The sequence below is a fragment of the Telopea speciosissima genome, chromosome 11 (assembly GCF_018873765.1).
Source record: "Telopea speciosissima isolate NSW1024214 ecotype Mountain lineage chromosome 11, Tspe_v1, whole genome shotgun sequence".
Lineage (NCBI taxonomy): Eukaryota > Viridiplantae > Streptophyta > Magnoliopsida > Proteales > Proteaceae > Telopea > Telopea speciosissima.
This window is the reverse complement of record NC_057926.1, coordinates 43,398,532-43,647,349: the sequence shown is the minus strand read 5'-3', so window position 1 is coordinate 43,647,349 and position 248,818 is coordinate 43,398,532. Positions and strand designations below refer to the sequence as shown.

The window sequence follows — 248,818 nt, the reverse complement described above, 5'->3', positions numbered from 1 at the left end:
TAGGGCTTTCTTCAACCCTTACTATGTAAGAATAGCCATCATCCGAACATGTCATAAGTTGAAGCTAATGTTGTCATTGAACTTGTCAATGTTGTATTTTATTGATGTAGAAGCCATGGATGTAGTGATCGAAGCAACCGGGGGCTCTGATACCAATTTGTTAGAACAAACACCAAACAAAACACGAACAAAAACAAAAAAACTGAGCAAGATGACACAGAGATTTAACGTGGTTCACACACCAATATGGTGTGCTACATCCATGGGCGAAGGTGAATATATTTCACTATGTAAATTGGAGAAAGTTACAATGGAGATCTCTCAAGAAAACCCAAAAATGGCACTGCTGCTCTCTCTCAAAAACCCTAAATCGAAATCCCAAAATCTCACTCATTTTACAACAAAGCGAATAAAAAATATAATACTCCTCCATCAGATTGGGTCGATCCATTGAGTTGAGTCATATCGGCCCAAGCCTCCGCTACCATCATAGATCTCATAAAAAGTTCCACAAAAAATGTCGGAGCGGGTCATTCTTCGAAACGGGTACAAGACTTCGAGACATACATAATATTATCTCTTAAATCTAAAATTTTAACCTCCTCTAATCTCTGTGAATTATTTGATTATTTCGTTCTTAACCATAATCTGTGTAACTATGAGAAAACTAGCTTTATTTTGATCCTAGCGATAATTTTGTTTTTTTATTTTTTTATGGAGATGTTGTAATGATGTCATGTTTAAAAACTATTATCCCAATCCTAATAGGGCGTTATCTGTCATTATTGGTTGGATTCATGATCTTCAACTTCTTTCTTTTAATTCGTACCACCTTTTTCTTCACCCATGTTTTTTTAAACGAGTGCCTATCGAATACTTGAGGCTATCAGATGAGACATCACTGATCATTGTTTGTAGTGGTAGCTTTGATCCAATGACGGGAAATGCTTTCTCATGTCACTTTCCTTCTTTACGGAGTAGGACCCACACAGTTACTTACCTCAAGTAGATGCTCTCTCACATCACTTTCCTTCTTTATAGAGTAGGAGCCACATAGTTACTTACCTCAAATCATTGCTCTCTCACGTCACTTTCCTTTCTTATGGAGGAGGAGTATCTACACGGTAGTTGCTACATGTGCTTTCACTCACCCTACGAAGTCACGTGTTTCTACTATCAACATGGATTGATTAGAAAGAAAAATCAAATAACCTTTTTAGATTTTTTAAAACTGTTAAAAAGTCTATGCGGGAATTATGCATCACGATTCACATAAAAAAGGTGTTCTTCATGTGGAAAACAAAGACATTATATTTTGTGGTAAAAATTGATTAGGATTCAAGCTGTTCTTAAGATCAAATCCCTGGAACCTGTGGATTCCCACACAAAAACACCTATAAGAAGGCACATGTAGATTGGTAGAAGAAAAGAAAACATATTAATAACACAAGGAGGAAGTCAAATTATTCGTAATTCAGATTGTCCGAATAATTCGTTGAGTTTTCAGTTCGACAATTATTCGACAAATTAAACACCTATGATGACAGGTGAGGCAAAAGGGGAGAGGGGGATTAGGGTTTGGACAAATTAAGTCACATACATCAGACCAATTAGGCAATCTACGGTGGCCACTGTCGAGAAAGGTTCTCCGCTTTAGCTAGGGTTCTTGAGACCAGAGACTGGATTTTGTTGCCTGATAAAAGTGATTCCAAGTGAATCTATAGTTTTTATACCTAGGGTAGATTTAGGCGCTTCAAATCTGAGTTCACCTATTGACTTGAATAAACCAATGATTCAATTTTACTATTAAGAAATGATGATTCTGACTAATTCATGTTATTCTCATATGAATCATTTTCAAATGCAACCAAACGATTTAAAAAAAACCGGAATCACAATTCTATAGAAATACATCCTACAAATTTACGCAACCAAACACTACGAATTCCCAAGAATCAGAACTTCAGGGATTGCATCAGAGCTTTGATAGGCTGCAAAGGTACATGGGTGGTCACAACTAGAAGTCTGGATGGATAACCAAGAGGTGGCAAACTGGCTTATAAAGGGAAGTTGTAGAGTCTGGGTCAAGTTGGTCTAATATCGATCTAGTCAGCTCTAGCGCAAATTAAACAGTGGAGATCCGGTTCGTGTTACTCCAACCCGGTCGATGTACCTCCCATGTGTTTCGTACTTCTGCACGAGGCTGGAAAAGACTGCGAGTGCGCCTGTGCCAATCCATGGGAATACCGAAGCTCTGTTTCGGGCTCCGCCGATGTCGATCTCTATCTTCTTCGTTTTCATTCTCTAACTCGCTTTACCTCCAAAACCCCGGTTTTCTCTTCTCCTCTCGTTCGTATGTCTGCAATAACCACTCAATCTTCAGAGACAGAATCAATCCCAATGCGAATTCTTCACCCCCATACTGGGATCTTACCTCGTTTAGATCATTCTCGTTTACTCCGCTAACCAGTAGCTCTGTTAATGAAAGTGGTACCGATGGAGAGTTAGGAAATGAGTTGAAATCGTTGACTGAGGAATTTAGTGGTTCTGGAGTTGCGGATGGAGTGGTTGATGGTGATGAATTCTTTCCTGTTCGTGTCCTTATTTCTTTGCTTGATGGATACCATGAACTCACGGGTCTTCCTTGGTACCGACTCGTTTGCTTAATCTGTAATTTTTGAAAATTCTCTGAAGAAAGCACAGTAATTTTTTTCGAAATTTCCTCTGAAGAAACCATTATTTCTTCGTGCTTTGTTGTTTGACTATGCAAATTAAATTGATTGCTGTAATGGTTTATGATTCATGATTTTTTTTTTTGGTTTTTACATTTCTAAGAAAAAATCAGTTAAAACATCTGTAGCAGTTAATGTGTTTTTATTTTTGTGGACTTTCCTTGAATTTCTATGTAATTTATTAATCAATAAGAGGAGAACAGTACTATATTGTTAAAGGTTGCTTAATATTTCCTGATAGTTTTGACGGCACTATAGGTGGGTGATAATTGCGTCCTCTACCTTGGCCCTTAGACTGGCAATTCTCCCTGTGCTTATTGTGCAACTTAGGAAGATGAAGAAGATCTCAGAGTTATTTCCTAAAAGTGAGTAACATTTTGAATATTAGCTCTTTCTTTATCATTCCATTTTCCTACTTTGCTGTCCGTTAATTCATTGGAATATAAACTTAGTGTTGTCCAGTTTCCCGCTCCCTGGATTTCTCTGTAACTTTCTTCGTTATTGATTGATAAGTTAAGCAATTAAATTTCAATATGTAGACTGGTTTTCCCCAGCCAAATTGAAACATAGAGTTGAGGAACAACAAGAGTACTTGAGAAGAAATAAGGGGGTAGCAACTAGGGCACCGCTTGATAACCTTACCAGGTGTTTCTGTTATGGAAATGTGCTGGGAAACACCAAATCATTTTTTTGTTTTCCAGCACAGTTTTTTTCATTTTCTTTGCTGAGAAACTGTTTTTTACCCGCTTGGTAAACCTGTTCTGGAAACGTTTCCAGAAGACAATTGGAACACCATTGGTGCTTGATTAAATCTGTTTCTGGGAACATGTAATGTGACCAATTTTAATAATATTTGTCTTGAATAATGTACTTTAGATAATAAAGGTTAAAATAAACATTGTAATTAAAATATCTTCCCTATTTGATATTAATTACGATAATACCATTTATTTGTCAATTATACCCAAAAAAAGACTTGTAAAATCCTTTTCTTACCAACCTTAACATAAAATTAAAATATCTCATTAACATAACCAAAGTAAGTATAAAAATATGTCAAATTTTAAAGATGCCATTAAAATTGGGTTCTTGTGTGGATTAGTAGCATAACTGACTATGCTATGAACAGTTGAATAAAGAAGGCCTTGGTGGACTCGAACCACCATCCTCTTGGAACATGCTCATGTTCCAAGTGCTCTACCAATTTGAGCTAAAGACCCATCAAGTAGTACTTTATCAGTGGAGCCACTAAAGTCATGCTTATCTACAACTTAGACCGGTGAATGTCAAAAATGGATTCACACCATTCAAAACCAGACCAAAATGACTGTTTGACACCCCTATGTAACAGCAGGGTTCCCTGACCACCTTGAGCAATCAGAGATTACTTTCATAGATAATAGCAGAGCTGAATGTTGAGCCGGATTAGCAAAACCAGACCCAGGATGGGTAGCCTCTAATTGGTGCAAAAAACCTAACAGTCTCCTCCATAGCTACTACCCTTTCAAGCTATTGTGGACTCTCTTTTTCACTGCTCCCATTATCTACAAAGCCAAAAGAATAAAGAGAAGGAAAGGCAATAACTAAGGGAGGGGATGGGGGTGTGTGTGTGTGTATGGGGACAGCAAGCATGCAATGCATGCTTGGTCAGTTGGTCTGGTGGAGGTGGGGAAATATGGGAAATGGGAGGGCGCCTGATTTAAAAACACAATGTTTCCTATGCATACTACAATGGTAGGTTCACATCTTTAGAAGTGTGGGTAATGTCATCCAATGTAAAACTATCTCAAGAGCAGGAAACCCAACACAAATCATCTTCTTCCCTTCCCTTTGGGATCATAGCATCTAAGTCAGCTATAATCTCGAAATGACTGATGCCCTATTTGGGTGGTTGACTCATGACTATGCTGGCTTTAATGGCTCACATGCTAGAAGACTAGAATACATGTGTAAGGATGGAACATGTAAAGCCAGACCTCAATTACCACCACACAATAAGATAGATATATTCCTCCCTCAAGCCAGATAAAACACAGCACACCAGTTCCATATTCTCAATTAAAGAGCATTTCTCAATATGACACACATGCAATGCTATCCATCAAAGAGTATCCCTGAAGCACAGTTTGACAAAGGAAGACAAGAGAAACAGGGAGAGCGCAGGGAGGGAATAATGAAAAGTTTCAAGAATCCCAGGCCAAAAACAGGGAGTGCCTTGCCTAAGCAAGAAGGGGGGACATTCCTGAGGACAAGTCTCAAGAATCCCAGACCACATCAAACTGCTGGCTGTCTATTTTTTCCCCCACAATTTTCATATAAGAAATTAGACTGGATTTTAAACACTTGATATCAGCCATTGTGAAATGCTGCAATTTAGGTAAATTGCAGAGAAGAGTGGACTGGAGAGAGATGAGACAGCCAGCTTTTTTTTCTGTTATGTCGTGAGATTCATCAAAAATTGGTAAGCTTGAATTTCTTAGATTCTTCCCCTTTTATTTTTATCTCTCCTTCTCTCCTTAATGGCTTCAGCTTGAAAAGTTTCATAAAAAACAAATGATTAGGCAAACCCTCATCTAAAACAGAACGATAGTTCTCAAAACAGAGCTATCGGGACAGGTCACAGAAGAAGAAGCTTCAACAACTTTCGTCCTTAATATTTAATCAGGAGAAGAAAAATCCAATAGAAGCTTCACAAATTATGAAAATTCGCCAAAATCATGATCAGTTCCATTTGCAATCACATTCAAACAGAAAAACCCAAAATTTTAAAACCCAAATAGATATCATCAAGTCGGCAAAAACCCATCCTAGGAAAGAACATCAGTCTTAATTCCAACAAGTTTTCACAACACAGAAGAGCTTTAAAACATGAAAAATATCAAAAGCAGACCTGTTTGCCCATCTTTACAACTACGTAAGGATCGCTGCTGCTGACAGCACGGATTTCCAGGAGATTTGAACCACTGGGGTACTGAAAATCATGGGAATCCAACTAGGAGATCTTTGCTGGATAATCTACTCAGGCGTCTGCAAGAGATGAAAATGCAGCAGAGGTCTTTGTAGTCGAGTTTCGATTTCTCAATTACCATCTCCAAAATTCTTCTCCAGATTACGTCCGACAAAACTGACATTTTTTTTTCCTTTTTAAGCTCCAAGAGGAAATGGAGAAGGAAAAGAATGATCCCGCTCGAGTGACACTGAAATAGGGCAGAGCGATGGAGGATACACACAGATCTGAACTCGTTGGAGGTTCCTGCCGCTTTGACGATGGCAGCAGCAACTCGAATCGATGGCCTGAAGCTTCGACAATGGCAGCAGCAACTGGAATCGCCATTAGGGTTGTCTTCTCAGAGCTCTTGAGGAGGACGAGGGCTTTGTGTCAAATGAAAATGAAAAGCAAAATTTGAAGACTTGTTGAAATTATCGGGCACACGTTTGGTCGATTTGTGCTGAGCAATGACAGAACATGTTGGACATGTTCTGTCAAAAGTCTTCTGGGGAGCAGAAATTTTGATTTATCCACCAGAGAACAATTTCTATGGAACAATGTTTATCAAGCACTTTTTAGGTGTTTTTCTGTTTCTCAGAATAAAAAAACACCAGAAACAGTTTCTGGTAAGGTTATCAAGCGGTGCCTAGAGAACTAAAGGAACAACTAAAGCACATAGATAAACAGATCTGAAACTGGCGAAGAATGCTGAAAATAATAATTGGGTGCTGCAGAAAGCAGAATAAGACCTTGACTTGAAGATCAAGAACTGCAGATATTCTATTGATTAGAATCAACAAAATGCAAATGCAGGTCAAAATTAAGCTTTCAATAACGTAAGACAAAAACAATATTTCAGATCTGGGATAAAAGCAGAGATAGAAGTAAAATAATAACAGAAATAGCTAGGAATAGCAGCACAGCAACAACATGGATCTTATCTCCTCCAGTTCCCTGCCCGGTCCAGTTCCCCAATTCCTCTAACAAGGGGGGCTGGAATGACCACCCTACCCCTGCCCGGGTGGGGTCCACCACCCCCTATTAGAGGAACCGGGAAACTGGGCTGGGCAGGGAACTGGAGGGGATAATTTTCCGTAACAACATAGAGTTATAGTACCCCGGCTGTAGCATGTAGGGAGGACTCTCTCTCAACTCTCAATTCAAAATAATCAAAAAAGTAATGCACAGAATATATGTCAGTACTACTCCAAATAGTACTTTGATCTGACACTTGCATCCTGCTTTTGCTCAACAAACTACTCTGAGTAAAAGCTTTCTTCATACCACTAGGACTTGTCTTCCCTTTTCCAAAACATACTCAAACAACCCTACTTTTTTTAAATTTAAAAAATTAATAATTAAATCCCTTATCTCTTAAAATTGATCCCGTACTTGATTTTTTATAGTGATAAAAGAATCCCATGTCTTAAACTTATTGAAAATCGAATCCTGAATTATGAACAGCTGGAACGATGTAGGAGATGCTCTTGCATCACTTTATTTCAGTTTTATATGCCTTCATCTAGTCAAACAAACAAATTATTTACTATGTCCCTAGACGCTGAAATCTTCAAGTTTGATGTCCCGCGCCCTAGAGAAGGATAATGAGACCATACATTACCTTAGTATGCCCACTCTGTTCTTTCTAATGAATCAATGCACCCACAATGGCATTTCTGTTGACTCTAAGGACTTTTTATTATCCAATCTTTGCTCTGAAATAAGGAGAAATGATGTAGGTGAAGAAGAAAAAAGAAGAGAAGAACAGCCTACAGTGGGCCTGGGTTGTTCTTGGACCAGTTGTTGGGCCAACTTGACCCAAACCAGATCCTACGGTTTGGTTTTCTGGTCCAGCTAACCAGCCAAGTCGTGGGGATTTATTAGAAGACTGTTGACTAATAAATTCCTGAATTTCAGGAGGGAAAATGTCAGGCCAATGCAGTTTGCATGGGAGATCTTCTTGTGGGGCCAACTGTTTGAGGTTGTAATATTTTGTGGATCAGATTCCTATATTTTAGCATCTTATTTTGTCTTATATTTAGTGATATCTTTGTAGTTAAGATATTGTAATCAGGCAGGACGCTTGCTAACTATACTGTGAGAAGCAGAGCTGCAGTGAGATGCTGGGGTGGTTAGTGAGAAGGGGATTGATTGGTTGCTAACTGGGTTTGATCTATTGGTATATAAATATCTTGCAGATGCACTGTTTTTGAGAAATCTTAATCTGTTTTGTTACCCCCAGTTCAGCAACTGCTGGCCCTTGGATTGAGATGAAACTTGGGTGAGTTATTCTCGTCCTAGGGGAGTACTTCGACCAGGATGTGGTCTTGACCAGGTCTGTTGATTGGGTGTTATTACTGTTCCTAGATTTAGGAACTAAAAGTTTCTATTTTCTAAGATTACCCCATGGTACCTAATCTATCCAATGGATTAGTGTCAACTTCGGGTATTATATTTTATTGTTTGAAAGGCCTACTCAACCCGATTTGTGTCCAAATATGATTGGTAGATTGATGTTGTCGGTTCCTCATAATTCTGGTCTATTTGGGGTGACATGTGGTCCTGACTATGGGAGAATGCTGAACATATTATTAAGCTGAGTTTGAATCCATTATTTTGGTATCATAGCCATGGCCGAGGGCAACCCTAGTACCCCAAACCGGACCCTTGATTCTAATGCACAAGTGATTTAAATGTTGAAGCAGTTGACTGAATGAATGACTAGGATAGTCTGAAATTATTGATTCTATACGTACATATTTTGCACCATCTTAGATTTATATTACCACAAAGAAGGTGAATTACTTTGCTGGACAGATGGACCCATGCCTATTCCTTGATTGGTTAGATTCTCTAAAGGAATATTTTTACTGGTACAACTTGACAGAGGAGCAGAAGCTTAGATTTGTTTATTTGCGATTCACTGGTCATGCTAAAGAATGGTAGAGAATCCATGAAGAGAGGCTCAGAGTTAGAAGACGAGATCAAGGATTTGGGAATAGATGAAGCACGAATTGAAGAACAAGTACCGACCATCATATATCCAAAGAAAACTTCCCCTTTGACAAGATTGCAACCAAAAGGAATTTAAAGCTGAAGAGAACTTGAAAGTTGAAACATCCGTCTATATAGTTCAGTTCACAAGTTGGAGATAGTTGGTAGTCTGGCACTAGTGATGTTAAGGCGAAGGCTGAACTCAAATTTACACTACCAAGGGAAATTGAGAGAGCACCAGTCAAAGAAAAGGAGCCTGAAGTTGAGGATAAAGCTAAAGTGATCACAACGAACTATGATGATAAAGAAGAGACAGTGCTTGAAGCTTCGCTGTGATGATTTTCATGTCCATATTTGATCAATAGGTGATAGGTCGCATCTTTCATTGTAATTGACCTTGTCTTCTTAGTGCATCCATTTGCCTTGTAACTTTCTATGCACGAAAATTTGGTATTTGGTTAATTTTTAGTATTTTGGACTAACTATTAATATTTTACCATGAGTTGTTCTTGTAAACTTCTTGATGTTGTAATTTTCTTTGATATATGTTGATTTTAATTCACTTTTTAAATTACTTCAAGTGTACAGAGAAGCTATATTTTTGTCGACCTTTTCGATAATGATAATACCGATGAATTCCTAGTCAGTGTAATTCAACAATATCGTTCAAGAACAGATAATCATTTTCTGACTAACATTTTTATCCCTTAAAGTGCCGCCTCCTCTGCCACCACCTTTCTCAGGAAAGAGTTACATAGAACAGTATTTGCTTTTTCGGAAGGAAAAACGAGCAATCGGGTGCCCCTCGTTTTTATGGTCCTTTGCAACCTTTGCTGTTCAGGTAATGTTCTTTCTTGCTCTATTGAAGGATTTTGAGCATTTTCTTTTGGTTATTAATTTTGATCAATTGAATCCAAGGAATATGTTTTTTCAAGAATCAATGTAACGACCTGAACCCAGATAGGGTAAAAGGCACTGCCCTTATGGGCGCTGATCAAATGATCCTAAACATAATCAAATATTTACCACAACTGTCACACACATACATCATACACAGTGGAAGATTTACAGAACATAGTTGGGTTATATACTTATACCATTGATAGACAATTAAAAATCAACTAGTGGCAGTTTCATATACACGACAGTGTGCTTCAAAAGTTATTACATTACAAGTGTTACTGTTATCTCAAAATATCAAAACAACTATAAGGTTCTCAAGCCCTATCTCTAAGGTTAGAGCACCCTAGGCACTCACAACCCACTATATCCGAAGCTGTACATGTGTACCCTCCAGTCCCATCATCTGTAAAATCAACAACATAAAGGGGTGATCTAAACGCCCAGTGAGATGAACATGCTACATTACATATCAGTATACATACACATTAACATTAATAATGAACATAAGATTTAGGGAAAATTACACTGCCACCCCCTGAGGTTTGTACTAAATACAGAGTGACCCCCTGTGTTTCTAAATTATACAGCCGCACTCCCTGAGTTCTCACTCCGTCAGTTAAGTGTTACGGTTTTGGTTAAATTTGCCCTCAAATGACTAATATACCCCTTTCAGTGTGTGAGCTTACCATTTTGCCCATAGGTCAGATTTCACTAATGACATTAACCCACCCACCCTAACCTTAACCTGAGTTATCTCTCCTCTCTCACTCCTACCTCTCTCTCTACTGCAACTCTGGGATGGAAGAAGTGCATCCTATTCTTGTCGATGGGAATGTGGTTCAGAAAGAACATCCTGCAGGGTACAAGCAAGGGTTTGAGGGAGGAAACAACAGAAATGAGGTTTGAGAAGTCATTATCTCACTATCGAATCTAAAGAGAACCGAATTAACACAGAATTGAAAAAATGAATCAGGATCGAGGATAGAAGAACAAAGAAAGAAAAATATAAATTCAATTTACTGACATTCGATAGGCAATTGGAGGAAAGGAGACAGCAAGCGTAGAGGATTTAGTGGACGATGTATGTAGACTTGACTTCGAGATCGAGAGAGATAGTGAAGAATCTGGGGGCAGTGGAAGGTGAAGCTTAGGGCCCGAGAATCTGTCACATGGAGACATGACGACATGGGGGAAGGGGGAGAGATGGAGTGTGGGAAGGGGAAACATGAATGCAAGCTGCAGAAGCTCGGGCCTCTGGAGGGCAGCGTCTTTGAAGACTTGAAAGCCAAGTCGTAGATTTTAGATGATGAGTAGATCTCTCTCTCTCTCTCCTGTGAAGTTAAAAGGGGATTCGGTATTAGCAGCATAAAATATGTTTTGTTTTCTATGGAGGGTTAGAGGGTCTTCAGGCTTTGGCTTATGAAGTAACAAACAAACAAACAAACTACGATTTTCGAAAACAAAAGTCAAAATCACTCTTCTGAGAAAGTAATAAACTTCTGAATTTTTCCATCCTTCTCTAAAGAAAGGTGATACCCATCACTTGGTCTCGCTCACCTTCACCACCTACGGTTCTCTCCTTCCCCTTGACCAACCTTCATCCGATCATTATCAGAACAAAACCCTGACCCTAGAATCAGAAACCCACGAAAACCCATCTCCTGATTCAGTCATCAACGCTTGGGAACTCATGGCTGGCCTTGACGACCTCGATTTCTCCTCCAAGCCCAACTTTGTTTCCTTCCTTGACCGATCTTACTCTATCCGCCATGATTGCTCATCCTCTAAGAAACCCCCAATTCAGAGGTTTTTATCGAAGGCGTGAGTGATTGCAGCGAGAGGAGAGGAGGTCGTCGTCACCATTGCCGTCACAGAGGAGAGGAGCGGTGAAGGGCCGGCAGTGAGGGAGTTCCGCCACGCTGGTTGCCGTCGTCTCCGAGAGTTGCAGTAGAGAGAGAGAGGTAGGGGTGAGAGGGGAGACATAACTCAGGTTAAGTTAGGGTGGATGGGTTAATGCCATTAGTTAAATCTGACCTATGGGCAAAATGGTAAGCTCACACCCTAAAAGGGGTACATTAGTCATTTGAGGGCAAACTTAACCAAAACCGTAACACTTAACTGACGGAGTGAGAACTCAGGGGGTGTGGCTGTATAATTTAGAAACACAGGGGGTCGCTCTGTATTTCGTACAAACCTCAGGGGGTGGCAGTGTACTTTTCCCTAAGATTTATTGTTTGGTTAAGTCAAGCCATTTAAGTGAACTATCGACTATGCAAATATGAGTGAGGTTAGCTAGGCTTCGCATCATAGTCTACTCATGTATCCCATTAGGGGTCTCAAAAAAGCCCGGCCAGCCCGAGCCCGCCTTAACCTGTCCTGAGCCCGGGTAAGGCCTGGGCCGGGCCTGGGTTGATGCCTCGGGCTTAGCCGGACCCAGCCCAGCCCGACCCTTCCCCTCATTTGATTGTTTCATTCATTCATAAAGCACTAACCCCTATGCCGTCTCTAATTATTAAAACTCGAACGAGCATAAATCCTCTCTCTCTGTCTCTCTGTGTTTGTGTGTGAGGAAGAATGTGATACACTGTGGCGTCTCTAATTATCAAAACTCGAACGAGTACAATTCATTTCATGAGGGCCTCTTCTCCTCAGTGGTCACAACAGAAGGGGATGGTCCGGTGACTCCTCATCCTCTACCCTTTAGGTTGTCGTTGCGAGTAATCACTAAGGCTAAAGGATCTGGGCCATCGTCGTCGACTCGTCCTCCGGTTTGATGCTCCGGTGATATTTTTTTTCCTTGGCTCCTTTGGGTTCGGGGAAGGGGAATGGCTAAAAATTTTGGATGCTGTGATGGAGAATGGAGATACTCCAAGGATGAGGTCAGACTTACAAGATTTTTTTTTTTTAAATTTTCATTTTAATGGTTCAAGAATGCTACCATGTGAGTTCCTTTCTTGTACAATTTCTGTGGTTTGGGAGAATAAGGATTTGGGTTTTACAACCTGGAATCGGACATGGGATCAACCTCCATTGGTTTCGAGGTCAAATGTCTAGAGTCTAATAAAACCCATGAATTCCTTTCTTGTATAGTGTTATCGAGATTATTGTGAATCTCGGTATTAGCACTATTGCTAATATCGAGATGGGTGACGGGTAGATTAGGTATGTTTTTGTTATTTATTTTTACGTTCTGTTCCTATTATGCCCTTAGAGGTATATTTAATAAGGTTTAGAGGGGAAGACACACACAACGTGTGATTCCCTAGTTGCACATCTTCTTCCCCTCTCTCTCTCTCTCTCGGCTTCCTCTGTTTTTCTTCTCTTTTTCTTCTATTGATTAACATGGTATCAGAGCTATAGGCACTGTTACAGCTCTCTACAATTATTCTCGTCTCTTCTATCAAGGCATCTATCGATATTGAAGAGGTGATTTCAGTTTAGAGACTTGCGGCTTCTTATTACTTTCGTTTGAAGGGGTGCAGCACCCTATGCTGCGTTTTTTTTGGACTGATTCGAGACTAGTTCATGATTTAAGATAAGAACTAGGTCTCTCTTTATGTGTTTTGGGGATTTATGGAGTGAAGATTGCGCTTGAATTGGAGGAGAATCTGTCGGCAGCATCTTGCCAGGGTTTTGAGTTCGACTTTTCCCAGGGAGATTAATCGAATTTTTGGTGGAGCTTTTGGACCCTGTTTTTGTGTTTGCTGGATTTTTTGGGAGGTACTACAACACTTATTTTCTGATCTGATTCTTCTTTTGAGATCGAAGTTTTCTTCTCCCTGGAGCATCATTGACCTTGTTAGTTTGAATTTTTTGAACCAATTCTTGAGAGTGTTGAAATATCTAAAGCTTGCTGGATTTATTGGGAGCTATTGAAGGGCAGATTTTTAGTTGGTTGGTTCAGATTTGGTTGGACTCGATTGTCAGGGCTCTCTGGCAGAATTTTTGGGCAAACCTTTTTTTTTGGGGCAGAATTTTTGTGCCGTCTTACTCCATTCATTGGCTGTGAATTATAGGTGATACATCGAAGACTATGATGACTGAGGTTTTCTCTTCCTCCACCAATCGTATTACTGAAAAGAAATTGGAAGGGATCACCAACTTTCAACAATGGAAGAAAATTGTTAAGTTGGTTTTAACGGGCCGTGATCAGCAGCATCACTTATTTAAGACTAAACCTGATGATGACCCCTTATGGGATACTGTTGATGCTAGAATCTTGGGACAGATGCTGAATTCTATGGAACATCAGATTGTCGATTTAGTGACACATATTGATACTATTAAGGAGTTGTGGGAGTACCTTAATGTTTTGTACTCTGAACAAAACAATCTTTTCCGCATTTATGAGTTGTCCTAGGAGTTCTATAGGGTTGATTGAAAGGGTCGTCCTTTGACCCAGTACTTTGCTGATTTTAAAAGGATGTATGAGGAGCTTAATTCACTTCTTTCCATTACTTCTAATGTGGAAGAAATGCGTGACAAGTCCTCACTTGCCCCGAACCATTAGGAACACTCTGAGTACCCAAGGTAGGTGGTTTACTAGAAAGAGTCCCACCACCACGACCACGACCAGCACCACTATTACCATTACCACCAGTACAAGCCTCACCATTGGGCCCACGGTTCTGGGGAAAAGAAGCCAAGGCTGAATTATCAACAGTAGTAGTAGTCTCACGGGAGACACGTAGAACCCTGGAAAAAGTCTCAAATAATGTGGCTACCTTGTCACCACCAAGAATTTGGGAACGGACTGAATCGAACTCCTTCCCAAGTCCTCCTAAGAATCCCATAACAGCAAGCTGCTCCCGCTGACTTTGCATTTCATCTCAAGAAGTACGACATCATCTTCATTTAGTATTATAAACTAGTTCACCAATATACTTCAATTAGCATTTAACATTTAAGCATCTCGTATTCTTTATTTCTTAGCATCATAACCTCATACGTTTACTCGCCTCACGATCATTTTTGATGCATGAACACTTCACATGACATACATACTGTTGTACTTATCATCAATAACATGTTTCACACGTCACACATTGTTTTGATGCATGAACACTTCACATAACATACATACTGTTATACTTATCATCAATAACATGTTTCACACATCACACATTGTTCCATACATCACACACTAATATATATTAATAAACATCAAACATTAACCATGTTTTCCCTCACATCATTCAATCGATGCATATAACATTATACATTACATAATCTCACATTTAATCCCTTTGATAACTATAAAACCAGCTGTCCAGTACCTTTATTCAAGAACACTTGTATAGAAATAGCATCACATTTAGTAGGGTTTCATAGGAAATCTATGCCTATTATACTTTTACTCACAAGACCGAATCAAAAAATACTTTAAATCAGCTTCAAAGGTCTACCGATTGACCTCCACCACAGGGTCAATACTTCCAGAACTTACAGTGGTCTGCCGGTGGAAACCTGTCGACCAGCAGTGCAACCGGCACTATCCTGTCGACTAGATTTATGTGCCGGTCGACCGGCATCTGGATTTGTGCCCAGATCTAAAAAACAGAGTTCTTCCTCTGTTCTTGTAGCCCTTAAATTGGATTTTAACCCTTCATCCATTCTTTTTAGTTCTATCACAGCTCTCATCAGAGCTCAATTTCATATACACTAAATAATTCAACATCCATTTTATTACACTCTCAATTCAACAGCCATCGACAATCCTCAATCTCTTCTTCTCTCTAACCTAGCAGAAAACTCAGCAGAGCAAGCCAGGAACACAGAAATATTTCCATCATATGGACCCAGGCTGACTTAGGATAATAACTAATTAATCCCAATCCATTATAACACCTAGAGTAATTTAGGATTTCACTAATCTAACTTAACTAAACTAAACCCTGCCTAATGATCTAATTAGCCTTTACTTACCATATACTAACTGATGCAGCACCATGTGCCCACACCCGAAGGAAGAAGAATAAGAAGAAGAAGCAGCCCTGAAATTAGGGCTTAGCTTGGGAACCGTAGCTTAGGTTTGCATTTTAGTACTTTCCATACTTAGTTTTATTTCAGCTTATTTGTAAACTTAAATTGAACCGGTTCAAACCATGGTTCAATTTGAGTGATTTAATTAAGTGTCTTTTATTTTAAGTTATTAGGGACCAAGGTTTTAAGTCTCGGTTTCGCCAGGCCACAAAACCGAGATCTCGGCGAGATCATGTATTTTTTTCCTGAACTCGATGGTCGGTTTCGGTGGCCATATGGCCAAGATAGGGGCTGAAACTTGACATTCTCCGTATTTTAGGCCTTCTAAACACAGTGAAACCCTTAGTTTTTACAAATTCAAACCCAAAATGTTACTTTGACTACGGACCCTAAGTTGGTAGTCTACAAGTTTAGATCATGTTTGTATGAAAAATATAGTTTTTGAGATGAATAGTTACCTTAGGTTCTTGAGATGCAGTTTGGAGGAGATTAGCAGCTTCAATCTTTAATGAATCAAGCTTTGATGAGGTGTTGGAGGTGTGATTTGCCAAAAGAAATGAAAAAAATGACCCAAAGATGGAGTTCCCCCTTCACAGAGGCGAGACAGGCGAGAGCGAGTCGAGATCTTGTCAAGTTATGGTGTATTATGAGCATTCTGGTTCTACCGAGTCGAACCAAAACGAGAAATAGCTCGAGATCTCGGCGTCGAGCGAGATAATGGCGTATTTGTGTATCGCATGGCATTTCGTCTCGAGATCCTACGAGATCGAGTTAAAAGCGAGATCCTACGAGATCGAGTTAAAAGCGAGATCTTGTCGAGATCTTGAACTATGTTAGGGACAAATAGGTCTTTTTATCTTTATGTTTTAAGTTGTTTTATTAGGTTCCAGCCCTTCCACGATTTAAGTGAGGGAAGTGTTTAGATTGTATTAGGATTTGGCTATTAGCCTTTTATTATAAATATTAAATCGTGGGAGGCTCCCCCACAGTTTATGAATTAAAAAAAAAGAGACTTGTGTTGCCGCCATTGTTGCTGCTGCTGCTCCTTGGAGTGTTGCATCCTTGTGGTTCTATCAAGGTGGAAAGGGTAGGTGGATTTCCTACGACTCCTTGCGCCGTGATGGCCGGGAGGATCCCTAAGTTTGAAGGTGGTTCTATCCTTCTAAGTTTTCAGCTGCTGCCATTGAAGTACCTGCAATTCCAGTAAGTGATTTAGTATTTCAGTCATTCCCTTCATCTCCTAATCCTCTACAGCCTGCCCTACAGCCCCCTTTTTATTTTGTTTGAATTCCCCCAAAACCCTAGATCTTCTTAACTCCATCCAGCCTTCATCCTTCATCAGATTCAGCCCAAATTCAGACCACAGTTCCCTCTCCACACCCATTACACTCGACCTTAAGCTCTGCCCCATTCCCCCACTCAAACCCTAATCCACATCATCTCTGTAAAACCCCGAAAGCCCCAAATTCCTGTATAGACCTAACCAACCATCAAAACCCCACCAAACCTTGGCCGAATTCTCTCCTCTACCCTTAGAAAACTCGACCTAAAGCCTTCCCCATATTCCAAGTCTAAACCCTAATTTCACCTAATTTTCTATTTTCCAAAACCCGAAACCCTAACCCCAAATTTCTAAATTTTAATTTTTTATTTAATCATCAAACCTATATTATTAGCTTCCCCTAGATCTGCCTTTTAAAACCATATAAGACTTACCTTCATTACCCTACCCCAGCCCTAGAAATTGACCTAAAACCCTAATTCTGCCCATTCGAACCAGCAACCCCTTGAGATCCTGTTGCTTGGCCTCTAGTAGTATCCTTCTCCTATCTAGAGCTACATTACTAACCTTGGTCAAAGCCCTTCAAACAACCTCCAGCTTGTTGTGCTATGTGGCTGATCCCACATTAAACAACTGCCAACTCATGCTCCCTCTTAGCACCTTGTGGCAGTCCACCTCATGCTTCAGCCACCACATGCTTTCTCTAAGCATCTTGTGGTAGTCCTTATCATGCCACCACCTCCTTCTCCTTGTGGCTGCCACATATTAGCCACCTCCTCCTAGGCATGCACATGGTGTCTCTAAAGGCCACCTCCTCAAAACCATGTGGCTGTGACTCCATTTGCCACCTCCACCTAGCTAGCCATATGGTTGCCACCACTATGGCACTACCTTGGCCCATGCACATGGTGGTTAAGCCATGTTGCAACACATGCCACCCATAAGACCCCATTAGGACTAATTAAGCCTGACTAATGTGGGTATCTAATTAATCATGCTAACCATTAAACTTGCAACCACATGCTTCACTATTCACATAATTACATTAATTCAAATGAATCTTATTAAGTCATTATAAATACCTATATAAACATCATTAAAACTGTATTATAATAAATAACAATAAAATAATCCAACCTATATTGTTTATAGTAAATATTGCTACACACTAAACAATAAAAAAATACTCCAAACAACAATTATAATACTATTAAACATTTCCAAAGAAATTAAAATAATGAAAAATATTCCAAATTAATATTAAACATTAAGAATGAGAATGCAGGGCATTACAATCAAGACATGATATTTGGTTCAACTCTGATGTAGAATCTTTGTATTTACAACTCTGTCTCTCTTTAACAGTTGTTTTTTTTTAACGGTGTGACTTTGGCGAGACTAGAGAGAACGGTGACCCCTCGCTCGTTCTCAATCTCTTGTTCTCACCTCAGGCAGATAAATCGAGACCGTCTTTGGACATGGTTTTTAAGTAGGTTCGGTTTGGTGACTTCATTCCAGATTTGTATGTGGTATCCCAATCGGTCTGGAACCCTACTCCTTGGAGGTGGCTTTAGATTCTCCTAGTGGGAGCTCTTAAGCTTGCTCTGTCTTTGAAGATTTAACATATCTGTTGTGCTTTTCAGGCCATCTGTGTTCTCTTTGTCGTTGACGTTGGGGCAAGGTTCGAAAACTCGGGTCTCAGTGCCAACTCGGACCCTTGAAAAACCGAGTCGAGTCGAGATCTCGGCGAGATCTCGCCGAGTTGTTGCACTTTTTTTTTTCTCGACTCGAAGCCTCATCTCGGTGGGTTTTAGACCTAGTTTGGGTCTGAAACTTGGTAATCAACTTATTTTATGCCATTTAAACACAATGGCACTATCAGATTTTGCAAAAACTAAGTCTAAATAGGAGTTTCAGTTAGTAGGAAAGCGGACGCACACTTACTTATGCTAGAAACCGGACGCAACACAGACAAACACACTTATTTATGCCTAATATCATTTAAGTAAATGATATTGCATTTACTTAAGATATTATTCATAAATAAGCAAATACCCCCCTATTTGAATCCAATAAAAATAATTAAAAAATAAAATTCTAAAAGAAAAAAAAGTCAACCCCCCAGTTCAAGAACAAAAACTAGATTTTCGACGGTAGGTGCAATTTTCAAACTTTCTAACGCAATCGATTTTGACAAAGATTCGCACAGAATTAATTTGACCGTACATAACTCTTTCAATATAAATCAGATTTTAGCAATCTTGGACTTGTTGGAAAGCTTTGTTTTGAAAGCTTTCCAACAAGTCCAAGATTGCTAAAATCTGATTTATATTGAAAGAGTTATGTACCGTCAAACTTAATTCGATGTCTGCAATGTTGTCCCAAATCGCTCCGAATTGAAATAATTTTTTGGACATCAAAACAAATGAATATTTTTCCGCACTTTTGGTTTTTAGCAATGTTTTACCATAATAAGATTTATGGAATTTTTAGATTTGAGAAAAACCCCAAGATTAGAAAGTTGAAAATTGCACCTACCACCGAAAATCCAGTTTTTGTTCTTGAACTAGGGGGTTGACTTTTTTCCTTTTGGAATTTGATTTTTAACTATTTTTATTGGATTCAAATAGGGGGGTATTTTCTTATTTATGAATAATATCTTAAGTAAATGAAAAAATGATATTAGGCATAAATAAGTGTCTGTCTTGGTTCCTGGCATAGATCCCGGGCATAGATAGGTGTCTGTATACCAAGAATTTCCAGCAAGATCTCGAGATTTGGCACATATGTAAAGGACCTAGATGGGCATTTTCCTATGTCAAACCGAGAAACTCGGAGATCTCGCCGAGAAAATGCACTTTTAAAATTCGTATGTGATCTCGACTCGAGATTTTGAAAAACCGAGAAACTCGGGGAGATCTCGGCGAGATCTCGCGGTTCTCGAACCTTGCGTTGGGGTGGAACCTGATTTTCAAGCAGGTACTTCCAGTGAGCCTGGGAGTGGTGAGTTGCAGGTCCCTAATCTCTCTCTACCTCCCGACTTCTCCACTAATTAGTTATTGCCCAACCTCAACCCCTAATATCTCTCTACCTCCAACCCCAACCCCTAATTTTTCTATCCCCCTTTTTCGAACCCCTTCTCAGTCCCTTCTCGCCTACCACTCCCACCGCAGTTGTTGTAACAAAAAAAAAAAAAAAAAAAAAAACCAACAACCACTATTTTTTCTCCGCTTCCCCGACCACTCTCTCCTTAATCCCAACCCTTTTTTCGAACCTCTTCCCTATCCCTCTTATCGATGGAGATCTGTGAGTATGAGTCTGAGTCCGAGTCCCACCACCTGAGGACATGGACCAGTCATCTTCCTCCTTATCAGCATTGCCACTTGTACGCTAGAATGATATGGGTTACGCTTCCCGTGCGTGTACCTGGCCCTCTTCAGCCATGAACTCATCCACATCAATACCCATCTCAACGGCTATCATGGGGTAAAGTCTACCTGCAGCCCGATCCAACATCGGCTCACCTCTATCCCTCACCTAATCGACAATAGGATCTTCATCGTCTAAATCCACTTGGAAAATATCAGCGAGATCAATAGTGTCCCTGCTACCCTCTTGTCCCCATGCGTATATGTTGCATCTTCAGCCTCAAATTGTAGTGCACATACACCAAGTCAGATAGACGTTAGGAACCCAATCAGTTTCGCTTCTTAGAGTGGATGAGCGAAAACGTACTCTAGTTTCGTTCAAAGCCGGATGCGGAACATATCTGGGAGAGGACCTTGATTGCTATTTTCCATAAATTCTCTGTCGTACTTCCATGCAACACCCACCATTCAGCTACATTACAACAAAAAAGACATGTTATTTACATTTCACAAGTTTCAATACGTATGTAATTTAAAGAATAAAATATTGAATTGACTAATTGAGTAATGAGTACCATTTCGACCGAAACATTGTATTTTTTCATTCAAACTCCCATTTTGTTTTGGCTTGACCGAAATTTTGAGATTTCGACGAGATTTCGTCGAGCTTTTGAACTATGGGGATGCCCCAGTAAGGAGGAGTGATATCATGGTGCACTCCGTATGTGGAATGGGGAGGTTTTTGGCAATATTCATCAGAAAGTTAGGGATGCCGAGGATGCTGCTAGTAGGGCGAAGATGGGTTATGACCACCTTGCTTGCTCTGTTTCCATGGGGGCCCTTGTGAAGGCCAGGAAAATGTTGGAGGGGGTGCTGCTGCAGGAGGAAATTTTCTGGAGGCAGAAGTCCAGGGTTACATGGTTAAAGGAGGGGAACTGGAATACTAAAACTTTTCACTCTATGGTTAATGTCAGAAGACGGCTAGGCGGTGTTCCTAAAATTAAAGCGGGTGATGGCTCGTGGATCTTTGACCATTAGGTGGTGCTAGCGGCGGTGGTGAGTCATTTCTCGGATATTTTCGCCACTCAAGGGTGTTTGGTGGATGAGGACCTGCTGGCTCACATTCCTCAGTTGGTGACGGAGGAAGACAACTCCTCTTTGTTGATTCCACCCTCTTCGGAGGAGGTGAAGGGAGGCTGTTTTCGCCTTGTCAAGTAACAATGCTCCGGGTCCTGATGGTTTCTCTGGGCATTTTTTCACAGCTTGCTGGGAGGTAGTTGGTGGTTATGTCTGGGCAATTGTTAAGGATTTTTTTGAAGGGGTAGTCTTCCAAGAAGCTTCACCTCCGCCAATCTTGTGCTTATTCCTAAAAAGGACAATCCTGAGGTAATGTTTGATTTTCGGCCCGTTAGCCTCTGTAATTTTTCTTACAAAATTATTGCCAAGATTTTTGTTTCTAGATTGGATGTGTTTCTCCCTTCCTTGGTAGCCGAAGAGAAGGGAGCTTTTGTCCAGGGCAGGTGTATCCATGATAATATCTCCATTGTCCAAGAGATCGACCCAGGATTTGAACAGGAAGGTCCGCAGAGGCAATATGATTCTTAAATTGGATATGGCAAAGGCATATGACAGATTGGAGTGGAAGTTCCTTTTTTTGGTGCTCTCTATATTTGGGTTTGCTGATGCTTGGATTGGCTTAATCAGGAAAACTATAGAAAATTGCTGGTTTTCTATAGTGTTGGGAGGCTCAGCTTCGGGTTTCTTCAAGTCTACCAGGGGCTTGAGACAAGGGGATCCCTTATCTCCCGCACTTTTCATATTGGCGGAGGAGGTTCTTAGCAGGGGGCTTAAAAATCTGTTTGCTGAGGGGTGGGCATCTTATTTCCTGCTTCCCCACGAGGGTGTCCTGGAATCTCCCATTGCCTGTTTGCAGATGACACCATTATTTTTACCAGGGGTTTGAAGAACTCACTGAAGCAAATCTTGGGCTTTATTAGCAGGAATGAAAGCTTTTCGGGGCAGCTGGTGAATAGGCAATAGAGTTGTTTTGTGTTGGGTAAAAAGACCTCGGTGGCTAGGGCTTGAATAGTGGGGACCGTCATAGGGTTTGTGAGAAAGGAGTTGCCGATAACTTATTTTGGAGCCCCTCTCTATGCTGGAAGGCTTAAAGTTTGTTTCTTTGATGACCTGGTTGGAAGAATAAGAAACAAGGTGGTGGGTTGGAAAGGAAAGCTCTTGTTTGCTAGGGGACGTATGACACTGTTGAAACACGTTCTTGCCTTTATTCCCATTCATGTTCTTGCATCTTTGGAGCCGCCAAAGGCTGTCCTTAGGAGGATCAATGGCTTTTTTGCTGACTTTCTGTGGGGGAGTTCAAAGTGGGGAAAGCAAAGGCACTGGGTGAGTTGGCAGAAGGTCTGTAGGCCACTGGAAGAAGTGGGGTTGGGGTTAGGCTGTTGGAGGATTTCGGTCTCTCTCTAAGGCTCAAGGGTTTGTGGAGGATCCTTGCTGGTCACTCGCTATGGAGTACCTTTTTCAGGGCTAAAGCTTTTAAAGGCAATAATGTTGCTTTGGCAAGGTCGAGTGGGCTAGAATCGAAATCTTGGAGGAATGCCTTGGCATTTAAAGATTTCATGCTCGATAGGTCGCGGTGGCTAATTGGCGCTGGGAGTGTTTCTTTTATGGCTTGATAACTGGGTGGGGGGTTGGTCCTTTGATTGATTATGTGGACAACGCCCTTCAGGTTGATATGACTTTGCGTGTTAAGGAGGTTGTCAATGAGGATGGCACTTGGAGGCAGGACTTGTTGAATCGGATTGACTCGGCTGGGGTCAGGCAAAGCGTCCTTCAGGGTGGTTGTGTTCTTTCAGATAAGGATGATGTTTTAGTGTGGACTGTAACTAGTGATGGTTGCTTCACTGCTAAATTGGTCTGGAATGAAGTGTGGTGCGGTTCACCAGAGGTAGGCTACGCTAAATGGATCTGGAACCAGTCTCTGCCCACGAAGGTAGCTTTCTTTACATAGCAGCTCCATAATGGGAAATTCCCCACAGATGACTCTTCAACGGCGGTAGGCATTCCTCTGGCTTCTAAGTGCAATTGTTGCGGGAGTCCTAAGAGGGAGACCACTGATCATTGCCTCATTGCTAGAGGCACTGCGGCGAAGGTTTGGAGATTTTTTTCACGTGCCTTTGATATTGATTTTTTGCCATATCAGGACGTCAGAAGTCGTATTTTTCTTTGGCATGGATCGGCGGGTTGTAACAGTCTTAAGTGCTTACATTACAGGCCTATTACCTTCCTTAATTATTTGGGAGCTTTGGAAGGAGAGGAATAATAGAAGACATGGGGAAAGTAGGTGTCCTGCATGTGCTATTATTGAATGCTTAAAGCTCTAGGTGAGGGGCCTTCCGTACCCTCCAAGATTGGGAGGGCATCTTTCCCTAGGGATGGCTTAATTCTGCAGTTTTTGGGTCTTACGGCCCCTCTGGCCCGGCTGAAACATCCTATCCCTGTTTATTGGTGCCCGCCTTTCGTCTCGGTGAAGGTTAATGGGGATGGTGCTTGTAGAGGCAACCCTGGGGTTGGTGGGGGTGGAGGGGTCATCAGGGACAAGGAGGGTTTTGTTTTAGCAGCCTTATCAATTTTCTATGGTGATTGCACAAATTCATTGACAGAGTTGAGGGCGTTGAGAGATGGTTTGAAGTTGTGCCTTGATTTGGGTTTTGCTGATTTTGTGATTAATTCTCTCTGCTTCCACTATTAGAATGGTTAATCTTAAGAGGTGTAATCTCTGGAAGGGATGGTATTGTTTTCAGGAAGTTATGGCCTTAATTTCTTCTACTCAGGCTATGGTTACCTTTGCTTATAGGGAGAGTAACAGGGCGGCTGATTGGATGGTCAACCTAGCTTGTGATTCTGGTTCCTCCATCAATTACCAAGTTGGCAGCCAGGTGCCTGGGGATTTGCAGCGTATTCTGTGGGAAGACATGGCTGGTTTGCCAGTTCTAAGGAAGTAGATTTTATCTTGCTCGTTTTCTTATGTTTGTATGGGTCGGGTTCAAAGTTAAGGTGAGAGTTTTGCTCCTATGGGTTAGGGTAAGGTGGTACGTTCCCCCCCCTTTGTATTCTTTTATTCATTGATTGGATTTTAATAATATTCTAGTGGCTGGCCCGGGTCCCAAGTAATATTCGGGTTTAAAAAAAAAAGAGGAGTGATATGATCCCGATTGAAGGAGCTAAAAGAGATAGGGGCAGGCCTAAAATGACCATAGGAGAAGTTGTGACTTGTGAGGAAGGACATGCATAGTCTAGGTCTTGTTCCAAGTATGACATCGGTAGAGCCTATTGGAGGGCAAGGATCCATGTAGCAGACCCCACTTAGCTGAGATTCTCCTGACTTGTTGGGCTGTGCCTCTTTCCTCTTACTTTCATTTTTTTTTATTTCCCGTATTTCAGTTGGCATTTTTCATTTCGCATCTCATTTTTTTAGTCTTCTTTTCTCATCCCTACCTTGTTTTGTTTGGATCCATGTAGCCAACCCCATTAAGTTGGAATAAGGCTGAGTTTGTTGTTGTTGTGGTTAGAAGCAGAAGAGGAAGAAAAAAGGGGGTAAAGAGGTGGATGGTTAGATGTAGAAATGATTCCCTGCTCTCTCCCTTTTTTCTTCCTCTCAACTTACTCTCTCTCCACCCTTCTACCAGTCTACTGACCTGATTGACCGAGCCTATCTTATGGTACTGTCACTGACTGGGCATGTGGAGCTGGTGGAATGCAAATTTTACTGAAGTTGGTTGGTAAAACTGTTAGACACTTACTATGTTACACGGACACTAAAGAATTGGAGCACACATACTCCAGAAATGTGTGGACTAAAATTGTAGACGAACATAGGCGTGTCCATGATAATAAGTTAGAACATCTAAGAGCAAGAAAGTGTATTTGAAATAACATCCATCCTACCTAACATAATAAGCTATAGCCACCAATAAACAATTTTAACAAAGTGATGTAGATCCAAGCCTCCATGAGCTGAAGAAACCCCCCTGATCATAGGGTTTTAGTAGGAGCCTTAGTATAGTTTATTTCAGTTCTATACATAGTTTTTTTTAGCGGCCTTAAGGACTTAATCCTATTGGCTGAGATTGTTTTAATCTTATTGGTTCTTAGGGAATCTGTTATTTCAAGTGTTTTAAAGTTGTTTTAAGTTACTAGGGACAATTAGGTCTTTTTATGTCTTTTAATTGTTTTAAGTTACTTAAGTATACCTCTCCACGATTTTGGAAGAGAGAATAGAGTTGTAATAGATCTAGGAATGAGGCCCTTGGCCTATTATTTATAATAAAACGTGGGAGGCTCCCCCACACAATTTAGATTTGAAAATTTCATTTGTTATTGCTACTGCCCCGACTGCTGCTGCTGCTGGCTCTTTGAGAGGAATCCTTGTGGGTCATATCAAGGAAGCCTTGTGAGTAATATAAAGGTTGAAGGGCTGGTGGACTCCAGTGACTCCTTGCATCTTGTAGATCGGGAGGTTCCTCCACAGGCTGATTCCACTTGCTGTTTTCAGATCCCTGCAAAACAAGTAAGCCATTTATTTTTCCTGCAACTACCCTGCTGTTTCTCATCTTCTAACCTAGACCTACACTCTTCCAATCGATCCCCATAAACCCTAATTGCTCTAAATTCTGTTCAGCCTTATCCATCCATTCAAATCCATTCAAACTTCAACCACAGCACCCTCTCATCCCTTCTTCCATTCGACCTAGCCTGCTGTCCCATCCTAGCACCCTAAACCCTAACTGACATTGTCTCTGTGAAACCCGAAAAAACCCTAACATTAGCCGAGGCCTAACCACCCATCAAAATCTGATCTTTTTATTTTCATCTCACTCCCCACATTGCCATTAGCACTCGACTAGCTCACTTTCCCCAGATTCCATCTCTAAACCCTAGATTCTAAAAACACCCAATTTTTACATGTCCTTTAACCCGAAACCCTAGATTTCCAACTTCATCCAAATCAAATCAAACTTACATTAATAGACTTCTAGAAACCTGCACATCATTACTAAATAAAACCCTAGCTCAGAACCCTAACCCTAACCCTAATTTCTGCCCTAGTTTACCTATTCTGTCCCAATCGGCCAGCATAGTTAAAATTCCTGATTTACCTGGTTCCTAGTAGGATCCTATCTTATCTAGTACTACATTACAAAGACGATACAAATAACTTAGATGATACATACCACGAATTAATACCTTTGATAGCTCATGGAATATTAATTTTGCGATATTATCTTAAATGATCCAATATTTTAACACAAACTGTTGTCCATAATCCTATTTTCTTGCAGCTAATTGAATTCATCACCTTTGCTCTGTGTCATATTCTTTTACAGATCAATGAAACATGGGAAACTTTCTTGGTGTGTTGAATGGAACCTTTTTACTCATGTCCTGCCTCGAGGCCTATACAAGAGATGAAACATAACAATATTAACACTATGCACTTGTATGCATTATGAAAATTTGCTTGATGCTCTGGTTTTGTTGATGGCTTGGAAATAATGTTCTGTTATTTTTCTCTTTGCAGGTGCCATGCTTTCTCTTGGGGATGGCAAGTATACGGAAGATGTCATTGGACCATCACCCTGGGTTTGATACTGTAAGTCAGTAGCAAGTGTTTCTGCTTGTAAGCTCATATAACTCTTAGAACCTCGGAGTTTGTTATCCATGTTGTTGAATTTACTTACTGGTGTCCTTAAATTGTGTTTGCTACCGTTTCACCTAAAAGCTTGAACTGTTAGGGGAGGACAGCGTAAATGTATACATCAACACTCCCCCGCATGTGCAGGCCAAGATCACATGGTCCTTGCACTTGGCTAAGATCACATGGCACCTAGGGAGAAGAAATGTTGGGAAAAAACCTTCCGATGCCCTTCCCAGGGGTCGAACACATGACCTCCCTGCTCTGATACCATGTTAGACAGCTTAAATGTATACATCAACAAATTGATTCCCCCCCCCCCCCCCCAAAAAAAAAAAAAAGTCGAGCCCTTTGGAAAAAGTAGGAATGGGATAATGATTGAAGTTGATTCCTTTTTTATTCATGGTCCACCTCACCTATTAAAATTCTATTGTATTACGGCCTAAAATCAAACTTTTCACACCATTAATGTTTGAACCCTTTCTTTTAAAGTTTCTCTTTCTTTCTCCCTTTTTTAATTGGTTCTTTATTGGTAAAAGAAAAATAAAGGGCCAGGCCCATCCATACCACTTCTGACAGACTAGCCCTCACTATTAGAAGTAGAATCCCATTAAAAAAATTGCCTAGTACACTCAACTCTTGGAAGAATGGTGATGCTGTCATCCATTGCGATACTAGTCATACTACTGCACTTCATTATTTGCTCTACCTTCAATAGAGCAGAGATTTCACTTGCAAATGTCCATTTGTTTCTTTTGCTGCAGACACATCACCAGCCAATTGCAAAAGGAGTTGTGTCCCAATGTACCCGGTGCATATGTCAGCCTGACCAAACTACTCATCATCACTCAGCTTACTGCAAAGAGTTCTGACTTAATTGATCATTAGCTTCAAGAGAAGTGGCAATGTATTAGCGAATGATTTGTAGTCTCTAAATCAATCTTGCATAAATACACAGGTTTCACTGATTTGAGAGCCTTTCCTAGTCAGATTCTTAAAGAGTTTAAGATCTGTATGTCATCTAACCATATAATAAACCTACTTTTGTCGAAACCTCATTGTTCAATTTGATTGCCTTGAAATACCACTCTACATAGTTTGAGCCATTTTCAAAGCTTTGGCCATGTGGCTTGCTCCATTTGGCTTGAAATTTATGACAAGTAGAAGGTGATGTGCCTATATGGTGGACCTTTCTTGGTTGCATCCTAAAATGCATTTCAGCAGATTTTGGGGCCATTTGATATGAATCCCACTTGTATTCATGTCTGAACTTATAGGATATTAATACTCTGGTATGGTGCGAGGTGTTCCACAACTTCCACTTTTCAAAAAGGAAAGGTGCAACTTAAGTGGTGAACTATAAGTGTAAGTAGGTTGATTTACTTCTTTGATCGTCCTATGTAACTTGCTGCAGTTGGGTATTTAAAAGGCTCTAAAATAGGCTTCTAGGAATTGCTCCTTGAAGCTTGTAACTCCAATCTGCTGCTAAACGTGGAAGGTGTATAGACAAACCAGCCCAGCTACTGCTTCTATATTTTATCTTTTATTCTATTCATTACATCTCCCATGGTCCTGGCCCTTTTTTCCTGGTCTGATACTTTTGTTAGTTTTCAGTTGCTGATCCATCCATGTAATGTGGCTATCAGTTAATTTGCTGTGTCCTTGTTAAGCACAAGGTGCTGTTAGACATTTTCCCAATATGTTTCTTACTTCCATGTGGCACCTGTTACTGTCACACCCCGGCCCGGTTATTAAGGGCCAAGTGTGACGGGATGTCTCTGACATCCAACCAATCCCCAAGGAGCACAAGTGCAGTACCCTATTCACAATCATTGCTCACAGATACAGTAATCAGAGGCAACGGAAACAATTTAATTAATAGAGATAACATCATTAGTGAGAGAAGTCTAAATGATATTTCATTTATATAAAGGATAAGGCTTGTGATACAACTATACAGTTCTCAAAGGTAGCACAGAGTAAAAGTATACAAGAAACTATTCTATAAATATATAAAGCATTTATAAAGCATAAAAGAGTGGGGAGGTAGCCTGGACTATCAGGCCAAGATCAGGAGGTTGCGCAATCATCACGTGCGCACGAAGTATTGTGCACTTCAAACTCCAGCGCCGCAAATCCATCATTAAAAGTAACTAAATCACCTGAAAAATAAGGATATCCACAGGGGTGAGCTCTCAACTGAGCCCAGTAAGGAAATGCATGCAAAACACAACACAATAATTCATGATGAATGTGCTAATCTAGCATGCTTCTAACATGGATACTAAGTCTCATGTGGTATAAGTACTACTGTGGTAGATGCTAACCTCGAAGAGAACCCGCCAGGAAAGCATGACACAAGGCAGCTAACCCAACAGACCCCCAATGACCAACCGGAAAGCATGACACCAGGCAGCTCCAGACGTCGGTCACCCGAGCGAAACCATTCTACCACGGTGAGGACCCGCCAGATCGGCATGACACCAGGCAGCGGACCCGACAGACCCTCAATGACCAACCCTGTCTGTTTATTCCCACAGCGGAGCGGACACGCTAATATGGGACAGAAGATGGCACCCCGGCATGTCCCTTCGGCTGTACCACGGGTTGTCCAACACCTTACCCCCTGTTGGTAAGGGGCGTAGTACTGGGTTATGATATAACAGCCTAGCCCAGTGCAATCTATGCATGATAGCACATGTATGAATAGCTGAATTTAAATAGAACAGTACTTCTCCAATAATAATCATCAGTAACAAGTAAATATCAGTGCAGATGCAAGATGCCAATGCAACCTAATTCACATGCAGAATCTAATGCAGTAATTAAAAGCTAATAAACTATAAGAACAGGATAATTTTGATGATGCATGACATGGCAATCAGAACAATAACAAATTAAAATGATAAACACTCCAAAATTAAAGTCAGAATTCCCTTACCTGTAGTTGTAGTTAGCTTAGGTGAATAAACTCCAATAGGCAGGCAAGAACAGACCAAGACAGTCCTAAATATGAGACAACAATATTATAGATTAGTTATAGAAGGAATCTTAGGTCAGTTACCCACCAACAATCCAACAAACCGACTAGAAACAGTAGAAACAGCCCTAAACAATATACCAAACACCATGCAATAGGTTCTGGGATGGTCCAAGGTCAAGTCCCAAGGGGTCTAGGTCATAAGGGCACAAAAATGGGGGAGCCGGATGCAGACTTCCAGGGAGCCGGTCAATCGCCCCTGGGCCTGCAACAGCATCCGGGTCAGTGTCCGAATTTGGGGGTTTTGCTCCAATTGTATGGATCCTTGCATGCAAGGCCCTAATTTGATGATTTAGCACCAATTCAAGGTGGGTCAGTCTATTTGGGGCTCCAATTTCATATTTGGCTTCCTAATTTAGGGATTTCATAATTTAAACCTAAATTAGTTGACTTAGGGTTTATGGTTTGCCATTAGAAATAGCAATTGGGCTGATTAGAGGTACAGCCATGAAGATTCAGGCATAGCTGAACCTAAACAGCACTAAACAGTAAGAAATGAGGTGGAACTTCCATTGTTTAAGCTTGGATTAAAAGCTTTAATGGCAGAAATCTATTTAGGCATAGTCTAGGCTGAAATTAGATCAAATTTAGAGGAGGAGGAGATGGAAACAGCAGGGATTCTCAGAGCTTACCTGAAATCAGCAGCAAGAAGGGATGATGGCAGCCTCGCCTTTATGCTCCAAGGTCTCTAATGAAGGTCTCTAAGCTTCCAACTCAAGTCTAAGATGCATTTCCAAGGTATGCTTCTCATTTCCCTTCTTCTTCCTCTCTTTTTCTTCTTTCTTTCTTGTTCTCCAAGGCTGGAACGATTCTGGTTCCTCTTCTCTTTGTTGGTGAATAATGAATAGTGTAAAGAGGGTTATATTTATAGAAACTTAAGCACTAAGGGGCAGAATGATCATTTGGTTATAAATTATTTCTAAAATTGATTCTTTTGTATTTATTACCTTATTCCAGCTACAGAATGATGTCATGCGACATTAGGGATGATCCGGATACGGGTAACTGTCCGGAATTACATTCCCCACTGGGGAACTGGGTCCCACAGAGTCAATTTTACTAAAATACCCTTCTAACCCTATTTGGTCGTACAAAACGTTATATAAATATATTTAAATTATACTTACATTAAGTTTAATTAAGGGGGAGGTCCTGCAGCCTGTCCAACCAGCAGACCCGACACAGGTAGCTCTGGTGCGGGGTCCCACAAGGTAAAAATTACTATTCTGCCCCTAATACACTAATTAATTAAAAATACGACATACATACTTATAAAATGGGATTCTTACCTGGGATTCGGCCTAAGACAGAGAGAGGCTTTGCAAGCCATCAATCCAGCATGCCAAGCTTATATGTTGTCTTCCGCTAGACACCTCAGACTCATTTAAGGCCACGGTAGTTGGCTGATCGGAATGCCTTTCAAGACGAGTCATGAGATAGGTCTGAATTTCTTAATCAAGACGGCCCACAACTTAGAGGCTAGTATGGGCAAAGTTGAACCAGAACCTGAAATCACACAGATTCCAAAAGTTCAAATTTAGTCGAAAATTTGACCGGGTTTCACAGTTACCGCATGCAGTTTATGTGACGAAAAATTCATCAAAATCCCCACATAGCCCCCAGTTGCAGGTTGTTTGATGGCTGTGACTTATTTGTTGTTTATAAGATGTGTTGCCGTTTCGGCTACATGCTCTCTTGGTAGTGCATGCTTACATGGTACCATGCATAGGTTCCATTTCTTGACTGCTATCCTGCCTTTGTCTGTAAGCAACCTTCCAAGCAGACATCACTTTTGGATGATTCTTCTATTGTCACTCTTTCATTTGCTGTGGATTATTTCTCAGTATTTTGTGACTTCTGAACATCGTTCTTGGCAGATGTTAAATTTTCATGTCAACATTGATGGATAATGTTAAACTGAATTTATTGATTGACTGAACTTATTGGAACTTTTCTATTTAAAATTTAAGAATAGTTACACTTTCGACAATGATTTTCATCAACGTATGATGCTCCTCTTAAATACATCACAGGGTGGCACATTATGGTTCGAGAATTTGACTGAACAGCCACAGGGTCTTTTGGGCCCTATTTTTCCAGTACTGATTGCCGGTCTGCATTTCATCAATGTTCAGGTATATAATTTTATTCAACTGGAAGTTTCAAGTGCCAATTGTTTTCCACTGATACTCCACTCTAGTTTCAGTTATGTTGCATCGAAATTTGGTGACCTGATGTACTTTATGCCTGGTTAAAACATCCATTATGTTTCTATTCATGAAATAGATTATAATACTTGGTCTTTGGGAGCCTGCATGTCAGATTCTTTTTGCGATGTAGAGTGCAGAGTAGGCTGATCAAAACTCAAAAGGTCCAAATTACAAGGGTATTCACCTGTACAGTTCCCTTGGCAGCACCGGGCCCACAGCCCAACTAGAGCTTTTTCTCTGCAAGCTACAGCTGTTGATTATTGGTTCCTTTTCTTAAATAAAATAAACGTGGGAAGCAGACTGCTAAGACATGTACTGTATATTAGAATGATGAATAATATCCAAGAAATGATTTTAGTTTTCTTTGATGAAGCTTCCACAACGATATTCTACTGGACTAAAAAAAAAATATTCCATTTATAATAGATTAAGCTCTTTTGGCATGCTATGAATGTGCATTTTAGACTTTTAGTTGATTAACTAGCCAAAATATGTGTGCAATGCATGGAGGAAAACATTAGCAAGAACTTTATGGAACATGGCTTTTTTTTTTTTTTTTTCAAATTTTGGGTGGGAAGTTAGGGTACAAGGTGATTCCTTTCCGACTAATAACCTACTTCAAACTTTGAATACATAAGCACATGCTTTTAGTGGCCCATTAAACACTGTTTTTCCTTCCCACAATAAAATTCTGATAACGTCCAATTTGGTCAGTTAGTATACAGAAACAGGAAAGTTTTTATTATCTATAGAGTAATGGTGAGAAAAGAACAGAAATTGTATGGGAAGAAATGAATGGAAATATTTTAGGAGATTTAAGGATTTTTCAAATTTATAATTTTAATATATTGGCTTATTAGTCCCATTGAAGAACTGTCTTAAAATATGAATTTAATATAATGACTTATTAATAAGGGAGAAAGAAAGCTGCCAGGCTGCGTATGCTATGCTAGCCCCTCCCTGTGTATATCTCTGTCCTCCCTCAAGAGGGGGGGTAGATATGTCATTTCATATGAGGGAGGAGAGAGATAGACACAGTGAGGCACTAGCGTAGCGTACGCAGCCTGGCAGCGTGCTTTTTCCCATACTAATAAATATGGAATCATTTGGCCAATGTTGCTAGGTCAAAAGGGGAAGAAGAGGAAAATTATAATAATTTTGACAGGTTGACTATAGTAAGAAACTAAGAATCAAACATTACTAACAAGTTCACTAAGCAAGAGTAACCTAGCTATTTCTTCTTAACAGAGTAACCACATGCACCATTCTCAATTTAACTAGACCATATGCCAGAATAATGTTTTGATCGCTAATTATCATTCAATGCAATGGTATAGATACTAATGGTGATCATGTTGACTGATTTCCTTTCAAATGCTTTTTCCTAGTTTGTACTTATACCTTTTTTTTTTTTGGTCAATAAAAAATCTATTACCAAAGCTCAAGAGGGGCGAGAGGAAAAGAGAAGGGGGGGGGGGGAAATATACAAGGGAAAAAAGGGGGGGGGGGGAGAAAGATACAAACCCCAGACCAAACTAATGGGGCCGTAAAAGAGCACTATCTAAACCCTAGGAAACAACAATATGTCTATTCTTTAGGGAGTCAAAAAAAGGCTTTTTGAGGGAGAAAACTTAGCTTCAAGGAGACATCCTAAGAGATGGTTTCCAAATCAAGTCGAAGACCGAGAATTGGAGGTCCATCTCCTAAGGTTCCTCTCCATCCAAATGTACTTATACCTTTAACCTGGGGTGCACCCTATTGTATCATTAAAAAATGATCCTGTACATCTACCTAAATCCTTATGGTCACATCGTGACAAACTATGCGGATAGAAAATGGTTGAAGTGCTAGCTTTTGGACTGTTATAGTGATTATGATAATATTCAAATTGTGCTACTATGTGATACTCTAATTCACTCATTATGTGCCAGATGTGTTTGGTAAAAGTGCATTGTGTTAGTTTATTTGGATGATTTCTTTATTACAACCTTAAAGAAGATTGTGCCATAACTTGGTTCTACCATGTTGTCAGATTTCTTTCAAGTCTTCCATGGGACAACTGCCTGGCCTTTTGAGCATATTAGCCAAGGTGAGTTGGTGAAGACTACTTCTATATTTGCTTTCAATTCATTCTTAGTGCATCATTGTGGGTCAAAACAAGCTTTGAGAAAGTTGCCTATTTTTGTATATATTTACTGATAGGTTATCTCTGGACACATTCTTTTGTTTTTCTTTCAGCGTTAATATAGTATGCATCTTCCCTTGCGTCCAAATCTCATTGCACATAAATGATAAAGTCCTAAAATTTGTTGCAGTACTACAAGCTCTACTTGGATATTCTGACGCTACCAATATTAATGATCGGGTTTTACCTTCCTCAGGTAACTATTTACTTAATATATGTGTTCCTTGTGAAGTTGTAATGTTAGGCCTTCTTCTAATAGATCTATACATTGCAGCACTAGAACCTTAAGATTCCAAATTAGTCTGAAATCTGGCCCATCCCTCAACCTGTTTTGAGTGTGAGGTGGCAGGTCACTAAGTTGAATAGTTTTGATTTATGACACCTAATTGTTGTCAAAGCAGCACCTTGGTAGCAAGGGATCCCTTGAGCCCCAAGGCAACCACTAACCACTAGCCATGTTAGTCGAGGCGCCTAGACAAGGAAAAGGGGGAAGGGGATTTTTTTTTTGGGCAGGGGAGGGGGGAAAGAATGAGGAAAAAAGGAAGAAGACAAGGAAGCAAGAGCAGCCACTGTCATCGCCTTGGCAGCAGTGGCAAAAGAAGGCATTGCTGCTGCTGGAGATGCAACAGCAGTCTTTGCTGTACATCTTACAGTCCTCGTCTGTAGTCTCCATTGTCCATCATCGAGACATTGAAGAGGAGTAAGAAGACGTGCCTTGAGTCTACTCTTTCTAGTTTCTACAAATATGCTTATTTTCGGTACATTTATTGGTAAAGAAAATCAATTCTTCATTTTATATATTATCCCCTTTATTATAGTTATAAATAAAGGCTTGGGTTGAGTAAATCATTCCATATTTGTAATATTCTGAAGTTATAAATAAAGGCTTGGCCTCTGTCTCATAGACAAGCCAATATTCATGGAATTCCACATGGCATCAGAGCCAAAAATATTCCGGGGATATGGGAAGTAAATTTTTTTTCGTTTTTTTTCTCTCTTCTTTTTCTTTTCCGCCATTCTGCCCTAAAACCACTCACCGCCAGCCCCTCCACCACTTCCGCCACCTACCGCCAGCCACCAACACCCACCGCCAGCCACCGCCGACCACCCACCACCTCCGCCAGCCACCGCCGACCACCGCCGGCCTTCTCCCTTTCTCCCGCCACCTCCGCAGGTCCCTCCCTCTTTTTCCGCCACCTCTACACACCGCGGGAGGGCTTCCACCTTGTTCAATTTTTTTTCCATCCCTTGGTGGTGAGTTGACTCCCTCCAGGGGTTTGTTTTTTCCCCTCTACATGTTCTGATTTTTTTTGGGGATTTATTTCTGCCTATTTTTCTCCAGCCACCATGCCTGATGAGTTGGAAAAAATATTACTTTGCAGTCCAAATCCTTAGTCAGACTACTAATGGACACCAAGTTAGTAGTAAACTTAGGAACATGTAAAACAGAGGAAAGAGTGAGAGAGGAGGAGCACTGAACGGATCCCTTCCCAGAAATAGAAAAAAGAGATCCATCAGCAACCCGAACCTTTGATTGGCCTGAAAGAGGAGTATATGTAGTAAAAACAGAGGAAGAACCTGTCATATGGTCGGTTGCTCCTGAGTCAATAACCCAAGAGTCAGGCATGACCGAGGTGCAATTCCCACCAAAAGAAATACCTGTGAAGAAGGTGCAGGGGAAGGAGCAGGTAGAGACAAAGCCGAAGCCGCCATGGAAGGAGATACAGATGCCGAAGATGTGTCCAGGCGATTCATCATATCCCGCAGATTGTGCAACTTAGCCATCACACAGGAAAGAGACTGTTCAGATGGTTCTTCAGTGGCAACCTGATTAGCACGAGAGGAACTAGGCCAATTAGAATTCCCTCTTCCACGCCCACGAGTATCCGCAGGACAACCATGAAGCTTCCAACATCGGTCTTTAGTGTGCCAGTCCTTCCCACAATGATCGCATTTAATAAGCGGGCGATCACTAGATGGCCGATCAGTAGGAGGAGAACGAGAGGAATTCCCACGGGAAGATTGAGAACCAGAAACAAGAGCTGACCGTTCCTGAATGACAGGATGAACCATGGCAGTGCGCCTCGTGTCCTCAGCCGAAAGTATGGCATAGGCCTGCTCCAAAGAGGGAAGAGGATCCCGATTTAAAATATTGGACCTGATATTATCAAATTCAATGTTGAGGCCGGCCAAAAAATCAAACAGCCGTAGACCATCCTCCCACTTCCTGAAGGCCGTCGCGTCAACATCTGTGGTAGCCTTAAATGTGCCCAAAAAATCCAATTCCTGCCATAGTGTGCACATGGTATTGTAATATTGGGACAGAGACAACTCTAGCTGCTTGGTAGTATGGAGCTTTTGACGGAGTTCATAGCATTGGGCTGCATTCCCAACCTGAGAGTATGTGTCATGAGCCGTCTTCCAAATTTTTGCAGTGGTGTCAAGGAGCAAATAACGACCAGCAATGGTCTGGTCCATGGAATTAACCAAATAGGACATCACCAAAAAATTGAAATTCATCCATTGCTCCTGAGCCAATCCAGCCTCTGTAGGCCTGACCTTAGCGCCTGTGATATAACCAGAGAGCCCACGGGAACCAATAACAAATAAACAGGAACGAGACCACAAAAGATAATTGCTGCCATTCAACTTTATGGGATTCACCGGAAAGGGAACAAAATCCCGCTGGTTTGAATCATCAGAAACAGTCGAAGCAGTCGTGATCTCAGACTCGTCAGGCATGGTGGCTAGAGAAAATTAGGCAGAAATAAATCCCCAAAAAAAATCAGAACATGTAGAGGGGAAAAAACAAACCCCTGGTGGGAGTCAACTCACCACCAAGGGATGGAAAAAAAATTGAACAAGGTGGAAGCCCTCCCGCGGTGTGTAGAGGTGGCGGAAAAAGAGGGAGGGACCTGCGGAGGTGGCGGGAGAAAGGGAGAAAGCCGGTGGTGGTCGGCGGTGGCTGGCGGTGGATGCTGGTGGCTGGCGGTAGGTGGCGGAAGTGTGGAGGGGCTGGCGGTGGGTGGTTTTAGGGTAGAATGGCGGAAAAGAAAAAGAAGAAGAGAGAAAAAAACGAAAAAAATTTACTTCCCATATCCCTGGAATATTTTTGGCTCTGATGCCATGTGGAATTCCATGAATACTGGCTTGTCTATGAGACAGAGGCCAAGCATTTATTTATAACTTCAGAATATTACAAATATGGAATGATTTACTCGATCCTTACCTACCACACCTAACACATTTAGCATGTGCATAATGAACCTAGACACTATAGGTACAAGGACAATATTACCCCTGAACCTATATTACCACAGTTCATAACAGTGATCTGCAATATTTTTACTTCCTCGTATTGTCTGCTATTCTCATCTTACTTTTCTAAAGTTACTGCTTTGATCTATCAGTACAAAATTCTTATCTATTTTAAGAGAGCGTATCATGAATCCTTAGGCCCTTTTTTTATTATTGTTTTGCAGGGGAGTTTAATCTATTGGGTGACTAATATTTCACTAACTGTCATTCAGGTTTGTCATGCACTCTCATTTCTCGTTCTATTTATGGTAACAAAAATACATATTGTGTTCGTGTATCAAAATATCTACAAGAGTACAAGTAGGCTTTCATATGCGATCTCTACACTGTCCATTTTTGTACGTGTATTTACAGGAAGCAAGTCACTATCACATTCCCTATTTGTTCCAATCATAATTATGAAATTTGTTTCAGTTTGGTTCCAATATGAAAATAGATAGGAGTTCATTTTGGCCCAACAAAATCCAACAGTAACCCAAAAAAGAAAGATTCCAATTCCACATTTGTCACTCATTCTGGATGAAATACACTTCAATGACAGAAATGGTCGGAAACAGATCACAATGGCCATATTTACACTTACTACTAAAACAAAAATTTCAGCAAAACAGTTGTTTTGAAACAAAATCTGAAACCAAATATTTTGATTTTTCAGCCAAAATGAAACAAATTTTACAACTGAGCTTCCCAATTGATACTCTCCTAGCAAGATCCAGGAGATCCTCCAACCCTAAGCTCATTTTTCTCCCTCTTGGTCCTTTTCTAATCTTCCTCAATGCTCTATGATGTAGTGAAGACTGTAGAAGAGATTGCAAAACATTTATCTGAACAAGCTGGATAGATTAAAATCTGTTAAATCCATGTGCAAGTGGTAGCACAAGCTGATGCAGTGGCATTATTGTGGCTGGACCAGTGCATGACCCGATCTGGAAACCCAGATCAAGGCGAATCCGATCCAAAGAGAGATTTTGGTCTTGTAAGGGTTGCAGGGGATCGGTCTTATCATCAGAGACCACAACAGCAAGCCAGTTTTGGCCAAATCAATTGCCACAGAATTCAAGAGTATTGCTGAAGGTGAAGCGATTGCAATTCGGAGCGGTTTGCTTGAAGGTATCTCTGAAGGTACAGATCATTTGCTGGTGGAGTCAGATAGTTTGGAGATCATCCAATACATTCAAGACCCTTCAAAGCTGGTTCCACATTCGATCTTGCCTGTTATAATGGATATCCGTTACTTAGCTTCCCACTTGATCACATGTTCTTTCTCCTTTTACCTAGAAAAGCCAATGTTATGGCTGATTTTCTAGCCAGCAAGGCCTTGTCTATGCAGTGTTCGACAGATTGGCCAAACTCCACTCCGTGGCTATCGGAATCTTGTATTTCTCCAGCCTCGTGCTTTGCTGCTTCCTATGAATAGAATCCCTTTTACCAAAAAAAAAAAAAAGGGTTGCAGGGGATAGCCTTGTAATATTTTATTTTGGGTTAGCTACAGAGAGGATTAGATTGAGTTGTTAGTTTCCTAGTTTGAAAGTAGTTTACAATTTGTAAGGAGTTTTATTTTCTTTATATATGCATGTAACCCATTCTTTCATAGAATTGAATATTGAATTGAGACTTGGATTTTCTCACGGGTGGACCTTGGTGCAATGGTTAGGTTGCTCCATTGTGACTAAGTGGTGATGCAGATTTATCAACACACTGGGCTTCTTTGCTTAGGAATAAGTCTAGGGTTGGGTTGTATACATGTTGGGCCTTTGATCCCATGGGTTTCCAATGTAATAGGCCACTTTTATGGGCCTAGACTATGGGTAATTAGGTTGCATACGGGATTAGTTGTTTTAGTTCCATACTTGATTTTATTTTGGTGTTTTTGTTCATAAATTGAACCGGTTCAACCAATGGTTCAATTTAAGTGATTTTAGTAGTTTTCTTTTTAGTGTTTAGTGGGGCTGGACTCTGTTTTGAGCATAGTTATCAAGGCGGCAAGGCGACCATGGCGTTTGAGGGCCTTCCTAAGCGCCTTGGCAATAGGGCGGCCACAAGGCGTCGCCTTGGCGAACAAGGCGTTCTAGTATTCTTTTTTTTATATAACCATTTTATTTGGCACAAATAGCATATTAAAAATTATATATTTCTACTTTGCTAAATAAATATTAAAGAGTCAAACCAATGTAAGATATTCATTAAAAAAAAAAACAAATTAACAAACTAAGTTCATCATATTATCATAGAAATATAGCATATAAATATGAAACAACATTATAAATTATTAAATATAAAGAATAAAGGGTTGGTAAATTATTATACTTACCTCTATGATGCCAAAATGAGTGCCTAGGCAGTAGGCCTCAAGGTAGGAACAGCAACATAAGAATTGCCGGTGGGGGTGGAGAAGCCACACTATCATATCGTGATTTCAACAAAATAACAAAATGATGTCTATGATATCTATTCACAGGTCCACATTGTCTCAGGATGAGGATATATCATTCAATTTATTATAGACAAAAGAAATGAGGGTGGAATAATAAAAAAGAAAAGAACATAGTGTGTCACGGGGAAGAAGAAGGAAGAAAAAAAATTTTAAAGGAGGAGGATGATGAGAAGAAAGAGAGGAAAAAAATCGATTATCAGTAGGCCTAGGCAGTAGGTCCTAAGGTAGGAATCGCCGATGGGGGTGGAGACTGAAGATGTCGCCAGTGGGGGTGGAGGCTCGAGGAGCAGCAGCAGCATAAGAAAAAAAAAAAAGGAAAAATCGAGGGGACAATGGGACATGGAGGCACAGTAGCAGAATAAGAAAAATAGAAGAGAAGAAGAAGAAGAGTAGAAGGTTACTTACCTTGCTGGAGACGTGGTAGCTGGAGGCATGGTACTAAATCCCGTTTCGTTTCGGTGTTTCGGTCTAACCGAAATATCCGAGATACCGAAATTTCGTTGAAATATGGTATTTTTCTGTGGGTGTAAAATGCCAAATATGATCAAGATTTCCGAAATTTTCGAAACGAGATGACCGAAATTACCGAGATTTACGAAATTTCCGAAACAAGATGACCGAAATTTCCGAAATATTCGAAATATTGCATTTTTTCATATCGGGCTTGGTTTCGTTTCGGACAGGTCAAGATACTCGAAATATTCGATATCTCGATCGAAATTTCGCGAGTTTTAGTACTATGGCTGGAGGAAGCTTCGGCGGAATCAACACCGGCCGGCAGGAGAAGACCAATGCCGGAATCGATGGAGACTTGGACTCTTGAAGACTTGGAGTTGTTCCTTCACCGCAGGTTTTTTCTCCCAAACCCAATGAATTAGTTGAAAAAGAAGAAGAAAAAGTCTCTTATACCCTTGATAACATGTATCTCAGAGTAGATAATACATACACCAGCCAATGAAAAGTTAGTAAATCTTTTCTGGAATGAGCTCCATACTATTCCTAGAAGGCCTGCCCCTAGAGGTGACTGTGTTACTTGGAAGACAAACAATTCATGCTCTTTCTCTTCCAAGGCTGCCTGGAATCTTATTAGGCTGCACGGTCAGTTGGTCCCGTGGCACAAGCTTCTTTGGTTCAAGCATCACATCCCTCGGCACTGCTTCACAGCTTGGAGAATTTTCAACAATTGCTTACCTACTCAATCTTTTCTTCGGGCTAGACAGATCCCTGTCTCTGTTGGAATGGTACTGAAGACTTGGATCATCTCTTCTTCGATTGCCCTACTGTTGCTGCCATTTGGAAAGGAATCTTGTCCAAGTGCTGGCCTGCCCATAGAAGGATCCTCCCTTTCTCAAGGGAATGGATCTGGATCGACATGACCTTTGCTTCGCTGGTCACTCTATTTGCGACTCTGTTGGCAAATTAGCTTTTTGTGCAACTCTCAACCACATTTGGATGGAGTGCAATGTCAGGAAATGGACCTCCAACTCTCGCTCCTATCAGAAGATTTGGGACTCCATTTCCTTTGAAATTAAAACAAAGTTATCGCTAGCTCCTCCTTCTAGTTGTAATGACACCCCAAGGAACAAGCTAATTGTTGATTCCTGGGGTCTCTCAAATGTTGCTTTTGTTGCTACAGCCGGCTCCCAGCTAAGCTAAGGACAGGCTTTTTATTTTTCTTTCCTCCCCTCGGGGCCCCTTGTTTTCTCTTCTCTTTTGGTAATGAAATTCTTATTCTTCCAAAAAAAAATAAAAATTAGTAAATAGAATAAAACAATAAAAATAAATAAATGGGGTTTTTATAGTATTGATCCAATGTATCTCAGTGTAGATACACCATATACACTTTCCAATAATAAGTTACGAAATAGAATAAAAAAGTAAATACATAAAATAAATTTAACAATAAAAAGCGACCGCCTTGGAGGCGGTCGCCTTTCATACATACCATAAGGCGCCCCACTGCCATGCTCCCATATTTCCGCCTGGACGCCATGGCGACGCCTTGATAACTATGGTTTTGAGTCTATTTTAGTTTCCTAGTCAGTTTAAGTTACCTAATAGGTTAAGAATTGGGTTAGGCCTTTCCTTTTTAGTGTAGGAGTCTATTTTTGAGTCTTTTATATAAGGTTGAGAGAGGGGGGGGGCATGTATTGAACACGAATTTTTTATATTAATGAAAGGCTTTTGCTGTTCTTCTTCTCCATTGAAGATTTTTGTCTTGTGTTTGATCAAGGCTGGTGGGATCGGTGTTTGATCCGATTGCCACTTGCGGTGGGAAGCCTAGGTGGTTCATTGGTGGGATTGGTGTGTGATCCAATCAACATCTTGCGGTGTGAAGCCCGGGTGGTTCTTTGAACCTTTCTTTCAATTCTTTGAAGATCTCCTTCAAGTTGAAGATCAAGATTCAAGATTTATTCAAGATCCTCTAACCAACTGAGCTGCCCTTGCAACAATAGTAAGTTTGAATCATCCCATCAATACCCATTCTTCTCCAATCCTCCCAACCACCCCAAAACCCTAATTTTCCCACCCATCTCCCAAAATTCTTAACAAACCATTCAGCTAACAACATCTTCATATAATTGTATGCTCCTACCCAATTGTATTACTCGAACCAAGCTGTTTCCCATTACCCCATTCAAACCACAACATCCCACCTATTTCTAGAGATCATCCCATTACCCAAATTCTTCACAGACCAATCCAACCATCAGAAACACACCATACCTGAATCGAATTTCATTCCCTACGCTAGGAATAATCGATCCAAACCCTAGCCCCAAATTCCCATCCTAAATCCTAGATGTCCCTCTTTTCCTCTTTTCCAAAAACCTGAAACCCGTAAACCTAACCTGCTGCCATTCTAGTTTACACACTTCCGCCCATCAAAACATCTCAGGACCTTCACTGATAGACTCCCCTACACCTGCCTAGCATAAATGACACCTCAAACCCTAACCCTAATTTCACCAAAAACCCTATTTTGACCTATCCGATTCACCTGTTCATAACAAATCTTGGTTTACTGGCTCCTAGTTGTTCCTCTACCAATCTAGGACTACATTAAGTGGTCACGGGTTCGAGTCTCTAGAAACAGCCTCTCTGCAAAGCGGGGGTAAGGCTGCATACATTATGACCCTCCCCAGACCCCACAGTGGCGGGAGCCTCTGCGCTGGGTACGCTCTTTTTTTATTTTCTCACAGGTGGTGAGTTCATTGCATGTGTTGTTCGCCAAAGTGGTTGACAGAAGCTGTTTCCTTCTCTTCTGATCCATCTCGATTCAGCTATGAATCTCCTTTCCTCTCTCTTCTATTTTCCCCAATTCTTCTTCCCCTTTCTTCCTTGTTTGTTCTTCTTTCCTTCCCTTCCTGTTATTACACTCCTTTACCCCTTCTCTTCTTTTATTTTTTTTTGGGTTTCTGTTACTTTTATCTGTTCTAGCATGACTTTGGTTCTGCAAGAGAGACATTAATCTGTCCCGTGTCTTACCCATAATCTCCTCAAACTCTTCCTTATGTTGCTCTATGTCAGAAACTTTAAGCCCCTCACCTCCCGTTTGGTCCCCCTCTGGCATTCCTCTACTCTTTGATGTTCTTTGGCTGCTTTGATACCTTAGGTTGGTCAGTCCTGGCAGCCATAATCAACTCCACCACTCCATTGTTCTCAAAGAAGTTTCATCCAGGAATCAAATTCCCTCTCGATTATTCAGTTCCTCTACATCTTCGTCCATTCCACGAATTACCAAAGCCCCACACCCTCCTCCCACCGCCCTTCCTCTTCCCTTCAGATCAATCCTCTCCAAATCACAACTAAATTTGGCTTTACTTATGCATCCCCCCCCCCCCCAAAAAAAAAAAAAAAAGCTTTACTCAGAAAAGCTCAAATCTTGTATAGAATCTGTATGTCTTTCTCATGTACATACCCATTCCCATTTTATAAGATGAAATATTTTTCCTTTCCAATTCCCAAACACCTTCCCCTCTATATTAATTAGAAGAAAATATTGTTTATGATCCTTTTAATGCATTTTTTTCCTTGGGAGAAGTTGAAATTTATTCATTGTTAAGAAAATAAATAGAGACATGGTATCTCGTAAAATAAACACCCCCGAAAAATAAAAATACAAATGAAAACAGAATGATTCTTAAATCTACACTGTCAAGCTCTCCCCAAAATATAGTACAGGTAAAAGTGTAAAACCAACACTTGTTTAGCCAAGCTTTTGACTCACAAATCTCCGCATCTGAGTGAGAAATTCAGCGGGTTTGCGAAACTCAAGTGAATCTGATCCATCAAGAAACCACTGTGACTGAAAATTAGTTTAACATTAGCAAAGTCTTCCCACAGACTATCTTATAATATCCTATGAAACTCAAATGAATCTGATCCATTGAGAAGCCACCATGACTGAAAATCAGTTTAACATTCAGCAAAGTCTTCACACAATTATCTGATAATATCTTTTCATCCTTTTTTTTTTATTTTATGTTTTTGCTTCTAGAACTCTTGATTTGATTAAACAGGAGCTGTTTTAAAAGACTATTGGACCATCTACACCATTTCCTGAAAAGGGAGGATGCTTTATACCAGTTATCTGACTGAAGGGTGAGCAATATCCTGACATGTTAGCAGACCTTCTGGTTTTGATAGTCAAACTGTTCAGACTGTCAATGAATCATTAGGCTGCAGTGTATCTGTTTGAATAAATATGAACAGCAAATTTTAACCCTTGTCATTGAGCACCTTTAATAAAAAGGGGGTACACAGTGCACGAGGCTCCCGTCACCGTGGGGTCTTTGGAGGGTCATAATGTACGCAGCCTTACCCCTGCCTTCGCAGAGAGGCTGTTTCCAGACTCGAACCCGTGACCACTTGGTCACAATGGACTAACCTTACCGTTGCACCAAGGTGCGCCTTCTATTGAGCACATTTAATATGAGATTCAAAAACTTGTGCCACACCTGCGCATTTGTTATACAATAACAAAAATTGATATTTACTTAAAAATTTCAGTACTAAACAATCAATTGGAGGGATTTGAACCAAGGTCACTGCAGAATCATAGACTCAACATAAGGGCAGAATGCCACACCACATCTAAAATCATCTTTGCTAAGAGTTGACATTATATCATAGTTATCAAGGCGGGAAGGCGACCATGGCGTTTTAGAGGGTCAAAATTCAAGGCGACACCACCATGGTGGCAAGGCCCGCGTCCAAGGCGTCCAAGGCGACCAAGGAGCCTGGATGCCATGGCGACGCCTTGATAACTATGCATTATATATAGAGAAATCTTATTGTAACCAAGGTTGGTTACAACAATATTGTAACCTTACTTTTTTCCCTTTTAGTATAATACATTTCTTGTTAGAAACAGTTGAAATACTAATCATACTTCTTCATGCATCATTCTTGCAGCAATTTCCTCTTAAGAATCCTGCAATTTGTGTGTGTGTGTGTGACTGTTTAACACCTCTGACTGGAAAGGGAGGATGGTCTTACATCTGTTCTGTTTCTCAAAACAGTTGAAATACTAATCATACTTCTTCATGCGTCATTCTTGCAGCAACTTTCTCTTAAGCATCCTGCAATTCGTACAAAGTTGGGGCTGCCTGACCAAAATGTTCCGGCAAAGAGTGAAATCCCAGGAAAATTTAATATATCTGAAGGAAGTTCATTGAATTCAGTGGATGAAAATAGAATACCTGTTCAAAGGCTATCACCTCATGAACTGCTTGTTGTGAGTGTTGCCGAGTGTAAATACTATTTGAATATATGAACACTGAGCCCTTCTCTATCTATTCTAACACCTTTTTGGTTGCCGTTGTTTACAGCTTTCCGTCCAAATTTTAGCTAGAGGACACATAGATAGAGCAATTCCATTGCTACGGTAATATGATTCTGTGTTTGCTTCTGTTTCTAGAAGGCATTCTGACAGTTGGTATCTTGTCCTGTGTTGTTTTTATACCTCAAATTAACATTGTGGCTACAGACTTGCACTTGAGAAGGATCCTGAATATGTGAGAGCTTTGGTTGTTTTGGGGCAGGCTTTCTTACAGAAAGGGATGCTGACAGAGGCTATTGAACATTTGGAGCATGCTATTTCCAAGGTCAGAAGTTTAGTAGTAGCTGTCAGTGTGCTGTTCTCTTTATTTTGATTTTAACCATTAGATTGGTACTGTAAAGCAGAAGCAAGAATTCTTTGGTTGTTATTACCCTCAGTTCGTCATTTAACTGGAACTTGTTATATCATCAGCTCTCTCTTGTCAGCCATCCAACAAATGAGCAGATTGATCTTTTGATCCTTGCTTCTCAATGGGCTGGTGTATCATATATACAGCAGGTGAAATTCTGAATTTTTTTTTTTTTTTGTACCTTTAGTCTATATATTGGCCAGTAGAGGGCGGACCTCGGCACAATTGTAAGGTTGATCCATTGCGACCTAGTGGTTGCGGGTCCAAGTCGAGAAACAACCTCTTCACAAAGGGTGGGGGCAAGGCTGCATACATTATAACCCTCCCCAGATCCTGCAGTGGCGGGAGCCTCGTGCACTGGGTACGCCCTATGTAGTCTATATGTTGGCCGATGGTGGAACATAATTTGCTAATAAGTTTTATCATCTTGTTTTTCAACTTCATGTTAAGAAGCATAATATCCAATGAACTTTAAGCAAGAAAGTTGGAACTTTAACCACTGGTGGTGGAAGTTCAACTTTTTCAAGTGGCCAATCTCCATACCATTCTGCTCAATTTATATTCTTTAATTTTAAATGTTATTATTGTTCATCCAAAAACAAGTGATTGATCAAGTAATCACTGATCTATGGTGTTTGAATGCTGTTGCTTATCCATAGATTGCTCATGGAGATGGGGGAACACTACCACCTTGGTCCTGAAGCTCTGGGTTATTGGCTTCCAAATATTTAATTGTACAACTGCATGCTGAGCTTGAATAATATTAATGTTGAAAGAACTATTTTATTGATGTATTTTGTTGTGTCTGTTTCGTTTTCCTTTTCTCCTTCCCCTTCTTTATGTTTCTTATTTTGGATCAGGAGAGAAATACAGAGGGGATAGAACATCTAGAGAAGATAGCCCAATTTAAGGAGCCTGAGGATCCTAAGGGGAAAGCTCACTATTACGATGGTATTATGTTGCTAGCAAGGTACTGATTCATAACCAACATTGAGTTCAACTCCTTCGGATGTTTCTGGCTATGATTGATATATTTCCTTAATAAATAAAAAAATCTGTCTTCCAGTGCTTTGTATAGAGAAGGGCGAAAGATAGAAGCAGCAAAATATCTGCGGATGGCTGTTGCTTATAATCCTGCTGCTTATAGTGAATATCTCGAACAATGTGAAAGGGATGAAGATTATCCCATCAACATGCAGAAAGATCACAAATGAGTACCATTATGCTTACATCACTAGTATTTTGCTTAAGAGAAGGGGATATTGATCAACATTCAACTGTCATGCTGTTATGATTCTGAAATTGCGGGCATTGTTCATCTCGTCCACTACCATAGCAGTACAACTACAAATTTTGCAATTTTACATGAAAGAATAAGTTTCACTGCCAAAAAGGGGCAGTAAGGTTTAGAAAGGTGTAGAGGATTTTTCTTTCATATTATTTATTCATGTAAATTCTGCCATAAATATAACTAATTATTGGTTATTTCCATTATGGGGTGTGTTGGAATAGTCAATTATGATTATATGATCATAACCAGTTTTCTGTTGGTCAAGATCATTGGTACACTCCGAAGGCTAATAATGGAGATGGGAGAGTCTTGAGATTTATTCAGGTACTCTAGTTCTGCGCTTTGTTTAAAACAGTAACCTCGATCATATTTTATTGTTATATGTTGTTGATAAATAACATTTATTTCTGCAACATATTTTTTTTCTTGTATTCTTTCCTAGTGTGGAAATGTTCCAGCCAATCTTTTCTTTGCACTATGTTTAGTTTGTATAGAAAAGGTAAGAATGCTAAATGGGTCTTACTATAGTGTGGAAGTGTTCTCTGATTTTTCATTTCTCTTCCTAATCTGACGACCCCTATTTCTAAAATAGCTAGGCCACCGAGATTTTCGATAAGACTACGAGGGACTCCTATCATCATTACCGCTACAAAGTTAAATATTATTCATTGGATGTCCAGCAATTTAGAAAGCTTCTTCATCGGTTATTTGTATCAAAAGATTCCACTCTGGGGGTTAACCAGATAGATGACAAAACCCATTTTGTTTACTTAAAAACCTTTAATAATTTTTAATAATATTTTTGGGATGATATTGACTCTGGGGATTTTGTAGAAAATTCGGCAGTGCAACGACGTATTTAGGTGAAAATGGTATTTTTGGAATAGACCAAAATACATAATATATAATGCCCGAATATGCGGTGAAAAGAAAGAGAAAAATACGCATCGAAAGAAGCGTCATAGTGGATATGGGCAATAGGATATTGGGTTTTTAAGAAGTGAGTTTCTCTATAGAAGAAGCATCTTAGATAGGGATGTAAACGGATCGGATTTGGCTTGGATAGTGCTGTATCCGCATCCGCATTCGATTAGTTTTCGGACGGATTCAGATAGTGCTAAATGGATACGGATATGGATATGGATCGGATATTTTATCCGTTTACATGTAAATATAATTTTTTGGATAGTTATAGTCTATCTGTATCCGTATCCGTTTAGCTTTCGGATGGATTCGAATAATGCTAAACGGATATGGACACGGATACGGAAATGGATTTCAACTATTCATTTACATCCTTAATCTTAGACCTTTTACATACTTTGTTAGTGAACCAGCTGCATTTGATTCCAAATAATTCTACATTTCTTTTGCAATCACTTGTTACTTTCTATGGTTTGCCGGGAACTAATGTAATTTTTCCCATCGTCGATCAAACCCATTATGGTGATGCGTAATATTAAATGTTGGATTTTTATCTAAACTTATTGTCCCTCCAAAATCACATTGATACACAAACATCTTCGGATGATTGACCTTTACTTATGTCAAACGTCATTGAGCAAATCCACCTTTAACTAAAATATTATTGTTGCTCCTATGGATTTTGGTTATACAGGGAATGCACAGAGGCATAACCTCGAGGAATACTCAACGGAATACCAAAAACACAGTCTTTAGGGTTCGACAAGCTAGAATCATGATCATTTGTGAAGAGTGAAGACATGGTGACTTGGATGAATCAGGCCACTTCCCAATGGCCTTGGGAGATCTTTATTCTCTTGTTAGACATTAAAGTTCTACTCCTTTTTCTTTTATTTTTTTGGGGTAAGAGTTAAAGCTTTACATAAGACTTGTAAGGATGTATGTATTATGAAGAAGGATAGGTTTTTATTGAACCGGCTCACAGGTTGACAGGCTAGTAGTAGAGCCTGGTCTACTTGGTTGCTCGATTTCTTTTCACTCCTACCCACAAAGAAAGGACCAACTATCGGAAAGGAAGGAACTTCCCATTGGATTATTATGCTGTAGAGGAATCGATATCCTCTGCTGTTACAGTACGGTGCTGTATTGCATCGTGCGGTGCTACAGAGGCAATGTGGCACAATGGACCCCACATGGTGCACATGGCCTCTATAACCGTCACACGATGCAGTACAACACCGTACAATTACAACATAAGATAAAAATTGGGGAAATTTCTTAGATCTACGAGATAAAAATAATAATTAAAAGATAAGTATATTTAAAATTTGTTTTACATCCACAAATATAAATTTTGAAGAGATTTACCTTATCCCCAAATTAGTTAGTTTTCATCCCGCCCAACAAGAACATAGAATCAAACTTCCTAAAATACCCATTGATATCATTTTTTTCCATAATTTAAGTCTAAAGATCAGGATTATTAACTTAACCGATAAACGTATCTCACTTGCACAATTCCCCCTTGGTTCCTTCTTCTTTCCCTATTCGTTGGATTGGGTTCCCTCCTCTTCTTTCCCACCTCGTCGGGATCCCAACAAGTAGCTGTTCTAAGATCAATAAAACTTGAAACAGAAAGTCCATAGCAGCCCCGATCAGCATTCATAATGGATTAAAACTTGTCTATAATCATTGTTTTAACTTGAATAAAAATGTATGACCAAAAAAACTTGAATTAAAATGTTATAAGATTATAAGGAAAGTAATATATTTTTCTATGATTAATGATTTTACAGACAAACAACACTGTTTCTAACTTTGAAAGTGACGCATGAACAGAGTGTCTTGCAACCTTTATGTTAGAGTTTATATTTTAAGGGATTTTCTAGAGTGATTTCAATAAAAATCTATTGTAGTTATCTAGTATTAATTGTTGTTGTTGCTTATCTTTAGGTTTAAATTATGGAAAAAAATGATATCAAAGGGTATTTTAGGAAATTTAGTTCTATTTTCTTGTTGAGCGGGACGAAAACTAACTAATTTGAGGATTAGATATATCTTTTCAAAATTTGTATTTGTGGATATGAAATAAATTTTAAATATACTTTATCTTATGATTATTTTTTTTATCTCGGGGATCTAAGAAATTTCCCCATAAAAATTATGCTGTAGAGCTGTCGTTGAATGAAATCTACCATTAGATACCAAAAGAGTGGTTGACGATTACTGACTATGGCCATCGTTGAGTATCTGGGTTTTTTTTTTGGTAAATGTTGAGTATCTGGGTTTCCCTGATAAAAAAGGACCTTTTCTATTGTCCTCTTGGACAAAATTGCCCTTTATGCAACTGCGTCAGCTCTAGGTTTACGTGTCCATTTATGGTTGGAGTAAACTACTGTAGACCTTTTCGACTTTTGTGTTCCTACAGTTCACTATTGGACATCGGGATGCAGTGTGCAGGAGCCAGAGGAAGAGGCCCAGGCCCCAGAGTAAAAAAGAATTAAAAATCATCGTACAGGAATGTGTGGGCCCCCACTGAGAATTATGGTATGGTCAATAAAATTCTCTATTTCAGTACAGTATGGCCATATCGACAGAAATATATTTTATTACATACAAGTGGGACCCACTTCTTCTAATGTTATCCTATGCTTTTCTTTTTTTTTTTTTGATAAAAAATGTTATCCTATGCCGGTTGGTTTCCTAATACGAAACACCTCACCAAGAATAAAAAGAATAAAAATTTGTCGGAAAAAGAACGCTAAAATGGGCGTGGCAGCGCACCTGCGCCAGACACAAGGGGGTGCGAAATGATCGTCATGTCCTTAGAAATTTTTTCATCTTTTCCATGGGGACTCTTTGGGCGTAGGGAGCCAGGGACAACGCAGTGCATGTGTCCAGGTAGAATTTTTTCTCCCAAAATCCTTGGACAATATAAATTTGGATCCTCTATTGCCGAGCTGCTTGGCAGGACCATACTACCCAGACACGATGTTGCGTGCAATGTCCGCTTACCCTTACCCAAACGCCTTACCTGAATGGGGGTAAGACGGTAATTGCGTAGCATCGTGTCTGGGCAGCACGGTCCTGCCAGGGTGCTCGACAATAGAGGATCTGGATCCGTACAATGTTGAGTGGGACCCAAGTTCCTCCACTAGTCGAATGAGCGTTGGAGGGATTGGCGCACCGGAGAGGATCCCTTAAATCGAGTTGGTTGTTTTGCTAATATGAAACTTCCAACAAAAACTCATAGGTGGGCCCATGGTTCAAGTATTTGGTATCAGATTGATCGTGCCGATTGATTCGTATCGGTATTGATGGAGATCAATACCGATCATTGATCGATATAATATCGATCGAGGGGTATTAACCAAGGGTAAAAATGTAAATAAAACTATTTTTTATTGAAATTTAGGGATAAAACCGTCCAATCAAAACTGATATAGGCCAATCCGAATATCGATATCAACCAATACCAATTACTAAAACTTTGGATGGATCCGGATCGATATCGGATCAATATCGGCCAATACCAAACTTTGGGTGGACCCGGACAATTTAACGGTCGAAGATTTATCTCCATCCATTATCCTCATTAGTACGAGGAAGTGCTAGTAATTCTATGTAGACCAAAAAACAAAAACAAAAAATTCTATGTAGACCATATGGAAAGGAAGCAAATGTGTCGACTAGGGACGCTTGTTGCACTGGCGGCGCATGTTAGAAAGTACCTCTCTATGATCTCCACCATATATATAGCTCGCTCTTTTCCTGCGAAGAAGCAAATATTTCTCTATTTGGCGGGACAACTGTTCTTTTTCTTTTCAAAAACAGCGACTTCCACCGCCGAGAGAAAGAGAGAGGTTTTCCGACCGATTTCATCGCCGTATTCAGCCATGTCCGACAAGGAAGGCGGCGACTTTCCTTGTATTGTAGAAAGCTCACTTCCTTCTCCTAATGATGACCTTCTTTGCATTTACACAACCACTTCATCACGGTGCCCTCAGCAAAGAGTCGAAGGCAAAAGGCACTGTGATAAGCATCTCAAATTTGAAAGTAGTAGCAGAGGAAGGATTTGTAACGTTTCTAGGGGTAAGAATCGTGGCAGAGGAAGACCTCGTAAGGCTTCTACTAGGGTTTGTAGAAACTTATCTCAGGAAGCCGAAGAAGACGAGGCAAACGGCAAAAAGCACTGTGATAAGCATCTAAAATTTGAACGTCGTAGGAGAGGAAGGCCTCCTAAGGCGTCTACTAGGCTTTCTGGAAAGTTATCTCTGGAAGCCGAAGAAGACGAGGTTCAGAAGTCGAATGAGCTTGAAGTAGTGAAGAATCAGGTAGTTGAAACTCGATCTTCTGTTAAGGCTGAAGAAGAGGAACATGAAGAGACAGGTGGTACTAAGGAGGTTAAGCCTTACGAGATACGTTGCACTCTGACCGATGGTAGAGGGCGTTGTAGAAAGCCGAAATTAGGTCAGCAGATCTTCTGCGAAGAACATTTCCACTCTGATCGTCTAACGAGAGGGGAGGAGTCGAGAACTAAGGATGTAAATGAGGAGAAGTTGGAGGTTAGTTTGTACGTGACACCTCCAGATGAGCTGCGTTGCAATCGGAATGATGGGAAGGACTGGCGGTGCAAGAACTGGAAAATCCATGGTAAGTCCCTCTGCCAAGAGCATTATGTTCAGAGTTTGCAAAAGTCTAGGGTTAGGGCTTCCAAAGCTCCGGAGAAGAAATGGAAAGGGAAGAAGGGTCGGGGAAAGAAAAGGAAGGGGATTCGGAAGGAGAGTGAACCAAAAACTGGTGCTTCGTCTATGAAGAAAAGTAAAGACGAAAATTTTACTGATGATGAAGATGAGGAAGAGACTCAAACGCAGAAGAAGAGGAAGAGGATGAAAAAGAATAAGGATTCTGATAAGACTTTTATAGGTGTGAAGGTTGAAACCGAGTCTGATAAGAATAATGGAGGGGGAAACCAGATGGAGTCAGAGAAGAAGGGTCGGGGAAAGAAAAGGAAGGGGACTCAGAAGGAGAGTAAACCAAAAACTGGTGCTTCGTCTATGAAGAGAAGTAAAGAGGAAAGTTTTACTGATGATGAAGACGATGAAGATGAGGAAGAGACTCAAACGCAGAAGAAGAGGAAGAGGATGAAAAAGAACAAGGATTCTGATAAGACTTTTATAGGTGTGAAGGTTGAAACCGAGTCTGAGAAGAATAATGCAGGGGAAAACCAGATGGAGTCGGAGAGAAACCTGACATTGCGCGCTAGGAAGAAGGTGGCACCGAACCTAGATGAAAATATGGAGCAAAGTGTGAAGCTTAAAAAGAGGAATGATTATGTAAGTGGATTCTCAATTGGTGATAGTTTCGAATTTCATTTATTTTTCAGTGAACATGCTTCCAATTCTAGATTTCTTTGGAAACAGGGAGTGGATGCCATGTGCCATCAGTGCCAAAGGAGTGATAAAGAAAAAGTGGTTAAATGTAACGAGTGTAAAAAGAAACGATATTGTGTGCCGTGCATCGAGAGATGGTTGATTCTTCAATCTTTTTTTCTATCTTTTATACTGCTCTTTCCTGGTTTCTAATTACTGTTTTTATTATCATAATTTCAAGTTTCTATTTTTGAGAGTAAATTAGTAAATATAATTGTTCTTGAATTGAATTTTTTTTTTCCGTAGAAATAATGAAATTGCTATTAACTTATCCCTATAATTGGTTGTATATTTGTTAGCATTGTTAGCATGTTTACTACTAACTGGTATCATCATTTACATTGTAGAATGGTATGGGAGTTGACATATCATTAATCTAGTTGTGGATCCATATGTAGATGTGTACTAATTTTTATCCACAGGAACATATGATGATGGGATGTAATAAACTCTGCAATCCCAACAGCATAAATCTCGTTGCTTTTACTCTGCCATTGTTGATAATGTGGTTCTAATGTTGTTGGAGGTTATAAACTCTGTAATCCCAACAGCATAAATCTCCTTGGTTTTACTCTGCCATTGTTGATAATGTGCCAATGTGGTTATAATGTTGTTGGAGGTTGGATGTCTTTGCGCGAGAGATGGTTTATTCTTCTTCTTTCTTTTCATCTTTTAGGTTGGTTTTGTTCTCCCCCAGGTTTCTATGTTTCTTTGTTATTGTCTTAATTTCAAGTTTCCATTTTCGAGGATGCATCTTTATGTGCAAGTAAATGAATAACTTGTTTTTATTTTTTTATTTTTTAACTCGAATATTACCTGGGACCCGGGCCAGCCCCTAGAATTTTATGAAAAAACCAATCAATGATTAAAGAATACAAAAGGGGGGGGATATAGCACCTTACCCCAACCCATAGGAGCAGAACTCTCACCTCAACTTTGAACCTGACCCATACAAACCAATAAACAAGCAAAACAGAACCTACTTCCTTAGAATTGGCAAACCTGCCCTGTCTTCCTGAAGTATATGCTGCAAATCTGCAGGCAGCTGGTTGCCAAAGTGGTAACTGATGGAAGAGCCAGTATCACAGGCTAGGTTGGCCATCCAATCCGCCGCCCTGTTACTCTCCCTGTAAGCAAAGGTAACCATAGCACGAGTAGCATTAATTAAGGCCAAAACTTCCTGAAAGTAATACCATCCCCTCCAGAGATTACACCTCTTACGGTTAACCATTCTAACGGTGGAAGCAGAGTCAGAATTAACCACAACATCAGCAAGACCTAAATCAAGACACAACTTCAACCCATCTCTCAAAGCCCTCAGTTCAGCCAATGAATTAGTGCAATCACCATAGAGAAATGAGAAGGCTGCCAAAGCAACACCCTCCTTGTCCTTGATGACCCCTCCATCCCCACCAACCCCAGGGTTGCCTCTACAAGCACCATCCACATTAAGCTTCACCGAGATGAACGGTGGGCACCAAAAAACAGGAATAGGCCGTTGTATCCGGGCCGGAGGAGCCGATAGACCCAGAACCTGCAGAATTAAGCCATCTCTATAGGAAGTTGCTCGCCCAACCTTGGAAGGATACGGAAGGCCTCTCACCCATACCTTCAAGCAATCAATTATAGCACCTGCTGGCTGCCTATGTTCCCCATGTCTTCTATTATTCCTCTCCTTCCACAGCTCCCAAATAATTAAAGAAGGCAACAGTCCAGTAATGTAAGCCCTTAGACTGCTACAACTTGCCAGCCCTTGCCAAAGAAGAATACGACTTTTTATGTCCTGTAAAGGCAGTAAATCAATGTCAAAGACACGTGAAAAGAAACACCAGACCTTCGCTGTAGTGCCTCCAGCAATGAGACAATGATCAGTGGTCTCCCTCTTAGGCCTCTCGCAACAGTTACACTTCGAAGCCAGAGGAATGCCTACAACCATTAAAGAGTCATCTGTGTGGATTTTCCCATTGATGAGCTGCCAAAGTAAAAAAAGCTACCTTCGTGGGCAGCTTTCAAGGGCCTTCATGTTTCTTTGGCTGGATCAAGTGGGCTAAAGTCGAGATCTTGGAGGAATGCCTTGGCTTATAACGATTTCATGCTTGAGAAATCGCGGTGGTTAGTTGGCGCTAGGAACATTTTGTTATGACTGGACAACTGGGTGGGGATTGGTCCTTTGATTGATTTTGTGGACAACGGGCTTCAGGTTGACATGAATTTGTGCGTTAAGGATGCTGTAAATGAGGATGGCTCTTGGAGGCAGGACTTGTTGTACCGGATTGACTCAGCTGAGGTCAGGCAAAGCATCCTTCAGGGTAGTTTTTTCCTTTCAGATAAGGATGATGTTTTGGTGTGAACTGGGTCTAGTGATGGTGCCATCACGGCTAGATCGATCTGGAATGAAGTCCGGAGCGGTTCGCCTGAGGAAGCCTACGCTAAATGGATCTGGAATCAGGAAAAAGGAACCCCAAAGTGAAAGGCCAGCAAAAATCCTCCACAACCCCTTGAGCCTTAGTGAGAGCCCGAAATCCTCTAACAACCTAACCCCCAACCCTCCTTCCTCAAGAGGCCTACAGACCTTACACCCCTCCCACAAAAGAAAAAAAAACCGTCATAAACTATTCTCTTGGGGATTGGAACAACCTTGTCTCGATTGCCTTTACATGTGCCTTTCTGATCCCTCCTCGTCTTGTGATACTCTGTTAATTTCGTGTTTCGGGCTCTTCTCGGTGATCACCCAGCCCGCATGATCTGCACATCAGCTTAGGGGTCTTCGACTCGGTCAAAAATTTTGAGAGGTGAGAGTTATGTGGCTGGGATGAAATGACTGATCCTTTTCATCTGCCTGCTGCATTCAATGTATTATCTTATTCTTTTTCATTGCTGTTGATATCTGTTTTAGTTATTTGGTTTTGTTGTTTATGATCGGATAGGCTTCTGTACCAGTTGTTTTGTTAATCAGTAAGTTTTTTTTTTTTAATTGAAATTTGCTTGTGCACTGTGACTGTAGGTATCCTCAGTTGACTGAAGATTCAGTTGAAAAACTTTGCCCTTTTTGTCGTGGAAACTGCAATTGCAAAGCATGTTTACGTAAAATTAAAGGACTTAAGGTTGGTTTGGTGCTTGTTTCATTTTCTTACGCATATCTTCTGGCTGTTTTGTCTATGAGTGACAGCCAATAACTGATTCACTTGTAGGAGCTGAGGGAGTTGAATGTTGAGATAAGTGAAGCTGAAAAAGTTCAGTACTCTAAGTATCTGTTACATTTACTTCTTCCATTTCTGAAACAATTTGTTCACGAACAACTAAAGGAAAAGGAGTTTGATGCAAGGATTCTTGGTATAACCTTTATAAACTTTTGGCATTATTTATTTCCTTCCTTTTTTTTTTTGAGGGGGGCGGGGGTTGGGTTTATTGTTGGTAAAGTTGCTATGTTCCTTGTCTATTTATTGTTGCATTTGTTCAGAGTAAGTTAGTAACTGTTCTTTATTATTTCCTAGTGTCGTTTCTTAATAAGAGCTTGTGTGTAATAACTTAAGTCAGAGTTGTCTTCAACTTGAAATTATGGATTCTTATTATTATAAATATATCACTAGCCCACGGTAGGAGAATCTAACAAGTCTACCGGGAGCTAGCTTTCTCCCTACTTCTCTGCTCTCTTTTCTCACATGTTTCTCTATTCTTCTGTTCTTCTTCTTCTACATGATCTTGGTTGTTAAGATCTGATTTTGTAATATGGTATCAAAGTCACGAGAAAGAAGAAGAGAGGAAAAAAAATCTTCTTCAGCTTAGGGTTTTCTTCTGCTCACTGCTGCCTTTTATTGTTTTGTTCCTGCTGAAAGCCTGAAACCCTAGTTGATCAAGAATGAAAAAAAACTAGGGTTTCTTGTGCTTGTTATTGTTGATGTTACTTGTTCTCCCTGCACATAGTTTTCTGTTGCTGATCACATGCACTGCTGGCTGGTGGTGCTGGTTTGCTTTTGATGTTATCTCTTCCTTTCACATTGAGGTCTCATCTTTATAATTTAAACATGAAACTTACTGCTGAAGATATATCTATTCTGCGCATGAATTTCTCTGTGCATTAAGGCCTCATGCTGGATTGTTGAATATCAACCACTGCTGCATCATTATTGTGAACTCACGTCACCCCTGTTTTGCTTCTATATGGCACTTGGTGGTACTTTGTTTTTGGTATTTTTTGCTTCTATTTGCTGTCCTGTTATTCTTAATATTGGTGGAGAATGGACTACCCCTGGTTTGTGGATATACTGTTACTTTTGGTAGTTGGTACCCTTGTTTTGGGGAATTTTCTAGCCATCTTTCTCCTTGCGGCATTCCTATTTTGGGGGGTGATTTCCAATACCTGAATATTGACCTTTTCTTGTGATCCAACTGTTGTATCATTGAGGTATTTTGGGTATCATCACACCTACTAAAGTACTGATGTATTTCAAAAATTGGTCTTCATTAGTGCTTTGGATTGGTAGATCTTACAAGTTACTAAATTCTAGAATTTTCAAGCTACTATTTCTGAAATATCATCATTACTCATCATCCAACTGTTGGATTTTCTGGAAATTCCGAGGGTTTATTATGCTGATTGAGTGCTATACTCGACCTGGTTTTCAGGGCAATCAGATAAAGATTGCCTCCTATGGTTTGTTTTCTCTTGGCAGAACAGTTATTCTCCCTGTGGTTCTATTCTGTTGATCAACAGTTCCTGTTTCTGATCTATTCTGGCTTTTGTTTTGTTCATGGTTATGTTGCTGATTATATTTGCACATTTATTAGCTTGATTCATCTCTTCTTGGTGATGGATACTTGTCACTGTTTCTGCCCTGTGGTTTTCTGAGTAATTGTTGATTCAATATATTGATGCTGCTTTGCTGTCATCACTCATCATCATCTAAACCTTGTGGATGACAATATGATGTTTACATGGAATATTGCTTATTATTTCTTGGTCATCAGAACCATTTTTCTGCAGTTTTTTGGTAATCTACTAATTCGGTGAATGTGTCGTGTCTTGCATACCAGCCATTGGATTATCTTCCAATTTTTGCAGTTCTGTTTGGTATACTCCCTTTCATTATTTGTCATCGTGTAGTGCTACGCGTGAGGGGGAAGATTGGAAATTATTATCTGTGGTATTTGAAGATTATTATTATCTACTCGTGTCATCAGTATAATGTCATATGTTTGTTTGAAGATAATTATTTTTTGCTCGTGTCAGCAATGTGTTTTCTTATGAAGATGGTTACTTGTGGTTTGCAGTAACAAGATTGTTATTTTGGTTTACAGCAACCGATGCTGTTCTTTTATCTGTGGTTTGCAGTCACCTATGCTGCTCTTTTATCTGTCTTCTTTGTGAATGCTTCCTTGTGAAGGTCTTCTAACGTTGTTGCTATGGTATTCTGAATTGCGGTTGGCATTGTCTGTTGCTTTTTTTGTTTGTTGTTGTTTGGATTTATTTGACACAAAGATTTTTCTCTACTGTTGCTGCTGGTGATTTGTGTGCTAATGATGGTGCTACAACTAGAAGATGTTTTTCCTGCGGTTTGTTGTTGCTGCCCACTGGCTTCTATGGTTGTGTCTCTTCTAGTTGAGTTCTAACTGGTTATGTCTGTACCTAGTTTCTCTCGTCCTTCTCTTCTCCTTTGCTTCGTCTCTTTCTTCTTCTACATGATATTGGTTGTTAAGCTCTTATTCTGTAACACTTGTCACCTGGTAGATATTGGTATGCATTAGGGATGCAACTTGTTTACTGAAATAGGATATGATTAGTTAGTCAATCAATTGTCTGTTTTCATTTGTTTGATTGACCTTCACATCCTTTAGGAGTAGTTAGTACTGATTTCATACAATATTTTGCCTATGATAGAAAGACCAAATGAATGAGGATCTGAAAATTAGATATTTAGAAAGATTTACAGCCAGAAATAAGCTCATGAAGCAACTGATTGTATTTACCCATCACTAATCAGTGTATGATGCTCATGGAAGACAAATGAAATCTGATGTGACTTCTCAGCATGTGCTAGGAGGTTGAAATCAAGTGTATTGCACAAAAGTGAGAGGAAATATTAATTCTGCTCCGTTCCTTTTTTTAATATAAATTTCCACGCTAACTGAATGTGAGCTCCTGGCAGGTTTAACGCTGATGGATTTAGAAATACCAAAGGCGGTCTGTGATGTGGATGAACGTATGTACTGGTACGGTCTTTCTCAGCTGAGGTTCTAATTTTCTTTTGATAAATTTGTTAAATTTGTTGAAGGCTTGATGTCATTGCTTTTGTTTTGGCAGCGACAACTGCAAAACTTCTATTGTTGATTTCCATCGAAGCTGTCCTAACTGTTCATATGACCTCTGCCTTACTTGTTGCCGGGAGATTCGTGATGGCTGCCCGCAGGGTGGTAGGGAAGAAGTAGAAGTGGAATTTTATGACAGAGGGACTGCATACTTACATGGGGACCTTCCTTCTGAGTCTTCAAGCCCAAGGCGGTCTTCAAATATGGAGCATGGAGATCATGCATACTTGCACGGGGACCTTATTTCCATGTCTTCAAGGCTGAAGCAGTCTTTAAAGACAGATCATGCAGATCATATCCAACCAACCTTAGTGGGTCATGAAGATCATATCAAATCAACATCAATGGACCATGAAGACCTTAATAAACTAATATCAGTGGACAGTGAAGGTGATACCAAACCAATATCAGCGTGGAAAGCAAATGAAAATGGTAGTATCCCTTGCCCCCCAAAGGAAATGGGAGGTTGCGGTTGTGGCCTTCTGGAGCTGAAGCGTATTTTTGAGGATAATTGGGCTACAGAACTGGAAAAAATAGCGGAGAAAATAGCAGAGAAAAATAAAGTTGATGATGTGCCTGGAAATTCTGAACAGGGGTGCTCATGCTTCAACTCGACTGGCGTGATTGACGCTGGTAACGAGAATTTACGGAAGTCTGCTTCTCGAGAAGATTCCAGTGACAACTATTTATACAGTCCAAGAGCTGAAGATGTCCAAAAGAGGGCCCTAGAGCATTTCCAGCAGCATTGGATCAAGGGAGAGCCAGTGATTGTCCGCAATGTGCTTGAACTTACATCTGGCTTGAGCTGGGAACCTATGGTTATGTGGCGTGCATTTCGTGAGATCACAAGTGTAAAACGTTCCACCCATCTGACGGTTACGGCAATTGATTGTCTGGATTGGTGTGAGGTTAGTTTAATTACCTAATCCCTTTTTTGGTATATGTGTAGATAATTTCATGCATATGCTGTTATGATGATTTAGGTTTCTAGGAAATCTATTATAACCATCGATTTCTGTGCAATATTTGTGGTCATTTGATATAGTATAGATATTTGTTAGTGGGTTTTCAGCATGGCATAAATCATCCAGAAGTACAGATCTCTAAGACAGGGACTCCACTTTGTTCAGTTGACTGCAGCAACAAAATGTTCATCTTGATTCTATTTCTTTTTCAAATTGCATTTAGAGAAATGAGTAATGGCCTTGAAAGAAGTTTTTCTTTTTGATCGAAAAACATGCTTAATAGGTTATTATAATAGGGAGTTAAGGTCTTGAACATGAGACTCCTACATCTCTGATATGGTTGGGTGGCTTTGAAGAAATCTATATAAAAGGTAGTATGTTCATGTGGTCGGTTTACTTTTGGCATACATTATTCATAGCCCCTAAACTTATTGTGAGGCTACATGTACTTTGATATGTAGGGAAGATTTTGTAGTAGTCTACCTATAAGTTACCTTAGGCATATACTCTGAAGTATTGGCTAGTACTTCTAGGCATCTCCAATTGGCAAAAGAAATTAATTGAGAGCTTCTTTATCTTTATTTAGGTTTGTAGCAGTTTGAGAAGTGGATATCATGGTATACTTTGCCTCTTGGGTGTTAGCCTACTTTTTTAATCTTCCTGCCTAGGAAGGGCAGTAATGGAGTAGGACTACCCTTTCAGAAATCAAAACCTGACTTGTGAATTTAAACCAAAGCCTGGTTGCAGGTAAGTCTTTAACAGGGGTATTATTGTCCAAAAGTTGGAAGGAATCCTATGGTTTAATTAGGCTGTGCAGGTGCTTCCTTAAAATAGATGCTGGAATTCCCAGAATTGGTAACATCCCCAAAACTACAGTCCTGTAACTCAGATCAGAACACTACTTTGGTCAAAGCATCCCCTCAGTTTAAGAAATAACTTATCCAAATATCAGCCATGGTTGATTGTTAAATATTGTAGATCAGAGGGTTCAACAAAATAGAAATAAACAGAAGAATTAGAAACCACAGTTGTTCCCTAAAGTCAAAGGCAGGTAATGAATACTGGTTTGAAACTTTCAAATATTCCAGAATTCCAAGGGCTGGATATTCCAGAGGTTGCAGTATTCCTACTAAAAAGCCCGCTTGATATTTCTATCCCCAACCCACACGATCAACTATCTTTCCACTCGAAGACCCACTTTTGCATTACATCCTGAGCCAGGGTGGAAGCACCACCAACTATATGATAAGCCCGAGCACCAGAACCAGTAGTTTGCATGGTTGTCTGTGTTTCATACTTCCCGAAGGGCTGTTTCACCAACAAGAAGTAGCTGGACCCTCAACGGGGCTATTAGAGAAGCAGCTTCGTTTCTTGACGTCTTTGCTCGGTCAAGCTTCCTTGTTTCTTAGTGTAGTCTCGGTCCATAGTTGTTGACTCCGTTCCTTAGCCTAGTCTGGTTGTGATGCAGGTCCAAGTTCACGCAGGAAGAAGAAGAGCAGCCTTTGAGCAGCCTTTGATTTTCGTGGAGCCTTTACTTGTTTGTTCTTTTATGTTAGGGTTAAAACAGTCTTTTATGTTTATATTTTCTTAGTTCCCCCTCCACGATTTTAGAGGGATGGGTGTTTAGTTATGTTAGTTGTTTAAACTTATACTCCTAGTTAGAGTATAAGTCTATTATGTTTTATGTCTTGTGATTAGGATTCAGATTAGGAATTCCAACTCCTAATCTGACTAGGATTGCTTTTAAGCTGTCTTGTGATTAGGATTCAGATTAGGAATTCCAACTCCTAATCTGAATAGGATTTCTTTTAAGCTTGATTATTTGTAAGGCCTTTTGGCCACCTTTTTTTATTATAAATAGATAAATCGTGGGAGGCTCCCCCACAACTTCTACTTCAAAAAAATTCTCTGATTTCAGATCTGAAACTGCTGCACTCGAACTGCTGCAACTGCTCCTTCTGCGAGCCTATATCCTTGTGGACTCAAGGTGGTTAAGGGTGGGTTATCCTGCGACACCTTGCACTGTGAAGGTCAGGAGGCCTCTTCAAGTGTTCAATCTGTGACTGTTCTGCAATCTCAGACCTACAACAATTAAGTGTTATCTGATTTACTGTTTCCCTTTGCTGAACCCTAACCTGCAACTATTTTCCTGCAAAACCCTAGTTCTCCCTCAAACCCTAAAAGCTTCTAAACACTGCCCAGCCCTAACCAACCATCCAAATCCCTCCAAACTTCAACCGAACCCTCCCCCCTACCTCTGTGACACTCGGCCAGAAGCTCTTGGCCTGTTTCCCTTTAGAAACCCTAGATCCCTTTATTCCTTTCATTCCCAAAACCCAAAACCCTAACCCTTATAATTCTGAAATCCTATTTCCTATTCAAACCTAATTAAAACCTATCCTAATAGACTCCTAAAAACCTGCAGACCATTACCCAATAAAACCCTAACTCAATCTCCAATTCCTAACCCTAAATTTTCCCTAATTACCCTAATCTGCCCATTCGGCCAACCTATTACACAACCTGGTCCTAAGTGAGACTTATTTCACCTAGGCTACATCAGGTTGATTGTTAAATGTTGTCCATTCAAACTTTACTTTTTTTTTTTTGGTCATTATGCTTTCGATAATGGTTGCCATAATGGTTCTGAAGCCCTTTATAAATCTCTGATAAAAAAAGCCAAGTCGTGAAAACTCCGTACTTCAGTAAGTGTTTGGGGATATGCCAATCAACAATACTCTGGACCTTCTCTGGATCCATCTCAACGCCCTTCGAAGATACAATGAATCCGAGAAAGATAACTTTGGGCAGCTTGAATGAACATTTCTCTAAGTTGATGTAAAGTTTTTCAGCTTGTAGCACTCGCATCACACGCTGCAAATGATCAATATGATCATATTCTTTGTGGCAATTTATCAATATATCACCAAAATAAACGATCAGGAATTTGCCGATGAAAGGACATATTACCTGTGTCAAGACTAGTATGAATGTGCTAGGGGTGTTCGTGTTGGATCATGGCAACACAAGGGGGGTGAATTGGGTTATAAAAAAATTCTTGCAAAGTTGAATATTCAACTACCTAAGCACAATATGACTCAAAGGGAGAGGTTATCTAAAAGAATGTACAAATGGAAATTGTTAGAAGAGAAGGGACAATTGAGAGACAAAGATTTATAATGGTTCGGCAACTTGCCTACGTTTACTCTGAAGTGATCTTTCACACTTGGTTTTTTATTAACTCAAACTCTCTTATTGTTAGAAGAATCGTGGGTTAGAAAGAGAGAATGGAATAATTTTTATTCGTTGATAGGTAAGCCCCTCTATTTATAATAGAGGGGAAAGTTACAAAGGACTGAACTAGGCGATGTGGGACTAAACCCACATAGCCAACTGTAGACATAATTACCCCTAACTAGCTGACTCTATAAGAGCAGTGACTTAAACCTAATAACATAGGAATTAAACTACCCCAAAAGGACCAGAATACCCCCACGGTATTCTGGATTACATATTCCAACATGTTGGAACCGCTTCCTCTAAAAGGCTAACCTTGTAGGAAAGGGAAGAAACAATATATATATCAAACACGAGCTCTAAGTCTCTAACACGACGGACTATCCAATGGGGGACATGGGTGGGTAAATAATTTCAACACCTGCCCGCTCCCAGAGGGACTCGATACCGTGATCTTGCCTGCTCTGATACCATGTTGGAACCGATTCCTCTAAAAGGCCAACCTTGTAGGAAAGTGAAGAAACAATATATATATCAAATAGGAGCTCTAACACGACGGATTATCCAAAGGGGGACACGGGTGGATAAATAATTTCAACACCTTACAATGTTTTTGACGGGCTCAACACCATCCCAAGTGTTTCAACGGAGACACTCAAATCTAGTGGTTTTTCTAGGCTCACCACTTAAAACCCAACAACTCTGTCAAGATGTGAAGAAGGAAAATCAAAGGGCTCAATAGCCAAGATACAACAATTCATTACACAATGCTGAAAACCGTAGGTAGGTATACAAATAGAGAGCACTGTAATGATTTTACAAGATGGGTATTAGGGATACTTTAAGATGTATGGGATCGCTTCGGTTTCGGGGATCTGGCTTTGAGAGAAGCTAGATGTCTCTGTTGGTCCTGTAACTCCTTAAACATAGCAGTGGGAAAACTATGTGGAGTTGAATACTCATGGTAAATCGGGGTTGTGAATGATTCAGGGAAGAGAGTAGGGCTGGATGGAAATGGTTGAGTCTGGGCCATCTTGAGTTGTTCTTCCAACAGTTTCTTTTCCTTTTCTCGGCCAGAGATGAGAAAGGAGGCATAAGAGGAATCTTTCACCGTTATAGCTATAGTCATTAGCTCTTGGTGGAGAGATTCAATCCGTGTTTTGAGGTAACGGATGTCGGATTCATTTTGCCGGAGTGCAAGAGTTTGGTGCTCTTAGTAGGAAAGAAGCTTGTTCAGATACTGGTTCTGGACCAAAGCATTTTCTGCCTGCCAGTTAAGCTGTGCTTCAACTGTGGAATTGGCAGCCATCTGTCCCATGTTGTCAAGAACATTGGGGGAAGTGACTTTCCATTTGTGGTGGCGACGATCAGCATCTTCATAGTCAGCAGTGGGAGGGAAATTCCTGCTGATCCCTTCTGAACTAGAAGCCATAAAACAGGGAATGGGCTGCTGGATCCGAGTCTGCCACAACATCAACGGGGGATCCGTTGGAGGGGAAGGCGGAGCCGGAGGTAACTCTGGTTTACAGTAGGGCGTGACCGGTGGAGGAGATTGAGCTGGTGGAGGAGAACAACAACCCAAAGAACAGGGTTTATGATTGCCATAGTCCACTATAAACTGGTATCTGCCACGATCTTCTCCAAGTGGTCCGACATTTGGACAGCCGGCTTGGTAGCGGAGCCATAGAGAATTTGGCTGGCGCTTTCTCTTCTTTGGCTTTGGAGGTGGAGGAGGTGGAGGATCTTCTTCGAGATCATCGACGTCGTCCATCCAGGCTGGGAATGCCGTAGGAATCATAGAGCACATGTTTGCAGGCTTTGGATATGTGACAAGTGTGCGGCCATCTTCAAGAGGCTTGTAGATAGGGTTTGTAGCCGTCAGAGGTGGAGTAGCAGCTGGGATGTTATGAGTAGACTCGTAAGCCGTGATCCATGACTCAGGAATGAGTTTGAGCAAGGCTGCTCTGTCGATCTGGCGAGGGACATAAGTGATAGTAGGGATTCGGTCCTCTCCAATCTGAACGAACAGGGCTGCATCATTACTGGAGAATCTAGTATTAAGGTTCATGGCATGATTTTGGAGTCAGCAGAGAACTGGTAGTGAAGAGTGGCTGCTATCGCCGTCTCTTTCGAGGCGCACTGTCAATCATGATCGGCCAAACATCGGCGGTTCGGATCTTGCAGAGAAATGTTGTAGTTGGGATACACCGTGTAGAAAACGATGCCATCGTTCAGAGTGGTCTGAACGTCCGTGATGGTTGCATGCGGGAAATTCCGGAATCTGGTGTCCAGAAGATTAAGACGCATGGCTACCGGGAGCCCCTTGCGACCATGGAAAGTAACGGCGATTTTGACGGCACCAAGATGGAGATGGGTGTAACCTAACTGGATCCATTGCCGGATCAGCTCAGAACTGATGTTCACAGGGAAATACTGCTCTTTACCACTAGCAGTGACCTGGTTCTGGGAAAAAGGAGGAGCCTAGACGTACTCCTTTAGACCTTGAGTCTTTTTAGGAGATATGATCGTCCGGATCTTCCTGGTGACCGAGGTAGAAGATTGGGGGAAAACATCATAAGGGTTTATGATAGGGAAGTTGGTCGGATGAATTTGTTGTTCAGCCGGGGTATAATTAAGTTCATATAAGTAGTCTACCTTAGAGGCATGGGAAGATTTAAGAGTCACTGGAGCAGTAGGAGGTTGTAAACTCATGATCGTAGGAGGGATGTCTTCCGTCCTTCAGAGATGCACCGGACCTATAATCTGGCATGAGATGGGAACAGTAAGCATAGTGTATGGCGAACAGTGTCCTTTTCTGACCAGACCGGAGGTAACCCGAGTGTGCCGGGATTTAGAGCGATCTCTGTCTGCAGACCCACACCTTACTCAAGGGACGTTACCAACCTGGTAGGAGAAGACCACCATACACCACACACACCTATTTCTGATGCAGAGGATCTGTCGAAGATGGCAACTGCAGATCCCATACATCTTACCCTGTCTCTTCTCAACCTGTTTTCCAACCTACTCCTATTTCCCTGCAAAAACCCATGGTTCAACCTACTTTCCAACCTGTACCTGACCAACATACAGGACCCCCTAGTTTTGTTCCTTGGGTTCCTCCCAGATCAAAACCTGATATCCCTGATTTAGCTTGTCCTGTTATTCCTCTCCCAGAGAATACTAACACCCTCAGTACTTTCCTCACTCAGTTAACCCTGACTCCACCCAAGACCATACCTGTTTTGTCCATAGCCAAAGTTGCCTCTGTTACCTCCTTCTCGGACACAGACTCGTCCACTACCAAGAGTCCTTTACCTGCCTACCAAACCCATCCCCGACGCCGATGCCTCCCGTGCTCCAATCGAACCCATTGTCCATAAGCGGACGGTGAAGTTGATCTCGTACCACAAGAAGATCATCCCGCAGCCGTCCCCGCAGCTCCTCATATCCCCCTTCTGCAGCACCGAATCCTAGTCCTTTTGCCAATCAGGACCCCAAGCAGCTTTTCACCTTTGATGGTCTCCCTTTTCATAAATGGCCTGAGCGGATTTCGGAGTTTTATGCTTGGCTTATTGCAGAAATGTTAGTTGCTTGGAGCCACGAGGTATCGTTATTACCAAGTTTTTGCCGCACCACGGAACCCTCGAGAGAATGGTTCACGGCCCTCGTGGTTATCGCAACTCCAGTGGACTCCGATTCCTATTGATGTCTTCATCGCACAATTGTACAATGAGATGATTGGACCCATTGAGAACAACGCACTCAAGGCCCGAGAAGAGTACTTCCGGATGAAGTGTTGCTCTTTTGAAAGACTGATCTTCTTCTAAGCACTATACACGGATGTTGAACCGATTTTACATCCTTGGAGGATTGGATGACCCAAATATGAAGCAAGTGTTCCTCAATTCTTTCCCCGAACCTTTGGGAAAAGAGGCCATAAAATCCTTGCACCATTTTGGTCTCCAAATTGATCAAGCTCCTATCGGTCGTCTCTATCAAGAGATCCTTAGTGCTCTGCAGAAGTTGTGTGATCAGCAAGTATTCTTCAAGCAATGGGAAAAGACCACTCATAGACTCACTGATGCGTGTGACACATCTCATCTTAAGATCAAATGCAAAGACAGAGACTGTTCTTGCCCATCCAAGAAGAAGTCCCACTTCACCAAGCTCAGTTCTCGTCCAGAAAGGATCCCCAGGAAAAATGGATCTCATAGATCTCATCGGTTCAAACGTAAGCATCATAGGTCTCAGCAGCAGCCCTATAAGTTCTTCAAACGAAAGAAATTTCGGCAGAAGACCTCTACCAAATGCTATGCGTGTGGAAAAATCGGCCACTTTGCTCGTAATTGTCCTGACAAAGCTAAGCAAGCCAAATTGATGCATATGCTTGCCCCCTTTTCCATCACTGATGATCCAGATGCAGATGTTGAATCCCTCTACTCTGTCGATGATGACTTCTCCCCGGACTTACTGTTTGTCCTTGAAAATTGGGAAGACGAAGAAGAAGGAAAAGGCTTAGATACCTCTTCCTCACCCGACTCCGAGTCCGATGGATTTGACCCCATCTACCCGATAGCCTCTCCTTTGTCCTCTCCTAACCCTCCTAAGTCACCAGCTTTTGCCATCACCAAGACCCCACTTCCTCAAGCTAGCCTCTCCATATATCCTACCATATGGGACCGTCCTATCAAAGTTATTGGCTACTTTGATACAGGTTATTCCACAACCATATTAGCTCCCCATATCCTTCCTTCGGATTGTTGGAAACCTCACAAGCAGTTCTTCACTGCAGCCGATGGTCAAACCTTTTCGGTCAACCTCATCTCCAAACACCCTATCCGTTTCCAAATATTTCCCTCTCTTACCTTATGCATACACCTCTAGGATCCTCTCTTCCCGGCCGTGATGCCCTTATTGGTTTTGACATCCTTTGTCGGTTACCCCACCTCCGATGGAGTATACATGGTCTCGCCACAAGAAGCATTTCATTCCTTGACAACTGTTCCTAATTTGCTACTAATCACTCCTATTGCAGATGTTAAAGCACAATTGTTCCTCCGCTGTGGTGCTGAGAATCATGCAGACTTCCTTACCAAGTGTGATCATCCCCTCTGGCAGAACCAGAAGTTCTTCATCCGTCTCCCTTTCAAAAAGAATGAGGATGCAAATCCTACCAAAGCTCGCCACTGTATGGCTCGAACATCTCACCATAAGACGACAAAAGTTGCCCTCCTAAGCACAAGGCCTTATAGAGAAGACATCTTCCCCTGCTTGTGGCCTTCTATGTGAACAAAAGAGCTGAATGAGCGTGGCAAACTCAAGCTTGTAATCAACTATCACCCCTCAATGCATTTCTGGCGACGACAAATTCCCATTACCTACAAGGCCTGCCCTTTTACTTCAACTTTCCAAGGCGAAGATATTCAACAAGTTTGATCTCAAAGCAGGATTTTGGCAGCTTGGAATTCATCCGATGACAGTCCAAAACCGGATTCTGTATTCCGTGGACACTTCCAGTGGACGCTTCTCCCTTTGTCTCAAGGTGGCTCCTTCCCTGTTCCAACAAGCTATGCTACAGGTTTATGCTCCCATTCAAGAACATGCTTTGATCTATATAGACGACATACTCCTCTTCTCCGCTACAGAGAAGATCATGCTCTTCTACTTCAATCTTCAGACATCACCATAGCCTATGGTATAATGCTCTCACCCACAAAAATGGAAGTTCGTAATCGACACTATCGACTTTCTCGGTGTTACTATATTTAAAGGACAATTCCAGCTACATGACCACATATTGGCCGCTCCCTCCTCGACTTCTCAGATGGCCCCTTCACTCGGCAAGAGTTGCAGCAGTTCCTCGGCATCATCAATTATATGACCGAGTTCTTACCACACCAGGTCCGATTCACGCATCATCTTCACCGACTCCTCGAAAGGATGCACCACCCTGGTCCTTTGTTATACCCAGGCGATCAAAGATCCAAAGCCCTGGCCCGATCATTACCAACTCTACACATCCCATCTACAGGACTTCGTATTGTACAGTCCGATGCCAGTGATACCCAATGGGGTGCAGTTCTACTTGAAGAATCTCCAGACAAGTTACGACGTGTATGCGGATACCGTAGTGGTATGTTCAAACTAGCCGAACAACACTACCACTCCACATTTAAAGAGATTCTTGCAGTCCGTCGTGGAATTGAGAAATTCCAGTTCTTCCTTATTGGCCATACATTCCAGATCGAGATGGATATGACCGCTTTCCCAAAGATGTTACAGTTCAAGCAAAAGCAGCTCCCTGAATCTCAGCTACTACGATGGGCACAGTGGTTCTCATAATGGTCTTTCAAGGTTCGCCACATCAAAGGCAAAGATAATGTCCTTGCAGATTTCCTCTCTAGGACCAGGAAGAATCTACCATTATCTTCTTCCATCCCTGTCCTTTGCATGCCCCTCACCCCTGGAGCTTCCTCATCTTCTTCAGCTCCATCACAACTTGATCCACCTGACCCACTCCTTGAACTCTTACCGGCTCTTCCAGCATCCCTCTTCAGTAATATTTCCCTCCGTACTCTCAGGACCAATAGCATCTCTACCTACCAGTCCGTTCTTATCTCTATGGTCCATAATAATGGCCTTCAGTATGATTGGGTAGTCTGTCACCCAGATTTCCCTTTCCTTACTCCTTTCACCATCAACCTGGCTCTCTTCGATAAAGAATGTGTCGTGTTCTTCTGGCACCTTCTTGCTGTTCACACAGTTGCTCTCACCTTCAACCGTCATACTCTCTATCACTATCTGAGTACAGTCTCCACCGTCTTCTCTAACCTTATTGGCACTATTTACTTTCGTCTCCAAAGACCTCAGTGTTTAGCCCGTTTTCTCTGCCTCTTTGCTCCCATACCTCAATGGCTACTGTCCCTCTCTGCTCTTGATGACGACCCCTTCGTCACCTATATTTTCCATCGACCACCTGATTTCATCCATCATCACTTGGTCACACCTCCCATCCTGGATCACAATCTTATTGCCTATGATCCGACCTTCTCTCTCCATGGCACCAGTACTGAAGACCTCTTTGTTCACCGTGCTGATTCCGAGGCTCACAAAGAACGATGGTACACCTTCATGACCACCATGTGCTCCTACAACCATGTTGATCCTGCAACCCTACCAGCTTGCCTTCTCCGTAGTACCCGTACAGCTTGGGACGTCAACAATGAATTACAAAGACCTGGCATTCAATAATCATGAGCGAACACCGAGTTCAAGTGGACCATGCATTGGACATGTTCATCCCTTACACCAGTGACACCGACTTCGACACAGACTAGTGCCTGTCATTATCGGTTTTCCCGTCTTGTCTTTTCCTATTTGTCCTGTAATTGCTTTTGTCAGCAGAGTTGGTTTGTAAAGTCTTAAAGTAACTATGGTTTGTCTTAAAGTCTTAAAGTAACTGTGGTTTGTCCTAAAGTCTTAAAGTAACCTTGGTTAGTAACCTTGGTTTAGTTTGTTTGTATTTAGTCTGTTTGTCTATTTAAGCAGCTCGTCTGCTCAGGTTGTAAAACAAGAAAGTTCCGCAATGAATATGAACACTCTGAATATTGGTATCAGAGCCAGCGCTCGGCGGGGGGGATGATATGTGGCAAAGCTGGGGAAGCTTTAGTCCTGTCCTCCTTAAATAGCACTTCAATGGGGCTCAAAATTCATGGTCAAAACATGGTCTAATGGGCAAATAACAGCCCAACCGACCAACTGATTTAACTAGTTGGCCAGCCGCTTCAAAGTGACTGTTGGTGAAATATGGCCATTTTTTGACCGTTGCTGGCAAGCCGGTGCCTAGGCCTGTGATCGACTGGTGGACGAGTTCCGACCGCTTGCACAAATAGCTGTGCAAGCACCCTCTTGGGTCCTTCCTACTGGTTATAACCTGTTGGCCGGTTACGCAGACTGGCAATCCTGAGGGCTCTCGGGACACACCTATCGGCAGCTCTTAAAGGGCTGTGTTCAAATGATATTTTTGACTTCTTAAAATGTAACCAACATGAGCATGCCTTCTAAGTAAAAAACCACCTAAACAAGTTAAGGTCTCCCAGGGCAAAGTATGAAAAGAACCCTGAGTCAAGCTATGCCAAAAAGGTTCATTTCAGGTATTTTGGTTATGGTGTCTTAACTCTTAAGTGTCCAATGTGAGAATCACCTTACGTAGGATTTACATGATGTACAACGACAAGATAAAATCCTACGTTTAGAGAAGTCTTCTTGTGGTCTTTGATGAGTAATCCTCTGAACCTGTTGATCCATAGAACATCTCCTATTTGCTTTGGACTTACACAAGGTTCATGATTAAAGTTGAGTTGCTGCTTGCTGCCTTAGATGGAAGGCCGAGATACTTGACCAACCATGGAACCATTGGAAAACTCACCATCTTGCATACTTACAAACAAACTGAATAAGGATACATATACCAAGATAAGCAAGCCCCTTTTCCTATGGAGACACTATAACTATTAGTTATCACCGAAAACAAACTAAGTAATTCCTGAACAGTTGGTGAGTCTGAACTACATGACATTTCACTTGTACAACAGTTCTTGTGTTTTAAATACTGTCTTCCACTCGGCATCGAAATGGATACATATCTGATGGTACCCGCTCTTGGGATCATTCTTCGAAAAGATTTAGCTCTAGCTAACATGTCCAACATGTCAGGTTGAGGAATTGGAAATCTGTACTTCACAGTGATTTTATTGGTTGCTTGACTTGATGCAATATGCCATGACCCGTCCTTAAGTGTCAACAAGGCTGGCACTGCACACGGATTCATGCTCTCTCGGAGGAAGCCCTTTTTCAACAATTCATTTACTTGTTGTTTCAACTTGGTGTGTTCAGTAGGCTGACATGGTAAGTGGGTTAATTAGGAAGCACCAATCAAAGCACTAAGTTGATGGCCTAATGCTTATTATCTCGCATCGCGGGCGACTGGTCTGGAAGCTTTTCTGGTACAAGATTAGCAAAATCACAAAGTGATTCCCAAATGGGCTTAGGAGCATTAGTTTCAGGTGAAGGAGTGAACTCTTTAATGACTAGGGCCAACATGAGGCCACTTTCTCTGTCAGTCTTGATCAACTCTTAAGGAAGTGCTAACAATTTGGTTCCACTCGACTCTCCTTTCTCTAACTTCTTAGTTTGTTTCCCATCTGACTTGCTGCTGGTTTGCTTTTTCTGCGTTCCTTCTCTGCTGGAATGTTTATAAGTCTAAAGTCAAGTCTGTCTCCCTTTGAAAGTGAAAATGCACTGGTTCTTCTTTCCCACTACCAAACCAGCGGCTGGGTTTCCAAATGAGACTTTGTACTGGAGAAAATTATCAGTTATCCATTATGGAGAAGGAAATCAGTCAGAAATCCCAAGCTTGAGTCACCACTCAATGGGTTGAGTTTCCCTCTCCAGTGCTGGTTTTGGTGGTATTAGTCTGGTACATCCTCACATAATAGTCCTTCTAGCACCAGAAAGAAGCATTATGGATAGCTAAAGAAATTGCCCCTTCTCCCAATGGGCCAAATGCCAAGGGAACACTAGACAAACTAATTTACTGGGAGTTGCAATCTCATTCATACTGTAGCCAGGAAATGGCATCAAACTCTCGTGGCAAAAGAGCAATAAAGAAAAGATTTGTATTTAATTCCCCATCATCTTTACATGTGAGACACATGAGGAAGGCTGCGGCATCTGGTCTACCTCCTATGCTAATTATCACAAGTCATTGCTCATTATGTTTTTGTAATTGATTTCCCAACCTAATATTTTGAAAGGGCTTGGATCTTCCACAAGGCCTTCCGCAGAAGAAGGCCAAGGAGCATTCAATTCATCTATTTCCAAGATATTTGTTAGAAAGAATGGAAGAACTTACAACCTGATATCAGGATACAACTTGCAATACAATATATGAGAGAAGCTATACACAACTGGTTATCCGTTTCAATCATTTTGATTTACATAAAATAATAATCATGGAAAAAAAAATGTCACTACCTATAATTCAGACACTCTTGGCCTGACAGATCTTGGGAGTAAACTTCCGAAAATCCTTGGTGGTTTTGGATGGTTTCCTAAACTCTAGGTCCATTTAATATCTGAAAGAGAATGAACAATACAACACTCAGCACGCCAGCATAGGAGAAGAAGTCTTCCAGTGGGGCTTCTTCCCACTACAGGCTTGCTGAAAACCTCAATCGTGTCCATTTTTGGGACAGGATGATTTGCTTTCTACCTTCCTATGGCATCTGAGAGTAACACTATTGGTCGACAACGATGTCCCGCCCGTCTACTCTGGCCTAATTTGATTGACATTGTCCGAATCTTAGGTTAATAGACATACTCTGGCCTAATTTCACTTGGCACAGGGATTGTTTTCCTGTTAGACCCTCTAGTCCTCTAGGGATTGTTTTCCTGTTGGACCCTCTAGTCCTCTAAAGCCAGTTGGCTAGAAGAGGGTTATTTGTATGCCTTTGACCTTCCCTCTAGAGGCAGATTGTCTCCCAGCTGATTAGTCAATCTCTTTTCCTTTTCTTGATTCCCTGAAGTAATTTCTTATTATCCTCTCAATGGTTTTAACAACTTTCTTAAGGATCTTAAAAATTGAGGTTGTGGGTGGCAGATTGGAGAAGGTAGTCAGCAAGATTCCTGATTGAACTAGAGCCATCTGGAATTAACTTCTGGCTGATTCTCCATGGATTGAATTATATATCTTATACTAACCATTGTCCAAAGTACTAGAAAGCATAAATTTTCTTATATGATAGAATCAATTTAGAAATTATATTTCTTTTCAAATCTTTATTCAATGTAGAAATTATGTGTATGAAGAAGCTAATATAGGTAAAAACTACGTAAAATTTATCTCAACCAGCAGCTTTAGTATTATGCTTGAATAAAATGTATGTATCTCACAATAAATTTGTGGGCATTTGATTCATGGGGTTCACATGCCCAAGCGTTTAGGATATAGAATGTTGACAATTTTAAATTTTAAGAGTTACAGCCTGTTTTGTCATATCATTTGTTTATTAACTCTTATGAAAAAATGCAGGCTGAGATCAACATTCACAGATTTTTTATGGGATACTCAGAGGGTCGAAGCCACACCAACTTGTGGCCTCAGATTTTGAAACTGAAAGACTGGCCTCCCTCTGAGTTATTTGAGATGCGGTTACCAAGGCATTGTGCTGAATTTGTCAGTGCCTTGCCATTTCAAGAATACACGCATCCCAACGATGGCATTCTTAATCTCGCTGTAAAATTGCCCAAGAAGTCTTTGAAGCCAGATCTTGGGCCAAAGACATATATTGCTTATGGATTTCCTGAAGAGCTAGGCCGTGGAGACTCAGTGACCAAACTTCATTGTGACATGTCTGATGCGGTATGGTTGGTTTCTATTTGTTTCTGATGGCTTATTTATGTATCTTTTCTGGTGTTGAATTTCCATTGGGATCCGAGGGTAGAAAGTGACTGTTTTTTCTATCTTGTCCATCGATTCAAATATATTATTGACTAGGTAATCTAGTAAGCCAAAGTCAACTCCCTTTGATGATCTTAATCATCATATCAGTTTTGCTTGAATGGTCAGATTTAAGATAAGGAATAGATTGGCTAAAAGGTGAATAGATTAATTAGTGTAAGATACTTTGCCATGTTATTTTTAGGCATTTGGATCTCCTTGGTGGTACCGACCTGGCTACAAGTTTCAATTCCAATTTTGTTATCTGTGAGACAGGAGGCTTTTCCAATTTCTGTTTAGCTTCATTCTCCTTTGTTCTTTCTCTGTATTTCCTTGGTTTTAACCTGGTTGGTTTACTGGATTTCTGGTATATCCATCCCATAACGTATGAACAGTGAGAAACCCAACCAATTGGGAGAGGATCATTATATTCCTTTGCAGGAGCGATTCAGTAATTTATCCTTTCCAAATGCAGTGGTATAGTGTGTTCCCGACAATTGTGTTGTTTGGCCGGGTCTATGCAAACACTTGGCCACATTGTTTCCATTTTCTGGAAAAAGACGGTTATTAATAAAAGCAAAAAAGTTTTTTAGGAATTCTTAACGGGTTTACCTAGTTTTGCCATGTGGAAGAGTGACATGGCAAATCTGACTGTTGGATACCTAGTGAATGGTTTGACTAGTACATAAGTCAAATTTCAGCCTCAAATTCAGTCCTTTACCCTCTCATCTAATGCCATACCCTTCTGTGTTTGTCCATGCACCCTTTTGGTACTCCCAGATTTTTTAATTACTTATTTTGCCATTTGGCAGGTTTGGATTGGTCAAAATTTGGGATATGAGTAGGGCACCTTGGGGGTCTTCCTGTCCATAAATTTTGGCCCCATCTGACCTGCCACTGGCAGATCTTGGTGTTCATCAGGGAATTTTTTTCCTTAACGTCATTGTAGGATAACCAGATCCTTCTTAGAAATATGCTTTTTTGCTCCAATGGTGTTATATAACCTTCTATCCCCGAAAGATATATTTCTACTAACAGTTAAGAATATCTAGAAGTGAGGACAATAAGACATAACATTTTCTTTTGGCTGGATAATTGGACGGGGTTTGGCCCACTTATCGACACAGTGGATAATGGGCTTGTGGTTGAGTTGGGGCTGCGGGTGAAGGATGCCATTGGGAGGATGGGTCCTGGAGGCAGGAAGTGCTGGACAGCATAGATTCTGATGCCATTAGAGAGTGTATTTCGTCAGGCTCTTTCTTCTTGTCGGATAGAGAGGACGTGTTGGTTTGGACACTCTCTAGCAATGGCTTGTTCTCTACCAAGGCTGTTTGGAAGGAGGTGCGGGGTGGTGCACCATCGGTGCCTTATGCTAAGTGGATCTGGAACCAATCACTCCCGGTGAAAGTGGGTTTATTCTCGTGGCAGCTGTTGAATGGGAAGATACCCACTGATGACTCCTTGATGTCATTGGGCATCCCACTGGTATCCAAGTGTGTTTGTTGTGGTAGGCCGCGGAGAGAGACGACGGATCATTGCCTTGTTGCTGGAGGCACAACGACCAGAGTTTGGGACTACTTCTCCTGAGTGTTTGACATTGCCCAGCTCCCCTCCCAGAATGCAAGGAGTAGGGTGTTGCTTTGGCAGGGCCTGGCGGGGGGCCATTGCCTCAGTGCCTATGTTACTGGGATTGTGCCATCTTTGATCATCTGGGAGCTGTGGAAGGAAAGGAACAACAGAAGACACGACGAGAAGAGGCGGACAGCTACCTCCATAATTGAACGCATTAAAGCTTGGGTGAGGGAACTACACTATCCGGCCAAGGTAGGCACTCACGGGTCTGCCAGAGATGGGTTAGTCTTGTAGTGTCTTGGTTTGTCGGTAACTGCCCCCAGGATTAAGCGCCCTATCCCGGTGTACTGGTGCCCCCCTTTTTTCTTGGTTAAGCTGAATGTGGATGGCGCTTGTCGTGGTAATCCTGGCTTGGTTGGCGGGGGAGGGATTGTTAGGAACCGACAAGGGGAGGTCCTGGCTGCTTTCTCTAACTTTTATGGCCCTTGCACGAATTCTCTGGGGGAATTGAGGGCTTTAAGGGAAGGGCTGAAGGTGTGTGAGGAGATGGGCTTTAGGGATGTGGTGGTGAATTGTGACTCAGAGGCAATTGTAAAGGTATTTAACGTGAAGAGGTGTAGTCTGTGGAGAGGATGGTATTACTATATGGATATCCAGGGGTTAATGGTTGCCACACGGGCCTGTGTTTCTTTTGCCTTTCGGGAAAGCAATAGAGCCGTTGACTGGTTGGCCAATCTGGTGTGTGACACAGAGACTTCGGCTAGGTTTCTACCTGGGGACATCCCTTTGGGACGATTCCAGGCCATTCTTCGGGAGGACAAGGCTGGGTTGCCGGTCCTACGGTTTTAAAGCTAGTTTCTAGCTCTTGTAAGGGAGGGTCAGGTTTTTTGAGTGGAGGGTCTTCTTCATGTCGTGGGTTGGGGTAAGGCGGAATGTCCCCCCCTGTATTCTTTATTATTTGATTTGTTTTTAATAAAAGCTTAGGGGCTAGCCCGGGTCCCAGGTAATATTCGGGTTAAAAAAGCAAAAAAGAAAAAAGAAAAAAAAAGAAGAAGACATAAATAATATACATTCGATAACTTAACTATGAAATTGAAATATTTATTAAGGCTATGTTTAGTGCAGCTTCTGTACATTTTTTGATTTTCGTAAATTATTATCTTTTAAAAGTTCCTGTTTATTATTAGTTGTTTGGTGAATGCAATAAAAAAGGGCAGAATCTGTTTATAACCAAGGTGGTTACAACAGACTTTTGAACAAAATATTTTCCTCTTTTACCCATCATTATATTTTTCACTTTAATACTAAATGAGTATTTTCTGTAATTTTCCCTTCCTCTCCCTCTCCCTCTCCCTCTCCCCTTCTTCTCCGGCTCCCTTCCCTTCCCGGTTCCAGTTAACCCTCTCCCTGCCCCCCTCTCCTTCTCCCTGCCACCGGCATTTCACTCCCTTTACACCGCCCCTTTCCTGTACTGTTGGGAAATGTTCCTCTCCACATAATTGTTTTGATGATAACAAACACATGAATATAGTAATGTTTATGTGAGTGATCAATTGTAGTAGCTGTCAATAATAAGAAGAAAAGAAGAAGAAGGAGGAGAAATGAGAGAGGAAGCAGATATGGAGGTGTGCAACTTGGGAGTTACACGATATGTGTAATCTCCCTCAATACTTCATTATATATTCACTAAAGGGTAAAACAGGAAACATAAGAAATAAAAAGAATAAAGAACCTAGACATAAAGACGGTCCTCACATATCCTTACACTAATACCAAGCCTTATACATTTCACGATAACAGTCCCCCTCAAGCTGGAGCATAGATATTAATCATGCCCAGCTTGTTACAAATATAATCCACTCTTGCACTCCCCAAAGACTTTGTGAACACATCTGCAAGTTGTTCTCCTGTACGGACATGACTAAGAGAAATCAACCCTTCTTGTAGCTTCTCTCGAACAAAATGACAGTCAACTTCAATGTGTTTCGTCCTTTCATGAAACACCGGATTTGAAGCAATATGGACTGCAGCTTGGTTGTCACACCACAATTTCATTGGAGAATCATCAACAAAGCCAAGTTCAGCCAATAACTGTTTCACCCACAATAACTCACAAGTAGCATGTGCCATAGCCCTGTACTGTGAGTCTGCACTGGATCAAGCAACAACGGTCTGTTTCTTGCTCTTCCAGGACACCAAATTCCCTCCAACAAACACACAATAACCCGTAGTAAACCTCCTATCAACTAGAGACCCTACCTAATCACCATCTGAAAAACCCTCTATCCGCCCATGGCCATGATCATTGTAGAGAAGACCACGTCTAGGAGCCTTTTTAAGATAGTGTAAAACATGCATAACAGCCTTCCAATGAGATGTCCGAGGAGCAGACAAGAACTGACTCACCACACTGATATGAAAGGCTATATCATGCCAAGTCACTCTGAGGTAATTTAACTTCCCAACAAGCCTCCGGTACTTCTCAAGATCAGACAAGACATCACCATCATCAGCAGTAAGCTTCAAATTGGGATCCATAGGAGTATCTAGAGGTTTAGAACCCAACATTCCTGTCTCTGAAAGAAGATCAAGAACATATTTTCGCTGTGAGAGCAACATTCCTTTCTTCGACTGAGCAACTTCCACACCCAAAATATATTTCAACCTTCCCGGATCCTTGGTCTGAAATTTTTACTGCAAGTGTACCTTCAAACCTTCATTACCGGAAACATCATCTCCTGTTATGACTATATCATCTACATAAACAAGAAATATTTTTCCCGCACCAGGGTGGCGAAAAAACAGAGATTGATCAATACCACACCTTGTCAGCCCAAACTCTAACACAACTTTAGTAAACCTGCCGAACTAAGCCCTAGGGAACTGTTTCAGTCCATATAGAGACTTCTTTAACTTACACACCGAGCCAAACTCCCCCTGAGCAACAAACCTAGAAGGTTGCTCTATATAAACTTCATTCAAATCCCCATGCAAAAACACATTCTTGACATGTAGTTGATACAAAGGCCAATGGTAAGTAGTAGCAAGAGAAATCAAAATGGGAACAGAAGTAAGCTTTGCCACAGTAGAAAACGTATCCAAGTAATCAACACCATATACTTGGGCATAGCCCTTTGCCACAAGATGGGCCTTCGAACGAGCCAAGGATACATCAGGGTTCGCTTTCACCACATACATCCACCGACATCCAATAGCAGATTTACCTGAGGGTAAGGGAACAAGATCCCAAGTCTGATTTTCCTCCAATGCCAACAATTCCTCATTCATAGTAGCCTTCCAACCAGGACTAGACAATACCTCTGCGACAGATTTAGGGACAGGATGGTTTGTAAACAAGAATGAAAGGTGGAAGATAAACCAGCATAGGGAACAAAGTTAGAAATGGGGTGTTGGGTACAAGCCCGAACATCCTTACGATGAGCAATAGGAATATCAAGATCAGAAGGAGGTTCCAAAGGAGGAGTTTTACCTATTGCAGGATCTACCGGTGAAGAAGTAGATGGGGCAGAATTCGTAGGAGGGGGGGGAGCCCATACTTTCCATTGGTGACGTTGAAACACAACAGGTGGAGGTGCCGGTGATGAGGTAGCCTGCGGAACATAGTGAACAATAGACTGAACAATGGAAACAGGGAGATCATCATCGAAGTCGGACACAGTAAAAGACGAACCATCATAAGGAGTAGACTCAAAGAAACAAACATCAGCTGTAACAAAATATTTTTGCAACTCAAAAGAATAACGACGATAACCTTTTTGAGTGCGAGAATTACCAACAAACATACACTTGAGAGCCTTGGGATCCATCTTGGAAACACTCGAACAATGATCACGAATAAAACAAACACTTCCAAATACTCGTGGTGGTAAAACAAACAATTGCATGGAAGGAAACAACAAAGAAAAGGGAATACCACCACCTAAAACATAAGAAGGATTTAGCTACTTTCATCTCAAATAAAAGAGAACGAGTAACTTCCATTAAATGTCTATTCTTCTTCTTAGCTACACCATTTTGTTGTGGGGTGTAAGTGTAAGAGGACTGGTGAATAATGCCACGTTGAACCATAAATTCAGCAAAAGGGGCAGAAAAATATTCCTTAGCGTTATCGCTACGAAGAATACGCAAAGGAGTTTGAAACTGATTATTTATCTCATTCACAAAAGCACAAAAGATGGAAAATAACTCAGAACAATCTTTCATTAAATAAAGACAGGTAACCCTGGAGTAGTCATCAACAAAAGTAACAAAGTAACGAAAACCCAAAGTAGAAGTGACAAGACATGGATCCCAACCATCTGAATGAACTAAAGAAAAAGGTTGGTCAGACCGTTTATTGACTCTAGGAGGGTAACTCACTCGATGAAGTTTCCCAAACTTACATGACTCACAATTTAAACTAGAAAGTGATCGAAAGCGACTATCCGGAAGCTTTAAACTTGCCAACGAAGGACGACCCAAATGACAATGAACAGGGGGGGTGACGCCATATCGATGCACGCCTTAGATGAAGTGTCCTCAAGTATGTAAAACCCCCTCGACTCACGACCTCTACCAATCATCTTCTTCGTCGTAAGATCCTGCAGTATGCAAGAGTCCGAGAAAAAGGTTATAGAACAATTATTGGATTTGGTAAACCGGTTAACAGATAAAAGATTGAAAGGGAAATCAGGCAAAGAGAGAACATAAGACAAAGATAAAGAAGGTGTAACATGAACAGTACCAGTACCAGTTACGTTTGCTAAGGAACCATTAGCTAAAGTAACACTAGACGAAGATTTTTGGAAGGAAGAAAGAATACCTGAAACACTAGTACTGAAACACCAGTAATGTGATCCGAAGCTCTTGAATCAATGATCCAAGGACGAGGAGTAGCAGTCGAAATACAAGCAATAGCATTACCTGTCTGAACAAAGGTGGCAGTTGGAGGCTGGGCTAATTGAGAAATCTGAAACTGGGTGAAACAGGCATATTCTTCATCAGACATCTTCACGGTCTTACCCTTAGGCTGTGGAGATGCAGAAACTGTAGACTCAATAGTGGTAGTAGAATTGGCAAACTGTTGCTAAGATGGTTAGCCATGAAGTTTCCAACAAAAACGTTGGATATGTCTTGGACGACCACAATGGTGACAAGTCCTCAACAATCCTGAACCATCAGTAAAGTACCCAAGATAGGTGGTTTGCTAGAACCAGCCCCACGACCACGACCACGATCATTATTACCACCAATACCAGCCCTACTATTGGGACCACGGTTGGGAGGAAAGGAAGCCTAAGCCGAATTATCAACAACAGTAGTGCTCTCACGAGAGACACGTAAAACCCGGGAAAAAGCCTCAGACAATGTGGCTATTTTGTCACTACCAAGAATTTGGGAATGTACTGAATCAAACTCCTTCCCAAGTCCTCCCAAAAAGCTCATGACGGCAAGTTGCTCCCGCTGACTTTGCATTTGTTCCACATAAGAAATAATAGGAAGTAAGGAATTTAACTCCTCATACTGTTAGAGTTTATGTGTTAGGGGTATATTTGTCTCTATTTCTATTATAAGCCATAGAGTTGTAATTTTACTTTTTATTCTCTTTTTATCTTTTAACTCCTTAGGGAGTCCTATGTAATTCCTAAGAAGTTATTAGTGAAGTAAATATAGGAGTTAGGAGTGTTCCCTCTCTAACTCACGATTCTCTCCAAACCCTTCTCTTCTTCCTCTTCTCTTCTTCCTCTTCTTGCTGTAAATCTGCCATAATACTTGTATCGATCCATGCTTAAACATTAACTTGGTATCAAAGCTTATTATTCACTGGTTTGAGAGTTGACTAAGTCTAGATTGTTCTTCTTCACCTCTTTTTGGAACCCTAGTAAGGTAGAGGGTTCCATTTGGGGCTGTATTATGTGAAACACCAAATATACTACATTCTTTGAAGTAATTTCCTTCAACCCAACAGCACTGGAGGGAGCTATCTAGCTTGTGGAATGTATTTGAAGCCCTAGCAGCAGAACAGAGCATTACCGCCACCAGTAGAGCATTCTGCTCATCTCTCTCTCATCTCTTCACCACTTGGAATGAGACCTGAACCATTTGGATCGCCTAAGGGTCCTACTTCAGACCCCCAACAGCCTTATTGATGAATCTCTTCGATTGAGGAGCATAGCTTGATCCTTTGGTGCTTCCCAGGTATCAGCAGAATCTGTTTTTTATATTTATTCTTCTTTTCTTGGCTGTAATGGGAGGAATGGTTCCTATTGCTTGGTAGTATCACCTATTTAAATGCACTTGACTATTATGCATAGTACTAAATCTCGTTTGTTTCGGTCTGACCGAAATTTCCGAGATACCGAAATTTCGTCGAAATATGGTATTTTTTTGTGGGTGTAAAATGCCAAAAATGACCGAGATTTCCGAAATTTCCAAAACGTGATGACCAAAATTACCGAGATTTCTGAAATTTCCGAAACGAGATGACCGAAATTTCCGAAACATTCGAAATATTGCATTTTTCAATTCGATGTTGCATTTCGTTTCGACTCGACCGAGATACTCGAAATTCTTGAAATCTCGACTGAGCCGAAACGAGTTTTAGTACTATGCTATTATGGAGTGGAACCGAAATGCTTTGTGAGTGTTGATTATGAGTTTTTTCAAGTATTCCCTTTTGGTTGTTGGCTGGACTGTTTACTTGACTGCTTCCTTGTGATTGGGTAGAGTTTTTTACTCCCCTTTGTTTGTTTGCTGGATTGTTTTCTTGTGGTTGGTTTGAGGTTGCTCCCCACTTGTGCAAGTGCAAGACTACATTGAATGTTTTCTGCTTTTTCTTCCACCATGACTGGAAATGACTTTGTAGTTAGCGGGCCATTGGGAGCTACTGTTGGGGTAAAATCCACACATCACCTTATATGGTTTTGATGATAACAAATAAAGTTAGTTGAACTAACTTGTGTTTTACTGTATAGAGACCTTACAAGAAATAAGCATCAAGTAAGGGGGAGCTTTCACAACATTATTGAACCTAGACAAAGTATTAAAGTATGGTGTGAAGAAAAAGACTGAGAGACGGACTATGTTCAAAGACCATGATCAAGCATATCAACTACAAGAGTTTTTATAAGCATGTGTTGAATGTTTTTTGTATTAAGATGTAGTTAAAGTTTAAGTCCATTTGTAATGCACACACTCACGCATGCATGTAGAGTGACCCTAGGAGGTGTTTTTACATGGACCTGACCTAAGCTAATGGCCCCACACTTGTCCAAACATGGACTTAGCCATTTTCAGCAAAATTAGCTGATCCGGCATACCGAATCCTAATCTGGCATGCCGAATCCATATTGACCTGTTTGTTTGCAATCTCAGGGTTTGCTCATAAAGAGCAATCGGAATGTGCTACACCTGATCCGGCACACCGAATTGAGAATCCGGCATACCGAATCAGATATGTCTGTTGGGAATTAGCCGTTTGACAACGGATAGATTCCATGATCCGGCATACCGAATTGGAAAACGGCATACCGAATTAGGACTGAATTATATCCTAAAATGGCAATGAACCTTAGATGCTTTGAGCACCTTTGCCTATAAATAGGTAAGCTCATTTGGACTAATTACAATCAATTAAGACTAATCAAAAGCATCGCAAAGGCATTCGAACTTGAACATTCAAAGTGTTGAAGCATTCATTCATCAAAGCATTCAAGTTCACTTTTCTCTTTAGCTAATTATATTCACTTGGCATTGAAGCTTCAAAGTGGAAGTTAGCTACACATTCACTAAGGTTGAGGTAATCCTTACTTAGTAAAGTTCTCTTTATTATATGTTGTGAGTCCTCTTGTTCGAAATCATGAGTAGTTAAAAGTATTGAGTCCTCTTGCTCATCAATCAAGAGTAGTTGGTGGTGTGAGGCCTCTTGCTCCTAATCAAGAGTTGTACGAGTTCTCTTGCTCATTCTCAAGATTCTTTTTAGTGGAATTCTCTCTAAGGTGAGAGGAGTGGACGTAGGCATAATTCGCCAAACCACTATAAAACAATTGTGTTACTTTCGCAATTTATTTGCTTTGTTTTATCAATTGTTTTATTTCTGCTAGCTTCACCTATTCACCCCCCCTCTAGGTGAATTTACAGCTACTAGTGGCAGCTCAAGTGGAACTCTCCCCTTCATGGCTGTCTTTGATCACCTCAACACCTAACTTTCTATTGTGAAACTCGACAGTACCAATTACTTGGATTGGTCTTGTTCGGTGAAATTGTCCTTGCGCAGTAGGGGAAAGTTGGGGGTATATTACTAGCTCCATCAAGGCGCCTGCTCTTACTAATTCAGATTATCTAAAGTGGGAGACTTAGAACTCCACTCTTATGACCTGGCTGATATTCTCAATGAAACCTGAGATCGGTAGGAGGTTTATGAGTAAGGAAACTGCGAAGGATATTTGGGACAGTGCTTCCAAAGTTTATGATAGAATTGGTGAATCAGCCAAGGTGTATCAGATCCTGCAAAAAATCATCCATATGAAACAGGGTGATCGGAGCATATCTGACTACTATAACACTGTTATTAGCTTGTGGGAGGAATATAATCACTACGGTAATCTCCAACTATCCAATTCTGAGGACGAGGCCAAGGCTCATAGGAAAGAAGAATAGGAAAGGATTCTTATTCTACTTGGTGGTCTTAACTTAGAGATTGAGCCACTTTGCATGTAGATCTTAGAGAGGTCTCCTCTCCCATCACTGGATGAAGTGTGTAGCTACTTGTAGAGTGAGGAGACTAGAAGAGGATCCATGGACACTGAACCCTCACTGGAGAGAGCTGCTCTTGTTTTTAGTTCCCATCGCGACCAGAAAGGTGGAGGGAGAGGTCGAGACAGATTTAAATGTGATCATTGTGGAAAGTTGGGGCACACTAAGGATAGGTGTTGGGCTCTTCATGGGTTGCCCCCTAGTGGATATGGTGGATCACCTGGTACCCGAGGAGGTAGGATTGGGGTAGCTAGAGCCCACTCTGTGACATTTGATACTGAGTCACCTGGACCACAGATTGATCCTGATTCTCTTTCCAGAAAGGATATTGCAGCACTACGTCGGATGATGTCCCGACTCGGCCATTCTTCTACTGCTCTTGCAGCGTTCGACTCAGACTCAGCTTTGCAGGCCTCTACATCTGCTCCCACTTGGGTAGTTGACTCTGGTGCCATAGATCATATGACTGGTATGTCTCAGTGTTATGACTCTTATTCTATTTGTTCCGGTAAATATATGGTTAGAGTTGCCGATGGTTATCTTTCCTCTATCTCTGGTAAGGCCAATGTTCGAGTTACTTCTTCCCTTTCTCTTGATTCTGTACTTCATGTGCCTAATTTTGCCACTAACCTGTTGTCTGTCAATCATTTAACCAAGCCTTTGAACTGTTGTGTCACTTTCTTTGCTTCTCATTGTGTCGTTCAGAATTTGGTGACGAAGAGGGTTATTAGCAGTGGACGTGAGGAGAAAGGACTCTACGTTCTTGAGCCCTAACCATCTGTTTTACTTGCTGCTCAATCCTATGTTTGTGACCAGACTGATAGGAGTATTGTGGATTCTGTGATGCTTTGGCATCAACGTTTAGGCCACCCATCTTTTGTTGTTATGAGGAAACAGTTGCCTCACTTGTTTGCTTCCTTTTCTTCTTCTTATGTTTTTCAATGTGAACCATGTATTTTTGCTAAACACTGTCGCACTTCTTATCCCTATCATGGTAATAGATCCACTGTTCCTTTTCATATTGTGCATTCTGATGTTTGAGGACTTACTCCCACTACCTCTTTGTTTGGATATTGTTATTTTGTTTCATTTGTTGATGATTACTCCCAAAACACTTGGACCTTTTTTTTTGGTAAATAAGTATATTACCGAACCCCAAGAGGAGGCAGGGAAGAGAGAACCAAAAGAATCAATATACAAGAGGGAGAAGAAGAAAAATAAGAGGGGGAGGGAGAGAGAGAGAAAAAAAAAAGGGGGGGGGGGCGATCAACTAGCCTATACAGAGGAGGAAGACCGTAAAAGGGTAGCATCAAGGCCCTAAAAAGTCAAAATATGCCTGTTCCTAGGGTTGTCCGTGGAGTGCCTCTGACGGATACAGCTGAGCTTGAAGGACACATCGAAGGAGATGCCTTTCCAAATCACATCAAACGGTCTAGAGTTGGAAGTCCATCTCCTGAGGTTCCTTTCCATCCAGATATGGTGAATAGCAGCACTAAAAACTAGCTTCCCGATAGTGTCACAAATGGAGTTCCCAGAAAAAGTCTTGAGCAACCAAAGCCATTCACGGTCAAAACTCCAGATCCTTCTGCTACGCGGCCAGATGGAGGACATGGCCTTTTTCCATATGGTGGAGTTGAAGGGGCAGTCAAAGAAGAGATGAGGGATATCTTCATGGTTGATCCAACAAAGGTTGCAAGAGAGGGGTGCTGGGATAGTGTGGTAAATGAGGAAGGCTTGGGTAGGCAGGCAAAGTCTGTGGGCTCTCCAAACAGTTAGGCTATGGCGGGGTATGTGGCCTTTGAACCAGACTAAGTTGTGCCAGGGGACAGAGGGGCTCGGGTCTATGGAGTGGTTCCAGGCAGAAAAGGAGGAGAAGAGACCATTGGGGGAGGGGAGCCAGATGACCTTATCCGCGCGAGGGTAGGAGTTTTGCAGCAACAGGGGAAGGGCAGATCTGAGAGATGATGTATGGGTTAAGGGAGGGGTGAGGGGTCCAAGAACCAGAGGAGATGAGGGAGGAGACAGGGGCAGCCTTGAGGAGGCCAGAGGAATAGATGGCTCTGGGGCCCAGAAGATTATAGAGGATCCCTGAAGGGTGCCAAGGATCGAGCCAGAGAGAGGTGGAGTTGCTTTCAGCAATGGAAGAGGAGATATCATGAAGTGCGAGGGGGCGGAGGGAGAGGATCTTACGCCAAATCCAAGAGGAGTTAGCAGGGATGGAGACAGTCCAGATGGAGTCAGATATAAGGAGATGAGAATGGACCCAAGAAACCCAGATAGAATCCTAGCGGGAAGAGATTCTCTAGAGGAGCTTAAGGATGCCCGCCGTATTGGAGTCACGGATGCGGCGGAGGCCGAGACCACCCTCGGATTTAGGGAGGCAGATAGACTTCCAACTGACTGGGTGGAGAAATCTGGGGGTGTCACTACCCTTCCAAAGGAAGGCGCAGAGGATGTGCTCAATGGCCTTGATGGTGGAGTTAGGGATGCTAAAGATACCAGTCCAGTAGATGTAGGTAGCTTGGAGGACCGAGCGGATACATTCAAGTCTACCAATGCACTTGGACCTTTTTAATGAAACAAAAGTGATGTTTATGATGCTTTCAAGAATTTCTATCAGTTAATTTTTACTCAATTTGGTACCCACATCTAGATAGTCCGCTCCAATAAAAGGGTGGAGTACATGTATGGGGGGCTCCAACAGTTCTTTATTGATCATGGTATTATCCACCAATTTGCATGTGTTGATACACCTCAACATAATGGAGTGGCTGAAAGGAAAAACCGCCATCTGTTGGAGGTCACTAGAGGTCTTCTTTTTAGTATGCATGTTTCCAAGACTTTTTGGGCTGATGCACTCCTTGTTGCTGCCTTTCTCATCAATCGGATGCCAACTCTGCTACTTGGCTTCAAATCCCCTCTGGGGGCGCTGCTTCCTCTGACATCTGCCTTTCCTCTTCCTCCCAAGGTATTTGGGTGTGTCTGTTATGTCCACGTCAATAAATCGGCTAGGACGAAGCTTGATCCCAAGGCCCTCAAGTGCCTCTTTCATGGTTATTCGTCTTCTACCAAGGGGTATAAGTGCTATCATCTCGATTCCCGAATGAGCTTCCTCTCCAAAGATGTCACTTTCTTTGAGTCTATACCCTTCTTCACTCCTTCTCATCAGCATCCTCTTCAGGGGAGCATAGAGGGAATGAAGAGGATGTTGATATCCCTTTCCTCCCACCTTTGTCTACTTTCCCACTTCTGTTTGACATTGGTAAATCTACAGAAGGGGCTGATGTTGCAAGTGGTTCTGGTCATGAGAAGGATTACCACCTTCACTACAAAAAAGTGAATGCTTACAGAGTAAAGGAAAGAAGACCTGCCAAGAGCCCTCTTTGGATCTAGATCCTGAGCTTCATCCTCCTCAGTCAGGTGATCCTCCTTCTAATTTAGATCTCCCAATTGCTACTAGAAAGGGAAAAAGAGCTTGCACTAATCCTATTGCTCAGTTTATTTCCTATGATGATATCTCCCCCACAGGTCTTGCTTTTACCACTGCTCTCTCCTCTGCCACTATTACTAAGAATCTCACTGAGGCTATATCTGACCCAACATGGAAGAAGGCTATGTTTGAGGAAATGAGTGCTCTTGAGAAGAATGGTACATGGTGTTGGGTCTATACAATCAAGTGCCGATCATATGGTACAGTGAACAGATTCAAGGCTCGATTGGTAGCCAAGGGGTACAATCATGTTTATGGTATCGATTACCAAGAGACTTTTGCTCCTGTGGCCAAGCATAACTCAATCAGAGTCCTTCTATCAGTGGCAGCCAACAAAGAATAGCTATTGTATCAGTTAGATGTGAAGAATGCTTTTCTTCATGGTGATCTAGAAGAGGAGGTGTATATGCAATCTTCACCTGATTTCAAGTCTCCTTCAGCAGAAGGGAAAGTGTGTCTCCTCAAAAAGGCACTTTATGGTCTCAAACAATCACCCAAAGCTTGGTTTGAGAGGTTTCGATAGGCCATTCTAAGGAATGGATATTCCCAGAGTCAGGCTGACCACACCTTGTTTATGTTGATGATATTGTTGTGACTGGGAATGACGAAGATGAGATGAAGAGGATAAAATCTTACCTGGTTAAACAGTTTGAAATCAAGGATCTTGGACTTTTGAAATATTTCTTGGGGATTGAAGTATCAAGAGCAAGAAACGGCATCAACATTTGCCAGCGGAAGTTTGTGCTGGATCTATTGAAAGAGACAGGAATGTTGGGATGTAAACCAGCCAACTACCCAATTGATCTGAATCACAAACTTAGTGAAGACTGTGGTTCTCCTCTTGTAGATGCAAGGAAATACCAGAGGCTGGTTGGTAAATTGATCTACCTTTCCTTGATTCGGCCAGACATCAGTTATGCAATTGAAGTGGTGAGTCAGTTCATGCATGCTCCCAAAAGTGGACACCTTGATGTTGTCTATCGCATCATCCGGTACTTAAAATCCTCTCCAGGAAAAGGCCTTCTATAGAGGACTACACTGATGCGGATTGGGCTGGTTCTATTTCTGTAGACGATTTACTTCCGGTTACTATACCCTTATGGGTGGTAACCTTGTTACCTGGAGGAGTAAGAAACAACCAGTTGTAGTCAGATCCAGTGCAGAGCCTGAATTTAGAGCCATGGCTCATGGGGTGTGTGAACTTCTATGGTTGAGGCGATTGGTTCAAGAATTGGGGTTTGACTGTGAGGGACTTATGCGGCTTTACTGTGATAACAAGGCTGCTAGAAGTATTGCTCATAACCTTGTTCAGCATGATCTAGCAAAGCACGTTGAAGTTAATATGTACTTCATCAAAGAGAAGCTAGATTGGTTGCATTTATATTCCATTTGTGCAGACTGGTGATCAACTGGCAGACATCTTCACTAAGGGCCTTATCCCTAACCAATTCAGTACTCTTCTATGCAAGTTGGGAATGTATGACATTTATTCTCCAGCTTGAGTGGGAGTGTTAGAGTTTATGTGTTAGGGGTATATTTGTCTCTATTTCTATAATAGGCCATAGGGTTGTAATTTTACTTTTTATTCTCTATTTATCTTTTAACTCTTTAGGGAGTCCTATGTAATTCCTAAGAAGTTATTATTGAAGTAAATATAGGAGTTAGGAGAGTTCCCTCTTTAACTCACAATTCTCTCCAAACCCTTCTCTTCTTCTTCGCGTCTCTTCTCTTCTCTTCTTCCTCTTCCCTTGCTGTAAATCTGCCATAATACTTGTATCGATCCATGGTTAAACGTTAACTCATACATCCTCTTAAAATCAGCAAAATACTGGGTCAAAGGATGACCCTTTCTATCAACCCTATAGAACTCTTGGGAAAAGTCATAAATGCGAGAAATGTTGTTTTGTCCAGAATACAAAACATTACGATACTCCCACAACTCCTTAACCATATCAATGTGTGTGTCCAAATCGTCAATTTGGTGCTCCATGGAATTCAACATTTGTCGCATGATTCGAGCATCAACTGTATCCCATGATGGGTCATCATCAGGCTTAAGTTTAAACAGGTGATCTTGCTGATCATGTCCCGTCAATACCAACTTAACAATTTTCTTCCATTGTTGAAAGTTGGTGAGTCCCTCCAATTTCTTTTCAGTGATACGATTGGAGGAAGAAGAGAAAACTTCAGTCACCATAGACTTGGAACCATCAGCCATAATTTACTACCAAATGGATTAAGTGAAGAAAGAAGAATAAAAATTCTGAAAAATCGATCCTCCAAAAACCCTGACAAAAACCGTCTTCGCCCAAAACCCTGACAAAAATCGGTTGCAATAAGAGATGATTCACAACCAAAAAAAGCTGATAAATATCCTTCGAAAAAGGGGCAGCACACTCCAAAATTCCAGCCAAGTCAGGAAACAGCCCAAAAATCGATCTCAAAGCCCTGTGAAAAAAATCAATTTTTCTTCCTTGAAAAATCGATCTCAAAACCCTGACAATTGCTGCCGACTCTATGCTTCAGCCTTCAATGCAATCTTCACTCCATCCAATGCCACCAAACACATCCACAAACACAAAAAGAGACTTATTTCTTAATTTATACCATGAACTAGTCTCTAAAAGGCCCCAAAATACAGCATAGGGTGCTGCACCCCTTCAAACAGAAAAAGGAAGAAACCGCTAGCCTTCAAGCTCCAATACCCACTTCAATCTTCAATTGTAAGCTGTAGAAAAGAGAAGAAGTGATCCACCAAGAGCTGTAACAGTGCCTATAGCTCTAATACCAAGTCAATAATAAGAAGAAAAGAAGGAGGAGAAACGAGAGAGGAAGAAGATAGGGAGGTGTGCAACTTGGGAGTTACACGATATGTGTAATCTCCCTCAATACTTCATTATATATTTACTTAAGGGTAAACAGGAAACATAAGAAATAAAAAGCATAAAGCACCTAGACATAAATACCCTCCTCACATATCTCGGTATTAGTGTAAGGCACTAATACTGAGCCTTATACACTTCACGATAACAGTAGCCAAGCCTCGGACAATTAAAGCTCAAGAAAGGACTTCGAAGATCTTGGCCACTTACATAAAGGATTAAATTGAAGATTGAAGATGGAAGATTGAAGAACATCTCTTGAAGAATTCAAGTACAAGCACTCACAAAGCAAAGAAGTCATGAAGATGCCCGTGTGCACTTAGAACACAATTTTATAATGTACTCTGCATTTGCACACATTAGTCATGCATTCTTTAGAGATCTTAGGAGGCTCTCAATGATCTTTCATTGACCTTAATATAAGTTGGAAAGGAGTCAAAATAAAACCACATAGACTGACTGCCTAAACTAGCCAGAAAACCTGCCGGTCGATCCACCGGTCGACTGGTAAAATAGGATTTTTCGAGCGGAAGAGTCAGTTGGCTGCTGGTACGAACCGACAGATATGCTCTGGTCTACCGGATCCTACCGATCGATCTGTCGGTCGACCGGACATCGACCGGCAGAGCCAGTAATGTCTCCAACGGTCTTATTTTCTATAACAGTCATATTCTCCAATCTGCAGGTCGACCGGTAGGTTAAAAATATAGCTGTTTTATATCCTTTGGAGCTAAAATCACATGTCTTTTAGAGCATTTAATAAGGTCTATAAATACTGACATTGTCAGCCTTTTTACCATTTACTACAGTCCAAAAAAGAACTCTATTGAGAGTGAAAATGTCAATTTCAAGGCCTCCATTGTGCTTGAGTCAAGAGGTCTTTGTCAAGCCCAATCAAGGTTGACTCAAGCATTCAAGACTTTTCTTTCCTTGAATTCTACATCATCAAGAGGAGTTCTAAAAGGATGTCTTTCATTGTGCATTCATTCCATATCATTTTTCACACTTGCAAGGAGTACCTGTCACACTCTTTGCCTGGATTACTCTTATCTTTTCTATTGTAATTGTTATTGTTTGTTGTTGAGTTGGTTCAATTTTTCACACTTGCAAGGAGTACCTGTCACACTCCTTGCCTAGATAACTCTTATCTTTTCTATTGTAATTGTTATTGTTTGCTGTTGGGTTGATTCAACTCTAGATGAGCAAGTTGTTGGCATTAGCCTAGACCGAACTTAGGTAGTATAAGTTCTTCCCCACCTATTGTACTGAAAGGGAATACTTGTAGAATTCTCTGAAGGTTGAGAAGAGTGGATGTAGACTTTTGAAGTTGAACCACTACAAAATGTTGCGTCTCCCTCTATTGTGCATATATGTTATTTATTTTGTGAATTGTTATATTGCATAATTCTAGCATAATCGAAGCAATTTTAAAAAGGAACGCATTCCACTAGTGATAACCTATTCACTCCCTCTAGGTTATCTTACATGTACCCTTCAATCTCTCTCTCTCCCCCCATTTGGCATTCCCGTCTGACCTAGTTAGGGGGTTGAGCCTATGGCCTTTGGCATCATTACAATTGCCAGTGGCATCATTACTCTTATCTTTTCTATTGTAATTGTTATTGTTTGTTGTTGAGTTGGTTCAATTTTTCACACTTGCAAGGAGTACCTGTCACACTCCTTGCCTAGATAACTCTTATCTTTTCTATTGTAATTGTTATTGTTTGCTGTTGGGTTGGTTCAACTCTAGATGAGCAAGTTGTTGGCATTAGCCTAGACCGAACTTAGGTAGTATAAGTTCTTCTCCACCTATTGTACTGAAAGGGAATACTTGTAGAATTCTCTGAAGGTTGAGAAGAGTGGATGTAGACTTTTGAAGTTGAACCACTACAAAATGTTGCGTCTCCCTCTATTGTGCATATATGTTATTTATTTTGTGAATTGTTATATTGCATAATTCTAGCATAATCGAAGCAATTTTAAAAAGGAACGCATTCCACTAGTGATAACCTATTCACTCCCTCTAGGTTATCTTACATGTACCCTTCAATCTCTCTCTCTCCCCCCATTTGGCATTCCCGTCTGACCTAGTCAGGGGGTTGAGCCTATGGCCTTTGGCATCATTACAATTGCTGGTGGCCTCATTCTTGTTCTCCCGTTCACTGGCACCCTCACTTGAGTCCACTCTTATGCCGCCAGCCCATGAACCCTCATCACCTTTAATGAGTAGAGGGAGAGAGAATTGGGGTTGGGGGGAGGGGCAAAGTTTATTGCCACTAGTCGATAAGGCCCTATCAAATCCAACACTCATTGAAAGGATGCCAACAAACCTGACTTTCACCTTAGGAACTCCACTCTAGCAAATTTCTGAAGATGCCCACAGATGAGGTCCAATGTTCCGTCGCTGCGATTGAGGCCTATAGTAGGGAGGTCAGGCATGCAAGAATCTGAGGAAATGATGGATCTGTGAGCCATGGTCACTTTTCTTTATTTTCGCATGCTTTTGTTGTTTCTAGTCCTATCAGGTTCGAGTCTGATTTTGTTCAACATTGGATGTTCTTCATGAAAGTCGTGTCCCAGTTCCCACTCTTTTACTTTGATGGGAAGTCATAAGCTTTGAAAAAGTAACCCAATTGAATGAACCTTCTATGGGGCCAGCTTAAGATTACTTCTTACAATCATGGTATGTGGCCCATCAAACACTAAAGCTTAAAATTACAGCCTTCGAATTTCGATCGCACCATTTGTTGCTCGGATAGCATTTTTGCTTGAAGTTCCTTACCCTCATCAAAGCCTTCTCTCTGTCTCTCTCTCTCTCTCTCTCTATATATATATATATATATATATATATATAAGGTATAAAGTTCTCTGCACTGGGGGTACAGGGTGCGGACAGACACATGGGGAGTGGGCGAAATGACCAGCCCGCCCCCTTGATGACCCGAACCCCGCCCCTGTCCAGTCCCATGTTTCATATATATATATATATATATATATATATATATATATATATAAGGGATAAAGTTCTTTGCACTGCGGACGCAGGGTGCTCCCAGACACATAGGGGTGGGCGAAATAACCGGTCCGCCCCCCTGAATGAGTTGAGTTTTAGATTAGGTAAACAAGTAATAGAAGAGGAAGAAGATGGAGAAGGAAGAAGAAGAGAGAAGGAGACGTTTGCAGGGACGAGAAAGAGAAGGAGATTGTTTGAGTTGTAATTGTCGTGTGTGAGAGTGATCTCTCCACACCTATATTGCTTCACTTAATAGGAATACAGAATTACATACACCTCCTTAAGGAGGTAAAGTGTAAAAAAGGAAAAAAGATAGAAATTACATATTAGAGCAACTAGTCAACAGGCTAGTTCCCAAACTACCCTTAGAACATAACTTCTAATAACTCTAACACTCCCCCTCAAGCTGGTGAATATATATCATGCATTCCCAGCTTGCTTAAGTGAGTACTAAACTGAGGAAAAGCAAGAGCCTTGGTGAAGATGTCGGCCAGCTGATCACCAGTTTGTACAAATGGAGTACAAATGTAGCCAGAGTCTATCTTCTCTTTGATGAAGTGCCTATCAACCTCAATGTGCTTCGTTCAGTCATGTTGGACTGGATTGTGGGCAATACTGATGGCAGCCTTGTTGTCACAGTAGTCTCATAGGGCCCTCAGTATCAAATCCCAGTTCCTGAGCAAGTCTCTTCAGCCATATGAGTTCACAAACACTATGAGCCATGGCTCGAAATTCTGCTTCTACACTAGATCTGACTACAACATGTTGTTTTTTGCTTCTCCATGTAACCAAGTTACCTCCCACAAAGGTACAATAACCGGAGGTAGATCTCCTGTCTGTAATGGAGCCAGCCCAATCAGCATCAGTGAAGCCCTCCACTCTAAAGTGATTGTGCCTGGCATACAACAGTTCTTTCCCTGGAGAAGACTTTAAATACCTAAGAATGCGATACACAACATCCAAGTGGCCACTCTTGGGAGCATGCATGAATTGGCTCACAACTCCCACTGCATAAGAGATATCTGGGCGTGCCATAGCAAGATAGATAAGCTTCCCCACTAGTCTTTGGTACTTTCCCGCATCAACCAAAGGAGAACTGCAATCTTCTCCCAGTTTATGATTCTGCTCAATGGGAGAATTTGCTGGTTTGCAGCCTAACATCCCTGTCTCTATCAACAAATCAAGAACAAACTTCCGTTGACATATGTTAATTCCTTTCTTGGTCCTTGATACTTCAATTCCTAAGAAGTACTTCAAGGGGCCTAGATCTTTGATCTCAAACTGTTGTGCCAGGTAGTTTTTCAGTTTACCTATCTCGGCTATATCATCCCCTGTGACCAAAATGTCATCAACATAGACAATGAGGGCTGTGATGGTACCATTGCCCCGCTTGGTAAAGAGAGTGTGATCAGCTTGACTCTGGGAATACCCATTTTTCAGAATAGCCTGTCGGAAGCGTTCAAACCATGCCTTTGGTGATTGTTTGAGACCATATAGTGCCTTCTTGAGGAGGCACACCTTCCCTTCAGCTGAAGGCATTTTGAAGCTTGGAGGGGTTTGCATGTACACTTCTTCTTCCAAGTCACTGTGGAGAAAAGCATTCTTCACATCCAACTGATATAATGGCCAATCATTATTGGCAGCCAAAGATAAGAGGACTCTTATAGAATTGTGCTTGGCCACAGGTGCGAATGTCTCCTGATAGTCAATCCCATAGACTTGACTGTACCCCTTGACAACCAACCTTGCTTTATATCTTTCAATACTGCCATTAGATTTATACTTGATTGTATAGACCCATCTGCAACCAACTGGGACACGTCCCTTAGGAAGATCCACTAATTGCCAAGTACCATTCTTCTCAAGGGCCATCATCTTCTTCAGACATAGCTTGCCTCCACTTTGGGTCAGACATAGCATCAGTAACATTCCTGGGAATAGAAGCTGTAGAGAGAGCAGTAATAAAGGCAATACTTGAGGGAGAAAGAGCACCATAGGAAACAAACCGGGCTATGGGATTAGTACAAGCTCTTTCCCCTTTCTAACAGCAATAGGAAGATCTAAGTCAAATGGAGGAGAAGGGATATCACCTGATTAAGAAGGATGAAGCTCCAGATGTGGATCTAGATCCAAAGAGGACTCTTGGTAGGTCTGCTTTCTTTGGTTATGTATGCCTTCACCCTTTTTGTATGTAATGTGGTAATCCTTCTCCTTACTAGGACCACTTTCAACTACCAATTCTGTATTTACATTGGATTGATCACCAGTATTAACCACCTCCACAGTCTTGTGTGTACCAATGTCAAACATAAAAGGAGAGATAGGGAGAGGAGAATTAAGGAAATCAGCAGCCTGTTCACTTCCACACTTCTCCCCCTGAAGAGGATGCTGAGAAGGGGCAAAGAAAGGAACAGATTTAAGGAAGGTGAAATCCTTGGAGATAAGACTCCGGCGAGGAGAAGGGTGGTAGCACTTGTAACCCTTGGTAGTAGAAGAGTACCCAAGGAAGAGACACTTGAGGGCTTTGGGATCAAGCTTAGTGCGTGCAGATTTGTTTAAATGCACATAACAAACGCAACTAAAGACTTTAGGGGGAAGAGAAAATGCAGAAACCTTGGGAGATAAGATGTCCAAGGGAGAGCTGAAATCAAGAAGCTTAGTAGGCATGCGATTGATGAGAAAAGAGGCAGTGAGAAGAGCAGCAGACTAAAAGGTCTTGGGGACATGCATACCAAACAAGAGACTACGGGTTACCTCCAATAAATGGCGGTTCTTCCTCTCAACAACCCCATTTTGTTGGGGTGTGTCAACACACGCTAGCTGATGGAGAATGCCATGATCAGTAAAGAAGGTTTGGAGGCCACCAAACATGTATTCCCCCCCTTTATCAAATCGAACAACTTTGATCCGAGTGTCAAACTGAGTAAGAATCATTTGATAGAATGTTTTAAATGCATCACAAACATCACTTTTATGTTTTATAAGAACTGTCCAAGTAGCACGAGAAAAATCATCAACAAAGGATACAAAGTATCGATAACCAAATAAAGAGGTAGTAGGGGAGGGTCCCCAAACATCAGTATGTACAATATGGAAAGGAGCAGCAGTTCTATTACCATGATATGGATAAGAAGAACGACATGTATGTTTGGCAAACATACATGGTTCACAGTGAAAAACATGAGAAGAAGCAACAGTAGAAAATAAGTGAGGTAACTGTTTCCTCATTACAACAAAAGATGGATGGCTAAGACGGTGATGCCATAACATAACAGACTCTACAAAGCTACTATCAGTACTTCCACACACAAAAGACTGAGCTGTGGTAACAGAAGGGTAAAAAAGGTAAAGGCCTTGCTCTTCACATCCACTACCAATAATCCTCTTCGTCACCAAATCCTGAAAAAGACAGTGAGAAGGGAAAAATGTGACACAACAGTTCAAAGATTTAGTCAGGTGACTCACAGATAAAAGATTAACTGCAAGATTAGGGACATGAAGAACTGAAGTAAGAGAAATAGAAGAGGTGACAGGAATGCTACCCTTACCAGATATGGAGGATAGGGAGCCATCAGCTATCCTAACCTTATCGTTACCAGAGCAAATGGTATAGGTATCATAATTATAGGACGTACCAGTCATGTATTTAGTGGCACCAGAGTCAATGACCCAAGACTGGGCTGCAGTAGGGATTGAGGTGGAGACATGTAAGGCTGAGGATGATGAGGAGCTGGCTGCAGTAGGTGAAGGAGATGTGCTGAGCTATGACATGACCCTGCGGACCACTGTATCCATGAAGTGGGAGTCTTCCTGTGTAGTATCTGCCTTTGTCATCACTGTATGAGCTCGAGCTCCTCCTCTACGGCCACCACGACTCCGTGTGCCAAGAGGACGGCCATGAAGAGACCAACACCTATCCTTGGTATGGCCAGTTCTCCCACAATGATCACATTTAAACCTGTCCTTACCAACTCCACTGGCACTAACAGTCTCCACTGTGTTGGCTACCTCACGGTTAGGCCCTGGGCCTCTACCACCTCCACGGGTGTCTCTAGAAGAACTAGAATGGAGAGCTGATCTCTTAAGAGAGGATACAGGAGCTGGTTCCATAGCAACACGCCGAGTCTCCTCACTCTGTAAGTAACTACACACCTCACTAAGAGATGGAAAGGGAGATCGGCCTAAGATCTGAAGCCTGATGGGCTCATAGTCAGGGTTCAGACCACCAAGTAGAGTGAAGACACGCTCTTTTTCGAGAGTCCGGTATACCTTAGCTTCATCCTATGGATCCTTTAGGTGGAGATCCCTGTAGTGGTCATATTCTTCCAACAGGGTAAGAAAGGCATTGTAGTATTCAGAAATTATCTTGTCACCCTGCCTCATGGAGTTAATCTTCTGGTGAAGCTGATAGACCTTAGCAGAGTCACCCACTCTATCAAAAGTTTGGGAAACACAGTCCCAGATTGCCTTGGCAGTTTCCTTTCGGATAAATCTTCGTCCAATCTCAAGAGTCATGGAGAAGATTAACCATGTCATGACTGTAGAATTGTCGGCCTCCCATTGATCATAGGTAGGTGACCCAGGCTCTGGAGTTGTAATGGTGCCTGTAATGTATCCCAATTTTCTTTTACTCTTGAGTGACAACCTCACAGAGTGTGACCAGTCCAAGTAATTGGTACCATCAAGCTTCACAAAGGAGATCTGGGTAGGTATGTTCTCATAAACAACCGGAGGAGGTGTGGGAAGGGGCTGTGAAGCAGCCGAACCAACCCCAGATGTAGGCGTATCAACCATATTATATGGGAAAGAGCACTTGACCATAAAACAGATAACAAGCAGCAGTTGGGGAGTACACACTCAACCCAAATAGAAGAGTCCAATACCAAACAGAAAGTCCAGCAAGGAAAAAAACACAGATGTAGGCTGGTCCTTAACACTTTGCAAGAAGTAATACAAGCTTAAAAAAGGTCCAAGATCTCAAACAATATGGCCATTATCATTCTTCAACCAAGAAATCAGCATAGGGCAGCCCAAATACAAAAAACACAGAGGAAGTGCAGTTTCGGTTTACCTGGGCAGAACAGAGATTCCATAAAAAACTGAGATAGTTCCAATAGGAACTTCAAGCTGCAAGGAGGGACTTAAGGGGCCTGATAAGCACTCTTGGGCGATTCCAAAGAGCCATTCCAAGGCTGAAACACATCTGAAATGAGAGAGAAACAGAAGCTGCAACTTCTGGCTGGCGGAAATTTCTGTGGTAGCTGTAAGAGCTACAAAGACATAAGGGAGCTCCAGCAGAGTTCAAACAGCAGCTTCAACTACACCAATAGGTCAAATCGAACCTATTCCATGCTCTTTCAGCAATCTTCTACATAGGGATCTTCTCCTTGAACCCCTTTGTATCTTAGGGTTTCAAAGAGAAGAAAAAGAATAGGAGAGAGGAGCTAGAACACGACTCTCAAACCTGCTCTGATACCAAGTTGAGTTTTAGATTAGGTAAACAAGTAATAGAAGATGAAGAAGATGGAGAAGGAAGAAGAAGAGAGACGGAGACGTTTGGAGGGCAGAGAAAGAGAAGGAGAATGTTTGAGTTGTAATTGTCGTGTGTGAGAGTGATCTCTCCACACCTATATTGCTTCACTTAATAGGAATACAGAATTACATACATGTGTAAAAAAGGTAAAAAGATAGAAATTACATATTAGAGCAACTAGTCAACAGGCTAGTTCCCAAACTACCCTTAGAACATAACTTCTAATAACTCTAACAGAATGACCCTAACCCCACCCCTGTCCAGCCCCATGTGTCTGTTGTACCTTGCGCTCCCGGACAGAGAATGTTGCTCCATAAAATAATTGCAGTTCCTTTTTGTTGAAGACTATTGAGGGGTGGGCGAAATAACCGGTCTGCCCCCCTGAATGACCCAAACCCCACCCCTGTCCAGCCCCATGTGTCTGTTGTAGCTTGCGCTCCCGGACAGAGAACGTCGCTCCATAAAATAATTGCAGTTCCTTTTTGTTGAAGACTATCGAGTATTGTGCAGGTTTAGAAATAGTCCCCACGAGCATGGTTTGATAAGTTCAGCTCCATTGTCTACTAAGTTTGGGTTCTCTCAGTGCTATTCTGATCATTCTATTTTTGTTCGTCGTCAAGGTTCCAAAATGGTCTATGTGGATGATATTAGTATATCTGGTAATGATGATTCTGGTATTACTCAAGTTAAATCATATCTTCATCAACATTTCCAGATGAAAGACTTGGGTGTTCTCAAATATTTCCTTGGTATTGAAGTGTTGCGAAGTAAGAAAGGTGTTACTTTATCTCAAAGGAAATATGTTCTTGATCTTTTGACTGACATTGGAATGCTTGCTTCCAAACCTGTAGATACTCCCATGGATCTTCATAAAAAAATTTGGGTCTGTGTAGAGAGGATTTTTCCTATGTTCGTCAGTATAGAAGATTAGTTGGGAAACTTATTTACCTTACTGTCACTCGCCTTGACATATCCTTTGTCGTTGGAGTCATTAGTTAGTTCATGCAACATCCAAAGAAAATTCACTGGGATGCTGCCTGTCGTGTGTTGTGATATCTAAAGGGTGCTCTTGGTAAGGGTCTTATTTATCAACCTAACCGATATGCTAATCTGGTTGGGTTTTCTGATGTTGATTGGGCTGGTGCTGATAATGATAGGCATTCCACCATTGGTTATTGTACATTTTTGGGTGGTAATCTAGTCACCTAGAATAGCAAGAAACAAACTACTGTTGCTCGATCGAGCGCTGAGGCCAAATATCAGGCAATGGCACATACTATAGTTGTGCTGATGTGGGTAAAATCATTGCTCCAAGAATTGGGGTTTCCTATTACTCAACCTATGAAGATGTTTTGCGATAATCAAGCTGCTATATATATTGCAAGTAATCCAGTATTTCATGAGAGGACTAAACACATTGACGTTGATTGTCACTTTGTTCGGGATGTTGTTTTGAAGAAATTGGTTTCTACTCCCTTTGTCTTTAGACTCTCTACTACCAATCAACTTGGTGATATGTTTACTAAGCCACTGTTTGGACCTGCATTTCGAAAAAGTTTTTCCAAGCTGGGCTTAGGTTATTTGTATGCCCCAACTTGAGGAGTGTTGAAGACTATTATCGATATTAATGTAAGTCTCAGTATTAGCGCCTGGTGCTAATACCGAGATGGGTGAGAAGGGTAGTTTAGGTATGGTTTGTTATTTATTTTTTATTTTCTTTTCCTGTTTTGCCCTTAGTGATAATATATATTGAAGATTAGTGGGAGATCACACACAAGGTGACTCCCGAGTTGCACATCATCTTCCTTTCGCTCTCTTGGTTTCCTCTGTTTTTCTCTTTCTTTTTCTCACATTGTTTTACAAAAACTATCAAGTACATAGAAGAGGGGAGCCAATCTCGATCAAAATATTGGATCTGATCGAGATTCCCTCTTCCTATATGTCTCCTTCACTTGTTCTAAGAGTGAGGAGTTGTCCTAGTTCAAGTAGGACTGTTTAGTCCTAGTTTGTTTATGTTTTACTTTGAATCCTATTGTAATTAGGTGTAGGTAGTTTCTAATTTATTCCTATTGTCATATTGTAACTAGGATTCCTAACTAAGTAAGGAATCCTCCACTTATTGTAATTTCAAATATATAAAAGGATGGGCGAGGGAGACTGTCAAGTTCGATCACTATCTTGACAGTTTTCCTCTCCCCATTCTCGGTTTTGGTTTCTTCAGTGTTTCTATCGTTAGACCTTTTTTTTTTTTTTCTCTTTGCTTTTGTTTGGGACAAAACTTTTGGTGAACATTAAAAATGTCATTGATGTTTTGGAAGATTCCTTTTGGTGCCAACCATGCTTCTTTTACTCCTCAGGTAAATGTTTTGACTCATACTGCTGATGTAGTGCCGGATGGTAAGCAGCTTGCAAAGATAAAAACGTTGAAAGAGAAGCACAGGGAACAAGACCAAATAGAAATATTTGGTGGACTTCCGACAGAATATCAGACAGTTAAGGAGAAGCTTCAGTCACCTGTCCTGGAACAAGCTGATGCAGTTAAGGAGAAGCTTCAGTCACCTGTCCTGGAACAAGCTGAGCCAGATGCATGTGCAATTTCGACTTCAGAGGGGTCAATCCTGTCTAAGGTTTTGACTGCAGAAAATTGTACTTCCTCCCCCATGCCTGGAAATAATATGCAACCAGAAGGTACCGTTGGTGTGCAAAATTGTTGTCTTACTTTCTTTGATGTAAAAAATAATGCAGATAACTTGAATGTTTCAGCAGGAGAACAGGAAAATGAAAATGGTAGTATCATAAATGCAGAAGCCTGCAGCAACCGAGCTGGAATTGATGATGAAGTTTCTGATTTAACTAACCAACGAGTGGGAGAAAAGATTGACATGGTCCATGGAACTGATGAGCTGCTCAATAGCAACCAAGATCTGCAGGAAAAATATGCGGGTGGATATGTAAAGCCAAAAAATGGTTTGGCGAATCTAGAAGTTCAAAAGAGTGAAAAATATAGCATTACGAGTATCAAACGTGAAAAAAATGAAGAACTAGCTGGAATTGAAGAACAGATGGAAGTAAATACTTTTCCAGTTGCTGCAAAGGCTGAAGGAAAAGTTGAAGTTAATGGTATCCTGTTACATAGAGGTGGAAATGCTTGTTCATCTGGTTTGACTGTGAAACTTAAGGAAGGGCACAACTTACTAGATGGAGAAAATGTGGTTTCTGTTTTTCCATTGGAAAAGGTGGAGGATAATAATGTATCAGAGGAGACCCAAAAGGGCATGGAGAAGCCTAGAGGTGTTCCAGGTAGAAAAAGGAAGGGGAAAAAATTTCATCCACACTTGCGTGATAAGTTGAGGAAGCTGGAAACTGAGACTTTTATGAAAGGATGTCAGAATAGGGGGGAACCTGGAATTAGTGAAGAGTATAAAAGGAGCAGGGCACAAGAAGACTGTGATGTGTGTCTGTCTGAAAGCAAAACTTTAACTAATGAAACACCTTTAATTGGTATACCGAAGGAAGAAATTGAGTCTTCTGGTTCCAAAGATGATGCAAAAATTAAGGATGATGACAAGATGGAGAGTTATAACGAAAAAGCTATACCTCATGCAGTTACTGGGATCAAGGTGGAGGGGCCTGAACCAGCAGAGGGCGGTGCCCTTTGGGACATTTTCCGGAGGGAAGATGCACCTAAGCTGGAGGCTTATCTTAGGAAGTACAGTAGGGAGTTCAGACACATCCTTTGTAATCCTGTGGATCAGGTAATGACAGATCAGTTTGGAATGTTATGTATGCGAATCTCTTGTTTTAATTATTGGTGATAACCTCTGATGCAGAATATCTGATCGTCAAATGTACCATTAGTTCATCATAATTGAACTGCATAACAGGTTATCCATGTCAAGTACGTAACTTCTAATATTTTTTGATACAGGTTTCTCATCCCATTCATGATCAGACTTTCTACCTAACTGCAGGGCATAAAAGGAAGCTCAAAGAGGAATTTGGTTTGTTTATAATTCACAGAAACTTGCTCAGTCTAGATGCAGTTTGCTGGTTTGTTTATACTGTCAAATCCATTTTTTTAATAGGAATTGAACCTTGGACTTTTGTGCAAAAACTTGGAGAGGCAGTATTTATTCCGGTAGGCTGTCCTCATCAAGTTAGAAATCTCAAGGTATGTCAATTTAAATAGGTTTTTAAGAATCTCTTATTTGCTATTAATGAAAATCTTCATTCATAAATTCTGTTTATATTCTCTTGTTAAATTTTAGTTAGGCATGGCATTGAATTGGTCTCTACTGAAAACAATGTAGATCAGGTGGATTTACCGAATCTGCTGGGTTTGACTTAGATACTTAAAACCATATACATACCTTGATTTGTTTGGAAAGTTCTGATGGAGTAGGAAAGGAATTTTAGTTAAGTTTAGTTTTTTTTTTTTTGGGGGGGGGGGGGTTTGTGAAGGGTTCTATGTGTACTTCTAGTCGTCAAGGTGTCACCTAGGTGGGCCTTGGTGCCCAAGATGACCAGTTGGCTTATGAATCATGGCACTCGAACCTACACGATATCCCCAAAATATTTTAAGTATACATGGAATCTGGCACTTGCGTAAGGAGTCTTGTTGTTTTGGCACCATGAAAACTGTTGTGTGTGTGAGAGCCAGATTTCAATACCCTTACAGATTTCAGTGGAGTCATTATTCTTTCCATTTCCTCTCAATTTCGATTTTGATATTCACTCAAAGATAAATATTTCGCTAAACTTCCCCAATTTCGAGGGAAACTTAGAACACTCATTTTACCAAAGCATAATTTTTGGAAAAATGGAGAAGTGTAGAGGTTTCTGAATACAAAATAGAGGTAGTGGCAAACTTACAAACTAAAATAATAAGATAAATAATACCACAGTACTACTTGTGAATACAATAATAACATATAAAAGTAATGGTGAACTTGGAGATCAAAATTTTAGGTTGTGGATTCAGGTCACTGTTGCTCCTAATGAGTGCAAAATTTTTCTAATGGAAAATGCCATTAGGAAGGGAAGATGGCTGTGTTAAAACTTAAAAATAAATAAAATATCATTTTACTTCTCCCCCCACCCCCACCCGAAACAAAAAATAAAAATCATGTCATCATCTAATGCTAATTTTTTATCACTTGCAGTCATGCATAAAGGTCGCACTTGACTTTGTATCACCTGAAAATATTCTTGAGTGCAACCGCTTGACTGAGGAGTTTCGTTCACTTCCACATAATCACAGGGCCAAGGAAGACAAACTGGAGGTATCGTTATCATACGTCTTTCTACAATCGTCCTATAATTCAGTGAAATTTTATGCTCTTTGGTATATCGTTGTGGTTCCATATGTATATTGTTGGTTAATCCATTGAATAGTCAATAATGGAAACATGTTCTGGATGCAGTTGCCTTACCTCAATGGCATATATGGTGCATTCTTCCAATGTATTGATGATCTTTGTATGAGATGAATCTTAACATGTTATATGCATTATTAATTTTTTCCCCTGGGACTTGGCTTAATTATGTCTGTTTGATAGTTAGTTCATCTGATTATTTTGCTTTCTGCTCAGGATAGTTCAACCCCCTCCCTCAGCGCCTCAAATAATAGTCCTGGTACATTAGCATACACAAATGATGAGGTACCAGAAGGACAACCTGTAGCTTTTCTATGAATGTGTGTGGCACATCACATACTCCTCTTTTGAAGTGCACTCTTGTCATGCATCATCCATGAACCGCACCTTTTTTTTCTCACTTTAAGTCAAAAGGATTTTATTAGAAAGTGTGTAAAACATGGAGTCGAAAAGAAGCAGCAGGCCTCTATATACTGTACAAAAGGGCAGAGCTCACATCAGTGCTGGACACCCCCCCCCCCCCATAAAAAAAAAATAAAGAAAGAAAATGAGACATAAAATCCATGAGATCTCTTTTTTTCCAAAATTCCTAAAAAAGAATCCCCAAAGCCCAATCAATTCTATTTTTACTGAGCACTAGCTCATTAAAACGTAAAGCATGATACATTAGTATATGATTAGATTTGTCTTTGTTTATTTCAACTAGGTGGGGTGGAATATGATGTTTGCTTTTTGGTTCCTGTTTTGGACGAATAACGTATCCAGATGATCTAACCACAGAATTGTTTACTATATAAAAGAGTAAAAAACTGTGTTTTAATATGCTAAAATGAGTTTCCCACTCCTGATTTTTGCATGAGCAATGATGCTTATGATCATAAACAGTTGGCCTTTTGAATGAACAAGATAACATTTCATGTAGGGCAGATGACAGACTCATTCAGTTCTCATTAATAGGAACTATAATCTCATTTCAGTTAAGATCATGGTTCGAAATTTCGACAGAAATGTAAAAATTTCGGCGACCTATTTTGGTTCGACATTAGTTGAAACGATTTAGCATGTGAATTGAAGGGTCTTCAATGTTTCTGTTCCCCCCCCCCCCCCCCACCGAACTGGACTATTTTCTGGTACCATTTCAGCATTTAGGTGGTATATTTTGGTTTTGACAGGAGTCGAAATCCTAGCTGAAACTGAAATCTTAAACCTTGGTTAAGTAGAGAATGTCCCTATCCATTTCTCTCAAACATCAGGACCCTAATTACACAGGGATATTGTTAGAAGAGAGGAGACAATATGAAATGGCTTGAGTAAATTGATCTTCACACTCAGCCCCTTCATTTATAACATTCACTTATAAGGCAGAATTACAATACTGTCCCAGTATAGCCGACTATGCTTATCACAGGGTAAAAGCAAAGAAAAAACCCAAAATACCCTTATCGGGTTACATAACTCAACACTCCCCCTCAAGTTGGTGCATAGATATCACACATGCCCAACTTGACTAGACTAGGATGAAATAACTTTCCACTTAACCCTTTAGTGAATATATCTGTAAGTTGATCATCAAATTTCAAAAAAGGTATACAAATCTGCCCACTTTCTAACTTCTCCTTGATGAATTGTCTATCGATCTCCACATGTTTGGTACGATCATGTTGCACTGGATTGTGAACAATGTTGATCGCTGCTTTGTTGTCACAATACAACATCATTGGACAATGAACAGAACCACCTATATCCTGGAGTAAGCTCTGAAGCCACAATAGCTCACATATGCCCTGGGCCATGGCACGGAATTTTGCTTTAGCGCTGGACCTAGACACCACATTTTGCTTTTTACTTCGCCATGTGACAAGGTTACCTCCTACAAAGGTACAATAGCCTGAAGTAGATTTCCTGTCAGGGTTATCACCCCAGTCAGCATCTGTGTAAGCCTCAATGCGAAGATGATCATGTGGAGATAGGCGAATCCCTTTCCTGGAACTGACTTCAAATAGTGGAGAATACGAAGAACAACTGCCATATGGTGGAGTAGGGATCATGTATGAACTGACTAACCAAGCTAACTGCTAATGCAATGTTTGGTCTAGTGTGGGAGAGAGATTAGTTTTCCCACCAACCGGTGATAGCGCCCCTTATCAACAGGATCACCATCCTTCTCTTGTAGACGAGTAGTAGCCTCCAAAGGGGTGTCACATGGGTGACATCCTAACAAACCAGTCTCTGAGAGTAAGTCCAGAACATATTTCCTTTGGGAGAGAAAGATGCCTTTGGGAGAACGGGCAACTTCAATCCCAAGGAAGTACGTGAGCTGTCCTAGATCTTTTATTTCAAATTCTTGTCCCAAGAAAGTCTTCAGGTGAGAAACTTCATCTGCATCATTTGGTCACCACTGACCACTGTGTCATCGACATAGACTATGAGAAGAGTAATCTTATCTCCTTTCTGCTTGATGAACAAGGTGTGATCAACATTGCCTGTTTGTGTCCTACAGAGATCATTGCTTTATGGAACCTGCCAAACCAAGCCCGAGGAGATTATTTCAGCCCATATAATGCCCTCTTCAGTCTGCAAGTCTTCCCACAAGTCTTGTCACAAAAAAAACCTGGTGGAACGTCCAGATAAACTTCCTCCTCCAGCTCTCCATGAAGAATGCATTTTTTCACATCCAATTGCTGCAAATCCCAACCAAGATTGACAGCATATGACAGCAAAACCCGAACAGTGTTCAATTTTGCCGCTGGGGCAAATGTCTCCTGACAATCAATCCTATAGGTCTGAGTAAAACCCTTAGCCACCAGCCTGGCCTTATTATATCTGTCTATTGTTCCATCAGGCTTCTGTTTGACAACAAACACCCATTTGCAACCTAATGTTTTCTTGCCTGAAGGAAGCACCACCAGCTCCCACATCTCATTTTTGGATAAGGCCGTCATTTCTTCCAACACGGTTGCTTTCCACTTTGGATCTACCATTGCCTCCTGCCATTTTTGAGGAATAGAATCAGATGAAATAAAGGACACAAATGCACGATTGGAAGGAGACAAAGCATCATAAGAAACAAAATTGGTGATGGGATGTTGGGTGCAAGATCTAATGCCTTTACGGGCAGCAATAGGTAAATTAAGAGAGGGACCCTTACCAGGTAATGCAGCAAAATCTGGATCTGGATCAAGTTCTGACGGTTGGAGAAGTGGTATAGTAGTGGTAGTCTCAACTTGCTCTTTATGCTTCAGGGTGTAGACTTGATCAACAGGAATTTGACTCACAAGTCTGCGCTTCCCCTGAATAGGAAGTAAACTAGAGACTAAAGCTGGAGGCTCTGGAGAAGAAGGCTCCCCTTGAATAGGAGCCGGTAGATGAGTAGGCACATCTTCAAATGCTAGATCATGCTCCCCCTGAAGAGGTGGCTGAGAATAATATGTCAGGGATTCATGGAAGACAGTGGCAATGGTAACAAATGTACGTCGAGAAGGTGGATGATAACATTTGTATCCTTTCATGGTGGCGGAGTAGCCCAAAAATATACACTGAATGCTCCGAGGATTGAGCTTACCATGAAGATGATGGTTGCGAACATAGCAAACACAACCAAAAATTTTTGAGGGGACCACAAAAGAGGAAGATCCTTGAAGGAGGTCAATAGGAGTACGCCCATCAAGTACAAGGGTAGGCATACGGTTAATGAGGTATGCAGTGGTGAGGATAGCATCACTCCAATATTGAGGAGGAATCTGCCGTGTAAACATAATGGCCCGAGCCACTTCCAAAAGGTGCCGATTTTTCCTTTTGGCAACTCCATTCTGGGAAGGGATGTCTACACAGCTGGTTTGATGGAGGATACCATTCTCTGCCAAATAGGTTTGGAATTGACCTTCCATGTATTCTCTGCCATTATTACTCCGTAGAATTTTTAATGTGGCAATGAATTGGGTTTGAATCATACGATGGAATAGCTGGAAATATCAAAAAACCACGCTCTTGTGTTGCATCATATACACTTAAGTGGTCCTAGTAAAGCAATCAATAAAGGAAACAAACCATCTTTGGCCAGAAATAGAAACACAACGGGTAGGGCCCCACACATCAGTATGAACTAAAGCAAATGGAGATGTACTTCTTTTATTTAGTGGAGAGTAAGTAGAATGAGTTTGCTTAGCCAAAACACAGGCTTCACATAAAAACTCATCCTTGTTATAACCTTTAACTAACTGAGGAAACAAAAAATCCAAAGTTCGAAAAGGATGGTGACCAAGTCAACAATGCCATAGATGGAGATCCGAAGAAGTTGCGGAATGTAATTGATGAGCGGAGGATGAAACTGATGGTGGACAAGTCTGACCCCTGTCGAGTATGTAGAGACCACTATGTACCTTACTACCCCCAATCGTGTGTTCTTTCACCAGATCCTGTATGACACAATGAGAGGGAAAGAAAGTTATTTTGTAGTTCAAATATCTGGTTAGACTACTAATGGAAAGGAGATTTGTAGGAAATGAAGGAACATGCAAAACAGAATTTAGTGTGATGGTAGGAGAGCAGTGAATGGAACCCTTTCCATGAATAGGAGAAAGGGAACCATTAGCTGCTCGAACAGTATCTTTTCCAGAACAAGGAGAATAATGATGAAATACATGGAAGGAACCAGTCATGTGGTCAGTGGCATCAGAGTCTATTATCGAAGGATTGGAGACAGCCGATGCATAATGACTACCGACCGGAATACCTGAGGGAAAGTAAGAACCAGAACAGGCAGAACAGATGTCGTAGAAGGTGCAACGGAAGGTGTTTGGAGCATGCGACGGAGGGCTAGTAGCTCATCCGGAGTAAAACACTGCCAGTAGAGGGGACGGTAATAGTAGGAGCAGCAGCTTCAGTCAGATTTGCCTTCGGTTTAAGCTTCCCCCGGCCTCATTTCGCCTCAAAATCAGCAGGCTTCCCATGTAACTTACAACATTGAGCCTTGGTGTGATAAGGTTTATTGCAGTGTTCACACTTGGCAGGTTCCTTGGAGGCAGCATTACCATAATCAGTAATAGTAATGGGAGTAGGGCTGGTAGTCTGTAGGGCAGACCTAGCAACAATAGGAGCATGTAATATCGAAGCCCGAGGAGTCTCCTTTGTATGAACCATGGCAAAGGTCTGCTTTAGTGTAGGAAAGGGAGACTGGTTCAACACTTGCATTCTAATAGGGTCATACTCCACATTCAGACCTGCCAAGAAGTCATACATATGGATACTGTCGACGTGTTTACGGTAGGCAGCAATATCAGTAAGTGTAGAGGGTTGATAGTCGGAGTAAATGATCTAATTGCTGCCATAAGCTTTTGAGGGAAGCATAATATGAATAGACAGAGAACTCCTTCTGAGTGAGGTCATGGGCCTTTTTATGTCACACCCCGGCCCGGTTATTAAGGGCCAAGTGTGGCGGGATGTCTCTGACATCCAACCAATCCCCAAGGATCACAAGTGCAGTACCCTATTTACAATCATTGCTCACAGATACAGTAATCAGAGGCAGCGGAAACAATTTAATTAATAGAGATAACATCATTAGTAAGAGAAGTCTAAATGATATTTCATTTATATAAATGATAAGGCTTGTGATACAACTATACAATTATCAAAGGTAGCACAGAGCAAAAGTATACAAAAAACTATTCTATAAATATATAAAGCATTTATAAAGCATAAAAGAGTGGGGAGGTAGCCTGGACTATCAGGCCAAGATCAGGAGGTTGCGCAATCATCACGTATGCACGAAGTATCGTACACTTCAAACTCCAACGCCGTAAATCCAACATTAGAAGTAACTAAATCACCTGAAAAATAAGGATATCCACAGGGGTGAGCTCTCAACTGAGCCCAGTAAGGGGGGGTACAAGCATACAAACACAATAAATCCATGATGCATGTGCTAAACTAGCATGTTCCTAGCACAGATACTAAGTCTCATGGGATATAAGTACTACTACTAGTGGTAGATGCTAACCTCGGTCCCGGAACTAACCCTTCGATCACCCGAGCGAAACCATTCTACCACGGTGAGGACCCGCCAGTTCCGGAACTAACACATCGGACCCCGACAGACCCCCAAATGACCAACCCTGCCTGTTTATTCCCACAGCGGAATTAGGGACCCGCTAACATGGGACAGAAGATGGCATCCTGGAACTAACACATCGGTCTCTGCCACGGGTTGTCCAACACCTTTCCCCCTATCGGGTAAGGGGCGCAGATCGGGTAATGAATATCAACCTAGCCATTCATAATAGTCAATAAACATGATGAGGCAAGTATGATCCGAGTTATAATTTACCGAATTCCATCATCATAAATTCACATCATATAAATAATCAATGCAAATGCAATGCAGTATGTCTTTGTGCAACCTATTTTACATGCAGATCTAATGCATTAAATAAAAGCTAGAAAACTACATGTTCCAGGTATAGAGGTAATGATGCGTGAGCGTGGCATTCAAGATAAAGTTGAAATTAATGTGATAAACACACAGGAAATTAAGGTCGAATCCCCTTACCTGTAGTTGTAGCTAGCCTAGGTGAATAAACTCCAATAGGCAGGCAAGAACAAACCAAGACAGTCCTAAATATGAGACAAGAATATTATAGATTGGTTATAGAAGGAATCCTAGGTCAGTTACCCACCAACAATCCAACAAACCGACTAGAAAACAGTAGAAACAACCCTAAACAACCTACCAAACACCATGCAATAGGTTCTGGGATGGGCCAAGGTCAAGTCCCAAGGAGTCTAAGTCATAAGGGCACAAAAATGGGGGAGCCGGATGCAGACTTCCAGGGAGCCGGTCAACCGCCCCTGGGCCTGCAACAACATCCGGGTCAGTGTCCGAATTTGGGGGTTTTGCTTTAATTGGCCAAATCTTTGCATGTATGGCCCAAATTAGGAGTTTTAACATTAATTCAAGGTGGGTCAATCTATTTTGGGTTCCAATTTCATACTTAATTAGTTAATTTAGAAATTTCTTCAATTAAACCTACATTTCTTAGCTAGGGTTCATGGACTAGTTACTGGGAGCAGAAATTGGGCTTATTAGAGGTACTACCATGGAGATTCAGGCATAACTGAACCTAGATGGCAGCAGGACAGCATTATAAATAGTAAAATCTATAAAAGTCAAGCTCAAATTAGAGCTTTAATGGCAGGTATTTACTTGGACAGCAACTAGGCTATACTAGGATGAACTTAGGGGAGATTTAAAGCAGTTTTAGAAGAAATTTAGAGGAAAAGAAGGTAATTACAGCAAGGGATTCACCAAGGCTTACCTGAAATTGTAATTGCAGCCTTCTAATGGAAGCTTTAAGCCCGAAATTAGGTGCAAGAGATAAGCCTTCAAGAACAGCCTCTAATCCCTCTTCCTCTCCTCTTTTCCCTTTTCTTTCTTCCTTCTCCAAGCTGGAACGATTCTGGTTCCTCTTCTCTTTGTTGGTGAATAATGAATAGTGTAAAGAGGGTTATATTTATAGAAACTTAAGCACTAAGGGGCAGAATGGTCATTTGGTTATAAATTATTTCTAAAATTGATTCTTTTGTATTTATTTCCTTATTTCAGCTACAGATCGACGTCATGCGACATCAGGGATGATCCGGATACGGGTAACTGTCCGGAACCACATTCCCCACTGGGGAACTGGGTCCCACAGAGTCAATTTTACTAAAATACCCTTCTAACTCTATTTGGTTGTACAAAACGTTATATAAATATATTTTAAATTATACTTACATTGAGTTTAATTAAGGGGGAGGTCCTGCAGCCTGTCCACAAAGCAGACCCGACACGTAGATAGCTAGTCAGCGGGTCCCACAAGGTAAAAATTACTATTCTCGCCCTAATACACTAATTAATTAAAAATACAACATATATAATAAAATGGGATTCTTACCTGGGATTCGGCCTACGACAAAGAGAGGCTTCGCAGGCCATCAATCCAGCATGCCAAGCTTATGTGTTGTCTTCCGCTAGACACCTCAGACTCATTTAAGGCCACAGTAGTTGGCTGATCGGAATGCCTTTACAGACGAGTCATGAGATAGGTCTGAATTTCTTAATCAAGATGGCCCACAACTTAGAGGCTAGTATGGGCAAAGTTGAACTAGAACTTGAAATCACACAGATTCCAAAAGTTCAAATTTATTATGAAATTTGACCGGGTTTCACATCTTGTGAATCTCATACACTTGAGTAGCATTCCCAACACGTCCATAAGTCTCCTGGCGGCACTCCAGATTTGATGGGCTTTCTCCAGGAGCAATAATTTGTCGGACAGATCTGGTTGCATAGATTGGAGCAAGTAAGACATCACCATAGCATCATGTGACATCCACTTCTCGTGTCGAGAACCTTTTTCAGCCGGCATGGTGTTAGTCCCAAGGATATGGCCAGTAAGGCCACGATCAGCAATGGTCAAGTAAGTAGTCCTAGACCACTTGAGGTAATTTGTCCCATCGAGCTTGATAGGAGCAGCAAGGGGAAGCAACTTTGTCCGGGACTGTCCATAAAGCCCAGAAGTTGCAGAAAAAGAGTCTGAACCTGTCATGATGATTCAAGGAAATGCTCCAACAAAATGCAGCAACACAAGAAATTAATTGCTGAAAATGGCAATAGCAATATCCTCAAGAAATCTTCAATGAAATAGGCTGAAAACTTGACCGAGTACTCTTCAATGATGATGGAAGAAGTCCTCAAAATTTCACACCAATCTAAGAAGGTGAATTACAAGAGGCAATTCATCAAACACCTGTTGAGCACCCTTGTATGCTGAAATTGATTCAGAGAAAGCGAAATCTGAAGGAAACTCAAACAAGTGGTTGGAAGGGATGGGGAGTGATTCTCTAAGGTGAAATACACTCCAAAAAAAACCAGAACCTGAAAGGAAGAAATAAACCTCCAATACCCAAAAAATCAATAAGTTTCAGGGTTTTGAAAAATACCTCAAAATGAAGATCAATTAGGAGAAAAAAGGCTTTCCAGAGAAGGATAAGGTGTATGAATGGATGGATAGATGCTGCAGAATGATGCAGATGAAGGTCCATTTAGAGGGAAGAACAATCTATAAAGAGTAAAGGCTTTGTTCTTCAAGAATCTTGGAAAAGTTTCAATACCGCAGGGAAGAAGGCAGCATCTATCGGGTAGAAAAAGGTTTAAATCATGAAAAAAGGATGGAGGTAGGTTTGAGGGCAGCAACTTGATCATAAGATCACCTCATTAGTGCTGCCCTAAGGTGAAGGAGAAGAACCAAGAGAAAGAGGAGAGAAGAGATCGAAGGAAGGGGAGGAGAAAGAGAGACGATAGGAGGCTGGGGTTTGGAAACTTGGATCAGAATAGGGTTAGCCCTGATACCATGTTAGAAGAGAGGAGAAAATATGAAATGGCTTCATTAAATTGATCTTCACACTCAGCCCTTCATTTATAACGTTCACTTATAAGGCAGAATTACAATACTGTCCCTGTATGGCCGACTATGCTTATAACGGGGAATAGACAAAGAAAAAACCCAAAATACCCTTATCGGGTTACTTAACTCAACAGATATCTTATCACATGTCACTTTTCTAAACTCGGTGGGAAGAAACTCCCTCAAAATCTGAACAAAGGAGTTTGATCACATGCAATTGCCTTTAAAATATGTAAAAGATAAGAGTTCAGTTGGGTACATGAAACCCTCACTATCCCTAAACTTGCCAGACGGGTCAAATTCCACCCCATTTCCCTCACAGCGCTCTTCATGCAGCCCATTTTCCCATCTACACAGATTTGAACCCTAATATCTCAAGTTTTGACTGTCAAAACTGAACAAAATTGGTTGGATTTCATGGCCTTTTGGAGACCTTTTTTTTCTGACAAGTGGAGTTCCTTGTGTAACACCTTTGCATTTGAAACTGTGTTCCTGGAAATGAATGCTTTAAGATATTATTTTTAAAATCTGCGAGTACTTCAGCCTTGACGATTTGTGGTTATACTCTTGAATCTTCCCTCATGGAACAGGTAAAGAAGATGATGCTATATGCGGTAAACCAAGCGGTAAAGTATTTGGGGCACCAGTCTGGGTGAGCAATTTATCTGTTTTTTTTTTTAAAACCATATTCTGCTGTCTGATGCTTTGTTTAGCTATCCTTTATGCTGATGTACATTATAATGCCGTATCTGTGAATGATATTGCTAGTTCCGCTTTGGCGGGTATAAGATGCCTATTTGGTTCTGGAAAGCCTTGACAATGTATAATGTAAGAATGCCCAGTTGGTTCTTTGAAGCCTTAGCACTATTTCCAGGGCATCTTAAAGCTTTCCATATGCTGCAATATTGGCTATTGCATGTGAGAGGTTGATGCAGAAGTGGCCCCTTAGGTAGCCCTCACATTCTCCTCGTAGGCAGGCATGGTCCAAGTGGTGAAGGAGAACCCTGAAGTTTTCTTTTTTTGGTTGAGGCCTTCATTGCTTTTGTTGTTTGCTTATTTAAATCTTGCGGTCCATTATTAGGCTGCTTAAGCTTTAAGTTCTTCTAGGTTCAGTTTTGAGTTCAATATTTGATTTAAGCTCTTCAACCTGGTAAGGGATTTGTTCCTGATATTTATATCGGTTAAATTATGTAGTTACGTGGGTTGACTTTATGGGTTTAGATGTATGTGTTGGTTCTATATGTTTGGGTTACTTTTGTCATAGTTGTCATCGATTAAGCTCTTCAACCTGGTAGGGGATTTGTTACTGAGATTTATTTATTTATTTTTAATCCCGAAAATTCTCTAGGACATGGGCTGGCCCCTTAGGATTTTATTAAAATAGAAACAATCAAAAGAAATAAATATAAGGGGGGGGGGGAACATTCCCGCCTTACCCCAACCCGGAGAACAATCAATACTCACTCACTCAAAAAATAATCGCAAGAAGGCTCCGGGTAGAGGAATAATGCATCAAGATCATGGTCATAACAGAGTTGAAGGGTTTTTAGATGTTGACTGGGTAGGTTCTCCAGTTGACAGGTGGTCGACTACAGGATATTGTACGTTTGTTGGAGGAATCTTGTTTCTTGGAAAGGCAAGAAACAAACTGTTGTATCCCGTTTCAATGCTGAATCAAAGTATAGAGCTATGACACATTTAACTTGTGAGTTGATATGGATACAACAATTGTTATCCGAGTTGGGTTTTAAAACATTGGTTCCCATGCAACTGTGGTGTGATAGTCAAGCCGTTCATATTGCTTCAAATCCTGTGTTTCATGAGAGGACGAAGCATATTGAAATTGATTGTCATTTTGTTTGTGAGAAGATGCAAAGTGGTCTGATTCTTCCAAGTCATGTCAGAACCGGAGTAGCTTGCAGATGTGTTTACGAAGCTTTTGGGTAGTGGGCGGATCAATTATATTTGTAACAAGTTGGGCATGATTGACATATATGCTCCAGCTTGAGGGGGAGTGTTTGAAGTATCAAGTGGGACCCATCTATGGGTCTCGGGATTAGCGCCTAGCTCTAATTCCAATATCCCTTATGGGTCTTGATTTATGTGCTTTATTTTTTGTCTTTTCCAGATTTGCCCCCATCCCAATTTATATTGTATCCTCTTCATTATTGAGAGAATAACTAGTTACAGCTGTTCTGTTCCTTTCTTCTCTTTTCTTCTCTGGTTTCATTAATTACAGTTTCAAACTTCCAATAGCTTGCTTCTTCAGTTTGCTGTTTTCTAGTTCAATGTTGATTTTTTATGACTTTATATGGCTTAATATTGAATTTTAATTCTTGATGCGACTTAATGTTGATTTTTGATGACTTGATGTGGCTGAATGTTGATTTTTGATAACTTGATGTGGCTAAATGTTGATGTTTGATGGCTTGATGTGGCTTAATGTTGATTTTTGTTGATATAAGGTATATATTGTAATGTACTAAATAATGTTAGAAAGGAGGGAAAATAAAATATAACAGTTGGTCGCCTAAGTGATTAGGCACCCCTCCACCGCCTTGGGTCACCTTGCCGCCTTGACAACTATGGTGAGTAGTTCTCCCTCTTCAAGGCTTCGATGGGGCTCAACCTAAAAACTGCTAGCTAGCTAAATTGGAAGTGAAGAAAATCTCTGGGCTCTCTCATGTTCAGTATGTAATTAGGAAATTTTGGGGCCAAACAAACTCTGCTGAATGTTCATTTGCAAAACTATCTTGAAATTTGTTTACCAGACCCATGGAGCTATTGTTTCAAGGGCTCTGCAATGGAGTTCTTCAAGTTGTATGGTGTTTGAAAATCACTTTTGGGCTAGGCAGGTTTGAATAATATTTTTCTTCCTAAATGGCCTTGTGAGACTCTTTGTCCCCCTCCCCTCCCCCCATTTTTCTTCTTTCTGTTCTGTTGCTCATCATTTGGTCAAGATTGCTGGACCTTGAGAAGGACACTGGTTTTGCCTAGCCCAAAAAGTGGGTTGATCTCACCAGAATTCTTGTGTCACCATTTTGATGCCCACTCATATAGGTCCAAAATAGAAAATTTGTTTTCAGTAACAATGTAGTATTCAAAGTTTATCATTTGAACAGGTTTTCTAGATGCTGCAACTGTGCATATCACTAAATTGTTGATGGATAGGTTTGTTGTTTAAATATATATATACTATTCTTTGTACATTCAGGAGTGAGACTGTTGTGGGGGACCAGGATCTGCCAGTAGAACTGCAAATTCCAGAGGCATCTCAACTTTGTGAAGATCTTTCATTGCTTCCTGAATCTATCGTTTCGCCATCTACAATTGGAACTTCCCCAACTTCCGAACTGGACTGTACTGCTGAAACTTGTGATACTTGAAGCCAGTCCAACTCTGCAGATCTTTAATGATTCAAAAATGAAGGGGTTCCTCTTTTTGAACTGTTGTCTGTATATAGACACCAAATATATGTAAAGGTCAGACACTAAATATACTCTCTCCTTTGGGGATATCTAAGTTTCTTTTTGTAGAATGTCCAGTTTCCAGATTCTTGTGACTTTTTCTTAGCTGTAGAACAGCAGATGTAAGGGTTCTTCCTTCCCGTTTTTGTACTGGAAAATGGATTATGGAACTGTAATGCATTGATGTGACTGTACCTAAAATTATAGTGAAAAGGAATATCAAAATCAACATGGCTTGGTTTTTGTTCGATGATAATTGCATCCTTGAAATTTTGTGCTACAGTTATTGTTATCATTTGAATGAACTAGTTGTGGTAGTTTTTATTTATTTTTTCAATTTAAGACAGGATTAGTTTATTGACTTTAAATCGCATGTTTTGTGGCTCTAGTCAGCCCTGACCCGACTTTTGCTGGACCTGTCTGGTACATAAATGCTAGGCCTAGTCCCAAGTGATGTCCATAACAAGCAACCCGACGAATGAGTAGGAATAAATTAGTAAAATGGGAAAATGTTGTGTTGGGGGGGGGGGGGGGTGTTGCTGGCCATGCCCAGACAGTGGGGGCAAAATGACCCCCCTGCCCCCGAGGTGCCAGCGTGCGAGGCCCCTGTGCTCCCCCACAGAGAACAGAGTAAAATATAGGTGGGAGAAGAATACGGTTTTCAGCTCTAATATAATTTGAGAACCAAATTACCCCCACTATTAGGTTTGATCAGCAAATAATATACTTATCTCAATCCCTTTCCTTGTCCTTTTGATTCTTCATTAAGGTGGCCCTGATGCTGCCTGTTGGATCTCCCATTTGTTGGGTCCTCTTAAGTTCTAAAATTCAACCAAAATCTCGGATATGTGAATAGGCAAATACAAAATAAAGTTCTTTTCTGAACATCAGAGAATTCCATCATGGGCTGAATATCTCTCTTTCTCTCTCTGTGTGTGTTGTGTGGCGGTTGTGTACAAGGATCAAGAACTCGGGTTTCGACCTGGCTGAAACCTTGATTTGGTCGAAACTTGATACTTTTTCTCATTCATGGGGAAACCTTGGTTGGAGGGGTTTTTGTCAAAACCAAGTTGAGATATGCCTTTCTCGGTTGAGATGATATAGGTCTGGTTCAAGGTGGTTCAACCATGTTTCGACTGAAACATGATCGAAACTATTGATACCGAGTCGAAACCATGTAGTTTTCAAAATACCCATCCATCTCTTCTCGAAACCCTATGAAACTGAGATATCTCGGTGGTTTCGACCGAGTTTTCTTTCCATGGTTGGGTATGAGAGATTTTTTTTTTTTTTGTTATCATAGTAAAAATCTCTTTTCTTTTGTATGGCAATAAAACACCAAGAGATTATTTCTTTTTCTTTTTTATTTGCTTTTTATTGAAATATATAATCTAAGATCAACCGGTTAGGAACGAATGCAGAGTGCACTGGGAAAATAGTTTGACCACGAGTCCCATTCAATCTCTCAACCATAATTACAACTTTGAAAGTGAATCCACAGAAGCTGATGGGGCAGAATTGATCAATGCCTTCAAGGTCTACTTACTACCTTGGAGATAAAGCATAAAAGGATCTGATTTAGCTCATTCGGCATTACAGCTGTGAGAAATTCTGAAATAAAGGCCAAAATATCAACTTTTGTAATTTCCCATAACTTTTGAAAAAAGTGGAGGGAAGCCCATTAGGGCTTGGGGATTTAAGAGGCCCCATTGTAAATAGAGCTTTCTTTGCTTCCTCTAAATCAGGCATGCTGCACAAGGTTCAAGTTCTTGTTGAAGAGCTTTAATTTTAGTGATTTTGTTCTCCAGAGCTTGAGATGGAGTTGAAGGGGGAGGCCTTGCAGATGTTCAAGATCTTGTTGAAGAGCTTTAATTTTAGTTTGTACAAGGCTAAAAACACTTCCAAATTCCAGTTTTGAAAGGTTGCAAATGTTCAAGCTTTGTGCATGGGCTGTGAAACCCGGTCAAATTTTCGAATAAATTTGAACTTTTGGAATCTGTGTGATTTCAAGTTCTGGTCCAACTTTGGCCGTACTAACCTCTAAGTTGTGGGCCGTCTTGATTAAGAAATTCAGACCTATCTCATGACTCGTCTGTAAAGGCATTCCGATCAGCCAACTACCGTGGCCTTAAATGAGTCTGAGGTGTCTAGCGGAAGACAACACATAAGCGTGGCATGCTGGATTGATGGCCTGCGAAGCCTCTCTCTGTCTTAGGCCGAATCCCAAGTAAGAATCCCATTTTATATGTATATATGTTGTATTTTTAATTAATTAGTGTATTAGGGGCAGAATAGTAATTTTTACCTTGTGGGACCCCGCACCAGAGCTACCTGTGTCTGGTCTGCTGGCTGGACAGGCTGCAGGACCTCCCCCTTAATTAAACTCAATGTAAGTATAATTTAAAATATATTTATATAACGTTTTGTACGACCAAATAGGGTTAGAAGGGTATTTTAGTAAAATTGTCGCTGTGGGACCCAGTTCCCCAGTCGGGAATGCTATTCCAGACAATTACCCGTGTTCGAATGACCTTTAATGTCGCCCGGCATCAAGTTATGGATAGAATAGATCAATAAATACGAATTCAGGTTTATAAACTATTTTAGAAATTAGTTTAAATCTAATTTCTATCCAAAAGACAGATTTACCCCTTAGTGCTTAAGTAGTTAGATAATATCAAAAGCCTTTCCAATTGATCACTATTCACAAGTCTAAGGGAGCTAAAGAAATTCGTTCCAACTTGGGAGAGAAGGAAAGAAAGAGGAAAAGAGAAGAGAAGAAGAGAGGGAAAAAATGGAAGCTTACCTTAGGGCTTGTCTTCAACACTTGGAGCTGAACCAAGAATCTCCATTAGAAAGCTGTCTGCACTCTAAATCTGTTCTTATAACTGAGGTAAGCCTTGGATACTTGCTGTCTTCCTCTTTATTTCCCCTCTTCTCCATCTCTAGTTCACCTATTAAGAATTTCTGCCATTAAAGCTTGGAGACCAAGCTTGGGTTTGTGAAATTGAGCATAATTAGACTGATTTGAAACAGTTTTTGACTCTCTAAGGCCTGAAATTTGGGAAATTACCAAGTTTGAAAGTTGTATTGCTGTTCTTGATGGCAATTTATAAACCCTAAACTAATTAATTAGGTTTAATTGAATAATTACCAAAATTATGAAGTTATTTATGAAATTGAGCACCCAAAATAGATTGACCCACCTTGAATTAATGTTAAAACTCTTAATTTGGGCCATACATGCAAAGATCTGGCCAATTGAAGCAAAACCCCCAAATTCGGACACTGACGCGGATGCTGTTGCAGGCCCAGGGGCGGTTGACCGGCTCCCTGGAAGTCTGCGTCCGGCTCTCCCATTTTTGTGCCCTTATGACCTAGACCCCTTAGGACTTGACCTTGGACCATCCCAGAACCTATTGCATGGTGTTTGGTATGTTGTTTAGGGTTGTTTCTACTGTTTCTAGTCGGTTTGTTGGATTGTTGGTGGGTAACTGACCTAGGATTCCTTCTATAACTAATCTATAATATTCTTGTTTCATATTTAGGACTGTCTTGGTCTGTTCTTGCCTGCCTATTGGAGTTTATTCACCTAGGCTAGCTACAATTACAGGTAAGGGGATTCGACCTTAATTTCCTGCGTGTTTATCACATTAATTTCAACTTTATGCTGAATGCCATGCTCATGCATCATTACCTCTATACCTGGAGCATGTAGTTTTCTAGCTTTTATTTAATGCATTAGACTGCATGTAAAATAGGTTGTACAAAGTCATACTGCATTGCATTTGCGTTGATTATTTATATGATGTGAATTTATGGTGATGGAATTTGGTAATTTATAATTCAGATCATGCTTGCCTCATCATGTTTAGACTGCATTGGGCTAGGTTGATATTCATTACCCAGTGCTACGCCCCTTACCAACAGGGGGAAAGGTGTTGGACAACCCGTGGCAGAGACAGATGTGTTAGTTCCGGGATGCCATCTTCTGTCCCATGTTAGCGGGTCCTTAATTCCGCTGTGGGAATAAACAGGCAGGGTTGGTCATTTTGGGGGTCTGTTGGGGTCCGATGTGTTAGTTTTGGAACTGGCGGGTCCTCACCGTGGTAGAATGGTTTCGCTCGGGTGACCAAAGGGTTAGTTCCGGGACCGAGGTTAGCATCTACTACTAGTAGTAGTACTTATACCCCATGAGACATAGTATCTGTGCTAGGAACATGTTAGTTTAGCACATGCATCATGGATTTATTGTGTTTGTATGCTTGTACCCCCCTTACTGGGCTCAGTTGAGAGCTCACCCCTATGGATATCCTTATTTTTCAGGTGATTTAGTTACTTCTAATGTTGGATTTACGGCGCTGGAGTTTGAAGTGCACGATACTTCGTGCGCACGTGATGATTGGGCAACCTCCTGATCTTGGCTTGATAGCCCAGGCTACCTCCCCACTCTTTCATGCTTTATATAGTTATAGAATAGTTTCTTGTATACTTTTACTCTGTGCTACCTTTGAGAACTGTATAGTTGTATCACAAGCCTTATCATTTATATAAATGAAATATCATTTAGACTTCTCTTACTAATGATGTTATCTCTATTAATTAAATTGTTTCCGCTGCCTCTGATTACTGTATCTGTGAGCAATGATTGTGAATATGGTACTGCACTTGTGATCCTTGGGGATTGGTTGGATGTCAGAGATATCCCGCCACACTTGGCCCTTAATAACCGGGCCGGGGTGTGACATTTAAGTGGTATTAGAGCCTTTGTGCTCTACTCCTATTTACAATCAAGTTCACAGTACAGCAGCTCTTAGATTCATTGATCTGAAGGTGAGTCTACTTAGGATAAATAAAAGCTTCAACTAAAAGCTACAACTAAAGTAAAAAAAAAAAAAAAAAAAAAAAATGATTGTACAACCCAAGAGATATTGAATAGAAAATTAAAAACTTTATAAATAAGCTGAGTCTTTAGTATAATGGCTACAATTTTTTACAGACTTTAAGTACAAGGTTCAACAAAGAACAACTGAGGAAAGTAAAGTAAAAGCTAGACTGGGATGCATAAGTCATCACTGCCGTGGTGGTGGTGGTGGGCCCATAACCCACAGGTCCCACGGTGTCCACTGCCTAGACACGGCTGCTAATATGAGTGAAGTCTTTTCTTATGCCATCAAATCCCTATGCCATGGATCTCTCTAAGCCGTTAAACCGGCTAAAGAGCTGTCCCCAGGGAGTACCATCTGCAGGAACAGTCGCAACAGACGAGGAAGAAGCACCCGCATGACCATGTGAAGGGTGTTGAGGAGGAGGAGGTGGATCTCTGTGTGCCTCTGTATGTCCTCTCTCTGTAGCATCCTCAGCATCAGTAGTCTGTACCATGTCGGTGCAGTCAGGATGACCAAGCTCTAGAGAAAAAGGTGGAAGTTCTATACTCATCTTCACTGGGGTAATCCGGTTGATCTTCGAAGACTTCACCCCCGAAGCCTCCTCATTCAATAGGTTGACACCAAATCTGGGAAATACCTTGGTGAGTAGCCTCCCCAGTAACAGATTTCCATGCCCAGGGTTATCATGCAGGTGTGCCATGGTACGCATGATGGCATCAAGAAGGCAGATCTGGTATCCTATATAGAGACAGTATGTGGCAAGGATCTATATTGTGGACAACTCAGTCCGGTGAGCACTCTTCTGGACTACATTGTGTCCACAAATTCTAGATAAGAAACGGGCTGATGGAAGCAATTCCAACTCAGATTTCATCCTCTCATAGATCTTGCCATTAGTGAATATACCCATTCCTGTTCTTCATCAGCCAGGAACTCAGATGCATCAGCACTTGGAGGGCAGTACCTCCACTCCCCTTCATAAGATATCTTCTGAATATTAGCTAATCGGGCTGTGCTGAAAGAGATGGGCAGGTCTTTCACATAAGAGTTGATGATGAACTCTTTTCCTTCGTACCGGTAAGATTGATTTCTCAAAAGAGTCGCACCAGTCGAGGGTAGCAATGTCTCTCCGATTGTAGCATAGATAACCACCCTAGTTTCTCAAATCTTTCCTGGACCTTGAATGGGATATGGTCAACCAAGACTACATTCCTTTCTTCTTCCACTTTCAGGAAGATCCTTGGGTTGAATTCAGCTGGAACTGTAGCTGCACCTCTACCTCTCCCTCCACGGCCTTGAGTTGCAGTCATTTATGGTAAATGCTGTAAATTTAAGAAGAAAATTATTTAGGTAAAGTCTAGGACAACAACAAAATTTGAGGTAAGATTGTTAAATCTATTAGGTACTAAGGTAGGAAGCCTATCAATATGTCTAGGTAAACTAATTTTGTAGGAATACATTTGGAATATATAAAATCTGTTTAGATTCCAATATAAGTATAAATAGATGCAACCACAAAAAAATAGGGTAGTATAAGGAGAGAAGGTAATTATATAAGAATCATAGTATATTAATATAGCATTAGATAGAACACGTGCAAACCATACAGTAAACTTTAAAAACTTAATAAGAAAATATTAAGAACTAGGTAATCTTATGATTAACACTGTACTATATTTAAAATGAACAAAAATAATACCTAATATTAAGACCTAACACATTCACAATGATAGATAAGAATCAACAATGCACCTTAGCTAGGAAGAAAATATAAGAAATGCATAAAGTTCAACAAAGAATAAAAGAAATACATGTTAATGGAGTAAAAGAGTAAATACTTACTTAAAATCTAGGAAATATGTTGAGCCATAGTTAGGTTTTGAGAAGAAGAACAAAAAAATGTACAAAATTTCCAAGTTTAGAACACTTACTTTAAATGTGGAGGAGTAGATCTTATGATTTAAGCTCTTATTAGTGTTATAGGAACCCTAGAATAACCTTAGGATAAGTTAGAAAGTGTTAGTGAAGAGAAAGAAATGAAGTTTGATGTGTTTTGAGTGGATTTTACAAAGCCTGTTTTGCCTAGCGGACGATCCAGCTGGATTGGTGTCTGAATCTGGGACAGTTTAGGTCTGAATCCGGGACACCCAAATTCCTTATTGAGCTACTGACTCCACTCTCGGATGCATCTGGCTCATTTTCCTGCGCATCCGCCCCAAGTAGACTTTGCATCCGGCCCACCTAAATGGTTTTAAAAATAAAATAAAATAAATAAATAGAACCTGTGTTACATCAAAATAATGAAATATATAGAAAATAAAATAAGATTAAACATGCATATTGTATATAAATTTGTATATATATATATATATGTATTAAAAGTATATGTATTAATGTAGTAAGTGTGAATAGAGAAAGAAACTAAATACATTATGACACTAAGATGTGCATTCTTGTGTTATCATAATTATTAATAATGAATCTAGTGTATGATTTGGTTGCTTATGTAATTGTAATATATGTAAAGTACTATATGATGCTAATGTTTCTTTTTAGGAACTCGCCATGATAGCTTGTCATGCATTTGCATCTCAATAACGAGTTATATATTGAGTATCTAGAGTAAGTAAGCAAAAATAAAAGACCTAGGAATGCTAGTTTAGGCATCCAGTCAAACGCCTTATAGGCATTAAGATAAAAGCCCTTCTTAAAATTTTTGAATTCCTTCACTTTTAAACATAATGCAATAAAAGCCAAGAACAATTGAACAAAAAAAAAAAGAAGAAGGTGGAATTGAAGGATGTGGCAAAACTTTGCTCAACAATAGGTATGAGTGGGGTAATGGGTTCCCGAATGTCCCCTCCGTTGTTGGGAGTGAGCAATAGGGATTCCATCAATATTCCAATTCATCCTACAATTGAGTTAGGCATTGCATAACCAGAAGGGAAAGTCTTCATAATGGAAAACCCTATAAGCAAGAATTATACATACCTATACACTACAACCTAAACCCTAAAAATATTGATAAAATATAATAATCGAATTATATGAAAATATAATGAACATAATAGAATTTAGATAAAAGAAGAACAGAAATGAACACTAAAGAATAAGAAGAACAAAAATAATAACGATAATAATAATAATAATAATGAGAATATTTTCCTTGTATTTTTAGGTTTAGGTACTTTGTCGATATGGTGACTGAGCCTTGTAATGAATTGTTCCCAAGTTACCTTAGATACTCTAGGACCCCTCCTCTTGTATATTCTTGTGTGTTTAGGGAAAGAATATGAGAGTTTTGGAAAAGAGGATAATGTCTTTGGTCGGTTTAGAATACTGTCTGACTCGAAACAGGTCAACAAAAGCCATCGACCTGTAGATTGTACAATACCCAAAACAGGAAACAACTTAAGAGAGTGTAAGTCATTGATGCAGTTGTAGTAACCTCAACTGTTCGGATTGCTAGGTGCATCAATTTCGAGGACGAAATTCTTATAAGGTTGGGAGAATGTGAAACCCGGTCAAATTTTCGAATAAATTTGAACTTTTGGAATCTGTGTGATTTCAAGTTCTGGTTCAACTTTGGCCATACTAGCCTCTAAGTTGTGGGCCGTCTTGATTAAGAAATTCAGACCTATCTCATGACTCGTCTGTAAAGGCATTCCGATCAGCCAACTACCATGGCCTTAAATGAGTCTGAGGTGTCTAGCGGAAGACAACACATAAGTGTGGCATGCTGGATTGATGGCCTGCGAAGCCTCTCTCTGTCTTAGGCCGAATCCCAGGTAAGAATCCCATTTTATATGTATATATGTTGTATTTTTAATTAATTAGTGTATTAGGGGCATAATAGTAATTTTTACCTTGTGGGACCCCGCACTGAGCTACCTGTCTGCAGTCTCGCTGGTGGACAGTGCTGCAGGACCTCCCCTTAATTAAACTCAATGTAAGTATAATTTAAAATATATTTATATAACGTTTTGTACGACCAAATAGGGTTAGAAGGGTATTTTAGTAAAATTGTCGCTGTGGGACCCAGTTTCCCAGTGGGAAATGCTATTCCAGACAATTACCCGTGTTCGAATGACCTTTAATGTCGCCTGGCATCAAGTTATGGATAGAATAGACCAATAAATACGAATTCAGGTTTATAAACTATTTTAGAAATTAGTTTAAATCTAATTTCATCCAAAAGATGATTTACCCCTTAGTGCTTAAGTAGTTAGATAAATATCAAAAGCCTTTCCAATTGATCACTATTCACAAGTCTAAGGGAGCTAAAGAAATTGCGTTCACTTGGGAGAGAAGGAAAGAAAGAGGAAAAGAGAAGAGAAGAAGAGAGGGAAAATAGGGAAGCTTACCTTAGGGCTTGTCTTCAACACTTGGAGCTGAACCAAGAATCTCCATTAGAAAGCTGCCTGCACTCTAAATCTGTTCTTATAATTGAGGTAAGCCTTGGATACTTGCTGTCTTCCTCTTTATTTCCCCTCTTCTCCATCTCTAGTTCACTTATTAAGAATTTCTGCCATTAAAGCTTGGAGACCAAGCTTGGGTTTGTGAAATTGAGCATAATTAGACTGATTTGAAACAGTTTTTGACTCTCTAAGGCCTGAAATTTGGGAAATTACCAAGTTTGAAAGTTGTATTGCTGTTCTTGATGGCAATTTATAAACCCTAAACTAATTAATTAGGTTTAATTGAATAATTACCAAAATTATGAAGTTATTTATGAAATTGAACACCCAAAATAGATTGACCCACATTGAATTAATGTTAAAACTCTTAATTTGGGCCATACATGCAAAGATCTGGCCAATTGAAGCAAAACCCCCAAATTCGGACACTGACCCGGATGCTGTTGCAGGCCCAGGGGCGGTTGACCGGCTCCCTGGAAGTCTGCATCCGGCTCCCCCATTTTTGTGCCCTTATGACCTAGACCCCTTAGGACTTGACCTTGGACCATCCCAGAACCTATTGCATGGTGTTTGGTATGTTGTTTAGGGTTGTTTCTATTGTTTCTAGTCGGTTTGTTGGATTGTTGGTGGGTAACTGACCTAGGATTCCTTCTATAACTAATCTATAATATTCTTGTCTCATATTTAGGACTGTCTTGGTCTGTTCTTGCCTGCCTATTGGAGTTTATTCACCTAGGCTAGCTACAATTACAGGTAAGGGGATTCGACCTTAATTTCCTGCATGTTTATCACATTAATTTCAACTTTATGCTGAATGCCATGCTCATGCATCATTACCTCTATACCTGGAGCATGTAGTTTTCTAGCTTTTATTTAATGCATCAAACTGCATGTAAAATAGGTTGCACAAAGACATACTGCATTGCATTTGCATTGATTATTTATATGATGTGAATTTATGGTGATGGAATTCGATAATTTATAACTCAGATCATGCTTGTCTCATCATGTTTAGACTGCATTGGGCTAGGTTGATATTCATTACCCAGTGCTACGCCCCTTACCAACAGGGGGAAAGGTGTTGGACAACCCGTGGTAGAGACCGATGTGTTAGTTCCGGGATGCCATCTTCTGTCCCATGTTAGCGGGTCCCTAATTTCGCTGTGGGAATAAACAGGCAGGGTTGGTCATTTGGGGGTCTGTCGGGGTCCGATGTGTTAGTTTCGAAACTGGCGGGTCCTCACCGTGGTAGAATGGTTTCGCTCGGGTGACCGAAGGGTTAGTTCCGGGACCGAGGTTAGCATCTACCACTAGTAGTAGTACTTATACCCCATGAGACTTAGTATCTGTGCTAGGAACATGTTAGTTTAGCACATGCATCATGGATTTATTGTGTTTGTATGCTTGTACCCCCCTTACTGGGCTCAGTTGAGAGCTCACCCCTGTGGATATCCTTATTTTTCAGGTGATTTAGTTACTTCTAATGTTGGATTTGCGGCGCTGGAGTTTGAAGTGCACGATACTTCGTGCGCACGTGATGATTGGGCAACCTCCTGATCTTGGCTTGATAGTCCAGGCTACCTCCCCACTCTTTCATGCTTTATAAATGCTTTATATAGTTATAGAATAGTTTCTTGTATACTTTTACTCTGTGCTACCTTTGAGAACTGTATAGTTGTATCACAAGCCTTATCATTTATATAAATGAAATATCATTTAGACTTCTTTTACTAATGATGTTGTCTCTATTAATTAAATTGTTTCCGCTGCCTCTGATTACTGTATCTGTGAGCAATGATTGTGAATAGGGTACTGCACTTGTGATCCTTGGGGATTGGTTGGATGTCAGAGACATCCCGCTACACTTGGCCCTTAATAACCGGGCCGGGGTGTGACATAGGCAAACACTTCCAAATTCAACTTTCGAAAGACTATTTTACAGCTTCCCATTTTCTATTGAAGTTTACTAGTTGCTGATCCAGTTGCTACTATTTGACCAAGCTTTTAAAGCTATACTCTAGTAGTCAGGATGTCGAAGCCACATAGCCTTAAATCTGAAATATCGTGGTCATTAGGATTTGCTTCCTAAGTCTACAATGATCGGAGCATGGTCTGAGTCCACTGCATATCGAACAAACATCATAGTGCCTCTGAAAGCACATCGGCATGCTTGGTTAGATAGAGCCCTATCAAGTTTGATCGGAAAGTTAACAACACCAATCGTTTATTGGTCCAAGGTTGAGCCTTTTGGAACCTAAGTCCATGAAGTGGCAAGCATTCGACATGTCCTGAAACTGCTGAATATCAGGAGAGTTTGTTGTTGAGACATTACATGTCTGTTTATTTTTTGGTAACTTTTTTTTTTTTTGTGATTACTTACTTTTAATTATAAGTGACAAAGATTATTTGTAATGGTATATCTAATCTCTCTCTTAATTCTCATAGTATGCAAGATAGTGTTCATTGGCATGATGATGGAGAAGTCGAACGGTAAGATCAAACTTCCACCAATAAGTCCAAGTGGGAGATGGTCTAAAGCGTTACATTGGATCAAGAGCTTCAAGAAGAAGTCTTCATCAAGTCGTTGTTTCTCTTAGCCTTAAGATTTTTTTTTTTTTTTTTTTTGTATCTTGTATATCATCTTGTAATCCTATGCATGCATAGTGAAGTGATTTAAACAAAATGACCTAACTCAAGCCAAATTGGTATATCTTAACCTAGACCTTTTGGTATTATGCCTCAAGAAAGACTTTAACATAATTAGGTGGTTTTTGACTTAGAAGATATACTTATATTGGTTAAATTTCCTTGATTCAAAAATCCCATCTTTGTACAGCCCCTCCTTCGTTGTTTGAACCAACTACTCTATGCTTATCTCTCCTCACCCCCCCTAGCTCAAGTTGCTCACATTGGATGAAGAGATTCTCTCTTTGCCCTGGTTGGCAAAAAACTCTCCTCTACAATTAATGAAAAATTTTACTTCTTAAATCCTAGGAGGAAAAAAAAAATGATAAAAAGGCATTCGCCGAAAAATGGACTTACAAAAAGAGTTAATCTATGTGTACAAAATCATGATTCACACTGAACAAATTAAACAGTTGAAAATAGGTGAAACACTATAAAAAAAGGACAATATAAAATAAGGGAAAAGGGTGGGCACGCCAGAGTGCCAACATGTGTCATCCTCTTTTCTCCCCCTTAGGAAAAGACCATGTTGCCCTCTTGTGTCCAGCCTTATGATTGGTGTATGCCGCTAACTTTCCAAAAACTGATGGTATATCCAACCCTCTCACATAAAATAGATTTCCATCATCTGCTAATCAGCCAAGTAAAGATCTTTTTCTCCCCTACATGATCATGCACCTGTCTTGCATAATCCACTTTCATTGTAACTCTAAATTCCTTTCATTTTGGCCCATTCAACTACTCCCATACTTCCATACATCACATTACATTGCAGGTAAAGTTTCATTCCTCATGGAGGTCCATTTAGATATATATTTTCTTCCTTTTTGGGAAAGGGGGGGGGGGGGGTTGGGTTTGGCTCTAGAAACTTGCGATGAGGTCCGTATTGATATCAGCCAACATCGATGCCGATACCTGTCTGGAACTGGATCAATGATATGGTAAGACAAAGGATAAAATGTTCAAAATCCATGTTGGTATCGAAATCTTTGAAGGCAAAAACATCTGATACGACTGATACCGACCAATATGTATCTGTAGAAAACCTAGGACCTGTACCAGTAACTTTAAAGAGAAGAAAAGAGAGAATAATAACTTTTTGTTTTCATTCATAGGTAAGCCCCTCTATTTATAATAGAAGGAAAATTACAAAAAGATTAAACTAGGCGATGTGGGACTAAAACCCACATAGCCCACTTACACTTAATAACTTAAGAAAAATAAAACTACCCCAAACAGACCAGAATACCCCCATGGTATTCTGGATTATATTCCAACACTTCCCCTCAAGCTGGATTACACAAATAAGTAAAGAAAAAGATCCAGCTTGAACTAAAAAAAACTCCAAATAATGCTAACATTCCCCCTCAAATTGGCGCATACAAGGTACTAATGCCCAACTTGAACAAAATAAAAAAAAAAACTAAGTTGCAACAGAATCCAGCTTGACATATGAATGCAGCTCCCAAATAAACCTTCAAGAACTAGAAAAATAGATCTTCAAAGCCTGGGCAGACTTGATCAGCAAACCGGGACTGGAATGTCTTCCAAAAAAGGTAGTTTTTAACGATCTTCAATAGCTATGCAGTGATGAATCTCAGATTGTCATAATGACATAAAATCTTGAAGTTAAATAATTAGAGCAACAAGCAGCGGAAATAAACTGAATCAGACAGTGTATCAACCCAACTGAAAGTCCTCAAATAGGCAACAACGAAATATCTTCAATACTTTAATACTTCAATCTCCCCCTTACGGCAAACTCAACCCAATAACAAAGTAGATACCCATTGGCAATGGTGAAAACACTGACCTTCTATGTTTTGCACCAAGTGTTCCTGCAAGTTCTGCTTCTACAATGTTTGCAGGTGTACTGTACATAATCCCCCCCTCACGTGTAATACACGTGGACATAACAAAGATGATGTAAGAGATAGGACAAAAACATAATATTCTCGAATTTTTCAAGAGGTGCTATGGGTAATTAAAAAGGAAGGAATGGCAAAATTATAAGTTACCAAAAGCAAATACCAATGGTATGGGATATGAAGGGAATTCGAATTATTGAAAGGGAATGGAATTGAAAAAAAGGATGGCATGACTGTAATTTGGGTGAAATCCATTTTTAAATACAGTCCAAGCCAAAGGGCTAACTGGTAATAAACTAGAACTTTCAAGGGTCAATTAGGTAGTCAAATAGGGGAATGGCAGAATTGCAATTAAGTTTGAAGTTTATAATAGGATGGCAGAATTGTAATTTAAGTGAAATCTATATATACGCATAAGCAAGGCCAAATTTAAGGGAGGAGGGGCAATTTGATAATACACCAGAATTTTCAAGGGGGATATAGGCAATTTGAAGAAGCAGTGGGTAAAAGGGTAAAATTGGTACGTAAAGAGGAGGTAGGTAATGAATGAAGTAATACTTAAATTAAAGGGGTAATATCGGGAATAAGAAGGAAAAGGTGAAGTAACGAAAAGAGGAGTTCCTCTTCTTCCTTCCACGAAACTAGAACCAAGGCGGTGGAGTTGTGCCTCTTCAGATCGAGTCAGCACCCATGATTCACATTCAAACTTCGCAAAGTCTCAGATTTAATTTTGTAACTCACAACCCTCCAAACCCAACTAATATTCTACCAGACCATTTGCAGAAGAAACAAAAAATCCTGCAACTCCAATCTGGCGGTAGGGCTCAGAACTAGATCACTCCAAAGTGAACCAGAGGCAAAAACAAGGGGATAACCAGGCCTTCTTGGCGGTGTTGCCTTCAACAATAGAGAAACAAAGGTATGCTGGTATTCAGGAATTAAAAAAAACAACATACCAGATGCAGAAATTCTATTTGTAAACACCTCCAGATCAAGCCATCTCTAGCACCAAGCTGCAGGAGCAGAACCAAGCAAGTACCAATCTCGCAACCGAGAACACAGGAAGAAGAATTTCTGGAAACCTTATCTCACGAAAATCACGCATCCAACAGGAAACGTTAGCTTGCGAAAATCTTCTTCAACCCTCACTGAACTTCAAGACCAAATCGTTGCCTAATAGAAGCCATTGATGGAGTCATCGCTTAGGGTAGCAACAGAAATCGAGCAAAACGACTCCATGAAAAATTCCAAAAAACAAAAGCATCAGCGACTCCAAGTTTCAAAGCCGTTGAGGAAGGGTTTTCGAACCAGCCGAAGACGATGGTTGAAAAACATAGCAACAAATCAATAAGGCTATCGTAGGTAGCATAGAGCAACAGTAGCAGTAGATGCAGACCAAGAATGATAGTCTGCGGTGTTGAAACAATCAGAAGAAGAAACCAATACGAAACTTAAATGAAACCGAAACTAAACCCTAGTTCTCCTTTTATGAACTAGGGTTTCTCCATAAATTGGAGAACTTTGAAACGACTCTCAAACCGGCAATCTTGGAAAGAATCAATCACTGGTTGCCTAGCTCTGATACCATGTAGAAAACCTAGGACCTGTGACAGTAACTTTAAAGAGAAGAAAAGAGAGAATAAAAGGGAAAATTACAAAAAGATTAAACTAGGTGATGTGGGACTAAAACCCACATAGCCCACTTACACTTAATAACATAAGAAGAATAAAACTACCCCAAACAGACCAGAATACCTCCACGGTATTCTGGATTACATATTCTAACACTCCCCCTCAAGCTGGATTACACAAATAAGTAAAGAAAGAAGATCCAGCTTGAACTAAAAAAAACTCCAAATAATGTTAACAGTATCGTTATGAATTTTAGAACTGACCGATACCCGATCCAATGCATTAATTAAACTATGTTCTAGACTGGCTTCTCTATAAAATGGTGACAATTACCGTATCCTACAGACTGAGAGGACTACATTAGAATCCCTTTTGGTCCTTTGGAAAGAACCACTTGGTTCTATAAATAAGAAATTGTTGCTTTAATGGCCCCATAAGAAAGGCTCACCATGATAGGTATGCTATTCTGTACTTTCTTCCAAGGCAATAAAGATTTCTGGGAAAAGGGAATAAAAAGCCATTATGGAGCACTATCTACATGATACCACATTGAGGCATGTATAACTTTAGAGATATTTTTATCAAAAAAATAAAAAAAAACCTTTAGAGATATGATTTTTTTTTTTAGTCTTTTTCGGTGGCAAGGCTTCGTTTATTTCAAGATTTGATTTTTATCTTAAAAGTTTAACTTATCTGATTTGATGCCAAAAGGAGAAAGGCAAACCACTAATGGATGATTCTTTCATCTCACAAATCTCTCCTAACCGCATTAAGAGAAAGTTTTGATATGCTTTGATAAAATAATAAAGGGAAAAGCTGTGGTGCGTTTCATGCCCAAGCCCATGCCCATGCCCATGTTACTGTTACGAGAAAGCCACAAGTTCGAATCTCCTGGCTAGTTCCTTTCCCCTCTCCACTCTCCTTAAAAAAGGTTAAAATAACTAACGGGGAAGGTATTGTTGGTATACGATAGATTTCGTGCATCAATGCATTCAATAGGGGGTGAGGGGGTTTTATGGTCATTTTAAATGAGCATTTATGCTCATCTGATGATACTTTTTTTGTTTTTTTGATAGGTAAAGGGGGATGTAGGATGTGAACCATGAAACTTGAACTCAAGACCTCCTGATAGCAATGGGCTTTTATGCACCACTAGCTACCAAATGCACTAGGCACTTGACCACTCTGATGATACTTCATACAGACCATGTACATACACGACCGTGTATCAAAACTTCTGCCATAACTATAAAAACAAAACCGACAGATCAATACCTAGGTCGGATACCTATCCACCCAAAAGATCATGGGCCGTACTTACGATTGCTCTCGACCGTACGGATCGCCGACTTTTTTTTGAAATGATGAAAGAAACGATAAACTAGCATTCAACACAAAGTATAAAATACATATCATTTCTCGATTTGTGGGCAGGACCACACTGAAGACGTTTCCAGTTGACACCTGGATTCATTACGTTGATCACTTGATCAGTTACCTTGTGGCAGCGACGTGTGGAGAGAGAGAGAGAGCGGGGAGCTTACATGTACCTTCAGCTGCCAAATAAATTCCATACTACTGTTGACTGGTTGCACAGATTCTACTGTCTTTGACTTCAAAATCTCTTTGTAAGGTTTTGTGTGGAGGGAGAGCGAGCGAAGGAGAGAGAGAGAGAGAGAGAGAGAGAGAGAGAGAGAGGATGGAGGAGATTTCAGATCCCCAAACACCACTGTTGGAGGAGGGGCGAAAGCCTAACAGCAAGCGCCGAAGCTTGAGTCGTGGGTACTCAGTGAACTCTCTGCTAAGCGATTTCACTTCGAAATTGCCTGAAAAGGTCAGAGCTGGGTTAGATCCTGAAGACCCTTTTCATATTGATTTATCCAAAGCCAGAACCTTAAACAAAGGTAAACCTCTTCCCCTGTTCTGTACCTCCTTCATCAATTACTTTGTCTGTTATTTCCTCTGTTTTCACTATATTTTTTGAAGATAGTTTGTGTAATATTTGTTGATTATAAGTTAGTGAAAACAGAGTGGGAAGAGGGCAGAGAATGGTTAATTGTCATAAACCTGCCTATCATAATAATAAAAACTTTTTTTTTTCTTATGAAGTGACCAACTAATGTTCGTGAAAAGATGTCTTGGAGAGATTGTCCCTAATTTTACCAGTGAAATGATTTTGCTTTGAAATTTCTCCAAACATATTCTGTGTGTCTAGGTAGTGGGAATTTTCAATTTTATGACTTTATTTACTTCAAGGAAATGCCTCTGTGAGAACTGTGTTGGGTTCATGACAGAATCAGACCCTAACAACTAACATCTGCGCAGAAGAGGAAAAGAAGAAGATGATGAAGAAAATGAGGAGATGGAAGATACTAGGTCATGATAGGAAAAGCAAGGCAATCATTAATTAATTCTACTGATCCTACACCTTTATTTATAAGAAAATATAAAGAATATTACAAATAGCTCCCTGGACTTATTGGTAATTACTCATAAGTCCCTTAACCAGAAAATTTATTGTAAATATCCCTTGCAATAGACAATAACTCAGAAACAACAACTTTAACATTCCCCCTCAAGCTAGAGCATAAATATCATCAATACCCAGCTTGGAACAACCTTTAAGAAAAGCAGGCCGGAACAAATGTATCACTAAACTGGTGTCCAGAACAAACAAAAGGAGTAGAGATTGATTTCCTCATTGCAACAAAATCCCACACAAAATGATAATTAACTTCAATATGCTTAGTCCTCTCATGGAAGACACGATAACTGGCAATATAGAAGGAAGTTTGATTATCACAATACATGTCAATAGGCTTATTTGTTGGAAAAACATGGCCCAAGCCAGATTAAACGTATTCTGGGCCAGAGCAATTTACCTATTTGAAGTGGCTCATTTCATACCAGAGAAGCCCATGTATGAACAAGGATTAATTTTACTTCCCCATATAGCTACTCTGGGGTGGGGTGTAGGTCTTGGTAGAGAAGTTGTAGACACCTTGCCATACTTTGTATCTGGTGTACTTCATTTAATTTCCTTTGCAATATTGGGCTTTGGCGGTATTTATCCTGCACTTCTCAGACCTGAGACTCTGGAAGAATCTTTTCCATTCTTTGGTTATGTATGGAAAGATAGAAATAAAATGACTACAATTTTTGGTATTCACTTAATCTTGTTAGGTATAGGTGCTTATCTTCTTGTACTCAAGGCTCTTTATTTTGGGGGGTGTATATGATAACTTGGGCTCCCGGAGGGGGAGATGTAATGAAAATTACCAACTTGACCCTTAGCACCAATGTTTTTTTTTTTTGGTTATTTGAGGGAGAAGGATCGATTGCTAGTGTGGACGATTTAGAAGATATAATTGGAGGACCAAGCTCTTGAAGAAATGACTTTAACCACATCAACTCAGGTGCGATAGGATCCATCTTTATACTAAGCTTCAGCACTAGACCTCGCCATTGTAGTCTATTTCTTACTCCTCCAAGTGACAAGGTTACCACCAACAAATGAATAGTAACCAGTGGTAGACCTCGTATCACCTTCAACACTAGCCAAGTTAGCATTAGAGTAACAAATAAGATTAACATGTCCATGAGGTTTTGGTGATTAAAAAAAAAAAGTTTGATTGTGTGTGCTGAGTGATTTAGTTGCTGCGAGAGGCCCTTCCCTATCTCTCCTTTTTTCCATCTTTTCTTCTTTCCCTTTAATCAATTGTTCAAGATGATATTTTATTCTTCTGTAAAATAATCATCATCTGAGGCATATTGAAGACCTTATACTACTTCTGGAAGGTGCTGTTTGGTTCCTAGAAAGCTGTTCTGTGGTTGCTTCTTCGAGTGCTGGCTGGAAAGACAAGAATACAACCTGCTCCATCTGCTGATATTTTCAAGTCCCAGGAACTGCATATCCATCCACCTGTTGCGGGCCATATTTTAGTATTGTATTACCCCCCCCCCTTTAAACCCTCCTTCGACAGTGATTTGATCCTGTTACAAGGGCAGGATTCACTTCTATCAGTGAGTTACTTATTCTGGGTTTAGTTTCTAATTTTGAAACTCTATTTTATCGCCACATCCAGCCATCAATTTTGGCTGTCGTTTTGAGGTGCCATTCCACCCCTAAGGACTTACACTCGACAAGGATATTTTCCCCATCAGATTAGCTTAGTTGCTATTTCAAATTTATCCTTTTTTGAATTCTAGTCCTACATCATTTGGATCACTTTCTAGGGACCTGTTTGGTCTGGTCTTGGGCTGCATCAGGCCCTTTCCTGGAACACCCTTAAGATACCGTATAATGCAACATGTGGCTCGTAATGAACCTGCAAACGATATGTCTAGCCTAGTCACAGTGAGATAAATAAGCTTACCAATCAACATCTTATACTGATGCTTGCCTGCAAACTCCTTACCATCACACATCCCAAGATTTTGACTAGGTATATGGGAGTATCAATAGGTTTAGAGGCTAACATATCAGTCTCAGACAGAAGATCAAGCACATATTTCCTCTGAGAAAGACTAATACCCTTTTACTCCAAACAATCTTAATACTCAGAAAATACTTGAGGGCACCCAAATCTTTCATCTGAAAATGTTGTTGTAAATAGACTTTTGAGATCTTCAATTCCAGACAAATTATTTCCATAAATGATGTTATCATCAACATAAACCACCCAAACTATCAATCTGGAATCTTGGTGACGAACAAACATGGAGTGATCAAAATAGCAAGGTGTAAAATTTCAACCAGTAACAATTTTGCTGAACTTATCAAACCAAGCTCTTAACAACTGTTTCAAACCATGAATTGCCTTGTGAAGCCTGCACACTTTCCTTTCATCCTCCCCCTCAGCAAAATAACCAGGAGGTTGCTCCATATAGAGCTCTTGAAAGCAAGTCACCATAAAGAAAGGAATTTTCGACGTCAAGTTTATATAAGGGCCAGTCAAGAGTAACAACCAAGGAGATAAGTACATGAACAAAAACAAGAGGAAATGTCTCAAAGTAGTCTACGCCATATGTTTGAGTGTATCCCTTAGCCAGCAAGCGAGATTTAGGCTGCTCAACAGATTGAGGGTTATACTTAATGGTATACACCCAATGACACTTCATAAGATTATTACCTGGATGTGTATCAACCAGTCTCCATGTCTGGCGACTAAGCAGGGCATTCATTTCCACATCCATGGCTGACTTCCATCTAGGATGAGGCAACGCCTTTTGATAGGTTTTAAGATCAGAATGGGCAGTCCTTTTTTTTTAAACGTCATATCTATGTAATGTTTTTCCCTTTATTTCATTGTCCTTTCCTATTCTAAAGACTGTAAAAATGATGTGTTCATAAGTGCATGGCGTTGCATTTCTTTCATTAGCTTCATGTCATCTTCTTTTTATTTCCATAATTCTGGGATAAACTGATTTTTCCAGGGGAAATTGAGTACTATGAAAAACAATTTGCGACACTGAAGACTTTTCAGGAAGTTGACTCTGTAGAAATGGCTAGCAGCATTGATGAGGTTGAAGATTCTGAAGAACAAGCCCAACATGAAAAAGCAATGAAGATATCCAATTACGCAAACATTTTTCTGCTGGCATTGAAGGTAAATTCCACTCCTTTCCTATGTTCTTTTAATTTTAAATGTACATGTCCTCCCGGGGCACTGTTGTGATTTTCTGGGTTTAAAAAATGAAAAAGAAAGTGTAGAGGTCTTGAAAGGTTTCTAATCCTGGGATACCACTTTGATAGGTTGATGTACTTGATCCCTTATGGCTCTTTTCATCTTTACAAACTGACTGTGTTGTAAATTGCAGATCTATGCCACTATAAAGAGTGGTTCCTTAGCTATTGCTGCTTCTACACTTGACTCTCTGCTGGATCTCATGGCTGGTGGTATTCTTTGGTTCACACACTTGTCAATGAAAAAGATAAATATCTACAAATATCCTATCGGAAAGTTGAGGGTGCAACCGGTGGGCATTATCATTTTTGCAGCTGTCATGGCTACTTTAGGTATGCCTTCCTGCTATAACCTGTTTACATTCATGTAAATATGTAATCTTGCTTATATAGGTGTATTTTCTTCCTTAATATAATCAACTAATGCATATGACGAAGTCCTTCAGCTGACGAAGAATTGAAGTGAAGTTGAAGAATCTAAGTGTTTTTGTCTTCCAGTTTCTGACAAATGTTTCTATCCAAATATTTAAACAGTTAAATCTTGCATATATCTAAAGTAACACAACTGGATTTTGTGTCAACCTCAAGTGAGAAATTGCAGGTGGGCATTATCTTGCAGCTAATCGAAAGATGGAAAAGAAAGGCATTGAGAAATTTCTCAGAATAACGAAGTTGATGCAGTCCATATTGATTCTACTTATCCTTCTAAATAAGAACGTATTCCTCTTTCATGATGGTGAACAACGCATTAAGCTGCAACTCTCAGATTTCCATGAAGAGGGTGATAAAGATGCTTTTTGTGATTGGGTCAATAAATTGTAAAGACACTAGTAGGAAAGATCAGTTGGCAGCCAAGAGTATTGGAACCCAACATCTCTCTTAGTTATGCATACAGAAAATGGACTCACCACTGTGGTTTCCACATAAATCACTCCTACACCCACAATATAGAAACTCCAAATTGACAACATACAACTCCTACAGCAGTACGAACTGCCAATTAGACAGTGTCTAGAAGAACTTGCAAATAATTCTATAGAAATATGAGACGAAAATTGTCTTTCTCTGAAATGACCTTAAATGAATCTTTTTGATAATATCTCCTAATAGTATTTTAGATTTTGCAATGAATAGATTAGTTGCTTATTTTTACATTGTGCTACCCAACTAGGTAAGTGATGCAGATACATCACCAAAAAAGCCTTACTTTAATGGGAATAAGTCTAGGGTTGGGTTATATACATGTTGGGCCTTTGATCCCATGGGTTTCCAATGTAATAGATCACTTTTATGGACCTAAAGTATGGATAGTAGAGTTGCATACGGGATTAGATGTTTTAATTCCTTACTTAGTTTTATTTTTTGTAATTAGTGGTCATGTGATCACTTAAGTGATCATGGGACTTGGCTAAGTTAAGTGACCATATGACAACTTAAGGGGTCATGTGACTATTTAATTGTTTTGTAAGTTGGGCTGGATTAGGACTCAACAAACTTCTGACTTGTGATTTAATCACTCAACTTATATAAATTGTATAAGAAGGCTTTGACTAGTTAGGTCTCTGATCAAGTCATAAGCCTTTCCTTTCTTTATATTATTTTTTAATATTTTCTTTTAAATAGTAATCTGAAAGTCTAAATTTGGCCATGAATTCATTGAGCTAATTCTGGATGAATTTATTGATATCACCGAAGCACCTAAAAAGGGTTCAAAGTTCTTAGTTCTGTTGTGTTTTTCTGAAATGGTGTAGGCCTGTAGTACTTCAAATGATTTATATTTGGTTTCAAACGTTTAAGTTGTGGATGTCATTACGAACGGGCTTACCATGTGTCAATGTCAAATAAATATCATCATGGACTTCTCCTCATAAAAAAAATTTATTGTTTACCATTGGCAATCTTTCAGGAGTTAAATGAAAATAATTGTGGTTCTTTATTTGTGGTTTTTGCAGGCTTTCAAGTATTCATCCAGGCTGTGGAACAACTGATTGAAGATGAACCTTCAGAAAAGATGGACTCAGAACAATTAGCATGGTTGTATGGAATTATGCTGTCTGCTACTGTAATAAAACTTGCTCTCTGGATTTACTGCAGAAGCTCAGGAAATGGGATTGTTCGTGCCTATGCAGAGGTTTTCCACATTGCATATCGAGTTTAAAGCACATATTTTCCTGTGTTGTGTTTCTAATTTATAAATAAATTCCTGCTCAGAAGTTCATATTGTTTCCAATTGATGCTGATTCAGGATCACTATTTCGATGTTGTAACAAACATAGTTGGGTTAGTTGCGGCTGTTCTTGGTGATAAATTCTACTGGTGGATTGACCCTGTTGGTGCAATTATTCTTGCCTTCTATACGATTTACAACTGGTCTAAGACTGTTTTGCAAAATGCAGGTAGCTTGCTTTCCATGCTCTCTCTCCCTCTCCCCTTAGTGTGAAATTTTAAAGTGTCATCTTATGATGTAACTTAGGTTTTACACTCCCTCTGTCCATCATACCATCTTTTCCTGTCAAAGTTCATAGATCTGGTCAATTGAAACATAACTAGATTTTCTCTTAATTTCCACCTCCTTCCCCCCCCCCCCCCCGGGGGGGGTTGGGGGCAGAAACTATGAGAAATCTCTCCATTAAGAGGATAATACTTTAGATGAACTTTATTCATGAGATTATTTGATAGAACAGATGCTTATTGGGGCTTGTCTCCTCGATGGTCTACCTAGATGTAGCTCTTTTGATGGCCCTAATGATCTCTGCCAATGGCAACTTAGTTTGTCTCAAATTTTGCAAAATATTACGCATATCCCATCTACTCATTCGTAAATTACAGCCAGATGAAATTCCACCACATGGTTGTATAAATTTGAAAATGGTTGAAAAGATAACCTTTGGACACGATAGTTTAATGGCAGAAAAGACTAAGGGGAAATGTCCATCCTATAGAGAAATTCAGATTTTGGCCATGCAGAGGATACGCTATCCATCAATCGGCCAGGATGGCCTTATGGGATGTCCATCCTGATCCTCTATGGCCGGGCAGCCGAGCGGCCATTGTGTGGCCTCACACAGGCAGGGGTGCAATGACCGCCCCACCCACTGCCCGAGCACCCTGCCCAGGTGGGGTCCACGCCCTGCCTGTGTGAGGCTGCACAATGGCCGCTCAGCTGCCCGGTCGTAGAGGATCCAAATTGTGTCCAAGGGGGTAAAGAAAAAGGAGTGATGGTTAGATCAGACCTCCATGTAACTCAAATTAGCTGGCTGTCCAGGAAAGACTTCCTTGAAGGGCCATCCAGAAGATCTTTCCACATTTGTTGGCTAAGAAGCCTATGTATTTGGGTCTGGGCTGCTCTGATGATTAGATGGTTTTGCTGCTGGATTAATTGCTGGATGGCAACATGTCAAATTTTGTGGCCAAGTCAACTGTGGGTCCCACCTTTTATTCTCAGCTGTCAAAGTATTTTCATTTTATTTTTTTTATTATTACTTTTAAAAGTTGAAAATAGCCAAAGAACAGGACCTCGCCATTTGGTGTAATGCTTTTAGGCTGAAATTTTCCAAGTAGGCAGTTGTTGACTAACTTGTGAAATGGTATATTCCCAGTTTCTCAACCATGCTTGACTAATATTTGGAGATAGAATGTGACTAAAACTTCACAAGAGGCTTTTAATTGCTGACTAACATATTCATTTATCAAGAAAACAGATCCAACAAAATCCTTTTTGCTTTGGTGTCTCAGCAGTTAGAATTGGAAAAGAAATTTTGCTAGCCAGGGTATTATTGAATAATAGCTCATTGGCTATTATTTCAATACTGATTCCTTCTCCATGAAGAGAAAAACAAATGATTATCTCTTTTGGATACTCCCTTATGGATCCGTTGTTTTGATATAAAATGCCCGGATGTAAAATAAAGTAGGTAAAATATTTTACTTTCCCGACATTATTCTACAGATATTGGAAATAAAGTAGGCAAAAAGCCTGGATGGTATGCCTTCCTCTGTTCTCAATGATAAATCTCCTATGGGTATCGTTTTTACTCGTTTTCCCTTGTTTTCTTTACCATCTTGTGTGTTTGGTTGCATGTTTTGTGCATGTTTTACGGTCAGATATTAATAATTTATCTCAAAGATCAATCAAATGTGTTTTTCTTGGATATTCATGTACTCAAAAGGGATATTGTTGTTATGACCCGGTTACTCGTCAATAGTTTGTGAGTTCTAAAATTACCTTCTTTGCGATGACACACACAACCTGAGCACAAAGGAAGGGAAAAAAAGCTATCTATAAGATTAGCTAGAATGAGAGAAAGGAAGAGTTGAGACTTTGATCATGTAAGATGTATTAAAAGTGAAGATGGTAAAAAATAATTATGCTATATCCTCCTCCATGAGTGACCCCCCCATATTTGACCACCTTCTAGCGGCCCCTGCCGGCGGCTCCTCCCCCGTCCTCCCTCTCTCCTTTCCTCGAACCCCTTCCAACACCCCTCGCCTTTCTCCCTCCCCCCTTCCCTTGGCACCAAATCCTGGAACTCCCTATTCAGCCCTACTTCCTTCCCTTCTAGAGATGGTCACTGCCTCCATTTCATCTCACCCTCCACCATTGGAGACAAGGAGGTTGGCCTCTGCCCTACTGGCCTTTTGGATACTAAAATCTCCAAATGGAAGAATTGCTTGGTAGTTCACTTCATTGGGAGTTGACCTCCTTTCAACATAGTCAAATTATCCCTAAGCAAACAATGGAGACCCTTATGGGAGGTCCTGGCAAGTAGGGAAAAAACCAATCTTCCTCTGTCAATGGGATCAATACTTGCAATTGAGCAAGGTTGACATGTACTCCATTCCATTATGGATCACTCTTCTAGGCCTTCCTTTCTATTTATGGTGTGAAATTGGACTCAACATCATCAGATCAGTGATCGACAACCCTTTCTACTTTGACGAAAGAACCAAAAGGATGGACCGTCTTGCCTTCGCAAGGATTTGCATCGAGGTCTCTACAATTGCCCCCTTCCAACCTCAGTTATGATTGTGAACAACAAAGGATTCTCCTTCCACCAAAAGGTTCATTGCGAGTGCCCCCCCTCTCAGTATCTAGCTTGCAAAGTTTTTGGATACCATACACAAGTCTGCTCTCCTAAAAGCTCTGGCCTTGGTATCGAGCTCGAAACAAATCCTTCTCCTGTTGCGGGGGAAAATACCACCATCCCCCTCACTAGTAACTCTGTATACTCCCTCCCAGGAATACCCCATTGGCTTCTGGCTCCCATGGTCAGAAGAGAAGTAGACATCGCAAGGAGCTTTTGGCCTCTGGTTCGCCCCGAGGTCACAATATCAGTCATCCCATCAGACTGATGAGGCTCGCTAATCGGTTGTCCTCTACGATGATGGAGACAACTGCACGACCCTCCCCTTTGATACGTTGTCAACTCCTATGGCCGATAACGTACTGCCCTCTGTTTGGTCGGTCCATCACCATCATCCGCCTGTACTCCCTGCTGTCCTTCTCCCCCCTCCGACCACCTCCCTTACCTTGTCTACTTTAGCCTCTCTCCCCCAGCATGGATCCACCTTTGCCATAATTGCCCCACCCCCTCAGCTAAACCCCTCCCCTTTTGTCCCATCTGTCTCTAATGGGGGGCCCTACCCCTCTCTAGCAGATCCTTTACTCGTTGGGCTCCCCCTATAATGGGCCCTTGACCCCCCTCCCCTAACCCATCGGCCTCACCCTTGTGTTCCCCTTTCCTTGGCCCTTCCTCCCATCAATTCCACTTGCTTGGCCCATCCGCCCCATCCCATCCCTCTCTTTGGATCCAATCACTCGGATCCCCTTGAGGATCCTACCGCCTCGATAGGTTGCCCTTCGGGGTCCCCTCTCTCTCTCTCCCATACTTAACTCAAACCTGCCCCATCACAAGAATTTCGTTGGCCCATTTCCCTTGGGCCAGCTCCCTCTCATTAATAACTCCAGCTGTCCCCTTTTGGCCAACCCAATTCGTTCCCCTCATTCTGCTCCTGATCTGGTTCAATGATATTCCAAGACTAGTGCCCATCTCCCTCTCTCCGGTCCCCTCCAACCCCCTGTTGTCCCCATCCCCACCTTCGTGCGACGTGACATAAGCTCCCCTCATTATCCCAGGAAGTGGCCCCTTGGGGACTATTCCTTGCCCAACATCGAAAAGGTTTTGCCTCTAAGTATGGATATCCGCAACCATGTCCTTGGTTGAAACAGTTTGTCATGAGACTCATAACTCCTTAGGATTTCTTGAAGATTAGTTCGTTTGTCAAGTTGTGATTTGGTCTTTTCCCTTTTTTAATCTATTGTGGTTTCTTGGGGTATTTCCCCTTCCCTCTTGTAGGGCCTTGCCTCCCCCTTTGTAAAGAAGGGGCCTTGTATTTTTGTTTGCTCTCCCCCTTCTCTTTCCTTTGGTATTGAGTTTTTTATTCATCCGAAAAAACAGTTAAGATGGTAGAGTACTAATAAGGGATGATGACAATATCGAGTATTGGTGTGGAAGAGCTTAGGAGTCTCTGATTTATCTTGGCTAACCAAGCTATTTAATAAGGTTACGAGTACAAAGAAAATGCTAGATGAATGGAGGAGAAGCATTGTGGTCCTGATTTACAAAAAAGGAGTGATATATAGAGCTGAAATAACTATATATAGAGACATAAAACTACGGAGACATATTATGATGTCATGGAAACCCGCTTGAGAAAAGAAACTACTATTTTAGAGAACCAATTTGGTTTTATGCAAGGTAGATCCACGATGGAAGCTATGTACTTAGGAGGCTCATGGAAAGATGTAGGGAGGGCAAGAAGGATCTCCATATGGTATTTATTGACCTAAAAAATCCTATGACAGTGTCCGTAGAGTTATAATCTGGCATAATTAAAGATATGTCTGAAGATGTGGTGACTAGTGTAAGAACGGTGGGGGGGGGATTCAAGGTAGTGAATTTGCAATTACAATTGGGTTGCATCAAGGATCAGCCTTAAGCCCTTATCTGTTTGCACTTATAATGGATGACTTAACCAGAGACATCCAAGATGCGGTTCTTGGGTGTATGCTCTTTGCTGATGATATTGTGTTGGTTGATGAGACAAAAGGAGATCAATCTTGGAATCAAACGGTTTCAAGATAAATAGATCAAAGACAAGAGTATGTGGTGTGTAATTGTAACATTAGTTGGAAGAGGGCGATTGATGAGTTGGTGAATATTGATGAGAGGGAGATTCCACAAAGTGAGTATTTTAGATATTTGGGCTCAATCATAAATAAAAAAGCTGATATAGAGGATGATGTTGCTTAAAGCATTAAAATGGGCTGGTTGTAGTGGAGAGGTGCGTCTAGAGTATTCCTTTAAAGCTTAAAGGAAAATTTATAGGACTGTTATATGACTGGCAATGATGTATGGTGCAGAATGTTGGGTAGTCAAAAGACGACATATAGATAAATTAAGTGTAGTGGAGATGAGGATGTTGAGATGGATGCGTGGCAAAATTAGAAAGGACAAAGTAAAGAATGACAACATTAGAGCTAAGTTGGGACTTGGGTGTAGCCCCGATTCAGGATAAGCAATGAGAAAGTCGTTTGAAGTGGCATGGCCATGTGCATCGGAGGCCTTTGGATGCACCAGTTCGGAGGAGTGATTTGATATAGATTGAAAGATCTAAAAAAGCTAGGAGCGGGCGTAAAATAACCCTAGGAGATGTCCTAAGGAAAGACATGCATAGCCTAGGCCTTATATCTAGTATGACTTCGAATGGAGTTGATTGGAGAGCAAGGATCCATGTAACCGACCCCCTTTAATTGGGATAAGGCTAGGTTGTTGTTGCTGTTGTTGTAGTTGAGGTTGTGAGTAGTAGTACAGGCATTATTGTGTTCTGAGGAAGTATGTGCTCGATCTTCTGTTTGAGACTAGGATGTTGGAATCCAAACCTGTTGATATGCGTATGGATCCACATCCAAAGTTTGGGGCTAATGATGGTGAGGAGCTTACAGATGAGTGTTGGTTCAAAATGGGTTCATTGAGAAGACAGCTTGTTGAGTATAAAGCTATGGCTCATATTGTAGCTAAATTAATGTGGTTGAAGTCTCATTTTCAGGAGCTTGGGTTTCCTATTACCAAGCCTATTGATATGTTTTGTGATAATCAGGTAACCACTTATATTGCAAGCAACCCTGTTTCTCATGAGTGTACTAAGCACATCAAAGTTGATTGTCATTTTGTGAGGGATGCTGTAATGAAGAAGTTGATTGCTACACTATTTCTAGGTTCTGGGAATCAACTTGGTGATATGTTCACTAAGACATTGTTTGATCCAACTTTCCTTGGTTGTTCCAAGGTAGATGGGTGATGTTTATGTTCCAACTTGAGGGTTGTGTTGAAGTTGTAGTGATAACTGTGGTGACAACTTCGTGATATGTTCTCTTTTCTTTTTCATCATTCTAATCGCAGTTACTGTTCTAACCTGTTTTGATATTGCTACAAAATCAAACTCAATAACCAGATAGTTTATGTTTTTTTTTTTTTTTTTTTTTTTTGTGGGGTGGGGGAGGGGGGGATAAGTTTTGACTAGGTTTGAATTGAGCAACATCAAAACAGAACTGATCAGTACCTGCGTGAAGAATGAAGAAAAGGAAGGAGAAGAAAAAAAGACGAGGAGAGAGAACCTATCGGTTAGGGTTCAGAATAATACCCTAACTGCAGGCCCAAGATAGTTGCCTCAATATAAAGGTGTTTACAATAACATCCTTGGTATATGAGTGACAACTAAAACACTCACATAACAAAGGAACCGAATACTAATATTAAAGGATAAGAATACCAGACATACCCCTACTTTAACAAACTACATTTGTGGGAAATTTTCCTCTATATATGTTTTTAACATTATGGTGATTGTTGTGAAATATTATTTCCTCATTCATTCTGAATGCCTATCTGGTTCTTTTCATGAAATTAGATGGGGACATGGGGAGATCTGCAAATCACTTTCCTTCTAAAGTTTCTGAGAAAATATTGACTTGTTCCTTCGTTTGCAGAATTTATATGGATGCATCTTCCAAACTATTTCAAAGCAACCTTTTTTCTCTTTTTCTTTTTCTGAAAGAAATTTCTATTTCAAAAGTAGGTTGTCTTGCTTGTTAGTTATCTGATTATTGTTCTTCTACGTAACACATGAGAAGTAGTGTTTAAGCTTTAAATGTAAGAGTACCGAATCACTTCATTGTGTCAGTTAAAAGATACCTTAAAGGAGCATGCTAATACTTCATATCTTGAGTTTCATTGCATTCCTTGAATTTGCTTATGCCACTAAAGCACTAACTGTCGTTGTGTTTTAGATTTAGAAACCTTTGATGTAACTAATTACCAAGATTAAAACTAGCACCAATGAGAGTATCACAGATTAGTCAGATGCCAACATAGCTAGTGATTTATATTAAAGACAATTTATTGAAAGTTTTTAGTATGTGCAATCTGAAGTATAACAGTATACGCACCTCTGGCTTCCAATATTTTACAATTTGGCCCATTTTTGTAATTTGTATGTATAACTAACTGACAATTATTTTTCTTGATGCAGTCTCTCTAGTGGGGCAGTCGGCCCCTCCGGAGTTTTTGCAGAAATTGACATACCTGATCATAAGGTACAATCCTCAAATCAAGCACGTTGACACAGTCCGGGCATACACTTTCGGTGTTCTTTATTTTGTGGAGGTTAGTTAATTATCAATTCTATAATGAAGGCATGGCATAACAACCTATAATTCTAAATCAAGTGGTTTTCTAGGTTGTTTCATAGTTTATTTGAATACTCTTATCATTTTCAGACAAAGTTAACCATTGTCCGAAGTGTGGGAATTCATGAAATGAAATACACAGGTTGATGTTGAACTTCCTGAAGATTTGCCATTGAAAGAAGCCCATGCAATTGGAGAGTCATTGCAGGTAAAGATTGAGAAACTCCCTGAAGTTGAACGAGCATTTGTTCATCTCGATTTTGAATGCCAACACAAACCAGAGCACTCTATCCTTAGCAAGTTGCCTAACAGTCAGCCTTGAATTTGAATTTGAAAGACCAACATAAACACACAAGTATATGCCACCCTGTGTATGTATTTGTGTTTTTGTACTTAAAATCACCATAGTAATACAAGTCTCTCTCTGCAAGAGTGGATAAAGAAGTGTGAAGAAGGGTGTCAGCCATTGAGATGGGTTGTATCCCACTGCAGTTCTTTTTTCCTTTGTTGTTCTTCAGCCTTTTTCCATTATTTATAGAAATGCTAAATAGGATGGAGTGAAGCAAAACAAAATTATTTTTTGAATGAAAGTGGGAATAATGAGATTAACATGTAGCCAACCCCATTTAGTTGGAAAAAGGCAGAGTTGAGTTGGTTCTTAAGAGGCTCTGCAATGTCACTATTAGCAGTGGTTCCAACTTTAATGACATAAAACCAAATGACAGGAAGATCTACAGGGATCAACAACAGATTCAAGTTTGCTTTGAAGAAACAGATGTGCAAGTATTCTATGCATAAATTGTGTGATTGAAGTAATGGTTCCTAGACCTCCTAGACCTATTAGTCTGTCAACTGCTTTTTCTCTGTTTTTGATTCCTAGAAAGTGAACCACTACTAACTCTAAAGTCTAGAAATTACTAATGAAGAAGCCTATAGACTATTTGCAAGTGGAGCTAAGAAACTGTAGTCTACATCTTTATCTATGATAGAATCAATGGACCAAACCATAGTTATCAAGGCGTCGTCTAGGCGTCCCAGCGGTTTTCAAGGGTCGAGGCAAGCATTGTCAAAGTTTTTTTATTTTTTTTATTTTTTGCGTTTATTCTATTTTCTATATTTTCTATGGGTTTGTGTATATGATTTTCATACACTGCGATACATCGAATCATATAGAAACAAAATTAAATAAAAATATGTAGAATTTTATTCCATTTCTTATATTTTCATAAGCTTGTGTACATTATTTTTGTACATTGCATTACATAGAATCACCTAGACCAAACAAAATTGAAAGAGGCTCAAGGGAGAAAATGAAACCCTCGACCTCCTGCGCTTAGCGATTCCAGTGCCAGTTCCTTCGATGATGATGAATCGCGACCACGAACTATGCCTTTTTAAAATTTCTGAAACCTTCAATCTTCTTGTTCTGTTGTAGTTTCTTTCCCTCTTTTTTTCTTCTCGTCTTCCTTCTTCCATGTTGGTGGTAGTAGTGGTGGCTACTGGTGGTATGGTCGGTGGTTGTAATTTTGTGGTATGGGATTTTGTTATTCAAATCAAATTGTACAACTATTAGTATAAGTCATGTAATTTTGTTGTGATTATATGACTCTAATTTGAGATATAAGTAGAATTATATAATTTATAATTTTTTAATATGCTATTTGTGCCAAATAAAATGGTTATATGAAAAAAAAAAATACTAGAATGTCTTGTCTGCCGAGGCGACGCCTGGCGGCCACCCTGTCGCCAAGGCGCTTAGGAACGCCCTCAAACGCCCTGGTTGCCTTGCCGCCTTGATAACTATGGACTGAACTAATCAAAAAGTCCATGTCTAGTCCACAGAGTTTGTCTATGGACCTTAGCAACAATATCTCTGTTTATATGATCATTCCTTTGAATTCAGAGTGACATAGTGTTTGGCCTAATTTCACAGTCATGCCTCCATTTTGAATTTTTGCCTTCATAAGCCCCCTAAAAATAGTTTGTAATATAGTTACTCTTCTAGAACGGATATAATCTTGATACAAATTGAGCTCAGGTAAGGTTGAAATTGAGTCTTAAATTCTTCTAATTGCCAAATTAACTATCATACGCTTATTCCGTATCAGTATCGGCCGTGACTTGTCCGATCCTAATTGATATTGATACCGTTTTTTGAAAACCATGGTGTGATTTAACCTTAGATCAACCTACCTCTGTTGCATGATCTGGAACTTTCTTTCCCTAATTTTTCATGAGCATTAAGCGGCTAAGACAACAAAAATAAATGCAAAGATAATAAATTCAGAATCACTTTCTATTCAGATGTACTTGCTTTGTATTGATAGATTCTTGCTTCAAGAAAATTTTCCTTTGATTAAATGTGGTCCTCTCACAAGATCCTTCATGTTCAAACGTTCTCTTGGCGATTCCATGGAGCATTGGGGTGCAATTTCAATTATTGACATTATGCAATTTTGCAATTGATCTGTCCCATGACTAGGACCATCAATTCTATTGATAGTATTCTCTTCAATTTCTCCACTTTGTTTTTCCTTGGGTAGGAGTGTTGGATCTAAAAATTAGCAAAATGCCCCTGGAAGGCAAAAATGATATTTTATGCGCATTTATGATGCATGATGAACATATATATACATGGAAACTTCCTAAAACACCTTAACAAATATTAATATGTATACTGAAGCAAGCTATTTTGATGGCCTACATTATGCCAAATTCAAAATGAAGTATGGAGGTGAAAATACCTAGATACGACCTCCAACAAGGGTCGGAAAGGGAAGAACTTTACACAGAAATTTCGGCGGAGCTTCGGTTCTATCGGATGAACTTTTTTCGATGAAATCCAGTAAGAAACTCAGCTTATCAAATGGTATTTTGTTGACAAAATTCAGGTAGAACCTCGGCATATTGGGAGAACTTTGTTGAAATTCCGATAGAGCTTTGGCTTATCGAACGCATTTTTTCGATGGAAATCAGATAGAATCCCGACTCTAGTGGAGGGGGAAGGAATATATCCCTCTCTCTTGATGGACTATACCTCCTAAAAGGGATTGGGTATAAAAATGGATCATGCACGCACTTCTAAATCAAGTTCGGGAAAATTTCTACTTTTGCGGAGTCGAGACATTGAGGGACTATCCACATAAAGTGGGGGAGTCGGGGTGTTGAGAAAACGCTGAAACAGGGTGAACGTGCTTGAACAATGAGCTTGGGAGTCATAAATTCGGATTGAAATTACAGAGGGTGGGTCCTATTTATAGGAAGAAGAAGAAAGGACGTGGAGGATATTTTACCCTTCATAGATTTAAATTGGATCCACGGATCCGTGGATCACTTTGAGTGGTCCATGGATCCCCTTGGATCCTCGGATGAGTCTTGGTCCCATTTTGGGTAACGATTCGCCTCTTGGAAGCTGGATTTTTTTTCCCGTATAATATATCATTGGATTTGTCTTTCCGAGCACTATCCAATGGTGATAATAAACTGATAAAGGCAACACATGGCTGGGTTTCTCTCAATACACCCCCTCAAGATGGAGAATCGAGTATCTGAATCTTTAGCTTGTCCGACAAAAATTCAAATCACACCGAAGCAAGTGGTTTGGTGAGAGTATCTGCAAGTTGATCGTGTGTAGAGATAAATTGAACTATCAACTGTTGCTTAGTCACACAATCAGAAACAAAATGAAAATCAACCTCCACGTGCTTTGTGCGCGCATGAAACACTGGATTGACGGATAGATATGTGGCACCGATGTTGTCACACCATAGGATCGGTGGGCCAGCCAAGAGATAACCAAGCTCACGCCTTAAGGACTCTATCCATATCAATTCAGCCGATGCATCATCCAATGCCTTGTACTCGACTTCTGTAGAATAGCGAGCAACAGTCCGTTGCTTACGAGAGGTCTAGGAAATCAAATTTGGACCAAGGAAAATTGCAAATCCACCAATAGACTTTCGATCTGTAGTATCACCAGTCCAATCAGCATCAGAGAAGGCCTGAAGGGAGCGGACAGATGAACGCTCAATAAGGAGACCAAAGGTTTGGGTACTCTTCAGATAGCGAAGAATACGTTTAAAAAGTTGCCAGTGATCTTCAGTGGGGGCATGCATAAACTAGCAAGCCCGATTAACCGAAAAAGAAACATCCGGGCGAGTGAGAGTGACATACTAAAGAGCCCCAACAATAGAACGATACTTTGTGGGGTCAAACCATGGAAGAAAAACTCGATCGAAACCTGTCGAAACCAACGAGTTAACTCAGTTTCACAGGTTTTCGAGACAAGCTGAAGGGGGATTTTATAAAATCCCTGGATTCGACTGGGTTTCGATGGTTTCAACCAGTTTCGACCATATTTTGGTGGTTTCGATACGTATGCCCATCGAAACTAGGGGAAACTTGTCTCGAAACCATGGAAGAAAACCTCGACCGAAACTTGTCGAAACCACCGAGTTAACTTGGTTTCGTAGGTTTCCGAGACGAGTTGAAGGGGAAGGTTTCGATGGTTTCGACCAATTTCGACACATATGCCCATCAAAACTAGGGGAAACTTGTCTCGAAACTAGGACAGACAGGTATTTATGCCTGGAACCAGGACATATACTTAGTTATATCTAATATCATTTAAGTAAATGTATTTTTACTTAAGATATTATTCATAAATAAGCAAATAGCCCTCTATTTGAATTCAATAAAAATAGTTAAAAAATCAAATTTCAAAAGGAAAAAAAGTCAACCCCCCAGTTCAAGAACAAAAACTGGATTTTCGATGGTAGGCGCATGTGCAATTTTAAACTTTCTAATGCTAGGGTTTTTCTCAAATCTAAAAATTCCATAAATCTTAATGTGGTAAAACATTGCTAAAAACCAAAAGTGTGGTAAAATATTCATTTGTTTTGATGTCCAAAAATATATTTTCATTCAGAACGATTTTGACAGCTTTTGCGCACATCAAATTAAGTTTGACCGGTACATAACTCCTTCAATATAAATCAGATTTAAGCAATCTTGGACTTGTTGGAAAGCTATAAAAAAAAAGCTTTCTAATAAATCCAAGATTGCTTAAATCTCATTTATATTGAAGGAGTTATGTTCCGGTCAAACCTTATTCGATAGCATGTCAAAGAACAATATACAGTATCAAACTTGGATCAAAACCACAAGTAATATTTTTAATGTTCTCTATGTGAAACTAATTCATGGATTGAGTTTAAAATGTCAAAAATAGACAACACAGTAAGAATCATGGCAAAAAAAACTTCTGGGTCTTAAAACAAAGGTTCGAATTAGACATGAGAGTACCCCCTATATCTGAAGGCTTGAATGTCTTAGCCATGGGAGTCTTGACTGATTTACAATCAACCATGCCAGTCCGTTGTAATAAATCAAAAATATAACGGGACTAGGAGAGAATAATTCCACAGGAATGGGGAACAACTTCAATGCCCAATAAGAAGTGTATCTTTCCAAGATCTTTAATGGAAAATTCGCTGGACAGCTGCTGAAGAAGAGAAGTAACCATACTAGGGTCATTGCCAGTGACCAGAATATCATCAACGTAAATAAAGATATAGCAAACATGTTTGCCAGTGTGCCAAATGAATAATGAGGTGTCCTTCTTAGAACCACGAAAACCAAGTCAAATAAGAAATTTTGACAAACTAGCAAATTAGGCACGAGGCACCTGTTTCAAACCATAAAGAGACTTGTTCAATTTGTAAACATGCTGTGGATGAGTGACATCAACGAAGTCTAGAGGTTGAGTCTGTTAGAATTGTGTGGCCCAACACAAATTTATTTTGTGTAATTTTTGCACATTATTGGATATTTCTATATTCTCATTTTGTTGCATGTGTCATGTGGCATTTATATTTTGTGGCTTGTAAAATTAATTAAATTGGTATCATGGTTTTTGGTCTACTTAGCTAGTGGACCGGTGTTTTGGATGATCATCCTAATGAGCCACTTTGTAGTCTTCGGCTTGATCGCACACCTATCATGATGTATTACATGTTTATGTATGCATTGTTGGACTGTGATAGGTCTGAGGGGTGCAAGTCAAATTGCTCAGACTATTGGAGACATGAGGACTAATCTCTTAATGGTCAGTACACAAAAGGTCTGTGGAGTCCATCCATGGAAAGACCTCGTGTACGTTGGGTGTTGATCTTAGTGACTAATATTCCATTGCCATTGACTTGACAATTACGAAAGTGTACGCGTATCTACAAATTGCCAATTTAAAAGGTTTTATCGTCAAAATGGTTTTGTGAAAATATTTTAATTTATTGCTATAAAAAATATTATTTATTTTCTATCTTTGCAAAACCATTTTTGATTTGTTTTTAATAAGGGTAGTTTTGTAATTTTGATCCCCATTTTTTGTTTAGAGGTATTTTTGGTAATTTTCAAGGTAAGCCCAAAAGACATTCTAGATATGGATATTAGGTGGCTAGCATCTCACTTAGGGTTGGACTTTATGGCTGGTCTTCTCCACCCTAGAGACATAAATATCTCAAGGTCACACAGGCAAGGGGATCTTTTGGAAACACAAAATACCGGGTTGTGGTATACCTGTCCAGCTGGGGTGAGCACCCTGATTGCTTATGAGATCCTTGGAAATTCTAGTGGCTTCATCAAATTGTGATCATCTACAATCTTTCTTCTAAAATTTACTAAGCGAGGTTTAAGTCTTCTTCTTCAACTCATTCAACAAAGTAATTTAGATTCACATCTTCAAAAGGGTATGTCTTTTTTAATTTTATTGAAAAAAGAGAAATCTATAGATAAATAAATCTTATTTAGTATTTTGCTCTTCATGGATTGGAACTATATGATTCCTTGTTTGAGATCCTTCTAGGACTCTTTTTCTTACAGAGTCATGTAAACTTCTTCATCCAGTAAACCATAGAGAAACGTGTTGTGAACATCAAGCTGTCTAACGGACCACCCTTGTGACACAACAATGGAGAGCACCAAGTGAATAGTAGTTGGTTTGATTACAGGACTGAAAGTCTCACCATAATCAATCCCATGCTTTTGGTGAAATCCATTAGCCACTAAGTGCGCTTTGTAGCGTTCAAGAGATCCATCGGCCTTTCTTTTGATGCGGTACACCCATTTGTAGCTAATAATATTCATGTTAGGTGACCGAGGCACAAGAGACCAAGTGTCGTTTCGAAGCAGAGCATTAAACTCTTCTGTCATCACAACCCGCCATTCTGGTATTTTATTTGCCTGCGAAAAACAGAAAGGGCTCGATTTGCGTTTGCCAGAAGAGAAAAATTTTTGGCGTGAGCTTTATTGAGATATAATGATGTGCTTGGTGGAAAGATGGAGAGGGGGAAGCACTAGCGGCAAGAAGAGAAGGAGTACCAACCTCGGTATGGAGGGCGGCATTAGAAGTGGCTGTAGAGAGAGATCGTCCCCCATGAATAAGAAGAATAAGAAAAATAGAAGAAAAAAAATGGATGCATGGTGGAGCTATGAGGCTCTGATACCATAATGAATTGAACGATTTTCCTTAATTTTGCTTTCTCTCAAACAGAGAATAAATACACATTACAAAAAATGGAATCCTAGTTAATCTAAACTAGGAAAGAAATATCGGGGAATTATAGGGAATATTGACTTTACATGCATGTGTGATTTATTCTATATGAGGAAGGTTTATTATAACATATGATAATAAACCGAGAAAGGTAACACACGGCTAACGCACGGTTGGGTTTCTCTCAATAACCATGTGCTCATTAAAGAGCAAGAGTGAAATCAATTTGAATTTCAAAATTAAAACAGCTCCTCAGCTATTTCAATATTTCTATTCCATTTGATTTCTATTTCACTGAAATAAGGTGCAAAAATCAAACCAAACAATTTCCAAAATAGAAATCACCCCATGAAATTGACATAGAAATCATACCAAATTAGGCCTAACTGTGGTGACAACTTGATGACTTGTTCTCTTTTCTTTGCTCTAACATGTTTTGTTATTGCTACAGAATCTAACTCAATAACCGGATAGTTCATTTATTTATTTATATTTAGGGGATAAGTTTTGAGTTGAACTATTTCCTGGTTTGAATTGCGCAATATCAAAACAGAACTGATCCGTACCTACGTGAAGAACGAAGGAAGAAGAGAAAGAGAGGAGAGAAAGAATCTATCGATTAGGGTTCAGACTAATACCCTAACTGCAGGCCCAAGATACTTATAATCTCAAAATATAAGTATTTATAATAATACCCTTAGTATATGAATGACAACTAAAACACTCACGTCTCACATAATAAAGGGCCGAAAAAGAAGGGGGGGGGGGCTGCATGTTAATATTCATAGACATGAAATAAACAAAGTTATTTTTTAAATGAAAGTGGGAATGATGAGATTGACATGTAACTAACCCCATTTACTTGGAATAAAGCAGAGTTGAGTTGGTTCCTAAGAGCCTCTGCAATGTCACTATTACCAGTGGTTCCATGAGATAAAACCAATTGACAGGATCTAACATTATATTTAGCCCAGTATGTTTCCAGTCCCATTGAATGTTATTCCTGTTAACATATCATTTGCATTTGCTAACAAAAAAATGTAAAATGAAAACTCTGTTGGCAAATAAGAAAAATGAACAAAATAAGATGAAAGAAATCTTGAGAACTATAGAGAGCCACAATAGATTCAAGTAATGGTTCCTAGACCCATTAGTCTTCCAAATGCCTTCACTCTCTTCTTTTTTCTTTGGTAATTCCATTTTGTTTGTTCTTGATTCCTGAAAAGTGAACCAATAGTAACTCAAGTTCAGAAATTGATAGATTGAGCTTAATGCGGAAGCTTAATCATGCATGGAGATCAATGAGCATACATGAGCAAGAACAAAGAGGGTTAGAAGCTATACCTGAATCCATGTTTGGTGTGGAGTAGCTTCCGTTTCCATAGTTTCCCTACACAACAGCTCTCCTTGTGTTGGCCTTGTCGACCAACTTCTCATCACCCCCTTAGGTTCCTTAGGCTCAACACTTAATGGGCCATTGTGAGTTATTTTTGTGAGTGGGCTTCCTTCCACATTAAAGTAATTATGTCTTAGGTCCACATATAACACTGAATTTCATACCATCAAGGTATGCTTAATATGACCCAATACTACACTAACGATCACTTACAAGTATTGGATCTAGCTCACTCCACCCTTATTCAACATTCTAAACCGGTTTTAGAAATCAAATAGTGGACTATGCTAGCCTACCTAAGATGAAATCTTACAATCTCCCACTTGGACAGCATATGTCACATGTTTTAGATTTTTTTAAAATTTATTTAAAACGACTCTCCGGTTGAGACAAATTGAATGTGACCACAAACAAAAGTGTTGAATGAACTACACCTTAAACCAAATGCCTTGGTCCGAATGAAATTACAAACACCCAACCATGCGGGTCATCATATCTAAGGCGACATGGGACCAAACACTTCAAAGTGTTCATAACCTCACCGACTTAGGCAAAACAGTATGAAAGTGTGGTATGGATATTGTATGAAATAATGATCAACATACAAATTTTCAAATTGATTCGGACTCGATACCGAATGAGTCCCATGAGACAAATACTGAAGGTCTCATTTATCATATGCCTCTCCCAAATACAAACACTTCACACAAGGAAGCTCATTGGGACTGGGTCTAAATGTCCCAACACACTAGCACAAATCCTCGAAATTGAATGAGGCTCTACTAGTGAACAAAGTACGTGTATTTACTGACAGCATCATATACCAAAGGGAAAAAATACACCACATAGCCTCAAATATCTGAAGGAGGAAAATAATCAAATGTGTACACAATTGACAATAAAAATGGCCATAAAAAACTGATGCATGCATATTCTCGAGAATAAAATATAACAAAAGATAAGAAACTGAAATCAGTTGCAACTGAATAGATAAGCAAACCCACCTGATCATTATTGGTATCCTAATCAGTATCGATACCATTTCTTAAAACCATAGTGTGATTAACCCTAGATCATCCTATCTCTACTGCATGATCTAGAACTTTCTTTTCCCTAGTTTTTTCATGAGCATTAAAAGGCCACGAAAATAAAGAGATTCATCTTCTAATCATGTGTAGTTGCTCTGCATTGATATATTCTTGCTTCAAGAAAATTTTCCTTTGATTAAATGTAGTCCTCTCACAACATCCTTCATGTTCATATGTTCTCTTGGCGATTCCATGGAGCACTGGACTACAATTTCAATTATTGATGTTATGCAATCTTGCAATTGATCTGTCCCATGATTAGGACCATCAATCCTATTGATAGCAATCTCTTCAATCTCTCCACTTTGTTCTTCCTTGGGTAGGAGTGTTGGATCTAAAATTTGCATCACGTGTACAGGAAAAGTTGCCGTTGCAAAGTTATGGAGATTTAAGTTATCAGTAAACATTTGATTTGTTGGCCTTTTTCCTGTGAACATCTCCAATAAAAGGATCCCATAGCTAAACACGTCCCCTTGTATAGTTGCCCTTCCACCCATTCCATATTCTGAAATTTAAAAACCTCTCGTTGTTAGTATAACAATAAAAGATTTGCATAATTTTTTTTTTCAAACAATACAAGAAATTACAGTCTAAGATATGGAAATTGTGAATACATTATTCAAAAGTAGTGAGTTACATGGTCATTTCTTCAATTTGAGAACCATGATTCCTTTGATAATGTTAAAAATAATCCGATCTAAATTTGGTCCAATTAGATACCAAGGTCCAAAGTGTTTATAGTATAATGAATTCCTAATTGAACTGAATATGTATAAAATCATGATCCACTCTAATTAAGATAGAAAAGTGTGTTCATATACTCAGTCAACTACTAAGAACAAGATCTGAAATAATAGTTGGATTAAAGTATTAAACAATAAATATAATCTTTAGATTTGGACCCTTTTTCTAAATCATTATTTGGGTTATGTTTCATACCCTACAATGGATGCTAATTAGAATAGACAAAACAATTGAATAAAAATTTAATGATTGATAACTCAAAAAAAAAAATTGTATTGTTTATCTGTTACCTGGAGCAGCATAGCCAATAGATCCTTTTATACCAATGGTACTAGTTTGAGTCTGGGATGAATTGTCGTCAGGTTCTAAAAGTAGCCTCGCCAAACCAAAATCACTGACATGTGCTGTCATATCTCTGTCAAGTAGAACATTGCTTGGCTTCAAGTCACAATGAACAATTGGTGCAAAACTGTTATAATGAAGGTAATCCAAAGCAAAAGCCACATCAATTGCGATGTTTAATCTTTGAAAAATGCTTAAATTCCCTGAATGATTATGTGCTTCTACCGGCAAATGCAACCAATCATCTAGAGTTCCATTGGGCATGAACTCATAAACAAGGGCTTTGAAATCTTCACCTTTTGAATCAATACTTGAACAGGAAGTTAAAATCTTGACAAGATTTTGATGCCGAATGTTTCTTAATGCTTTGCATTCAACCATAAAGCTCTTGTAGACTCTTGGAATTTGAAGGTTGAGTACCTTGACTGCAACAATGGTTTCATCTTGGTTGATAATCCCTTTGTATACAGAGCCAAAACTACCGGAACCTATGAAATTAGCTGAAGAAAATCCTCCAATAGCTTGGAAGAGATCATTATAAGAGAGCTTCAAGAACTGTTCACCGATTAATGGTGTGGATGGAGGTTCACTTTTTGATCTTCTTATCCAATAGAGAGTAAGAAAGGAATATATCAAAAGAAAACCAAGAACCACACCGATTATCGCCAAAACTATTCTAAGAGGATTGGACTTTTCTCGTTTAGTAGATCCATGGTTTGTGCATGCAGGCAGATGTAACTCCGCAATTCCACCACAAAGCTTATCATTTCCATTCACTGAAATTGCACTTGCATTTCCAAAGATTCCTTTTGTTGGTACCTCCCCTTCAAGATTATTGAAGGATAAATTAAAACTCTGCAATGCTGCAAGTTTTTTTAGATCTTTTGGGATTTGTCCTGATAAATTGTTGAGTGACATATCTAAATCTTGAAGCCACTTCATAAGAGTCAGAGATTGATGAATGGTTCCTTCAAAGAATTACCCCTCATATAAAGATGTTCCAAACTATTACAACCACCAATGGAGGAAGGGATTTCTCCAAACAATCTGTTTTGGGAGATATCTATTGTAGAAAGACTCTTCAAGTTACCGATTTCAATTGGTAGGGAACTGACAAGAGAATTAAAAGACAAGTCGAGAGATATTGTCAAAGAGGAAATAAGGAAGAGTTGTTTAGGTACTGGGCCTTGGAGGCTATTATTATGAAGGGTTAGGAACTGTAACCACTAACAATTTCCAATGCTGGAAGGAATGCTTCCATTCAAGTTGTTGTCATCTAAATGGAGTTCATACAAAAGAGTGAGATTGCCTATAGAGGAAGGTATCTGTCCTGAAAGTCTGTTATCATTCAAGAATAATCTTTGAATCTTTGGAAGTTTCCCTACGACAGACAAAATATTCGAGAAAGTTCTGCTCCAAGCCCAAAGCGGCCAAGTTGACGAGATTCTCAATCTCAACAGGAGTGATTCTAGATATTTTATTTTCTCCCAACTGAAATATTGAGAGCTGCGTTGAGAGATTGGCTTTAAAGATGGGAAGGGGACCCTTAAAACAATTATCATTTAATTGCAGAACCTTAAGATTTGAACAATTGACCAAAGAATTTACGAAATCTAAATCATTAGCTTTCGTTGTTAATTCCACATTGATTTCCATTAATACCGAACCATTCCAGGTTTTGAAGATTTCCTACGTTCTTAGGGACGGATCCAACAAAACCGTTTATACTGAGATCAAATATTGTGAGTGCTGAAATATTGGTGATGGAAGTCGGAATGCTCCCTGAGAAAAGGTTCCTTCCAATTGATAGTTCTCTGAGATTTGATAGAGTGAGGCTTATGTCTCGTGGAAGGCTCCCATGCAGTTGGTTTTATTCAAGATAAATACTTTCAAGAGATGAAAGATTGTATAATGAGAGAGGCAACATACCAGAAAGACTATTTAGACCAAGTGATAGAAAGAATAAGTTTGTTAGCTGACCAAAGGATTCTGGAATGCTCCCCTGAAGTTCATTCCTAGCCAAAGAGATAACTCGGATGGAGGACATGTTTCGAAAAGAAGAAGGTATTTCTCCTGTTAAACCATTCTCATTAATAGAAATTATCTCCAGCTCTGACATAGACGTAAATAGGTCAATTGGAATCTTCCCGACAAGGTTGTTTTTGGAGAAGCGAATTTCTCTTAGATGAGTGTAGTTGGCCAAGTTGGTAGGAAGTTCTCCTTGGAGAGTGTTGTTTTGAAAAACAATGGACTGTAGTCGAATCAGATTACCGATCTCTTGAGGGATGTTGCCATGGAAGCTATTGTTTCCAATATTGAGGGAACGAAGAAAAGTGAGATTCCCTATGGAAGGAGAGATGTTACCTCCCAAGCCATTCCCTTGTAAATCCAAGCTGATAACCCGTTGTTGATTATGACGTCCACATGTGATCTCTACCCAGTTGCAGAAATGGATGGAATCATTCCAAGAACTTAATGCTCCATAGGGATCGTCAAATATTTGTTTCTTCAACTCCAGCAAAGCAAGTCGATCGGTCTCATTGTTGTTGTTGTAGTTATTCCCTACTACTATCCTCAATGAGCTCCCAAAGAGATTAATAAGAATGAAAACTAGAAGACGCTGAAGTGCCATCAGAATGAATCTACAGCGAATCTTTCTTTTAATGTCTTTGAGAGAGAAGTAAGTATTCTATTTATAGAAACTCAACTCTTCCAAATTCTAGATAGGAAGGTCTCATTGAATTTTTTATAAAACAAAAACCTTGTTACGCCACTATTGCTGTGCCATGATTAGTTGTGAACTTGTGATATGTGAGTGACAGCCAAGGTCAGAAAAAAACAAAAAGGAAAGAATTGAGTGTGTCGAAATGAAGGCCTATCTCAAGGGAAGTCTCATTATATTTTGGCAGAAGTTTTCAAGAATGGCCGAGCATGTTCACGGTCAGCATGAAGTACCATCAGATGGGCATTTGAAATGACCATAAAACCCCACCTTCCTATTGAGTGGATTGATGCACGGAATCTTTTGTGCACTCCAAGACGGTTTTGTGTATAGACGTAGTTGCCACACAAGACACATGACTGAGTATCATTCTATTTCTCTATATGTATATAGGGCAGATGTTTTCTGTGCTGCAGTGTAGTCTGCGCCCAGACACATGGGCTTATTATTTAGAGAGACAATATGATCATTTTGCCTATCCCTATGTGTCTGGGCGCAGCCTACACCCCAGCACAGAAAACATTTGGCCATATATATATATAAAAAGAGAGAGAGAGAGTTGACCAAAATCCTGGGCCGGACTCTTTTTTTGGATTTTATCAGGTGTCCTGAGGGGCTTTCGGGATTATAGAATATTTTTGTGTGTTTAGATCTCTCGATTCACGACAAAAAAAGACGTGAAAACATGAACTGTATGACGTTGACCCAAAACATAGTTTTTTTTTTTTTTTGTTTTGTTAAAACCCGGAAATATAGAGCCTGAGGGTAAATTAATTAGGGTTATCGTGTAGCAAGGTTTAAAAAATCTAGTTTCGATCAGGTTTTGACCTGGTCAAAATTAAGTTTTGATAGGTTTTGATCGAAACTTGATTAAAATCAGGGATTTTTTTTCATTGATGAGGAAATCAAGATTTTGACCTCAAAATAAGGTTTTTAGGTCTGATTTTTTTACAGGTTGTCTATTTTTCATATTTTAAACACAATCCAAGAATTACATTCACCAAAAAATCATTGAAAATGGTACTTGTGGTTATTGACCCAAACTTACTAACGCACGCACTGATACAATACAGACACTAAAGTGATATTATAATTAGTTCACATAATTTTAGAGTACTTGAACCCTGAATAATACATTGAATCCAAATAAAATATTAAGATGCCCATTTTTTTCCTTTTAAGAATGTAAACATTCTCTATCATCATCCTTTCAATGGATATCCTAAAGATTTGCAGACATTTTCACTTACGTGAGCGTCTAAAGTCGAGGTCTGAGTCTGACCCTTCACCCACATGATTTAAGTTCAAACTTCAAAACTGAGATGCACAGCTACGAAGTCAAATTTGTGCTTGAATGGTGAGAATCGAATCGATTCAAGAATCAGGAATCGACAAATGAATCGGTTTGATTCAAGATGAATAAGAAAAAGAAAATGATTGTGAGTCGACCAATTCGGATCCAATTTGAACTATCTGATTCCAATTCAGGTAATAACAATTAGGATTGGTGGAAATCATAATAAGTGTCATCTGATTCCAATCTAAATTGCCCGACTCCCCAATCCGATTCCTGATTTTTAAAATCATGAACTAAATACTTTCGGCAATGCTTGATTATTGGATAAACCGCGGTGGTGAAAGCCAGAGTTAACTTTGCAAGGTATTTATTTTGTAAATTTTTATTCAAATGAAGGCTTGCGATCGAGTTAGGTGATTTTAAAACCTAAAGAAGATAAGGTTCGACCAAGTTTCGACCGAAACCTGGCCGAAACGAGCCAAACTCGATCGAATGATGAGATTTTTAAAATTCCAGGTGGGTTTCGTCTCGGAACCTGTCGAGATCGAGACAACTCGACGGTTTCGACAGTTTTCGGTCGAGTTTTCGATCACTTTCATGTAGGCTTGCGTTTGACAAGAAAAAAAAAGTATCCTCCATGAACTATGTCAAGGAGAGGACCAATTCTGGTAAAAGAATCTATCTATGAGTACTGGACCTGTATTCATGGATTGAGGATATAATCGGTATTAGATCAGATTGGTATCGGTTGAGACAGACATTGATACCTGGCCAATCCTGGATCGAGTATCAATATCTCAATATCGGATCAATGGTAAAATCATAATAAAAAATCAAATTTTAATGAAAAGTAAAGGCAAAATTGACCAATCTAGGGACCGATACTGATATATATCTTGATATCTCAATCCTTGTTTGTATTAACTTTATAAAAAATATATATATGTTTTGAAAAATTGATGTGGATTGAATCTTACCAAAAAAATAATTTGATATGTGAAAATTAATTAAATGATTAAGGTCTAAAGTCCACAGATAAATGGGGCAAATCTATAACATACTTGCACGTTCTCACAATAATTGATATGTGAAAATTAATTAAATGATTAAGGTCTAAATCCACAAATAAATGGGGTAAATCTCTGATAATATACACCTTGGAGTTTGATAGGAGTGGGAGCTCCTTTTTATGCAATTCTTGATTGTGCTTGGCCACAAATCTTCTCTTTTCATTTTAGGGTCATTCTCATTGTAACCGTGCATCGATTGATTACATGCAGATGTCACCGTCAAATCAATACGATGGTTTTACCCTTCTTTTATTGGACTTCCAAACAATAGGGGATGCATAATATTTTTTGGATAGTCGAGATGTCAAGCATCACCATCAGAATGATGCTTTGACTTTTCAATATGTTTTTATGCCAAATAGGCGGTGACAATTCCTTGTAACCAGGAATGTATGGTTACACCAAGATTAATCGCTTTTTTAGGTTTAACGAATAACGTCAGTGGAGAATATGAAGGAAAAAGAAAGGAAATAAAAAACCTACTATTGAAGAAAAGCTAAGCTTGCTTTCTCCGTGAGCACTTGATAGCTTGTGGTGCGTAAAAGTCCATTGCAACCAGGAGGTCTTTGGTTCAAGTCTCTGGTTCACACATTCCCTCCCCCTTAGAATAGACGTAGAGTAGGACCTATCAATAAAAAAATAAAAAGAAAAAAAGCTTACTCTCTCCAAATACCACGTTAATATCCATAGCAAGCACATCTACTAGGATATTTCTTCCATCAGAGCAATCCTCAACTCTGCAACAACCAACAAGACTCTCAATGACCACTAGCCATATCTTCTTTTCTTCCCTTCTGTTCCGTCCAAAGAATTCTTGTAGTACCTCTGAATAATCCCTCCATAGTGGTGGGCAAAACAGCCTTCCTGGTAAAGGAGAAAGCATGAAAGCTCTGAATTCTTCTATAGTTGGCATTGTTTCAACTTCACTAAATCTAAAAACATGTAAATTGGAGTCCCAACATTGATACAATTGTCGGAGCAGATTGTGATGCAGTTCGAGACACCTGATCTTTCCTATCATTGGAAGGTAGAAATCTTCTAAGATGGTTGGATTGTCTGCAGACATATTGAGCGTCCAACTTTGCAGTATCTCGTCCAATGTGTCTTGTTGTAGCCGGTACATATTACCCTACTTGTATCAAGCCCATCATTAGTAAACTAGGCAAAAAAATTTTACAATTGATGCCTCTACAAGGCAAAACCTTAGTGACTGCGCGAGCTCTGATCTACCATGGGTCATGACTGAAGAGAGAAAACTAGTCAAGGATTTTTATTTTTATTTTTATTTTTATTTTTATTTTTATTTTTTTTGAGTCTAGGACTGTAATAACATCAAATCCTCCTCAGATTAGGAATAACATTTTCAGACTGCTCTCACAATCAAAAACTACTTTAACCCTATATCACTAATCAACTCTTGAAAACACATAAAGACCAAACATGTTGGCTACAATGGGACCCATGTATCAAGCAGATATCAGTATCGGCCACGGTATGGATTGATCGGATCCCAATTGCTGATTATCTGGCTAAATCGGTGGCACTTCAACAGTGTTCTTGAGTCATGGTTTCGTTCCCGGCCTTGATTCAGGACGACTTGGTTGTGGATGCCCAGGGTAGATCCAGATTTCGGATTGTATATTCGTGATTTTTTTCAGGTTGTATATTCGTGATTTTTTTTTGCCTTTGTAGCTTTTTTCTCTTCCGCTGATGGCCATGCTGAATGTGGGAGAAGATTAGGTGTTTGCTCTTGAGGGGTCTTTGGCCGCTGCATCCTCATTTATTTCTCTTTTCTTGGTGGTTTTTTTAATATATGATCCTTTAGCCAAAAAAATAAAAAAAAAACGGGAATCTTCCCGGCAAGATTGTTATTGTAAAAAAATATTTCTCTTAGACGAGTGCAATTGGCCAAGCTAGTAGGAATTTCTCCTTCGAGAATGTTTATTTCCAAAACAATGGATAGTCGAATCAGATTTCTGATCTCTTAAAGGATTTTGCCATGTAAGCTATTGTTTTTAATGTTGACGGAATGAAAAAAAGTAAGATTTTCTATGGAAGGAGATATGTTTCCTCCCAATCCTTTCTCTTTAAAATCCAAGCTGACAACCCGTTATGGATGACGATTGCCACATGTGATCCCAGCAACCCAGTTGTAGAAATGAATGGAATCGTTCCAAGAACTCAGCCCCCCGTACAGATAATCAATTATTTTTTTCGACTCCAGCAAAGCAAGTCGATCTGTTTCGTTACTGCTCCCTAATACTAGACTCATGAATGAGCTCCCAAAGAATAAGCTGAAGTACCATCACAAGTAAAATTTTGGGGGACCCAAATGCAGAAATCTTTCTTTTGTTGTCTTTGTTTAGGGAATTGTAAGTATACACTCTAAAATTCTAAAGGATAGTTCTAAGCCACAAAGGAAATATTATATTCCACTATTCCACTTATAGACCATTACTACCTGGATTTCAGGCGATTTGGAATCCACTTTGTGGACCCTACTTTTTGGATTTCATTAAGTTGACTCAGGGGCGTCTATTTGGATTTTGGGATAAAAACATACAAGTATCCCTAACGTGAACCTGAACCGGCCTCACCAGAGCGATTATAGAATATTTTTGTATGTTTAGATTTCTCTATTCCCGACAGAAAATATGTGAAAGAACGAGCGGTTGTCACGTTGATTCAAACATAGAGGTTTTTTTTTTTTGGTCAACGACGAAAAATTTTATTAAAAGAAATCGGCAACAGAGAAACATTGGCCGACTGGAAGATTTACAAGGACAGGAAGTGGGTTAGACCACCAAAAACGAGATAAACCAAACCTAGAATCCCCCATAATAAGGAAATGAACCCCTTTAACACAGTCTCGAGAAACATGCAAAAAAGACAAAAGAAAAAGTAATAACAACTAACTGTGTTGCACAATCCAAAGTGGCTCGCGACCTCTGAAGCGCAAGAATAACTGGGAGGCAATCAGAACGGATCTGCAACTGAGGTAGCCGAAGACTACTGACCAAAGTAATGGCATCACGTATGGCTAAAGCCTCTAACATAGAAGCAGAACATCCAAAAGTTTAAGGGTAAATTAATTAGCATAAGAGAGAATATGTTATCATGTAGGCTTGCATTTGACAAGAAAAAAAAAAAAAAACTAGGTCTCCCTCCATTCGCGTCGGGGTCCTCTAGCTACTGCCGAGCTGCCCTTACTACCGTGTGTGCTCAAGACACAACGAGGTGGTAAAAAGACCACCTTACCCCTGCCTGAGCACCTTGCCTAAGCGAGGGTAAGGTAGTCTTTACCGCTTTCCTGTGTCTGGGGCGCACGGCTGTAGGAGCAGCTCAAAAGTAGAGGATCCGGATCCCCCTCCATGATATATGTCAAGGAGAAGACCAATTCTTGTGAAAGAATCTATCTATAAGTATTGGACCTGTATTCATGGATTGAGGTAATCGGTATCAGATCAGATCGGTATCGATTGAGACAGACATTGATAACTGATTGATCCTGGATCAATTATCAATATTTCGATATCGGATCATGGTAAAATCATTAAAAAAAAAAATCAGATTTTAATGACAGTAAAGGCAAAATTGACCGATCCAAGGACCAATACCGATACCGATATCGATCTTGATATCTCAATCCTAGTTTGTATTAGCTTTAATATATAAGGTCTAACATCCACAAATAAATGGGACAAATCCATAACATACTTGCACGTTCCCACAATATATTGATATGTGAAAATTAATTAAAAATGATTAAGGTCTAAATCCACAAATAAATGGGGCAGAGTTTGATAGGAGTGGGAATTCCCTCATATGCAATTCTTGATTGTGCTTGGCTACAAATCTTCTCCTTTCATTTAACTGTTATTGTTATTGTAACCATGCATCAATCGGTGACAACTGCAGCATCAATCGGTTACATGCAGTTGTCACCGTCAAATTAATACGATGGTTTTACCCTTCTTTTATTCGACTTTCAAACAACAGGGACGTTGAGTATTTTGAATAAGCGAAATGTCAAGCATCACCATCAGAAAGATGCTTTGACTTTTCAATATGTTTTTATGCCAAATAGACGGTGACAATTCCTTGTAACTAGGAATGCATGGTTACACAAAGATTAATCCTTCTTTTAGGTTTAACGAATAACCTCAGTGGGCATTTGGGCAATATGAAGGAAAAAGAAACGAAATAAAAAACCTACTATTGAAGACAAGCTAAGTTTGCTCTCTCCGTGAGCACTTGGTAGCTTGTGGTGCGTAAAAGTTCATTGCAACCAGGAAGACTGGTGCATAAAAGCCCATTGCAACAAGGAGGTCTTTGGTTCAAGCCTCTGGTTCACACCTTCCCTCCCCTCTAGAATAGACGTAGAGTAGGACCTATCAATCATAAAAAAAAAAAACGAAACAAAAAAAAAGCTGACTCTCTCCATGTACCATGTTACTATCCATAGCAAGCACATCTGCTAGGATATTTCTTCCATTAGAGCAATCCTCAACTCTGCAACAACCTACAAGACTCTCAATGACCACTAGCCATATCTTCTTTTCTTCCCTTCTGTTCCGTCCAAAGAATTCTTGTAGAACCTCTGAATAATCCCTCCAGAGTGGTGGGCAAAACAACCTTCCTGGTATAGGAGAAAGCATGCAAGCTCTGAATTCTTCTATAGTTGGCATTATTTCAACTTCACTAAATCAAAAAACATGTAAATTGGAGTCCCAACATTGATACAATTGTCGGAGCAGATTGTGATGCAGTTCGAGACACCTGACCTTTCCTAGCATTGGAAGGTAGAAATCTTCAAAGATGGTTGGATTGTCTGTAGACATGTTGAGCGTCCAACTATGCATTATCTCGTCCAATGTGTCTTGTTGTGGCCGGTACATGTTCCCCTACTTGTATCAAGCCCTTCATTAGTAAACTAGGCAAAGTTTTTTTACAATTGATGCCTCTACAAGGCAAAACCTTAGTGACTGCGCGAGCTCTGATCTACCATGGGTCTTGACTGAAGAGAGAAAACTAGTCGAGGAATTTTTTTTTTTTGGAGTATGAATATAATTGACTCCTAATACCTCAGGGAGGATGACGTCCTCAAAGACACTCGTAATACCTAAAAGAGAATGAAATTTTTAATGATTGATTCTTGAAAAGAGATTTGGTGCCAAATGGCGGAATTGATCATGAGGATACCCTAACCATCAGTCAGATTTTATTTTTTTCAATGCCTCTTAGGCTGATGAAGAGAAGAGAAGAGACCGCACTCAAATTAACCGAATTGCCTATGTACCCTCAAGAGGGATCATGTCGAATGTAATTCTAATCATGGCACGCTTTACACAAAATATTTCTTCAATTGATCCATGTTGACCAAATTGAACAATTCTTTACCATCTAAATCCACAACCCGAACGACTTTTTCTGAAAAGATCTCTTTGACAATGAATGGACCACTCCAGTTAAGTCAAAATTTTCCTCGAGGATCATGTAAGGGCCCGGCCCTCTATTCTCTAAAAACCAGGTCTCCGACCTCAATGTGACGGTGGTGAACTCCTTTGTTGATTGTGTGTAAATGATCTCTAGGAAATCATTTACACACAATTAACAACCTTATTTATTAGGATTTTAATAACATCAACTCCTCATCAGATTAGGATTTTAACCACATCTATGTTATTGTCACTTATTTGACCCGCAATAAAATATAAATCAAATAATCTAAAACTTTCAAGCTACTTAACCCAATCAAAAACTACTTTAACCCTATATCACTAATCAACTCTAGAAAACACATAAAGACCAAACATGTTGGCTACAATGGGACCCACGTATCAAGCAGATATCGGTATCGGCCACGGTATGGATTGATCGGATCCCAATACCTAAACCCATGACCATGTGACCTTGTGCCGATTTTAGTAGAGAGCCAATGTCAGTTTATTTGCGAAAGGGTCTTAACACTTCCTCATTTACCACTTGATAGCACATGGGTTAATTCATGTGGTAGAAAACAGAATTTTATCCTCTCAAGTGCAGTGCAGTGCACCTTTAAAGTGCATCGGACGGTACACCGCATTTGAGACTTGGATTTTTATCCTCTCAAGTGTAGTGATCACCGTCCGATGCAGTTTAAAGGTGCACTGGGAAGTACACCGTACTTGAGAGGATGAAAATCCGTAGAAGACCCCATATATCTCAATGGCCAAATAAACCAAAGTAAGCAAGTGAAGTTGTTCAAACTCTGATTCAAAGTTTTAGTAAAATAACAAAAATGCCATCAAATGGAGATGAATATTGTTGCGTCAAGAAATCGTTCAGCGGTCCTTCGAGTGCCGTAACCTGCAAAAGACCCTGGATGACAAAGAAGAACCGGTGTGGTTCCGGCCTAGGACTCTCCGATGCCTAAGTTAGATCTCTCTGAGCAAACAGATGAATAGTAGTATTCAAGATGAGTTAAGATGTCCTCTGACGGGACTGTGTACCTTGCCTTTTAAAGTAGTGTATGGCGGTGTGGAGAGTCCCAGTTGATGTAGAGTATTTGTCGTAGGTGATAGAGTCCCTGAGTAGCAGGGCTCCTCCTTGATAGGTTGTCTTCCCGTGAGACGTAGTGTCCTTGATAGACTAGGTAGTTGTCTTCCTGGGAGATGTAGTGTCCTTGATAGACTAGGTAGTTGTCTTCCTAGGAGATGTAGTGTCCTTGATAGACTAGGTAGTTGCCTTCCTTACAGACGTGGTGTCTTTGGAAGTTGCCTTCCTGTGGGACGTAGTGTTCGGGTGGCCTTAATAATCTTGATGGATTGACTCATCTACGTGGTAGATGAAGTTCATGGTGTATGAGTCCGTTCACTCCATGTGACTCGATAGGCAGTGGCCTAGAGTCCTTGGCGATGTTGTCTTGTTGATGGCGATCCGAGGGAGCTTGTGCTTGAAGATGACGTGTGTGGGCATGACGTGTGTCGGGGATGTCATGCCCGAGTCTGGGTCCTCGTCCATGATCCACGCCCGGGGTGCCCATACTGGGTTGGGTCAAATCCTTACTTGGTTCTTCATTTTTGGGTTCTCGTCCTGAACCGGTCCTCCTTATTGGGTTTGGACACGTGGCGTTCCCTGATTGGTCAGGGTGAATTTAGGTTTATCAAATATAAAGGGGGAAAAAACGCTACCTGGTTTCTTGACCCGCGTGGCTCCTACGAGTAGACATAGAAGTGCATGAAAAGTACTATGTTGCCCCTATGGAAAGGCGGAAATCCTGCCTAGGGCGACGCTTGCATGTGCACTCCCATTGGCTTGCACACTCCTGTAGGCTATAGAGGCTAGGTAGCGATCTCTTTCCCGAATATAAAATATAAAATGGTATATTTTGTAATTTTAGCTACTTCCACTACTAATTTCCAACTGAAATTGTTCGATATAACGCTTTTATGGTCACTAGCACATGGATTAACTCATGTACTACCATGTGGCAAACAATAAAGTGCTAAACCTTAACTAGGCATAGTGATAGGAAATAAAACCCAATCATGGTCATAGTATTTAGGAAGGGATCTCTTGTTGGTATACTTATTTTGACGACATAGTAAGTTAAGTCCCTGTTCAAAGGGCAAGTCTCAGCCAAATAGAATTTGTCACATGATAAAATAAAACATTTAAGAAAGTTTTTGAACATCCAGGGTCCATCAATTAACTATAGGATGTATACATTAACATATTTAAGAGGGTAAATGATTGAAGGGAGAGAGAATGGTGCTTCTTCGCAACGCCCATGCACTAGCGCCGAAGCCAATGGAAGCACACACTCAAACATCTAACATGACCCGGGGGGTGGTTAGATCAACCTACCTCTGTTGCATGATCTAGAACTTTCTTTTCCCTAGTTTTTCATGAGGGAGTGGCCAAGACAACACAATAAATACAAATATAAAAAATTCAGAATCGTTTTCTAATAAAGCGTAGTTGCTTTGTATAATAGATTCTTGCTTCAAGAAAATTTTCCTTTGATTAAGTGTAGTCCTCTCACAACATCATTCATTTTCATACGTTCTCTTGGCGATTCCGTAGAGCACTGGAGTACAACTTCAATTATTGACGTTATGCAACCTTGCAATTGATCTGTCCTAGTCAGGATCTGTCCTATGACTAGGACTTTCAATCCTATTGGTAGTGACTATATATTAAATTTTAGCATAAGTTTTGGCATAATTTTTCATGCATGGCCGTGGACCAGGATCCTCTGTAGTACCGACGAGGCGGCAGTGCACATCCGATGGCACAGCAGAGGCCAGGTGGCACACATGGCACACATGGCCTCTGTTGTGCCGTCGGATCTGCACTGTCGCCCCCCGATACTGCAGAGGGTTTTAATACTCATGCCCGTGCATTTGCACGATGAGCATGAAGTACCATCACATGGGCATAAATGCCCATCCAAAATGACCATAAACCCCCCTCCCCACCTTTTCCTACCGAATTCAAATCCTCTCCAATGACATTTAACCATTAGAGTTGATCTCGCATCATCCATTGAGTGTGGTCCCCACATCCCAGAGGTGGTCCCACACCCATGGACGGTGGGAGATCGACTCTAATGGTTAAATGTCATTGGAGAGGATCCGGACTCCTATCTACCTTGCACCAGTACCTTCCCCTTCAATTTTTTATAAAACAAAAACCTTGTTACGCCACTAATACCTTGACTAAAATCCTGGACAGAGAAGACATTAAAAGGCACAAACAATTGTCACGTGGACCCAAAAATCTAGAGAATATGTTATCATATAGGTTTTAAGAAAAAAAAAATGTTTTCATGTAGGCTAAGAAAATACAAATAGAAGGCAAAATATCAGACTTGTATTTGATTTAATAAAAAAAATATTTGTTTTGGATAATTGGTATGTGAAATAAGTGGAGTAAAGAGATCCCCCTCAGTTCTTAGATTCTAACTTTTATACTTGTGACTTGTGAGAGTGGTGTCTCCATTGAGAATTTCTTAACTGCCTCTTTTTGGCGGTTGCAGAACTGCTTACTCCCACGTATCCCTCGATTAGTTCCCACTCCAGTGGTAGTGTTAGTACTGGGTGCTTCGTGATTACAACCGTCCTGACCCCATTAACCCTCCTCGGGGGGAATCTGCCTTGCTGATTGATCCTTTTGAGATTCATTGTCAAGTCATTTGTGAAGGGGTCTTAATGCTTCACCATTTACCAATTGGCAGTACATGGGTTATTTCATGTGGTAGACCGTAGATGAGCCCACATATACCTTAATAGCCAAATTTTAGTCCAAAGTATGTAAGGAAAGTTGTTCAAACTCTGATTTAAAGTTTTAGTAAAATTACCAAAATACCATCAAACGGAGATGAATATAAAATATAAAAGCTATTTTCTTTGGGCTCTAATGGCAAGATATTTGGTCTTGGGACCAATTAAGAGCTAGGATCGATTAGGAATTAGAATCAAACCATCCCAATATATTAGCTGATTCTAGTTCAAAGGTTTAGCATTAATTAAGTTGGACATTTCTAACCCTAAATCCAAAAAAAAAAAAAAACAAGTGGAAGTTAAAATCCGTCCCAATTAATTAATCGGAATAATCCTAATTGACACCCCTAATCTGATCCAATTATTCTATTGCCATTCGACGGAAGTAAAATCCCATAATAAAAATTCAAACTCTATTTTCTCCCTTTCTATATATTTATGTGAAGATAATGATTTTCATTATCACAACAAAAATTAGGAGCTCATATATGGAAGCACTCATATTATGAAATAACACACCAAAAAATTTGGCAAACAAATTTAGACCATAAGAAACATGAGATATGGTATCCCTATGACACAAGGTAGCTAACAAGTATTTATCCAAAAAAACAAGAAAGGTAGCTAACAAGTGAGCAACCCATATTATATGCGAAAAGAAAACTAAAAGACTAAAAAGATCATTAACATCCAAGTGACGAGACTAAAGTAGAAGCATGGCTACTCTGTTTAACTGTTTTCCATCAAACAAAACTGGTCTCTGTCTCTTTTGTATCAGACTCCCCCAGCTGCTAATTTTTCATGCTTTTGGCTTGTTGCAATCCTTATTGAAGAACCCTAATTTCCATTCTTACAGCTCTTGAACCTGCACATTAAAATCCATATATTCCACAAAGCAACTCAAGTGAATTCTTGTGATCTAGTTTATGATGCCCTTCGGCTGTGTTTGGTATGCATTCTCGGAATAGATTCTGGATCTAAAACACATTTTAAAGTGAGAAAAATACCGAGCCTTTGTTTGTCAAAATACTTCAAAAGTCCTAGGATGAAAGTCTATTTTTCAAAGAACAACTTGTTTGGAGGCTCCCAAGGGTTGATAATATCGGGCATGCTACTTATAATGCTCTTAGGATGAAAGTCTATTTTTCTAAGAACAAACACTATTCCTAACCCTCCATATTTAATAAAATCTAACTGCAGCATAATTAAGCATATTTCAAATCACAGCCTTTTCAAATTTAGAGAGTTGATGGTGTATGACTAACAAAGAATTGTTTTGAAATCAATAAAAGAGTAAGACACATTTTTATATTCAACCAACATGGTATAGGAATTTCTTGCAAGAGTTACAGAAGCCAAGACCGTAGTTAGCCATTATCATCAATACTTGAAGCCTGCAAAGATACATGATAACAACATTTCTAACAGATTCTTATCAAAATATCTTAATCATAGGGGGAATATGAAGTTCCAACTAAGAGATGACCTCGCTTTTACTTGAAGCAGATCCTTTATAGTGGCCAAGCATTAGAAGGGAATCTAGCCTTAGAGGATTGAAATTGGAAAGAGTTTATCTTCTAAATCCTTTGAATCCAGAGAGAGTGGCACTTTGTGGAGGAGTCTCCAACCTAACATTAGGGCCATGCCTCTATTTTGAATTTTTTTCCTTTATAAGCCCTCTAAAAATTTTTGAATTGAATATAATACTTTTTTCAAAACTGATACAACCTCTATATAGTTAACGCTCAAGTAAGGTTGAAATTGAGTCTTAAACTCTTTCACTTTCCAAATTAATCATTATCATATGTGAATCATGGTTTTAAAATGGTATCAAATTAGGCATCGGCCGTGACTTGCCCGATCCTAATCAGTGTCCATATCGGTATCGATACCGTTTTTTAAAACCATGGTGTAATTAACCCTAGATCATGCAGCAGAAAGCCTACTTCTGCTGCATGAACTAGAACTTTCTTTTCTCAATTTTTTATGAGCATTAAGTGACTAGGACAACACAATAAATACAAAGATATTAAATTCAAAATACCTTTTAATCACGCATATTGTTTGATAGATTCTTGCTTCAAGAACATTTCTCTTTGATTAAATGTAGTCCTCTCACAACATCATTCATGTTCATGCGTTCTCTTGGTGATTCCCTGGAACACTGGACTGCAATTTCAATTATTGGCATTATGCAATCTTGCAATTGATCTGTCCTATGACTAGGACCTTCAATCCTATTGGTAGCAACCTCTTCAATTTCTTCACTTTGTTTAACCTTGAGTAAGAATGTTGGATCTAAAATTTGCATCACGTGTACTGGTAAAGCTGCTTTTGCAAAATTATGGAGATTTAAGTCATCAATAAACATCTGATCTGTTGGCCTTTTTCCTGTGAACATCTCCAATAAAAAGATCCCATAGCTAAACACATCCCCTTGTATAGTTGCCCTTCCACCCATTCCATATTCTGAAATTTAGAAACCTCTCGTTGTTAACATAATAATAAGAGATGTACATATTTTTTATATACAATAAAAATTACGGTCTGACATATGAAAATTGTGAACACATTATTCAAAAGTAACAAGTTACATTATCATTTCTTCAATTTAGAACCATGGTTCTTTATATAATGTTAAAAAGGATCCAATCTAATCAGATACCAAAGTCTAATGTGTTCATAGTATAATGAATTCCTAATTGAAATGAACATGAATAAAACTATAATTAAAAAAACAAGAATAAAACCATGATCCACCCTAATTAAGATAGAAAAGTGTGTTTATATACTCAATCAACTATTAAGAATAAGATCTGAATATCCAATATTAGTTGACTTGAAGTATTAAACTAATAAATATGATCTTTAGATCTGGACCATTTTTCTAAATCATCATTTGGATCATGTTTAATAGCCTTCAAAAAGATTTTGATTAGAATAGGCAGAAATAACGGAATACAAATTTAATGTATTGATTGATAACTCAAAATAAAAATGTATTGTTTATTTGTTACCTGGAGCAATATAGCCAATAGATCCTGTTATCCCAATGGTACTAGTTTGAGTTTGGGATGAATTGTCATCAAATTCTAAAGTAGCATCGCCAAACCAAAATTGCTGACATGTGCAGCCATATCTCTATCAAGTAGAACATTGCTAGGCTTCAAGTCACAATGAACAATTGACATATAACTGTCATAATAAAGGTAATCCAAAGCAGAAGCCAAATCAATTGCGATGTTTAATCTTTGAAGAAAGCTTAAATTCCTTGAATGATTATGTGCCTCCACTGGTAGATGCAGCCAATCATCTAGACTCCCATTGGGCATGAACTCATAAACAAGGGCTTTGAAATCTTGGCCTTTTGAATCAAGACTTGAACAGCAAGTTAAAATCTTGACAAGATTTCGATGCCGAATGTTTCTTAATGCTTTGCATTCAACCATAAAGCTCTTGTCAACTCTTGGATTTTGAAGGTTGAATACCTTGACTGCAACAATGGTTGAATACCTTGACTGATAATCCCTTTGTATACAGAGCCAAAATTACCGGAACCTATGAAATTAGCTAAAGAAAATCCTCCAGTAGCTTGGAAGAAATCTTTGTAAGAAAGCTATAAGAACCGTTCACCGATTAATGGTGTGGATGGAGGTTTACCTTTTGATCTTCTTATCCAACAGAGAGTAAAGAAAGGAAGATATCAAAAGAAAACCAAGAACCACACCGATTATTGCCAAAACTATTCTAAGAGCATTGGACTTTTCTTGCTTGGTAGATCCATTGTTTGTGCATGCAGGCAAATGTAACTCTGCAATTCCACCACAAAGCTTATCATTTCTATTCAGAAAAATTGCACTTGCATTTCCAAAGATTCCTTTTGTTGGTACCTCCCCTTCAAGATTATTGAAGGATAAATTCAAACTCTGCAATGCTGAAAGTTTTTCTAGATCTTTTGGGATTTGTCCTGATAAGTTATTGCATGAGAGATCTAACCTTTGAAGCCCCATCAAAAAAGTCAGAGATTGAGGAATGGTTCCTTCAAAGAAATTACCCCCCATATAAAGATATTCCAAACTATTACAATCACCAATGGAGGAGGGGATTTCTCCAGACAATCTGTTGTTGGAGATATCTATTGTCAAAAGACTCTTCAAGTTACCGATTTCAATTGGTAGGGAACCGACCAGAGAATTATAAGATAAGTTGAGAGAAATTGATAAAGAGGAAATAAGGAAGATTTGTTTAGGTACTGGACCTTGGAGGCTATTTGAATCAAGGGTTAGGAACAGTAACTGTATGTTGACAATTTCCAATGCTGGAAGGAATGCTTCCATTCAAGTTGTTTCCTTCCAAATGGAGCTCATACAAAAGTGTGAGATTGCCTATGGAGGAAGGTATGTGTCCTGAAAGTGTATTTCCATCCAAGAATAATCTTTGAAGTTTCGGAAGCTTCCCAATGACAGATGGAATATTACCTTCTAGAAAATGATTATCCATGCCCAATTCAGTCAAGTTGACAAGATTCTCAATCTCAATAGGAATGATTCCAAATATTTGATTTTTTCTCAAATCAAAAATTGAGAGTTGTGTCGAGAGATTGGCTTTAAAGTTGGGAAGGGGACCCTTAAAACCATTAATTTGTAATTGCAAAGCCTTAAGATTTGTACAATTGACCAAAGAATTTACAAAATCTAAATCATCAGCTTCCCTTGTTCCACAATAATTTCTAGCAATATTGAACGATTGAAGGTTTTGAAGATTTCCTAAGTTGTTAGGAATGGATCCAACAAATCTGTTTCCAATGAGATCGAAGAATGTGAATGCTGAAATATTGGGGATGGAAGTCGGAATGCTACCTGAGAAAAAGTTGTTTCCAATTGCTAGTGCTTCAAAAGATGAGAGATTGTATAGTGAGAGAGGAAACATACCATATAGGTGGTTTTTTGTTAGCTGACCAAAGGATTTTGGAATGCTCCCCTGAAGTTCATTCCCAACCAAAGAGATAGCTCGAACGGAGGAAATGTTCCCAAAAGAAGCTGGTATTTCTCCTGTTAAATTATTATAATTAATAGAAATTATCTCCAGCTTTGACATAGACGTAAATAGTTCAATTGGAATCTTCTCGACAAAATTGTTACAAGAGAAGCGAATTTCTCTTAGACGAGTGCAATTGGCCAAGTTGGTAGGAAGTTCTCCTTCGAGAGTGTTGTTTTGAAAAACAATGTATTGTAGTCGAAACAGATTACCGATCTCTTGGGGGATTTTGCCATGGAAGCTATTGTTTCCAATGTTGATGTGATAAAGAAAAGTGAGATTCCCTATGGAAGGAGATATGTTACCTCCCAAGCCATTCCCTTGTAAATCCAAGCTGATAACCCGTTGTCAATGACGATGGCCACATGTGATCCCAACCCAATTGCAGAAATGGATGGAATCGATCCAAGAACTTAGTGCTCCATACGGATCGTCAAATATTTGTTTCTTCTACTCCAGCAAAGCAAGTCGATCAGTCTCGTTGTTGTAGTTGTTCCCTACTACTATCCTCAATGAGCTCCCAAAGAGGATAATAAGAATGAAAACTAGAAGAAGCTGAAGTGCCATCAGAATGAAACTATAAGCTAATCTTTCTTTTATTGTCTTTGAGAGAGAAGTAAGTATCCTATTTAAAGAAACTCAACTCTTCCAAATTCTAGATAGGACGAAGGTCTCATTGAATTTTTTATAAAACAAAAACCTTGTTACGCCACCACTACGGTGCCATGACTTAGTTGTGATATGTAAGTGACAGCTAAGGTAAAAAAAAAAAAATTGGGTGTGCTGCCGTGCATGTGCATGGTCACATGAAGCACCGTACGATGGGCATATATATAGAATTTTTTTTGTGTACGGTTCCCTAGTTTCCCTCACAAGAGGGGGATGGGATCCACCCAGGGCACCTGACCGAACAGTCTGCCCAGGTGAGGTCCACCCTCCTCTTGTGAGAGGAACTAGAAAATCGCACCGGTCAGTAAACGTGGACGATAATTGTCCCATATATATATGCACACACGTTTTAGTTGACTAAAATTCTGGACGGAGAGGACAGTTAAGGCATGAAGGGTTGCCATGTGGATCCAAAAACATAGAGAATATGTTATCATGTAGGTTGCGTTTGATTAAGAAAATACAATAAAAGGCAAAATAGTAGACTTGTATTAGATTTAATAAAAAAAATATTTGCTTTGAATAACTTATATGTGAAAATTAATTAAATGATTAAGCTCTAACATCCACAAATAAGTAGAGTAAATCTTTGGTAACATGCTTGCACATGCCCACCATGTTGTCTTTCACCAAATCATTCTTTTTTTATTTTTGGGTAATTGAAGTAGACTTCAATATGATCAACATTTAGTACACAAAGATCGGAAAAAACACAATTACACAATTCAAGGATCGGAATTAAGTCATATTATTGCACACGCTATCGACAGTGCCTCCTTGCCAGAGAGTCAGCAAAGTTATTTTGCTTTCTTGGAACATAAGAAAAACTACAAGAAACAAAGAGAGATGCGAGATAAATGATATCACCAAATCAACTTTAGAGCTTGATAGCGGGGTAGGAGTCGCCTCTTATGCAATTCTTGATTGTGCTTAGCCACAAATCTTCTCTTTTTTTTTAAAGGTCATTTCATTGTAAACATGCACTAGTTGCATGCAACTGTCACCACCAAATCATTACGATGATTTTACCCTTCCGTTGATCAACCTCCACACAATAGGGGATAAAGTATTTTAGATAATCGAGATGTTAGTCATCGATCAGCATCCTAACGAAGCTTTGTCTTTTCAATGATATTATTTTAACTTTTTTTTAATGTCACATAGACGGTGACAACTCCTTGATTACACCAAGATTAATCATTCCTTTAGGTTTAATGAATAACCTCAGGATATAAAAGGAAAAGGAAATGAAATAAGAAACCTACCATCAAAGACAAACTAAGCTTATTCTCTCCAAATACCACCATAAAAACACGTAGCAAGTACATCCAGTAGGATATTTCTTCCATGAGAGAAATTAGATATTCATGGAAGAAGCCCAAAGCAGACAATACCACATGGAACCCTGGGCTGTACGTAACAAGCTCTCTTGACAGAGAGGTCTCTATTGTGGTAAAAATAAGGAGGGGGCGACTAAAGATAGGGCCACATTGTTTGGGTATCAAAAGAGCTTGTGGCTTAGAAGCAGATGCCAACTCCTCCTTGTAGATGCGTTTTAAAATCATGTGTCCCTTGGCCTAAAGCGTACAATATCACATGGATGCAATGCTCCTCTCGCACCTTAACATTGGTATCGTCAGGGGGAACCTCGGACTGTACGCAACAAACTCCCTCGACAGGGAGGTTGACAGGGAGGCATTTGTTGGGGTAAAAATAAGGAGGTGGTAACTAAAAATAGGGGTCTTTGACTTGAAACAGTGTCACTAGTGTGTTGTCTTTACATAAATATTATATATCGTATCGAGGTGGACCCATTGATACCTAAGATTTATGAATAATATTTTTCTTCCTCTTGTAATAGGATCTCGTTCTTAGATAAAGTTAAAGATTTTTAGTGAATAATGAATGGAATTAGATATACACAAAATATACATATACACGTGAGTCTATTTCCAAAAAGAGTATTGGACATGCGTAAAATAGTTTTATTATTATGATCTCCTCTAGGACAACAATAAAATTTAGAAAAACAACTTCTCTGCCTCTTTCCCATAACAATGGAAGGTGATGTTTCTGAAAATCACAAGATAAAAATGAATCATCCATCTTTACATTCTTTTTAATCTAAACCGTCTGTTCTCACTTAGAGTTGGAAGAATGCACAGTAAAATCTAGAGTACGTACTGGTATACATGCATAGACATATACAGGATGTGAGCCAATAGGGGGTATTTGATTGAATTCGACTATGAAATTTGACACATAGCTAATCTAAACTATGTCCTCTCTCTGTCCAACGGTCGAATTGGACATATCATCTTTTTACATGGCAGAATACATACCTTGTGAACTGTTAAAAAAATAATTTGGTTTTCACTTAATGTGGTTGCACAAACGACAGCATAATTGAAAAAATTATTGTGTATTCAATATAGAGAAATGATTTATAAGGATCGTAGGTTTAAAGAAATCAACTTGTCAACCGTTCGATTTGGATATATCAAACACACTCCTGCATGAGTTTCTCCATTGTTGGAGCCATTTTGAACCTCATGATGGTTCAGATTGATCTCCGTACACTGAACGGATCGATGAATAATAATTGGTTTCAAGCTCTTTTAAGCTAGCAGCTGCTTCCTCTCCAATTCTAGCCAGTAAATACTCTGTTTTTTCAGCCTGTTGGTTAAACTGTATAGTCCGTTGCTCAACGTGCTCAATTAGAGATGCAAAACCTGAAAAGATAGCCGTCTGCTTCAGCTCTGACACCAACTTTAGGAGTGAATCTGCCGCCTGAACCTGTTTCACCAGAGATGTATTCCCAGTTTAGTGGAAGTGGAGCACCATCACTCAACTCAACTAAACCCTGAATCCCACTAAATGAGGCTACACAAAATCTGTTTCAATCCATCTCTTAATTCTGTTTAAAATCATGGTTAGAAATTTGGCAAAATATTTTCAGAAACCAAACTGAAAAGCAGTGCAAATTACATGGAATACCATGTTCAGTGAAATGACCACTGAAACAATACAAAGCTTGCATATTAAGTCGAGATTTCGACTCATTTCGTCAAACTTTCAATTATTTACGCTCATTTCATCCACAAGGTCTGGAATTGCTAGAAATTCAGATTTTTTGTAAAAATCCTTCAATTTTTGTTGGATCAAAGCTTTGTGGTCTACTTTGGAGCAGTTAATAAAATATTTTCGTGGGGATTTGAAAAACACTTGGGCAAAATTCAAATTTAAAGGTAAACCCTTTTTTTCTTGAAAGTAATTTTTGTAAAAAAATAAGGTAAATATATATTTGATGGTATTCAATTTTTTTTATGCTAAAAAGCAGAGGACGATCTACAAGTTCATGGTGTGGGTTTTAATTTTCTGTCTCTAAATTATTATTTTTTTTATTTTTATTAAAAATGATTTTTTATTAAAAATTATAAAATGATTTTCATGAAACAATTATTTGAAAAACTAGGGCAAATACATATTTGTGGGGGCTCAGTTTTATAAATGTACACCGTTTATCTAAAAGCAATTATTAATGTGTGGTTCCATACTTAATTTCTGTTAATTAGGTAAGGGAGAATGTTCTCTGTGCCGCAGCGCAGCCTGCACCCAGGCACATGGGCAGCCTGTGCAGGGGGCAGGGTGGTCATTGCACCCACCCCCATGTGCCTGGGCGCAGGGTGTGCTGCGGCACAGAGAACAGTGCCCCATTAGGTAATTATTATTTTAAAAATATTTTTATTTAAGAACGTTGCATAATGGCTGAAGGAGGGGATAATGCATGGAGGCATGGCAGACCCATTAGTAATGACAAGTAGAAGATAGAAAAATGCCCTAAGGTCCCTGGTGATGTGCAGAAGGTCAGGGCTGCCCTCGTGAAGGGTAATATTAAGAGAAGGTTGGAAAAGAAGGCGGCAATGGATGAGTTTAATGAGGTAACACTGGAGAAACAATCAGTACTACAAAGAGGAATATGATAGTAATGAGGGTATGCTTGGTGATCTTGACACATAGTAAATGCTCGTACCATTCTGGCTGCACGCATCTCCATCATGAATGCTTCTTGTGAATTCCTGACTGGTGGGTCACTTACCTAATAAGAGCAACATTCTCAACTTCAATTAATGCTTAAATTTGTCATGATGTTCATGTTGAGATTTATACTATGACAACTATAAGATGGTAATGAGTTAACGATAAAGTCTGAATAGATCCTACTAATACTCTCATACAGTGTTTTCCACATGGGATCACATCAGAAACCACAAGGAATTGGATACAAATAGAAATATATAAAATCAGAAGAAAAAAAAAACCCTGCAAAACTCATCCTCCGAACCACATTCAAAAGGAATCCATTTTTTCTATTGACTTGGATATGGATCATATAATTTAACATCCCTATATGACACAGATCCATCATAGAGATGAAAATTATTGATATCATATGATACTAGTCAGCCAGAAAGATATCCAAATTTACCAAGAGGATGACCCCCAGTTAGCAATAAGTATTGTTACTTTAAACATTGACATAATATCAAAATCCATACCATCCTTCAACTTTCACTTCCCTACATTATACAATCAGTGATATTCCAATTCTCAGCCACAATTTGTTCAAAGATTATGTCTATTACATAGTTCGAAATCTCGGTCGAAACCACCAAGATTTTGCAATATTTCGGTTTCGACCAGGGTTGAAACCGAAATCTCTTAATATGGAGAAATCCACATGTAGTGAAGTAGGGAAGCAGAGTCTGTGAGAGTGTAAGACACTTTCAGTGCCCTCTATTAAAATCATGGGAGAATGCAAAGAATAAACAGCAAATTCATGTAAATCAAAGAAATTACCTACTTTTTCTTAATTGTCGGTTATTTGTTCGATGCATTTATGGTTGCAACTTGCAAGGCAAAATAAATTCCAGTGATGGGCCTATGTCTTTGCTGAACCTAAAGATGTGTCCATATTAATATTAAGACTAAGCTGCTGTTCAGCTATGTTTTATCTCTAGCTGACCTTTGCAGAGATTTTGTTGTTAGCATGTACAGCATAGGGGGTGCCCTTTTCCATACTTTTCAATAATCATAAAATCTTTTGAATTACTGAAAAACTGGCAAATAATATTCCAGCATCATTCCAGTAGTCAAATTTCAAAGTCACTTCTGATTATCAAGTGATGAAAACATGGTTCTTCCAGATATGAGAAATGGAGATAATGGAGCCTCAGGCTACACAATCTTGAGCACCATATCACCTGTATCTCGTGTACAGAGCATCAAGACCCACAACTGAATTGATCACACCTAAGAGACTGATATCCAAAGGTAGCATGACCAGATGGTCACAACCTATGGTTTAAGGATATCTTCATGTAATCATAAGTGAGGAGGGAGAAATTGAAAAGGATGTCGATTCAAAATTTCAGCAAGATGGATGAAGTGGAGAAGAGATTCTAGAGGAGCTCCTAGAGTGTTAAGACAGATGAGTAACAAGACTAAGAAGGCTGGTATCAGAAACGAATACATGAGAGAAATTAGGAGCAGCACCAATAGGTGACAAGATGATGGGAAGTTGATTGAGATGATTTAGCCATGTGCAATGGTGACTAACCAATTCACCAGTGGGAATAAATAAGATGAAAATTCAAGGTAATAAAACAACAAGGGGAAGGCTGAAGATGAGCTGGATTGAAGTGACAAGAAACATGACTGCAAATGATCAAATGGAAAATATGACCTTAAAGAGAAGAACATCATAACAGGATTTTGATGCAGTATCTTGGCACCAGAACTGAAGCCAGGAGAAGAATAGCTTGCAGTTGCAGGAATTTCAGAATGAAGCAGGGAGAAATTGGCTCACAAGGTTCTTTTCCAGAACCTGGGCAAATGCTGGTCCAAAGACCATCACCAGCCCAAGCCGCAGGCAGGTCTTTGCTGTCCCAACCTGGCCCTGCTGAGTTTATTTTATATAGTTCTTTTTGGGTCCACTTGGGTCCATTATTTTGAAACAGCTGCTGGAGAAGATTGTTGGTATTCTTATTGTATTTAGAATTCCAAGAGTTGGTTAATTTTCCTAGTGTCTTTAAGAATTCCAAGAGTTAGTTAATTTTCTTGGTTTATGTTTCCTATGTATTGGGGGTGGGTTCAATGTTTTGAGTTTAGTTTTTAATGTCTTGGGGGCAGATATCTATGTTTAGGATTTGTTATCTATGTATGGGGAATTCCAAAACCCTTTTGGAATTCTAAGGGTCTCCTTAATGTTATTTTGCTATATTCAAGATTTCCATCTCTATATAATGCAAGTACTGGCTGCTCTCAAAGACAACCCAGAATTTTGAAAACAAAAATCCTATTGTGAGAAACAAGAGCTGTGAGATTCAGCAACCCAGGTGGGACTCCTGCGGATTGGCCTAGGTGGGACTCCTATGGCTGGTAGAGTGGTGGGACTCCAGCTCTACAACTTATCCTATTCTCTTCCAGATTCGATCTAGGCTTGCTTACACAAAGAATACCAAAAGTCTTCTCCAACAGCTGTTCCAAAATAATGGACCCAAGTGAACTCAAAAAGAACTATATAAAATAAACTCAGCAGGGCCAGGTTGGGACAGCAAGGACCTGCCTGAGGCTTGGGCTGGTGCTGGCCTTTGGACTAGCATTTGACCCAGGTTCTGGAAAAGAACCTTGTGAACCAATTTCTCCCTGCATCAATGGGCCTATAGCGAAGAGCTAGTGATAAAAAACTTTACCAACTGGAATGTAGTGCAGTCAATCATCTTCATGCAGTACCTCCGACAGCAGAAAACAGTACAATCAGCATATTAATTGACAATTTTAAGACCACAGTGCTTGCCATTTTTTCCTTTCAAAATTCTTTTTAGAAAGTCTCTAACTGCCACAATGCACTTACCAACATTACAATCTATTATAAATGGTTAAAAGAAATTGTCACTAACACTAGAAGAGATTAATTCAGTTTTTCATTGTCAGCTGATGAAATGCAATGTTGATTGGTTTAAGGGTTGGGGTAATGCTAACCCAGGAATGGCATTCGTTCAACCTGTAGGGACAGACTGACTTGAGACAAGGACCACTTTAGCTTTCCAAGTTAAAATGACAAAATCAGATAATAAATCTTTTGTAGAATTAAACAAGGTTGGTTTGTTTCTTAGGATTCAGAACTCTAGAAGCAAGAATGAATATTGAGTTAAATAGAAAGAAATAATATGAAAATGAAGCATTTCGGAGAGCTCTTAAATTCACTATTAATCAAACAAAAGAAAAACATTGGGATAGAGAGGGATGAAAGACGTACCCTAGCAACGCCAATCAAATGACTGAAATTGTCAACCATGTTGGTTATGTCTGTGTCAACTCTCTGCAATAGAGTCTTCTGCTTCTGAGCTGCAGCTGCTGCTGCTGCCGCTGTTGGTCCACTGCCACCACCACCACCTCCAAGACCAACTCCAATTCCCACTCCCCCTGCTTTGTTCATTCTCTCTTTCTGAAGGACAAGAAAATACATGACAAAAATGTCAGCACAGAAACACTTACAGCATCTAGTAGGAACTCTAATAAGAGGAAATATAAGAAGGGGAGGGATCGACACACTGCCAGTGTATATTGGCAACTCGCACGCCAAGCCAATTGATGCATTGGAGGGAGTGCATTACAGTTAGTATACAGGAATTTTTATCACCTCCAATTCGCTGCCCCCTCCAATTCCCTCCAATCCCTCACATAGGAGTAGAAATGACCACCCTACCCTACCTTGGGCAGTGTGTGGGGGCCGTGGGTAAGGTGGTCATTTCCGCTCCTATGTGAGGGATTGGAGGGAATTGGAGCGGGCAGGAATTGGAGGTGATAACGATTCTAGTATACAGGGGCCCACATGGTCAGAGAGGGTAAAAAATCAAGGCGACACCACCATGGCGGCAACGCTCCCGCCTAGGCGCCCAAGGCGTCCAAGGCAACAAAGGAGCCAGGACGCCATGGTGTCGCCTTGGCAACGCCTTGATAACTATGCATCATAGAGTGTGACAGAGTGTGCAAGGGCATGCACTACCAGCAGCATGCATGTCATTATCCCTAGGAGAAAATATGACGAAAGAGAAACACAATGTAATAAGTTAATGGCTCAGTTTTAATGAGAAAAACTGTGCTTTTGGTTGCATAAATGCAGACATAAGCAAGAAAAAAGAAATCCATACTAAGAGAATGAGAATAAGATAATAATAATAATATGCAAAAAAGATACCTATAAAGAAAAATGTCAAGCCTATGAGGAGTCACCAAGAAAGACCAAAACTTGAAGATAGGACCATGAAACAGCTAATTAATCACCATCAACAAGAGCTTATTATAAATCATTTCTGTGGCCATTTCAATTTGGAGACAGAAATTTCAGCCACATCAGATCATTGTAAAATTTCAATCAAACTTTTAGGTGAATATATAAGCTTATCCCAATGGACCATTAAGGAAACCATTGCCCTTATGGTAGGTTGCATCAATGGTCCATTTAGGCAAAATCTGTCCTAATGGCCTAAATATCTGCCACATGGCAGCTCATTTGGCACTCAAAGTTTGTGGACATGTTGTGCCCACATCAATAAGTCTGACCAGTTTCAGCTCAATCCCTTTTTTCCACATGGAGATATAAAGCTACAGAAATTTGTTTGAAATTCAATATTGGCAACTACAGTTCAACCAAGTGACAATAGCAAGGTTAACAGCCTTAACATGATGGGCCATACAGTGGAGATGGGACCACAAATTTCACATGGCAAATCTGTTAATATAATTTTCTAATATGCTGTAAGCTATCAGAAGAAAAATTATTGTGAACAAAGATTGTACAAGGAAGAAAGATTGAATTGTGAAACCTAAAATCATTAAAAGTGATTGAATCTTTAATTAAGTGAAAATAAGTGAGGTAGGCTTTAAAAGAGAAATCAAAGAAAATAGGGTTAACAGAATCATATAAAAGGCTGTTTTATAGGTAATTATTGACAGAAGTTATTCCTCTCCATGGTTGGTTGGTGTACCTAGAATTTTTTTTATGGCTCCTTGAAGTAAACAGGTTTTAGGATTTTAGCCCAAGAATGGCTATGAGTTAGCTTATAGCTAGGTTTGGAGGTAGATTTTGAAGAGAATAAAAAAAGTTTAATCATTAAGATGGTTTTAGAAGCTAGAAAAAGATATTTGAATGAAGAAAATCGAAAGTTAGTTCAGGACTGGCCAGTCTGGAGATTATGTATCTGGACAGACAGCTAGAGATATAAAATAGAAGAAAGAGAACAGAACTTCTCTGGGAAGCCACCTCCACACCATGAATCCATAAAGCTGAGAGGAGGAACTCTTGACTTCAAATCCGATATCATTCCATTTGTGATAAACAATGAGTTTAAACCTCATTGCGAAAGCAGGGGTAAGGTCATGGGTTCGAGTCTGCAAACAGCCTCTTTGTTAAAGCAGGGGTAAGGCTGCGTACATTATGATCCTCCCTAGACCCTACAGTGGTGGGAGCCTTGTGCACTGGGTACGCTGTTTTAATGAGTTTAAACCTCACATATAGATCTCTAATAACATCAACTCTTCCTAATATTATTAATATCCTATTTGCTCCAACTTGTTATCAAGAAAAACAAAGTAATCAATCCCATTATAAGTGTTCCCTGCCAGAAAAATAAGGGAAACCCCAAACCAACACCTGTAGTCAGAATTATCACATTTCTGCTACAACTAATTGAACTACTGTACAAAATAAAAAATAATAATTTAAAATTCTCTCCCTCAATTTCAACCAGGATCAATACGATAAGGATCTATTAATGGTGTGCAACAGCAGCAATCCTTGAAGATGATTGGGAATTGAATTTGGTCTTCAAAAGGGTATCTTCACAATAGTTTATTGCAGTCACAGAAACAGCACAGCAGCGTATATCGAACAGGAAAAGGAGAAGAAGACAAAGAAGAGAAGATAGAAGAGAAAGGGGGGTAGGGGAATGGCTATCTCAGCCTAGGTCTCTCACCCACAGCTATCCCAGCTGTTGAACAGGGGTTTTACTCCCATAATCGAGTGCAAGAATGCCTCAAAACTTCATTCATTAATTCTCCATCAATCAATTACAATAGCTGCTTTTTTACGGACTGAGGCTAGGCTACAAAAATAGAAAGTAACACTTAGCAACTGTTGGGAAAATAGAAACTAATGAAAATAGTAACTAATGCAAATAGAAACTGAATGAAATTAGAAACTACGAAAGGCTTTATAGATCCAGCCTTCTAAACAAGCAAGGAAACAAAAATAGAAACAAACTGAAATTAGAAGCTACCTAGTATGCTTTCTAAAACTGAAAATAGAAACTAGACTATGGTAGCATTAGGAGAGAAACCTTCTACACTTGATGGGCCCATAAAATCTTCTAAAAAATATCTCCACACAAGGAAAATATGGGCTGTGACATTGTTCACATGAACAATGTTTTGGCCTCTTTTTCTTGGCCCTTCTAGAAGACCTGCTGGGCTGGCTTGATCTGATCCAGTTCTGGTCCATCTAGAGCTGGTTCGATGGGCCTTGGTTCTTCTTCTTCTTCTAGTCAGTCGTGGGATCTACATCAATCAGACATTGCCCCCATAGTGCCCTCTTCAAAGACAAACCCTCAGGAATAAATCGTTTCAAAATCCTATCCGGAGATGGTTCAAGAATGTTGAAGGATTCAGATAACAGGTTCCACCATAATTCAATGATAATAAAATTCTCAAAGCCAAGTCCACTTCTTCTATCCGTCCATGTCCAACACAAGCTCAAAATCAAATTTCCAAGCTCATAATAGAATCAGGATTTCAGAAAATACAGGAAAATCTTACTAACAAAAGAACAGTGTTGTACCACTTCAAACAACAACGGAACTTCACCCTATCACTTCAGCTAAATTCACCCCATATTGATGATGAATAGGAATTTAGAACAACAAACTAATGAGCTAACCTGGCGGAGAAGAATCAAGAACTGAATTCAATGATGCTTGAAGGTGGCAGCTGGCTCAGCTGGTATGGTCTCTGGCTTGTCATAGCCGAGACCTAGGGTCAAGTTCCGCCATGCTTCCGTCTATATTGTACTGCACTTCCCATCCCACCCAAGTGTATGAAAACAAATCAATTACATCCGACCGAAAAAAAAAAATTTCCAAGGATGCTCTCCTCAGCATAGAATGTCCATAAAAAATAAAGTCAAACAGTAACTATGTTCTATAGTTGATTCCACCAACCCATTCTTGGACTGCAGGTTGGTTTCTTGTTGCATTTTCATACATAAATGCCCCAAAAAAAAGTGATCAGTATGGAGGTTAACATTAACCAAGCTGCTTTTATACCAAGGCAGGTGAATTGGGCGAAACATCCTACTACTTTCTCATGAAATACCTACTTCTCATGAAATACCATGAATCAATTACAAAAAACCAACTTCCAGCTAAATGAACCTTGAAAACATAATTTTCAAGACATAGAGACTCTTTCATGTTCTATCTTGCTCATAGAAAAGAAACTCTCCCTTGCAAGCAGTAGATTTTCTTCTTGTGAGTACAGTAACAAAGGGGTTTAGGTCTTAGAAGGTTGTCTGATTGCAACCAAGCTGCAAATTCAAGCAATCTGATAATGATCCTCGTTAAAGCAACAAGACTGCCTCTAGAATTTGGAGGTTAAGACACCTTCTGACTGATAACTAAAATCTTGATCGACCTTTAGATCCAATAATCTGTAATCTTTAACAGATAAGGGAAAAGATCTAGATTCATTGCAACGCAGCTGAGACTGAGAGTTCTGTGGCTTCAGTTTTAATGACTAATGATCAGTAGTTTCCAACACTAAGGGGAACCATATACAAAATATTAACAGAATGGCAGTAATTACCGTCAAAATTTAGGCCCTCGCAGAAAAAAGAAGTTTTTCTTCTCTTTCTTTCACATGTGCAGCTAAATGTGTTGTTCGATCAATTCTTGAGAAGAAGAAAACGAGGAGAAAGCGTACCTGCGCCGGAATAACTCTCTCGAGTCTCGATCGATCGACTGTCAGGTCTCCGCTAAAGTGCTGGTGTGGGGAAACCAGTAGAAAACCCGTACATGCAAAGGAAATTGAAGGGGGGAGGGGGGGGGAATCAAACTACGAGCATAAATTAAATCTTAAAAACCTAAATCAAAGACAAACCACACTACGAGCTAATAATCAAACTGAAAAGATTTACCTAAAATTATATGAATGAATTGGCATACTCAATTGGCTGAAATGGAAACAGTAGCTCTGAAGGATTTACAATAGCAGCTTCATTGGCAAAAGCGGCATTGCAGATGGTTGGAACTTGGAACGGGAAGGAAGATATTGATTTGGAAATCAGCAACTATTTTTAGGTTCTATATACATCCAAGGATCTCAAATTTTGGAGCCTTTGAACGTGAAACCTTTGAAAGACGATGGAGTGAAGTTCTCAGCTATAGCATGAAAACTTGAAATCAGATACAATAAGACTAGATATCTGCAAGCAATGAAGCTTTATTTTTTTAAAATGGGTTTTTGCCAAATGCCCCCCTCAAAATGCCTATTTGTACAAATTCACCCCTACAATTTTACAATTTCCAAATGCCTTCTACTTGCAAAACATTGTAACATTTTAATCAAGTCCGTTAGTCTCGGATGTTAACCGTTAGTTTTAGGGAATCTACTGACTAAAATACCCTTATGATAAAAACCCACCAAAATTGAGCGTTAGACGTTAGTTTTAGGGAATCGTTTATGGAAAGACCTACATCGTGCGTTCTCCGAGGCACAATGTAGTCGAATTTTTATCCTCTCTTGTTACTGCACGATGCAGTACTACATCGTGCGGTGCTGCAGAGGCCATGTGGCACAATGGATCCCACATGGTGCACATGACCTTTGCAGTCGTCGCATGATTCATTACTACACCGTACAGTAACGAGAGAGGATAACGATTCCAATGTAGCCTTGCCAGTTGGTGAAAACATGAGGGCAATGTCTATATCACACAATTATCGATAACTTCTTAGCTTTCTTTAAGTTGCCAGCCTTCCTTTTCCAGTTGGTCACTTGCCGTCCACTGTAGTCTCCAGTCTCTTTATCTTTAGCTTGACCCTCCCCATTCTGTAATTTTCACACGAAACTCTTAATTCCTTGTGCCTTACCAATATATCCGAACGTTCTAATCTCCAGAAAATGAAAAGTCTCCCCAGCTAAAGTTTTGTCATTTCCCTCATTTTTTCTCCTCTAGTCCATTTATACATTTGCTTCAAACACAATTCCCTGAAGAATGCAACTGATGCTTCCTTTCCCAACAACTCGAATTCCCATTTGAAACACTCATCGACATCGGGAACCAAAGCCAATATCGACAAAGAATAAAGAACCAACTCAAATGCAACAATACCCTCAGCAATTTAAACCCAAATCAGATTTAACAATATTACCTGAAAGATAGAAACAAAACCCCTCTATTGCTAAAGAGTGAAAATCATCCAAAAAATTAGGAGAGAAAAAAAGGGCTACAACACACGACAAACCAAACTGTAGATTACAAAACCCTCATCTCTGGAATCGTTTAGGGAAAAAAGTTTCAGTTCAAACCCTAAACGATTTGGAGAAGATGAGGGCAATTTGATTACTTTACTCTTTAATTTTGGTGGGTTTTTATCACAAGGGTATTTTGGTCATTAGATTCCCTGAAACTAACGTCTAACATTTAGACTAACGGACTGGACTAAAATGTTACAATGTTTTGAAAGTAGGGGGCATTTAGAAATTGTAAAATTGTAAGGTGCATTTGTACAAATGGGCATTTTGAGGGGGGCATTTGGCAAATACCCTTTAAAAAATTTGGGAATGAGTTTGTAGCTCGGTGGATCCACATTGGATTCCATGTGAGTGGCTCCGGAGGGCCTTGGACAGGTACAAGGACATGATCCAGTCTCACAGCCTTTGGCATAAAGACCAAGGAGACCGGATTATGTCCTTCTACAAGAACCGTCCAAGGCCCTCCAAGGGCCACTCACATGGAATCCACTCTTCTTATGGGTCCTACAGTGGATTCCATGGGAGTGACTCTGGGGGCCTTGGATGGTACTTGTACAAAGATACGATCTGGGTTCAAGACCAATGAGGTCTTGTCGACTTTCTGTTCCATCCCACCTAACTACGCGGGAGTGTCTGATGTCGATGTCATTATTATGCATGTATTTCAAGTAGACGCTGAAATGACAATATTTACCCTCCATTGTAAAATAATGTATACTAAAAGAAAGTGTTTTTTTTTTTTTTTTTTTTGTAAGAAAAGAAAGTGTTTGAATGACATCTTTATAGGTGTTTTTAGAACTTGATATCAATTTTTAATTGCCCCCAAGTTCCATTGTCATATACACTTTTCGAGTATACAGGTAAAATCGTAATTCTTACCCTCATTGGAAAAATTATATCTTACATTAAAAAGACGTAAAAATAAAATTACAAATTATTTGACACATTTTTTGAGTATATGTGTGAAATATCATTATTACCTCATTGTGAAAGAATGTGACGTACTAAAAGGGCAAAACATGTGCATGACAATAACATCTCTTGGTAATGATATAATATCTCTTGATATGTCTTTTTCAAATTATTTTTGAGAACCTTTTTATACCCCTATCTTAAATAACTCTTAAAAATAAGACAAATGGCAATTAAAGGAAGTTATCAAATTCTAAATACACCTATAGTTATCAAATTCTTTATCAAACTCTGAAGAACACTAACTGGTCGTGCGGCTAGCATGATTCCCACGCCTAGACACAGAAACCGCCCTACTACCTGGAAATGACCGCCTTGATCCCCATGGAATTTATTTTCTGCCTTTTCATGGGGGCAAGGAGGTCATTCCCAGGGGACAACGGTTTTTGTGTCTAGGCATGGAAACCAAAGTGAATCCACATAACAAGATGTTCTTCACCAATCAAATTTCAACATAAATGAATATATTACTAACCCCGTTATACCATATTAGAGGTTTATGACATTCTTATAAATTTTCTTAAGTTTGAATGATGATCTATCTAACCAACATTATATTGTATACTTGTATTGGATCGAAAATTTACCAATGAGATGGTAGTGTACTAATGACGTCTAACCCAAAAACCCAAGCTTCAGGGTGGAGAGGCCCTTCTAAGGTCATAAGTCAAACTGTCGCACATTACCTGATCGATGTGAAACTAAACTACCCCCTCATTCTTGGCCATGGAACGCATTCATTGCATCAAGTACAAATCCTGTATAACATGAATCTAGCTACAGATGTACAAGTCCAACATTTTTCCACACATTGATCCTCTATTACTAATTTTATATAATGTAATTAAATCTAAGCATTTAAGACTGATAATTGTAGTCCCGATGATGATGAAAGATAATGACTTCCAAGATCAAAACTTATCCGTTACATATCTTGACTATATTCTGTTTAAATCAAGCGGAAAAAATAAGAGTTTATATCATACATTTGTTTGTTTGTTTAAGTTCCATGTATGGTTGGTTTAATTGGTGCAGATATTGGCTCTGAAACATAGAGAAGCAATCTAATCTTTATCCTTTTAGGAGTGTGACATTTCTTGAAAGACCCTCTTTCCTATCATATGTCAAATTTGCTACTGTGGTTCATAACCATGGTTTAAGTTATCGATATCGTGCCAATTTTGCAAGTGATCGATCCTGATGCTGTGCTAATACCGTATCACCAATAAGGGGTAAATTGGCCAAAAAACCATTTCTAAAGGTGAATCGGGGCAAATTTTTTCGATACAACCAATCCTTGCCAATACCAATCTGTATCCATGAGGTTGAAGTTTCTCTCTCTATCTCTCTCACTCTCAAAAGTTTTATCACTATTTATCTTGCTCCAATATTCTAAGAATTAGTAAGAAAAACCATTGGAAAATATATCAAATATCATTTCTCGAAGTCAGTGTATCCCAATAGCAAGAAAAATCTTTATTCATCAATTTAACAATGTGTTTGATATGCATTTTAGATCAACTTTGCATTGTGGATGAGTTATTTTTATCGCTCAAGAATGCAATATCAACTTAGAATGCATTTCAAGAATGCATACCAAACACAGTTTATTCTAGGTTTGACCTTTTGTTTTTTATTAGAACAAAGTTTTTTTTACCATTTCCAATTTATTAAAGTATGCACAACTACAACACATGAATAGAAAAAAGTTTATTTATTTATTATAATAATTATTTTAAATTCCAAAAAACATCACAACAACCCTCAGGTCATTATTTTTAACCCACACTTAACAGTGCACTGTGCGTTTTCGCAGGCAAAGTAACAATCTAGAAGAGGAAGCGCTAGCCATGCACAATCCATAGGGGTCGCACATGAATAGCTTTTTTATCCCCACACACTGTAATGCACTCTGCATTCCTACAGTCAAAGTGACAATCTGGAGGAGGAACCGCTAGTCGTGCACAATCCGTAGGGGTCGCACATGAAAGTGCAGCTTTTTTATCCCCACACACTGTAATGCACTCTGCATTCCTGCAGTCAAAGTGACAATCTGGAGGAGGAAGTACATTTCCACCACAGTCCTTAGCGCTCTTACAACTTGATGCTTCCACCATCGACTCTGCATGTTAGACACAAAGATCACATCATGTCTCTGAGAGAGAGAGAGAGAGAGATAGAGAGATAGAGTTAAGTTATCAGTATCGGATAGGCCAATCCGTATCGATATTGAATTGCTAACCATTGATGATGATGATATCGTGCTAATATTGTAATGGGAAAAAGAACTATGTTGGAGAGTGTGGCCTATGTCAGTACTCCCATGTGTCTCTCTCACCCTCAAAACAAGGAGGCAGAGGTGTGGAATACTAGGGTAGGCCACACTCTCGGAAAGAAAATTACTCTGTACTGATAAAATGATACGAACCAGGGGTAAAATAGTTAAAAATCTATTTTTTTAAGGAAAATCAAGGGCAAAATTGCCTGATACAAGCCAATCAGTGCCAATCTATATCAATATAGGAAGAGAGAGAGAGAGATGACTAACCAATTGCAACAACCAGGAGGAGAACAACGTAAACCACCTTCTTCATGGCTATAGTGTATTAGAGACCTGCAATAGAGTTTTCTCTAAAACTTAAGATTTGATCACTGCACCGAATGTAGTTCTTGTATGAAAATTGGATTGTAGCCCAACCATATTTATAGGGATGATTTGTGTTAATGACAAAGATTTTATCCAAATCAGAGCTTGAGGGTAAGGTGCCTTTATTACAAAATAAGGGAATATTTTTTTATTAATAGTCCTTATTTATTAACATGATTTTATATAAATTCCACATACATTGTACCCTATCTTTTTTTTTTTTTGGTAGACATTGGAACCTATCTATATCTACTAGACCAAATGTAGTTCTTTTGGGACATTTGGATTGTAGTCCATCCAAATTTATAGGGATGATTTGTATCAAGAGGAAACAAATATTAATTAACAACAAATATTTTATCCAAGTCAGAGCCTGAGGGGGCATTTATTAAAAAATAAGAGAATATCTTTTTTTAATATTCCTTATTTATTAACATAATTTTGTATAAATTCCATATATTTTGTAATCTATCTATATTTATATTTTCTTTTTTTAGTATCATAGGATTTGTTGAGATCTGTTACAAATAAGCAGGAACACTGGATATGGCTTACAGCCTTACACTATAAAAAGAATTAAACATAAGATTACTTTGGATGGAGCAGAATCAGTTTGAGAATCGGAGCTAGGTTACTCGGTTTTGATTGGCTGGCTGTAGGGATGTAAACGGATCGGATTTGGCTCGGATAGTGCTATATCCGCATCCACACCCGATTCGGATAGTGCTAAACGGATACGGACACTAATATGGATCGGATATTTTATCTGTTTACATGTAAATATAGGTTTTCGAATAGCTATAGCCTATCCGTATCTGTACCCGTTTACCTTTCGGACGGATTCGAATAGTGCTAAACTGATACAGACACGGATACAGAAACGGATTTTGACTATTCATTTACATCCCTAGCTGGCTGGGGAGGGTTAGATATATTCCGGGTTAAATGAGGCTGGTTCCAATAAAATCTGATACGACAAATCAACTGATGATCTATTCCGGTTCATTTTTTGAAAACCATACCTTTACAAATCACAAGCTCTAGAGTCTAGAGCACAGCGGTACTTATGAATGGTGTTGATAGGTTTGATGATGATGAGTAAGTGGGTTGATACAAGGTGTAATTAATGGCCATGGGTCATATGTATTTAAAAAATAAGGAAATTTACATCAATCATCCCTGGGGTTTCAAACAATTATGTCTATCATCCTTGAAGTTTTAAAAATTACTTTCGTACCCTTAAATACTAACTCTGTTAGTTTTGAAAGAAAATAACAATTTTGCCCTTAATTTCTTGTTTCTTATAAGAAACAAACCCACTCCATGTACCCAACCTCTGTTACTGTTCATCTTCAAGGTCTTGAAGTAGGTTCACCTTAACATCACTCCCCATAACTGTAGCAGCCACCACCACCACCGCCATGTCTTCTGCCTCCTTGTTGACAGTCCCTGGCCAAGTTCCCCGTCTCATTGCAATTGTAACATGCACCACGGGTGCATCGTGGTAACCTCCACCACTATAACCACCCCCTCTCATTTGACCACCACCACCACCACGTCTACTCCCACCGTTATACCCACCGTATCCACCACGGCTGCCCCTTTCCCCATTGCCACTGAAACCATCAAACCTGTTGCTTTCTTGAACATCCGTCCCGTTGGGACCAGTCACATCCACGACCTTCGTCCTCCCATCATCTCCCGTATCTACAACAAACTCCAATAGATTTTGTCTGAGATCATACTTGGTACAAGACCTAAGCCATGCATGTGCTTCTCAAACAAAACCAAAAAACAAAATAGGGAAACACCCCTTTTGACGTTTTGGCTCCCACAAGCTCCAAACAAAACAAAGCCCAAAAATGGGCTGGACTTTTGTGGACCTGGGCTCCACCAACACGGGTCCTAGGAGGGGTGAGTTTGGAGTCGATTCTAACCCTTAACATTTTTTCGTACAAAGTGGCCTTCCTCAAGACTCGAAGCCTAAACCTTTTACTATTGTTCTAAGCAATGGCCCCTAATGCATAAGTCAGTTAAATGACATCTTTCCTCATATTGAATAAGATTGTTCTTTTGATGTTATTTTCATGAGAATGATCTCTCTAGTGGGTTCACTGATCTGGCTGTGTGCTGACAAAGCATATGTTAGGAGGTTGATGTGTCATGTGAAGATTGAGGGATCGAGGATATACACTTTGGACAAAAGGAAATAAAGACTATGTTTCATTTTATTTAGGCAAAATCTTAGACCCACATGAATGGCTGTGCTTATATGTCATGCATGCATTACTCTGCCAAGTCCATTTCACACTATAAAGTCTGAATTCGTGGGCATTATTGTGAGTGGAGATTAGTGACATGTTAGAAAAAAAAGAAATTGGTAGAGGGTGTGACAAACCTTCCAGATTTGAAATCAAAGTGAGCTATGTACTTGTGATCACAAAGATGCCCCGAAGAGTGCTTCAAGAAAATATGGACTGGAGAGAAGGTATTGGGACTGGAGATTGTACTAATTTTTGTTTTAATAAAAAGTAATATTTCAAACATGAGACTCTTTAAAGACAGTTTTCTCAAACATTAGGAACTTCGATCAGCTGTAATTTAACCTTTTTTTCTTCATTTTTTGACAAAGGAAAGTCTTTTTTATTTTTGGGTAGTTTTAATATTTTCAAGATACTTTGTAATATTTTTCTTTGGAGAGGGTTTCTCACAATACCGTGTTAGAAGGAATCTGCACACCACATTAATGACGGTTTGGAGAATGAAATCATCCACATGGGCCCACATGATCATAATAAGAGAGAGTGTCAATGTGGTCCCATAGATCATTATGTGAGAAGGTGTTTATTGAAATCTACACTTCACTGGCAGAATATGCTTCTTTTTCCTCCTTTTTCTTTTAGTCACCAATCCCCCTCCTTTTTCCTTCCGTGGAAAATTGATCCTATGCATCCTTACCATAAAGAGGGATTGAGAGATCAAGGAAGGAAACAATAAGAGGTTGTTGAGGGAGCTTAGTCGAGAATAAAACTATAGTATTAGTATTGTAAGTTCTTGACTGTAACTTCTCAATCATCTCTGAGGAAAATGTGAGAGAAGGCATCAAAAGTCATAAGAATCAAAATACTTAGTCTTTCAATTCATTAAAACAAGGAAATGTTCACGTATCTCCCCGAGGTATGATTTATGTACACTTTCACCCGTGAAGTTTGAAAAATTTCATGTACCTCCCTTATTTTCCAAATAAAGTAGCAAAAACAAATGTTAAACATTAAAATTTTGATTTTATTGACCAAAATGCCCATATCTTTCCCAAATCTTTTAGGATTTCGCAAAAAAATCCAATAAATCTTACCATGAAGCTGGAAAAAAATTTCAAATAGCACCCAAGCGCTTCAATCCCAATCACCACCGAAACACAAAACGCCTCATAGTCCATTGCATCTCCCGCCTGATTCCTCCAACAACTTTGCTGGCAGCGAAGGTTCAGTCTCAGGCTCAAGCCCAACTAGGCGTGCCCGACTGGCAAAGCTTCTGCGCTATCCTCGCCAGCAAAGTCGTCTCTCAGCAGCAAAACACCGAGACCACCAACAACACCGAAATCACCGCATTAATGGCCACACAACCCTAGATCTGGTCCCTCTCGGCAATCTCCCCAAACCCTTGACCATCACTGATCTCTCCCCTGACCCTTTGTATGGCTCCATGCTTCGCGTGGCTTACCAAGGCGTCCCAAGAACTTACAGCGAAGCTGCCGCCGGCGAAGCCTACCCTAACTGCGAATCCATACCTTGTGACCAATTTGAAGTGGCTTTCCAAGCGGTCGAGCTTTGGATCGCAGACAGAGCGGTCCTCCCCATAGAGAACTCTCTTGGAGGTAACATACACCGGAGCTACGACCTCCTCCTCCGCCACCGCCTCCACATTGTTGGAGAGGTACATTTCCAGTTTACCACTACCTCTTGGCCTTCCCTGGGGTGAGGAAAGAGTACTTAACACGTGTCATCAACCGTCCCAGTGTGAGCTCACCCTCACCAAAATGGGCTTGAATTTTGCGCGTGAAGCCATCAACGACACCGAGACCACCAGCAACACCGAAATCACAGTCATATGTTGGAGTGTCCGGAGTCTTATTTTTTTCCAAACCCTAAACGATTTGGGGAAGATGAGGGTATTTTGGTAAAAAAAAATTGACATCTAACATCTACAATGAACGGTTTTTGTAATTTAGATTAGAAAGCAGGGGAGGTACATGAAATTTTCCAAACCTCACGGGTGAAGGTACATAAGTCATACCTTAGGATAAGGGTGTCAATTTGTTATTGAATCGTACCAAATTGTGGTATGGGAAAATGGTACCATATTTAATATAGTACGATATTGGTATGAAAGTTGATACCATATATATATGAATTTATATATAATAAATAATATATAAGTATATATGTATTAAATATATATAATAATTAATATATATAAGAATATAACATTCTAAATATAATATATTTCATATTATATATATATATAATATAAGAAACCGTATAATAAATACCATATATTGTATCATATACATACCAAATAACATTGTATACCATACGAATACCATGCGATACGATATCGATATGGCACAATGGTATCGTATGCAATACGGTATGATATTGGTATGGGGTGTTTGGCTTCAGTACTGTATCGATACCATATCGAATACCTGATCTTACATCGATTGACACCCTTACCTCAGAGGAGGTATGTGAAATTTTCCCTTAAAAAAAAAGGGCAAGGGATTCATGCATGATCACACATGATGAGAGAACCATTTGTCAGATAGGGGGTGGGGGTTTTGGTTGTGTCGACCCTTTATTTATTCTCATCCAATGTTTTGCGTGCGATCGTGAATACCGCATGGTTGTGCACAAAACTTTTGACCTTAAAAAAGAGGGAAGTAGTTTTCTGTCTGAGAGTATGGCCTACGCCAGCACTCCCATGTGTTTATCTCTCTCCTCCTTAAACAAGGGGGCAGAGGTGTTTTTTCACATAGAGAGGAGAGAGATAGACTCATGAGAGAAACACTCCCAGAAGAGATCTTTTTCCCAAAAAATAACATTCTTTTTAAAGTTTTTTAAACCTTGGTATATATGTAGTTAACTTTTCCTTCTCTCAAATAATTATCATGTTCATAGGTTGACTTTTCTTACTCTGAGAAGGCATGGAGTTCATGAATCATGACTATTTTCAGGTTCTAATGCTCAAGCCATAAGCTTGTCTTATTAGGCATCTTTTTTGTGAAGGGTCAACACATATAGCCCCTGATTTTCTAACGGTTAGAAATGCACCCCACTTTTTTTTGGGAAGAAAAACTAAAATAAGTTTAACAAATATTTTTGGTGACCTAAAATAACTTTAAGAGAGGGAGTGAAGAAAGAGATGCTTAGCTTAGGTCTTTTAACAAGTATAATTTTAACATAGAGCTGATTAGAGGGTAAGGATCCATGTAGCGAACTCCATATAGTTGGGATAAGGTTGAGTTGAGTTGAACAAATATTTTTGGTATTTTTTCGACATATTTTGCTTAATGAGTGAGTCCAAGAATTTCAATACCAATCAGGGTTTCAAGAATCGGGATTGAATCGACCGGATAGATTGATTTGGATTGGAATCTCGATTCTGGCCAATCTGACTGGTATAATCCTTATGCCCAAAATCCTTAAAAGGGCATCAAAGCAACTATTCCAGCACCAATTTAGGTCGATTTTGATCAAGAATCGATCGGTATCGATCCGGATCCGGATCCTAAGCCCATGTTTTAAAACCTTCATACCAGTAACAAAGCTTATTACACCATCTTCTTGAGATGGATTGGTTGATCTGACCCGATCCTACCGATATTACACATGATATTGATGGTCTCAGCCAAGATCAAGTGGATTAACATTGTGTATATATAGGATTCCAAGGAAACTTTGGTATGTGTATTGCATGTGAACTATAAATTACAGTGTAGGGATCTTTTTCAATGTCCTTTCACAGTTTCACATACGGATTATATGAGTCTCACAGTGACATTCTCTCTTCACCTTGATAGTATGAGTCCCTCCCTATAGAATGAAATCAGTTCTTAGATCGTGATCAATGTGGGATAGGAGATCTCCACACACTTTGGGCTTGCAAAACTCTTTCCTAGATAATTATCATTGGATATTTTTCATTAAGATATTAAAAAGTTTTAATTTTTGCTACGGTCCAATACGTTTATTGAAAAATTTTCCATGTAAATGATATTTCATAAAAACTTGCTCTCACTAATTTTTTTTCTTCAATTTTCAATGCCTTTTCATCATTTTAATTGGAAACAAACAGAGCCTAAAAAGAAGGGAAATGAAGAGAATTGGTAGTGGGAGAAATAAAAAAATTTTAGGCTGACCCATAGCCTCTAGGGATTGAGATATTCGTATTGGTCTTTGCCCATATCTATCTAGATTGGCCGGTTTCGGCCTAAATCGGTCAATTTTAACCCTGTTTTATTATTATTATTAAAAATTGATTTTTTGATGATTTTACCCTTGATCCAATACAGATACCCGATCCAAGATCAGCCAAGTATTAATATCAACCGATACTAATATCGATACTGATACTATATCGATACCGATACTATATCGATACCGATACAATCCATGATCTAGAAAGTCTAGAGATTATAAGAGGGAAGCTCGCTCCCAAATGCATGGAACCTGGGTTTTAAGATGGAGGAGGACCAATTGAAAATCCAATTGCTCTTGTAATGGACAAGCCCTTCAACTATTGGATCTGACATTTTCCAACACTAGCTTGACCGTTGTATGGATGTTCTACAAAGCCCAAAATATGATTGGGCCCAACCCATCAAGCCTGAGCCCACAAAGATTCTCACATTCCTTTTCTGTTGTTGACCCTTTTGTTTCGTCTTCTCCCTCTCCTACATTTGTGAGTTTTTCTTCTTAGGCGAGCTCCAAATTTTCGGAGTAGTTTTGGGAAAAAAGGAAGGCTGAGGGAGCAATAGCCGGTTAAAGCAGAAATGGCAAGACAAGCCACCAAGCTCCTTGGTACCTTTGCGTCAAGGCTCAGCTCCGCCAAATCAATCTCACCTTCTATTTCTTCGTCTCAATCTCGCCATTTCGCTGCTGCTGCTCCACCTCCGCCGGCTGTTTTCGTCGACAAGAATACTCGGATCATCTGTCAAGGTATTACAGGGAAGAATGGTACCTTTCACACAGAACAGGCCATTGAATATGGCACCAAGATGGTAAATCATTCTGATCAATCTATATTTTGTTTTTTACTATGTGTGAAAGTTTTATTTATTTATTTTTTTGGATCGTGTTCAGGGTCTAACTATTGGTTGCTAGTTCGATCTTTAGTTTGGTCTGCCGGAAAATTTATGGGGTTTGATAGTTGTAATGTTTCGTGTTCGATAACTTTCTATTTCATTTTGTTTGTTTGTTTGTTTGTTTGTTTTTTTTTTTTTCCTTTTGCTTTTTTAACATCTTCTTTGTAGCTATGTACTATTGTCTTGATGAATTTTGGCCTGTATCTGGTTTGATTGTGGATCTTTTCCTATGTAGATTGATCTGCAATACTCTCATTATGGGTTTCATTTTTCATGATTGAAAATCTGTGTAAAAAGAAAAAATAAAAAAGGACAACAATATGTTTGGGGTTCTCATGGAATTTTCTTTAGTATTCAATTTATTACTTTGAGTGTGTGCCTTTTGTCCTCTTTTTATTCCCCATCCATTTGTTGCTTTTGATAATTGAGGTTGGAATTCTTTAAAGTCTTGCTTTTTACCGTTTCAATTGATCAAACTAGTAAGATTTTTTTTTTTTGGGACGGGGGGTAGGGGGTTGTTGGGGTAATCAAACTTGGAGAATCCTTGCAAGGTTTAGGCCGCTTTTCCTTTCTATTCTTTGCTGATATGTAATGGTTAGGGTTTTCAAACCCTGTCAGCAAATTCTCATCTGATTTCATTGTCTATTAGGAATAACTTTTGCTTCATCACTAGTATATGAAGATGTTCTTTTGTCTGTTATTAAGCTAAGTTTTCCATTAAACTGATTTTTGTTTGCTCTGCTAGTTCTGCAGTTTCTGCTTATCTGCTGCAATGCTTCAATTTCTCCCTCCCCTTTCAGAGTTTTCCTGCAAATAAAGAATAATCATGTCAATGTTGAAAGAGATTTAGGAGGGTGTTTTCAAAGTTATTGACCCATAGAAAGTTTTGATTACATAATATTCAGGCCTTGAATGGAACTTCTGACTGATGAACGCGTTTATCTAGCCTTGATAACCACATTATTTGACAGCAGAAAATCCTCATTATTTGCTTCCAAAGATCATGTGCAACAAAAAAGCCACATTTTTTGCCTCCCAAGATCATGTAATGGGAAAGACCCATCTTTTATCTTGGCAGCAGTGGATTGAATTAGGGAAGTGTATTGAGGCATTCTTAGAGGGAATTTTATTTTGTTGAGAACGAATCCTCATGAACCAAAGATCATGAAAGGCTTTTAACATGGTTCTACAAGTATCCCGTGAAATTCCATGTTGTAGTAGCTTTAACTGACCAATTTATTAGGGATCTATAGAGGAATTGTAATGTAAAAACAATTTTTCGAAGAAGTAATGTAAAATGATTATTTTGGTAGAATTTTTAGTATATTGGTGTTTACTTCACTGGAAACAGTCTATTTGCGAAAGCAAGGGTAAGGCTGCGTACAGTATGACCCTCTCCATTCCCCGCAGTGGCAGGAGGCTCATGCACTGGGTAGTGGGTACGCGCTTTTTTTGCATCACTGAATTGGAGAGAAACAATAGGTCACTACTTAAGCGTGATGGTATCAATAAATAGGGGTAATGAATAAGGTAATGCTGGTTATGACTTAATTTAGGTTGGGTTGAACAGTCCAAAAATTATACAAGCTGCAATGAGAAATTGAGAAAAGAAAGATATTCAACAGATCCACCTTCATGCCATTAATTCAAACAGCGAAAGCAATAGATTTTAACTGCCTTTCTATTCAAATAACGGGACATAAGTGACCAAAAACTTCCTATCTATCAAAAAATTTAAGGACTTAAACAACCCAATAACTAATAATGGTTGACTGCTGAATCAATAATTCATATTATCGGAACTATACTACTCTTCTTTTCTGGAAGATTTTGAATATTTCCATACCACAGCATAAAAGTATCAGTTTCCTTAGACTCTTCTCCCTACATATTAACTCTTTTTTTTTTTTTTTTAAATAATAATAAGAAGCACATAGACTGGACATTAGGACACCCCAGCGCCTTGGCTTCCCCCATTAAGGTGATTACTAATTACCACGTCAATAATACAGATTGATGAGCAGATGGACTGGTATTTAAAAGCCTCAGAAGATTTCTTTTGCTTTCATCCCTACTTTCAGCAGCCCTTGTGCATGAGATATTAATGGCTTGCTTTTGGGAGCCTGTTGTTTCATTTTGATTCTCATATGACTGGGATGTTTTCATGATTCATGTTTCTCTTCTTTTTTGTTTTAATTTTTTGAGAGGTTATATTTTTGTTTGTTTTTTTCCCCCTTCTTGGAAACCTATTTATTCTGTAACCAAGACCTTGCTATATTTGTGGTGTTGCTTTTTAACAAGGATGTTTTGGCTAATTCAGCCTTTATGGTTTACCTTTTTTTTTATTTTTAAAATAGGTTGGAGGGGTTACACCAAAGAAAGGTGGAACAGAACATTTAGGTCTTCCTGTTTTCAATACAGTTGCTGAAGCAAAAGAAGAAACTAAGGCCAATGCATCTGTCATCTATGTCCCTCCACCATTTGCTGCGGCAGCTATTATGGAAGCTATGGAAGCTGAGTTGGATTTAGTGGTGTGCATAACAGAGGGAATCCCTCAACATGACATGGTATTCTGTTTTGTTACTGCTTTTCTTTATCTTAATCACATATGTGATTGCTATCATTTTCGAAGGGTTGGATTATTTTCCATATTGTCAATTCAGCAGATTATTTGATGACTAGGTCCTAGTACGATTCCATATGATAGTAACATTTAGCTAATTATTTGCTGCAAATAAGTGAACACTGCAAGAAATACGTGTTTGTCTTTTTTTTTTTTTTTTTTAATGATTGTCGAGGCAAAAGCTTGCTATGTATTAATAATAGCTTGTGTGTACAAGAAGCAGAAAACCTGAAAAGTTTTCATCCGAAGTATCATAACTACTCGAGCGAGAAGCATTGTGGAAGCATGCAATGGGACTTCCAAAAAATATCAACTTAGACTGACATGTGTTAAGTGATAGTTTGCTGATCTTGTAGCTTTCCTGCAGCTATGATCAACCTACATACAGAAATGGTTCAGAACTCACAATAGATAGGTTTCAGCATGTATCTACTATCTAAACAATCTGCTCAGTCTCCAACAGGATGAATCTTAGTTGTCTTGAAAATACAGTTTACTAAAGTTGTCAGAAAACTCTGTTCCTGGGCCATTTGATGGGTAACCCCAGGAGTAAGGGAACTAATGAGTTGCAAGTGCTATGGACTCTTTGCTTCGAAATTTTGGATTTTGCTTCCATTTCGACCTCTGCTGAAACCAAAATATTTTTGGTAAATTTCAATACTCATTTCGTTCTGATTTCTTGCGAAACCAAAATATTTCGGTAATTTCAGAAACATTTCAAACCATGACTCTTTGATAGCTGGAACATGGTAGACATTGGTAGGGAAGGAAAACTGTGCTTTATGTCCAAATATTGGATATGTGATTGGGCCCAAGTGTTCCAATTGTGGTGATTCAAGCCCAACCCAGGGCCTTCAATATGTATCTGAACTCCATGGGATTGTTAAGTGATATAGAGAATTGAAAACAACATCACTTACAAAGTTTCAGCCCAAATCAGCGAGAATCAAGAATCTAATTGTCCTTGAGCTAACTTAGCTAGGATAAGGTAATCTGAGTTATCTTCATTCGTCAAGCAATAATCTGTGCATCTGCCAAGGATGCTGAACTGCCATCTTCTGGCTGATCCTGATCAGGTTTTGTCAGAACCGGTTCATCCCTGGTTGATAGCTTAGTCCTTGACAAAGATCTCCTAAAATGGCTTAGTTGACTTCTATGTGAAGGGTCTCTCATGTGAAGAGTTACAGTGATATAGCCCCCTGTAATGTGGCAATTGGAAGTCCAATGGGAATGGTAGGATATTGTTAAAAGTTTGAGATGGCTTGCATTGCTGAAACAATTTCTAACTTCTCTGGGTTGGATGTTTTGAGCATGGTTCAAGAACTCGGTTTCGGTACTGGTTTCGCCCAGCCAAAAAAACAAGTTGGGCCGAGATCTCGGCGAGTTGGTGCACTTTTTTTTAACTCATTTGTTGTTTCGGAGGGTTTTTTGACCTAGTTTGGTCATAAAACTTGGTATACAGCCTATTTTGGGCTGTTTAAACACAATGACACTATCAAATTTTCCAAAATCAAAGTCCAAATAGGAGTTTGACTTAGTGTAAAACCAGGACAAACATTTATTTATTCCCAACATCATTTAAGTAAATGTTTTTATATTTGTTATTTCATTTACTTAAGATTATATTCATAAATAAGCAAATAATCCCTATTTGAATTTAATAAAAATAGTTAAAAAATAAAATTCCATAAGGATAAAAAGTCAACCGCCCAGTTCCAGAAAAAAATCTGGATTTTCGGCAGTAGATGCAATTTTGAAAATTTAAATGCTGGGGCTTTTCTCAAATATATAAATTCCATAAATTTTAATATGATAAAACATTGCTAAAAACCAAAAGTGCGGTAAAATATTCTTTTGTTTTGATGTCTAAAATAATATTTTCATTCAGCGCGATTTTGACAGCATCCACACCAAATAAGATTTGACTGAAACATAACTCCTCCAACATCAATTAGATTTAAGCAATCTTGGATTCACCTAACCTGTGATAAGAATCCACTCTTCCACTAAGGAATCCACCTTAGTTCTGCTGGAAATCCATCCAAGCATACCATGAATCCACAAAGTATAGAAAAACAAAGCTTCGTTGCTTAAATAACTTGAACTCATATGCCTTAATGGCTGGTTACATACATATATATATAAACTCTCAAAATCTTACTCTTAACATGATGAGAAATAGCCTAAACCAACTAGTAATCAAACTAAGTACTAAAAGACTTAAAACAACTCCTATTCTAATTAGGACTCCAACTTAAACTAATTAATAAAGTAAGTCCTGGATTTCACCTCTCTTTTAAGGCTATTAAAGTGGTCTGTTTCAATGAAAACCAATTGGAGCTTAGGCTTAACACCTATAGATCCCAACCCAAGGCTCATTTTTACTAAAAAAAGCCCATTTCTGTGATTTTCCTGCTCACTAGGTTCCTATTGTTTCAGCTTTCAGGTTGAAAGATTTGGCTGGGCAATTGATGATGTCCATGACCTCTGTGCTGATATTTTCCTCAAAAAAAGTAGCTTCAAAGTTTTACCTCTTTGGGTTAAGGGGGTGATGAGAGATTCCAATGAATGTTTTCTGTTTCTACAATTGATGCTGGGGCCATGACCCCTGTGCTGATATCTATCCAGCATACTGTAGTCTCTAATATTCTCTATGATTTTGTGAACAACCTGTCCACCACCTGAATGGAGTTCAAAGATAAAGGTCTTTGCTTTGGTTTTATATATGCAGTATGTTGTTAGGATCTGGTTCCATTTTACCTGGGGGATAACACATTGACTGTGTATTCTTTAAATGATATAAAACATGGAACACTATGGGTGTTAATTTATGGTTTTGGAATGGAAGGTTTTGGGGTTATGACACTTCAGAAGGTACTGGGATTAGGTGATGAACACCCACCCATTTTAGCAATCAATGTGAGAGTGAGCATTTTGTGCAGCACTCTACTTCGTAAGCGAGAAAGAAAGAGAAGTGGAATGCTATCTTGGGAGATCGAAGAGAAGTTGAACCTCCGTTGCCACTAATCAATGATCTAGCTAACTGAACCAAATAACTTACTGGGACACTAACTCCTTAACATTCTACTCAGCGAAATCAAGATAATTTAGTGTGAACTATCTCTTCTATACTTGGCTCTGGTTGGCAAATGAGCTAATCCCTCTGTTTTTGTACAAAGCCCTTGTCTGGCATCCTGTATAACACCTTTATTGCCTACTCTGGACAATTTCGTTGTCACCTACCTTAATTGTTATCTCCCTGCCAGTGCTTACCAGTTGCAAGACTATTTTGGTTATTCGCTTGTTTTGATTGTGGACGGTCAGTGCATCTATGTACCCTTAAATTGTTTGAGTTTCTTTTTTCCCTGATAAAATTAAATTATTTGAGTTGAATTGGATTTCATTTCTCCTTTGGTGACTTCAAATAATTATGAATTTCAGGTTAGAGTGAAGGCTGCCCTTAACAAGCAATCAAAGACCCGGTTGATTGGCCCGAACTGCCCTGGGATTATTAAACCAGGTGAATGTAAGATTGGAATTATGCCTGGATACATTCACAAACCTGGTCGTGTGGGGATTGTGTCCCGATCCGGTACCTTGACATATGAAGCGGTAAGATCACATGGAATGCAAAGGTGCCTGTTGGTTTACTCAGGGTATCCTGCCAATGACATAGTGGTTCTCATGGTGTACATCCATGCTTATAAGAGCTTTGAGGCTGGAAATTTATCTGATTGATGATTCTAAACCATTCTGATTTGGTATGAGGATTTCTCTGCCTCTGCACTTGTCAACTTATTATTTTGGATAGCATAGAGTATGAATACACAAAACTGGATGGTTGGGGTCATTGAATTGGTGCTAAGTTTTTGGCCTCAAAGATGTCTTTCTTGGATCCTATGTAAGATATACCATGATTTCCTTTATGCTGTTAATTGCTGAACCCTGTGGTCATTTTCTGTTAGTTAAGTTGTGTTCTCTGATTTAAGTCTGTGCGCATTGTAGGTTTTCCAAACAACTGCAGTTGGCCTAGGTCAATCTACCTGTGTAGGTATTGGTGGGGACCCTTTTAATGGGACAAATTTTGTTGATTGCATGGAGAAGTTCCTCACTGATCCTCAGACTGAAGGTGAACTGCTTGTAGATTAATTCATCTGAATGTTCTGGATGATGGTCATTGAGTGGTAGAATAAATAGAAATTCATAGCAATAGGATAGTTTGAGGGCTTCTTCCCCCCCCCCCCCCCCTTTACTTGTATTAGTTTGTGCCAATTATTATTTGTTCTATACCTTGTTATTAGATTTGAAATTCAGCTTGAAACCAAGTCCTTTTTTACCTTCGTTCTACTTTTCATTCTTGAAAACTAGTTGCTTCTCATGAAACTTTTTCAAAAGAAAAAAAGATTCTCATTTATCATTGAGGGAGTTCTTTTTCTCTTCTGTTACTTTGGACCAGATTTGATTTAATTGCATTGTTGTTCTATACTTTTGTTATTAGATTTAGATCTGAAATTTGGCTTGAAACCAAGTCCTTTTTACCTTGGGCAAGGGAGGAGCTGGGAGCTTAACAAATGAGAAAGTAGGACTGGAAGTTGGAACAATGCTATAAATCATTTCAAGGAGCTTAAGGACCTGAACAATCTCTTTGGAAGGGATTGGTTCTCTACCATGGGGAATTCATGTGGACGTAGTTTCTGGATTTTTCTTCCCTTCTTACTGTAATGTTATTAATAAAATTCTTTGTTACGGAAAGTAATATTTGGTTAAAATAACATAATTGAAGCATAATAAATGTGCGAAAGCCATTTTCTAATGTTTCCATCATTTCACTGTTGCCGTATATTACTTGTTTTGGTGATAGACAAAATGTTGAGTGATGTAAGTTGTCTTTGATTGTTAGGGGCAAGTGTTCTTAATCAGTAAAACATCCTTTAGCAAAATTTAGGGTTTGAGTTTGTTGCCATGTGGCAGTACTGTTAATGCTCAAACTACATGGGCAGTCCATGACATCTTGTCTTTGGTAACTTCTCTGTCCAATAAAACTTGGTGGTGTATTAATTTAATGCTATGCAAATTCTTCGAGAAGTTGATTCCTTTTTAAAATTTGGCTCGTAAAGAAACAAGGTGAGGAGCCCCGTACATGGTGGACCTCTCAGTTGGAATGGGCCACCACATTTGACATTTGGCCTATCCAAAAGATTCTGCATCTATTCAAAGCATAGAGTCTTAATGTTCAGTTTAGGCGCTATGGTATAATGCAAATCCATTTAAGCTCCATTCAAATGGTCCACCATTTAATATTTGGATGAGGAGTCCTTGCTCTGGCAAAATTTTTGCTTGTTATGCTTTGAGACTAACTGTTCAGGAGGAAGCTATCCATGGAAATTGTTGATCTGCCCATCCAAACTTTGTCCAATTCGATGTTTCCAAACGGGCCAGGTTAATCTCCACTTCTCCTTGATTTGGTTAATTAGCTCAACCGGCTTGAGATTTAGGTCTGGCTGGGGTTGGAGAGTTACTTGACCCTATGTGACTGGACCAACAGTTTTCTGATTGATCTTAAAATTATCTCCTTATGATAATGAGATGTTTAATTCTTTTTATTAGGGATGAACATTTTATGGATTAAATAAGTCGGCAGTAAACTCTTAGGCCTATGTAATTCCTTTTTTGCTTGCTGTCTTTCTTAGTGGAAACTTTTTTTTTTAATTCAAATATTTCTTTTGATTAGCAAAAGACTGTTATTCTGTATATTCTTATTGTGCATGCATTTTCCATTTCAGGCATTGTTCTTATAGGAGAAATCGGAGGGACTGCAGAAGAGGATGCTGCTGCCTTGATCAAGGTAAATGTAATTTTATGGGATGATTCCAACTGCAGTCAGTAGCAGATGGCAGTACATCCATTGCATTTAGGCATGGAATCGTAAAAGAATAATCCTATTCGTAATGTTTCATAAAGTTTTCTCAACTCAACCAAATGTTTTCCCAATTAACAGGGGTTGCTAAATGGATGCCGGATCCTGTTTGGTCATTCAACTGTGTTTAAAGCCTTGGTTGTTGTTGACCCAAAACGATTCATCTCTTTTTTCACCACTTCCCATGTCGTTTTTGGTCTACCTGTTGGTCTTTGCACACCCCATAATCTCCATTAAAACTTCTTACCGGGGCGCTCGTTTCATAATTCATATTTTCTGGATGGTGAAGAAAAAATTGATAATTAGGTTGAAGTAAAAGGTTATAGACTTTAATCTGTGAATTTTGTAGCATTTCGGCCTATAAAATCCAAAAACTGAACTATTGAGTTTTTGCTGTTCAACTGACTGTAGGTTCTTGTACTATTATGTGAACGGTAGAGTCCCCTATGGTTGTTAAGATGGTTAATTATTTATTTTTTGGTAGTTAAACTAGAATGAAGGAACGTGACTTAATAATGTAGTTTTAGATTTGTAGGAGACCAACTAGAAGCCAATAACCAGGATCTACTATGAACTTGGTAATTCGGTTTGGTCAAAATATGTGAAAATTGTGAAATTAGTGTTAGGGTTTGATGGAATCTAGGTTTTGATGGTAGGGTTATGTGAAGTTGATGTAGGGGAGTCTTCCAATGAAGGTTACGCTAAGTTTTAATGGAGGGAAGTGTGTTGGAATGAATCAGCAGCAAGGTTAGGGTTAGGGTTTGGGATGATTCAAACTTACTGTTGTTGAAGAAGTACTTGGACAGCAGCTTGTTTGAATGAAGATCCTTGAAGAAAACCAGAACTTGAACAATGAGAGTTTAAATGACACACCCGGGCTTCACACCGCCAGGTGTCGACTGGATCAAATACCAATCCCACCAACGAACTACCCGGGCTTCCCACCGCAAGGTGTCAATTGGATCAAACACCAATCCCACCAGCCTTCATCAAACACAAGACAAAAATCTTCAACAGAGAAGAAGAGCTGCAAAAGCTTTTCATTAATATCAAAATTCGTGTTCAATACTTGTCCCCTTTACAACCTTATATAAGACTCAAAAATAGACTCCTACACTAAAATGGAAAGGCCTATTAACCTATTAGGTAATCTAAATTGACTAGGAAACTGAAATACTTAAGGAAATAAACTCAAAACATGGCTGGACTTATAGAGTCATAATCCAGCCCAACTTACATGACAATTAAATAGTCACATGACCACGAATTACATAAAATAAAACTAAGTAATTAAAACAGCTAATCCCATATGCAACCCTATTACCCATACTTTAAGTCCATAAAAGTGACCTATTACATTGGAAACCCATGGGATCAAAGGCCCAACATGTATACAACCCAACCTTAGACTTATTCCTAAGCAAAGAACCCCAGTTTGGTGATAAATCGGCACCACTTAAACTTATCTGTAAAGACAAGTGACCTTTGCCTATCTGTTTACCTTGTAAGCTTTCTTTGTATTACTATTGGTTTCTAAGGCTCTGTTTTTCTAGGTAAAAAGAGCCTGCAAGTACACATGAAAGAGGAATTTGGGCTTGTTGATCTTAAATTACTTATGACTAGCTATTGTTTAGGGATGAAAATTGACACACATAAGAGGTTAGGGAAGATGGGGATGGAGCATTCTGTTCCTATGCTGGTGCAACCTAGATTTTCAAAAACCTAGTTAGGTCACTTAGGACCCGCCCCAAACTAATAAAATCCCAAAGAAACAAACCAGGGGAAATTTTGTAACTTTAGAGAGAGAGGGTAGGGAGGATGGGGATGGAGCATTCTGTTCCTATGCTGGAACCTAGGGTTTCAAAAACCCAGTTAGGTCACTTAGGGCCCACCCCAAACGAATAAAATCCTAAAGAAACAAACCAGGGGAAAATTGTAACTTTAGGTAGGTCTCCTTTTGGAAATGTAAACCATTCTGGACCAAAAGGTAATTAAATTTTGAAGGGAAGGATCTTTCTGGAATTTAAAACTAGGATGGGGGGCAAATTAGGGAGAAACATGGAGTTGGAGAGATTTTAAGGAATTAACCAAAGAAACTGTCCTTGTATGGTAACGACTGACCAGCACAGCACTCTCTTCAGATCGATGAATCTACTTAAATACTTAATTCAAATAACTTGGGATTTTGGGATTATAATGATAACCTTCCGGCCCCTTAAATCCTCAAATATCAGTCCTAGATTCAATAAAATTCACTGAAACTACTAGTATGGGCAGAAGGCACTGTAGCAGGTCTGTAAACAAGGTTGTAACTCACAACTGAGGCTATCTTTCAGGCTTATATTCAAAAGGTTAGGATTACTCAAAGTCTATAATCAATGTTTGAAATTTCAGTGGGCTTCGCCGAAATTTTGTAAAATATTTCGGTTTTGACAGATGTTGAAACAGAACCCACTGTGCCACTAGAAAAGTGCAGTGTTTTGGTTGAAATTTCTCCATTTCAACGAAATTTCAAAGATATTTATGGTTCGGTGTTGTTTAGACTGAAACAACACAAAGCCTTGATATAAAGGTTATATTTCGATCGAAAAAAGGGCGTACCCAGTGCATGAGGCTCCTGCCACTGCAGGCTCTGGGGAGGGTCATAATGTACGCTGCCTTACTCCTACTTCCGCAGAGAAGCTGTTTTTAGACTCGAACCTGCGACCACTTGGTCAAAATGGAGCAACCTTGTTGTTGTGCCAAGGCCCGCCCTCCAAGGTGCTAGAGAACTTGGTTTTTTGTGTTTTTTGGTCAAATCACTCCCATACAAGCGTGGAATAAGGTGATGGGCAGTACTAGAATGCATTGAAAGTGATGATTTGCTGCATTTGTGGAAGTTGTGTGCAAGATTCAAAGTTGAAGAAGGTATATCATTTTGGGGGGTTGGTTTTCAATTTTTTATATGTTAGATACCATAGGCTAATCTATAACTTCATGTAGTCGGATTTAATTTTCTGGAAAAGAATTTTTTTTTTTTGCAACAAATTTTTTAAGAAATAGGGTTAATACTTAGTGGTTGGAGCTCGATTTTATATGTGTTAGACACCGTTGGCCAATCTATGACGACACAAAGTCTCTTTTTTTTCTGTCCCAAAATTAACTATTTCAATTTTTGGATTTAAAAAATTAAAAAAAACTCAGAAAATCGGGAAAATTTTTCTATTTTGGTTTGAAATTTTTTTTGCAGTTTGTGAAAGTATTATTGTTGTATTAAAAACTTAATCTGATGATAAATGTCTCGTCTCATAATTATTGTTGGTAAATTAAGGTAATATTACTTTTAAAAAATTATAAAAATTAGTTTTAATTGGGGAAAAAAATATAAGAGTTAGGGAAAATTAGGAAATAACTTTTGTTTTATTTTAGGAGTCTTAAATGATGTAGAATAGTTACTGTATGCATTTTTTTATGCAACAGTGTAAAAAGATTGCTCAATGCCTGATAGTGGAGACATAGATGGAAGCATGACACACCAATAGGAAATGACGAGAAAAAACCACAATGTAATTACTGTGGCAAGATGATCAATTTAAGAAAGGGGGGGGGGGCACTAGACTGAAGTGACATGGCTGGTGGCTACAGAGATGTAGTGATTATATGCCTGGTGATGTGGAGGCAAAGGCACTGAGGAGACAGATACCATAGGCTCAGCCAGTAAGCCAAGTGACACATCAGATTGAGCAGGTTAGGGCTGCAGAGATTAGGTAAGGATCTGGTTCCTCTGACTCTAGAGCAGTTGCACCAGAGGCTGGCGGAGTTGCCTTACTGGAGATCACAGAGTGAGTGGGCAACCCTAGTAGATGGTAATGATCATATTGAGGTCCTCCTTCAGTCGGATCCTGCCATATATAAGACTCAGGATGCTAGACAGAGAAAGCTAAAAGTATGTTTGGTCTGATTTGAAAGTATAGTGAGCGACACTGTCTCAAAGTTGTTCTTTTATCATAGCATCCCTGCAAATGCCACTGAGGGACCATACTACCCAAGCATGCTAGACACTGTGGGGGAAGGATGGTCTAGTAGTGAACGGGCCCTCTGAATATGAACCAATGAATGTTTATTTGTCCAAACAAAAACTGATCTGGAAAAGTGCATTGATATACTGATGGGGACATGGGAAAACTATATAGTGACTGTGATGTGTGATGGTTGGATTGGTCCCACTAGACAGTCCATCAACTTTATGGTCTATTGTGATGGTAGGACTGTGTTCCTGAAGTCTTTGGATGCATCCAAGGAGAAGGATGCAAAAGTATATATAAGTTGCTAAAGGAGGTGGGTGTATAGAACATCATCCAAGTGGTGACGGACAATGAAAGAAACTTAAAAAAGGTTGGGGAAAGATTGATGCATAACAATAGGTACCACCTATTTTGGACACTTAAGTGCAGCCCACTGCATTGACCTTATGCTAAAGGACATCGGGAAAGAGATCTTTGGTACAGGGCGTGGTTGAGAGGGCAAGACAAGTGACCACATACACATGTTGCCTCCAACAAGGTACTCTTTGGCTGGAATTTTATATTGCCATGTAGCAAGGTGAGCCTCTAGTATCATATAAGTACTTCGCATGTATTACCAGTAACAGAATTAGCGTTTAAAATCATTCTGACTCCTGAGTGAGGTGAAAAGCATTATGAAGCTAGTTTCTTGTCTCTTTTCTGATGGCCAAGTATATACCTGTGGATGAATTTGATGCTGTCAGAGGCTGCAAATTTGATCGATGGGGTTTGATCAGGTCTAAATCAAAGCCCCAATTGGTTATATGGGTCATGGGCCAAGTACTTTTGGATCTTCTATTGTGGACCAATTTCGTAAGCCCAAGTATGGTAGGTTGAGTCGTCAACAATATTTGGTGTTAATTTTATTTTCTAGTTCTGGTTTTCTAGAAGGTTTAGGCAAGATTTGGGTCAATATTTAGTTTCTCTTTTCTACATTGAGTTTAGTCTATAAATATATTGCAACTGTACAATCGATGGAGAGTGGAGAATGGTTCATGGAATGCCAATGGTATTTGTTAGGGTGAAGAATGGGTCTTCTCTGATGGGACTCTATAAAGGGAGTATTGAGCCTCTCTCCCTTGAAGGAAGTTGGTTACATCCAGTTGGAAAAAGATTAAGGTTATATTAAATGATCAAAGAATGTCAAGCGGATTGATGGGAAAACCTTTGTAAGGTTGATGGGAAACCTGTAATTCTGTTTGTGGTGAACAGACTTGTACCTTGATCTTCTTCTTCTTCATTTAGGGAGATTAATCAATCTGAAGAGGGATCTCTCTTGCTGCTTTTGAGAGGTTGAAGAGGATAACTTTTTCATATTTCCATGTAAGGCTAGATTATTGTTGAAAATTTTTAAACCTCTCCTTTTTCAGAGTTCTTTCCTATTTCACCCTACTTCTAAGTTTTAATTATATAAAGGTCCTTTGAAGATTTGTTTAGCTTTTCATCTCAGATTCTATTTTACTTGTCCTCTGGAACTGCATATTTTATGCATGCACTGATGGTTGAACCCACTATCTATTGGCATTACTCTTAACTAATCAATAACCAAAGATGAGATGGTAGGAAACTATTTATAGATATTATTGTTGGGTGAGATCGACTTCTGCTACTTCTGCTGCCATCACGCATTTTTGCTTTTTTTCTAGAAGTTATCTGGCCTATATTCTTTCGTTGACGATAAGAACTTTAATGACTCATAATATCTTGTTTTTTAACCCATATTTATTTGTATTTTTTGCATCCTCTTCGGGGGCCACTAATTGCCTACTGTCATTGATAAATCAAACAGGAAAGTGGGACTCAGAAGCCTATAGTAGCATTTATTGCTGGACTTACTGCTCCACCCGGCCGTCGTATGGGTCATGCTGGAGGTACAGTACACAATAAGCTCTGTTAGTTTCGGGATTCTTTGTGTATTTTCATACATATTGGCCTGTAAGTCAAATCCAGGGATTTTGTCAACTGTTGTTTTACGCAACTCTCCTCTTTGTTTGTGTGTGTGTGTGTTGGGGGTCACCTCATTCGATGTTTGGCCTTTTAGCTTCCTTATAGAGACCAATTTAACACCCATAGCCCACCAAGCGCAAGATTCTCACAGAATTATATTATGGGTGAAATATTAACAATTAAGTTAGAAGGTGTTGCAGCACAACATTCTGGGTTGGATTAGCTGGAGTCTTGTTATAGATTACTTCTGTTGAGTCACAAGTTCCACATGGAGATTCTGAATTGGAGTACACAGAAATATGGTGGGTGGCACTCTTTGGTTGGGCTAACGTAATGGACTTCTGGTTCACTTGATCTGTCTTTGATTTTGGATGGGAGATTCTAAGATGACCCAGATTCCAGAATGGAACTTGAAAGCAATATGGTGGGTGTGCACTTTTATTGGGCTTTTGGGCCTCTTGGGCTCTCTTTGCTTTTGGCTGATGGCCAATTGGCTGGACAAATAACTAATTTTAGATCATGTCAAGTTAAATGGGTTTGGTTTGTTGGCATAGCTTGACCTGTTGAAAGTTGTCATCCCTTGTGAACAACATGTCAATTTCGTGTTGCATTATCCTCACTAACTGGGTTCAAGTAACCCTTATTACCATTGTTGTAATCCAGCTCTAGCTCCATAATCCTGGTCTAGGTTGAGATTGAATCTGACCCAGTCCTAGCTTTCTATGCATCAATTAGTAGGAGGATTCCAACCCTCCATCCCTTCTTGGGGACAGTTGATGGAAAATTCTTGCTTTTACCCCCCCATTCATTAGTCTAGCATGCAATATTGTGCCAGACTGCAAAACACCAAGGTTATTAATATATTTGTTAATTTCTGCAATGTATGGTATGGGTAAGGCCAGTTTCTGCTGGGAAACTGGGTCTAGCCATGCTTTGTATCTTCTTGAGAAAGAAAAGATGGAGGTTGTCTTGTTTTATATTGAATCATTGGAAATCCCATTCTTGAATGGCATAATTCTTTTGTTTCTTCATTTTATTTATTTTCTATTGTTTTTTGTATGCAGCTATTGTCTCAGGTGGGAAGGGTACAGCTCAAGATAAAATCAAGACCCTTAGGGAAGCTGGGGTGACAGTTGTGGAATCGCCAGCAAAGATTGGTGTTGCCATGCTTGATATCTTCAAACAACGGGGTCTTGTGAGTTAGTTTAGACAAGCTCGAGGTCTTCAAACAACGCTGTCTTGTTAGTGTAGACAAATTAATCTTGCTCCATTTTTGGGAGGTCTTCCTTTTATGAAATTCAAAAACAAAATCCTATGGCCCTTCTGATCGTTTCTTTTGTTTGTTCTTGAGGCTGTAGTATTTGGCATAAATCATCCATGCTACAAGTGTAAACAAGGTTTTGCAAGTCCATTTCTCTTTTTTCACCAGCAAGGTGACACAAAATGCTGGTCATCGAAAATCTATATATTTTTTTCACTTGATTACCATGTTCTCTCTTTAAGTTGATCTTTGTTTAGAATGCTTCACAATTAGATATTGAGAACTGCTTTACTGAAGACTTTCATCCCCATGGAATTTTGTTAGGATTGGTGAAGAGAGACTCAAAACAATCATTCAAACTGCCTCAAGTTTGTTCATAGGATGAGGAAGATGATTATATATTGTCAGGGATGCCTCGGGTGTAGGGCTACGTGCCTTGCACACAGTTTTAGGGTGTCACATATTCAAAGGGTTAGGACTTACTTGTCGAAAAGAAGAATAGAAACAAGCCAAGTAGGATGTAGTTGCAGTAGGGGGAAGGGAAACGAGTTTTCTCACTAGCGTATGTTTTTGCCACAGGACAGCTGAGAGGGAAAAGATCTAGATTCATAACAGATAAGGGAAAAGATCTACTAGATTCATTGCAACGCAGCTGAGACTGAGAGTTCTGTGGCTTCAGTTTTAATGACTAATGACCAATAGTATCCAACACTAAGGGGAACCAAATACAAAATGTTAACAGAATGGTAGTAATTAATGTCAAAATTTAGGCCCTCGCAGCAAAAAGAAGTTTTTCTTCTCTTTCTTTCACTATGTGCAGCTAAATGTGTTGTTCGATCAATTCTTAAGAAGAAAACGAGGAGAAAGCGTACCTCGGCCGGAATAACTCTCTCAAGTCTCGATCGCCAAAGTGCTGGTGTGGGGAAACCAGTCGAAAACCCGAGCATGCAAGAGGGGGGGGGGGGGCGGAATCAAACTACGAGCATAAGTTAAATCTTAAGAAACTAAATCAAAGACAAAGCCACACTACGAGCTAATAATCAAATTGAAAAGATTTACCTAAAATTGTATGAATGAATTGGCATACTCAATTGGCTGAAATGGAAACAGTAGCTCTTAAGGATTTACAATAGCAGCTTCATTGGCAAAAGCGGCATTGCCGATGGTTGGAACTTAGAACTTGGAAAGGGAAGGAAGATATTGATTTGGAAATCAGCAACTATTTTTAGGTTCTGTATAGATCCAAGGATCTCAAATTTTGGAGCCTCTCTCTCTCTCTCTCTCTCTCTCTCTCTCGTGAAGTTGACAGCTTTTAACGTGAAACCTTTGAAAGACGATGGAGTGAAGTTCTCAGCTATAGCATGAAAAATTGAAATCAGATACAATAAGACTAGATATCTGCAAGCAATGAAGTGTAGTTTTTCAAAAATGGGTTTTTGCCAAATGCCTCCCTTAAATTGCCTATTTGTACAAATGCACCCTTATAACTTTATAACTTCCAAATGCCTCCTACGTTCAAAACATTGTAACACTTTAATCCAGTCCGTTAGCCTGAGAGGTGATTAGTTTTAGGGAATCTAATAACTAAAATGCCTTTATAATAAAAATCCACCAAAATTAAACATTAGACGATAGTTTTAGGGAATCGTTTAGGAAAAGAGGAAAAGTTGTAGTACCTGCGTTCTCCGAGGCACAATGTAGCCTTGCCAGTTGGTGAAAACATGAGGAGGGCAATGTCTATATCACACAATATCGATAACTTCCTAGCTTTCTTCAAGATGCCAGCTTTCCTTTTCCGGTAGGTCACTTGCCGTCCACTGTTTTTCTCCAATCTCTTTATCTTTAGCTTGACCTTCCCCATTCTGAATTTTCACAGGAAACTCTTAATTCCTTGTGTCTTTCCAATATATCCGAACCTTCTAATCTCCAGAAAATGAAAAGTCTCCCCAGCTAAAGTTTTGTCATTTCCCTCATTTTTTCTCCTCTAGTCCATTTCTACATTTGCTTCAACACAATTCCCTGAAGAATGCAACTGATGCTTCCATTCCCAATAGCTCGAATTCCCATTTGAAACACTCATCCATATCAGGAACCAAAACCAATATCGACAAAGAATAAAGAACCAACTCAAATGCAACAAAACCCTCAGCAATTTAAACCCAAATCAGATTTAACAAAATTACCTCAAAGATAGAAACAAAACCCCTCTATTGCTAAAGAGTGAAAATCAATCAAATTATTACGAGAAAAAAAAGGCTACAACACACGACAATGAGGTCTTGTCGACTTTCTGTTCCGTCCCACCTAAGTATGCGGGAGTGTCTGATGTCGATGTCATTATTATGCATGTATTTCAAGTAGACGCTGAAATGACAATATTTACCCTCCATTGTAAAATAATCTAAAATACTAAAAGAAAGTGTTTTTTTTTTTTTTTGGTAAGAAAAGAAAGTGTTTGAATGACTCTATAGGTGTTTTTAGAACTTGATATCAATTTTTAATTGCCCCTTGTGTTGTTTCCAATTTTCTTTTTTTAAATTAAGGGTATTAAAAAGTGACATGGCATTATTTCATTATCAAAAAGATACTATTGTCATACACATTTTTCGAGTATACATGTGAAATCGCAATACTTACCCTCATTGAAAAAATTGTATCTTATACTAAAAAGACGTAAAAGTAAAATTACAAATTATTTGACACATTTTTCGAATATGTGTGTAATGACATTATTACCTCATTGTGAAAGAATGTGACATACTAAAAGGGTAAAACATGTGCATGACAATAACATCTCTTGATAATGATATAATATTTCTTGATATGTCTTTTCAAATTATGTTTGAGAACCTTTTTATACCCCTATCTTAAATAAATTTTTTTTTTTTTTTATGAATAAAAATTTAAATTACAAAGAAAGGAGAAGGAATTTACAAGCCCAAGGGCAAACAACCGAAGCTAAAGGCTAGCTAGGGTGCAAAATGGAAAGAGGAAGACCCCAGGAGACAACAATGAGCCTGTTCCTTGGGGTATCCTTAACATCAGAGTGGGGGGAGGGAACTAACTTTAGATGAGACATCAAAAAAGATGGCATTCCAAATGTTGTCGAAAGAGCGGGAGTTGTACGTCCATCTTCTAAGGTTGCATTCTGTCCAAATGTGGGAGATAGCTGCACAAAAGGCAAGCTTGCCAATCGAATCGCAATTGTCTTACCTTCGAACGTCATATCTATTGTCTTACCTCCAAACGTCATATCTATCCAAACCCATTCTCTGTAGAGAGGAAAAGGGCTACAACGGTTAGGCCAACAATTCTGAATAACACGAGTCTAGATGGAGGAAGCAAAGGGGCAAGAGAATAGATGATCTGCATCTTCAATTCCATTCCAACAGAGGTAGCAGCTGGGGGAAATCTTCATATGGCGGTGAATGGGGAAGGCCTGAGTGGGGAGACAGTTCGCTAGGACAAGCCAAGCAGTGATACTGTGGCGAGGGATGTGCCCTTTAAACCATACTACTCTGTGCCAAGGACAGGGGGTCCCTTTATATCTAACCATATCCCAAGCGGAGTGGGAACTGAAGCTACCCAAGGGGGAAGGGAGTCACAAGATGATGTCACCTCTACCTTGGTGGCCAGGGGGGAGAGAGCTCCAAAGGTCTGTCAGGGGAGGGGGGGGGGGGGGAGGGAGGAGGGGACCAAGAACCTCTGGTGATGATGGAGGCAACTAAGGAAGATCTGTCCAATCTAGAGGAGTAAATGTCACGGGGGCTGATAAGGGTAGAGAGAACACCTGAGGGGTGCCAATTGTCCAGCCAAAGAGAGGTAGAAATACCATCGTCGATCCTGCAAGAAATGGCCTCTCTGGCAATATGCCTCACTTGAAGGATGCTGCACCACACCCAAGAGGAGTCTGCTACTGAGCTAACAGTCCAAATAGAGTCCCTACGGAGAGGCCCAACATACACCCAAGAAGACCAAATGCTGGTTTTGTTGGAGAGGAGCTTCCGGATAAGCTTGATCGAACCAGCAAAGTTGACATCTTTTATCCATCGAAGCCCAAGTCCTCCTTCAGATTTGGGGAGGCAAAGGGAAGACCAACTCTTGGGGTGAAGAAATCTGCCGGAGTCCACACCTTTCCAGAGGAAAGTACACATAATAGATTCCGCTTCCTTGATGGTAGCCTTGGGGAGACAAAAAACACCACTCCAATAGATATAACAAGATTGGAGAACCGATCTGATGAGCTCGAGCCGACCTACATAGGATAGAAGCTTAGCTTTGCAAAGCTGCAGCCTCTTGCGGAGGAGATCTAAAATGGGGGAGCAATAGTGGGCTGAGAGCCTAGCAGGGATAAGGGGAAGGCCAAGGTATCGGACGGGAAGGGTGCTAAGGGTAAAGTCAGTAAGGGAGGAGAGGGAAGCTTTGGTGATGTTTGAAACACCTGGAAGGAAGATTTGGGACTTGAGGAGGTTGATACGGAGGCCGGAAAGGTCCTGAAAAAGGCAAAGGGAGGACATGATGGACTCAATGGAGAGAGGGTCAGCCTTGGAGAAGATCATGAGATCATCGACGAAGGCAAGGTGGGTCAAGCTGGTAGGCTTACACTAATAACTTTTAAAACTAAGACAAAGGGCAATTAAAGGAAGTTATCAAATTCTAAATACACCTATAGTCATCAAATTCTTTATCAAACTCTAAAGAACACTAACTGGTTGTGCGCCTAGCGTGGTTCCCACGCCTAGACACAAAAATCGCCCTACTAGCTGGAAATGACCGTCTTGATCCCCATAGGATTTTTGCCTTTTCATGGGGGCAAGGCGGTCATTCCCAGGGGACAACGGTTTTTGTGTCTAGGTGTGGGAACCAAAGTGAGTCCACATAACAAGATGTTCTTCACCAGTCAAATTTCAACATAAATGAATATATTACTAACCCTGTTATACCATATTAGAGGTTTATGACATTCTTTTAATTTTTCTTAAGTTTGAATAATGATCTAACCAACATTATATTGTATACTTGTATTGGATCGAAAATTTACCAATGAGATGGTAGTATACCAATGACGTCTAATCCAAAAGTCCGAGCTTCAGGGTGGAGAGGCTCTTCTAAGGTCAGAAGTCAAACTGTCGCACACTACCCAATCGATGTGGAACTAAACTCCCTCCTAATTCTTGACCATGGAACACATTCACTGCATCAAGTACAAATCCTGTATAACATGAATCTAACTATAAATGTACAAGTCCAACATTTTTCCACACATTGTCCTCTATTACAGATTTTATATAATGTAATTAATCTATACATTCAAGACTGATAATTGTAGTCCTGATGATGAAGAAAAATAATGACTTCCAAGATCAAAATTTGTCTCTACCCCCCCCCCCCAAAAAAAAAGGATCAAAACTTGTCCGTTACATATCTTGACTGTATTCTGTTTAATCAAAAATTGTCCGTTACATATCTTGACTATATTCTGTTTAAATCAAGAGGAAAAGATAGGAGTTTATATCATACATTTGTTTGTTTGTTTAAGTTCCATACATGGTTGGTTTAATTGGTGCAGATATTGGCTCTGAAACATAGAGAAACAATCTAATCTTTATCCTTTTAGGAGTGTGAGATTTCTTGAAAGACCAACTTGCCTATTATATGTCAAATTTACTACTGTGTTTCATAACCATGGTTTAAGGTATCGATATCGTACCGGTTTTGCAATTGATCGATTCTGATACCGTGCCAATACCGTATCAGTGACATAGTACAAACAAGGGGTAAAATGGTTAAAAATCCATTTTTAAATATGAAGCAAGGGCAAATTTGTCTGATGTGACCAATCCTTGCCGATACCGATCTATACCCATGTTCATAACTTTTCTAATTCAACCATCTTCAAGTGAAGTTTCTCTCTTTCACTCTCAAAAGTTTTATCAGTATTTGTGTTGCTCCAATATTCTAAGAATTAGTAAGAAAGAAGAACTATTGTAAAATATATCAAATATCATTTCTCCTATTCAGTGTATCCCAATAGCAAGAAAAATCTTTATTCATCAATTTAACACTGTGTTTGATATGCATTCTAGATCGATTTTGCAATGTGGATGAGTTATTTTTATCGCTAAAGAATGCAATATCGACTTAGAATGCATACCAAACACAGTTTATTCTAGGTTTGACCTTTTTTTTTTTTGTTAGAACAAAGTTTTTTTTACCATTTCCAATTTATTAAAATATGCACAACTACAACACAATAATAAAAAAAAAATGTATTTATTTATTATAATCATTATTTTAAATTCCATAAAACATCACAACAACCCTCAGGTCATTATTTTTAACCCACACTTAACAGTGAATTGTGCATTTTCGCAGGCAAAGTAACAATCTGGAAGAGGAAGCGCTAGCCGTGCACAATCCATAGGGGTCGCACATGAATAGCTTTTTTATCCCCACACACTGTAATGCACTCTGCATTCCTACAGTCAAAGTGACAATCTGGAGGAGGAACCGCTAGCCGTGCACAATCCGTAGGGGTCGCACATGAAAGTGCAGCTTTTTTATCCCCACACACTGTAATGCACTCTGCATTCCTGCAGTCAAAGTGACAATCTGGAGGCGGAAGTACATTTCCACCACAGTCCTTAGCGCTCTTACAACTTGATGCTTCCACCATCGACTCTGCATGTTAGACACAAAAATCGCATCATGTCTCTGAGAGAGAGAGATAGAGAGATAGAGTTAAGTTATCAGTATCGGATAGGCCAATCCGTATCGATATTGAATTGCTAACCATCGATGATGATGATATCGTGCTAATATTGTAATGGGAAAAAGAACTATGTCGGAGAGTGTGGCCTATGTCAGTACTCCCATGTGTCTCTCTCACCCTCAAAACAAGGAGGCAGAGGTGTGGAATAATGGAGTAAGCCACACTCTCGGAAAGAAAATTACTCTGTATTGATAAAATGATACGAACCAGGGGTAAAATAGTTAAAAATCTATTTTTTAAGGAAAATCAAGGGCAAAATTGCCCAATACAAGCCAATCAGTGCCAAACTATATCGATATAGGAAGAGAGAGAGAGATGACTAACCAGTTGCAACAACCAGGAGGAGAACAACGAAAACCACCTTCTTCATGGCTATAGTGTATTAGAGACCTGCAATAGAGTTTTCTCTAAAACTTAAGATTTGATCACTGCACCGAATGTAGTTCTTGTATGACAATTGGATTGTAGCCCAACCATATTTATAGGGATGATTTGTGTTAACGACAAAGATTTTATCTTTTAACAAAAAACAAAACAAAGATTTTATCCAAATCAGAGCTTGAGGGTAAGGTGCCTTTATTACAAAATAAGGGAATATTTTTTTATTAATATTCCTTATTTATTAACATGATTTTATATAAATTCCACATACATTGTACCCTATCTTTTTTTTTTTTGGTAGACATTGTAACCTATCTATATCTACTAGACCAAATATAGTTCTTTTGGGACATTTGGATTGTAGTCCATCCAAATTTATAGGGATGATTTGTATCAAGAGGAAACAAATATTAATTAACAACAAATATTTTATCCAAGTCAGAGCCTGAGGGGGCATTTATTACAAAATAAGAGAATATCTTTTTTTAATATTCCTTATTTATTAACATAATTTTGTATAAATTCCATATATTTTGTAATCTATCTATATTTATATATTTTTTTACATCATAATTTTATGTTTCTAACCGAATTGTACCAAGGCAATACATGAAGCAACCCAGTAGTGGCATCAACAGAATAGCAAAACGTTGGATAGCATAGGCTCCGTTTGGTTGCAAGGGGAATTAAAGGGAAAGGAAGGGAAATTTTCATACTTAAAAAAGAAATTTTTATAATCATTACCTCATGTGACACCATGTGACAATATCAATAACTCCAAATCATTCCATATTTGGTTATTAAATTTCACTTTACTTTGCATCCAATTCCCTTTGGTTTAAAATGTAATATAAATATTACATGTAAAATGTATATTTACTATATATGGTAAGAAATTGAAGTAGTTTATACAATCACATGGGGTAATGATTACAAAAGTTTTCTTTTTAGGCTTGAAAATTTTCCCTTCCCTTCTCTTTAATTATCCTTGCAACCAAACGGAGCCATAATGGTTAACTACAAGTGGTCAATGTGGAGTAAACTCTGCTTAATCCCAATGTATCACTAATGCAAAATTCGACCTCAAACTAGTGAGAAACCAGTGAGAGATCAATTTCAACTAGGATCAATACGATAAGGATCTATTAATGGTGCAACAACAGCAATCCTTGAAGATGATTGGGAATTGAATTTGGTCTTCAAAAGGGTTTCTTCACAATAGTTTATTACAGTCATAGAAACAGCACAGCAGCGTATATCGAACAGGAAAAAGGAGAAGAAGACAGAGAAGAGCAGATAGAAGAGAAAGGGGGGGGGGGGGTAGGGGAATGGCTATCTCATCCTCGGTCTCTCACCCACAACTATCCCAGCTGTTGAACAGGGGTTTTACTCCCATAATCGAGTGCAAGAATGCTTCAAAACTTTATTCATTAATTCTCCATCAATCAATTACAATAGCTGCCTTTTTATGGACTGAGGCTAGGCTACAAAAAATAGAAAGTAAAACTTAGCATCTGTTTAGAAAATAGAAACTAATGAAAATAATAACTAATGGAAATAGAAACCGAATGAAATTAGAAATTACTAAAGGCTTTATAAATCCAGCCTTCTAAATAAGCAAGGAAACAAAAATAGAAATAAACTGAAATTAGAATCTACCTAATATACTTTTTAAAACTGAAAATAGAAACTAGACTACGGTAGCATTAGGAAAGAAACTTCCTACACTTGATGAGCCCACAAAATCTTCTAAAAAATATGTCCACACAAGGAAAATATGGGTTGTGACACTGTTCATGTGAACAGTGTTTTGGCATCTTTTTCTTGACCCTTCTAGAAGACTTGCTGGGCTGGCTTGATCTGATCCAGTTCTGGTCCATCTGTAAGTGGTTCCATGGGCCTTGGTTCTTCTTCTTCTTCTGGTCAGCCATGGGATTTAAATCAATCAGACATTGCCCCCATACTGCCCTCTTCAAAGACAAACCCTCAGGAATAGATCGTTTCAAAATCCTATCCAGAGATGGTTCAAGAATGTTGAAGGATTCAGATAATAAAATTCTCAAAGCCAAGGCCACTTCTTCTATCCCTCCATGTCTAATGCAAGCTCAAACCCAAATTTCCAAGCTCATAATAGAATCAGGATTTCAAAAAATAGAGGAAAATCTTACTAACAAAAGAACAGTGTTGTACCACTTCAAACAACAACGGAACTTCACCCTATCACTTCAGCTAAATTCACCCCACATTGCTGATGAATAGGCATTTAGAACAACAAACTAACGAGCTAACCTGGCGGAGAAGAATCAAGAACTGAATTCAATGATGCTTGAAGGTGGCCTCTGGCTTGTCATAGCCAAGACTCTGGCTTGTCATAGCCAAGACCTAGGGTCAAGTTCTGCCATGCTTCCGTCTCTATTGTATTGCACTTCCCATCCCACCCAAGTGTATGAAAACAAATTAATTACATCCGACCGAAATTTTTTTTTTTTCCAAGTGATGAGGCATAAGACACCCCACCTATCAGACCTCCATTGCCGACCCCACGGGCCGACCTCGTAGGCCGAGCCCTCCTCCATTGAGGCTCTCATAGCACCCCACCGGGATCTCCGGCCACGACAAAGACATCCCGAGAATCACGGGATAAGGACCGAGCCACGATCCCGAGGGCAACACAGAATCACGCTCTACATGGACTCTTACCTTAATAAGAGTCCGACCAAAAATAACTCTCCACTCCGCTCTACACGAGAGAACCTTCCGAAAGAAGGACTCCTACCATACTAGGACTCTCCCATGCCTCATCTCCTCCTTACTCTATAAATACCCGGTATTGAGCTCTATTCGACATCTTGCTTTTTACTACGCGATTCTGTTGTCGCGTTGAAGACCCGACTTGAGCATCGGAGAGTCCTAGGCCGAGCCACACCGGCCCTCTTGCGCTCATTGCTTGGTTTTTGCGGTTCATCCACGGGCGAACCAAGTACCGGAGGTTTTCACACGCAACACCAAGGATGCTCTCTTCAGCATAGAATGTCCATAAAAAATGAAGTCAAAAATAGTAACTAGGTTCTATAGTTGATTCCACCAACCAATTCTTGGATTGCAGGTTGGTTTTTTTTTTTTTTTTTTAAATTTATTTAACCCGAATATTACCTGGGACCCGGGGGCAGCCCCTAAGATTTTATTAAAATAGAACGACAATAAATATGAATACAAAAGGGGGGACATTCCCGCCTAGCCCCAAACCCAATCGAAAACAAAAGATAACCAGACAAGAAAACACTCGATCACTCAAAGAAAGAGCTCCAAGCCAGACTAAACCAAATATAAAGTTACAAGCAGGTTGGTTTCTTGTTGTATTTTCATACATAAATGCCCTAAAAAAAAGTGATCGTATGGAGGTTAGCATTAACCAAGCTGCTTTTATACCAAGGCAGGTGAATTGGGTGAAACATCCTACTACTTTCTCATGAAATACCTACTTCTCGTGAAATACCATGAATCAATTACAAAAAATCAACTTCCACCTAAATGAACCTTGAAAACATAATTTTCAAGACATAGAGACTCTTTCATGTTCTATCTTGGTCATAGAAAAGAAACTCTCCCTTGCATTTGGCAAAAACCCTTCAAAAAATTTTGGGAATGAGTTTGTAGCTCGTTGGATCCACATTGGATTCCACGTGAGTGGCTCTGAAGAGCTTTGGATAGGCACAAGGACATGATCCAGTCTCACAGCCTTTGGCATAAAGACCAAGGAGACCAGATTATGTCCTTGTACATGAACGGTCCAAGGCCCTCCAAGGGCCACTCACATGGAATCCACTCCTCTTGTGAGTCCCACAATGGATTCCATGTGAGTGGCTCAGGGGGCCTTTGATGGTATTTGTACAAAGACACGATCTGGGTTCAAGACCAATGAGGTCTTGTCGACTTTCTGTTCCATCTCACCTAAGTACATAGGAGTGTTTGATGTCGGTGTCATTATGATGCATGTATTTCAAGTAGACGCTGAAGTGACAATATTTACCCGCCATTGTAAAATAATGTGTAAGACTAAAAGAAAGTGTTTTTTCTTTTTTAAATAAGAAAAAAAAGTGTTTGAATGACATCTCTATAGGTGTTTTTAGAACTTGATATCAATTTTTAATTGCCCCTTGTCTTGTTTCTAAATTATTTTTTTTAAAATTAAGGGTATTAAAAAGGTCTAATTTAAAAGTGACATGTCATTATTTCAGTATAAAAAAGGTACCATTGTCATACACATTTTTCGAGTATACATGTGAAATCGCAATACTTACCCTCATTGGAAAATTTGTATCTTATACTAAACAGACGTAAAAGTAAGATTACAAATTATTTGGCACATTTTACGAGTATATGTGTGAAATGACATTATTATCTCATTGTGAAAGAATGTGACATACTAAAAGGGCAAAAAATGTGCATGACAATAACATCTCTTGATAATGATATAATATCTCTTGATATGTCTTTTTTAAATTATTTTTGAGAACCTTTTTATACCCCTATCTTAAATAACTTTTAAAAATAAGACAAAAGGCAATTAAAGGAAGTTATCAAATTGTAAATACACCTATAGTTATCAAATTCTTTATCAAACTCTAAAGAACACTAACTGGTTGTGCGCTTGCAAATATCCCTTGGTTTGTACTGCAAAGATGGATGGTTCTTAGACCCTATCTGGACTCCTGCAACTGAAAAATTACCCATTGCTTCAAAGAAGCTAACCCCATTGCGGATTGCTTGGCAAAGCAGGCGGCGAAATCTGGGCTGTCTTGTTCTAACTCTACCTTTCCTAGACACGTTGAAGATCAGATGGAGCATGATGCCATGGGCATGCCGAGATTTAGATTTCTTTAGTGCTGGGTGGGTTCCCTATTGATGGCCATGCCCAAGGGGGGGTTCTTGCCTGCTAATTTGGTTCTCGGTTGTGTCTTGTAATTTGTTCTTTTTTTGTTCTTTAATGTCAATGACCTTTTAGCAAAAAAAAAAAAAAAAAACGGTCATGGGCCTAGCGTGGTTCCCACGCCTAGACACAGAAACCGCCCTACTACCTGGAAATGACCCCCTTGATCCCCATGGGAATTCTGCCTTTTCATGGGGGAAGGCGGTCATTCCCAGGAGACAATGGTTTTTGTGTCTAGGAGTGGGAACCAAAGTGAGTCCACATAACAAGATGTTCTTCATCAGTCAAATGTCAACGTAAATGAATATATTACTAACCCCGTTATACCATATTAGAGGTTTATGACATTCTTATAATTTTTCTTAAGTTTGAATAATGATCTAACCAACTTTATATTATATATTTGTATTGGATAAAAAATTTACCCATGAGATGATAGTGTACTAATGATGTCTAACCCAAAAACCCGAGCTTCAGGGTAGAGAAGCCCTTCTAAGGTCATAAGTCAAACTGTCACGCACTACCCGACCGATGTGAAACCAAACTCCCCCCCTCATTCTTGGCCATGGAGCGCATTCACTGCATCAAGTACAAATCCTGTATAACATGAATCTAGCTACAAATGTACTTACAAGTCCAACATTTTTCAACACATTGATCCTCTATTATGGATTTTATATAATGTAATTAAATCTAAGCATTCAAGACTGATAATTTTAGTCTCGATGATGATGAAAAATAATGACTTCCAAGATCAAAACTTGTCTCTACCCAAAAACAAAAGATCAAAACTTGTCCGTTACATATCTTGACTATATTCTATTTAAGTCAAGAGGAAAAAATAGGAGCTTATATCATACATTTGTTTGTTTGTTTAAGTTCCATGCATGGTTGGTTTAATTGGTACAGATATTGGCTCCGAAACATAGAGAAGCAATCTAATCTTTATCCTTTTAGGAGTGTGAGATTTCTTAAAAGAACCTCTTTCGTATCATATGTCAAATTTGCTATTGTGTTTCATAACCATGGTTTAAGGTATCAGTATCGTACAAAGGTGAATCAGGGGCAAATTTATCCGTTACAACCGATCCTTGCCAATACCGATCTGTATCCATGCTCATAACCTCTCTATTCCAACCATCTTCAAATGAAGTTTCTCTCTCTCTCAAAAGTTTTATCACTATTTATCTTGCTCCAATATTCTAATAATTAGTAAGAAAGAAAAACCATTGGAAAATATATCAAATATCATTTCTCCTAGTCAGTGTATCCCAATAGCAAGAAAAATCTTTATTTATCAATTTAACACTGCGTTTGATATGCATTCTAGATCAATTTTGCATTGTGGATGAGTTATTTTTATCGCTAAAAAATGCAATATTGACTTAGAATGCATACTAAACATAGTTTATTCTGGGTTTGACCTTTTTTTTTTTTTTAAACAAAGTTTTTTTTACCATTTCCAATTTATTAAAGTATGCACAACTACATCACAAGAATAGAAAAAATTTTATTTATTTATTATAATCATTATTTTAAATTCCAGAAAACATCTCAACAACCCTCAGGTCATTATTTTTAACCCACACTTAACAGTGCACTTTGCGTTTTCGCAGGCAAAGTAACAATCTGGAGGAGGAAGCGCTAGCAGTGCACAATCCATTGGGGTCGCTCATGAAGAACTTTTTTATCCCCACACACTGTAATGCACTTTGGATTGCTGCAGTCAAAGTGACACTCCAGAGGAAGAACCGCTACCCATGCACAATCCATAGGGGTCGCACATGAAAGTGCAGCGTTTTTATCCCCACACACTGGAATGCACTCTTCATTCCGTCAAAGTGACAATCTAGAGGAGGAAGTAAATCTCCTCCACAGTCCTCAGCGCTCTTACAACTTGATGCTTCCACCATTGACTCTGCATAAAATCACATCATGTCTCCTAGAGAGAGAGAGTTAGGTTATCAGTATCGGATAGGCCAATCCGTATCGATATTGAATTGCTAACCATCGATGATGATGATGATATCGTGCTAATATTGTAATGGGAAAAAGAACTATGTCCGAGAGTGTGGCCTACGTTGGTACTCTCATGTGTCTCTCTCACCTCAAAACAAGGAGACAGAGGTGTCTTTTCATATGAAGAGGAGAGAGATAGACTCGTAGGAACGGTGTAGGCCATACTCTCGGAAAGAAAATTACTCTAGATAGAGGTGTCTTTTCATATGAGGAGGAGAGAGATAGACTCGTAAGAACGGTGTAGGCCATACTCTAGGAAAGAAAATTACTCTAGACAGAGGTGTCTTTTCATATGAGGAGGAGAGAGATAGACTTGTAGGAACGGTGTAGGCCATACTCTCGAAAAGAAAATTACTCTATACTGATAAAATGATACGAACCAGGGGTAAAATAGTCAAAAATCTATTTTTTTAGGAAAATCAAGGGCAAAATTGTCTGATACAGGCCAATCAGTGCCGATCTATATCGATATAGGAAGACAGAGAGAGAGATAACTAACCAGTTGCAACAACCAGGAGGAGAACAACGGAAACCACCTTCTTCATGGCTATAGTGTATTGGAGAACTGCAATAAAGTTTTCTCTAAAACTTAAGATTTTATCACTGCACCGAATGTAGTTCTTGTATGATAATTGGATTGTAGCCCAACCATATTTATAGGGATGATTTTTGTTAAATGAGGATACCAATTAATATCCTTGAACGACAAAATTTTTATCTTTTACCCAAAAAAAAAAAAAAAATACAAAGATTTTATCCGAATCAAAGCTTGAGGATGGATTTATGACAAAATAAGGGAATATTTTTTTATATTAATATTCCTTATTTATTAACATGATTTTATATAAATTCCACATACATTATAACCTATCTATATTCATATATTAATGTGCTTACAAAGAAAAAAATACATTTAATCACTAGACCAAATGTAGTTTTTTTGGAACATTTGGATTGTAGCTCATCCAAATTTATAGGAATGATTTGTGTCAAGAGGAAACAAATATTAATTAACAACAAAGATTTTATCCAAGTCAGAGCCTGAGGGGACATTTATTACAAAATAAGAGAATATCTTTTTTTAATATTCCTTATTTATTAACATAATTTTGTATAAATTCCATATTTTGTAATCTATCTATATTTATATTTTCTTTTTTAGTATCACAGGATTTGTTGAGATCTGTTTCAGATAAGCAAGAACACTGTGTATGGCTTACAGCCTTACACTATAAAAAGAATTAAACATAAGATTACCTTGGGTGGAGCAGAATCCTTGGGTGGAGCAGAATCAGTTTGAGAATCGGATCTAGATTACTCAGTTTTGACCGGCTGCCTGGGGAAGGTTAGATATTTTCGGGTTAAATGAGGCTGGTTCCAATAAAATTTGATACAATAGACACAAGATAGAAGCTTGGCTTTGCAAAGCTGCAGCCTCTTGCGGAGGAGATCTAAAATGGGGGAGCAATGGTGGGTTGAGAGCCTAGCAAGGATAAGGGGAAGGCCAAGGTATCGGATGGGAAGGGTGCCAAGGGTAAAGCCAGTAAGGGAGGAGAGAGAAGCTTTGGTGATGTCTGAAACACCTGCAAGGAAGATTTGGGACTTGAGGAGGTTGATACGGGGGCCGGAAAGGTCCTGGAAAAGGCGAAGGGAGGACATGATGGACTCAATGGAGAGAGGGTCAGCCTTGGAGAAGATCATGAGATCATCGGCGAAGGCAAGGTGGGTCAAGCTGGTAGGCTTACACTAATAACTTTTAAAACTAAGACAGGGCAATTAAAGGAAGTTATCAAATTCTAAATACACCTATAGTCATCAAATTCTTTATCAAACTCTAAAGAACACTAACTGGTCGTGCGTCTAGCGTGGTTCCCACGCCTAGACACAAAAATTGCCCTAATACCTGGAAATGGCCGTCTTGATCCCCATGGGATTTTGCCTTTTCATGAGGGCAAGGCGGTCATTCCCAAGGGACAACGGTTTTTGTGTCTAGGCATGCGAACCAAAGTGAGTCCACATAACAAGATGTTCTTCACCAATCAAATTTCAACATAAATGAATATATTACTAACCCTGTTATACCATATTAGAGGTTTATGACATTCTTTTAATTTTTCTTAAGTTTGAATAATGATCTAACCAACATTATATTGTATACTTGTATTGGATCGAAAATTTACCAATTAGATGGTAGTATACTAATGACATCTAACCCAAAAGTCCGAGCTTCAGGGTGGAGAGACTCTGCTAAGGTCATGAGTCAAACTGTCGCACACTACCCGATCGATGTGGAACTAAACTCCCTTCTCATTCTTGACCATGGAACACATTCACTGCATCAAGTACAAATCCTGTATAACATGAATCTAGCTACAAATGTACAAGTCCAACATTTTTCCACACATTGTCCTCTATTACGGATTTTATATAATGTAATTAATCTACGCATTCAAGACTGATAATTGTAGTCCTGATGATGATGAATAATAATAACTTCCAAGATCAAAATTTGTCTCTACCCAAAAAAAAAAAAAAAAGATCAAAACCTGTCTGTTACATATCTTGACTATATTCTATTTAAATCAAGAGGAAAAAATAGGAGTTTATATCATACATTTATTTGTTTGTTTAAGTTCCATATATGGTTGGTTTAATTGGTGCAGATATTGGCTCTGAAACATAGAGAAACAATCTAATCTTTATCCTTTTAGGAGTGTGAGATTTCTTGAAAGACTATCTTTCCTATTATATGTCAAATTTACTACTGTGTTTCTTAACCATGGTTTAAGGTATCGAAAACGTACCGGTTTTGCAATTGATCGATTTTGATACCGTCCCAATACCGTATTAGTGACACGGTACAAACAAGGGGTAAAATGGTCAAAAATCCATTTTTAAATATGAAGCAAGGGCAAATTTGTCCGACGTGACCAATCCTTGCCGATACCGATCTGTACCCATGTTCATAACCTTTCTAATCCAACCATCTTCAAATGAAGTTTCTCTCTCTCTCTCTCTCACTCTCAAAAGTTTTTTTCTCTATTTATCTTGCTCCAATATTCTAAGAATTAGTAAGAAAGAAAAACCATTGGAAAATATATCAAATATCATATCTCCTAGTCAGTGTATCCCAATAGCAAGAAAAATCTTTATTCATCAATTTAACACTGCGTTTGATATGCATTCTAAATCGATTTTGCATTGTGGATGAGTTATTTTTATCGCTAAAGAATGCAATACCGACTTAGAATGCATTTCAAGAATGCATACCAAACACAGTTTATTTTACGTTTGACCTTTTTTTTTAGAACAAAGTTTTTTTACCATTTCCAATTTATTAAAGTATGCACAACTACAACACAAGAATAGAAAAAAGTTTATTTATTTATTATAATCACTATTTTTAATTCCAGAAAACATCACAATAACCCTCAGGTCATTATTTTTAACCCACACTTAACAGTGCACTGTGCGTTTTTGCAAGCAAAGTAACAATCTGGAGGAGGAAGCGCTAGCCGTGCACAGTCCATTGGGGTCCCACATGAACAGCTTTTTTATCCCCACACACTACAGTGCACTCTGCATTCCTACAGTCAACGTGACACTCTGGAGGAAGTACTTCTCCTCCACAGTCCTTAGCGCTATTACAACTTGATGCTTCCACCATTGACTCTGCATGTTAGACCCAAAAATCGCATCATGTCTCAGAGAGAGAGAGTTAAGTTATCAGTGTCGGATAGGCCAATCCGTATCGATATTGAATTGTTATCCATCGATGATGATGATATTGTGCTAATATTGTAATGGGAAAAAGAACTCTGTCTAAGAGTGTGGTCTACGTCAGTACTCCCATGTGTCTGTCTCACCCTCAAAACAACGAGGCAGAGGTGTCTTTTCATATGAGGAGGAGAGAGATAGACTCGTAGGAATGGTGTAGGCCACATTCTCGGAAAGAAAATTACTCTATACTGATAAAATGATACGAACCAGGGGTAAAATAGTCAAAAATCTATTCTTTTAGGAAAATCAAGGGCAAAATTATCTGATACAGACCAATCAGTCCCGATCTATATCGATATAGGAAGAGAGAGAGAGAGAGAGAGAGAGAGAGAGATGACTAACCAGTTGCAACAACCAGGAGGAGAACAACAAAAATCACCTTCTTCATGGCTATAGTGTATTGGAGACTTGCAATAGAGTTTTCTCTAAAACTTAAGATTTGATCACTGCACCGAATGTAGTTCTTGTATGATAATTGGATTGTAGTCCAACCATATTTATAGGGATGATTTGTGTTAGATGAGGATACAAATATCCTTAAACGACAAAGATTTTATCTTTTACCAAAAACAAAAAAAATACAAAGATTTTATCCAAATCAAAGCTTGAGGATGGATTTATGACAAAATAAGGGAATTTTTTATTAATATTCCTTATTTATTAACATGATTTTATATGAATTCCACATACATTGTAACCTATCTATATATATATAGTAATGTGCTTAGAACGAAAAAAATACATTTAATCACTAGACCAAATGTAGTTTTTTTTTGGAATATTTGGATTGTAGCTCATCAAAATTTATAGGGATGATTTGTGTCAAGAGGAAACAAATATTAATTAACAACAAAGATTTTATCCAAGTCAGAGCCTGAGGGGGCATTTATTACAAAATAAGAGAATATCTTTTCTTAATATTCCGTATTTATTAACATAATTTTGTACAAATTCCATATATTTTGTAATCTATCTATATTTATATTTTCTTTTTTAGTATCACAGGATTTGTTGAGATCTGTTTCAGATAAGCAAGAACACTGTATATGGCTTCCAGCCTTACACTATAAAAAGAATTAAACATAAGATTACTTTGGGTGGAGCAGAATCTGTTTGAGAATCGGATCTAGGTTACTCGGTTTTGACCGGCTGGCTGGGGAGGGTTAGATATATTCCGGGTTAAATGAGGCTGGTTCCAATAAAATCTGATACAACAAACCAACCGATGATCTATTCCGGTCCATTTTTTGAAAACAATACCTTTACAAATCACAAGCTCTAGAGTCTAGAGCACAGTGGTACTTATGGATGGTGTTGATAGGTTTGATGATGATGAGTTAGTGGGTTGATACAAGGTGTAATTAATGGCCATGGATCGTATGTATTTAAAAAATAGGGAAATTTAGGTCTACCATCCCTAGGGTTTCAAACAATTATGTCTACCACTTCGGAGTTTTAAAAATTATTTTCGTGCTCTTGAGTACTAAGTCTTTTAGTTTTGAAAGAAAATGACAATTTTGCTCTTTCTTATTTCTTATAAGAAATAAACCTCACTCCACGAATCTTTGTCACCTCCAATTCCTGCCTGCTCCAATTCCCTCCAATTCCTCACATAGGAGCAGAAATGACCACCCTACCCCCTGCTTGAACATACTACCCAAGGTAGGGTAAGGTGGTCATTTCAGCTCCTATGTGAGGAATTGGAGTGGCCAACGAATTGGAAATGATAAAAATTCCCACTCCACCCTACCTCTGTTACTGTTCATCTTCAAGGTCTTGAAGCAGGTTCACCTTAATAAACATCACTCTCCACAACTATTGCAACCACCACCACCACCACCATATCTTTCGCCTCCTTGTTGACAGTACTCCCTGACCAAGTTCCCCATCTCACTGCAATTGTAACATCCACCACCATCGTCGTAACCTCCACCACTATAACCACCCCCTCTCATTTGACCACCACCACCACGTCTACTCCCACCGTTATACTCACCATATCCACCACCGTAACCCCCACCACTGCTGCCCCTTCCCCCATTGCCACTGAAACCATCAGACCTGTTGCTTCCTTGAACATCCGCCCCATTGGGATCAGTCACATCCACGGCCTTCGTCCTCCCATCATCTCCCATATCAACAACAAACTCCACGAATTCCCCCTCGGCAAGCCTTCGACATCCTTCAGACATGATGGACGATTGATGAACAAAAAGCTCTACGTTTCCATCAATCATCGAGAGTGATGAATCTAAAACCTTTATGTGCATTGAACCACTTCACTACTCTGGTAGATCTGCTGCTCCCTTGCGATTCCTCCTCAATCCCAATACCCTAATCCCAAATGGGGGAAAAGGAAAACAAACAAACACACACGAAACCCTAACTCTCAAAATGAGTTGAGGGGAGTACTCAGGTCAAAATTGAAATAATGAAAAAACAATTGATATGGAACCTTAAAATATGCAAACTCCTCAGCCTATCTCAGCTTGAAGCCCAATTCCCTAAGTTAATCTTGGTCATGAGTTCAGAAAAGTTTGATTCAATGTCAAAATCAGAGGTTGAAGGAGTAGGACGGGGTCAGAGTTTCAAGAAAGAGGTTGCAGGAGGAGGCCAGAAGAAGAAGAGGAAGAAGAAGAAGAAGAGGAATAAGAAGAAGGGTAAAAGGGTCATCTTACATGGACCCAGGGTTAGCTTGGAGATTAAAAAATAGGGAAATTACACTACCACCCCCTGAGGTTTGTACTAAATACAAAACAACCCCCTTTGTTTCTAAATTATGCAATCGCACCCCTGAGTTTAGGTTAGTTGTTACAGTCAGCCCCACTCCATTAGTTAGTTGTTACAATGTTGATTAAGTTTACTTTCAAATGACTAATATACCCCTTTTATGGTGTGAGCTTGCCAGTTTGCCCATAGGGCATCCCTAACTTCCCACCCCCTTCTCCTGTTACTCGAATCAAAAAGGGGGTTAAGGTACTAGTTGGGTTCATCGCTACCCTATCGTTTCAATCAATCTTCATTCTCTCACTTCATCTCTCTCGCTACTACTAAGTTTTCACCTCTTCTCACTCTATTCCAAAATCCTGGTATCCTCAAGTGGATCCTACGTGTTTAGGGATTGAAATTTGTCGGAAAGATGAGGAGCAGCCCTAATAGTCACATTCTGATTAGACAAGGAGGAACATAAAAATAACGTATTTTGTAAGATTGCTCTGCTGCATTTTCATGATTATGCCCTGGATTTGAAAGATCAGATCTCGAGAAAGCCTTGATTTGGCTCAAGAAGGCAAATGCCTTGATCGCATTCGAACAAAACCCTAGATGAAATATCGCCATTGAACTTCTTGTTTGCTAAATTGATTATAGAAGCCGGTGAATTCCCCAAATTGAGAGGGATTTACCCTTCGAATTGGTTGTTGTTGAGGAAAATTGTGTCCAGGTTCTTGCTGAAGAGATCTTCAGGAATGGGTCCTGAGAACTGTTTTTTGTTCTGAGGAAAGCCTCCCAAGATTTTAACTCAAGTCTCTCTCTCTATATATATTTAATTAAAGATTTTGTTTTTAGTTTTTTTTGGGTTTTAAAAGGATATTTCTATAATGGGTACATATGATTTTTATCTGTTTTCATTTCTTTGAGGTTATCCAGAATCATTGAACATATAAAAATATATAAGGGTAAATTACAGTACAATCTCCTGAGGTTTGTCTTAAATACAGAGTAACCCCTTGTGTTTCTAAATTATATAGCCACACCCCCTGGGTGGATGGTGTTAAATAATACAATGTAAAATGTAAACTTTGTCCTTTTCTAATATTCTATTAAATAATATAATGTAAAATACCAACTTTGCCCTCTTCTAAGATCATAAACCAAAAACCTATTCAACCCCTCTTTACCGTTGCCTTCTTCCCCAAAACTGAAGTCGTCGAAGTCGCTGGACCTGCAACTCCACCGCAACCGCACAGGTATGCCCTTCTCCACCCGCCATTATCTATGTATTCTCTCCCTCATCTAAACTACTCATCTCTTCTCCCTCTCTTCCCTCTCGTATTTTTTTTCTTGCTCTCATGTCTATCCCTTATCGCTATTAACCTTAAAAGTTCAGCAAACCCAATGCCTGTAAGCCATTCCTCAAAAGTTCCCTACAAAATGAGCTTGAGGGAGAGAAGAATCAAACCAAACTTGTAAAGCAAGTGCTGTCTCCACAACCTGCACAAATTAATCAGCTTATCAAATTAGGTATTCATATCAACAAATTAATCTTGAATAAGATTGTTCCTTTTGATGTTATTTTCATGGGGATGATCTCTCTAGCTAGTAGGTTCACTAATCTGGCTGTGTGCTGACAAAGCATATGTTAGGAGGTTGATGTGTCATGTGAAGATTGAGGGATCGAGGATATACACTTTGGACAAAAGGAAATAAAGACTATGTTTCATTTTATTTAGGCAAAATCTTCGACCCACATGAATGGCTGTGTTGGTATGTCATGCATGCATTACTCTGCCAAGTCCATTTCACACTATAGATTCTGAATTCGTGGGCATTGTTGTGAGTGAAGATTAGTGAAATGTTAGAAAAAAAAGTAACTGGTAGATTGTGACAAACCTTTCAGATTTGAAATCAAAGTGAGCTAGACTAAGGGTTGTCCTACAACAGACTTGGGAATTTTGCCTCCACCTTGTGGTTATGGCACCATGAAAAACCTAAAGCACCAGCTTGACTTAGAATCAGCATCTTTGTTTCTAAATGTTGCAACACTTGTGATCAAAAAGATGCCCCGAAGAGCGATTTGGATCCTCTACTGCCGAGTTGCTTGGCAAGATCGTATTGTCCAGACACAGTGCTGCGCGCAATGACCGCCGTACCCCCACTTGGGCAAGGCGTTTGAGCAGGGGTAAGGCGGACATTGCATGTAGCACCGTGTCTGAGCACGGTCCTGTCGGGCAGCTCAGCAGTAGAGGATCTGGATCCCCCAAAAAGTGCTTCAAGAAAATATGGACTGGAGAGAAGGTATTGGGACTGGAGATTATATTTATTTTTGTTTTAATAAAAAATAATATTTCAATGAGACTCTTTAAAGACAGTTTTCTCAAACATTAGGTATTTCAACTGTAATTTAACCTTTTTTCTTCGTTTTTTGACAAAGGAAAGATGTTTCATATAAAAGTCATTTTTTTTGGGTAGTTTTAATACTTTCAAGATATTTTGTAATATTTTTTTTTGGAGAGGGTTTCTCACAAGACCGTGTTAGAAGGAATCTGCACACCATATTAATGATGATTTGGAGAATGGAATCATTTACATCGGCTTACATGGTCATAATAGGAGAGAGTGTCAGTGTGACCCCATAGATCATTATGTGAGAATTGAAGGTGTATATTGAAATCTACACTTCACTGACAGAATATGCTTCTTTTTCCTTCTTTTTCTTTTAGCCACCAAAACCCACCTTTTTCCTTCAGTGGAAAATTGATCTTACGCATCCTTACCATAAAGAGGGATTGAGAGATCAAGCAAGGGAACAATAAGAGGTTGTCGAGGGAGATTGGTCGAGAATAAAACAGTAGTATTATCATTGTAAGTTCTTGACTGTAACTTCTCAACCATCTATGAGGAAAATGTGAGAGAAGGCAACACAAGTCATAAGAGTCAACATATAGTCTTTCAATTCATTAAAAAAGGGAATATTTCACGTATCTCCCCTGAGGTATGATTTATGTACACTTTCACTCGTGAAGTTTGAAAATTTTCACGTATCTCTCCTACCTTCCAAACTAAGTAACAAAAACACCACACTCCATTAACTGTAGAGGTTAAACATAAAAATGTAGATTTAATTGACCAAAATGTCCACATCTTCCCTAAATCGTTTAGAGTTTGGGAAAAAAATTCAAATAAATCTTACCATTAAGTTGGAAAAAAAAAAATTCAAATAGCACCCAAGCGCTTCAATCCCAATCACCACTGAAACACAAAACGCCTCAGAGTCCATTGCATCTCCTGCCCTGATTCCTCCAACAACTTTGCCGGCAGCGAAGGTTCAGTCTCAGGCTCAAGCCCAACTAGGCGTGCCGACTGGCAAAGCTTCTGCGCTATCCTCGCCAGTAAAGTCGTCTCTCAGCAGCAAAACATCGAGACCACCAACAACACCGAAATCACAGCGTTAATGGCCACACAACCCTAGATTTGGTCTCTCTCGGCAATCTCCTCAAACCCTTGACCATCACTGATCTCTCCCTTGACCCTTTGTATGGCTCCACGCTCCGCGTGGCTTACCAAGGCGTCCCAGGCGCTTACACCGAAGCTGCCGCCGGCAAAGCCTACCCTAACTGCGAAGCCATACCTTGTGACCACTTTGAAGTGGCTTTCCAAGCGATCGAGCTTTGGATCGCAGACAGAGCTTCCTCCCTGTAGAGAACTCTCTTGGAGGTAACATACACCGGAGCTACGACCTCCTCCTCCGCCACCGCCTCCACATCATCGGAGAGGTGCATCTTCCAGTTTACCACTGCCTCTTGGCCTTGCCTGGGGTGAGGAACGAGTACTTAACACGAGTCATCAACCACCCACAGGCATTGTCCCAGTGTGAGCTCACACTCACCAAAATAGGCTTGAACGTTGTGCGTGAAGCCATCAATGACACCGAGACCACCAGCAACACCGAAATCACAGTCATATGTTGTAGTGTCCTGAGTTTTATTTTTTTCCAAACCCTAAACGATTTGGGGAAGATGAGGGTATTTTGGTAAAAACTTAACATTTAACATCTGCAGTTAACGGTTTTTGTAATTTAGTTTGGAAAGCAGGGAGGTACGTGAAATTTTCCAAACCTCACGGGTGATAGTGTACATTAGTCATACCTCGGGGTAAGGGTGTCAATTCGGTACAGTAACGGTATGGGAAAATGATACTGTACTTGGTACAATACGATATCGATATGAAGGTTGATACCGACGGTACATACCGATATCGTATTGAATTACCGAACACCAGTACTGTACCATATTATCATAAAATATACTTATATATATACTAATTTATATATAATAAATAATATTTAAGTATATATGTATTAAATATATATGATAATTAATATATATAAGAATATAACATACTAAATATAATATATTTCATACTATATATACATATAATATAAGAAACCGTATAATAAATACCATATATAGTATCATATACATACCAAATAAAACTGTATATCGTACCAATGCCGCATGATACGATATTAGTATGGGACAATGATACTGAAGCCAAACACCCCATACCAATACTGTACCATACCGCATACAGTACCATTGTCCCATACTACCCAACTGATGTGAAACTAAACTCCCCCCTCATTCTTGGCCATGGAACGTATTCACTGCATCAAGTACAAATCCTGTATAACATGAATCTAGCTACAAATGTACAAGTCCAACATTTTTCCACACATTGATCCTCTATTACGGATTTTATTTAATGTAATTAAATCTAAGCATTCAAGACTGATAATTGTAGTCCCGATGATGATGAAGAATAATGACTTCTAAGATCAAAACTTGTCTCTACCCAAAAAAAAAAAGAAGATCAAAACTTCTCTGTTACATATCTTGACTATATTCTGTTTAAATCAAAAGGGAAAAATAGGAGTTTATATCATACATTTGTTTCTTTGTTTAAGTTCCATGCATGGTTAGTTTAATTGGGGTAGATATTGGCTCTCAAACATAGAGAAGCAATCTAATCTTTATCCTTTTAGGAGTGTGAGATTTCTTGAAAGACCCTCTTTCCTATCATATGTCAAATTTGCTATTGTGTTTCATAACCATGGTTTAAGTTATCGATAACGTACCAGTTTTGCAAGTGATCGATCATGATACCGTGCTAATACCGTATCGGTGACACAGTACGAATAAGGGGTAAATTGATCCAAAAAACCATTTTTAAAGGTGAATCAGGGCAAATATGTCCGATACAACCAATCCTTGCCAATACGAATCTGTATCCATGTTCATAACCTCTCTAGTCCAACCATCTTCAAATGAAGTTTCTCTCTCTATCTCTCTCACTCTCAAAAGTTTTATCACTATTTATCTTACTCCAATATTCTAAGAATTAGTAAGAAAGAAAAACCATTGGAAAATATATCAAATATCATTTCTCGAAGTCAGTGTATCCCAATAGCAAGAAAAATCTTTATTCATCAATTTAACAATGCGTTTGATATGCATTTTAGATCGACTTTGCATTGTGGATGAGTTATTTTTATCGCTCAAGAATGCAATATCAACTTAGAATGCATTTCAAGAATGCATACAAACACAGTTTATTCTAGGTTTGACCCTTTTTATTATTAGAACAAAGTTTTTTTTACCATTTCCAATTTATTAAAGTATGCACAACTACAACATAAGAATAGAAAAAAGTTTATTTATTTATTATAATCATTATTTTAAATTCTAGAAAACATCACAACAACCCTCAGGTCATTATTTTTAACCCACACTTAACAGTGCATTGTGCGTTTTCGCAGGCAAAGTAACAATCTGGAGGAGGAAGTGCTAGCCGTGCACAATCCATTGGGGTCGCACATGAACAGATTTTTTATCCCCACACACTGTAATGCACTCTGCATTCCTACAGTCAAAGTGACAATCTGGAGGAGGAACCGCTAGCCGTGCACAATCTGTAGGGGTCGCACATGAAAGTGCAGCTTTTTTATCCCCACACACTGTAATGCACTCTGCATTCCTGCAGTCAAAGTGACAATCTGGAGGAGGAAGTACATTTCCACCACAGTCCTTAGCGCTCTTACAACTTGATGCTTCCACCATCGACTCTGCATGTTAGACGCAAAAATCGCATCATGTCTCCGAGAGAGAGAGAGAGAGAGAGAGTTAAGTTATCACTATCGGATAGGCCAATCCA

At 39.5% G+C, this 248,818-nt stretch overlaps 7 protein-coding genes, 1 long non-coding RNA gene and 1 pseudogene across 11 annotated transcripts; 5 read left to right on the top strand and 4 right to left on the bottom strand.

The window, feature by feature from the left end:
* The first annotated feature begins 2,216 nt into the window (after nucleotides 1-2,216).
* On the top strand, nucleotides 2,217-47,900 carry LOC122645933 (ALBINO3-like protein 2, chloroplastic). 3 transcript variants are annotated; one of them, XM_043839349.1, is made up of 14 exons: nucleotides 2,217-2,647; nucleotides 2,991-3,097; nucleotides 9,429-9,556; nucleotides 26,846-26,917; nucleotides 32,033-32,134; nucleotides 34,242-34,298; nucleotides 34,525-34,590; nucleotides 37,877-37,924; nucleotides 45,713-45,886; nucleotides 45,981-46,036; nucleotides 46,139-46,256; nucleotides 46,403-46,489; nucleotides 47,201-47,310; nucleotides 47,407-47,900. In XM_043839349.1, exons 1-14 carry the CDS (start codon nucleotides 2,238-2,240, stop codon nucleotides 47,552-47,554), a joined length of 1,683 nt encoding a protein of 560 aa, XP_043695284.1. In that variant the 5' UTR covers nucleotides 2,217-2,237; the 3' UTR covers nucleotides 47,555-47,900. The 3 variants fall into 3 exon arrangements, with proteins under 3 accessions (XP_043695284.1, XP_043695286.1, XP_043695285.1); XM_043839351.1 differs by lacking the exons at nucleotides 47,201-47,310; nucleotides 47,407-47,900 and adding an exon at nucleotides 46,732-47,131 and having other exon boundaries at nucleotides 46,403-46,542; XM_043839350.1 differs by lacking the exons at nucleotides 47,201-47,310; nucleotides 47,407-47,900 and adding an exon at nucleotides 46,794-47,128.
* Nucleotides 47,901-52,451: 4,551 nt separating this feature from the next.
* LOC122645172 (glutamic acid-rich protein-like) lies at nucleotides 52,452-53,808 on the top strand. The gene is made up of 2 exons (XM_043838505.1): nucleotides 52,452-53,744; nucleotides 53,776-53,808. The coding sequence occupies exons 1-2, from the start codon at nucleotides 52,452-52,454 to the stop codon at nucleotides 53,806-53,808; spliced, it is 1,326 nt and encodes a 441-aa protein (XP_043694440.1).
* A 40-nt stretch (nucleotides 53,809-53,848) lies between these two features.
* On the top strand, nucleotides 53,849-119,773 carry LOC122645932 (lysine-specific demethylase JMJ25-like). 2 transcript variants are annotated; one of them, XM_043839348.1, is made up of 13 exons: nucleotides 53,849-54,085; nucleotides 56,992-57,091; nucleotides 57,179-57,320; nucleotides 60,134-60,197; nucleotides 60,289-61,201; nucleotides 75,591-75,920; nucleotides 103,600-103,708; nucleotides 104,783-104,997; nucleotides 105,171-105,243; nucleotides 105,328-105,413; nucleotides 106,405-106,524; nucleotides 116,651-116,712; nucleotides 119,275-119,773. In XM_043839348.1, exons 1-13 carry the CDS (start codon nucleotides 53,853-53,855, stop codon nucleotides 119,444-119,446), a joined length of 2,619 nt encoding a protein of 872 aa, XP_043695283.1. In that variant the 5' UTR covers nucleotides 53,849-53,852; the 3' UTR covers nucleotides 119,447-119,773. The 2 variants fall into 2 exon arrangements, with proteins under 2 accessions (XP_043695283.1, XP_043695282.1); XM_043839347.1 differs by lacking the exons at nucleotides 104,783-104,997; nucleotides 105,171-105,243; nucleotides 105,328-105,413; ... (1 more) ...; nucleotides 116,651-116,712; nucleotides 119,275-119,773 and adding exons at nucleotides 103,822-103,939; nucleotides 104,157-104,654 and having other exon boundaries at nucleotides 103,600-103,776.
* A 16,942-nt stretch (nucleotides 119,774-136,715) lies between these two features.
* LOC122646554 (metal tolerance protein 4-like) lies at nucleotides 136,716-150,838 on the top strand. The gene is made up of 7 exons (XM_043840125.1): nucleotides 136,716-136,923; nucleotides 140,456-140,628; nucleotides 140,840-141,038; nucleotides 142,658-142,836; nucleotides 142,951-143,101; nucleotides 150,297-150,430; nucleotides 150,596-150,838. The coding sequence occupies exons 1-7, from the start codon at nucleotides 136,719-136,721 to the stop codon at nucleotides 150,773-150,775; spliced, it is 1,221 nt and encodes a 406-aa protein (XP_043696060.1). The 5' UTR covers nucleotides 136,716-136,718; the 3' UTR covers nucleotides 150,776-150,838.
* Nucleotides 150,839-160,569: 9,731 nt separating this feature from the next.
* LOC122645630 (probable LRR receptor-like serine/threonine-protein kinase At3g47570) lies at nucleotides 160,570-180,176 on the bottom strand. The gene is made up of 3 exons (XM_043838947.1): nucleotides 179,821-180,176; nucleotides 161,524-162,394; nucleotides 160,570-160,994 (listed from the first exon to the last, which is right to left on the bottom strand). Exons 1-3 carry the CDS (start codon nucleotides 179,989-179,991, stop codon nucleotides 160,606-160,608), a joined length of 1,431 nt encoding a protein of 476 aa, XP_043694882.1. The 5' UTR covers nucleotides 179,992-180,176; the 3' UTR covers nucleotides 160,570-160,605.
* Nucleotides 180,177-184,059: 3,883 nt separating this feature from the next.
* On the bottom strand, nucleotides 184,060-193,777 carry LOC122645574 (mediator of RNA polymerase II transcription subunit 22a-like). The gene is made up of 4 exons (XM_043838878.1): nucleotides 193,676-193,777; nucleotides 188,958-189,146; nucleotides 185,670-185,735; nucleotides 184,060-184,432 (listed from the first exon to the last, which is right to left on the bottom strand). The coding sequence occupies exons 2-4, from the start codon at nucleotides 189,135-189,137 to the stop codon at nucleotides 184,187-184,189; spliced, it is 492 nt and encodes a 163-aa protein (XP_043694813.1). The 5' UTR covers nucleotides 189,138-189,146; nucleotides 193,676-193,777; the 3' UTR covers nucleotides 184,060-184,186.
* Nucleotides 193,778-205,879: 12,102 nt separating this feature from the next.
* LOC122646482 (succinate--CoA ligase [ADP-forming] subunit alpha, mitochondrial) lies at nucleotides 205,880-222,229 on the top strand. The gene is made up of 7 exons (XM_043840047.1): nucleotides 205,880-206,130; nucleotides 208,572-208,781; nucleotides 212,279-212,449; nucleotides 212,843-212,966; nucleotides 214,621-214,682; nucleotides 220,587-220,668; nucleotides 221,809-222,229. Exons 1-7 carry the CDS (start codon nucleotides 205,903-205,905, stop codon nucleotides 221,946-221,948), a joined length of 1,017 nt encoding a protein of 338 aa, XP_043695982.1. The 5' UTR covers nucleotides 205,880-205,902; the 3' UTR covers nucleotides 221,949-222,229.
* On the bottom strand, nucleotides 214,591-220,676 carry LOC122646483. Its single transcript, XR_006330627.1, has 3 exons — nucleotides 220,585-220,676; nucleotides 220,483-220,490; nucleotides 214,591-214,672 (listed from the first exon to the last, which is right to left on the bottom strand). It is a non-coding gene; the product is annotated as an uncharacterized LOC122646483 (long non-coding RNA).
* A 19,460-nt stretch (nucleotides 222,230-241,689) lies between the features above and the next one.
* Nucleotides 241,690-248,818, bottom strand: part of LOC122645171 — a 9,210-nt pseudogene continuing 2,081 nt past the window's right edge.

What these genes read in the sequence shown, in the direction of transcription:
- LOC122645933 (XM_043839349.1), top strand. Translation starts at nt 2,238, where the DNA reads ATGGGAATACCGAAGCTCTGTTTCGGGCTCCGCCGATGTCGATCTCTA. An exon ending in TGCATTTCATCAATGTTCAG is followed by an intron (nt 32,135 to 34,241) that starts GTATATAATTTT and finishes CCATGTTGTCAG; the next exon opens with ATTTCTTTCAAGTCTTCCAT. An exon ending in GTGTATCATATATACAGCAG is followed by an intron (nt 46,490 to 47,200) that starts GTGAAATTCTGA and finishes ATTTTGGATCAG; the next exon opens with GAGAGAAATACAGAGGGGAT.
- LOC122645574 (XM_043838878.1), bottom strand. Translation starts at nt 189,137, where the DNA reads ATGAACAAAGCAGGGGGAGTGGGAATTGGAGTTGGTCTTGGAGGTGGT. An exon ending in ATTTGATTGGCGTTGCTAGG is followed by an intron (nt 185,736 to 188,957) that starts GTACGTCTTTCA and finishes TGCTCTTATTAG; the next exon opens with GTAAGTGACCCACCAGTCAG. An exon ending in AGATGCGTGCAGCCAGAATG is followed by an intron (nt 184,433 to 185,669) that starts GTACGAGCATTT and finishes CTGGTGAAACAG; the next exon opens with GTTCAGGCGGCAGATTCACT.
- LOC122645630 (XM_043838947.1), bottom strand. Translation starts at nt 179,991, where the DNA reads ATGGGGGGTAATTTCTTTGAAGGAACCATTCCTCAATCTCTGACTTTT. An exon ending in TCAATAATCTTGAAGGGGAG is followed by an intron (nt 162,395 to 179,820) that starts GTACCAACAAAA and finishes CTTGAAGGGGAG; the next exon opens with GTACCAACAAAAGGAATCTT. An exon ending in TATTGGCTATGCTGCTCCAG is followed by an intron (nt 160,995 to 161,523) that starts GTAACAGATAAA and finishes TTTAAATTTCAG; the next exon opens with AATATGGAATGGGTGGAAGG.
- LOC122646482 (XM_043840047.1), top strand. Translation starts at nt 205,903, where the DNA reads ATGGCAAGACAAGCCACCAAGCTCCTTGGTACCTTTGCGTCAAGGCTC. An exon ending in CACTGATCCTCAGACTGAAG is followed by an intron (nt 212,967 to 214,620) that starts GTGAACTGCTTG and finishes TTTCCATTTCAG; the next exon opens with GCATTGTTCTTATAGGAGAA. An exon ending in ATGCTGCTGCCTTGATCAAG is followed by an intron (nt 214,683 to 220,586) that starts GTAAATGTAATT and finishes TAAATCAAACAG; the next exon opens with GAAAGTGGGACTCAGAAGCC.
- LOC122645172 (XM_043838505.1), top strand. Translation starts at nt 52,452, where the DNA reads ATGTCCGACAAGGAAGGCGGCGACTTTCCTTGTATTGTAGAAAGCTCA. An exon ending in AGACTTTTATAGGTGTGAAG is followed by an intron (nt 53,745 to 53,775) that starts GTTGAAACCGAG and finishes AGAATAATGCAG; the next exon opens with GGGAAAACCAGATGGAGTCG.
- LOC122645932 (XM_043839348.1), top strand. Translation starts at nt 53,853, where the DNA reads ATGGAGCAAAGTGTGAAGCTTAAAAAGAGGAATGATTATGTAAGTGGA. An exon ending in GTGGATGAACGTATGTACTG is followed by an intron (nt 60,198 to 60,288) that starts GTACGGTCTTTC and finishes TTGTTTTGGCAG; the next exon opens with CGACAACTGCAAAACTTCTA. An exon ending in GAAGCTCAAAGAGGAATTTG is followed by an intron (nt 105,244 to 105,327) that starts GTTTGTTTATAA and finishes TTTTTTTAATAG; the next exon opens with GAATTGAACCTTGGACTTTT.
- LOC122646554 (XM_043840125.1), top strand. Translation starts at nt 136,719, where the DNA reads ATGGAGGAGATTTCAGATCCCCAAACACCACTGTTGGAGGAGGGGCGA. An exon ending in TTTTTCTGCTGGCATTGAAG is followed by an intron (nt 140,629 to 140,839) that starts GTAAATTCCACT and finishes TGTAAATTGCAG; the next exon opens with ATCTATGCCACTATAAAGAG. An exon ending in GACTGTTTTGCAAAATGCAG is followed by an intron (nt 143,102 to 150,296) that starts GTAGCTTGCTTT and finishes TTCTTGATGCAG; the next exon opens with TCTCTCTAGTGGGGCAGTCG.